This window comes from Schistocerca piceifrons, chromosome 6 (assembly GCF_021461385.2).
Source record: "Schistocerca piceifrons isolate TAMUIC-IGC-003096 chromosome 6, iqSchPice1.1, whole genome shotgun sequence".
Classification (NCBI taxonomy): Eukaryota; Metazoa; Arthropoda; class Insecta; order Orthoptera; family Acrididae; genus Schistocerca; species Schistocerca piceifrons.
In genome coordinates, this window is record NC_060143.1 from 179,532,278 (window position 1) to 179,820,635 (window position 288,358).

A 288,358-nucleotide genomic window follows, 5' to 3' on the forward strand; every position below is an offset into this window, starting at 1 on the left:
TTATAATACTATGCCACGTCTTACCGTGGCCCACTATGCTGCGTTAAGCCCATGCAACCAACTAACTCATATAAATCAATTCACTGCCATGACATTCGTCAGCTATGGAGTGTAACATGATTGCCTGGTACCAGTTGTACACCATTTGCTACGATCCAGAGCTGACAGTGTGCATTTTTAAGCGGTTACTAATATTTTATCTGGTGCGCTCAGTTTGGGCGGTCCAGATAGTGTTATTCGCAAATTATGTAATTGATTATTAAACAAAATAAATAATCATGTTTATACATAGGGATGGCTTTCGCTGTGTGAAATCGCCAGACCCTGTGTTGTGAAGACAAACATAAAATGAGCGATTAGTAGCTTCCCCGTACTTTAATCGATACTAATACAATAACGATAAACATTCGAAAAATAGCGTGTAATTCTTGGACTTCTCGGCACTATATTTTGAAACCCAGTACAGACGGTCAAATCATAGACAGTTTCAGGCAGTGCCTATACATTTCCATACGCGGTATCTCTTACTAACAAATATATTGAGTTTCAATGGTGGAACAATGTTCTGCAGCGTTCTGGGAGGAGAAGTGGATGCACAGCTTGGGTTTGGAAGGTGTACGATATTACCCCTGTCAGCGATTCGTGTCACCTTTGTAACCTCCTCACAAAATAAAATTGTTAATTTATTAATATGAATAATGATTGTTATTCTAACTTAGTGTAACCTCAGAACAAAACTGGTTCCCATTTATAATCTCCGTGCACAAATGCATTCACATTTAATGTACCCACAAAATTCTTTTCTCATTTAATGTAAGCTCGAAACAGAAAAATTCCTAAACCTCATAATAAAAAATTAATTCAGTAACCTGGTAAAATTTGGACGACAGCAGTACTGCGTCGTGGCCCTGTAAGATCATTCTGAATAAAAACCAAAAATTCTTACCTCAATAAAAACGGCGAATATATCTGCTCTTATCTAAAAAATTTTTCGGCACAGCTCCGTGCAGTGCTGGCCTATACATTTGTGATTTGTGAAAGGAAGCAACAGATTTTTTGAAATGAATGCTTTTTTTTACAAAAAATTACTTTATATCACCAAAATTATTATTAGGACATTTTTAAAACGTTTGGATGACAGTTCAGATACATTACTAGATATGAGCGACGCAGCTTCTTTACCTTATACAATAATACTCCATCTCCAGATTCCCGACCAGAGCAGACTGCAGACAAACGCAGACAACAACCTCAGACTAGCGACTAGCCAGAACTAACTGCTACAGTTACACAGTTCGTACTGCAGTCAACACTGCTCTCTGGTCAGCGATTCTCATATTGCAGACAGCGCATACCTCTTACATAACCCTCCACTGGGGGGTGGGGGGGGTCAAAAATTTGGCAGCGATGGTGAGTCAATTGGACTTGCCATGAGCAACAAATTTTTCTTAATGAACTAAGTTTACAGTCAAAGAATATATACATATATATAAGTGCAGAACATGAAATAAAATATAGTGGACATGCACTGAGTACAGAACATATCAAGCAATGACAAAATGTATACGCAATGAGTACAAAACATATTAACAAATGACATAAAGTGCACACGCGCTGTAGTACAGAACATATCAGGCAATGAAAAAATGTATAAGCAATGAGTACAAATCATATTAGAAAATGACATAAAGTGCACATGCACTGTAGTACAGAACATATCAGGCAATGACAAAATGTATACGCAATGTGTACAAATCATATTAGCAAATGACATAAAGTGCATACGCACTGTAGTATTTTTTTTACCATTTTACAAGAACTAGGATAGGAAAGGGAAGGATTGCATCATGGTTGTAGCACAGTAGGTTGCACGTAGCTGCAATGAAAGTCCATATCTTTCTACAGAAGCACAACACCAAGTGAGACAATCTGAAGTTCTCTTCCCTGAAGTATTAATCAATGTAGCCAAGACACTGAAATGTCGTATTAATGTTCAATGTTATCATTTTGGTAGTACATTAGGTACACCAAACAGTGGGACCATAATAACATCTCCATCGCTCAAGGTGGTGGACAGCATGTCGTGTCAACACCACGTTCTTGTAAGGTACACAAACGTAGAATTAGTGCAAAAACCAAATATAGTGCTCCATGATCATGAGGATAGACAGGACAAACGGATATTGCAGTAATTCCTGGTAATTAGGTCAGAAGGTGAAGGACATTAAGTCTTATGCCAGTCATCATTGAGAATTACACTAGTCTATCAACTGATTTCAGTAATTGGTGGCACTCATCGCCTAGTTACTGAACATATCTGTACTATGTATGAAGTATTACAGAATAATGTTCATAAGTCATCTGATTATAGTGAACATTGGCACTCATTGCCCAATTACAAACCACTTTATGCATTACTCAAAAGTGATCATTCAGCAAGACTTAATTAATGGCATACTATTTACATAATTCAGCTAGTTATAGTATTCATTGGCACTCATTGGCCAGTTACAAACCATCACAAGTCATCCTTCAAAACAGGAGCTAATGAGTGTAGCATCAAGCTACTAGTATTCATATATATAGCACATAAGTGACATAATACAAATATAGGAAACAGTGGCATTCATTGGCCAGTTACTAAACATATAGCAAGTATTAAATATTACAAAACACTTTTCATCATTCAAGTAACATACGACATATTTAAAATAATTATTGGCACTCATTGGCCAGTTACAAATCATCAGAAGTCATCCTTCAAAACAGGAGCTAATGAGTGCAGCATCAAGCTACTAGTATTCATATATATAGCATGTAAGTGACATAATACAAATATAAGAAACAGTGGCATTCATTGGTCAGTTACTAAATAGATAGCAAGTATTGAATATTACAAAACATTTTTCATCATTCAAGTGACATACGACGTATTAAAAATAATTATTGGCACTCATTGGCCAGTTACAAATCATCAGAAGTCATCATTCAAACGGCATTCAAGTGACATACGACATATTTAAAATGTAACACACTGTAACTATTACTCAAGGTCTGTGATTAGAAAACATTATTCAGTATTACTCAAAACTCTCTTAAACTGGTAGCAATATTTGGGAGTGGTAATACATTTTTTTTATTTTTTTTATTTTTTTATACTAGCAATGCATTGCGTTGGGATTGATAATTAATTGCTGGGGGATAACAATATTTGCTTTTGACTTATTGCTACAAATGAGGATAGGTAATGTCATTCGTCATGAGTCAGCTGTAGCAAGGTTATGAAACAAGTAGAGTATATGTGGTCACATCTATGAATGACACACACAAATGGGTAAAAAAGAGCAAGAACTAGTATAGGTTTAATGACCAACTGCTTATAGCACATTAATTTCATAAATAGCTTCTCCTGGAAAAAATACAAAATGGATTATTAAGCTGAAATAAGAAACGCATATTATGCTGAAAAGTAGTGAAGTTCGAATTAACAGGTAATGAAATGTGTATTAAATATATATGTTCTCTAGCTGTCCTTTCCAAAACCTTCAGTCATTATACCAAGCGACATAAGACATACTGTCAAAACGAACTGCAACAAATACTTAAATAACTACATAGCATTTCTTAACTAACAGTAAATATATAAACTTCATCATTACTCTCATCTGCAAAGAAAAACTTCATTATTCATATTACCATAACTTAGTATCATATTCTTCATCACTATTCATCACCGTTCATTACGATCTTCAAAAAGACACTTCATTATTCATTATTCACATTACCATTTACTCCATACAACTATTCATAGTATAGAGTTCCTTATTTCTAGCATATTTCATCACTAAAACTAAGATGTGTAGTTCTGTCTGACAGCCTGCATCAATCGCTTCGTATTCTGAAAGAAAAAAATTAGTAAAGACCGCTATCATACGATGTGTATAGTATATTCTTGTTAATGCCTGTTAATTCTGATCCATTTACTCTTCGTGACGAGGTATTGCATCTTCTTTCGTTCATTCCGAAGGTGAAATTCTCATTTCATAGTAATCCACTGTGGTTTGTTTAATTTATTTCTTTTACACGTTATTGCTTTCTGAAAAAGATGAACAATGATTAATGTCTTGCATTTAAATCATATACCCATTAAATAAAGACTGGTTTCTAGTGATATAATTGAACATACAGCATAGCATGACAGAAAACGAAATATGTCAAAAACATAGACAGTGTGCAGGTGCAAAAAATGTACACAGAGTATCACAATGTAGCAGCAAAAAAATGTAAAATAGTCACGATGTTGAGATATCACAAGGCAAAATGTAAAATTCAACTGGTGTTTGTTATATCTTAAAGATCTCGTAGTGCATACAAACAAAACAGGAAAACAATCATACATACATGAAGAATGAAAAATGTGCACTGTCTGATGTGTAACGACAAGAAAAGCGACCTGCTAACCTTACCTTTCCGGGCACTTGTCAAGAAAAAAATACGATAATCATCAGTACGTAGTCGCATAAATATAATTGCATCCTTGGTCATATAAAAATCAGGAAATGGCATTACAGTGTGATAAATCATAAAGTATATTCATTTAATAAAGGGTTTAATATTGGAGACATGGTGATTGCCTTTACTTTTTCTGGTTCTCAAAGTTTCGACGTGTTCTACATTGGGGTGAGGAATGCTGCGAATTCGATATGGACCTGCGTATAGAAGCTCAAATTTACTACAGCTATTCTTTCCTCTGTTGGATAAATAATGTGTGCGTACTAATATCTTCTGTCGAATGTGCAAGTCACGACGTGTTCTAACCTGTTTTTGCTGTCTTCTCCGGCGCTCTGCGGCACGTTTGATGTTGTTCAGCGCAATGTCAATTATTTCATGGTGTCGTAATCGACGAGATGTAGGAAAGGTTACTAATTTTTTTAGTTTTGTTATGTGGATCAACATTTTTCAGTATAACAGTCGGAGATAGCATAGTAGATTCATTTGGTATCGAATTAATAACATCCTGGAATGAGAGTATGTGTGTGTCCCAATCAATATTTTTTTATGGCATTATATTCTACACAGTTTACAAATTTCTCTCATTAGTCGTTCACAAGGGTTCGAAGAAGCATGGTACCTGGATATATAGATCGGAGAAATGTTTCTAGCTCGTAACATACGTGTCCATATAGCAGATCGAAACTGTGATACATTGTCGGAAATTACTTTCAATACATGCCCTACATGGAATAGAAACTGTTTTACAAATGCTTTCGAAACAGTTTTAGCAGTAGCTTTGCGTAACGGAGTGAAGGTAACAAATTTTGAAGTGAGTTCAACAGCGACAAAGATGTAGCAAAAACCTCTATTAATTCTGGGAATCGGACCAAAAATATCTACAGCAGCCGTGTGTCTCAATTTAACAGGTACAATGGGATGTAACGGAGGAATATGTGAAGTCGTATCTGACTTAGCTTTCTGGCAGATTTTACATGACGCTAAAACTCGTCGAATACGTTTCTCCATGTCTCAGTATAAGAAAACATTTTCTGGCTCCATAATGTGCGTAACTTAAATGGGTATACCAAATTAATTTGTTAACAAGCTCGTCAGCAATACATAATAACCAATTGTTGCTGTCAGGGTGAAGGCGGCAAAACAGAATATTATTCCGTACAATGTAATGGTTTCTAGTGGTAACATTATTCCTATCTTGCCAAAGGTGTTAAATTTCTTTCCATACATTGTCTTTACTCTGCTCTTGTGCTATATCTTGTAATGACGACGAAATGAAATTTTCAAAACCAACTTGTTGAATGTACATGATGCTGAAATTTGCTTTGCAGAAGTTGGTTGCGATGTGTTGCTGACTGTTGCTGAGAGAACGGGATAGTGCGTCTGCTACAATATTTTGTGCGCCGGGAATGTGAACAATTGTAAAATTAAATTCCTGTAAATAAAGTTTCCATCTACTTAATCTGTCGTGTGTAAATTTAGCGGAAAGTAAAAACTGTATAGTTCTATGATCTGTGTAAACGGTAGTGTGTCTTCCATAAAGAAAATGCCTAAATCTCGTAAATGCTCATACAACACATAGTGTTTCAAGTTCTATAACAGAATAATTGCGTTCAGCAGGTGACAGAATGCGACTCGCAAAGGCCATGATTTTAATTACTGTAGTGCCATCTTCTTCAATTTCCTGAAAAATGTGTACGCCTAAAGCGGTGTTAGAACTGTCGGTGGCAATGTAAAAATTTCTAGTAAGATCTGGGTATCATAAAAGAAGTGCATTCAACAAGGCATGTTTCAAATAAACCGGGTGTGTCAAACTGGGCAGCGTTCATTGTATCAGAACGTGCCGCGTCATCAATTGTTAAATTTTCTGTGGACACAATTGAATTTATTTGTTCATCATTAGGATCAAAATCATTATTAGTGGTCGGTATGCACTGATTGCCCGTAAATGGAGGATTATCATTATTATTACACAGTGTGTCCCAAGTATTATCGGTCAAATTATTCGAGTCGGCTATTTCACTCATTGCACATCGCGATGTACTGTTAACAGTTTTTCGCGGCATTTTTCACAAATCAAAATTAAGCACAAAATGAAACAAAGACAAAGCAAAAATGGAACAAACACAATTACAACAAAGAGCAATAAATTGCCGATGATCTGTGAAAGCAAGAGTGACAAATTAGTAAATGCGTTGTGCAGATGCAAACCACGTTTAAGTAAATAAGAGCAGATATATGACTACTTCTCAGAGATTCACAAAGAAATACGATCCTGGCAGGTTGTCGCCAAGTGTAACCTCCCCACAAAATGAATTGTAATTAAAATAATTATTATGGATAGCGATTCTAATTTTGTGTGACCTCAGAACAAAATTGGTTCCCATTTATAAACTCCGTGCACAAATGCATTCACATTTAATGTACCCACAAAATTCTTTTCTCATTTAATGTAAGCTCGAAACAGTAAAATTCCTAAACTTCATAATAAAAAATTAATTCAGTAACCTGGTAAAATTTGGACTACAGCAGTGCTGCGTCGTGGCCCTGTAAGATCATTCTGAATAAAAACCAAAAATTCTTACCTCATTAAAAACGGCGAATATATCCGCTCTTACCTAAAAAATTTTTCGGCACAGCTCCGTGCAATGCTGGCCTATACATTTGTGATTTGTGAAAGGAAGCAACTGATACTTTGAAATGAATGCTTTTTTTTAAAAAAAAATAATTACTTTATATTACCAAAATTATTATTAGGACATTTTTAAAACATTCGGATGACAGTTCAGATACATTACTAGACATTCGCGACGCTGCTTCTTTACCTTATACAATAATACTCCATCTCCAGATTCCCGACCAGAGCAGACTGCAGACAAACGCAGACAACAACTTCAGTCTAGCTACTAGCCACAACTAACTGCTACAGTTACACAGTTCGTACTGCAGTCAACAATGCTCTCTGGTCAGCGATTCTCATATCGCAGACAGCGCATACCTCTTACACCTTTCTATTTCACTTAATTTGGAAACCTGGGGAATCTATGCACAGAGTGGGCTATACTTTCCACATGTAAGGGAATGGTGCAGTCAGTGGTCAACCTAAATTTCAAATGGCTTTAAATGGCTCGAATCACTATGGGACTTGACATCTGTGGTCATCAGTCACCTAGACTTAGAACTACTTAAACCTAACTAACCTAAGGACATCACACACATCTGTGACCGAGGCAGGTTTCGAACCTGCGTCCATTGCAGCAGCGCGATTCCAGACTAAAGCGCCTAGAACCGCTCGGTCACAGCAGCCGGTTGTGCCTAAAGAAAATGTTTCAAAAAACCCTCGGGTATAGTAACGAATATTTTATTTACAGTGCAGCTTGAACCTTATCTTTTGGATATCTCTGTAGTAGAGACAGAAGTCATAAATATTTACTGTTATCGAAATATTTAAAAAAATAAAAACAGGTGTCATCGATCCAGTCAGGGAGACTGGTTTCCTTCTTGGGGCCAGGCAGTTTCCTCGAATGAAACGTAGTGTATAATATCTGTTGAATACTACACACCCCTAAATAGGTGCAATGCATTTCACATTCTTTATTTTAGCAGGTGTTTTGGCATCTAAAATGTATATTCGAAATCAACGTAGCTAAAAGGAGAAATGTCGCATTCGAAGATAAAAAAAAAACAAACCACAATGATTATCAGAACTCTTAAAAACTATTAGAAAGCACGTGTAACGAAAACCATTATTCTTTCATAATAGCCTACTTAGGCCTAAGATAAGACACAATTCGAGGTGTCTCATTCAACGCATGTCGCACTATATCGCTTAATAATATATCTAGTCTCCGTCTGCCGGCCGCGGTGGCCGAGCGGTTCTAGGCGCTTCAGTCCGGAACCGCGCGACTGCTACGGTCGCAGGTTCGAATCTTGCCTCGGGCATGGTTGTGTGTGATGTCCTTAGGTTAGTTAGGTTTAGGTAGTTCTAAGTCTAGGGGACTGATGACCTCCGATGTTAAGTCCCATAGTGCTCAGAGCCATTTGAACCATTTTTTTAGTCTTCGTCTGCACCATAATTTTATATAGCTAATATGACAAAATGGTCTGAGTTGGTCCAACGACAGCTGCAGAAATTTAATAACTACTGCCATATCAGTATGACGTTTCAGTCATTAATTCTGGTCAGTTACAAGAACGTGTGCAGCTACCACCTCGTTTCGTTGTTGCTTTGTGTCTTCGTGGAACAACTCGCGACTAAGATGGCGAATCTTTGGCAACACGAGTTACACTTAATTATCGCTTGCTTGTGCCTATTGTCAATATCCACTAAAAAATCGATCCGGCCCATCGAAAAAGCCGGGTCTTCGATAGCAACCTTCCCCTGTTATGGATGTATTCTGGAATAGGTTTTGCAAATGCGTCTTGGACACAACCATACTTTACGTCGTCTAGCGAGCTGGCCCCTTGATTAACACTTCAGACTGGGAAAAATGGTTCAAATGGCTCTGAGCAGTATGGGACTCAACTTCTCAGGTCATCAGTCCCATAGAACTTAGAACTACATAAACCTAACTAACCTAATGACATCACACACATCCATGCCCGAGGCAGGATTTGAACCTGCGACCGTAGCGGTCGCGCGGTCCCAGAATGTAGCGCCTAGAACCACTCGGACACCCCGGCCGGTAGACTGGGAAAGACGACATCTGAAATCCACGTCCGGACATGCGGGTTTAGGTTTTCTGTGATTTTCGTAAGTCGATGAAGGCAGATGACGGGATGGTCATGACCCAAATCGTACCCCTTCTTTGAGAAAATGGAGCATGTGACCCATCTGTAATGATCTCGATGTCAACGGGACGTCAGATCGTAATCTCCCGTCCGTATTTTACACCGTGCAGAGAAATATCGTCCTGAACAGGGGTACGTGTTCCAAAGAGAATCTTATATGGTCGAGTGATGTGTTTGACGTGCCCTATCACTGTTGTTCAGGGGGTCTTGGAAACAGACTAAGCGACAAATGATTCACACTGTTGAGTTCCCTCGCACTATCGTTTCAAGTGCAACTAGTTTCATTTCACATTCATTTACTAACTAGTGGAATAACAACAGTGATATACAGTTAAATCAATAGAAAAGCAAAGAGTTTCGTCAAACAGAAAAGTATGAGGGAAAAGAAATAGGCGAAGTATCAGTGAATTTTGACAAACCCAATTCTAAGAGGTTAAAAATTCCGTTTCGTAACTTAGGTTGTTTCAAATCAATTACTCCGTTAGCTGACAGCGTGGTCATGGCATTTAGTCCGCAGTGACTTTTGTGCTTTCCGGACTTTCCCCGAAATACTAAGAAAACCGAGAAACTGTACCATTCTCCTCCTTCCGTTAGCTCTCTTTTTCTTGTCGTCGATGCAATATCGACATCTGACCTTCCTTCCTTCAGTTATTCGAAACAATAAATTAGTTCGAGAGCTCCTGATAAAACAGCAGCGTTGTAGTTCTATAACTTTACGTTAAATTCTATATCTCTTCGTAAACAATCGGATAACTTCCGTTATAATCTATCCTAGGCTTGCCGTAGTTTCACTTCGTCGAGCATGTGCCACATATTTATGAAAGAAACAGCTGCACAATGCAAAACAATCAGCATATAACAATGAAATAAACGAAAGATTACTCCTGGATGAAAGCGACATGGAAATGGCTGGACACGAGTGCTGTGCGAGGCCATATTTTACACAGTGTGTGGCATATTGGTAAATATTTCACACTCGAAAACGAAACCTACCTGATTTCCCCGTTTTCAGACATATATACTGTACTTTAAATTTCCACTTTATCGTACAAACACAAAACAAATAGCACACAGCGGACGCAACGTTTCGGCGGTTCCTGAGAAAAAATACCAATGAGGCTGTGTGTGCTGTTGGGGGCAATGAACTGATATGCTGAAACAGCGTAGTGGTGAAAAGCGGATAGTCCACCAATACAAAGCAGGCGTACTGTTACGCCCATCGGCCGACTGCTTGCTCGGAAATTTTCGCCCCCTTCCTCTTTTTTTATCAACTCTTAATAAGTTCCATTGTGTCCCGTTAACCAGATTCTGATAAGTTTGCTGCGCATGTACGCTTTTAAATTTTCTGTTTGTCGAGCCGGATGAATTAAGTAACCACCCTATAAATTACGGCATTAAACAAAGCTTACCCGGCGCTAACAAGGTTAATTCCCGGCCAAATTCTGACACTCAACAGCGCTGCTAAATCGCACTGTTTATAAATTTAATTAGAGTGAAGGCTTTAATCAGAACCATAGGAGCGGGAATAAATAAAATGCCCGCTTCCTGCTCCTAAATTAAATCTTCTGTTGCGCAATTTCCTGCGGACGTATAACTGTTTCAGCTATTTGCCGGGTTCACAGTAGAGATTGTTTCGAGGAGAAAAATGGAGCCAAATAAAGCCATCAAAAATCCGGTCACGTTCAGATGAGTTCGAAAGCGTTGCGGAATTCCAAGTAACCCCTGAAAATATATCTGTGAAGACTAAGGGACGGACTAATATTTTGTATTTTAACCACCCATTATACTCCATCATGTAGGACTCTGCATACCGTCCAGAAATTTTCTCCACTCGACCTGTTGAGAGTCAAGAAGAGCATTCCATACCAAGAAACGTATTGGCAATAGCCCTACTACACCGGAATTTCTCAAAACAGGAAAAAGTAAAGTAGGTGCCAATAAACTTCAGAAACGCAAAGAATAATGTAATAGCGTTTGTTTAAAAGTAGGCGTGGATATTATTTGTTATAAAATGAATTCCTTTCATTGAAGATAAACAACAAAGGAACCAGCATGGGTTTCGAAAAAGACGGTCGTGTGAAACCCAGCTCGCGGTATTCGTACACGAGACTCTGATAGCTATAGACACGGGTTCACAGGTAGATGCCGTGTTTCTTGACTTCCGCAAGGCGTTCGATACAGTTACCCACAGTCGTTTAATGAACAAAGTAAGAGCATATGGACTATCAGACCAATTGTGTGATTGGATTGAAGAGTTCCTAGATCACAGAACGCTGCATGTCATTCTCAATGGAGAGAAGTCTTCCGAAGTGAAGTAGGAGTGATTTCAGGTGTGCCGCTGGGGAGTGTCATAGGACCGTTGCTATTCACAATATGCATAAGCTATCTTTTGGATGACATCGAAAGTTCACTGAGGCTTTTTGCAGATGATGCCGTGGTGTATCAGGACGTTGTAACAATGGAAAATTGTAATGCAGGAGGATCTGCAGCGAATTGACGCATGGTGTAGGGAATGGCAATTGAATCTCAATGTAGACAAGTGTAATGTGCTGCGAATACATAGAAAGGTAATTCCCTTATCATTTTTAGCTACAAAATAGCAGGTCAGCAACTAGAAGCAGTTAATTCCATAAATTATCTGGGAGTACGCTTTAGGAGTGATTTAAAATGGAATGATCATATAAAGTTGATCGTCGGTAAAGCAGATGCCAGACTGAGATTCATTGGAACAATCCTAAGGAAATGCAATTCGGAAACAAAGGAAGTAGGTTACAGCACGCTTGTTCGGCCACTGCTTGAATACTGCTCAGCAGTGTGGGATGCGTACCAGATAGGGTTCATAGAAGAGATAGAGAAGATCCAACGGAGAGCAGCGCGCTTCGTTACAGGATCATTTAGTAATCGTGAAAGCGTTACGGAGATGATAGATAAACTCCAGTGCAAGACTCTGCAGGAGAGACGCTCAGTAGCTCGGTACGGGCTTTTGTTATAGTTTCTAGAACATACCTTCACCGAAGAGTCAAGCAGTATATTGCTCCCTCCTACGTATATCTCGCGAAGAGACCATGAGGTTAAAATCAGAGAGATTAGAGTCCACACAGAAGCAAACCGACAATCCTTCTTTCCACGAACAAAACGAGACTGGAATAGAAGCATGAACCGATAGAGGTACTCAAGGTACCCTCCGCCACACACCGTCAGGTGGCTTGCGGCGTATGGATGTAGATGTAGATGTAGAATATAATTGGGGAGTGAGAGACAATGAATCAATGGATACTATAAGAGATAAAAATCGTTTGGAATGTTTATGGTAAACCAAGTAAAATTTTCAGCATCGATCGTCCATTGTGGCTGAAAGGAAATGTGCACCATCAGTATCTATTACTGGTACTGACATTTGACTGTGTCGCACCAAGATGTACCGCGAAAACATCGGCAAACAACTAACACCTAGGAAATGCACATTAGTAGTTTTCAGATGGGACAGGATCACAGTGCAGCAGACGAAGTTGTAAAATCCTCTTTTGAAAATTTTTAATGAATTACTGTGCTGATAAACCTCTTACGTTATTTGATTTTCAAACAGCTGAGCAAAACTGAACATACTCGGACAATTCTCTCTTTACTTATTCTGATCGTCACTAAACTGACACACAATACTTTTTTAGCGCAATATGATCTGACTTTCAGTAATCCCTACAAATGAATGGCCGTGACTAACAATACCCTATACCTTTCATGAATCACTTACCTCACAAAAATCTTCGTTACTCGAACTACTGCAATACAGCAAGCACCAATACTGCCAGCTAAATAAAGGATTCTAACTAGTGAAGGCACTAACTACTGATAGGCATAGTTAGCAAATGAAAGATTTTGATAGACAACAAACAATGTATTTCCCTTAACAATGTTCAAAAATGGTTCAAATGGCCCTGAGCACTATGGGACTTAACTGCTGTGGTCATCAGTCCCCTAGATCTTAGAACTACTTAAACCTAACTAACGTAAGGACATCACACACATCCATACCCGAGGCATGATGCGAACCTGCGACCATAACGGTCGCGCGGTTCCAGACTGTAGCGCCTAGAACCGCTCGGCCACTCCGGCCTGCAATGTTCAATAGTCTATCAGTTCATGATATACAGTATTACAAATTTACTCTTTCTGATGGACACACCTCCAGATCGTCCGCTCTCAAAATTCTGCCATCTCTCTCCCCACTTCAACAACTGCTGGGGGCTCACCTCCAACGGCGCAACGCTACGCGCTGTTCACATCCAACTGCCCAACACTACAATAGCAAATATTCCAACAATGCAAACCAGCCACAGACTTCACACAGCACAGTCAGTGATTTTCATATAGAGCGCTACGTGAAGTTACCAACATAAAAACCTAAACAGCCTACTCACAAAGTAAGTGCCAAAACGTAAGGGGAAATAGGTGGAGTAAGTAGCGATGTAAAGACTGGAGATTCTAAAAAATGAAAAACACCGAGAAGAAGATCTGGTGTAAACGATACATGATAAGATTCATGATATCATAAAACGTGGAGGAGGAATGCGGATGGCTATAACTGAACCTAAAACAATAATGGAATGCAAAACTGCATGTGAACGTGATGTTCAGGTACGGGCCGGGCTCGACCTGTGTCAGCTTTGGCCGGTCCTTCTCGGTTGGACGCGACATATTATCTAGCATTGTGGTGCGACATTTTTCAAAAATGGCTCTGAGCACTATGGGATGTAACTTCTGAGGTCATCAGTCCCCTAGACTTAGAACTACTTCAACACACACATCCATGCCCGAGGCAGGATTCGAGCCTGCGACCATAGCGGTCGCGCGGTTCCAGACTGAAGCGCCTAGAGCCGCTCGGCCACACCAGCCGGCGACATTTTTCGGTCAGCACGACATTCTTCAGTTAGACAGAATCTTAGTGTAAGCGCAGTTTACCTTTTGCTATGTGAGCGTGGTATGAGGGAATTTCACAGGTCCAGTGACTATTTATACGAAAAGAGGCAGTCTAGCCATCGAACATCGAAAACCTTTAAAATCGAATGGAAATGACCCAAGAGCAGGATGAGAATTCTCTGCGTCTATTATGAAGTCACATAATCGGCGGGCAACGCATATTTACTGTGTAATGACGTTACAACAACATGTAGAATTGTCGTATAGACTTAGCTGCCGATGAAAGAGCAAAAAAATTAAACGATCGACAAGCGTGATTTATTGTTCTGTGCATCAAGAAGCACTCTGTGCTAAATTAGCAGTCATCGAACACGTGATAAATCTGGGGTATGAACAGCACATTTTCTGAAGTCGCACACATTATTAAGCTGTCAGTTGCACAGTTTTCGGTGAAACAGAAGGGAGAGTGTGAGGACTTTATACGTTACTGCAGAATACGTTCTTTAAGTCAAGTGGTGTGTCTGGAAAGGTTTTTGTTATTTGAAACTCACTATTCTACATTTACATCTACATCTCCACTCCGCAAGCCACCCAGCGGTGCGTGGCGGAGCGCACTTTACGTGCCACTGTCATTACCTCCCTTTCCTGTTCCAGTCGCGTATGGTTCGCGGGAAGAACAACTGCCAGAAAGCTTCCGTGCGCGCTCAAATCTCTCTAATTTTACATTCGTGATCTCTTCGGGAGGTATAAGTAGGGGGAAGCAATATATTCGATACCTCATCCAGAAACACACCCTCTCGAAATCTGGATAGCAAGCTACACCGCGATGCAGAGCGCATCTCTTGCAGAGTCTGACACTTGAGTTTGCTAAACATCTCCGTAACGCGATCACGCTTACCAAATAACACTGTGACGAAACACGTCGCTCTTCTTTGGATCTTCTCTATCTCCTCTGTCAACCCGGGCTGGTATGGATCCCACACTGATGAGAAATACTCAGGTATAGGTCGAACGAATGTTTTGTAAGGCACCTCCTATATTGATGGACTACATTTCCTAACGACTCTCCCAATGAATCTCAACCTGGCACCCGCCATCCCAACAATTAATTTTATATGATCATTCCACCTCAAATCGTTCCGACGCAAACTCCCAGATATTTTACAGAAGTAACTGCAACCATTGTTTGTTCCGCTATCATATAATCGTAAAATAAAGGATCCGTCTTTCTATATATGTTCGCAATACATTACATTTGTGTATGTTAAGGGTCAGTTGCCACTCCCTGCACCAAGTGCCTATCCGCTGCTGATCTTCCTGCATTTCGCTGCAATTTTTTAATGCTGAAAATTCTCTGTGAAAAGCAAAGTAGGAGCGAAAATTTGATTTTATGAAATGGCTAGCAGACTTCACATTTTAAGTGGACCTGAGTGCAGTCTGTCCACTGTAAGAGACCGAAAGTTAGGATCTACTTATTTCTAATTTCATGGCGATGCATTAGAAAGAAAAACACGTTGTGGATTGGATAAATTCTATCAAAAAGCCACGTCCATTTCACCAGACTCGTTGGCTTTTTAAAAAAACACGAGTTTCGAAGAGATCATTTAGGCGCTGAAAGACCACAGGGACACGGTCTATCATACAACTGTTTTCGAGGCCGATAGCAGTTTCTCATGAAAGCGCAACCTGCGTATGTGGTGATGGAATTGACTGAACTTGAATGGAATTCCTGTTGAAAAGTCTAATCCTGTTACGTTAAAACTACCTAGGAGTCCCATATTGTTTCCACCGGGGAAAGTTTCCATTAAGAAATAGCAAACGTGATAAGATATTTCGATCAATCGAAGTGCGCGAAAGTCGTTTTAATATATGAAACTAAATAAATCATGATTACGGGGTAACCGGAGTACGAAAATCTGTGTAATTTTGAGTGTCTATTGTACCAGGTAAAAGTCATAATATGTCTTCAGTGTGTCGAAAATCATATATTTATTTCTCAAGTCTACAACACTTTTTCTCAGCACATATTAAACGTGCAGGGATGAATGAGGTATCACTAGAAATATTTTTTAACCGATTTCTGACATTGCGTACTGATTTGGCGCTAAAACTTACTATTTGTGGGAAGTTTTAAAATAAAACAGCCATTTAACGATCATTGGCAAAAGGGCTTTATTTATGTCCAACTTCATTCCTATATTTTACGTAACTAACTTATTAATCACGCACAACAGACTCCTTCCCATATTACCTTATTACAAATACTATTTCATTTGTTTTAAAGTATTTATTAACTGGATAGTTCCTGAACACTGTCATATACGATAACCTTGACAACAACAGTGGCCCGTTAGCTCTGCCCACGTACAAGCTGACTTTTGTATACGAACATACTTTCTGAAACAACAGAAATACTTGTCCTTGTCGCCTAGAATTCTGATCCACTTGTTGCTGCTATGATTTAACTTGCTTACTGGAATTAAAAAGGCGTGTCGAGTTAAAGTTAGAGATTATGTCGCCCTCTCTGTCCATTGTACAAGCCAGGACAAACATTTAGAATGCAAAACAAATTTCTGGACATATGGAAATGAATATACAAGGATGTATCATATATTATGATTGTTATTTGACATCGTTCGATTCAGTTTTAATGACGTTTTCTCTTCATTCCTACTACTACCCCTATCGCAGGAACTACATGTATTCCAAATTCATTATTTAAAACTATGAAAGTGCGAATATTTTACAGTGGCGTCTTGGTAGTTAAATAATGCTGAAAATTTTTCGTGAGATTGCACTGCCACCTGTGTGCTGCAGCTGTGCAGTTTCCCCGTCTATTTCTTCTTCACGCTCAAACAGCACTGTGTGGTTGTGGGGCCAGTGTCAAACCAGGTTGGAGAGCTATGCACACATTTTGGAGCACTGTTCGAGTGCCGAATTCCTGGCCATTCCTTTTCTAAACGATTCCTCCAATGTCACAAGACTACCTGCTCCGACGCTACAGCTATTAAAATAGGGTTGTTTTTAAAGCTGTCAGTGGCTGTAAGTTTCCATTTCAAGCAGTTGCCAATACTGGCCTCAATGGTGCAGTTAATTCACTCGCTCTCTCGTTCATTTACGAATATACACGGAATCGAGATAGCGATAACACAGCAGCAAACCCCGTTTTGTGTTCTCCGTTTCAACAGGTGTAGTTCAGTTACAACAATGTAGGGTGAATTTTATCGATGGTACGGTACTGTTTATCCCATAGTATAAGGTGTTGTATGATTCTCCCATTGCACCATCGGCTTACAACATCACTTGTTCTCAAGATGCGTGTTTCTTTTGTGAGAGATTGTGAAACACTTCATCTGTGTTGCTCCCCTTCTAGCAGCTTGGATGAACTGCGACGCTGCATACCAACAACAGTGGATGCAGTAACTAAAATCCTTGCACAATTATGAAACGAGTCTATCGTCTTGATGTTTGTCGTACGTCTGATAGAGGACATTATGGACATTTGTGAAAAGTAAATGCAGCTTTCATCCTAAACGTTAATCTACGAAGTACTCCATGCCATGTGGGCATGCATTTAAACATACAAAACCGAACGCTTCTTTTGGAAATAAATACCTCAGCCCTCTGCTTGTGTTAAAATTTGTCGTAAGTTCCCGTCTTATATCATGTAAAAGATTTAGTTTCATGAAATCGGATGAATTATTTTGAAACCTCTTGTATGTTACGGTTTCTGGAAGAAACTCTTCTAAAGCTGTGGACGAAAAATGGTACACGAAAATAAAAACATATGATTCAGACAAGATGTGTTAACAGAAGGGACCCGCCAGGGTAGCCAAGAGGGCTAACGTGCTGCTTACTGGACTCGGGTAAGCGCGCCGGCCCCCGATCGAATCCGCCCGGCGTATTAACGACAAGGGCCAGTATGCCAGCCAGCCTGGAAGTGGTTTTAGGCAGTTTTACACAGCCCACTAAGCGAATACCGTGCTGGTCTCCACGTTCCGCTTCAGTTACACAGCTCGCAGACATCTGAACACATTCGCAATATTCAATGGATTACACTAGACACAGACAGTAGGAGTACACTAATTCCTTCCCAGGTGTATGCGGTGGTGACAGGAAGGGCATCCTTACAGTTAACATGCCTCATCCGATTAACCAGCAGACCCAACAAGTCGGGATAAATACTTGGAAACAGAGAGAGATCTGTTACCCGAAGGCCTACCTCTTCACATCCATAGGTGCTTTACTACCCGAATCGTAATGACTGTTGTTCCTATGTGACACTTGCGCCCATCCATGTTCGTATAATTTTCTGTGACTATTCAGTGGGTACTATGATGTTACAAGGAACAATCTTTTCATCATATCTCACAAATTTTCTTGTACCATGTCCCACTGCAGATATATTGGAGAAGAGTTCCAATAGTGAAGATGTATTGAAAATGTTTGCGAAATCAGAAAACGGTTCATGTATTTGAATATCTTACTAATTAATTACGCCCTTATGATCATCCATGAAACTGTGCCACCCTACATCCATATTCTTGATAAATCAGGGGACTAAAACTGTTACTTTGTCTCTATGCAGTAGGTGTGACTTCTTTAGCTGTGTTCATAGTTCTTATTTTATTTACAATCGATTTCGGTGTCACGTTAAAAACACCTTAAGGATTCTGTATGGAACTAGGCGGTTATACTGACATCGACCGCTCATCAGTACACATACTCCACAAAAAATCCGTCCGACATGCTGAAACTACTTTTTTCTTATGTTGTGGACAGCGGCAACATATCAGCTAAACTATGGGTCTCTTTTACTACGGGGATTCCAAAAAAAAGGTGGGAATTCCTAAGTGACCAAACTGTTGAGGTCATCGGTCCCCAGACTTACATTCTACTGAAGCTGACTTTCACTTAGCACGACACACACAACCATGCCCGAGGGAGGACTCGAACCTCAGACGGGAGGGGCTGCGCAATCCGTGACATGGCGCCTCACACCGTGCGGTTACTCCGCGCGGCACGGGTATATCAAATACTCTTTAAGAACTGAATTAATTAACATCCTACAACATAATTTGCCGGATGTATTTCAGTTTTTGTCTTCCTCTACATTTTTTACTGTCTAAGGATCCCTCCAGTATCATGGAAGTTATTCCATGGTGCCTTAACAGATGTCCTACCATCCTACACCTTCTTTGTGCCAGTTTTCTCCATGTATTCCTTTCTTCGTCGATTCTGCGGAGAATCTCCTCATTCCTTACCTTTTCAGACCACCTAATTTTCAACATTCTCCCGTAACACTAAATCTCAAAGCTATCGATTACCTTCTGTTCCGGTTTTCCCACAGTCCTTGTTCCACTTCCCTACAATTCTGTGATGCAAAAATACATTATCAGAAACGTAGTCCTCAAAATAAGGCCTATGTTTGATACTGGTAGATTTGTCTTGTTCAGGAATGCTCGTTTTGTACGTGCTAGTCTGCTTTCGATGTCCTCCTTGTTCGGTTCATCATGGATTATTTTGTTGCCTAGTTAGGAGAATTGTTTAACTTTATCTGCTTCTTGAGCATCAATCCTGATGTTAAGATTCTCGTTGTTCTCATTTCTGCTGCTGCTCATTACTTTTATCTTTCTTCGGTTTACTCTCAGTCCGTATTCTGTACTGATTCACTGTTCATACCATTCAGCATGTCGTATAATTCTTCTTCACTCTTAATGAGGATAGCAATATCATCAGCAAATCTTACCACTGATATTCTTTCACATCGAGTTTTAACCACCCTTGAAACTCTCATTTATTTCAGTTACTGCTTTTTCGGTGTAAAGATTGAACAGTAGGGACGAAGTCCTTCGCCACTCAAGTTTTTCGTTCCACTCACATTGTTCACCTCTTGGCAGTTGTAGATATTGTTCATTACCGTTCTTTCCCTGTAGCTTGTTTGACCTAAAGTCTTCCACAGCTCTTTAAAATTCTGACTCTAATGCTCTATCCACTATCCACGGTCCGTTAACCACGATTCCACTATTTATCTATCACTTCATCACAGAAGTCCACCCACTCAGAGCGGCCTTCAGTGTAGAGCTTGTAAGTATGCTGTTTAGGTTTTTTATTGGTAACGCCACCTCTGTATGAAAATCACTGGCTGTGCTGTGTGCAGTCTGTGGGTAGTTTGCATTGTTGTCTGCCATTGTAGTGTTGGGCAGAGGCAGCTGGCTGTGAACAGCGCGTAGCGTTGCGCAGTTGGAGGTGAGCCGCCAGCAGTGGTGGATGTGGGGAGAGAGATGGCGGAGTTTTGCAATTTGTCATGAACTGATATATATATTATGACTTGTGATGATATTAAGGTAAATACATTGTTTGTTCTCTATTAATATCTTTCATTTGCTAACTATCCCTATCAGTAGTTAGTGCCTTTAGTAGTTTGAATCTTTTATTTAGCTGGCAGTAGTGGCGCTTGCTGTATTGCAGTGCAGTAGCTTGAGCAGCGAAGATTTTTGTGAGGTAAGTGATTTGTGAAAGGTATAGTTTAATGTTAGTCAGGGCCATTCTTTTGTAGGGAATTTTGAAAGTCAGATTGCGTTGCGCTAAAAATATTGTGTGTCAGGTTAAGCACAGTCCTATATAAATTGTTCAAAGGGGACGTTTCATATGTCGACCCTTAGCCTAGGATACCTCACTGGAATCTTCTGATTTTTCTTGTAGTTTGTGTATTTAGTGTAGCTTTTGTTTATTGCTAGCGCGTAATTGTAGAGAGAATCTCCTTTGTAGTTGTAGCCTTTCATTGCAATTAACTAGATATTATTTTCAGTGCTATGTTAATGTGTTCTCTTATTTTTGATCTTCAAATTGTGTTTTTCTGTGTTGTCGTGTGAAATACTGCGACAATAATGGCGTGTGAAAAACGTAATACTAGGCTCCAAAGTAAACTGAGAAATGACAGTGAAAATGAAAGCAGTGTGTTAGCGCCACCGAGTAATGAATTAACTGATGTTCAAAGTAGTAATTTGGTAACTGTTCATAGGGAAATGGAGCAGGCGGCAAACAATGGCGTGGACAGTGAAACAATTAGTGAAGAGGGACGCATTATCGATCGATCGGTCGGCAACAGCTCGCCTCAGGAATCCGAAATGACAGGACACAATTTCGCAAATACTGTAGATTCAGGTTTTGGGTCATCACCGTTTTCTCAAATAAGTCAAGACACATTTTCTGCTTGTCAAAATGTGAATGTTGTCGGTGCAAATGCACTGCCGAAAAGCGTAGAGAAACAGATTCCAGACACTAATACATTATTATTGCAATTAATGCAACAAATGGAACAAAATCAGAGACAAACACAGCAACAGTTAGACACAGTGGAACAAAATCTCAAAAAGTTAGACACAGTGGAACAAAATCTTAAAAAGTTAGACTCATTGGAACAAACACTTGAACAAACACGTGAAGATTTAACTACTGAGTTACATAACATTGAATCGAAATGTCAAAAAGTCTGTAATGACGTAAAAACACAAATTTGTGAGCATTTTCAACCTATTTTTTCGCGGCATGAAAATGCATTACAGAATCACGAAGCAGCCATAAAAGAACTGCAAATTATTGTTCATCAAAATCATGAGACCTTGCAAGCTAAATTTGACTCAGTTGCATCTACCGATTCGGTTACGCAACTTGCAAAAACTCAGGAAAACTTTAAGGACACAGTAGATACTCTGATAGTTGGTTCAGAAAAACACACTGAAGAAATAAGTACACTATCGGAGAAAGTAGCCGAACTTTCGGATCAGGTCACTAACTTATCTACAAAGGTAGATGATGATCTGAATGACACAAGACCCGTAGCCTTCACTGACACAGAAGAGTATGAACAAATAAGAAAATTCAAACAAAATCAGAATCAAATTAATACACAACACCAAAGAGAAATCCGGGAAGTACAAGATCAGCTGACACAGGTAATACAAGAATTACGTATTTCAGAGGACACTCGCGCTCCAACACGGGAAGAGGGACTTAGAAATACGAAAAAGACGCAAAATAATAACACAGGGCATTTCGTAAGTTATGAAAGAAACTGGCAATGTGCACCGAATTTCGATATGGAACCGCCGACACGACGTAACAATGACCGATATGCTACTCGCCGACATGATGATTTTGACTATAAGCTGTTCATTACTACACGTAAATTCAAAACATTTAAGAATTCTGGCAACGACATTCATCCACAAGCATGGCTCCATCAATTCTCTCATTGTTTTCCTCCCAACTGGTCGTTGGAACACAGATTAGAATTTATGTGTGGCTACTTGGAGAATGAACCAGCTGTAAGAATGCGATCGGTAATTCACGATTGCCACAGTGAAGGAGAGTTTTACCATGCCTTCCTCTCAGCATATTGGTCTCAAGCCACACAAGACCGTGTAAAACATAACATCATAATGATGAAACACTTCGAACAATCTGAATTTTCCAGTCTTGTGAAATATTTTGAAGACATGTTGCACAAGAATCAATACCTGTCAAACCCATACAGCCCCTCAGAACTCATCCGCATTTGCTTAATCAAACTGCCTAAACATTTACGACATATTATTTTAGCAGGACGTTGCAAAGACGACATTGAAGCTTTTCAGGGACTGTTACAAGAATTAGAAATTGACACTGACAATCGCGGAACGCGAAACCAGGAACACAACAATTACAGGTCACATCCGTCGCAAATCCGCGATGAAAGAAGTAATAACTGGACACGACAAGGCTATTCTCACAACACAAATCGTGACCAAAATAGACAACACCCGTATGACAACCGTTGGCAGAGTAGTAATAACTACAGGGAAAGATCACCTCTCCGTGGTAATGACTATCACAGAGACAATAAGAGAAACAGACAATATGGGAACCAAAATAAATACTATCAAGGGAGACAGAATAACTTTAGACGCAACGGACCAGCGCGCAGTTACGATTCAGGGAGAAATCCTCCACCATGTGACCGACAAGAAAGAAACTATGGAATCTACCGACATGACGACAGACGATATGATCGTAACGACAGACCTGAATTGCATCAGAACTGGCGGGATTCAAACAGAGCAGGGCCCTCTCGTCACGGTGAATTTGTAGAAGTTAGGTCTCCAAACCCCAATAACGACGCGCGCCAACAAAGAGACAATAGGCAATGACTCACACCGCTGGCAGCCACAAAACGTTCTTATGACACTAACGACGCAGCTGCCGTAGCTAGTAATTACGTAAAAATGGAAGATATTAGGGACATCTTACTCCAAGAACACAACGTAAAACATAACAACGTTGCATATCCTGTGATTTGCATTACAGTAAATGACGTAAAATTTACGGCAGTACTTGACTCTGGCAGTCCCATTTCAGTAATCAGTAAAACAGCCTTTAGCAAATGCAACAAATCGAACGATTGCCCCACACTTCCGTTACGTAAGATTAAATTACAAGGTGCAATCTTTGGAAAAAGTGTAGATGTACGCCAACAAACCAACCTAGAATTCTTTTGTCAAAGCCACAGCTTCTCTACGAACTTCCTTATTGTTCCATTATTGTCGACGGAAATTATACTGGGAGTAGACTTTTTGAATGAATACAAAGCAATCTTAAACTTTCACGATGCTGAAATAACTTTAGAAAAAGAAGGTAAGTCAATAGCTTTGAAATTTGAAGATTGGCTCTCAAACCATGATGAGGAAATTAATCGGCTTTACGTTCTGTTAGACAACAGTTCGGAATTTTCTACGGAACTAGACACTAACAATCACTCTGCAAGTACTGACAGGGATGATATCGACGGCGCATTTGACACTAATAAGTTAATTCAGAATAAAATTCAAACAATTGAGAATTGTAATGACACTGATAGGCAGGACCTTTTTGAGATTTTACAAGCACATTCCACAGTTTTTACTCATAAAACAGGAACAATCAAGGGATTTCAATACCAATTTCGTGTTCGTGAGCATACTAAATTTTGTGTTAGACCATATGTAATTCCAGCACATTATAGGGACCGTGTTAGAACAGAAATACAATCTATGCTCGATGAGGGCATTATTGAGCCTGCAGTAAGCTCATACAACAATCCATTACATGTTGTTGAGAAGAAAAATGGATCGATCAGGCTTGTCTTAGATTCGAGACAAATCAATACGATCATTATTCCTGAAACAGACAGGCCGCAAACGTTAGAAGAACTTCTTCAAAATTTTAATGGTGTAAAAGTGTTGTCTTCCATTGATCTCAGATCCAGCTTTTATCAGATCGAACTTCATCCAGAATGTAGAAAATACACAGCTTTCCTTTGTTTCGGCGTTTGTTATCAGTTTCGGAAACTTCCTTTTGGTTTGAACATTTCTTCGGCAGCATTCATTCGTGGGTTAAATTCCATATTACCTGAGTTCTTAAAACGTCACATCACCTTGTATGTGGACGATATTCTGATAGCAGAAGCTTCATGGGAACAACATAATCGCATCCTCAACAGTTTGTTACGTATTTTTGCAGAATCTGGAATTACAGTTAACTTGGAAAAGTCTGAATTCGGTAGGACAAAGGTGAAGTTTTTGGGACATATTATTTCTTCTGAAGGGATTCAGCCGGATCCTGAAAAGTTAGAAGCAATCAGAGCCATTCCAGTTCCATCCACAAAAAGACAAGTCCGCAGTTTTCTAGGTCTCGTAAATTTTTACCGTCGTTTTCTGAATATGCAAATTCTTGTTACACCAAAACTTTGTTCTCTCACTGGAAAAAATACTATTTGGAACTGGGACGAACAAGCACAATTGGAATTCAATTCTTTGAAAGAAGCGTTACTTCACGCGCCAATCTTAGCTCATCCAGATCTGTCACAAGATTTCTGCCTTAGCACGGATTCTTCTAAAGTCGGTCTTGGTGCCCATTTATTTCAAGAAGCCATAGAAAATGACACTACCATTCAGAAAACCATTGCTTTTGCTAGCCGAGTGCTAACCAAATCTGAAAAAAATTATTCCGTTACTGAATTAGAAGCTTTAGCTATCGTTTGGGCATTTAACAAATTCCGTTTCTTTCTTTCTGGTAAGCACGTAAAAGTATACAGTGATCATCGTGCATTACAATTTCTTATGTCTTCAAAATTAAATCATGACAGGTTAAAACGTTGGGCATTGTTTCTGCCAGAATTCCGCTTCACAATAGTCTACATTCCCGGCAAGGAAAACATTGTTGCGGACGCACTGTCACGCGCACCGGCTGGGCTTGAGAAAAGTACCACAGAAGGCAACCTCGAGAAAAATTTCAGTATTCTTTACATTCAGAAAGTCGCCTTTGAAAACTTCATCACCACATCTTTAAAGGACATTGCTCATGAACAAGATAAAGATCCGATTTGGAAAGACATCAAGAGCAAATGGCATGAAAAGACACACACACAGATTCGGCATTATTACCTGGTTAGAAACAACATACTCTTCAAACGCTGCACTGTTGATGACAAGCTATGGGTACTTTGCATTCCAGACGATTTTGTTAATAAGCTCATTTGGTACATTCATTTCAGCTACGCACATTTTGGCCCACGAAAATGTTATCGTATTCTTCGAACGACTTGTTATTTTAACAATATGGAAAAGCGAATTCGAAGAGTCTTGTCTATTTGTAAACTTTGTCAAAAGGCGAAACCATCTACTGTCTCACATCGTGCTCCGTTGTTTCCTATTATTCCTGCTAAATTAAAAGAATTTGCTGCTGTTGATCTCTTGGGACCGCTTGTCAGAACATCTAATGGATTTTCGTACGTTCTAGTCGCTGTTGAATTTACTTCAAAATTTGTTTCTTTCACACCGTTACGTAAAGCCACTGGACGGTCTGTATCCAACGCCTTTGTTAAAAATTTCTTACGTGAAGTTGGACACGTTAGTAAAGTCATTTCAGATAACGGACCGCAATTCAGATCTGCTGTTTGGTCACGCATGCTTCGCAACCATAAAATCAAACCTGTTTTTATTTCATTGTACTCACCACATTGTAACCCGTCTGAACGGATTATGAAAGAAATCAATAAGCTTTGCAGACTTTATTGTCACAGAAAGCATCAGCACTGGGACAGATATTTACACTTATTTCAAAATGTGCTGAATGAAATGCCTCATGATTCCACTGCTTTACCACCTACTCTTGTACTAAAGAATGAAGAACCACCGAACAGAATCAGAGAGCTTGTACCTTTCCCAAATACACGTAAACTTCGACACAAAGACATAATTGATTTGGCTCTTAAAAATATAAAATCTGCAGCAGACAAAAGGAGAAAACTACACGGTAAAGCAAATACAAAGAAATTGTATATTGGTCAGAAAGTTCTCATTAAAGCTCATTCATTGTCACATAAGAAGAAACACTTGAGTCACAAATTCTTTCTAGTTTACAATGGACCTTACAGAATCCGACGTATACCACATGATAATTGCGTTGAAGTTGAAACTCTGCGTACTAGGAAGAGTAAAGGTTTACACCACATTTCACATGTAAAACCGTTTATTGAAAGATAATCTGCTTTTTAACTTTGTCTTTGCCATAAAACTTTTCACTTCACATTACTAGTATGCTTTGTCAGACTTAAGAAACTGTTAACATGCAACAATGTTTGAAGTTAAATATCCAGTCTAGAACCTAGGGAACATTTTTAAACAGGAATTACGATTGCATTGTTATAGTGAACAGACGTCACAGTGTTATTGTATTTGTACATTCTTGCTTGTTAGTCGCACGATTACGTAACGACTATCAGGCTTACATACTAAGAACCTATACCAGTACTGCTAATGAGATTTTAATGCAACATTTTGGTTTACTTGAAAATACATTCTGGGTTTAATGTACTTTCTGTGAGATACCAGACGGCACAGTGGTTAGTTTAAGTGACAACTACACGGTTTTATCACGACGCTACTAATGAGTGACAATTTACAATGTTGCTTTTGCGGTGTATCTGTTTTGTATCTGCACAGTTTTTCTGAATTCTTCTGGAAAGTAAAACAGGTTTTAGTAGTAACTTTTGTGGTATAGCAACAATGAGACAGCCTTTTTTTTGGCACAATAATACGTTACTGTACAGTACTTTCTTCATCACGCCAATAACCATAATAACTATGATATCTATACGCAAAGCATTTCACTTTTGTTTATCATGAGGTAAGTACATTGACTTCTGCAGAACTTAGCTTTCGGAGGACGATAACTACGACACTTCCACAGAGATTATGTTACAAGACGCACAGTTTAGCGCTATAGTACACGTATTTGAGTGATCAATTTTATACTTAAAACATTTATTTTTAAAGATTTTTGAATTACAAAGAAAGTTTTGCGTGATACATTTCATTCCATTGCTGTAATCTGTAACACCTGAGGGTATAATTACATTAATCCTCAGGGGGGTACACGCTTACTTTGTGTACCATGTGTGTGGCAACCACAAGGAACCCTAGCTAATATGGTATTTGCTTATACAACTTTACACATCGGTACCATATTTCTCTAACACAGAATTACACAGCTATCTGATTATTTGACAGAGAAACAAACATTCTTTTTACTACATCAGTGACACATGTTTACGCAATACACAGTTGGGTAACTTCACACTTATGAAACTGTATTTTGTCAGTACTTTGAGAAACGCTCATATTTTTCGGAATCATTGTGATACTATGAGAGCTTTGAATGACGTATTTCGTAAGGGAGCATGATTTTAAAGTACGTTTGAGGTAGATGACACTATTGAAATGAGCAGAGAATTTTTTTAGGCTCAGAAATTATTGGAGGAAGTTACGACGATTTTGAGATTTGACTGAGGTGTTATGATGTTATTATTACGACGACGATGTGTATTATGTTGTTGAGGAATGTTTATTATGCTACGTATTTCTCACGATGAAATATTGAAGAAGTGTCGACGAATATGTATATGTATAATGAGGTAAGGAATAATGAGTAGTGTTTAGGGACTCTGATTTATGAAAAGGATGTTGGAAACCAAGAAACGTACTTTAAGAGTTATGAAATGTGTGACTGTATCACAATGCTGACGAATATTTTTTTTTGGACACTTATATTTATAGGATTTTGTTTCTACAGATTTGCAACGCTAATTCTTGACCTGTGAAATATTTTTAAATGAGACTGCAACGGTAGCAGAATCTCCTGTCGTAAATATTTCCGTACGAAAGTTAAGTGACCACCTGCACGTAATGCGTCGCGGGCACCCAGCTGTGTCAGACGCCTGGAGAAAAAGCCATTATTGCGAGCCCTTTTCAGCGGCACAGGTAGAAAAAAAAAAAGGGGACGTGGGACGTGTCAAACACCTGGAGAACAAGCCATTAGGGTGTGCCTTTCATCGCTAATGCGACACCCTCGTTACTTGAAAACATATGATTACTCGCACTTTGTGCTAATTACTGAAATGCTTATGAATTGATGGGAAATATTCGTACATCTGCACACCTGATTATGACAAGCGTCTTTCTATGAGAGTTGAGAGAATTTCTACTAACTTATGAAATGTCACATGACTACTGAATGATATTTTTATGCTTTGCTTTTCATAGTTGCTTATTTCATTTGATATCTGGTTTCCAGCTGTGTTGCAGCATTGCTTTTATAAAATGAAATGCATTTGCTAATGTGAACACTTTCTGTCAACAGATCTATTAAATAATTATTTTATGATCCACATTCTTTAAAAAAGGAGCACTTGGAATGGAGAGAACAATAAGAAGGGACTAATACCAGTAACTGCATCTATAATTTTCTTTTCAAGTACTTGGTAATTTCTTTTGTAGAATAAATTGTGATGCATCACTCTAATGTTAAGATGTGACATAGGTATTAGACATGGCCATTTTAGTGTAATATTTTTTCTGCTTGCGCTGTGTCATGTTTAGGTATAAGTTGCTGCTGTTTGCCAGGCATAGTGTTATTGAATTTGACTTTTGCTCACTTATGCTGCTAGCTTTGCCAATCTGTATTTTTTGTCATTGCTGCTTGTGTTAATTGTTTTGTGCTGCTGCATTGCCTCGTCCCTTAGTTTAGCATCTGAGCTCAGTAGATTTAAGTTAGCTTAAGAGGGGGTAGACTATGTAAGAAACTGACTATGGAGAATAGGTAAAGAAATGCATTGAGAAAACAGGTTTAGGTAGGATTTTCTTGGAAATAAATGTTGAGGTAAGAAATGTATGAACATATAAATACAGAAAGCATGCTTAGATAGAATTTTTTGGGTGGAAACAAAGGATGAAATAAGAGGAAAGATATATGAAGTTTTGGGTTGGACTGCAGTACCACATGTTACACTGAAAATGAACCCTGTCCTTTCCCTTTTGTGTTATCCCACTATATGTTTGTGTACCCTTGTGTATTTGTTTTCTTCCTGTCTCTGTGTACAGTTTCATAGAATTTTTTTCTCTTTTAATATTAAGCTACATTCACTATGATGAGGAATACTGTTATCCTCGAATATAATTGGCATTAATAATATGTTATTTACTTTGTAAAGATGTTAGATATTGTTAATTCCGTTCTGTTTAATGCTCATGTGTGAAGTTGATGTTTCGAAAGTTATTGTGATCTTTTATGTATGTACTCATGTCATAATTCCACTGATGTATATGTTTATTTCTATTCTTTTGTAAAGCCTGTACTACAAATGTTATCTGTATTATTATGTTCTTTAATGATGTATTTTGTACCTTTGTAATTGTATTTTCATGTTGTAAATTTATAAAATTGTAATTGACACCAGATCATCTTATTATTAACTTGTAAGTTACATTTCACTGCACACGTTTCTGTTGGTCATAGTATATGGACAATATGTGAGAAGTTGGGACTGTTAGTGTTTGCACGTGTGTTTATAATTCAGCAAGGGACTGGATAACAGCATTGCTGGTTCTAAGGACAATTCCAGAAACTTTGTGAGTGCACAAGTGGTGGTTTATGGACTTGCTATATTATTCGCAAGACTCTTCAATGGTGATTGTGCACCTGCACAGTCACAACAGATGGCTGCTGGCTATTTCTACAAGGACTGCAGTGGGTCTGCACCTCTGGTGGCCCACCAATACCATTATCTCTACAAGGACTGCAGTGGGTCTGCACCTCTGGTGGCCCACCAATATCGTAATCTCTACCAGGACTACGGTGGGTCTGCTCTGTGATGACCTACCTACCAATATTCATCAAAACTTCGACTGACTCTGCAGTGGGTTTGCTCTGTTGTGGCCCACTACCTGTCAGCATGTCGAGAGTCAACACTGTCTTTCCATTGGAAGGACAACACTACTTCTTCAAGACTGCATGGAAATCCACTACTTCCATGTGCATTTTCTTTTACTGCTCAGACTTTGAGAAAAACACTGCTATTCTCCTGTTATGTACGATTAGGACTGTCTTTATGGACTGTGAGAAAATTTTAGCTTTTGACCAACATTGTATCAATAAGTGTGTGCATTTGATTTCTTTGTTATTGTAATTATGAAAAAATTTTTTTCAAATCTGTATTGGCCACTGCCCAATCCAATATGTAAAAATTTTTGTGGGGAGCATGGGGGCTATGTAAGTATGCTGTTTAGGTTTTTTATTGGTAACGCCACCTCTGTATGAAAATCACTGGCTGTGCTGTGTGCAGTCTGTGGGTAGTTTGCATTGTTGTCTGCCATTGTAGTGTTGGGCAGAGGCAGCTGGCTGTGAACAGCGCGTAGCGTTGCGCAGTTGGAGGTGAGCCGCCAGCAGTGGTGGATGTGGGGAGAGAGATGGCGGAGTTTTGCAATTTGTCATGAACTGATATATATATTATGACTTGTGATGATATTAAGGTAAATACATTGTTTGTTCTCTATTAATATCTTTCATTTGCTAACTATCCCTATCAGTAGTTAGTGCCTTTAGTAGTTTGAATCTTTTATTTAGCTGGCAGTAGTGGCGCTTGCTGTATTGCAGTGCAGTAGCTTGAGCAGCGAAGATTTTTGTGAGGTAAGTGATTTGTGAAAGGTATAGTTTAATGTTAGTCAGGGCCATTCTTTTGTAGGGAATTTTGAAAGTCAGATTGCGTTGCGCTAAAAATATTGTGTGTCAGGTTAAGCACAGTCCTATATAAATTGTTCAAAGGGGACGTTACAAGCTCTTCTGCGTTTACAATAGAAATTTCACTGCACTAGTAATTTTCCTCTGATTTTCAAACATCTGTCAACACTTCAAACTGTCGAACACTTTTTCCAAGCCCACAAATTCTACGAACGCGTCTTGATTTTTTTTTTTTTTTAGTGTTGTTCCATTATCACCCGCGACGTTAGAACTGCCTCTCAGGTCTCATCTAACACAACCCTCGATTTTCTTTTCCATTCTCCTGTATTTATCCTTGTCAACTACTTGGATGCATGAGCTAATAAGCTGACTATGCCATAATTCTCGCACTTGTCAGCTCTTGCAATGTAAGTAACTGTGTGAATGATCTTCTTCCGAAAGTCTCGGTCCGTTAACCACTGTTCCACAATTTTTCTGTCACTTCATCACAGAAGGCCACCGACTCAAAGCGGCCTTCAGTGTAGTTTCCCCTACTATCCACTCTCTCTTCTGCGTTTGCAAGAGAGTTTCCACTGCTCTCGTAATGTTACCACACTGGCTTTCCTTTCACCGAAGGCTGTTTTGAATTTTATACATGCTGATTCAGTCCCCCCGATGATCTTTTATATTTCAATATGTTAACATCCTTCCTAAAGCCATTCCCCGTCTGTGCTCAGCACTTGCTATTTATTTCACTCCCAAGGGATTTGTGATGCTCTATTCCGTTCTTTACCTGAACTTTTTTGTACTTTCTTTTTCGTCGATCAACTATAATAGTATTTCTTCTGTTACCCACGTCTTCTTCAAAGTTACCTTCCTTGTAGCTATGAACGTCTGTCCAACATCTGTGATTGAAGTTGTTAGATCCCCATCCACTTCTCCTCTTCGAATGGACTGTGCACTCTACGATTCCTTATTGTAGTATTCACATCCCTAGCGAAACTCAAACACTTCTCATTATTACTCACTACTTCAATTTATAATGATTCTTCCGAAAGGTTGTCTTAAACGTGAGCCTACTCTTCATCGCTGCTGCACTGTGAACTGAGTCTCTATCTGCTCCTGGGTATACACCTTACAATCCAGCATCTGATTTCGAAATCTCTGTCTGACCATGATATCATCTTACTGGAATCTTCCCGTATCTCCCGGCCTTTTCCAAGTGTATCTCTTGTGAGTCTTGAACAGAGAATTCGCTGTTACTAACTGGAATTTGTTGCAAAACTCAATTACTCTTTCTTCTCCCTCATTGTTCTCCTTCCCCTACAACCGCATTCCAGTCCGCCATGACTATTAGATTTTCGTCTCCCTTTAAGTACTGAATTATCCATTCAATATCCTCATATACTTTCTTCGTCTCTTCATCTTTGTATGACAGTTGAATGAATCATCGTTGTATGAATACCTAAATTATCGTTTGTGGCGTTGGTCTATCAAATCTGCTGAAAACAATCACATCGCTGAAATATTCATATAGCTCACTCTTTCACATACACTTCTATTCGTTCTCCCGTTATACAATTTTTTATTGTCGTTGAAATTGGCATGTATAGGTATGACTGGAAATCCTTATCTTCTTTCTATTTCACTTCACTGACTAACATTATAGCTAGCTGGAGACTTTCGATTTTCCTTTTCAGATTTTCTTTCTTTCCTTTGTCGGAATATCTGAGCTTCTTTTTTTGTAAATAAAACTGCCTTTTCGTGCTGCTACTTAATTTATGTATCCCATACGCGTTTCGCCTTATCTTGTTCTAAGGCATCATCAGTGGGTTCTATAAGGATACAGTTTTGTTAGTTTGAGATTATGAAATAGTTCACATTGCGATTTCTTTTGTAAAAAATGTAATTACTTACGATTTTCTGAACATAGTACACCACAGGAAAGAATGAGAGAATGGTGAACAGTGTGAAGCAGCTCAAAACGCGAAGTTGTGTTTATATGGCAGTAATAAAAGTGGTAGTGCGACCTCCAGTCCAGATGTGAGGAAACGCAGTTCAACAAATCGTAAGTAATTTCTATTTTACAAAAAAAAAAAAAAAAAAAATCGAAACTTGAACTGTTTCATAATCCAAAACTAACAAGGCTGTATCCTTATAGACCCCACTGATGACGCCGTAGAACATGATAAGACGAAACGCGTATGGGGTAAACAATTTAAGTAGCAGCAGGATAAGGCAGTTTGAATTACAAAACAAGTGTTTATATGCTTGCTACGGAATATGTACACGCAAACAAACTTGTTCTGAGCTTCTATGTTCTGACTCTAAAATGTTATCCCGTCATTGCTTGTTCCAACTTTTTCTCATGGTCACCACACCTTGGAAGTTCCTTCATGGAGATGCGAATGGGGGACTAACTTGGAACCTTTCGCCAGTGATGAGATTATCATGACACTTTGCCAATGACAGGCCACATGGCCTGCGGATAAAACTGATGCAGTGGTCTCCATTGCCAATTGCATTTTCATGCAGTTGATCATCACTGAATCTGCCATCATTTAGGGTCAGTTTCCCACACCAAAAGCAAGAGAGAGCCTTGAACCTCTGTTCGCTCCCCTCATTCTCTGACTGGGCCGTTGACAGAACGAGGGTGACTTGTTAGGCCAGAAGTATTCTACCATTTCTGATGATTTTTATTCAGTACTTAAGCAGTGACAGAGCTCTAAGTCGATATCAGGACGTTTTGATTACTAGTGTTCGTTGAGTTGGAATATGAGGACTACCAAAGTATTGCCTAAAAGAGAGTGGGAAATTTTTAAAAACCACATTCGATCTGTCTGGTATACAAACCCTATGGTCCATATTTTGCCGCGCGAATTCGTCTCGGATATGGTTCATCTCTCTGTCGCGCTACCAAGAGTGTTGCATGCCGCACTATACGAGGAGCGCTTGCCGAATACTAATGACAGAATCATCAATAACCACTGAATACTGAACAGGGCTATGTATCAATTATAGTTATTACGAGTTACACCGTTTCATCCCAAGCGCACAGATGTGATTGAAAATTTACATCGTGCGCCGATGTCTTGGTATGATCGGTCACATGGATCTTAGCCGAATCATAAAGTAAAGCTGAGAGTATGGCGTATTTAGTGAGCCACCATATGAGCACCTACAGAATTAGGATTATTTAGTCTTGACAATACCGATTTTACCACATTAACGTTATTCAATAACGGAGAAAATTTCCTTTCAGGACTTGGACGAAACTGAATGATAGTATAGTAGACTGAATGTCTGTTCAAGGAATGACATTGTTAACGGTTGATACGGAACCGGAATAGAATATTTTAAATCATTTTATTTTATTTTAGGTCCCAATTTTCCTTTCAATTGTTTCTTTTAACAGTTCAAACTGTTTTAGACATTAAAACTGTGTTTAGATACAGGGCATTTCCTTAACTACATTTAGTTTTATAAATATGAACTGGCTCTTTTGTATGTTAATTTAAAATAATATTATTGAATAAGTCTTTTACATACCATTTGTTTTATAAGTGATTCAAAACAGTTGGGTCCATTTACCGGAGCGTATTTCGCATGAGCAACCTCGTTACTAATTTCTCATATATATTCCAATGTTTAAGTGCACTTGCTATTTTTCCATTCCAGACAAATATTTAATGTTAGGGTGTGTAGTTCCGCCGCCTTTCACCCATCATCCCTCCCCCTCGGCCAGCAGACCATGGATCTTGCAGCTGTGAGGTTAAGGTGATTTTCGTGCTAGAACGATACAGTAACGTATATCTGTATCGTATCTGTAACCACATACGATTGTTATCAGTGGACAGGTCACACTGACACACGGTTTCTATAGAGGAGCGGCGACCATTTAAAAATTTACAGGGGCTACACTCAGACTGTTTTGGCCTTGTAAAATGAACCAACATGGCTTAGTTATGATAATGATGAAGACGACAGAAAGCAAGAGTGAATTACAGCCGTCGTATTTGCCGAACACATGTAGGTCTACAGTATAGTTTGACGATCACGTCGACCTAAGAAAATATTCCTCTCTTGGAATTTCTAGGGCGGGAGCTACTAGGGAGAATGTTGTCACCAGATCGTTAAGAAACCTTTGTCAAAGCAAATCACCTAAGGTTGACGATATTCATCAGATAAATTAAGATCATCACCCATGATAAATCTGTTCCACCTAGTACGTAGAACACATAGGACAGTGGAAGTAGCCTCGTACTTCGAGAAGAATGTCATAATCCTATTTCCAAGTAAAGTATCTGCTGACAGATTTATGAACGAACGAAGAGTTTTGTAAGTCATTGTTGTTCAGTACTACCATGAATCACGAACCGAATATTGGACTGGCAGAATCCGACCTGGAGAAGGATCTGCTTGGGTTTCAGACCATTATAGGAACAATCGATTCTACAGCTTACTACAGAAGATATAGTGAATACAGGTAAATCCACATTAGGTGCATTTGAGATTAGGAAAACCTCTGAGATCGTTGACTCGAATACCGTCTTTGAAATTCTGATCAACTTAGCAAGGATACAGGGAACGAAATGCTATGTACGCCTTGTGCAGATTCCTAATAAGATTCAAGTACATGAAACATTTCAGTAATTAAGGAAGAGGGTGCAACAGGATTCAATCTGAGCACAGAGCAAGTAATTATAAACGGAAATTTGTTGAAGGAGAAATAAAATATTTCAAGTTTGCAGGTTCTATTGTGGACTTGGCATGATTGTTAAAGGACTTAAATGAACTGAATGGAATAGTTAGCATCTTGAAATGTGGTTGTAAGACGAGCACGAACAAAGGTAAAACGTAGATACTGGAATGAGTAAGTTAAGTGCAGTGCCGCTGAAGGAGTTAGCTTAGGAAATGAGACACTGAAAGTCTCAGAAGGATTTTCCCATCTGCAGGGTTAAACAGCCAATGACGACAGAATTGAAAATCATATTAAATGGGATGAAACAATTTAACGGAAGAGATATATGTGTGGGTGTTAGGAAGACTTTTCTCAAGGTATTTGTCAGGAGTGTACCTTAGTTTGGAAATGAAACGTTGTTGATAAAGAGAAGGGACAAGAGGACAATGGAAGCTTTTGATATATGATTTACAGAAGAATGTCGAAAATTATGTGGGTAATCTGAGCAACTAATCAAAAGGTACCAGATGGAACGAGGTCTAAGCCACTACTTAAGGCACATACAGATTTACAGGACACTGCTGAAGCGTGCAATGAAACAATAATTAGTATAATAGGGTACGTGTGGACGGTAAAAATAGTAGATGCACAACATGGCTTGACTAATCGGGTATACTCGTACGCTGAAGCACTTACGCATGAGATAGTCCGACGTCGAGAGCTGCACCATGCTATTCTCCGAAATGAAGACCGCAACATCAACAACAGTTTACCCTCATTTGGGTCTAGGAAACAAGTAAGTAACTAATTCTGAATGAACCTCAACATTTTTCAATATACACTCCTGGAAATTGAAATAAGAACACCGTGAATTCATTGTCCCAGGAAGGGGAAACATTATTGACACATTACTGGGGTCAGATACATCACATGATCACACTGACAGAACCACAGGCACATAGACACAGGCAACAGAGCATGCACAATGTCGGCACTAGTACAGTGTATATCCACCTTTCGCAGCAATGCAGGCTGCTATTCTCCCATGGAGACGATCGTAGAGATGCTGGATGTAGTCCTGTGGAACGGCTTGCCATGCCATTTCCACCTGGCGCCTCAGTTGGACCAGCGTTCGTGCTGGACGTGCAGACCGCGTGAGACGACGCTTCATATAGTCCCAAACATGCTCAATGGGGGACAGATCCGGAGATCCTGCTGGCCAGGGTAGTTGACTTACACCTTCTAGAGCATGTTTGGTGGCACGGGATACATGCGGACGTGCATTGTCCTGTTGGAACAGCAAGTTCCCTTGCCGATCTAGGAATGGTAGAACGATGGGTTCGATGACGGTTTGGATGTACCGTGCACTATTCAGTGTCCCCTCGACGATCACCAGTGGTGTACGGCCAGTGTAGGAGATCGCTCCCCACACCATGATGCCGGGTGTTGGCCCTGTGTGCCTCGGTCGTATGCAGTCCTGATTGTGGCGCTCACCTGCACGGCGCCAAACACGCATTCGACCATCATTGGCACCAAGGCAGAAGCGACTCTCATCGCTGAAGACGACACGTCTCCATTCGTCCCTCCATTCACGCCTGTCGCGACACCATTGGAGGCGGGCTGCACGATGTTGGGGCGTGAGCGGAAGACGGCCTAACGGTGTGCGGGACCGTAGCCCAGCTTCATGGAAACGGTTGCGAATGGTCCTCGCCGATACCCCAGGAGCAACAGTGTCCCTAATTTGCTGGGAAGTGGCGGTGCGGTCCCCTACGTCACTGCGTAGGATCCTACGGTCTTGGCGTGCATCCGTGCGTCGCTGCGGTCCGGTCCCAGGTCGACGGGCACGTGCACCTTCCGCCGACCACTGGCGACAACATCGATGTACTGTGGAGACCTCACGCCCCACGTGTTGAGCAATTCGGCGGTACGTCCACCCGGCCTCCCGCATGCCCACTATACGCCCTCGCTCAAAGTCCGTCAACTGCACATACGGTTCACGTCCACGCTGTCGCGGCATGCTACCAGTGTTAAAGACTGCGATGGAGCTCCGTATGCCACGGCAAACTGGCTGACACTGACGGCGGCGGTGCACAAATGCTGCGCAGCTAGCGCCATTCGACGGCCAACACCGCGGTTCCTGGTGTGTCCGCTGTGCCGCGCGTGTGATCATTGCTTGTACAGCCCTCTCGCAGTGTCCGGAGCAAGTATGGTGGGTCTGACACACTGGTGTCAATGTGTTCTTTTTTCATTTCCAGGAGTGTAGTTTAATTCCATTACAGGTTCCTGATTTCTTTTCTTTAATTCCATTACAGGTTCCTGATTTCTTTTCTTGGTATCCTCTGAAGATAGGATTCTCTAAAGTAGTTTTAAAACTACTCTGTCCAAAGTTTCACTATCATTAAACTTCATCTTTCTCGCAACATTTCGGACTTTTAGCAATAATTTACAGATGATCATTCTTTCGGTTTGACATGCTGCAAAACTATTATGCATAGTCTACTTCCATTAGTCACAAACAGTCGCCCGTAAAACAGTTTTTTACTTTTCCGTGTTGTGTCATTCATCTGTTCGCTTTTCTTATCAAGTTCATCCTTACCTCTGTACCTGTATTCACCTTTTCGATTTTGTGGCCTTACTACCTTTTCAAGGATTTTTCTCTCTGTGGATTCATGTTTCAGGCCTCTCCTGTCTTATTCAAATTGAGTTTTCCAGTTGCGTTGGTGTTCATCACTGTAATGTGGTTCGTGTTTACGAGTAAGACACATCCATTTCTTCAACGTCATAAAACATTTTAAACATTTTTTTGATTTTCCTTTGTATTTATGTTGGAGCTTACTTAGCTACGCTGTCATAAAGGTACTTGCAGCCTTGTCATTATGTTATGCATTTATCTTAAGTATGATGTATAGGATGTCTTAACTATGTTTTGGCAGGAAGAAATCATGAAGATGTTTCTTAGCATTTTTGGAATCGTTGATTTTAATTACATATGTGACTTTTAGTGGTAGGAATTATGCACTGCAGAAACGCCCGTCGTATGTGTTCATCTAATGCACAGGCTGTGAACAGTCTTTGTGGTGACGCCCTAGTAGGCCTTACGTGTGGTCACATGGATGCAGTGTTGTGGCGATTTGTGAACATAGATATTTTAACTTTTAATTTAGACGTGTAAACTCGTAATTCATGTCACATTTTGTGCATCTGGAGATTTAATGGGAAGATTTTGTGTGCAGCTGGCACAAGATGTTTATAATAACCTGTTAGAAGGTATTCTTCTATGGGTTAATTTTTCCTTATTTGTTAAACAGCTTGTAGCACGTTTTGTAATGTTATTACAGATATGATGATGGTAACATAATTTACCGAAACCGGTTGTCCTCAATACAGTGTTTTATGGCGATCTTGGCTAACACGTTTTTCTTCTTCTAAGAAAGTAAATGCAGATCGCCCCTTCACAAAAATGGTTCAAATGGCTCAGAGCACTATGTGACTTAACTTCTGAGGTCATCAGTCCAATACAACATAGAACTAATTAAACCTAACTAACCTAAGGTCATCACACATCCATACCCGAGGCTGGATTCGAACCTGCTACCGTAGCGCTCGCGTGGTTCCAGACTGTAGAGCCTAGAACCGCTCGGCCACTCTTGCCAGCGCCCCTTCACACTCAGTACGAGTAAACTAATAATTTCTCAAGGTGAATGAGTTTGTCTTTATAAATAAATACAATCCTATTGACCAACTAGGATCACGTTAACAACTTCAGTTCCTCTTCTACCTTTGTTGTTGTTTCCTATTTTTCCAGTATTCCCTCATTTTTCCCCATGAAGTCTCTTCCTTTCTTCTGTCCATGTTGTTGCCGATTTTTTTATTTCTTCTGCTTTGAAAGCCTTGCAAATTTAGTATTTTGTTTTTAAAACGGTTTCTTTCTGCTATTTCTGATTCCTTGAAGTTGTTTCTTTCAAGATCTTTTCTTACTTCTGTAATCCATGCTATTCTCGATTTCATCTTCGAGAAATACTGGGTGATTCAAAAAGAATATCACAACTTTAAAAATGTGTATTTAATGAAAGAAACATAATATAACCTTCTGTTATACATCATTACAAAGAGTATTTAAAAAGGTTTTTTTCACTCAAAAACAAGTTCAGAGATGTTCAATATGGCCCCCTCCAGACACATGAGCAATATCAACCCGATACTCCAACTCGTTCCACACTCTCTGTAGCATATCAGGCGTAACAGTTTGGATAGCTGCTGTTATTTCTCGTTCCAAATCATCAATGGTGGCTGGGAGAGGTGGCCGAAACACCATATCCTTAACATACCCCCATAAGAAAAAATCGCAGGGGGTAAGATCAGTGCTTCTTGGAGGCCAGTGATGAAGTGCTCTGTCACGGGCTGCCTGGCGGCCGATCCATCGCCTCGGGTAGTTGACGGTTGACTCTCCAGTTAGTGTGGAAAGTTGCTTCATCAATAAACACAATCTTTGAAACGAAAGATTCATCTGTTTCCATTTGAGAAAGGATAAAATCACAGACATCGATTCTTTTAATCTTATCAGCTGCAGACAGTGCTTGAACCAATTTCAGACGATAAGGTTTCATAACTAACCTTTTTCGTAGGACTCTCCATACAGTTGATTGTGGAATTTGCAGCTCTCTGCTAGCTCTGCGAGTCGATTTTCCTGGGCTGCGAACAAATGCTTTCTGGATGCGTGCTACATTTTCTACACTCGTTCTCGGCCGTCCAGAACTTTTCCCTTTGCACAAACACCCATTCTCTGTAAACTGTTTATACCAACGTTTAATACACCACCTATCAGGAGGTTTAACACCATACTTCGTTCGAAATGCACGCTGAACAACTGTCGTTGATTCACTTCTGCCGTACTCAATAACACAAAAAGCTTTCTGTTGAGCGGTCGCCATCTTAGCATCAACTGACGCTGACGCCTAGTCAACAGCGCCTCAAGCGAACAAATGTACAACTAAATGAAACTTTGTAGCTCCCTTAATTCGCCGACAGATAGTGCTTAGCTCTGCCTTTTGTCGTTGCAGAGTTTTAAATTCCTAAAGTTGTGGTATTCTTTTTGAATCACCCTGTATAGGAGTATTTGTTTTGTTAGTCTATTTCCATACATTCGGTACAGATGTCCAAAGAAGGTTAATCTTCGTTTGGCCAATACTTAAGATATTTTCTCTATATTTTTGTAGATCTCCTCATTACTTCCTATTTTCCAACCATCTGCAGTTTTGATTGCACCCATTATTTTTCTAACAATCCTTTTTTCCAGTATCTCGAGTTTGCCCATCTTATAGTTCATCGTTAGGCATTCAGATCCATATAAACATTCTGGTCGTACCACTGTGGTGTAGTGTTTTAGTTTTGTTTTTCTAGATATACATTTCTTGTTGCAAATATTTTAAGTCAAATCATATGCTCTTTCCGTTTTGTTAATTCTTACATTTATTGCAGATTTTTCTAGTCCATTATGTTGTATAGTTTCTCCAAGATATTTAAATTTATTTACTCGCTCTATTTTGCCTATTTGTGTTTCTATGTATTTTGGTGTATTTTTAATATTTGTCATGAATTTTGTTTTTCGTATGAAATTTTGAGACCAGTTCTGTTTAATAATTTTTCCAGAATGTTTATTTGAGTAACTGCTTCTGTCAGATTTTCTGAATGTATTGCGAAATCATTCGCGAAAGCCAAGCAGTTTACCTTAATTCCATTTGTTTTCCTTCCCAGAGTTATTGGTTCAACTTTGTGATTTTTTAGCTCTGAATTCTAGATCCTTACAAGTTTTTCGAGAACACAGTTAAACAGTAGAGGTGATAAACCATGACCTTGTCTAACACCGGTTTTTATTTCAAAAGGCTGAAATAATTCTCCCATAAATTTCACTTTAGACACTGTACCTGTTAGTGTTTCATGAATTATGTTTGCTAGTTTTGATTTAACACCAAATTCTCTAATGACCTTATCTATTGTTTCTCTGTCTATACAATCAAATGCTTTCTTGAACTCTATAAATGACACTAGTATTGGTTTGCTGGTTAAAATTCTATGGCGAATTATTGATTTTAAGTTAAAAATTTGTTCTTCGCAGGATCCTCCTTTTCGAAAACCACCCTGATATTCTCCTAGTTGTTTGTCTAAAGTATCTACCACTCTGTTGAGGAGAAATTTTGATAATATTTTGTATGCCACTGGCCGAAGTGACACTCCACTCTAATTACTGACATTTTATTTGTCACCTTATTTATGTAGCGGGTGGATTAATGCTGTTTTCGATTCAACTGGAATCTTTTCAGTTTTCCAAATGTTCTCAAAAATCAGCTGTAGATCCTTTATGATTTTTGGTTCTGACCGCTTCAATAATTCTACTGTAATGGAGGTTCACCACTTGCCTTATAGTTTTTGAGTGTTTTGATGGCTTCATGAATTTCTAGTTCTGTTGGCGGGATATCTTCCTCTAGATTTTGAGGTGTCACTGGAAATTCTAATTTATCTGTTGGAACTGGACAGTTTACCAACTTTTCAAAACAATTTGCTAATATTTCGTAATTTTCTTTATTATTTAATCCTATTTTTCCCTTTTCATCTTTGAAACAAATACTTGGTGCCTGATCTCCTTTAAGTATTTGTTTAAAGATTTGGTACAAATTTCTATAATTACTTTTGGTGAAATTTTCTTCTATTTCAATAAGCTGACAATTTTCAAAGTTCCTCTTTTTTTCTAATGTCTCCATTTTCTCCATTTTTGAGCTTTCTGAATTAGTGCTTCTTCACATTCCTCATTCTACCAAGTCTTCTTTTTATTCTTGGCTAATCCTAAAGTTTTCTCTGCTGCTAGAGTTATTTTCATCTGGAGTTCACGTCAAACACCTTCTTTACTTGACTCAGTTTCTACCCTACATTTTTCTGTGTTTTCTTTTGTAATATTAGCTGTAGTGGCGTTGTATCTGATCACATTCTTGGTGGCCTTTTTTTGGTTTAGATGGGAGAAATTTTATTTTAATCTTAGAGAGATAATGATCTGAATCGAATTCCCCATTTCTGACTATTTTAACATTCATAATTTCCGTGATGTACCTTTTAGATATGGCTACGTGATCCATTTGAAATTCGCCTAGGTTTGGCTTTGGATGTCTCCAGGTTTTGGCTTTTCTTGGCAGTTTGTGGAAATGTGTGGGCATGAGTTTTATCGGGAACATTTTACATATGTTAATCAGTCTTGCACCATTTCTGTTTGTTCTTGAGTGTGCTGGATATTCATCTACAGTAGTTCTAAATTTCTTTTCCCTCCGAAATTGCGCATTGAAGTCACCAAGAAGTATTTTAAAGTTCTTCTTAGGTATGACAGAAATTTCGGATCCTAAAAGATCCCAGAATTTATTTACTTTCTCCAGATTTTATCTGTTGTCAGCATTTATAGGTGCATGGCAGTTTATGAGGATGTAACTTTTATTCCTACACTTCATTGTCAACATGTATATCCTTTCTGAATTCGATCTAAATTCTGTTACACTACCTACGATTTTTTTGTTTACATAAAATGTTGTTCCAAACATCGGCATGTTTTCCGTTATTCTCACTGCTGGTTTCCCTTTATAAATTCTGTAATGTTGTGTATCAACTACATCCTCGTCTAAGAATCGTGTTTCCTGAACTGCTATAATCTGTATATCGTTCTTCTGCAGAAATAATTCTAATTCCTTTTGTTTCCCAGTTTTCAGAAGAGAATTTACATTTAAGGTTCCAAAGTAGAACTTTTCTTGAACTGAAACTTGGAAGGCTTTTCTAAATATTTCATCTTTTCTTCACCGCAAACGTTGGGACTCCCCAGAATCCTAGGTCTCATTGCAATACATATTATAATACTTTCGGCACAATTTATTGTACCACTAAAATGTTTTCGAGGTACTGCAGACTCATAATCAGAAGGAGATGTCACAGGTACATTGTTCGTTGACCAAGTGTAGACGGTACTGGCGAAAATGACAGAAATTTAGTTATCAGTGGCGAAAAGTTTATCAAACGGAAAGGTTGTTATGTTTTCGGTACTTACTGTGCATTGCATTGTCGAATCCACAGCAAATCTGTTCCCATAATGTGCATTATCAGGTAATACACACTTATATACGCAGTACATAGCTACACTTCGTTTTACACTTAATCACACAAGGTAAACATTGGATGTTATCACAAAGAATATGAATATGATGGATAACAAACTTTGTTACATCAGAGTCTTTCAACTGAGACGCACTGTATTAACCGTAAAAATGACAAACATAAATATTATACCCAAGTGAATTTTGCTAGGTGTAGGCATGTTATTTTATTTCTTCAATCTTGCGCCATGGGAAGCGAGAGGATGTTATGGGTGATCGGTGTCGTCTTTCCACAACACAACTACACTCATGTATTAGCAGGGTTCTTCATTTGCATAAACAGGAAGCTGCTTAAGAGTCCTTGTGCTGCGGTACAGGCCCTTCAGTAATAGTCCACGTTAGCCTCACTGCTGGTGAAGTACAACTTGCGCTGCGCCATGAATGACAGACGCCAAACTGGAGTGCGAGTTGGTGCACCAGCGACTGAGCTAGTGACCGAGCGACTGTGCTAGTGACCTGAGACTGAGTTACAGAGACTGTGACTGAGATAGTGACTGAGACTGCACTAGTGACCGAGAGACTGATACTGAGACTGAGGCCATCCGGTCACTGGCGGCGATCTAAATACTTGCGGTCGAGAGAGCGTTGCTTGCGAGCCTGTCTTTGGCCTCTCTCCTGATAGGAGCGCTTGATCCAGGGCCTACTGTCACTCTTTTTGCTACATCTTTGCTGACTGGTGTGCTGATGACAGCTTACGCCATCGCAATGTTGGCAATATACGTGTAATATTGGTTAAAAGTAACATTTTATTACATGACTAATATTTCACTTTATTTGCTTATCTTCGTTATCTCTTTTAAACCATATTACATGTATGATGTAAGGTGGTTCTTTAGATGATGTAATGACATAATTCTCTGGAACTGAATTACAAATTAAATTCGCAGTTCTTCGTTCAGTTACTTTTATTTTCTCAATACACTGTTATTAAATTAAATAGTCTGAGGGTCTATACAAGGGCGATGTACTTAAGAACAATATTATGGAAATGGAAAAGGATGTAGATGAAGATGAAATGGGAGATATAATACTGCGTGAAGAGTTTGACAGAGCACTGAAAGACCTGAGTCGAAACAAGGTCCCGGGAGTAGACAACATTCCATTAGAACTGCTGACATTCTTGTGAGTGCCAGTCCTGACGAAACTCTACCATCTGGTGAGCAAGATGTATGAGATAGGCGAAATATCCTCTGACGAATGGAAAAACTAGTAGAAGCCGACCTCGGGGAAGATCAGATTAGATTCCGTAGAAATGTTGGAACAAGTGAGCCAATGCTGACCCTACGACTTATCTTAGAAGCTAGATTAAGTAAAGGCAAACCTACGTTTCTAGCATTTGTAGACTTGGAGAAAGCTTTTGACAATGTTGACCGGAATACGCTCTTGCAAATTCTGAAGGTGGTAGGGGTAAAATACAGGGAGCGAAAGGCTATTTACAATTTGTGCAGAAACCAGATGGCAGTTATAAGAGTCGAGGGACATGAAAGGGAAGCAGTGGTTGGGAAGGGAGTGAGACAGGGTTGTAGCCTCTCCCCGACGTTATTCAATCTGTATATTGGGCAAGCAGTGAAGGAAACAAAACAAAAATTCGGAGTAGGTATTAAAATCCATGGAGAAGAAATAAAAACTTTGAGGTTCGCCGATGACATTGTAATTCTGTCAGAGACAGCAAAGGACTTGGAAGAGCAGTTGAATGGAATGGATAGTGTCTTGAAAGGAGGGTATAAGATGAACATCAACAAAAGCAAAACGAGGATAATGGAATGTAGTCGAATTAAGTCGGGTGAGCTGAGGGAATTAGATTAGGAAATGAGACACTTAAAGTAGTAAAGGAATTTTGCTATTTGGGGAGCAAAATAACTGATGATGGCCGAAGTAGAGAGGATATAAAATGTAGCCTGGCAATGGCAAGGAAAGCATTTCTTAAGAAGAGAAATTTGCTAACATCAAGTATAGATTTAAGTGTCAGGAAGTCATTTCTGAAAGTATTTGTATGGAGTGTAGCCATGTATGGAAGTGAAACATGGACGATAACTAGTTTGGACAAAAAGAGAATAGAAGCTTACGAAATGTGGTGCTACAGAAGAATGCTGAAGATAAGGTGGGTAGATCACGTAACTAATGAGGAGGTATTGAATAGAATTGGGGAGAAGAGAAGTTTGTGGCACAACTTGACTAGAAGAAGGGATCGGTTGGTAGGACATGTTTTGAGGCATCAAGGGATCACAAATTTAACATTGGAGGGCACCGTGGAGGGTAAAAATCGTAGAGGGAGACCAAGGGATAAATACACCAAGCAAATTCAGAAGGATGTAGATTGCAGTAGGTACTGGAGATGAAGAAGCTTGCACAGGATAGAGTAGCATGGAGAGCTGCATCAAACCAGTCTCAGGACTAAAAAACACAACAACAACAACAATCTGAAACACTATTTAGAGGGTATATCCGTAAGAGTGTGCAAAAAATGTAAGAGGACATAGAGGATACTCCACTGAACAGTTTGAGGCAGGAAACCGGGTGTCGGAGAAGCCAGCTTAAGTAGATAGTAGGAATAAAATCACTTTATGAGCACTTCTTTATTTACATCAGTTAACTGCAAATAACATCGAACCATTTGTACTGTATCTTACAAGATATGCTAAAACTGACGGCCATCAGCCTCAATACAGGGATGATATCGGCGAACAAATTTCTGACGTATCCTGGCATATATCCCTGGTGTGTTTCGAATCACATCACAGGCAGCTATAATTCTGGGAATTAATTCCATCTCCATATCCCTCGGGTCTCATACACAAGTGGCTTTGGATATCCCCATTGGAAATAATCAAGAGGATTCAGGTGAGGCAACGTTGCAGGCCCTGGAATAGGACCTCCCGTTCCAATCAAGCACCAGGAAATACTGTACTACACCATCGAATTTTACTGCACGTCTCTGAATAGCTCTGAGTAATAAATGGGTCTGTCGTTGATTCATAGCACGTTCTGTCATGGGACAATATAAATACAATACAACAGAGCCACCTTATGGATTAGTAAAGTAGAAAAAACCTGTATCATGACTTCCTGGTAATCATGCTTCTCCTCCACGTTTCCATGCAGGAAATAAAGAATGTACATGTAAATAAACAGCATAGTACGTGCAGTCTTTTACGCATGTTAATTGTAAATAAGCTGCAAAACAGTAATGCTGGACAGAGCGGTAGACAAGTTTACATCCATATCTCATTATGTTGACTTCTCCGACCCAAGGTTCCCGACCTCAAATTGTTCACCGGAGCATTCTCTGTCTCCTGTAACTCTTTTCGCGCTCTTACGGAAACACCCTATGGATATATTCAATTTGCGCACGAGAACACCAGGGAAAATCGTGCTGTCAGGGATTAAGAACGAGTTATGAGCAACCTTTGAATGTGATAGGTATATTTCTCAGCTGAGCTCTTCTTGTGGTTATTGAGCACAGGCTAACGTCACGAATTGTCAGGTGTGAGCTACCAGTGAGCGGGTTAGTATGGAGATGGGAGGCGATCTCGCCTGGTATTGTGTATGACTGGAATTGTGCGTTCTGTTCTGAAGTTAATATTAAGAGTGTGAACTTCCACAAAGTGAAATAATAAGTGAATTACAGAGGAGAAAAATGCTTATCAGAAATTATTTCAAGTTGTGTCCCAAAAGAGCCTTACAGAGAAGGATTTCTGCAACAAGGAAATGAAGTTCATATTGAAACGTCCCCTTAGAAAAATTATACGTGACTGTGCTTAAACAGACACACAGTACTTCCAGCGCAACGCAATCTGACTTTCAAAATTCCCTACAAAATAATGGCCCTGACTAACAATAACCTATACCTTTCACAAATCACTTGCCTCACAAAAATCTTCGTTACTCGAACTGCAATACAGCGAGCGCCACTACTGCCAGCTAAATAAAAGATTCAAACTACTGAAGGCACTAACTACTGATAGGCATAGTTAGCAAATGAAAGATTTTGATAGAGAACAAACAATGAATTTACCTCAATAGTGTTCAAAAGTCATAATATATATATAGCAGTTCATGACATCCAGTCTTACAAATTTACTGTCCCTGATGGACACACGTCCAGATCATCCGCTCTCAAAACTCCGCCATTTCACTCCCCACATCCACCACTGCGGGCGGCTCACCTCCAACTGCGCAACGCTAAGCGCTGTTAACAGCCAACTGCCCAACACCACAATGGCGAATATTACTCCAACAATGCAAACCAACCACAGCCTTCACACAGCACAGTCAGTGATTTTCATATAGAGCGCTACATGGCGTTACCAACATAAAAACCTAAACACTCTACTTACAATATAACTGCAAGGTGCTGAACTTACACGCAGCATCCGACTAATAATTCATATGTCCCTGTCTTTTAGACAAAATAAGAGATACATAGTACTGTTATAAATGCTTACTGAAACTTATAACAACTGAGAACAGTTTTACATAGAAAAATACTCTGTAGGAAGCCGGTTTAATTACGCTGCGAATGCGAACTAAATAATGAAATTTTAGGACTCTATGCATAGGTATCAAAACTTCCAATTCAGAATGTTTAAATACAGATGTATATTCTCAATTATAGAGGTTGAAGAAAATTTGGCGCACTCGGCCTTTGCAGCGCTATTCCTCATATACTAGCAATAGAAAAAGTCTCTCACAAAATTAAGTTCTGCGCACATTTCCGGCAGTAAAAGGATATTTAAGATTAGCAATCTGGAAACACTGTAATCTCTTGTACGATAACTATCTGTCAGTACATAACCGTAGTGGTGTGCAAGTAGCACAGCGGATAGCGTTTTCGGTTAGTATGGAGGAGGTCGATGGTTCAGTTCTGGGTTGAGGCGTATTTGCTTTTATTTGCTAACTGTAATCTACGTGGTACGATATCTGACGTCTTAATCGTCATACTGCGATTACAATGGATCTTCTGTAAAATATTTGCACTTACATACTATGAACATAGAAATGGAAGTATAATCGGTTTTGGTCAGCTTTTAAAGAAGCCAATTACACGTCGTGGACGCGAACAGTTTCGCACCACAACATCTATTGGATTGTAAATCTATTTTCTGTTGACCCTCTCCCCAATCGTTGAGTACAAACTATTATTCTTACCACAATCAAGGTCCACTATATTCGTTAGGGTCTCACGTCACCGGTAGGGTTAGCGAAGCGTTTTCAAAATAATTACCAAATTCGGTTGCCACATGTATGTATTATTACCATGGGACCACTAATTATGCCTTTCAACACTGAGTCTGATAAGGGCATGGTGTTCTTTAAGTATCTCCATGTGTTACGATTATTATTATTATTATTATTATTAGTACTGTTATTGTCGATGGAAATGTGGAAACATCACCTCCATTATCGTTAGGGAGACAGTTTAATTCGAAAACGAACATTTTACAATTAGCAGTATCGGGATATATCATGCAGAACAAAAGCTATTAGACATGTAATGCGCTTTAAGTAGAGCAGAGCGCTGCGACTAACCACGTGTTTATACTCCATGCTCGCTCGTCACCCGCGACCGTGGATACCAAGTTCGCTTTCGCATCGACACCTGGGTAGGAACATTGAGAGAAAGGAGTTTGGGTTCCTACCTTTTGCATGAGGGTATCATGCGTTCCTCTCAAAGTATTTGCCTGACGCACTGGAAGGCGTTCACTTCATGTTCGGCTGAGGTTATATTTCTAACACTATGGTACACCTGCACACGTTGGAATTAATATGCGACAGTATTTAGACACCACATTTCCAGGGAAAGGTCTCGGACGGAGGGGTCTAGTCGTGTGGTTTCCGCTTTCACCTGACCTAAACCGACTGGATTTCTTCTTGTGAGGCCACTTGAAGGAGCATGTGCATCCTATTCTGCCGACACTTGCGGAAGAACTGATACCGGTCGTCCATGCTTGTGTCTGTGGATGCAACTAAGCTGCGAGAAAGCAAGAGCTGTATGATCCAGCGGTACGGGCAGTGTTTGGTCGTGCATGGGGCGTCGCATAGAGCATCTGCTCTGAGAATAACATATACTTTTGCAAACGTCTTGCGGTCATTAATATCGAATTTTCTGTAATCACCGGTTGCTAATATGTTACATCTCAGTGGACGTACTCCATGTACTGTAAAGATGGTGAGTTATTTAACTGTGCAACCGCCTTTAGATTCTCGAAACTGATATTGTTTTTGTATTTATTCTGTCCTGTAACACGTCATTTATTTAACTGTCTGTTAATGAGTTGTCTGACCACGTTTATTTAATTCATGAGGGTACTTTCGATCCGTCGCTGCAACTACAAAAACGCGTGATATTTTGTCAGACGCGTTTCGCTTTATTGAGGTAAAGCATCATCAATGGTCTGCAGTTAAGTTTATTTACAATTTGATTTGCTTTTTAGATAGAAAAACAGTTCGTTAAGAATAGGTTGGTTTGTACTTACCGTGATTTTTCGGCTGCTTTCTCGCTTACATCGGGAAATGCCGTCTGCTAACTCCGCGTTGTTTTTCTGTGTTAGACACTGATAATTTTCGTCTACTGTTTAGATGTTCTACAGCACAATGCATTTCTCGCAACACACTTTTATGCACACCACTGTATTCTAATTGTTTTCGTACTTGAAGTATCTGTTGATGTTTGTGTTTTGTCTTTTTTAAATTACATTATTTTATGTGAGTAATTCTATTTAAGTAAGTTTTTGTGTATTTATATACTGTGTAAGACTGGTGAAGGAATAGAGCGATGGAGTTTTTTTTTGTTTTTGGGAGAAGAAACCTTGATGAGTGGACATAAGTATATAGCAGTGTGATCGAGTGTGGGTTAGAGGAGAAGGTGAGGGTGAGAGGTGAAATGAAACTGTGAGTGGGGGGAGGGGGGGGGGAAGGTTGTGGGAGAGTGGGAGGGGATGAAGAATGGAAAAGGCTCTTTTCTTTTTCATGTGATTTCATCAATTATTCCATATAGAGTCTGATTTCCAACACTTATCTCGTCATTGAACAACTGTTCATTTTCTGTTAATGCCTTTTGTATGCGGAAATTTTCTTGAAAAGGAAGGAGGTGTCTGTCTTTAATGATTAATATGATATTCATATCGTTTTCAGTATTGCTTGGTCTATGGTGTTCTTATTTTAGATGATCCGGAAATGTCAAATAACTTGTAACGTATTTGAATGCTCTGATGTGTTCTTTACAACTTGTGTCAAATGTCCTGCCAGTCATTCCAATGTATATCTTCTCACAATCTCAGTAGCTGAGCTGATCGACACAACATTTTTGGTAGCTGTCTAGTTTTGATTTTTATTTTAGTTTTGGGCTGTGCCTTTTTAAGGAATTGTTTGTTTTGTAAGCAATTTCTATGCCTTACTTTATGAATATGTTTCCTATTTTAAGGGTGAATTTGTTGTGGTAGTGTAATTTTTCCTCTTATCTATGTAATTACGTAGTTCGTTCGAGCAATCAATCATTCATGATATAAAACACAGTCATATCTCAGTCACTCAAAATGATTGAGAAATTTTACTTGTTAGAATGAAATCAGGCGATGATTCTTCTTCTCTGGAGGCTCGTGCTTTGTGGCAGTCTGCTAATCTGTACAAATAAAATGCCTCGTAATTTTGGGACCGTTGTATAATCAGTCGGGAAGCCTCAGATCAAGCGAATATTTGGCTTTGATGAAGTTTAACCTTCCGAAGAAGTGATGGAGCTCTTGGAATATTAAATGCAGGTTCGTATCCAGTCTTTAGGAAGTTACCTTCTGATTAACAACTATGCAATATACCGATGAATATCATTAATTCTCAAATGTCAAATACACACCTTTTGTATGAAGGAGAAATATATATATTTCCCTTTTTGTCGTACAATTTCGTATTAGTAATCTTCTGTCATAAATCGCAATATTCAGATTACAATTCTTCAAACAAAGCTCAGGCTAATCGGCACGAAGACAATCTCGGAAGCTTTTTTCTTCTAACAACGACCAGAGAGAGAGTACTACAAAGAATAATTATGCGCTCATGGCATAGCTATTGTATGAAACTATTTTGCGCATGGATTCAGCGAGTATGAAGATAGAAAATTAGTAAACGTAATTCAAGGGTAGAATTGTATCAGAATAATTCATCGAATATAAAGAGATATTAAGTAGGTCATTGTATGCCATTTTTTTGCTGCAGTACAAATTGTGCGAGTTAGTGTGGTTTGGTTAGTTTCCTTCCTTATTTGTCCAATTATTTTTTGTTTGTCTTCCATTGTTTCTTTGTGTCCATTTTTAATGATAATTGTTTTATAATTACTAACTACTTTTGGTAATTAGAAGTGTTTAGGGGGATCCTGTTGAGGCTGCTTAAGATGTATCTGATTGCTGCTTGCTTGTGGTTCTGTGGGTGGTTTGAAGTTTCATTTAAAATAATGCCACTTGTTGTGGGTTTTCTGTGTATGTCAATGTGTGTTTTTTATAGTCTTTCTGATGGTTCAGTCTAAGAAGTTGAGAGTGTTTTCTGGTTCTTCTTCTATTGTGAACTAAATGTTTTTTTGTGCAGTATTTATGTCTTTGTGTAGTTGCTGTATTTAATCTCACCGTTAGAAAGCACTGTATTATGTACATGTGGGTTACGTGTGACTTCAGAAACGATGTATACTACAGTATTATACGGCAGAATGAAAGTGGCAAATAAAGAAGTACGCCTCGACCCCGAATCGAACTCTCGACCACCCGCGTGCTAACTCAAAACGCTAGCTGTTGTACCAAGTACACAGCACTAATCCGATTTCCTGAAAGAGGTAGTAACCGTACATATGATTATACTGTTACCAGCTTGCCACTTTATTGTACATTTACTGCCGGATTTAAATATGCGTAGCACAAAATTTTCTGAGAGACATTTCTGTCGTGCTAGAATCACGCCGTGAAGTCCCTTGCACGAATTTCTTTTTTATAATATCGTGCTACAACTACAAATATAAGAACACTCCGCCAGCTAGCAAAATTCACTTAAATATAATATCTGTACTTGTCATATTTATACTGTAATACAATTCAGCTGAGGCGAAAGACCAAGATGTAGCAAAGTGTGACATGTATAATATTCATATTCTTTGTAATAACACGCACTGTTTACCTTCTGTGATATTTGTGTGTACTGCCTGACAAAGTACATTATTGGAACAGATTTGCTATACCATAAGGCACTGCACTTTAACTACCTAAACATAACAGCCTTTCATTTCAATACCTGTTTGGACCACCAACAACCACTCGTAAATTTCCGTCGTATTCGCCAGCCCCCGGTCAGAACTGCGTCTAGCTACACTCCACAATATAATGTTCCCGTAGCACCTCCATCTGTCTCGCAAACTTGTTAATGGCACAACAAATTGTATCAAAAATCCTAGAAAAAAAGCAACTGGATGCATGTTTATTTACGAATAAATCGCCAATACTTATGACATTCTTATTGTTTTTGTTATTTGTAATTGAACTTGATCTGAAGAATGTTTAAACCTTGTTATATTTCTATCTCATATTTCACCTCTAGCCGTTGCAAATGTTTCCAAACTCGGCTTCTTCCTTTTCGACACATAGAGCGTTCCTCCGATGTTCCTCAAGTACAAATTGTATCTCCAAGACGAGAGAGGTGGCAGCCGCTAATTAGAAAGCTGACGACCGTTAATGAGGAACAGTTTAGTCCGTGCCGAGCCTGAGAAGACTCCGGGACCAAAGTTCTCTCTGAGCGAGCTTCCGCTACACACTGTGTGGGCACTTGTTAGCGCACTGCGCAAACACAGAATTATAAACGTCCGTAACAGTCACAGCGTACTAGATCTACACTTTCAGTGGTATAGGAATATCCACGCCGAAAATGAGAGTAAAAAGATACAAGGAAACAAAGTGGCGATGTCTAAAATTCTGTTAAACTTTTTTGTCGATCTAGCATTGTTCTGTTTTTCGAGACGTGCTCCAAACGTAATTGATAAAATCTGTTTATTTATTACATTAACAGCTACTAACTGACACAGGTTATCGTGATCAGTTTCGGTAGTTAGAGTACATCTTAAGGCCTACGTTCTAGATTCACATTCATCGTTAGGAATCGCTGCTTCAGTATCAAAGTACAATTAATCGTATTAATGGAATTTAATAGTGGGGATAAACATCCATACAAATGGATGTACATTTATAAGAATGTATCTATATATGTATGCATGTTCCATATCTCCTTCTAAACCTCTGGATCGAACACTTATCAGTTACTGCGTGGAAATCATCGCAGCGGTGATAAGAACAACCCACCTATCAAAGGGGTGGGGTTGAGTGTCGGGGTGAAAAAGCAATGCAACCCACGTCGTACGGATACCCGTAATTTAGCCATCCAGTATTAAAGAAGGAGAGCACTTTGAGACTTGCAACACACATAATTTCAGGCCCTCACGAAACTTTTCCTCTCTGCGACATCCACAAAATACAGTGATGTGCAGAAAAAAAAGAACGCATTGAGCGACCAGAGACAGGATGATCAAATTCAGAAGGCATGTACATTAATATGTTCTACAGAAATGATTCGCATTTAAATTACCTCGGTTCACCACTTCTCCTGTTGCCTTGTAGGCACAGGGTCCCCCATGGGCCCTGAAAACTTGCTCTACGCGTGATGGCATCGACGCGTATAAGGCGCGAATGGCGTCCTGTTATATAGCCATCCATGCTGCATTTACCTGGTTCAAAAGTTCATCTGTGGTGGTTGGCATTCGGCCACAGTACAGCACCCATCGCTTCACAATATCCCACACATTTCCGATTGGCGACAAGTCTGGTGATCGGTCGGGCCACAGCACAAGGCTGATATCCTGTCACACCAAGAAGGCACGTGCTCGTGCAGCAACATGTTGCCGTGCATTGTCACGCTGAAAAATGGCGTCTATTCAAAAATGGCTCTGAGCACTATGGGACTTAACATCTGAGGTTATCAGTCCCCTATAACCTAGAACTGCTTAAACCTAACTAACCTAAGGGCATCACACACATCCATGCCCGAGGCAGGATTCGAACCTGCGACCGTTGCGGTCGCGCGGTTCCAGACTGAAGCGCCTAGAATTGTTCGGCCACTCCGGCCGGCCAAAAATAGAGTCTGGGGTGTTGTGTAGAAAGGTTATGGCTACGAGTCGCAGGATGCCATTCACGTACGTCTCACTGGTCACAGTGCCCTGCACACGAACCAACTGTGATTAGCAGTTGTACCCACTAGCACCACACACCGTAAGACCTTGAGCTGGCGCTCTATGTCCTGTGTGAATGCAGTCGCTGTGATGCCACTTCCTCTGCCTGCGGCGAACCATGATGCAGCAACCATTTGCAAACAAACAGAACCTGGATTCCTCCGAAAACACTATCTGATGCCATTCCTGTCTGCAGTGATGTCGTTCCATACACCATTGCCATCTAGGATTTTTCTGCCGAGTTAGGCAGATAAGTGCAACCAGTGCCACAGTACAGCACCCATCCCTTCACAATATCCCACACATTTCCGATTGGCCGCGTGCATTGTCACGCTGAAAAATGGCGTCTATTCAAAAATGGCTCTGAGCACTATGGGACTTAACATCTGAGGTTATCAGTCCCCTATAACCTAGACAAATGGTTTCGGACTGTCACCCCTGATAGTGTAATATGTGTTACACTGTTCTACTGTTGCGCCACAGCCGAGGAGGACGCAGATCTGTCGTGCCATGCCATTCGGATGAGATGTCGATCTTCTCAGGAGGATGGTCTAGTGATGCGACCTGACCACTCTCGTCGTATTCTACAGCCTTCGGTAAAACATTCTGTAATCATCCGTTACACTATCTAAACACTTCGCCCCACACGAGTAGCACTTTCCGGACAGATACATCACATTATCTGATGCCAATAGTGCGCCGTCACTGATTTGATGGTACGGATTGCGCATGTAACTGTGAGGCATCCTGCACGTCTGCTCAGGTCACACTGGTCCATTACGTTCGGTTTAGAGCGACAACGAGACTCTCTGCTTTTATCAGTAGGTGGTGTTGCATCGCAACATTGATACTGACCTTAACCCGAGGTCTGACCTGTTTCGAATGCTAATCGTTTCTGCATGACATATTGAGGTACACGTCCTCTGAACGTGAACATCCTATTTTTAGTCCTTTTCAGGGTGTTCCGTTTTTCCTTCTGAACGTCAGCGTAACAACGAAATAGTAGTATTTCCGCTATTCATGTAGTAAAGATATGGCATGAATCACGACATTTTAATTTATTACTTCTTTACTTCTAACCGTTTTCGCGACAAATTTTGCAGACAGTTTTCCCGTATACCACTGAATGTACCAGCAGAATTACATCATGGTACGACAAACAATTCAGGAGATATGATGTTTTGACTGAGACGCACAACGTTTAAATTTATAACTTCGTTGTTACTAACTCTACAGGAAACAGTTTTCGCAGACAGTATCCTCACCTGCCACTGTATTCACATAAAAAAATATCATTCTACAGCACATAGTTCATAAGGAACGACGTCAGACTGCAGAGTGAAATTCACACCGTCAAGCTTCTGTAGGTTCAAATGGTCCAAATGGCTCTGAGGTCTATGGGACTTAACATTTTAGGTCATCAGTCCCCTAGAACTTAGAAGTAATTAAACCTAACTAACCTAAGGACATCACACACATCCATGCCCGAGGAAGGATTCGAACCTGCGACTGTAGCAGTCCCGTGGTTCCGGACTGCAGCGCCTAGAACCGCATGGCCACCGCGGCCGGCCTTCTGTAGGAGTGAGCGTGTTAATGTGGAGAGAAAATGGGGTAGGAGGATATGAACAGACAGTGAAAGGGAGGAGATGGACACAGATGAAGGGGGGATGTGGAGAGAGAGAGAGTGGGAGGGAGCAATGGACAGTGAGAACATAGAGGTGGATATGAACAGAGAAAGAGGAGAAGGTAGACATAGTGGGAGGAAGAGATAGGCACAGAGATGGGGGAAAAGGGTATGGAAGACGGAGATGGAGGAGAAAAAGGACAGAGAAAGGGAGAAGGTTGTCAGAGGAACAGGAGAGGAGGCGATGACAGGGAAAGGAAAGATGAGGAGATGTTCATTGTGAGTGAGGAGGAAGAGATAGAGAGAGAGGGAGATGGAGGGGAGGAGCAGGTAGACAAAGAGAGGCATTGGGAAAATGGAACTAGAGGGGAGGAGATGGAGTGGAAGAGGGGAGACAGAGAGCAGGGGGAGAAAGATATAGAGAAGGAGAGGGGAAGGATGATATGAAATTATAGGGGCGAGAAGGAGTCGGACAGAGGATGAAGGACTAGATGTGCAGACGGGTGGGAACATTGATAGAGAGAGGGAGGAGGAGGAGGAGGAGGAAGAGGAGGAGACTGATAGAGGGAGGGGCAGGAGGTGACGGGCAGATTGTAGGGAGTGGAGGAGGTAGACAAGAGAAGGTGTGGTGGAGATGGATGGAGAGGGAGTGAAAGAGGAGATGGACGTAGGGTAAGAAGGAGATGGACTGGAATAAATACATACCTGGGGAATGCCAGGTGCTCAACTAGTAACCACTAAATTCTATAACATGGCTTGCCAGAAATGCTACACATTGCTTGGTATCACTTCTAGCTTCAGTTAATTCTTCATTTCGTCACACTAACCGAATATTACACATTATATACTACATGAAATCTAAGAATCTATTGTACATCTTCGTTAGAAAAGAAACGTAGGCTAAACAAAAACGCATTTAGCAAGAAACCATTTTCGTATTTCGAAAAGAATAGTTGCTTTAAATGTGAATCGTAGCCTCCAACACTATCGGGAGCTGCTCCCGCGAACACTCGTTGTAGATGCAACTTGCAGCTAAGGCTCTTGGGAAATTAACATTGTTACGGGATGATTTATTGTTTAGCGAGCGTCAAAGATATTCCCGTGTGGAGTCTAATGCAAGATGCATTTATGCAGATGCTACAGTCGGGCAAATTCAATAAATCACGTAGGTGCCTCTCGCGCGTGCTATAAGGGAATTGCTCGCAGCCTTACGGGTTCCTGTGCGTAGAGAGATGTCGGCAGCCGCTACTGAGGAAAGAAGGCGGGCACGTCACAAGACGAGTCCATATTTCAAACTTATACATCTCTCCATATTTCTATAACGTGACTGTCTAACGGCTCCACGGCTATGTGCTATAGCTGTTGTCGTAACTGCTTTTTTATCTTATAGGTAATTGTAGTCTCTTTCTTCTGGACAATACTTTGAGTTTCATTTCACAATCATTGCATACATGATAAGGAATAATTCTAAGCTCCATTAATTAATGTATTTAAACATGGGATCGCCCTTTGATATTATTCCTGCAGGTAGTGAAGTAGTCTAATTAAAAAATAAATTGGCAGAGAAACCTGCTGATACTACGGGTCCTAAGGCAATTAACTAACGTCCGGTACTGTTATATGTAACCTAATTCGAGAATCATGATTTTTTTTACCTGTTTTGTTCAACTTCATTGTTCGTAATTGTTGTAGATCCCCTAAGATACAATACGATCATCTCATTTGCATACTTTAGATATTACACTTTAGCTAAAATGGGGAACTGACAATAGATCATAACTGAACTAATGGAAATACCGATAAGATATGCGATTTGCTAGGTTCTCCACTGATAATGTCAAATATCTTGTATAATTCCACTGTAAAGAGACTAGTTTTATAATATTTAATTATTATACTATGTTACCAATTTTTTCTGTGGCAGAGTTACATAATAATCTATTGATATTTTCGCTAATGTTTGAAATACGTAGAACACATATTTTTATTCCACTCGTTTTCCATTTTTGCCATCGACTTGAATAATTCACTTCGTAACCCTTATCATGTACTGTTCAACGAATCGACATGCCTAGTAAACTTATTCTAAGCATTTTTACGTATAATTAATTATTTAGATTGATTCTTCGTTATTATTCTTCCCCAGTTGTAAGTAAAATTTGAAACAGGTTAAATGCATAATACCCCTATTTCACAACATTTATTCTGGAACATGATCATTTGCTTTATGCTTGTATTTTTCAACAGTTAAGGAAGGCAGCTGATGACAGATGTGAAGCAAGTAAAATACTAATATGAATAATTTAGAGAAGATTATAAAGACTTGTAGAAGTCGAACTTGAGGAGGATCACTTTGGGTTCCGAAGAAATCTAGGAAAACACGAGTTAGTGTTAACCCTATGACTGATATCCATGGCTTGGAGGATGAAATACTTTAGACTCTAGCATTTGTAGATACAGAAAAAGCTTCTGACAATATTGACTGGAAAACACTTTGAAATACTGAAGGGCGCCAGATTAACATAAGGAAGAGAAAGGTTATCTACAACTTGTGCAGAAACCAGAGTGTTATTCTAAGTGTGAAAGGAAAGCAGTAGTTGAGAAGAGAATCAAACTGCCGCTCCCCGATGTTGAGAAGGAAGTGAAGGAAACCAAGATTAAGTTTTGGAAGGCATCTAAATTTAAGTGAGCAGGAATGAAAAAGTTAAGGTTAGATATTCAACCAGTGACAGCAAAGTGTCCAAGTCTAGTGCTTCAATTGAATTTCTTTGTTGCGATAGGCCTGTTACGGCTACAGTTTCCATTGTCAGGCTATCTGCTAATAATACATAGAATCTTACCAAAATCTGCTTAAAACTTTTGTAGTTGAATGTTATGGCCATATGGTGTGTGTATTCGTTAGTACTTACGTCTAACTGTTCTTGGCTTCCATATTACATTGGTGGATACTGTCGCTTGTTGAGTTGCTGTCTATGATTTCATGATCTATAGTTGTGACAGTTGCTCGGTCCTTTTTAACATCAGAGGATGCTGTCAAACGTAATGTAGTTTGTGATGCGACGCGGAAAAAAGTATCTAAATGTCAGTAACAACACACATCATATAGCCGTAACATGTAACTACAAATAGTTTAAGAAAATAATGAAACAAATTCTGTGTATTATCCGCAGATAACTGGACAATAGCAACTGTAGCCGAAGTAGGCTTGTCACAACGAAGTCTCGGTTAGATTGTCTGAGAGATACAAAAGCAGAGCACTGACAGATGGGCTTGAAGCGCACAGGTAAATAATGAACTGTACATGTGTGTGTATTATGTATTAAACCGGGGACCTAGATACGACGGAGAGGCGTCGTCCCACCGTAGCCCTCAGTGGTTCACAATCCCACAACAGGCCACAGCAATCCATCCACCCCACCGCCGCCCCACACCGAACCCCGGGTTATTGTGCGGTTCGGCCCCCAGTGGACCCATCTCTCAGGGAACGTCGCATAGCAGACGAGTGTAACCCCAAATGTTTGCGTAGTTGAGTAATCATGGTGTACGTGTACGTAGAGACAGTGTTTGAAGAGCAACCACCAATGGGACCCAGCCCGCATACGCCGAGGTAGATGGAAAACCGCCTTAAAAACAGTCCACAGCCCGGCCAGCACACTGGACCTCGACACTAATCCATCGGGGGGGGGGGGGGGGGGGGGGGTTCGTACCGGGGACAGGCTCGCCTTCCCGCTTGGGAAGCAGTGCGTTAAACCGAGCGGCTATCCGGGCAGGATAACTGTACCTAAGTTGCTTACACCTTACACCTTACAAGGCACGGCCATCGTTTTCTCAGACCTCGTCTCCTGAAGTGGTTTGCGACGATCTTGCTATCTTGTGACCATTTTGTCAAGATCTACACTTGCTGGAGACCTCTTCGAAGGTTCTTCTAATAGCACAGGAGAAAGTGTACAGTCCAAGAAGCAAAATTGGTGCTACAGGTCGGCGGCTACATCATCTGGATACATGTATCTCGATACCCATTGGTGCACATCAATAAAGAAGCTGGGACTGGAGAGAAGTCGATGTTCCTAACCCATGCCACAGCTGTATCGTTGGATTCGGATCGTTACGCTGGACAAGACTACTTGAGAAATGTTATTGTTTATATATCACCTTCTCAGAGATGTCCCCTTGCGACAGTGCGCATTGTCATGCTGATAAAAACCACTATCGTCTCCTAATTGTTCCTCTATTGTACGCAGTACACAACACTATATAATGTGTTCATATCCTTCAGAATTTAGGATTTTTTGTGTGCAGTAAGGGTACTACACCGTAACCATGAGAAACACCACCATGCCGTAAAACTACCTCCTGCGCACTTCACTGTTGGCACTATGTACGTTCTACAGGCATTCAAGACATCCGAACCCATCGATCGGATTGCTACATGGTACAGTCACCGACGGCACAGTGGCGTCGCTTTTTACGTCACATAAAACATCGCTTGGCACTGACTAAAGAAATGTGTGGTTTTGGAGTAGCCGCGCAACCATTGTATCCCATTCAATATAATACATTCACTGCAACGGCGGCACTGCTGGTAGGTCTGTGGAACTCATTAGGAATTCTTTCTGTTGATTTTACGCGATTTTTTACAACCAACTTCCCCAATGATCGACCGTCACTGCCCAAGTTGTCCAGTGTATACAAGAGGTCAGCCTGGTCTTAGTTTAGCACAATCACATAGCCAAAGTTGACCTGGACAGCTTTAGAAGGACTGACATGTCAATACTTAACTTGTTACTCAGGCGACAGTCAATGAATATTCAACGTTCGACATCACTGGGCCCTCCTGAAAGATCAAGTCTTCTGTTACTGCATCTCTACTGACAAAACAATAACCCTGACTGCTTCAAAACGGGTGGGCCCTCCTCTTATGATATCTAGTGGGCAGTTCCACATTACATATGAGTCTTCGGATACTTCTGATGAGATAGTGTATAATCGTTGATAATTACTTGCGTACGTCAGAAAATTTGCTATGTTTATCGCTGTAGTGCGACATATATTAACATGGTCCGAATTCACTGAGATAAAAAAAGAGGTCCCATGGAGGAATTCTCCGAATGGAACGGAAATTGGTAGATGTGACCTATGTGTGCTGACAAAAAAATGATTGCAATGTCATAAAAGCTGCATGACTTATTCAGCAGAAAGGGCGTCTCAAATTTAGCAAGTGAATAATGTGTTGTTCCACCTCTTGGCCCTATGCGAGCAGTAATTCGGCTTGGCATTGATTGACATAGTTGTTGTATGTCCTCCTGAGCGATATCCTGCCGAATTACGCCCAACTGCTGCGTTAGGTCGTCAAACGCCCGAGATGGCTGGAGAGGCATGCCCATAATGGCACAAATGTCCATTTGGGAAGAGAACCGAAGACCTTATTGGCCGAGATAGGTATTGGCAAGCACGAAGAAACACAGTAGAAACTCTTGCCATGTGCGGGCTAGTATTACCTTACTGAAATGGAAGGCCAGAGGGGCTTGGCATGAAGGGCAACAAAACGGATTCAGAAAATATCGTTCTTGTGCAACACAGGTAGCTCTTTATTTCCATGAACTAATGAGTGCTGTCGACAAAGGATCTCAGATCGATTCTATATTGCTAGATTTCCAGAAGGCTTCTGATACCGTTCCTCACAAACGACTATTAGTCGAATTGCGAGCATATAGAATACCGTTTCATTTGTGTCACTGGATTCGTGATTTCCTCCCAGAGAGGTCACAGTTCGTAGTGATAGATGATAAATCATCGAGCAGAACGAAAGTGATATCTGGCGTTCCGCAAGGTAGTGTCATAGGCCTTCTGCTGTACCTGATGTACATCAATGATTTAGGTGATAATCTGAAGAGCCCCCTTAGGTTGTTTGCAGATGACGCTGTAATTTACCGTCTAGTAAAATCATCAGATGATCAATTCCGATTACAAAATGATTTAAAGAGGATCTCTGTATGGTGACAAAAGAAATCCGATAAATTTAGTGTATACGATAAATCACACAAATGTAAGAGCTGTCAATTCGACTAAATACCTGGGAATTACAATTGCGAGCAACTTAAATTGGAAAGGCCACATAGATAATATTGTGGGGAACGCGAGACAAAGACTGGGCTTTGTTGGCAGAACACTTAGAAGATGCGACAAACCCACTAAAGTGACAGACTTCAATACACTTGTCCGTCTTCTGCTGGAATACTGCTGCGAGCTGTGGGGTCCTTACCAGGTAGAATCGACGGAGGGCATCGAAAAACTGCAAAGAAAGGCAGCTCGTTTCGTGATATCGCGAAATAGGGGTGAGATTGTCACTGATATGATACGAAAGTTGGGATGGCAGTCACTGATACAGGCGGTTTCTTTGTGGCGAGATATATGTACGAAATTTCAATCACCTACATTCTCTTCAGACTGCGAAAATATTTTGTTGACACGCACCTACTTAGAGAGCAAATAAGAGAAATCAGAGCTCGTACGGAAAGACTTAGGTGTTCCTTTTTCCCACGCGCCATCCGAGAGTGGAATGGTAGAGAAGTAGTATGAAAATGGTTCCATGAACCCTCTGCCAGGCACTTAAGTGTGAATTGCAGAGTTACCATGTAGATGTAGATATCTTCGACGTACCGTTGTGCAATATGGGATCCGCAGATGACAACCAAAGTGGTCCTTGAAGTGTCGGCAGAAGTGCCAACACCGTGTTGTTTGAAGAAGCCGAAATGCACGCTATAAGCTCACGCAGGATGGCGTGTGGTCTGAAACAGGATACGTAATGAATGCTTTAAAGAAAAGTACGTAACTTCTGGAATACTTAACTTTAATCCACAATTGGTGAACATTGGTCTTGTTACAGTACATGCTTCATTAGATACATAACAAAGGATAAATGGCGCCTTGCTAGGTCGTGGCAATTGACTTAGCTGAAGGCTATGCTAACTATCGTCTCGGCAAATGAGAGCGCAGTTCTCAGTGAACCTTTCCTAACAACGTCGGCTGTACAACTGGGGCGAGTGCTAGTAAGTCTCTCTAGACCTGCCGTGTGGCGGCGCTCGGTCTGCAATTACAGACAGTGGCGACACGCGGGTCCGTCGTATACTAGCGGACCGCGGCCGATTTAAAAGCCACCACCTAGCAAGTGTGGTGTCTGGCGGTGACACCACAGTCCTGCTACGAAAAGAAGTGACAGCCAAGACCATTACTGATCGTTATCAGGCCGTGTGGCGGCCGACAGTCAGTTTCGTATCCCAGTGCTGTCCAGTGCGTCTGCAGACACGCTAGTCATCGGGGCTCAGTTCGAAGCGCGACTTATCGTTGAAGACAGTTCTACTCCAACGAGACTCCAGGCCGAATACGTGTGTGTGTCTTTCTGGACAGTGATCTGATACCAACCTCACTCTCGGCCGCCATACGGCCTGACAACAATGGGTGATGGTCTGGGGTGCCATTTCTTTTCATAACAGACACCTTTGATTGTCAACAGTGGCACCCCTACAGCATGGCCGAAGGTCTACGACATTGTATGCCCCGTTTTGTTGCTCTTCTGGCTTTCATTTCAGCAAGATCACCCCCGCCCGCTCAGGGCGTATGTTACTCCTTGTGTTTGTGCTACCTTGTCCAACAAGGCCGCCGGATCACTTCCCCACTCAGAACGTTTGTGCGATACGGGCAGGCCCTCCGAGCAGACTGGTATTTTCGACGATTTAATTGGACACAATTTGGCACGACATCCCTCAGGAAGACATCCAACAATCCTGTTAATCAATGCAAAGCCGAATAATTACTTGCGTAAGGGCCAGAGGTGGACCAATGTGTTATCAACTTGCTCAGTTTGTAAAACTCTTTCTATTCAAGAAATTCAATTTTTTTTGAAATGGTAACTATTTGTTTGTCTGTGTGTCTATATGACACCTGTCGATTTCCATATCAGTAGAATAATAGGGTATCTGCCTGTTTTCTGGAAATTATCTTAAATGATTAATTATTTCACTATATGCTCCTAACATGCTTATTTCCCTCTTGAATTTCACTATTCTTTTATACAAATGGGAATTAAACTCAAATAATTTGAAAGCCCGCTAAAACACTCCATTCGAGTCACGTGATGCCTGTGACATCACTGGCTAGCTCGCTGCTCCTACTGTCGTAATGGCAATACTCACTAATGTCTTGTTTTGGAATGTAGGTTTCGGAAAATGGGTTACAAACGGTGTGTAGTATCATACTGTACAAATACATGTATAAAAACTCTTGAAAAGTTGTTTTTGAAAATGAGAAGATTCATAAAAGTGGGTGCAGTGTACCGGCAAACTGCTACCACGTCGACGCACAGGATCACTAACTTAATTAAAACTGTGTTGCACTGTGAAGTTAACATTTTCTTACGTCCAAGATACGCCCTCCCGCAGTCACAAAGAAGGATAGTGTCGTTAACGAAAATAAACTCCTAGTGAAAATTGTCGTTTCGCCAAAATATTCCTCAACTGTTCGGTAACTCACATGTTACAACGGTAGACCGTCAAATAAGGCGAGCTGATGTCCATAAATCGCTACTTGGAATCCAACCTGAAAGAACATTGTAACTTACTTGTAAAACTACTCTAGAATCCTCTCATATGAAAACTGAAAGGTGACCCTAATGGGGACTGTTTAAATGACTGGGAATGTTGGCATAATTTTAGTTTTCTAACAACATTTATTTTTTTTAAAACTGACATAAATTATGCTAAACAAGTTATTGATTGAATATCGTAAGTAACTAATAGGTGATTTAAGACTACACTGGAGAAGGATCCTGGTTGGCAAAGACAATTTAACTTGGTGATCAGTGAGTCAAGTACTCTGGCCCTAAAAGTGTGGATAACGCAAGCTGAATTGATCTTACATCGAGCAGACTTTGACTGATCAAACCTACTGAAGTTTCTCTACACAGCTCTACATTGAGAGCAAGTGGCGACTGAGATCTGTACGCCCTCACAATGAAGGAGCGGCAGTACGTTACCATCTTTGCTTCAGGCGGCGATGTAATTAGCAACTGGCGAGATGTGTGCAGCGGAGGGGCGACGTGGAGGCAGAACCTGAGAATCCATCGCGGCCACGAAAGAAACGCAAAAATCTCACGGTCTAGCGATCTGGCATATGGATCGCAATTTACTCTCAACCAGAGCCCTGGAATCACGGTTGATTTCAGTGTGTGACACACCCGTTCGCTGGTCATACCAAGGACCAATGTGGCTCACTTACAAGACAGAGCACACAATGATACCAAATGTCAAGAGCGGTAAACCAAAATTGAATAACCGTGCCATCGGCAAAAGAGTAGTCCTTGACATTTGAAGTCACACTGTCGATATAGTGAGAACCGCACCACAGGCTCCCCAGTCCAGACAAATCGCAAGTGAGTTCAGTCTCAGGAGAGGTCCCAAGAACCCATCACACATGCAAGAGCGTCGACCAGAAGAAGTGCTTACGAGACCAAAGACCCACACCTCACTGCTTTGTACCATTCCAGAAAAAATATTCGTTTTCCCTCAAAGTGCACGAACGACACTGCATTCACCCCATCTTAAGCCAATCACAGGGCTCTAGAGGGGCTAAATCTCCCCTGCCACACGACAGCACAAACTCATGTCGAACCACGGCGTCTCTGTAAAAAAACAAACCGCCAATTATCAGCTTTTTTAGGTTTTCACAGAGGGGGAAGATGATTTTTTTTCCAAAATCGTGTCTCTTCCCAGTGCAACAAGCGAACAGATACAATCTCACAGGTCTTTATCTAAATCTCCTGTGACTTGTAGCTGCGAACTGTAATAAAGATTCTACCTCTAAACGTTCCTCAGACGCTAGAGGTTTCTTACACAACCAAGGCGGCTAATGGAAGTGGTTCACTGGCCTATTTGCACTGTCGGCGAACACGAAAACAGGTGAATTTTTATTACCCCTGGCTCTGCACACAGTGCCCAGTTTATGTCGCCACTGTGTAGGCACATTCCCTCTGAAGCCCAGGCTTCGGCTGGTGCCATGGCAGGTATTGCAGCACTGTTCTCCTGGCGACCTGTCTCAGAGGGGCTGCCATCTGCTATGTATGGCTGTGGACTTGTCCGGCAAGATTTACTAAGGGATAGGCTCGCCGCCAATCGCTTTCAACTCCCAATATGCTGTAACTGCAAGCTAAGAAGCATAAGAATACCTCATGATTTTAGCGGCCTACCAGGCCCACCAGTCTCAGGCCGTTAACTTTCTCGAGTCTTGCTCGAGGTGCATCAGGTTGTAATGAAATCTTTAATAATTTTCCGTATCCGAAAAATAGGCGAGAGTGTGTGAGAGAGTAACTTGTCCTCTTTCAAAACCACACCACAATCGCCAAACTTCACCACATCGATCAGAAACAGAATTTTATTGTATTTTCCTTGCTTACATTAGCAATCGATGTTCACGTACTTCACGTTCAAAAAGATATTTTGTAGTTAGTGACCACAAACTTTTTACTTTATTAGGAATAATATTTTACCCTTGTACCGCGTTTGTGCCACCTGCATGTTGCACACTCTTTATATCTCTCCGTGTAATCCCATCGTCCTACACCTCGTTGTACTGTGTATGTGTATGGTAGTATCTTCACTATTAGCAATGTTTTCTACAAATGTTGACTGTTAGCTCGTAAAGTAAATGCGTTTATCCTCCGACGTCCATTTCTCAGACTAAGAGTAATATGAAGCAACATATAGTACATCTCATTTCGTGTAAGACTAAAAATACATGACCCTTCGTGGAGTCGAACATGAGACCATGTTACCTGCAGTAGGATGCGATATCGGCTGTGTTACCTTTTTATATTATTGTCACAGTGACTTTGAACTATCATGCAACTTCAGTAGACCATAGTCAAAGAATCATGTAATAGCTACATATGGCAGAAGAAACTGTTTATGATGAAAAAAAGAATAAATGCAAAGAGTAAGAAAAAAAAACGAGAACATAGCTGACGAACTACCGCCAAACTCTCACGATATGTATCAACATTTTTATATAGTTTTTCATACATTATATAATGTGTATGTCTTATAAAATTAAAAAGCAGGACGACAACGAAATCAGATTATATTCTAAATAGCAAATTAAGAAAAATTCCAATTTGATTGCAAGGATTTTAAACGCTCATATGCATATATACTTCATCAACACACATTTTATAATAGAACTGGAGCGATACTGAGTCAAAACACAAAACAAAACGAGCAGGGACTACGAGAGGACAAGCCGAAGCAAATCATGTTGAGACATACATAATTAAAAAACACCAATCATCAGAAAAATTAAATTAACCAACATTCTGCAGGCGGAAAACACGATTCAACAGTTGGCGAAGAGAACTCGATATCGAGGTATTCTCTAGCACGTTCAATAGGCTGTGATCATGTATTGCACGAAGTTCATGTGATCTTCCCCCTCGCCTTCTACAACAAAATGATCGTCGTGTCCCAGCAACCACATAACGGTATAAGTTTTCGACCGTGAAAGGAAGGAAGAATCTGGGATCAAAATAATGACCATAGTGTATAAATTCTAACAAGATAGAGCAAGGAAGGCCAATTGCGTCCTGATCCAAGACCATATGACCACCACTAACAATGCGACATCGTATCATATCTGTAGACGAACAACGACTCAGTAAACTGTGTCACTAAGCACAATATGGAAAAAGAGCTCGTTGGTTGGAATGACGAGGACGCTCAGCCCATCGTCACAATAGGAAGACTGATATTGAACCAAACTGTTGTCCATGTCGTTTTCGGCGATTCTCTTTCAACGAGGCACTGCTTTCCAACATTTTGTTGTGGTCTTCAGTCCAGAGACTGGTTTGATGCAGTTCTCCATGCTTATCTATCCTGTGCAAGGGTCTCCATCTCCCAGTACCTGTTGCAACCTACATCCTTCTGAATCTCGTTTGCATATTCATCTCTTACTCTCCCTCTACGATTTTTGCCCTCCACGCTGCCTTCCAATACTAAATTGGTGATCCCTTCATGCGTCAGAACGTGTCCTACCAACTGATCCCTTCTTCTAGTCAAGTTGTGCCACAAATTACTCTGCTCCCAATTCTGTTCAGTACCTCCGCATTAGTTACGTAGTCTACCCATCTAATCTTCACAATTCTTCTGTAGCACCACATTTCGAAAGCTTCTATTCCCTTCTTGTCTAAACTATTTATCGTCCATATTTCACTTCCATACACACACACAGAATCACAAAATACTTCCTGACAATCAAATATATACCCGGTATTAACAAATTTCTTTTCTTCAGAAACGCTTTCCTTGCCATTGCCTGTCTACATTTTATATCCTCTCTACTTCGACCATCATCAGTTATTTTGCTCCCCAAATAGCAAAACTCCTTTACTACTTTAAGTGACTCATTTCCTAATCTAATTCCCTCAGCATCACCCGACTTAATTCGACTACATTCCATTATCCACGTTTTCGTGTTGTTGATGTTCATCTTATATCCTCCTTTCAAGACACTGTCCACTCCGTTCAACTGCTCTTCCAGGTCCTTTGCTGTCTCTGACACAATTACAGCGTCACCGGTAAACCTCAAACATTTTATTTCTTCTCCATAGAGTATAATTCCTCCTCGATTTTTTCTTTTGTTTCCTTTACTGCTTGCTCAATATACAGATCGAATAACATCGGAGATAGGCTACAAACCTGTCTCACTCAATTCCCAACCCCAGCTTCTCTTTCATGCACCTCGACTCTTATAACTACCACCTGGTTTCTGTCCAAATTGTAAATGTCTTTTCGCTTCCTGTATATTACCCCTGCCACCTTCAGAATTTGAAAGAGAGTATTCCAGTCAACATTGTCAATAGCTTTCTCTAAGTCCACAAATGGTAAAACGTACGTTTGCCTTTCCTTAATCTATCTTCTAAGATAAGTCGGAGGGCCATTTTATCGAGTATTCCAACATTTCTAAGGAATCCAAACTGATCTTCCCCGACGTCGGCTTCTACCAGTCCTTCCATTCGTCTGTAAAGAATTCGTGTTAGTATTTTCCAGCTGTGACTTATTAAAGTGATAAGTCGGTAATTTTCACATCTGTCAACACCTGCTTTCTTTCGGATTGGAATTATAATATTCTTCTTGATGTTTGAGTGTATTTCACCTGTCTCATACATCTTGCTCACCAGATGGTACAGTTTTGTCAGGGCTGGCTGTTCGAAGGCTATCAGTAGTTCTAATGGAATGTTGTCTTCTACGGGAACCTTGTTTCGTCTTAGATCTTTCAGTTCTCTGTCAAACTCTTCACGCAGTATTATATCTCCCATTTTTTCATCTATATGCTCTTCCATTTTCATAAAATTGTCCTCAAGTACATCGCCCCTGTATAGACCCTCTATATACTACCTCCACCTCTCTGCTTTCTCTTCTTTGCTTAGAACTGGGTTTCCATCTGAGCTTTTGGTATTCATTCAAGAGGTTCTCTTCTCTCTAAAGGTCTCTTTAATTTTCCTGTATGCAGGATCTATCTTACCCCTAGTGAGATATGCCTCTACATCCTTACGTTTGTCCTCTAGGCATCCCCGCTTCGCCGTTTTGAACATGTTGTCGATCTCATTTTTGAGAAGTTTGTTGTTGTGTCGGTAGCTGGGCCGACACCGTGATGTTGATGGCTGAAAAGGAATGCTAGACTAACGCTGTGGCCGATAGGGCACGCAAGGCTAAAGCAGACGGGCGTGAAGTCTGGAACATGAGAACTTATAAAGGAATAAGAAGAAAAGTATGTAGATGCTTATTACTTATCTTTTAATGGTTCTTTGGAATACATCTCTCTTGAATACTCGTAAGCTATAGGCACTGATACAACTGGCGCCTTGCTAGTTAGTAGCCATTAACTTAGCTGATGGCTATTCTGTCTCTCGGCTAATGAGAGAGAAAGGCTTCGTACAACTGGGGTGAGTGCTCTCTCGTATCACGAGACCTGCCTTGGTGGTGGCGCTAGGTCTGCGATTACACAGTGGCGACACGCGGGTCCGACATGTACTACATGGACCGCGGCCGATTTAAGCTACCACCTAGCAAGTGTGGTGTCTGGCAGTGACACCACATTTGTATTCCTTTTTGCCTGCTTTATTTACTGCATTTTTATAAGTTCTGCTTTCATCCATTAAATTCAATATTTCTTCTGTTACCCAAGGATTTCTACTAGGCCTCGTCTTTTTACCTACTTGATTCTCTGCGGCCTTCACAATTTCATCTCTCAAAGCTACCCATTCTTCATCTACTGTACTTCCTTCCCCCATTCTTCTCAGTCATTCCATAATGCTCGAGTCTAACTTGGCCACAATAATGCGTTCATTAAGCTGTTTGTAGTAGCTTCCCCGCACTCCTATTTTTTTTTTATTCATTATTAAACCTTCTCCTGCTTTACCCCTATTTGATTTTGTATTTATGACCCATTATTCACGTGACCAAAAGCCTTGTTCCTCCTGCCTTCGAACTTCAATAGTTCCCAGTATATCTAATCTTAACCTATCCATTTCGATTTTTAAATTTTCTAACCTACCTGCCCATTTAAGGGATCTGATATTCCAATATTTTACCCAAGAGGAAGCTATCATCATTCAACCATAAAGTAAAGCTGCATGCTCTCGGGAAATGTTACGGCTATAGTTTCCCCTTGCTTTCAGCCGTTCGCAGTACTAGCACAGCAAGGCCGTTTTGGTTAGTGCTACAAGGCCAGATCATTCAATCACCCAGACTGTTGCCCCTGCAACTATTGAAAAGGCTTCTGCCCCTCTTCAGGAACCACACGTTTGTTTCGCCTCTCAACAGATACCCATCCGTTGAGGTTGCACCTACGCCATCGGTAAGGTCCATGGTTGGGGGGGGAGGGGGGGGGGCTTACAACATAGTTTGTAGGAGCCCCGTAAGTCAGGAATGTGTTCCAACTTATAATTTATGTGACCAACATCGATAGGGGGTTCAAGACTAGCAGGGCAAACACAGAGAAATATACGAGACGTGAATATGTGAGTTTCTTGAGTCATCATCAAAACCGTATGTCGCACATATAGCATCTGTTTCTTCCTTCGTATATCTGCCACTCCCCCCCCCCCCCCCCCAAAATCAACGAGGCTTCTTGATCACCTCATACCGTAAGTGAAAGATATGTCTTTTCCATAAGAAATGAGCAGACAATCTTCGTAGTTTAATCAATGGAAGCGTATAAACTTGGGCCACGTAATAAGCTTTGCATAAGAAATATGTATGCAGTATTCGGACATTCTGGAGCAGAGTAAGAGAACGCCTTTCATGCTCTAATATCGCTCTCTAAATTTTTTCCGTAACAGATTTGAAGTTGAGTGGACAACCGTTAATGATGATACCGAGAGATGTATGCCGATCCACTGCAATAGCCCATGGAACAATCGCGTTATCAAAACCTCGCAAAGTAAGAACCCTGCATTTACCTTTATTAAATAGTACACTCGAACTCTGACAATAATCATAGATACAGCCTTCAATCGATGTACATCCGCAGAACTGCGGAGTAGAACCCTCCCGTCATCTTCGTATGCAGCAACAGCTATAGTCCCTGCGGAAAGCGTCCAACCTTTCAAGTGGAATGCTAGCATCCGAAATAGGTGCTCCAGTGACAACACAAATAAAGTCATTGATAGCGGGCTTCCTTAAGGCACTCCCCGACGGATATTTATCGAGGGCGTCACTTTACAATTAACAACGACCGAAGCTGAAATAGATTAGAGAGCACTTGTCGTGTGTCAACAGGAAAACCAACTGCCTCCAGAATCCGAATCAAAGAGTCGTGACCGACACTCTCAAATGCTTTATCAAAACGTAGAAATGGAAGAGCACAAGGACCGACGTTACAGCAACAACCGAAACCACGTCACGACACTCGACTATATGGGTAAGAATGTTACGACCAGGTAAGGCGCTTTGATGTTTGGCGACAATTATCTCCATCAGAGCTGACAATCTACTATTAACTACCCTCGCCATAGTCTTGTAATGACATGTTAACAAAGTAATTCGGAGAAACCTATCAGAGGCAGCCGGTCGAGGGCGTTTCAAGATTAAAACGATATTTCCCACTTTGAACGAGGTCGGCACTACTCTACCCTGTGACATTTAATTCAAAAGGGACGTAAAGGTAGCACCCAACAGGGGCAAAAAGCGCACGTAAAATTCCTTGAGAAGTCCTTCCAGACCCGGAGACTTTTGAGAAGTCGATCCCACAATAATTTTGTAAACTTCCTCAGGCTGAAAGACAGCTAAGAGCGTTTCATAATGTTCAGGAGTAATTGTTGTATCCAAAATGCTGACTAGCCGGTCGTAAAGGGTTTCACTGTACTCATCAATGTCGTGGATGTCTACACAGTACTGGTGTAAGACAAGCCCTATATCAGCTCGCTCCGTTACGCTACGTCCATTATTTGTCGTGAGAGAATGAATAAAAGTGGGTAGGCGACGAGTCTAATGCCGAAGCAAATGATATACGGAAGTCAGTTCTTCCGTCACCAATGAACGTGGCTTGGATCGCATTTTCAAACCTTCCATTTGTATTCCCTTCAAGGTCAACAATTCAATTCGCAATTCACAGACAGGTGTGATCCGCAGCATCATAAAGTTCATGCAGAATAGAATAGCAATATTCGTAAGTTCTCTGAAAGTCTCTCTCCTTGGCAACACAGAAAAATATCAAAGTTTGCCTGCGCCTCGGCTTTTCCAGCTGTGTCCACCAGTCAAGGATGGAGGTGTATTTTCCAATGGACCGTAGAGTACGCTCCCACAAGACTCGCTTCACGTCATCGAGAGAAGAGTGCCGTTTAACATCTACAGAGCGCGAAACAGTTTGACTGGTTGCCGCCCTAGATTTAGGACTGCAGTGACAGCACAGTTATCTGTAAAGGAAGCTGGATGACTTCAACATTAAAAATACAATCGTGCAGGTAGTCTGATAAGTTAAATCTATCTAAACTACTACTAGTAGTCGCAATAAATTGGGTAAATTTAAGTAACATCGGGAATTTACATATCGTGACGTTTTTCAGGCACAAGAGGTGGACCAATTCATGTAATTCACGATAGAAATTAATAGAGATTGATCTGCAGGACGCAACACAGAGTTAAAATCACCACCCAACAGAATACCCGGAATACTCTTAGGCAACAAACAAACAAATAAAAATGCGAAAGATACACTGCGCGGCCATGTAAAAGAACCAAGGCACGATTAAAATTTTGACAGCCTATGCCCTGCCTGAATCCGTCATTTTCACTTCAGCAATAGAAATACCTTCGCGAAAGCTTAAGTCGGTTCCCGTGGAATATTCGGGTGCTACATTAAAGATCACACGAAAACTGGGTAAGGAGAAATGCCTAAATAACAAGTCCTGTAAGAAGACTATGTCCACACATGGCTCATAAATGAACTGACGCATCGAAGCTAATCGAAATTCTGATGCCACACAATTAACATTTAAGGAAAGGAACTTGAAGGCTGGGATCATTGATCACATCCACACAGGGATGAACGGAACGTACCGAGCGGAATTAGGTAGACAGCTGAGAGCCTAGGTCCAATGCGAAGTCCACAGATGAATTAAACATCGGGGGACCAGAACCCCAGTCACTGCAACGCTTTTTCTTAGATTTCTTACGTGCCACTGCACGATCAACTTGTATACGTTGTTTCTGACGGCTACGTCGCATGGCGGCCTCTGGAGACGGAGGTGTAGGAGGGGTCATAGGCACGCCTTCCTGTCCCTCAAAACAAGGGTCATGTACTACAGGTCCAGTCACTAAGGCGGAACCATTCTGTGGAAATGCCCATGCCACAGGCGATACTTGGTCGCTAATTTTATTCTCCTTGGGAGTTGCTGTAGGTGACAAATTCAGAAGACCGTCGGCGGCTCAAGTGGAAGGAGCAGGAGGACGTTACAGCGTCTCAGACTGTAACGAAAGACACAAAGACGAAGGGGGGGACTCCGCTCCCTCCCCACAAACAGTCAGAAGGAGCCAATTATAGAGCAGGAGGAATGCTGGAGATAACTACTTCGCCACTCACCGTAACACGGACAGGAGGTATCGTTGCATCGAGAGGAGCAGGGGACACAATCGATGTGGAGGAGGTTGGGGCAGAAGGCACAGCCAAATCCTCAACCTCACCATCTTGAGTGCGACGTCGCTTGTGTGTCACTGTTACAGGTTAGCCTGGGGACAACAGGATTCTGAACCTGTTGCGAAGATCCGAAGCAGAAGTAGGTCCGACGTCGGGAATGGAAGAAACAAGATCAGCAACCGTCAATTTGCGACGCTGCGCTAATGACGGTTTTAATACAAAATCCCTCTGCGAGCAATTAGATCGCACATGTCCACTTTCATTACATAGGAAATAGGTTCCGTCCTCATCAACATACATGACGCGAACGCGGTAACCACAGGCTTTAAGTGTGATGTAGTATCACGTTTGTGATGCATTTCCACGGAACGAATTCCACTGTAACACTGTAATCTGTGTTGAGTAGACCAACTTTCATGACGAACGTTTTTCACATTACCGTTCACACGTTGTCCTTTAGAAAGTTGTCATCAATTTCCGGCGGGAGGTTGAACACTCAAACATTGGAGTAGTCAATTTCAGCATCTGAGAATGACACCATATTAAGGGAATGATTGCGATGCTGTAACGGTACTTGAGAACCATGTTCAGACAGTAATCTTTCAATTTGCAGGGGATCCATAAACTTCACTTAAAACACATACTTGTCTGCGTCAAAATAAGCGGCGTGGACCTGATCAGTGTGCACGTGAATTGTATCGACAGGCCAATCGAGGGTTTTAAGAGACCCAGGCTGCACGTATCGCTTTGTTTTACCAAAAATGAAGCTCACAGTACCTTTTTGGTGGAATACACATGAGAACCATGGTTCCGGGCGCACTGGCCGAGCGGCCAGTCTGGAACCGCGCGACTGCTACGCTCGCAGGTACGAATCCTGCCTCCGGCATGGACGTATGTGATGTCCTTACGTTAGTTAGGTTTAAGTAGTTCTATGTTATAGGGGACTGATGACCTCAGATGTTAAGTCCCATAGTGCTCAGAGACATTTGAACCAATTTGAAACCATGGTAGCCATAGCGGAGCGGCCGAGGACGCTGCAAGTAGGTGAAGACAAACGGATAGTAAGGTCGAGCGGAGTGGCTACGACTCTCTCTGCAGACAGAACAACACTAGCGAGGAAAATTTCGCACAAGCGACGCTGCAGCAAGTGAAATAAACAAGAACCTTCCCGCACGGTGCTCGAGGCGTAACTGTGCTACCGAACGCCTGCTAGAAATACCTTCCCGGCTGAGTATCATCTACGAAGGAAATCAACACTAAGTTTTGCGAAGAATGATTTTCTTGTACTTTGGGTCGTGGCTGACGACTGATCGTCGACAATCTAGTTGTAGTAACATACGCATTTGCAAAAGTTGTACAATTACTTAGTTCTTAGCGAGATTACTGGTGTTGCACAAAGCAGGGAAAAGAATGCCCGTCGTCGCACATGTCGCCGCATCAGTTCACAGAATTACTTTCTATTGTTAGTTAAAAGTTATAATTGCTTTTTCCATCACTAAATAGCTAAACTGTTTGCAGTAAAATACGTAAAAACTTCGTAACTCCGGCTAACGCCCTGTAACACACGTATACCTAAGTCTTATTCCTAGCCTCTGACGTCACAAGGGCATCAGCCAATAACAGAGCGTTTTCAATCATGTGACGAAATCCTTATAAATATAATGATTTTCAAGCTTTGATTGCATAAAAATAAGAGATATTTTGTGAAAACATTGATGTAAATATTATTTAAATGTTATAATCAACCGGAATAGCAACAGTCTGAACCACATTTTTAACACAGGAAAGTAGCCTCTTTCTCTGTGGTACGTCGCATTCTATTTTCGGGTGTTAGAGTGTGTTAAATCATTGTAATGAGGTGTAGTGATATTATGATAAAATTTTGCATGCCCAGTTATGGAAACTAGTGTCTTCTTTCCTTGGCACTACTATATATGAATACGACGGCTATGGGAGGTAGTGCACCGTGGATATCGAGCGTTGAAAAATATGTGATGTGGCAGATCAGCAGTCCATATTTTCCAGTGTGGAAGAACAACCAGTGTATTTTGGCTGTAAGCAAAGCTTTCGCATGAGATGGCAGTTCAGTAGGTTGCCTTCTGCCACTCTGCGATCGATGGTTTGGGATGACTTGGGGTGTGACACTGAGCTTTTACTCGTGCCTACCGAACAGACACGTGTTTCATGAGGTTACTTTGTGCTTAGCACCCAGTGCGGCTACCTGAAACACTATAGCATATATGAGGTAATTTTTTCGACCTTCCTTCCTAGATATTAATTAATTCTTAATTAGTAGGTATGTTCATCTGATTTGAAATTCAAATATGTCCTTTATATAATATGTAAATTTTGTAAAATAGACTGCAAACATTTTTAATTGCATATAAAATGCCGGCCGGAGTGGCCGAGAGGTTCTAGTAGTCTGTAACCGCGCGACCGATACGGTCGCAGGTTAGAATCCTGCCTCAGTCATGGATGTGTGTGGTGTCCTTAGGTTAGTTAGGTTTAAGTAGTTCTAAATTCTAGGGTACTGATGACCTCAGAAGTTAAGTCCCGTGGTGCTCAGAGCCATTTAGCATGTAAAAGATAATTAAACTGGGCCACCGTCATTAAACGAATATGTTAGGGAATGTTAGGTGTTCTTGTATATTTGGCAAAGAGCAAATTTTAATTGTGTTAATGCCCTGTTAAGACAGAAAGTGCACACAAGGGTCACTCCAGTACTGGCCATGATCAGTGTGGAAGTTTCCGTGGGACGAGAATTTGGTCCATGTGAAGCCAAAACGCAATGTATGAGGCACAGTACAAGTGACGGATTATCGAAGATGAATTTATCTCCGTACATCAAGATCCTGCCCAATAATCGTTGTGCTCTCATAACAACCGCAGCGTAAACACTGACGCCAACACCGTAGTCTCAACAGCATCGAAAACGTGCAAGATCGTTCACTTTCAGATTAACTAAGTACTTTTAAAAGCATACTCAGTGAAATTTGCAGTTACTTAAATAATAATGTTAACTTCTTAAATATTTGGTTTGTTAATCTTGTCCCTGAGTAACTGCTGCTTGTATTAAGGTTCTGTGAATTGTCTAATGTAATTTAACCAAGACTCGTTGATAAATCTAAGAAAATGTATAAAGATGTACGCCAGTTTTAGTTTTGGTGAAAATGATGACACCTGAATGGGTCAGTCACTTTGCGCCATATAACACTCAGAAGTACACATGTAACTACAGTTATGGATAAAAACAGGTAGTAAAGGATAATGATTAAAATTACACTGGTAAAGCAGAGACAAAAAGTAAAAACAGTAATATTATGAAATAGTTTAATGAAACTAGCACACTAAGATTATTTTATTATTAAAGTATTGACGGTTTGTATTTTGGCGTTGTAATTCTGCTGAATCTAGATTCGTTTATTTAATGAAAATATATTTTAATTGCTTGAGAATTAAAATTTTGTAAGTTTTATTTGTTAGAGAAATTAACCTGCGCAAGTAAACGTAACCGCGGGGAAACGTAGTTTTGATTATAACAGAGAGCTTCCACTACTTAATGACATCTGTAACGGTTCTTTACACATCTTTCCGAATTATTATACGCGTTTTTCTCCAGTAAATTCAAATAATAGCTGACAGCTCTCTTTAATATTTCAAAATTTTTTTCTGTTGTGGACGCGCAGTATATGTTACATCAGCATGCGTTTATATAGACTAATTAAGATATACTCTTTGAAACCAAAACTTTTAATGTAAGAATCTATTTATAGTGAAGCTTGTCATTGTTCTTCATTTAACAGATTACGTGAAGACCGCTCTGTCTTCTTGTTGACAATGTCAAGTTTCACTATAAATTATAATCACTGTTATTTTATCCGACTGGTTGACAAAAAGAGTTTGTCCAACTAAAATGGCGACCATGTTTATAAATAAATTATCAGACAGAATGAGATTTCCACTCTGCAGCGGTGTATGCGCTGATATGAAACTTCCTGGCAGATTAAAACTGTGGGCACACTCCGCTGCAGAGAGTAAAATCTCATTCTGGAAACATTCCCCAGGCTGTTGCTAAGCCATGTCTGCGCAATATCCTTTGTTTAAGGAGTGCTACTAGATCTGCAAGGTTCGCAGGAGAGCTTCTGTAAAGTTTGGAAGGTAGGAGACGAGGCACTGGCAGAAGTAAAGGTGTTATAAAGGACCGTGAGTCATGCTTGGTTGGCTCAGATGGTAAAGCACTTTCCCGTGAAAGGCAAAGGCCCCGAGTTCGAGTCTCGGTCCGGCACACAGTTTCATTCTGCCAGGAAGTTTCAAATTAACAAACTAAGTACAGGGTACTAAGACCTTCGCGGTACCTCTTCGTTTGTATCTATTTTGTGTTGTTCACACTGCTTTATAAGATATATTCAGAATTTATATAAAGAGAGATTAGAGTATGTAAAAATTACCTGTTACATGTGTTTCCCCACTAATCAGTTCTTCATATCGATAAGGGTCGCCTTAAATTTTCTGACACAATTAGGCTCCCGCTGACACGGTCATTTCTGCACAGCCGATTAGAGACGGGAAAGGTTACGTATCTCCATTGGTCTTGTCAGACCAGATCGAGTTTTGACGACATGTTTATTTTCATTCACTTTCCCGTCCATCTAACATCGTGCCACTATCTTACGCGAACGTCGCACGTGCCTAGCACTGCACGATTCGACTAGCTGAACACGCGCGGATCCACAGTGATTGCCCTGTCAAACGCGCTCGTATTAAGATTACCGCTTCTCGTAGCAGCACACAACTCTCTTCAAAGTTCTGTATAGTGATCGACAACCATCTGACATAGTCTGCGTCCATTACGTACTTTGTCAGGCCATAGATACAGGTCGCATGATGCCTACACTAACGCAATCTCGTGGCCAGTAGAAACAGGTTGGTACAAATAAAATTTAAAGGGTACAACGAAACACAACAGACGAAAGGAAATACATTACTAACTTTACTATAGCAGGTGCTGAAACTGACAACCATTCATCTCTTGGCACTTTAGGACCATGGCCAGGAAGTTGCTGAAAGCGGATCGAAGATGGACTGCTCGAATCGATGCAGCCTCATCCGAAACGTTCTGCTGCAGTTCTTGGAGATCATGAGGGTTCATTCGTTACACTTTAGGCTTGAGGGCTCCACACACACAAATTAAAGTGACTTGGGAGGCCAGCTACGGCCGGGATCAGAACGACCTCTGCTAACAAATCTGTCAGGCGTGAAGAGTATGTAAATGTGCTCCTTAGTTCGGCCAGCTGTATGGGCAGTTGCTCTATCCTTTTGAAGTTAATTGTAGGTCTTTTCCTCCTCCATTAACTCTGCCACAAATAGTTTCAAAATGTTGGTGTGTAACGCGTCGAAGTCAGCGTCTGATGAAAGAATATGGGACCAGTAAGAGCGGCGTGCAGGAGCTGTACACCTTCTGATCACGCAATGGTGTTTCGTAGAAGTTATGAGGCTTCTCCATTGTACAGAACCTGTGATTCTGTCAGATGATACAAGCAATCACATGAAACCAGGCTTCATCAGACAAGAAGAACAGATCGACGTCCTAACCAGTCACAAAACTGGGGGGGCTGAGGCGCGTTATCTGGTTTCAATGCATGGACAACAGACACACGGCAGACATGCACGTGCAGGTCCAGGCAGATTATTTATCCGCATGATCGACGTGATATGCTGGTCTCTTGCGACAAGTGTCGTGTTGAATTGGTAGTACTCTGAAGCATTTTCTCGTGAGCTGGAGCCACATTTTCTAATGTGTGGGCGCGTTTAGGAATGCTTGTTGACTTGTTCAAATGAATGGTTCAAGTGGCTCTGAGGAGTATGGGACTTAACATCTGAGGTCATCAGTCCCCTAGAACTTAGAACTACTTAAACCTAACTAACCTAAGGACATCACACACATCCAGGCCCGAGGCAGGATTCGAACCTGCGACCGTAGCAGTCGCGCGGTTCCGGACTGAAGCGCCTAGGACCGCTTGGCCACCGCGGCCGGCTGACTTGTTCAAAAAGATCCTGTCTGACGCCATTTTCGAACTAAGTGTTCCATGGCACTCTTTGCTACTCCTTTGACACAGTTAAACTTCTAAACAAACAAATGACCACTCACTTTCCAGGACACTGTTGTCAAGTAACTTTCCACAACGAACGCCCGCTCCTGCACTGTGAGTGCCATCGTCCACTTTGCAGTGCTCCGCCGACATTGACACAGCCCGCGATACGCTCTGAACCGGTGTGGATTACGTGGTGGGGTGTGATCATATGCATACATTCTCATCCGGGCCACTTTTATTTGCCCTGCCCTGTGATTGCCACAGATCATCGTGTAATTAGTTACTCACTAGCCCTACCGGAGCAACACGTGCGATAACATTCCCATGTATGCTGGAACATTAATTTATCGCATCTAGTGCTTTCTATAGGCTTTTTGAGAAATTCGTTTGGAATTCATACGCCACAACTACAAGCTAGTATATCATAGTTATTTAATTTAGTAAATATGGGAGGTAGATCTGAAATCATATAGTGATAATACACTACCGGCCATTAAAATTGCTACACCACGAAGATGACGTGCTACAGACGCGAAATTTAACCGACAGGAAGAAGATGCTGTGATATGCAAACGATTAGCTTTTCAGAGCATTCACACGAGATTGGCGCCGCTGGCAACACCTTCAACGTGTTAAACTGAGGAAAGTTTCCAACCGATTTCTCATACACAAACAGCAGTTGACCGGCGTTGCCTGGTGAAACGTTGATCTGATGCCTCGTGTAAGGAGGAGAAATGAGTACCATCACGTTTCCGACTTTGATTAAGGTCGGATTGTAGCCTATCGCGATTGCGGTTTATCGTATTGGGACATTGCTGCTCGCGTGGATCGAGATCCAACATGCAGCAGCATGGCCTATCAGCTCGGAGACCATGGCTGAGGATACCCTTGACGCTGCATCACAGACAGGAGAGCCTGCGATGGTGTACTCAACGACGAACCTCGGTAGACGAATGGCAAAACGTCATTTTTTCGGATGAATCCAGGTTCTGTTTACAGCATCATGATGATCGCACCCGTGTTTGGTGACATCGCGGTGAACGCACATTGGAAGCGTGTATTCGTCATCGCCATACTGGCGTATCACCCGGCGTGATGGTAGGGGGTGCCGTTGGTTACACGTCTCGGTTACCTCTTGTTCACATTGACGGCACTTTGAACAGTGGACGTTACGTTTCGGACGTGTTACGACCCGTGGCTCTACCCTACATCCCAGCAGGATAATGCACAACCGCATGTTGCAGGTCCTGTACGGGCCTTTCTGGATACAGAAAATGTTCGACTGCTGCCGTGGCCAGCACATTCTCCAGATCTCTCACCAACTGAAAATGTGTGGTCAACGATGACCGAGCAACTGGCTCGTCACAATACGCCAGTCACTACTCTAGATGAACTGTGGTAACGTGTTGAAGCTGCATGGGCAGCTGTACCTGTACACGTCATCCAAGCTCTGTTTGACTCAATGCCCAGGCGTATCAAGGTCGTTATTACGGCCGAGGTGGTTGTTCAGGGTACTGATTTCGCACGATGTATGCATCCACATTGCGTGAAAATGTAATCACTTGTCAGTTCTAGTATAATATATTTGTCTGCATTTCTTCTTGGTGCAGCAATTTTAATGGCCAGTAGTGTAGTTGTACTGTATCTACGACTACATACATTTCCCCCAAGCTAAAATACAGTTCATGGTGGAGGGTAACTTACACCACTATTAATCGTTTCGTTTCCTTTTCCACTCGCATATAGAGTGAAGAAAAATCTTCTGTCCACATGTTTTGGTACGAGCCCTAATTTCTCTTATATTCTCTTTGTAGTCCTGATGCGAAATGTGTAGAATAGTTTTAAATAAATTTCGCAACTGGAGCCAATGTAGACGGAAATTTATTTACCATGTGGATGTTGTACAGACTGTACGCTGTAGGATTTGCATTGCTAGCAGTGTCAGTATCACGAGTTGCCGCTGGGTTCTGATACCAGTACGACGACGAGGGGTTGAAACATAACCATCAGTGTTCATAACAGCTACAGACAGTCAAGAAGGGTCTTACCAAGGTGAGCAGCGCTTTCCTGGTAAAACCGTTCTATCTAATTGACAGCAGCAGTGCTGCTGCTCTTCGCGTATATCGACGCATGAAAGGAATACGGAATCGCCTTCCTTCTGCAACGGGGTTGAAGAACGTGATTCTAAGTTCGAATTAAGTGACGATTTGGGAATTGCTCCTGTGAGACGTCGACGGCCAGTTGCTTCACGAATTGTTGAAGAAGCTACTGTTGCCACGGCAGAGAATGCTCGACGCTGTATGTGGTATTCAATCAGTGCATGAGCTGTGCCACGACAGTTGAACCTTCCATGGTCCACCTTTCGGAAAGTGCTGCGAACAGTTGTGAAATGGTATCTCTAGTTGGATTCCAGGCAGTATTGGATGGTGATGATCGTCACAATTTTTGTGACCAGGAACGTAAACGTGGTACACAATTAATAAATATTTTTCTTTAACGTGGAAACTGAAATGGGTTTCTCTCAATTGTTTATTCTTTATTTCAGTCCCATACGTCCTTATCAATGTCTTCACAAAGTTTCATTTGCCATTCGCTTTTCATGGAGTCGTTTTAAGTATCGAAAGTTTAATTATAGCCCCGTGTACGTCGGTGGCGGTAGAATCGTTCTACAATCAGTTTTATCGATAGTGTTTCGCGAAAGGAATGTCGAGTTCTCTCCAAGGATTCCAGTTTGAGTTCACGAAGCTTCTCCATAATAATGGTGTGGTGGTCGAAACTACCGGTAAGAAATGTAGAGACTCGCCTCCGAATTGCTTCGACTTCTCCCTTTAATCCCTCCTGGTGGGTATCCCAACGTTCCAGCAATACACTAGAATCGGTCGCACTAGCATTCTCTACTCGATCTCCATTATAGATGGGCTAGACTTTCCTAAAATACTCCCAGTACACCGATGTCTTTTTTATTACCGTTCTTATGTGCTCGTTCCAGTTCATATCGCTTTGCAGCATTACGCCTATATTATTAATGGAGGTTACTGTGTCAAACACCACAGTACCAACGCTGTATTCGAACATTACGGGATGCATCAACTTATGCTTTTATATATTAGAGGCAACTATCATTAATCACACCAAGTAGAAATTTTGTCTAAGTCATGTCGTGTGCACTTGCCTCTGATGAACACATGCCGTCGAGGACAACGTATTGATTTCCATTATTTCAGTAATCTTCAAACCACACACGTATCTCAGAATCTAATTAGTATGCTCCGACCTTCTTTAACAGTGTACTTTGCGGCATCTTGTCAAAAGCTTTCCGCAGAATCTAGGAGTATAGAATCTACCTGTTGCCTTTCATCCATGGCAAGCACGATATCGTGTAAGAGGAGGGCAAGCTGAGTTACGGGCTATCGATATTTCTAAATCCATGCTAATTTGTGGCCACAAGCTTTTACTTCTCAAGGATTTTTATTATTTTCGTACTTAGAATATGTTTAAGAATTCTGCAACCAGTCGACATCAACGCAGATAACGTTAGTAAGTTTCATAATAGTTTTTGTTGGAGATGCAGCATGCTCGAATAACAAGGAGATAATGGAATGAGTTCATGTTTAGTCTGCGTTCTGTGGGCATTGGCCTCTGCGAAGAGGGAGAGAGCGATAGTGAAGCGGGCAGAGTGAGGTCTGCTGACGTGTGAAGGACGAGAGGCGGAAAACATCTTCCCAGCTGTCAGGCGTTACGGAGTGTTCCGATAGACTACAAAAAATGCAATTGTATCGTCACTGAAAGGAGACCAAGCCGCAGTCCAGAGGGGAACATTTATCGCCACCCTGCCCCGTGGAGGTGAAGGCGACGCGAGAACGACCAGCGTCCCATTAACTGCAGAGAGTTAGTAGACGAATATGGGCAGTACGTTGGAAAACTAGGCCGTCCTCCAACGTGACATGCTATGTCAAATGTCTGCGACCTATGAAATATTTCCAGAATGAAGTTTTCACTCTGTAGCGGAGTGTGCGCTGACATGAAACTTCCTGGCAAATTAAAACTGTCTGCCGGACCTAGACACGAAAGCGATGCCTTTGCCTTTCCCAGGAAAGTGCTCTATCGTCTGAGCTACCCAAGCACAAATCACGACCAGTCCTCACAGCTTCAATTCTACCAGACCGTCATCTCCTAACTTCCCAATTTCACAGAAGCTCTCCTGTGATTGAACTAGCACTCTTGAAAGAAAGGATATTGCGGAGACAGGAGTGCTAGTTCTGCATGTTTCGCAGGAAAGCTTCTGTGAAGTTTGGAAGGTACTGGCAGAACTGAAGCTGTGAGGAAGGGTCGTGAGTTGTGCTTGGGTAGCTCAGATGGTAGAGCACTTGTCCGCCAAAGGCAAAGGCCTCGCGTTCGAGTCTCGGCCAGGCACACAGTTTTAATCTGCCAGAAAGTCCCTTTGAAATATTTTTTTATGGTCAGCAAAAGAAATAAATGAGTAGAGAACGGATACCAGTGGTAAGGTTCGGATATAAGATAACTCTTGTAGCCGGGCGGAAGACATGTAGGAATCACTGACAACACACATAAGCCCGAGTGTGATTTAAAGATAAACGAAGCTCCTGCAGAGAAGTAAAAGGCAGAAAAATTGCTTAGCTTACTTTGATGACTGACAGACACTATCTATCATTCACTATTACATAGAACAGACGGAAAAATGTATATACCTGAACCAGTTTATTACAGCTTCTTTCAGTCGTTATTAGATACTGATAAATAAGGAGTATGGCGCTGTATGGAATGAATACGTAGATCATAGGAAATTAGGAGAAGAATATTGAGGAAACTTTCAATATCATACCAGTGAAAACATTAAAAGTAATTAATTCATGTCGCTGCAGTATCCCAAAGAATATTTGATGGAGCTTTCAAAGTGAGTTATCCTGTGAGTCTCTTTATCTCTGCATAATTGCACCAGTATGTATCCATCATTTGAAGATGCTTCATCTCCATCCACAAATCTCCACCATCAGCCTCGCCCCCCCCCCCCCCACGCCCACACCCCGCCACGTATAACGCTCACCCCCCGCCCCCTCACCCTCCCACATACACACATGCCCACACACCGCAAAGCTGACTATTCCTTGATGGCTCAGGATATGTTCTACCAACTGAACCCTTCAATTCGTCAAGGGGTGCGTTAAAATTATTTTTTCCCTTATCCGAAGTAGTACACCTTCATCAGTTATCACTCTCCCCATTTAACCTGCAGCATCCTTCTGAAGCAGACGATTCAGAATCTTATGTTAAGAAGCTGAATAACGGTACCGGAAGAAGGGAGGGGTTCCTCTTACCGCGTAAAGTGAAGCGCCGGAACGCCAGGTGGAAACATTAGAGCAGAGAGGGATGTGAAGAAGATGTCAGCCAATTGCATGCTGACCGACCCCCCTCCAGGACAACAACGTGCCGGCAGCGCCCTCTACACGAAGAGGATATAAGCACCGCTCCGATTGGTCGCGCCGCAGTTGCACAGAGGCGCCAAGACAGTGACCTGGATACAAGTATCCACTGTAATAATTCACTTGTATTAGGAATCGTTATACTAGAGGACATTGTTGTCTTTGCATGTCGCCCTTTGCCTGCTACACTTCTGACTTATTGCCAAAGTTAAGTGTTGTCGTTGATTGATTTCCAAATAAAACTCTTTAATACGATTAGATTGAATTGTTGTTTAGCGATCCGAGAAGCAGATTTCCAACACACCCCATCTTTGACAACTAGGCAGGATACAACAGTATGTAAGACGTGATGTGCAGCAGCCTGAGATAGTGAACTTGGCTATGGAAGGAATAGTAGAGGGGAAAAATTAGAAGTTGAATAGATCCATGAGTATGCAAAACAGTTTTTAGAGGACATTCGTCCCGGCAGTTACGTACCTGCAGAGTATAGGAAAGGATGGGGAAGTTCACATCAGCGGAAATGCACTATACGAGGGGTAGTCATTTCACCTTGAAAATATGAAGTTACGGTTCCTTTTACGGAGACCTTACTCAAATGATACAAATGTTTAAATGATTCAAAGAAAACGTGAATATTTTTGCAAATACGTACCCAAACCATACAGTTGCAGTTGGTTGTAACGTCAGACTATCCTTGATATTTTGGCGAATATACGTGTTCAGAGCCGGAGATAGGGGTAAAACTCAATATTAAATTGTATTAGATACTTTCTCCGAAAATTATTTTGCGCAGTCAGTTCAGGAGCCAACTCCAAGTGTAAACAACTTCATCTCTTAGGAACAAATAATCTGAGCAAATACATAAAATCATGACGGATGCAGGGATTAGTGGCAACAAGTTCGCTGTGGAGAGAGTGAGTGCAGTAAAATACAGACCCACGAAAGCTAAAAGTAACATGCATCTTCTAAAACAGCAATTAAAATTCGTTTGGTCCTTCCCAAGAGACGGTCCACTTCCTTTCCCAATTAACTACGTAAGCATAGACAGGATATGACTTAAATTAAAAGAAATTGTGTCGGTGTCGAAAGCAATGGAGAGATTTACACCAAATAAATTAGTAAGAAACGGAATCCATACCCTATGGTACTCAAACGTCAGAGCACTGTTGCACGGAGAAGGAAAAAAGCACGCCAAAGTTACGAAGAACGGAAAGCCCCAGATTTGGCGAAGTTTTGCAGAAGTTACGATGTTTCAGCGCGAGATCCTTTTGATAGTTCCCTCAATTAAACTCGTTCTCGTAGTCTGCAGAAAATCCAAAGAGATTCTGGTCGTATTTAAAGTACGCCATGGCCCAGAAATTATCAGTACCTTCACCGTGCAGTAGTGATGGTTACGTTACCAACGACAGGGCCATGAAAGGAGTCACCAAGCAGGGTTTTCCTAAATTCCTTCACCAAATCAGATGAAGCAAATATTCCAGAATTAAAATCAAGAGCAGCTGCAAGACGAGTAACGTGTTGGTAGATATCCCAGGTTACCAAAGCTCCTTCAATCACTTAATAAAGGCACGTTTTCCGTCCAGATCGTATACCAGTTAGGTTCCTTCCACATAGCAATCATATACAACTTTTCGCTCGACGAGAGATCCGTACCTAGGGACTGGAAAGTAACACAGGTAGCAACAGTACGCAAGAAAGGAAATAGTACTAAGGCCCACTTCGATGACGTCGATTGATAGTATGATTCTCGAACGTATATTGCGTTTGAACACTGTGAATTATTACGAAGGAAATTATATATCGACACACAGTCATACAGGATTCAGTAAATGTCGCTCAAGCACAACTCTTAACTCTTATTTCTAGTGAGGTAATGAGTGCTATGGATAAGGGATTTCATATTGATTTAATATTTCTAGGTTTCCAAAGGGCTTTGGGTACCGTTCCTCATAAGCGGCTTCTAATCAAATTGCATGGCTATAGAGTATTGTTCCAGTAATGCTACTGTATTCCTGGTTTCCTGTCAGGAAGGTCACAGTTAATAGCAACTGACGGAAAGTCATGAGTAAACCGGAAGTGATAACTGACGTTCGCAAGGAAGTGTTAAGGCTCTGTGCTGTTCCTATCTATGTACACGATTTAAGCGACAACCTGAGCAGCTCGCTTAGATTGTATGCAGATGAAGCAGTCATTTACAGTTTAGAAAAGAAATCAGAATATCAAAATAAATTCCAAAATCATGGCCGGCCGAAGTGGCCGTGCGGTTAAAGGCGCTGCAGTCTGGAACCGCAAGACCGCCACGGTCGCAGGTTCGAATCCTGCCTCGGGCATGGATGTTTGTGATGTCCTTAGGTTAGTTAGGTTTAAGTAGTTCTAAGTTCTAGGGGACTAATGACCTCAGCAGTTGAGTCCCATAGTGCTCAGAGCCATTTGAACCAAAATCATGTATAAAATGTGTCTGTTTGATGTGAAAAGTGGCAGTTAATCCTAAATAATGAAACGTGTGAGGTCATCAATATGAATACTGAAAGGAGGCATCCGCTAAATTTCGGTTACACGATAAATCGAAAAAATTTAAATTTGTCAACTCTGCTATATGCCTAAGGGTTACAAGTACGAAGAAACTGTAATGGAGAGATCTTATAAATAATGTCGTGGGGAAGGCGAACCAAAGCCGGTATTTTATTGGCAGGACACATAGAAGGTACAATAAACCTATTGTAGTGACTGCAACGTTACGCATTTCAGAAATGGTTCAAATGGCTCTGAGCACTATGGGACTTAACAGCGGAGGTCTTCAGTCCCCCAGAACTTAAAACTAGTTAAACCTAACTAACCTAAGGACGTCACACACATCCATGCCCTAGGGGACTCAAACCTGCGACCGTAGCGGCCGCGCGGTTCCAGACTGAAGCGCCTAGAACTGCTCGGCCACACCGGCCGGCTTACGCTTTTCCTTCCTCTGCTAGAATATTGTTGCGCGATGTGTCATCCTTACCAGATACGACTGACGGAGGACATCGAAAAAGTTCAAAGAAGGGGATCTTGATTTGTATTATCGCTGCAGGATATGATACGCAAATAGGGGTGGCAATCATAAAAGTAAAGGCGTGCTTCGTTGCGGCGAAAGTTCTTCAAGGAAACTTCACACAATCACTTGCTCCACTTAGTGCGAAAATATGACAGCTACAGCTCCAAATAAACATTCTCCTTTACCATACCCGATGATGGTCGTAACTTCGCCTCTTTTCACCGGGTAGCCAATGCACTTCGTTTCCACTGCTGTGTTTATCTTATCTTGCAGGTCATAGTAATACATCAAGCCCATTACGAAATAATCTGATGAAAATAAATAACAGCACCACGAACGAGTTGGTCGACATGAACCACAGCTGGAAGGAGTGTTTCTAGGTATGAAAGATGATTTATTCGGATTTAATGAAAGTTGCCACTGTGAGGATGCAATTCAGGTTTGTAATAGTCATGGGCGTTAGTTACCTTTGGCATTGGACGTGTTGAGCTGATGTTATTCAAGAATGCCTTGAAGGCGGCAAAGGCCCCATGATCCAACCATCACCGAGTTTGAACGAGGTCGTGTAATAGGTCTACGAGAAGCTGGATGTTCCTTCCACGATACTGCAGAAAGACTTGGCCAGAATGTAGCCTCAGTACATGATTTCTGGCACAGGTGATAACGAGAATACACAATCGCAAGAAGACTCGTCTCCGGGTGACGACATGGCGTGACAGGGACGACCGTCGTGTACAGTGTATGGCTTTGGTGCACCGTACTGCAACTGCAGCTGCAATTCGAGCAGTAGTTGGCTCCACAGTGACACGACGAACTGCTACAAATCGATTACTTCAAGAACAGCTCCGAACCAGATGCCCTGTAGCGTGCATTCCACTGACACCAAACCACGGCCATTTGCGACTTCAGTGGCGTCAAGCGATATCGCATTAGAGGGCAGGGTATAGATTTGTTGTGCTTTCTCATGAAAGCTGGTTCTGCCTAGGTGCTGTGATGGCTGTGTATTGGGTACATGGAGGCCAGTTGGGGACCTGCAACGAACCTTCCTGCGTGCTAGACACACTGGACTTACACCTGGATTTATGATTTTCAGTACAATTTTGTATGACAGCACGAGCACCACTGTGATTATCCCTCGCACTCTGACTGCAAGTCTGTACATCATTCAGGTGATTTGACCTGTTGTGATGCCATTCATGAGCGGTTTTCCAGTTTTTTTTTTTCAACAGAATAATGCTCGCCCAAGTACCCCGTTTTAACCCAACTTGGTCAACCCAGTGTCGACATGTTGCTTTGGCCTGCTCAATCACCAGATCAGTCTCCAATAGAGCACGTATGAGACATCATCGGATGACAGCTCCAGCGTGATCCTCTAACAGCGTTAACCGTCCGTGTACTGACGAATCAAGGGCAACAGAGATGTAATTCTAACCCGCGAATTGCTATCTGGTAACTGTGCCACACAATGCATGCACTTTTGCGTGCTTGCCCTCAAACTTCAAGCAGTTACACCCGTTATTAATGTACCAGCATTTCACATTTTCAGTGGCTTGTCTCGTGCTTACGTTAAGCTATGAACTTGCAATGTTAATCACTTAAATATGTTACCTACACAAATGAATTTCCGAAATATCATTAATCTACATTAAATATTTTTGGGCGTTTTGATTTTTTTTTACATCAGTGTAAAACTTGCATGGCGTACCTGTATAACTGGGAACGGCACGGTATGTATCAGTTACTCATCTTTTGACTGTCCGCCGGCTGCTACTACTCGCTGTTCACAGTGCAAATGACCGCACCTGAAACTGTACACTAGCGAGTTGAGTCACGACTAACTTACCACCAACATGAAAATATGCTTAAATGAGAATAGCTATTTGCACCCTAGATTTGGAAACCGTTTGTTGTACATGTTTGGCCAGAACTAACTGTTACTTGTCCTTTAGTGTATGTGGAAGTTCAGAATACTTTTTCTAACGTCTGCAGCACTACAGTTTGTAAGTACTGGCATCGTACTGTCGGTAAGCGTATTTATACACAAGAAGCCCAGTCTAGTTTTGCAATATTGCTGAAGTTTCTCAACGATACAATCAGAAATAAAAGATAACAATTCATGTTCACGTGTAAGTGAACACTATGAGTACTTTCTAACGATACTGCGATGAAACATTACTAGAAAAAATCACACTTTCCGTACACCCAGATTTATTTTCAACTGTCTATTACTGGCACTGCCTATTACTGGCCGAAGACGCACATCCAGACACACGCTCACTGCCTAGTGTCTGAGCTGGCAACAAAGACCACCTCCAGCAACAATGCCTCAAATGAAGTTATACGTGTCACAGGGCAATTGCAATGTTTAAATTGTGTGAAAGGCGAGGCGACAGTACGCTCACATCCTTCCGCCTCTGTCCGGAGGACTTTTTGAATTTGATAGAGCAGTTGCGGAACCCATTGGATGTCGATGCCTGACCGTTCAAAACTTTTTGCAATGTATTGAGAACTAATTTTCATTCTCTCCTCTGTTGCTTCGATTATGACACAACGATATTCGAGTACCTGGAGCTCCTGTACCTTTGCCATTCCTAGGTCTTCGCAGAGTGGTAGTCAGCTGGCTGGTTTCTCATTATGATTTACGATACTCCGCGTAATAAACAGGCTGCTCTTTCCGAATTGGCTCATCTAGTGCGTGCTACAGTACGCACCAACAAACAACTGCAAGTAGCACTAGCACTTCGAGGGCTCCTGAAAACTTAATCACCTATACAGACACTTCATCTACAGGTACTGAGCAGTGAGTTTACGACTATAAAAGTACGTGACATATCTGTCCGTTTCATCTGTCTCCATTGACTTAGAAAGTTACACTTTTTACACCACCAAGGTACTGTAGATCGTAGTGGGACATAAATGTCCACTTGATATCTCTAGCTGTTCCTGAGAAAATGGATTCTGAACCCTTGAGTAGTCACGAGGGTGGCGCATCACCCAGCGGTATCCATTTTACTATTTTTCACCCGATTTGGAAACCGTATGTGGTACATGTGTGGCCAGAACTGTTAATTGTCCTTTAGTGTATGTGGAAGTTCAGGATAATTTTTCTAATATCTGCAACACTGCAAATTGTAAGTACTGGCATCGTACTGTCGGTAAGCAAACTTATACACAAGAAGCCCAGTCTAGTTTTGCAATGTTACTGAAGATTCTCAACGATACAATCAGAAATAAAAGATAACAATTCATGGTCGTGTGTAAGTGAACACTGTGAGTACATTCTAGCCATACTGCGATGAAACATTACTAGAAAAGATCCCACTTACAGCACAACCCGATATATTTTCTTCTGTCTATTACTGACACTGTTTATTACTGGCTGCTCACGCAGATCCCGACACATGCTGAGTGTCCAGTATCTGTGCTGGCAACAAAGACCACCCCCAGCAACAATGCCTCAAATCCAGTTACGCGGGTCAGAGTGCCATTGCAATGTTTAAATTGTGCGAAAGGCAAGGCGACAGTTCATTCACAAGCTCCCGCCTCTGTCCAGAGAACTTTTTGAATTTGATAGAGGAGATTCGGAAACCATTGGATGTCGATGCATCATGACATAACGATATTCGAGTACCTGGACCTCCTGTTCCTTTGCGATTCCTAGGTCTTCGCAGAGTGTTAGTCAGCCAGCTGGTTTTTCATTATGATTTACGATACTCCAAGTCATAAACAGGCTGCCCCCTTCCGAATTGACTCCTCTAGTGCGTGCTACTGTACGCACCAACAAAGAACTTCGAGTAGCACTAGCACTTTTGAGGGCTCCTGCAACTTAATTGCTTATACAGACAGTTCATCTACAGGTTTCGAGCAGTGAGTTTACGACTATCAAAATACGTCACAGATATGTCCGTTTCGTTTGTCTCCATTGACTTAGAAATTTACACTTTGTACACCACCAAGTTACTGTAGATCTTAGTGGGACATGAATGTCAACTTGATATCGCTATCTGTCCCTGAGAAAAAGGATTCTTAACCCTGAGTAGTCGCGAAGGTGACGTGTCACCCAGCGATTTCCTTTTGTTTTTGTTTCTCGCCCATACTGGTTATCAGCAGACGTGGATCTGTATAACATCGATTTCCGCTTTAAAGGTCAGTATTTCAGCACTGTTATTTGAACGTTACAATTGTTAGAGATTATAAAAATAGGTTTAGTGACATTGTGTGCTTTTGTTGAGATTTGTCACCCACAGGTCACTGGTCTTACGATTTTCGTTTCTATTTCGATAGGTTGTAAGGGGTTCACCACCCTGCTGGAGCAAATGTAATATCGATGTATCGCTCACTTGCTAGAACGACAATTCACAGGCGCTGCCTGAGACATAAAATATCTTTGCCCCTGTTAAAAGAGAGCTGCAATAGAGTCGCTGGTCAGAGCAGTCTCTGCAGCAGTTGCTCGCTGCTACTGTGTAGTTGTAGCCTGCCGCTGGTAGAGCGCAGTTTACAGTTAGTAGTTCTTAAAGTTACGGTGCAGAACAAATTGTAAAATTGTTATACGGAACTGAATAATAATTGCGATCAGCCGCAGAGCTAAATGATACCATGGAATGAGATGATGACAGGCAAATGAATAACTGTTAATATAATGAAAAATCAATAGAGTAATTAAGTCAACCATCAATTATAAGGTAAATTTTATTATTGTTATTGGCATGTGCATAGTTAGTCACTTGTCTGAGATGTTAATATGAATTTGTTTCAATCTCTTCTTTTGTGATTCCTCAGCACCAGTTGACCCAGATTTGTAATATATTCAATCTTTCCGTGTAATGGATTGCAGATCTTCAACAATAACGCAAAATAATTTCAGAATATAAGTGTTTCTACCATTCAACTATAAAAGTATACTTTCCCTTTAAGTCATTGTCAGTCCCGATCAAGTCATTTATCTAAATAAAAATATTCCAGAATTTTTGTTATATCATAGTCATGTGCTCTTTAGTAATCACACGACCAAATGTGTAGCTGTGTCACTAAGTAAAGTCAGTTTTTCTAGAAATTCAGATCTCCGACAAATGTTATCCAGTTTTAGTAGATATGCCAGCATTTCACTAAGCTGTTCCATTTACGAACAGATATATAGGCAGCGTTATCTGCCGACACCACTATGAGGTAAGAATTTTTCAGTTTATTTCTCACAGACGGATGCAGATTGATTTACAGGGCCATGGCGTAGCGCTGCTTACGTCAAAATATATTAGTTTCTCATGATGTAAGATTTATCAGTTTTCATACGTCAGAATTATCCAGATTTAATTATTTTTATTTTTTTCTGTTCAGGAAGGCTACAAATAATTACTTTATGCATTCTTTTATTTATGCAGGAAGGATACAGGGTAAGCTATTTATTTTTCACAGTTTAATTCAATAAAAATGAAGATAAAGCACTGACGGGAACTACTTTTCTAAATAGTATTGCATGGAAACAAGCACCACAGATACCTAAGGAGATCAAGGAGAGTGGACTGCAACTGGATGGAGTGGAGGAGTCAGTAAACAGGCAGCTAGACGAAAGAAAGGAAAAAAGAGGATGAAATTTCGAGTGTAGAAAAGCATGGGACAAATCAACCAGTAATTGATGATTTAGGTGTGATAAGTAGATGCACTGATGATTTGAAGGTAGTGTGTGACAGTTGTTTGGAAAGTACAGACTGAATACATGTGTCAAGAAATAATTGTTGAAATTGTGATTTAACTGTTGTATTACTCAGTCAATGTATGGTTCATGAACTACACTTATTATTCATTTTTACTGCAATATAAGTTCAATTTTGTTTGTTTTCACTAGGATACACTGCAGGCAATTAAAATTGCTACACCAACAAGAAATGCAGATGATAAACGGGTATTCATTGGACAAATGTATTATACTAGAACTGACATGTAATTACATTTCCACGCAGTTTGGGTGAATAGATCCAGAGAAATCAGTACCCAGAACAACCACCTCTGGCCGTAATAACGGCCTTGATACGCCTGGGCATTGAGTCAAACAGAACTTGGATGGCATGTACAGGTACAGTTGCCCATGCAGTTTCAACACGATACCACAGTTGATGAAAAGTAGTGACTGGCGTATTGTGACGAGCCAGTTGCTTGGCCGCCATTGACCAGACGTTTTCAATTGATGAGAGATCTGGAGAATGTGTTGGCCAGGGCAGCAATCGAACATTTTCTGTATCCAGAAAGGCCCGTACAGGATCTGCAACATGCAGTCGCGCATTATCCTGCTGAAATGTAGGGTTTCGCAGGGACCGAATGAAGTTTAGAGCCACGGTTCGTAACACATCTGAAATGTAACGTCCACTGTTCAAAGTGCCGTCAGTGCGAACAAGAGGTGAGCGTGACGTGTAACCAATGGCACCCCATACCATCACGCGGGGTGATACGCCAGTATGGCGATGACGAATACACGCTTCCAATGTGCGTTCACCGCTATGTCGCCAAACACGGATGCGACCATCATGATGCTGTAAACAGAACCTGGATTCATCCGAAAATATTACATTTTGCCATTCGTGCACCCAGGTTCGTCGTTGAGTACACCATCACAGGCGCTCCTGCCTGTGATGCAGCGTCAAGGGTAACCGCAGCCATTGTCTCCGAGCTGATAGTCCATGCTGCTGCAAACGTCGTCAAACTGTTCGTGCAGATAGTTGTTGTGTTGCAAACATCCCCATCTGCTGACTCAGGGATCGAGACGTGGCTGCACGATCTGTTACAGTCATGCGGATAAGATGCCTGTCTTCTCGACTGCTAGTGATACGAGGCCGTTGGGATCTAGCACGGCGTTCCGCATTACCCTCCTGAACCCACCGATTCCATATTCTGCTAACAGTCATTGGATCTCGACCAACGCGAGCAGCCATGTCGCGATACGATAAACCGCAGTCGCGATAGGCTACAATCCGACCTTTATCAAAGTCGGAAACACGATGGTACGCATTTCTCCTCCTTACACGAGGCATCACAACAACGTTTCACCAGGCAACGCCGGTCAACTGCTGCTTGTGTATGACAAATCGGTTGGAAACTTTCCTCATGTCAGCACGTTGTAGGTGTCGCAACCGGCGTCAACCCTGTGTGAATACTCTGAAAAACTAATCATTTGCATGTCACAGCATCTTCTTCCTGTCTGTTAAATTTCGCAACTGTAGTGCGTCATCTTCGTGGTGTAGCTACTTTAACGGCTAGTAGCGTACGTTGTGTGGACATAATGGTACTTGTAGAGCGTTCACCCCTGGAGTTAAGTAATTATTTGAACTCGACGCAATTGTGGATGTACACATCCTATTTTGATTCAGAGGGCCGCGGTGGTCTAGCGGTTCTAGGCGCGCAGTCCGGAACCGCGCGGCTGCTACGGTCGCAGGTTCGAATCCTGCCTCGGGCATGGATGTGTGTGATGTCCTTAGGTTAGTTAGGTTTAAGTAGTTCTAAGTTCCAGGGGACTGATGAACACAGATGTTAAGTCCCATAGTGCTCAGAGCCATTTGAACCATTTGATTCACATTTACTAAAATAAAATTGAAAATAATGGTTGGTGACAGCTTTCCCCTCACGCGAGCAATAATTGGGCAGAAATTCAAGGAGCTGCTACAGTGTTAGCACATGGACAGACACACAGACGTTAACACGTAATCCTATAAAGACTGGGTTTTTTTCTCAATCCAGATACGTAATCCTAGAAATTAACTACGTAATTATATTTATCTTGGTGATAATTAAATTTTAGTGACTATCCCCTTGCATGCGTTTAAACAACGTTGTAAGGGCGATTAGACGAGATATGCTTCCAGTGTGGTCGTGTGAGGGTAGTGAGCTGCGAAACAATCCGCAGAACTATTCCTCGCTATTCAGATGGCGGAGCAGCCAGATGGACTCCACATAGCGAGAGCAAATTAGGTGCCGAGCGGGGGGCGACGCGGCGTTGTCATTGGCTGTGACCATGGCGCGTCGGCCTGAACAGGGGGCAAGGACCGTCTGGACGAGTGTGGCGGCTGCGGCGGCGGCGTCGGGCAGCAAGAAGTACGTAAGCGTGCGGCGCCTGCCCCGCCGCCGCGCGCCCGGGGCAGGAATTTGTAATTACCGGCGCCGGGGCCGGCGCTGCGCCGCGGGCGACCGGCTCGCCACGCGCGTGGCCCGGCCCGGCCCGCCAATAGGAATCCGCCTACCTGTCGCCGTCAGTGTAATTAAAGGGCGCGCCGGAAACTTGGCGGATCTTGGCGGCCGCCTTCCGCACTTGCCGCAGGCGCACCGGGCGCGAGTGTCGCCGCGCCGCGGAGGGGCGCTGAGCGCGCGGAACTCCGCTCCCGGCCCCGCAGGTAAACTTGTGCTGGCACCGGCGCCGCAGCGATTAACGGAGTCTCGAACTGGAGGGCTCGACTTACCGGGCGCAGCTCGAGGTTCGCGTCGAGAACTTCGGGTGAGGGTGTCGCTGCTAATAGAGGTATATCACGATGCAGTAATCTCTGAATCCAGAGTTGATTAACGTACGGCGTATACAGTTTGTGCCGCAATCATTTAGGCCCACAACTGTAAAATCGGTTCATAAGTTCCTAGAGTACTTGTTTTCGGTCTTGCTATTCCGGCTGCTATGGATTTCCTGATCGACTGTCATTTTTTTTCTGTAGTTCAATGTTGTTTACTTATCGTCATTTTGTCATACAGTGAGTGCAGCAGTAGACGCTAGAACGTGATGTACCAAGTGGAGAAATTGGACCATATCAGAAATACTCTTCTGTTTAAGTTCAGTAGACAGGTGACAGCGGTGGAGGCAACCAGATATTTTGTGGGGTTTATACGGATAACTGCACGGGCGTGTAGGTTCTGCCCGTTCCCACCTCTATTGTAGCTCCAGGAGAGCCTCCTCGTTTGTCCTCAGTGTCGTATGAGTTGTGTGCGTCACATGGTTGTTTGTCTCTCGGCGTCTCGTGTCTGCTCAAATGGTTGAAATGGCTCTGAGCACTATGGGACTTAACATCGGAAGTCATCAGTCCCCTAGACTTAGAACTACTTAAACCCAGCTAACCTAAGTACATCACACACATCCATGCCCGAGGCAGGATTCGAACCTACGACCGTAGCAGCAGCGTGCTTCCACACTGAAATGACTGCAACCGCTCGGTCACAGCGTCCGGCCTCGTGTCTATGATTCAATTTATACGCGGCGCGATATCGTGTTGTCCTCGGCTCCCATTAACATTCCACGCACAGGTGCTGTCAGTTTTAGTTTTGACCAGTCCACGTGATACGCCCAGACAAGTTCGTTAGAAATTAATTATTTCCCTGCAGATACGATCAAGGTCACTTGATAACAGGTTCAGACAGCTTACTTCGATTCTGAATCGCTTACGTTTTATGTCGAGTTTCTACAAAAAAAAAAAAAAAAAAAAAAAAAAACAAAACAAAGAAAGAAAAAAAACCTGGTTAAAATGGCTCTGAGCACAATGGGACTTAACATATGAAGTCATCAGTTCCCTAGAATTAGAACTACTTAAACCCAACTAACCTAAGGACATCACATTCATTCATGCCCGAGGCAGGATTCGAACCTGCGACCGTAGAAGCCGCGAGCTTCTACACCTGCTTAACGTTGATAGGCTCCTTTTTCAGCACGAGCAACAAGTCACTTTCACTCATCGCGTTGTCTCTAATAATATAGTCATTCTGGCGAAGGCGGTGGTGGAATATACGAATCTTGGGTTGGCCTTTCATCCAAACTTTAAGGCCGTTTCTTCATGACTGTCCTTCTTCCATTATACGGAACTTAGGATGAGAACGCTGGTCTGCTCAACATTGTTTATAAGTTTATTGTGGCGTTCTCTGTGTGGACGAAATATCTGAAAATTCCTGGCAGATTAAAATTGTGTGCTGGACCGAGACTCGAACTCGAGAATTTTGCTTCTCGCGGGCAAGTGGATTGCTGGTTGAATTCGTTTGGGGCGAACGTCCGATGACACCCGTTCAGGCTCTTCGTTAATCCATTCACTCAGTTGTTTTTTATTACAGAGGCAGCTAACGCTCTGACCCAACACGCTGAGCTGCCATGCCGGCGACATCTGAGCTACACAAGCACGACTCACGACCTGTCCTTACAGCTTTTATTCCGCCAGTACCTCGTCTCCTACCTTCCAAACCTCGCAGAAGCTCTCCTGCAGACCTTGAAGAACTAACACACCATGAAGAAAGGATATTGCGGAGACATGGCTTAGCCAAAGCCTCACACCTATGGTCACGTAATGACGTCCCAACATGACAATTCCAGAGCGATCTCTAATTATTTGCCGACCTTTATGATGTCCGTGCTACTAGGATTGTCCCTGGTGCATTAACTCCTCTCCTGTATTGTGTGGTTATTCCAGCATTAAATAATGAATTTCTAAGTAACTGTACTCATGATGATATATATCGCCTTATTGTTGGTTGACCATATTAAAAATCACCCAGACTCGACCGTATTCGTAACAAGTTTTATGTAGATTTTTGGCCTCTTATATGTGGCACCATTACGTCGCTGGTTAATGAGGTGATCCTGGGGGAGTTGGATTTCTGACCCTTCAAGGCTGGTTAAATCGTTCTAAATCCGAAGACCAGGACTTCCAGTGATAAATTCCGCCCTATCACAGAACTTCATTTAGATTCCAAAACTATCACGAAGGCGTTAATAGCCTTTTATCGATGCTGATAGAGAAAATTCTTGCTTTTCACCATAGCTTTGAATCTGGGCGCACGATTCTGACTTCTGTAGTAGAATGCCGGTACGTCGCAGTAGCTTCAGCCAATAGAACCTTCTCTATATTGATTTTAATAAGGCTTCTTGATGTTTGTGCTAAAGGCGACCTGTCTCCATCATCCTGCGTCTAGGTATTATCCAATCTTTTTGCTGGTATTCAAGTATATGTCGTACAGAATGGTCACCTTACTCACCAAATCACCATCCGACTGGGTTTACCGCAGGGGAGCTGCTTCTCCATGTCGCTTTCTGTCTTGTCCTTAGAATCCTTAGAACAACCTCTGATTAGCCGTATTGCTGATCAGTTAACTGGCTGGAAGACATTAGGAGAAACATTCTCTACGTTAGGGTACGCGGATGATGTTATGGTGTTGCTGTGTCATATCTATGATATATCCTTCCTCAAGGACATATAGGATTCATTTAGTTCTCTCTCTGGGACTCGCATTAATGAACGGAAATGTACGCTGTTACCATTGCAGAGCCTTCAACACATTTTCATTCCATGGGGAACGGTGGTTGCTCGCCAAAAGTCGTTGAGGATTAGCGTGGATCGCTGCACGATGAAAATGATTGTACTTCATTGGCGGGTGGTAGTCCGGCCCCGGTAGCTGATTGGTCAGCGCGACGGAATGTCAAACCTAAGGTCCCAGGTTCGATTCCCGGCTGGGTCGGAGATTTTCTCCGCATAGGGACTGGGTGTTGTGTTTTCCTAATCATCATCATTTCATCCCCATCGACGCGCTGGTCACCGAAGTGGCGTCAGATCAAAAGACCTGCACCAGGCGAACGGCCTACCCGACGGGAGGCCTTAGCCACACGGCATTTCATTTCATTGGCTGGTGCTGACGAATCGAATTCTAAGGGTAATTTGTGGACACAAATGTCGTTCCCTTAGTCTTCTGTACAAAGTGCTGATCTTAGATTCCTACATTTTCAGCAAAGTGTATTATGTAGCACAAGTATTCCCACTTCCTGCGATGATGGCACCAACTGATGCAATCTTTCGGTCGTTTCCTTTGCAAAAGTCATGTTTTTCGAATACAGTACGTAATGGCTGTGAGGCCCCGTTTCCTTGGAGGGTTGGGACTTCCCAATATGAAAGTGATGTCTTCAATGTTACTTGTCCGGCGTATCGTTTTGACATGTACTCGAGCATCTCATTCTATTATATGTCGCTTGTTTGCGTGTCTTCGATCGGCCAGTCTGACTCCACCTGCCGATGTTGGCCAGATCAACTCTAAATTGCGGTACCGACGTGAATTTTATATTATAAGTTTTCTGGGAGGCGACATTCTATCAGTGACGCTCGATGGGGCGTACGATCATCCCTCTCCCCAGTTGAAATGGCCACACTATCGGTATCCTGGAAAACAGTGTGGTTTCACGTTAGTCTTCCTGTCCTCCCGATGGAAGTCACCTCTTCGTGGTACATGTTCATTCACAATCTGATCCCCACCAACGGACGCTCCCACCGCATTGGTCTTAGTCCGACTGGTCATTGCAACATATGTCATCGACGTGATACATTACCACACAGGCAGGAGGATGAGAGCACTGACACTGGATTCGCCGACAGCTGGCTTTCCTTACCCGATCATCTGCAGCAGCTTTTCAGGTTATACTTCTGTCTGGACTTCATCAATTTTCCTCGTTCGAAGACTAATTTGATCGTGTAGCTCCTCGGATACTTTGCCCAGTATGTAGTCGGGTGTGCCAGGGATCCCGACCACCATGTTTTTCGCCAACACATGATGAGCGCTCATTGGAAGTGCCAGAGGCTTCCAAGTTATCGTGCTTTATTTCCAAATATGTTACACCTTGTCTGTAATCGTCAACAAATCGGATATTTGTTTCCCCTCGTTGTGGAGCCTACTCTCATTGTGTTCTTCCTAGAGAAAAAAAATGTTTTCTTTTGATTCCCAGAATTGTGGAATTTAATCCATCAAATTTCCTTTTTAAAAGAAGAAAAATAAGTAAATAAATAATTGAAAATTTATAAAAAATAAAAAATATGGTTTAGGGATAGTATCTTTGATTACTAAACAAAACGTCCACGATTACAGATTCAAACACGGCCACAGCTTAAATTGTGAATAAAAATCGTCAACAACGGCGCATGAAGACTTCCTGCATAATAAGTCTCGCTCATTCGGACAAAGGCGTTTTCAAAGAAGACGGATGAGCGGACAGAGTTTCAGTGCTCTCTCCTGCCCTGGGGTGAAAAAACAATCAATGATAAACGGCATGAAGGTGCTGAAGGCAATGAAACCACTGAGTTAAAGACACATAATCTGGCTGCTCAAAACATGTGTCTGTAATTGAAAAAGTGTCCTGATCATCTCTCCACTGCCAAAAGATTCTGGAATGGTCCTCTATTCTGATCTCTGGGAAGGGCTGCGAAGGGACAGGTGACTATGAGAAAAATATTGAATAAACACCGAAAGGATAACGTTCTATGAGTCGCGGCAAGGAATGCCAGAAATCTGAACCAGGAAGAAAAGCCAGAAAATCTGAAATAGAAACGCTACGACGCAATTTAGATATATCACAGGTCTGTGAAGTGAAATGGAAAGAAGACAAGGATTTGTAGTCGGATGAGTATAGGGTAAAATCAACAGCAGCAGAAAATAGGATAACAGGAGTACGATTCGCTGTGAAATTGAAGGTACAACAGAGAGTAAGTTATTGTGAACAGTTCAGTTGTAGGGTTGTTCTCATCAGAATCGACAGCAATCCAGTAACGATAGTTCAGGTATACATGGATAGAAGCCGACATCGGAATCCGAAGATCAAGAGATTGAGAAAGTGTATGAGGATATTGAACGGGTAAGGGGAGATGAAAATCTGATAGTCGTGGGGATTGAATGCGATCGACTGAATGTGATTATAGGGGAAGGAACAGAAGAATGGGTTACGGGAGAATGTTGGGTTGATACTAGGAGTGAGATAGGAGAAAGACTGACCGAATTCTCTAATGAGCCTGAGCTAATAATAGCAAGTACAATGTTCACGAATCACAAGAGGAGGAAGTATACGTTAAATGAAACAACAAGTTTACTGTTATCAGTCACTGTTTATTTATCTCCATGACGCAATTCAAAGGTTTAAACCTTCATCATCAGGTCACTATTTATTTATCTCTACGGCGGATTTCAAAGGTTTCAACCTCCATCATCAGGTGGTTTTACATTTGTTAATATGACATTTGTGTGTGTGTGTTAACACAACACTCACACAAATGTCATATTAACAAATGTAAATCCACCTGATGATGTAGGTTTAAACCTTTGAAACGTGTCATGGAGATAAATAAATAGTGACTAGTAGCAGTAAACTTATTGTCAATGTCAATAAAAGTCACGGTAAAGCCAAACCTAAAATGTTCGCATTTCAAGCAAGTATACGTATTTGGAATATGCCGGAAGATACCGGAAGATTTCAGCAATATTACACCATTGTCAGGCAGAGATTCCAAAATCTGATACTGGATTATGCGGTGTACCCAGGAGCAGATATAGACACATATCACAATTTCTTAGTGAATAACAGTAGGTTGATTTTTATGATACTAGTCAGGAAAAATCAGTGCCCAAAGAAGTAGGATAAATAAGTACGAAGAAATGACGAGATACGATTGAAGATCTCTGAGGGTATCCACACGGTGATGGGGAATAGTCGGTAGGCAGTTCAAATGAAGAGGAACTACGTAAGCTGCAAAGAAAAACGTAGGTACAAAGAAGGGAACTGCGAAGAAACCATGGGTAACACACGAAAAACTTCACTTGATCAACAAAAGAAGGAAGCACATAAATGTTCAGGGACATTCAATAATACAGAAGTATAGGTCACTTAGAAATGAAAGTAGTAGGAAGTACAGGGAAGCTAAGGCGAAATGGCTGCCGGAAGAATTGAGAAATCCAAAAAGAAATGATTATCGGAAGGACTGTCACAGCATACAGAAAAGTAGAAACAACCTTCGGTAAAATGAAAAGTAATGGTGGTAACATTAAGACTGAGAAGAGAATTCCGTGTCAAATGCAGAGAAGAGAACAGATAGGTAAAAAGAGTACACTGACGGCATCAAAAATCTAAAACACGTAATTGATGAGGTGATAGAAGAACAAACGTGCGTCGATATACAAAAGATACGGGATCCAGTGTTAGAATTTAAAAGCGTTTTGGAACGCTTAAGTTCGAATCAACCAAAGGGAATAGTTAACATTCCATCAGAATTTCTAAAAAGATTTGAGGAAGCCGTAACTTTTCGACTATTCACGTTGCTGTGTAGAATGTATGAATCTGGCGTTATACCATCTGAATTAACGGAAAAACGTTCACACAACTCCGAAGATTGCAAGACCCGACAAGAGCGAGAATTATCGTACAGTCAGCTAAAAAGCCCATGCATCCAAATTGCTGACAAGAATAATATACAGAAGAATGGAAATGAAATGTGAAGATCTGTTCCATGACGATCAATCTGGTTTTAGGAAAAGTAAATGCACCAGAGGGCCAATTCTGACGTTGCGGTTATAAACGACCAAGACTGAAAAAATACTAAGACACGTTCATACGAATAGTATTCGTCAATATAAAATAATGCAAGACTTTTGAAATTCTGACAAAAATAGGTTAAGCTATAGAGAAAGGTGGGTAATACACAATATATACACGATCGAAGTGGAACAATGAGAGTGGAAGACAAAGAACGTAGTGCTCGGGTTAAAAAGAGTGTAAGACAGGGATGCGGTCTTTCCCTTTACTGTTCAATCTATACATGCAAGAAGCAATGACGGAACTAAAAGAAAGGCTTAAGAGTGGAACTGAAATTCAAAGGGAAGGGCTATCAATGAGGACTCGCTGACAACATCGATATCCTCAGTGGAAGTAATGAAAATTTACAACATCTGCAGATTGGAATGAAGACTCTAATAGGTACAAAACACCAACTGAGAGTAAATCGAAGAAAGATGAAATTAATGAGAAGTAGCAGAAATTATAACAGCGAGAAACGTAGCATCAGGGTTGATGGTCAAAAATGAGACGAGGTTAAGGAATTCTGCTGGCAGCAAAATAACCCACTACGGGCCGGGGAGGACGGACATCAAAAGCTGACTAGCACTGCGAAAAAGAGCGTTCCCGGCCAAGAGAAGTCTTCTAGTATCATAGATAGACCTTAACATTGAGGAAAAATTTTCTGAGAACGTACGTTTGGATCATAGCATCGTGTGGTAGTGCGCTGTGGACTGTGGGAAGACTAGAAAAGAAAAGAATCGAAGCATTTGAGATGTTGTCTTACAGAAGAATTTTAAACATTAGATGGAGTGGTGAGGTAAGGAATGAGGAGGTTCTCCGGAGAATCAGCGATTAAAGAAATCTATGGAAAACACTGACAACCAGATGGGACAAGATGCTACGATATTGTTAAGACATCACAGAACAACTTCTATGGTACTACAGTGAGCTGTAGTCAGTGAAAATTGCTGAGGAAGACAGAGACTTCGGGGTCTGATGATCGTTTAAACGCAATGGTGCACAGTCATCCATGTCAGTGTATTCGAGAACTGCAAAAGAGACAACACCGTCCATTCCTATCCTGAATCGTTACTATTGTCGAGGAATGACGTTTTCATGATAACATAAGGAAAAGAATGGATGGTTGTACCCAACCAAAGTGGCAACAACCCTTACGGAGAACTCCGCGCATCCACAAAAGATAATGTTAAGCATCTGATGTTGCGTGTTAGGATCTGCTTCCCTGAGGTATAACCGTCGCTGATGACTTTTATTGTCAACAACTGAGACCTCTTGCTGACGTAGAGATCATGTGTATAAGGTGAGTGCTGAATGACTTTCCTACATAACGCCTGTATATTGTTTTCTGTGAGTGTAGCAGAATATGGGGTGTCCTTACCTTAGACCAGCATCGCTTCACACAGTCTTCCTGCTGCTCCATTCCATGATATACAAATATATACAGGTAATAAGAGGTAATCATTTTAATAAGTGAAATATTTGGATGAATAGTATGAATTCAAAGTGATTCAGCTGCCCATAATTACGTGTTTTATGCAACGCATAACGCTTTCAAAAATCATCGTGTAAGAAATTTTCCTATTGTATCACTCATTATGTGCAGCTATTAATCCTACTGACTAAATGAGCAGGACATTTTTGTAGAAAATTTAATGTTGATAAACTTTGTACTAAGATACTTTTCGCTAGAGATCACGGTTTCAAAGGTGTTCTAGAAAAAAGCGTTGGGAGGTCACTTTCTTACGTTCTTCTTGAATAATTCGAATACGACGGCCTCAAGCGAAAACGTAAACCAGTTTAATATTTAACTAGCCTGAATTCCCTACTAAGAACTCCTGTTCTTTCTTTCCTGAAGGACAAATAGTTTACATGTAGAGAGCGAGAGAACATGAAAATCGTGCTCGTCATATTTCAAGGCATTACAGGTTGCGTAAAACCCACAGGTAGGAGAAGGTGTATCAGCCTACATGGTAAACTGAAGTGGGTTCAGAAATTCTCACAGTTCTAATTTAAAATGTGGCTACTTCAGCGAATGAAACTAAGATTAGAATGGATTACAGGAAGTCCAACTGTCCTTTAATCACTTAAAATGATTTCCAGCAGTGCCTCTAAAGCCGGAAACTGAAAATCGTACAGTGAACTGCCTTCACAGGTGCATTTAATTTTGTTTTGAACTCTTATTTTTTAACAAATCGTGGAATATATATATATATATATATATATATATATATATATATATATATATATATAAAGTGAATGAAGTCTGTGACCTAAACCAACGTCTGTGCTATTGACGATACTGCAGGCACAGTACAGCCCTTATTCATCACGGCACTGGGAGGGGGGCAGTGAGCCTATCTTCCCGGGCCCCTTTTCCGCACTGGGTAGTACCCCGGTTCTCATGTGACAGCAGGCTGAGTGGTTCTGGGGTCATCCTAGAAGGACTCGTACGAAAAATGAAATGCTGTTCCTATCCAGAACTGAACCCAATAGTTGCTTTTGAATATACCAAATACCATGTTGGAAAGCAAGTTCCAGCGAATCGGGATTTCTTGTTCAATTTAAATACATTATTATAAGAAAGCATTCAGTTAACAGTAGTGGACGCTGAATGCCCTACGCAAAGAACTGGAAGCTGAGATATGGAGAACGGTTTGAAATTGATCAAGAAACTCGAACACAGTGAACGAAAGAAATTAGAACAACTGGATACTGAACTACAAAACGGTGGAATTCGAATAATGAACAAGTGACCACAAAAGAAAACGAAGTGGGAGCGAGGAATACTGGAGGTGGAAAGAGGAATTAGTGACCTCTAGAAAAAGAGCGAAACCGAGGTAGAAACGAGGAACAGGGGAGCTAGAACGAAGAACGAGTGACCACCTGAAAAAGAACGACGGGAGTGAGGAATATCGGGGCTGGAACAAAGAACGAGTGATCACCCAAAAACGAACGGCAGTGACTGAAAGAGACTGAGGCAGTAACAATGCCAACCTGAATGGAATAGCGAACGACCGTTTCTTAGGGATCATTCCTCTGACTGCCGATTTAGCTCACTGAACCGCACATTAGACATTTTCCTTCGTGAGCGAACCACCTCTTGTCAAAATTGTATACACCCGCCTTTTATTGAGAGATATTTTCGCTCTGAAACTTGATTGTGTGCTGATGTCAAACTTCCTGACAAATAAAAAGTGAGAACCAAACTGGGAATTGAACTCTAAACCGTGCCTTTTGCAGGCATTGATCTTACAGACTGATAGTTATTGAATTATGCGAAAAAAGGTAAATTAGTTACTAGCTACGGCCTGCCCACACTGCATTCAACACGTAAACATCACTACAGAGATTCAGATTCCGGTTATGACATGTTCGACATGCCTGCCATCATTGGCGATGATGTGGCGCACACGAATAGCGAAATTCTGCATGAGCCGCTGAAGTGTCGAGACGTCTATGCTATCGATGACATCCTGAATGGTTGTTTTCAGCTCAGTAATGGTTTTGTCCTTATTTTTGTACACATAGCCCGTAATGCAGCCCCTCAAAAAAGGGCATGCGTTCTGATCCGGAGACTATGGTGGCCAATCGAGGCCTACGCCAGTGGCCTCTTGGTACCCAAGTGCCTGAATGCAGTCCCCAAGGTGCTCCTACAAGACATCAAGCACTCACCTGGTTCGATGGGGTCGAGTTCCGTCTTGCATGAACAATTTCTTGTCGAAGTCAGGATCACTTTGCATAATGGTGAAATCATCTTCGGAAACCTTCTCGAACCGTTCGGTAGTCACTGTGCCATCAGTGAATATGGCACCGATTATTCCGTGACTGGACATTGCGCACTGCACAGTTACCCGTTGAGGTTGAAGAGACTTCTCGATCGCCAAATGTGGATTTTCAGTACCCATATGCGCCAATTTCGCATACTGATGAAACCATCCAAATGAAAGTAGGCTTCGTCGCTAAACCAAAACACATTTACATCAAAGTCCTTTTCGTCAGTTTTGTGGACAAAAGTGTTGGCGAAACACAACCGGTGTTCCACGGCCCTAGGGTTTAATGGCTGATGGGTTTGAATTTTGTATGGGTAGAGATGCAGATCTTCAACAACAATTTGTCATAATGTTTCCCAGTTGATTCCCACCTGCTGTGCCGCTTATACGCTATCTGATCAAAAGTATCTGGACACCTGGCTGAAAATTACTTACAAGTTCGTGCCGTCCTCTATCCGTAATGCTGGAAATCAGTAAGGTTTCTTGGGGAGTGGCAGCCCATTCTTCATGGATTGCTGCACTGGGGAGAGGTATCGATGTCGGTCGGTGAGGCCTGGCACGAAGTCAGCGTTCCAAAACAATCCCAAAGGTGTTCTATAGGAGTCAGGTCAGTACTCTGAGCAGGCCAGCCCATTATATTGATGTTATTGTTGTGTAATCACTCCACCACAGGCTGTGCATAAATAGTAGGTACTGGACGGTGATGTAAGATGCCATCACCATCCCTGATTTGCTCTTCAATAGTGAGAAGCAAGAAGGTGCTTAAAAATCAACGTAGGCCTGTGCTTTGATAGTGGACGCAAAACAACAGGGAGTGCAAGTCCCCACTATGAAAAACACGAGCACACCATAACACCACCGCTAACGAATTTTACTGTTGCCACTACACACACTGGCAGATGACGTTCACCGGGCATTCGACATACCCACACCCTGCCATCGGATCGCCACATTGTGTCCCGTGATTCGTCACTCCACAGAACGTTTTTTCACTGTTCAATAGTCCAATGTTTACGTTCCTTACACCAAGGGAGGAGTCGTATGGCGTTTACCGTCGTGATGTGTGGCTTATGAGCAGCCACTCGACTATGAAATCCAAGTTTCCATATCTCCCGCCCAATTGCCATAGTATTCACAGTGGGTCCTGATGCAGTTAGGAATTCCTGTCTGAAAGTCTGGATAGATCTCTACCTATTACACACAACGACCCTCTTTAACAGTCGGCGGTCTCTGTCAGTCAACAAATGGTTCAAATGGCTCTGAGTACTATGGGAATTAACTTCTGAGGTCATCAGTCCCCTAGAACTTAGAAATACTTAAACCTAACTATGTCATGATACTAAAATGTAGAGCGACCACGGCATAACAGCCCGGGTAATTATAATGGACATGATATTTCCGGCCGTGGAAGTCTACATTTTAGTATCAGACGCCTCTACGGGGAGGAGATGTCAAGAGAAGTGCGACGCCTGGAAGGACTCCAGAAGAAGAGAGTGCAGCTTTTCTGTTCCCTGACATTCCTGTCTCGTTGCAGAGCCGTCGGCGTTACACCGAAGTTTCTGAAGATAAAGAGACTGTTCTATTCGGGAAAGGCACAACGCATTTTCAAACGGACTGAAGAGGCCTTACTACGAGAGCGCATTCAGCAGACCCGACGGGACTTGGCAAGCAAAATCTGTAAGTTAATGTCTCTCCATATTACGATCAGTAATAAACTGTGCAGTGGTGACTGAGATAAAACTGATGGACTACTGCATGATACCATGGGGAAGCGTATGTTGACAACGTCTAGTAGACAGAAGAAGAAGTTTGATAATTTGCTACCTAATCAGACTGTTCGGTATTTAGACGTTTCCCGGACCGTTATCAATTTGTCCAAACGTTCGTTATCTGACGATGAGACATCTGTGCTTGCCAAGAGAGGAAATTTTGCTGTTAGTCCGCGTTTTGTGCCCACGGAAGAAATTATAGCCAGTGTAGAAGCAGGAATTCGCAGTGTGGATTCTGTAACAGCCGCAGAAATCCGTATAAAAACGGTAACAATATTAGCCAATGCAAAACCGCCGAAAAGTAATATAACTGTGGGTGAGAGAAGAGCTTTAAAACTCCTAAATGACGACAGTAGTATTTTGGTTCTCCCAGCTGACAAAGGAAGCGCAACGGTGGTTATGGATGTGGCCGACTATCGGAGTAAAATTACTGATCTACTGGATCCGCAAGCATATAGGAAGCTGAATAAGGACCCCACTAACAACGTTCTCAGAACTGTGTCACGGTTAATAAAAAAGTCCTCCATTGAAGAGAGTGTACAGAAAAGTCTCTGCAATTCGGCTGCGCTACCACCAGGGTTTTATGGATTGCCCAAAATTCATAAAGAAAATGTGCCGTTAAGACCGATACTATGTGCCATTGGTTCGCCCACCTACTCGTTAGCCAAGTTTTTGACTACGCTGCTAAAACCACATGTGGGTCGTTCGGACTCTTATATAAAGAATTCGACACATTTCATCAGCAGATTGAATAGCATAGTGGTCCAGCCGGAGGACTTATTGGTCAGCTTTGATGTGGTATCGCTGTTTTCCATGGTTCCACTTAATGATGTATTGGAACAGCCGGATCGAATTTTTCCTGCCGATATTTCAGAACTGTTTAAGTGTTGTTTGACGGCCACATACTTCAAGTGGAGTGAACGGTTTTATGAGCAAACGGATGGCGTGGCTATGGGAAGCCCCGTAAGTCCCGTTGTTGCAAACTTCTTTATGGAGAAATTCGAAGAGCAGGCCACCAAAAATCCAAATGTATGGTTCCGATACGTGGATGACACGTTTGTGCTGTGGAGACATGGTAGGGAGGAACTAAGCCAGTTCCACGAACATCTGAACAGTATAAACTCGAGAATTCAGTTTACAATGGAGGAGGAAGTAGACGGCAAGTGTTACATTTCCTCGATGTGCTTGTTTTTAGAAACGAAAATGGTAGTTTGGGCCACTCAATATACCGCAAACCCACGCACACGGACCGTTATTTGCACCGGGATTCGAACCACCACCAGCAACAGAAGCGGGGTGTTATCAAGACGTTAGCGGACTGAGCTAGAAATATTTGTGAACCTGAGTTGCTCGACGCTGAGATGGAAAATCTCCACAATGCACTAATGAAGAACGGATATTCGTCCGCCGAAATAAAACGTGCGTTGAGGCAGCCACGCAGAAATCATACTGACGTACAGGCTACTGCAAAATCTAAGGCTCTCCTGCCGTTTGTTAGAAAAGTGACGGAAAGGATAGGGAGGATCTTGACGAAGCGGAAGATTACCGTAATTAACAAGCCCACCAGGAAGATACAGGAATACCTTAAGCCTGCCAAGGACGCTCGCAAACCACTGGAAAAAGCTGGAGCCTGTAGGATCCCATGCAGCTTTGGTGATGTTTATGTGGGTACCACTAAAAGAACTGTTTCTAAACGTTTGGAAGAGGATAAGGGAAATGTAGGAGAGGAGAAACGGAACGATCAGCTGATGCGGAGCATGCTTTTTCAGCCAGGGAACCACAATATTCGTTTCGAGGAGACGCAAGTACTAGCGGCCACAAACGGATATTACGAAAGGCTCTACAGGGAGGCAATCGAAATCGCTAAACACCCAAATAATTTCAACCGAAAGGAGGAGGGTGTGAAATTAAACGGTATATGGATGCCGGTGTTAAAGAAGATGTGTACCACCCGTCCACTACTAGGTGATGGCAACGGCGATAGACGGCGACGGACAGCGGCCTATTGCACTGACGTTTTCAAAACACGTGACGTCACGCCGCGGCGTGGGAGCGCGCGGACACGGAATTTAGCGGCAGTCATTAGCGAGCCAGTGGTTGTGTTGGACCTTCCATTGAGCTACAGACCCCCTTGAAGATGTCTCCGGCAGTCAACCGACCCCGGCATAACAGCCCGGATAATTATAATGGGCATGACTAACTATGTCAGTCAACAGACAAGGTCGGCCTGTACAGTTTTGTGCTTTACGTGTCCCTTCACGTTTCCACTTCACTATCACATCGGAAACAGTGGACCTAGGGATGCTTCGGAACACGGAAATCTCGCGTGCAGACGTATGACACAAGTGACACGCAATCCTCTGACCACGTTCGAAGTCTTTGAGTTACGCGGAGCGCCCCATTCTGCTCTTCCACGATGTCTAATGACTGCTGAGGTCGCTGCTGTGGAGTATCTGGCAGTAGTTGGCAGCACAATGCACCTAATATGAAAAACGTATGTTTTGGCGGTGTCCGGCTACTTTTGATCACATAGTGTATGATCGATTTCCTGGGGCTGGTTTGAAACACAGCGCGTGTCTTCTGGATGTTTTCAGTCGTTTTCACCCGTTTTGGATGACCACCATTGCCATCACTGTCGTGACGAACACTACCCGTTCTCTCAAAATTGCAAATCGAATTCTTCATTGTTAGCATACTTGTACCGGTTGGCTTTAGCTTTAACTCGGTCGCAGCTTCCTTTGAACTACAGTTGGGCTCTTATTGCTCGCGTAGTAAGCCTTCACAAGCGCTATACGCTCAGGCACGCTGTATCGTGACATTTTCACGTGCAAATGTCCGACAACAGCAAGGCGTGTGTCCATGCGCATACTAATTCCCGTCATGCCCCGCGGCCAACCATGCAGCTTGAACGTAACGCAGACCGTTCTGAAGTTATGACGATTTTATTTCATATAGTTCAACAGTTTTCACCCTGTGTTAACTACGATGGAGTGTCGTCAGCTGTATTTTTGTGGCTTAGCTGCTAAGAGTATTGCCCAGAAAAGGAAAGGCTCCAGGTTCGAGAGTCAGCCCAAAAAGCAGTTTTAATTAGAAAATAAGATTCAAAACAGCACACATTCTGCTGTAGAGGCAAAATTAAATTGTGGAAATAATCCTCCAAGCTTTTGAAAAGCAGTTTATATTCACTACATGAAGTACAGGGTATCCCAAAATAATTTACACACTCTTTAAAACAGAATATCTCTTTAATTAAAGGAGACAGAAATACAATTTTTATGAATAGTTATTTAGAAGGCGGTGAAAAACATAGCAATGCTTTGTTTTCTTTCAGGATTGTTAGCAGACACGGCGTTATCGTTTGAACAACGGAAATGAGCGCTAAAGTGTTACTGGAAAACAGAGAATGTGAGTGCGGTACGCCGACGTTCGACAGTTCTATTTAGAAAACCACGACCGACAAGAGTAACAATTATAAGAATCAGATACAAGTACGAAGTCGAAGGAACGGTGCACGATATGAAGCAGGGACACAGCGGACGAAAGAGAAGTACAACAGAAAATGAGAGTGTTGATGCGGTAATCCAGGGATACACACGATGCCCGAAGAGATCTGTGAGGCAGTGCTCTCGTGAGACTGGGATCTGCAGAAGTGGTTTTCATATAATTTTGCGGTCTCAGAACTTTAAGCCATACATTCCAAGACTTCTCCAGCCTCTTGACGAAGATGATTCTGATAGGCAAAGAGAATTTTGTGAGTGGTTCATTAACAGATGTGAAGAGAAGCAACGTTTTCTGGATCGAATATTTTGGTCAGATGAAGCAACGCTTAAACTTGATGGAACAATTAACCGTCATAATTGTGTTCACTGGGCCAGGGAGAATCGTAACCAACAAAAGACATGTTAATCTAGCATGAGTAACAGTCTGATATGGTCTGTCTTGTAGAGGGTTAATCGAGCCGTGCTTCTTTGATAACACTTTTACTTGCGACTCCTACTTGTAAATCTTGGAAATGATAACTTCTGGTTTAAGCGCTGTATTAGGAAATTAAGATTATTATTTGCAACAGGATACAGCAGCATCACACTTTCACCTGGATGTGAGAGCATTTCTCAATCGTACATTCTCTGCCAGATGGATAGGACGAAGGGGGAGTAAGGAGAATACCGCTCGATCTCCAGGTTTTATTCCTCTAGACTTCTTTCTGTGCGGTATTCTCATGAACAGTTTACGCAGCGAGACCACACAAACTGGATGATCTTAGAGAGCAAATTGAGCAAGCCTTTGATGCTATTCCGTTGAAAACAATAAAGTTCGCATGTCGCTCTGTCGTAAGTCGTTGTCGATGGTGTATTGCAATGGACGGACACCAGTTTGAACATTTACCACCTTAATTTGGACCATGGGGCACCTAATAACACTGAAATTGTATTTCGCACCCCTTTTATTAAAGTTATGTTCAGTTTCAAAAAGTGTATACAATATTTTGGGACACCCTGTACTTAAAAGCTAAATTTTGTAGCACCTGACAGCTGTTGGATAGATCGTCGGCAACTGGAGTCATGAATTATCTAGATTACTCGTTTAATAAATGGTTTCAGAGTCGTGTCCCCGTGAGCCACATAATCTCTGTTTATTTCTGTTTTATGTAAACAGACCTTTGCCCAGACTGATGCTGAGCTCCATTCATCCTCATAATGTGCTAATTCTTCCATTTACCGGTAACTACTACACTCATCTCCCACTATAACGTATTACTTAGATTCTATCCTTCGTCTGCCTCTGTTATTTTCCGCTTCTGCTGCTCTCTCTATTGTCAAATTAACATTTCGTAAATGTCCCTGCAGACCTCGCTCTAACTAGTCCTTACTTCTGGCGTTTTCCGTAGAGCTCTACTTAATATCGAGCTTCTGTTATCCACCTACGTTTTAAGGTTCTTCGATAACTCCGGATTACTCATAGTGAAAGGTGGCTACACTGAGCCACTGCGCCAGAGATTGCGCCAAAGAGTATTATTAAGCCGCCTACACAGTGCTTGTCTTTCATTGTTTGTTGCAGTCAGATTGCGTAATAATTCTAGTCAGGGCCAACCGTTTACGAGACTTGCGTAGTCGGACTAACAGCTACTAAAAATATTTTCAATCATATTTAATTAAGCCCCCATGCACGGAGCGGTTGGCCCTGACTAGAATTATTACGCAATCTGACTGCAACAAACATTGAAAGAAAATTTTCGTAAACACAGATAATTAATTAAGTCCCCAGCAACTATAAAACCTACGAAGCCAACAAAGCACAAGTGTAGCTGTTCTGTATGTGGTAGTGTGACTCAACGTACACATCTGGCACGGTTCTTCTTCAACAAGACAAGAAATTTTAAATATCATTTATACTGAAGTAACTAAAGGAAATAAAAAATACGATAATTGCGTAAGGAAAGCAGAATTACACTCTAATACAAGAACACAAGCCAGATGCTTTGTTGACTGAACCTGTAATGACGCATTATTTAAAACATGGAAATAATGAAAAAACACGCAATATTTTACCTTCATATATATTGACGAAAAGCACTCTGATCGTTACAGTATTTCCATTCGAACCATCTGCTGTCTATCCCATCAAACAACTGCATAAAACATGGAACAAGCACTCCTTACTACAACATCTCGACACAAACTACCCCGAGTCCTCGACAGGCACTGACTACTACGAGCTCTGGACAAGCACTGACTTCTACGAGCTCTGCCCACGCACTGACTTCTACGAGCTCTCGACAAGCACTGTGTAGGCGGCTTAATAATACTCTTTGGCGCAATCTCTGGCGCAGTGGCTCAGTGTAGCCACCTTTCATATGCCCCTCCTCCACAGGCCAGAATTTGATGGTATTTTTGCCAGCATTGGTGGTGAAAATACCACCAAATTCGTCCAGAAAATACAGACAAAAATAAAAGATAATATTAATACCTAAATATCACATAATTAGTTAAAATTTTGGCTTTGCACTGACCTTTCAGTAACCTAACATATGAAATACAGTAAGCAATACAACTTCTTTTCATACATGTGACTTTACATAAGAGTTCACACAATACACAAAAAATCAGTTTATACAAATGTTCACATAAAATACTTTCAATAATTAGTTTATACAAAAAAAGACACCAACAGGTGACATCTTTTCAGTAGAAGCAGTCCATCAGTGGCACCCAGTAAAGTTTAGCAGGTACACCCAGTAACAAGTCACATTAGTTCAGTGGAAGCAATCCATCAGAAGCACCCAGCAATGTTGAGTAGGTGCAGACAGCAACAAGTGACTTCATTTCAGTAGAAACAGTTCATCAGTTGCACCCAGCAATGTTGAGTAGGTGCACACACCGGCAAGTGACATCATTTCCATAGAAGTAGCTTCATCTGTGCACCCAGTAATGTTGAGCAGGTGCAGACACCAACAAGTGACTTCATTTCAGTAGAAGCAGTTCCATTAGTTGCACCCAGCAATGTTGAGCAGGTGCAGACACCAACAAGTGACATAATTTCAGTAGAAGCAGTCCATCAGTTGCACCCAGCAATGTTGAGCAGGTGCAGACACCAACAAGTGACATCATTTCAGTAGAAGCAGTCATCTGTTGCACCCAGTAAAGTTTAGCAGGTGCAGACAGCATCAGGTGACATCATTTCAGTAGAAGCAGTCCATCAGTTGCACCCAGCATTGTGGAGTAGGTGCAGACAGCATCAGATGACATCATTTCAGTAAAAGCAGTCCATCAGTGGTACCCAGCATTGTGGAACAGGTGCAGACACCGGCAAGTGACATCATTTCCATAGTAGTAGCTTCATCTGTGCACCCAGTAATGTTGAGCAGGTGCAGACACCAATAAGTGACTTCATTTCCATACAAGTGGTCCATCAGTTGCACCTAGCAATGATGAGCAGGTCCAGAGAGCAGTCCATAATATTCACTATCACTGATCACACAGTTCAAGCATGAACAATAGTTTGAATACACATACTAATCACACTGTTTATCAGCAGAAATTAAACATGTCCTAGTGGCACCAATCATGTACAAAATGTACAAGTAACAGTCCATAATATTCACTATCACTGATCACACAGTTCATCAGCAGAAATTAATCATTCCTAAGTGTCACACATTACGTTGAAAAGTGCAGGTAACAGTCCATAATGTTTACCATCACTAATCAGACAGTCCAGGCATGAACAATAGTTTGAATGCACATACAAATGCTTTTACAATGCTCTTACACTAAACATACAAATTCTAATAAACACAAAAATGATATCAGATAATTGTCATATTAACTATTACAAATACACAAATACCAGTAAACCTATAATATTTATGGGTGTCAGTGCAAGCCACTACAAACAAATAAAATAATATTTACGAGATAGGTGGGTAGGATTAGGAAAGGAAAACACACAAAACACACTCACTCATCTTTCATCCACATTAAGTACTACTGTGTAACTGAATAGTGTTAACTGTGTAAATGCAATTCTGTCAAAATTTCATGTTCATCATGTGTATCAAGTAGTAGTGGCAGCAATGTACAACAGTCAATAATAGTTAGGGCAACGTCATAGTCATCATGTCAAGACCAATGTTTGCCAAGCCAGATCAAATGTACTGTTGTTGAACAACTGTCAGTGAGCCAAGATATGCAAATACTTCCTCTCTTCAAAAAAAAAGTATATACTGCTTAGTGATTTAACAAAGTGTGTGTATAGACTATCTTCCTTCTACTTTAGTGTTCTAGTCTGCTATCTTCATCCTCCTTGTTCCATAAGACCAACAAAAAAAAAAGCATCTCACTTACTTTACCTCTTATCCACCAAAACTCCAATAATCATCAACTTCACATAATCTCAATAATACCTCAATAATACCTCTTCAATACATCGATACATATAAACCTTATTGCCAATATATGCTCCTCAGTTACTTTACCTCTTATCCACCAAAACTCCAACAATCATCAACTTCACACAATCTCAATAATACCTCAATAATACCTCTTCAATGCGTCGATACATATGAACCTTATTGCCAATATCATCTCACTTCCAACACAACTCTTTCCTCTAGCCAGTCTCCTCGAACAAGTACAGATAAAATCCTAGTGCAAACTTCAGTTCATCATCCCATACAATCTGAAGACACCTTGTCAACATACAACCTCTGTATAATCCGTCTGACCCAAATCTTCTACTCATTATGAATTATAAACAAAAGGAATGCATACATGACCTCTAACAGACTTAGTTCGAATAACTCTCAGTACTTAAGTACGATTACGGAGTGTGAATGATTATAATATTTCACAGTGTGTGCACCACTTCAAGAATTATGGCAGAAGCAAACGTGTGGAGTATTTCTTGTGTCTAGTGTCACTTCCTATTTCAATTGCTCACGAAAAATGCAGTGTAATAACTGTCAATGGTCTAAACCTAGTTTCGGTATGTCACGTCGTAGCTTCCGTCCTATTAGCATAAATTTATACAGCTTCCATAGAACCTCCAGCTCATGTGACTTCAACGAAGTTCCTTGTACCAATGTCGTTCGTCGAATTACAGCAGTTCATATTCCTATCTTAAAAATATAAGGCACTGAGCGTAAGCAAAATATGCAATAGCGAGTAAGTATACCAGTAGAGAACAGAATGTCAACAAGTTTATGCAGCACAATTCTTACAACGAGGCTCTGCCAAGCGAACAATCTATAATTACCACCATACTGTAACCTAAACTCTATGTTCGTACACTGTACAACAGCATTGCTATATACCAAATTAAAGAGTAGTTGTGACAACAACAGATATGCATAAATATGCAATCCATACGCAAAGCAGTATACATGTCATTAGCATCATATCAGCATAAGCAAATAAATGTTCATATGTCATCTTAATAAGTAAACATGAAGGCGCAAGCAGATAAATCACAAAGTATAACTTACATACCTAACCACATCAGCACAATAAATCAGGTTACAATTATAATTTAAATAAATAAGCACAGCAGGCACATAATTAAAAAATATGACATCAGTGAAAAAGCAGTGCAGCCAAGCGATGCATAATATACACAAGTTACAACCCAGTTCATTAATAATCATTGTCAAAATCAGTTAACGTACGCAAGCACGTCGCTTCACAAGTAAATTCATAGAACATGAAATTAGCACAAAGTATGAATCACGTAATCGCGAGCAGCAAATTATGTCTAAAGTACGTACCTAAGTGGAAATATGTTACCTGAAAAATGAACTCAATTAATAGTTACCCTTTTTAGTTTATTAGTTTCTTCTTCGAAATTACATTCTTCCTGAAAATTTCTCGATAGCAAGTCGTCTTAACGTCGGACACGCACAGAATTTACCTGAAGTTCTTAAATATTTTATACAACCGTATCCTGAAAAATACTGAACGTTAATAACATAATTCATCAAGTCACTATAGCTTTATACTGAATTTAATCGGAGAAATTAAACTGTGTATTTGTTTACGGCTGTCAGTGCATTCGCACTGAGCGCTCGATCAGCTGTAGGCGCGTGACGAAGGAAGCAATTGTTTGCGGTCAACGACTGCCTTGTGCGGCGCGCAGACTTGACTGTTGCTTTGAGTATGTGCCGCCGCCAAAACACAGCGCGGTATCCTTGTACTCTCCGCATGTTTACATGTAGCTGTTAGTTTCTCTAAAGTATGTCATTCCACAAAAATTTTTCAAAAGTATATCATTCCACAAAAATTTTGGAAACTATGAACCTCACGTTCTGTAGTAGGAACAGCATAATTATGAATAGCGTCTAGTTTCTCTGAATCAGGATGAATACCTTCTGTAGAAATAATGTGACCGACAAATTTCACCTAAGAACGACCAAATTCAGATTTTTCTAAGTTCACTTAAATGCCAACCCTTGCAAAGATACGTAATAATGAATCCAAAATTTTGTTGTGCTTACTCCAAGAATGTTTAGCAATAAGAATATCGGCAACATATGAAGTAATATTGTTACGAAGATAAACAGGTAAAATTTCATTTAAGCTACGAATGAATGCTGATGAAGATACGGTAAGTCCAAACGGTAATTTCCGAAATCACTTTTAGGTAAATTAGTCATATCAGGTTATTGTCTACTTACTCTCTAGATAGATTGATAGTCGAAGAGTTGGTTTGACAGATGCAAAGAATAGTAAAAGAGAAGGCAGCGGTACAGAAAACTAAAAGGGAAATAGCACCACTACAGCTCGGGGCCCTATGCTCGCTACGGCACATATTCACTTAGAGTAGTGAATCCCCTGAGGACTTTAATAGCCGCACATAATTTCGAGTTTGTGACTTAGTGGCAAATCTAGCGGAAGTGCGTACGTAAATTGATCTAACCATGAACATGGACGTATCTCATTCTTAGAATTACGAAAGATCTTAAATTTCCGAACAGTCAAAAAGTGTTTATAGTCAAAGTTTTCGCCTCGTGGCGACAAAGACCTACCGCGCCTGTCCCTGTCCCAATGATGATTATTGTTAAATTCACGCGCCTGGCGCTCTCTTGTTGCATCACGTAAATGAAACAAATTATTTTCTTCAAACCCTTCTGCTAAACTAACACTTGTCAATTTATCTGAAATCTCTTCAACTCTTTCCGATAAGTCAGCTAATTGTTCTTTCTGTTTGTTTACGTCTTCCGTAAGTGTCGCGACTCGGGTTTCAGTATTAACACATTTGGTAGTTAACTGTTCATATTGTTGTGTTAGGTTATTTAATCTGTCATTTGGCACGGATTCCTCGATTCTCTCAAATATTTCTTCCTTATCTTTTGCACGTTGTAAATTTAACTCTGAAAATTTCTGTACTATCACGCGATCTCTTTCTTCCTGTTCTCTATCCTGTTCCCTTTGTCTAATCTCTGTTGAAATTAAGCTATTATTGTGAGCCTTCAAAATCGCTTGTACTTCTTCTCTAATTTCTTTATCTGATTCATCTTTTATGTTTTTGAAACACGTCCCTATTCGTGAGTCTAACCGTGTTGTCATTGCTTTCCTTTCTGTTTTAATTTCCGATCGTAAAGTTCCCATCTCTGTTTTAATTGTTCCCATTAGTGGGTCTAACCGTGTTTTTAATTCTGATACCAAATTTAATATAGCACTCATCAACTGCTCCATAGTAACTGGTTCGAAACTCTTTTCACCCCTAACATTTCCCGAAAAATCGACTTCTTTCGTCATTGCCATAAAGCTATCTGTATTCGATACTATTTCAGAATCTTCTATCGTTGATCTCGTATTCTGTGAATTTTCTGATTGAGAAAAATGTTGAAAAGGTTCCGGACTATTTTCCCGACTTATTACATTGTTTTCCACTTCATTATTCATCACACTGTTTTCCTCTGTTGGCGAGTTCGCCATGTTATCAATTTCGTCATTCTCACTATCCATCATTTTTGCCTTCTTCATCGATCGCGTAATCATTTACAAAACATAAAAAAAATTCGTCACTGTACGAAAATTACACACAACGACTCTTTATCTCCAACAATACCATTTACATGAAAAGTTTCCCTCATACACGATTAATCGAACAATTGAAATAATTGCACTAAATTGTCAAACCCGTAGACAAGACAATAAAAATTAAATTTTCAAAAATACCATTAGAAGAATGCCAATTACCAAATCTACACATGCAATACAGACTACAATTACTAAACTCAAATTACTACAACAATACTACGGTCTACTATTTTTACAATCAGAAGATTCCAAGGGACGATCCGAAGCAGCGGTCGCCACGTGCATGGGGGCTTAATTAAATATGATTGAAAATATTTTTTAGTACCTGTCAGTCCGATTACGCAAGTCTCGTAAACGGTTGGCCCTGACTAGAATTATTACGCAATCTGACTGCAACAAACAATGAAAGAAAATTTTCGTAAACACAGTTAATTAATTATGTCCCCAGCAACTATAAAACCTACGAAGCCAACAAAGCACAAGTGTAGCTGTTCTGTATGTGGTAGTGTGACTCAACGTACACATCTGGCACGGTTCTTCTTCAACAAGACAAGAAATTTTAAATACCATTTATACTGAAGTAACTAAAGGAAATAAAAAATACGATAATTGCGTAAGGAAAGCAGAATTACACTCTAATACAAGAACACAAGCCAGATGCTTTGTTGACTGAACCTGTAATGACGCATTATTTAAAACATGGAAATAATGAAAAAACACGCAATATTTTACCTTCATATATATTGACGAAAAGCACTCTGATCGTTACAGTATTTCCATTCGAACCATCTGCTGTCTATCCCATCAAACAACTGCATAAAACATGGAACAAGCACTCCTTACTACAACATCTCGACACAAACTACCCCGAGTCCTCGACAGACACTGACTACTACGAGCTCTGGACAAGCACTGACTTCTACGAGCTCTGCGCACGCACTAACTTCTACGAGCTCTCGACAAGCACTGTGTAGGCGGCTTAATAATACTCTTTGGCGCAATCTCTGGCGCAGTGGCTCAGTGTAGCCACCTTTCAATAGTTCCATGTTCTTCTTCTCTTGACCCCTGGATGATGTTAGACATTCCTGAACTGAGTACTTTGAAATTACAATCCAGACAGAAATGAAGTCTTATTCACATAAACAGTTTGCATCTTAATTGCAACAGCCGAAACCCCTGGCAGCTATCGAAGGAGACGCCTGCCTGTACAAGTATGGCAAGAAGTTACAACACAATCCATTTATGGAACTAACCCATGTGTTCAAAATCATCATGATGGCTATGGCTCTATTCTTTCATTACCTCACGGGCAGATTCAAATTAATAACGTTAACGAAATAGCCCGCATCTCGTGGTCGTGCGGTAGCGTTCTCGCTTCCCACGCCCGGGTTCCCGGGTTCGATTCCCGGCGGGGTCAGGGATTTTCTCTGCCTCGTGATGGCTGGGTGTTGTGTGCTGTCTTTAGGTTAGTTAGGTATAAGTAGTTCTAAGTTCTAGGGGACTGATGACCATAGATGTTAAGTCCCATAGTGCTCAGAGCCATTTTTTGTTAACGAAATAGCCGGCTGTACATAGCCCAATCAACAGAGACGAAAAAAGGTCGAATACCGGGAACACTTCGTGCAGCTGGAAACATTTGTATAGTGGTACTATGGAGTGCCATGTACACATACTAGAAATCCTGACTGGTGCGCGATGAGTGTGGGTGTGGAAATGCGTTTGAAGGTCAGCTTTGTAGGTTTCTCTTGAGTAACTGGAAAACCGTGGCCTCCAGCGGAAACGTATCCCAGTACGAAATTTAACTACAATAAATTTCCTACAGAAAACTCTGTTCATCTTGTTCTGTAGAGCCAATAGTTTGCGCGTAGCGTGCGAGAAAGTATGAAAACCTCGCGCGTGGATATTAAAGCCCAGTCCTAACATTGCAGGTTGCATAAATTTACGTCCTTTGGGGCAAGTGAATCACCCTGTTTACATTAACGTAGGAAGTTGTCATTCCAGGTAGAAACATCTTTTCTTCGAGAGTACTTTCGGAAAAATTATCTATTAGGTCTTAATGAATCCTGTATACGATTTCAGATTCAGTTTTAAATTCAAACAATGCGCTAAATCTTCCTTGCAAAGCATTAGCCTGAAGATAACATTTCTTCTTGAAGCAGGAAATAGGCAAGAAAAGAAAGCAAAGGGACTCCAATATACAGCAATAATACCAGCAACATTAACAATCGTCTCCAGCTGAACTCAGCAATGAAACAAACGCCACGTCGGCGACAGTGCTGCTGACTGGCCTTCCATATTTTCAGACTGCACGCAAAACTCTGTTCCGTCACCAAGTCTTCGGATAATATGAACGCCGATTGACGTCTCTCTGATTCTCGTATGCGTAAATCCGTCGCTGATTTAGATAAATACAAGAAGTCGTAGCACTTGGTCATGGTAAACACTACTGCGACATTACCACACCTCAGCCACGGCTGTAAACAGGCTGTCGACAATGTTATGTAATTTGATTGAAATAAACTGCTCACGATAATGCAGCGTGAAGCATCAATTAATCAAAATTCCTTAAACTGTTATTAAATTACTCAGAGAAATTCATTTTAATGGACAAAGATAAAGTAACAAACTCAGAGACATATTTGTAACTTAATCTTGACTCTATAAACCACAAATGTTGATTGCTATTATTTGTTTCAGGTTCAAAACCAACTATGCACAAGCAGAAATGGCAAAACAATAACGAGTTTTTTTAACACAAACGGGGTGGAGTAACTTTGTAACGGTCCCGTTAGATACCTTATTCATATTCCCCGCTAAAATGTTAATGTCAAATGTAGAGGTGGGAATACAATGATTTCAAACGGCTGTTGTGTGCAATAAGCAAAGACTGTCCGCGTTACCACCTAGCTTAAAGTTCCAGGGAACTGATACTATGTGATGAAGGCGCAGAACTAAGACTTACGAAATCTGTGAACAGCTCTTGAATCGCAGAAACAAGAAGAGTGAAATTATTTACTCGGTCAGCGACTATGCGTTCTGTACTGACCAATGTAATTTTACGCTAGAGATATAGCAACTATACTTGATTTCTTTTGAAAGACTATTAGAAAGTTATTACTATGAGTTGCCATTGTTTCTTTAAATTGTTCCAAGAATTTATAGAATATTTTGTTCTTAGCAATCCTTCGTTTCCTTTACAGCGTTAACCGAAATGGAAACATCCTAATTTTGTTTCCAGTAATTTAGTACACGGTGCCCTTCTTTTAACAGCTACGTGAAGCTGAGGCATTTATTCGCTCTTTTTTTTTTGTCATTTAGTATTCTTCGGTTCATAGCGGCCACAAGAGCGGCGGAACATATATATTCTCATGAACCTGACTCAAATTTTCCTGTGTATTTTTATTGTGAGTCCCTTACAGCGGTAGTTCACATGAAACAAATTAAAATATACTTCATTTTTAATGAATTCATTTTCTATATATATTTAAAATGGCAGCAACCACAAGCCGCAATGGACACCAAAAGTCCCGCAGTTATGAGCAGGTTTTCGCTTGTTTAAAAGTAATGGATAGGCCTTTTTATCAACCCAGATAATGTTAACCGACCAACACGTATTTTCCGTACAATTATCGCAGTATTCGACCTCAAAAATCTTGGCACGCCTGTTCCCATTGACTGGTGAACCGGTAGCTAACTATGTCTTGCTTTTCACTGTGCACTGTGGACAATAAGAAAAAGAATTAGAAAACAATATACTTGCTATCAACCACTCATTTCAAGCAAATTATTGACCAATGACCAACTGGCCCAAGTTTGCACATATTTTTCTCAAAATTGTGCACGAAGTTACATCCCAGGACACCCCTAGCCTAACAAGATCAAGGTCAAGGTCAGCCCCCTACATTACTGCTCCACTGCCCTTCCCCTCCCCCCTCCCCTCCTCCCGCTTCTGTGCGCCAAGTGGAAACACTAGTAGGAATATTACTATTTATCCACCGTCACATGTTCTCTAAACACCGTAGTGGAATTTCGAGAAAGAATAATAAGTGGGTTGAGACGTTGCACTGCTGATTATTGGCCAATTACTGTGGTTAATAATTATGGATGATTCCAGCAGACTTTTTTATTTCTTTTTGAGTCATCGGTCTTTTAACAAGGTGGACCCGGCCGCAATAAATTTCTCTCCTGTGCCAAACTCTTCATTTCAGAGTAGCACTTGCAATCTACATCCTCAGTTACTTGGTGGATGTATTCCAAACTCTGTCTTTCTCGATTATTTTTACCCTCTGCAGTTTCTTCTAGTACCATTGAAGTTATTACCTGGCAACTCAACAGATGTGCTACATCCTGTCACTTCTTTTTGTCAATGTTTTCCACGCGTTTCTTTCCACTCTGATTCTGCGCAGAATCTCCTCTTCCCTTACCTTATCAGGCCAACTAGTTTTCAACATTTCTTGTGTAGTGCCACATTTCATATGCTTCGGTTATCTTCTGTTCCAGTTTTACAACACTAATAATTTGCTTCTCTTAGCCAAGAATGCCCTTTTTGACACCACTGGTCTGCTTTTGGTGTTCTCCTTGCACCATCCATCATGTGATTTTTTTTTGTATAGATAACATAATTCCTAAATTCATTTACTTTGGACCATCAACGCTGAGTTTATGTTTCTCGCTGCTCTCATATGTGCTACTTCTCTTTGCTTTCCTCTTTCTTCGATTTACTGTCAGTCCATATTTTGAACTCATTATAGTCTTCATTGTATTCAGTGGATTCTGTAATTCTTCTTCACTTTCACTGAGGATAGCGATGTCATCAACGAATCTTATGATTGATATACATTCACCTTGAATTTTAATTCTACTCTTGCTTTTCTGATGCGTAAACTGAACAGTAGGGGCGAAAGAATACATCGCTAGTTTGCGCCCTTTTTAATCCGAGCAATCCGTTCTCGTTCTTCCACTCTTATTATTCCCTGTTGCCTTTTCCATATTCTCTGTATTAACCGTCTCTCCCTAAAGCTTACGTCTATTTTCCTCAGAATGTCGTACGTCTTTCTACATTTGGCGTTGTCGAATACTTTTTCCAGTACAACAAATCATATTCTTTAGTCTTGCTTCTATTATCAATCACAACGTGAGAACTGCCTCTCTGGTGACTGTAGATTTCCTAAAACCAAACTGATCTTCATCTAACCCATTCTCAAATTACTTTTCTATTCCTCTGTATACTATCCTTGTGAACAACTTGGATGCATGAGCTGTTAAGCTGATTGTTCGACAATTCTTGCACTTTTAAGGTTTCTCAGGCATCCAAATTGTGTGGATAATGATTTTCAGAGAGTCAGATGATAGGTAAATCGCCAGTCATACGTACTACACACCAACGTCAATTCTCCTTTTGTTGCCTCTTCCCAGAATGATTCTAGAAATTCTGCAGGAATGTTATCTATCCCTTCTGTTTCTTATGATATTATGCCTTCAGAAGCTCTTCTAAATTCTGATTCCAACACTGGATTAAATATCTCTTCTATATATCGACATCTCTTCACCCTCATAGTGGCCTTCATTGTACTCTTTCCAACTATCCGTTCTTTGCCCTGCATTTAAAAGTGGAATTTCAATTGCACTCTCCATGTTACTGTCCGTGTTTTTTATTTCATCGAAGGTTGTTTTGATTTTTTTACATGGCAAATGAGTCCTTTCAAGTTACCTCTTGTTAGATTTATGCATATTTTTCAAGCAGCCATTGCGCCTTGGCTACCCCGCACATCCTGCTTATTCCTAAGCGTCTTTTTTCCTGTATTCCTGAATTTCATTGAACATTTGTATACTTTCAAAACCTTTCGACTAAGTTTGAGCGTGATACGAGGCAGCAAAGGGTACTTATACTTTTTCAGCCCTGTGGTTTTCCACCCACCTGTCGCGTGATTACGCGGGAGTGCAACGTTAATATGCGCGTGAATAAAAAGACAGAGAGATCCTTTAAGCTCTAAGACCGCCCCTCTTCCCCCTCCCCCCCTCTTCCCTCCACACCATTGCGTCAAACCCCTCGGTACCATCTACGCAACTTTGTTGAGCAGGTAATAAATGTATCTGTTAGAAACTTCGAGACCAGCTCGGCCTGACGGATCCTCTAGTTGTTGAGGATAGGCAAACACCATCCAAGTGGCGTCGGAGGGGTTGCCTAACATTCAGGCAATACAGCAGTCACCAGGCTTGAAGGTGAATTTCTAACTTTAATTTGCGACTGCAAAATGTGTGAGAATCGAGGCCCCGGGAAATTGGTAATTTCATTGACGACCTTTATGCCATCCCCTAAGGTCGTATCGACTCTGAACAGCCGAGTGTCTGATATGTTTTCCTTGGCTACTCATAAAGAAAGGAGCGTGGTTTCAAGTCGGGGTGTCGCGGTTCTGACCTCCATCGCAGAGACATCAAAAGTAGGGGTGAAATGTGAGTGGGATGAGCTATAACGAAATTCTTATGGTGTGACACAGCCATGGCGGCGTTAGACCGCAATGAGGTGAAATTTTAAGTCAATGTCGTGTGACGCTACAACGCAGTCCTTGCTATGAATCTCTTCGCTTCTTTAACACATGAAACTGTTTGTATACGGTGTGTTGTCTAGTGTAAATATGTATTGTAAATACTATTTTTAAATTATGTAATATTTAACACTGGCAAGTCAGGGCATATTTAGTGAACGTTGAAGTCAGATAGATTGTTTTGTCGCGCCTCTGGGCGCGGGAGCGCGCCAGCGGGTAGTAGTAGCAGTAACGCCGTGCTCGGTGGAAGAATTACAGTCGAGTGCTGCTAGTCCTAGCTGTGTTACTTCTAACGGCTAGTGTGCGGATCTAAGTACGACGGGAATGTAATGGTCGGCTTATCTGGAAGCATAGCCGGGCAAGTATTATGGATTAATGGACATAGTGCTGAAGAAACGAGGGCTTCAATGTGAAGCGCACTGTGGGCCCAAGTCGCAACAGTAAAAGCCCGATGCCAAATTGTGTCGCTGCCATGGACTTCCGTCGATCCACCGACAACGAGGGAAGTAAGATCTATGTAATTTTCGTAGGATAAAATTGTAGAAGGCTTGGCAGTGACTGTGCTTTTTTCTGAAGTTGAACAATTAATAACAAGCACTTTATAATCGAAGTGTTGCAGTTACATTCCACCAGACCGTCGTAATTTATCAAATTATTTGCATAGACGGTGAAGATTAAATTTCAGACTGGTTATCGTAGTTAATAGTTGCACTAACAAGCTTACGCCAACCGTAATAACATAGCAATAGACTGAAGTAATAAATTTGGTTATTAAGATTGATTTCAATGCATATTCAGCTTAAGTTAATTCAAGGATATTTCATGAAACTATAGCGCTTATTCCACCTGACAATCCCCCAATTAATGAATTATTATCAGTCTAAACATAATTGATCAATTATTTGCAATATAATTCATTATCAGTAGATTAAACTGTGCAAAGTATCTAATTTTGAAAACATAATGACAGTCCATTATTCAAAATCCCCATAGATAATTATCTGTGTTGTCAGCTTTGCACTTATCTCACAAATTATGAACAAAATAAGTGTACTTAGATTGTTATGACATTGTTTTATATGACTACTGAGCCTCACACCGCACTTACGTAAAAGTCCCCGTTCCGCCTGCTGCGCTACAAACAGGTAAGCTTTATTTTTGACACAATTATTCACGTACTAAACAGTACTGTCGCTCATCAATTGAGCTGGCGACCGATTTTTTAATTGCTTTTACACCTAAATCATTTCTTTCGGCAAGATTTCCATTGACAAAATTTATTTTCAATTTGTTTCCATTATTTCATTTACCGATCGTTAGTGAATGAAATTACTCATTCGATAACGATCAAGTTATAACGTCTCCTGTTTCCCGCGGAATAATCATTATTTACTTCGGATTCGGATGCCTTATCCCGACGCGGGTCGAAATTCATAATTCACGGTCATTGTCAACTTGTAATTTCGCAAATCCCGGGAAGCAGGGGGGTGTTATAGTGGCACCACTAACTCAGCTTACGCCACAGATGAGCTTCTGAATTCTGGTCTTTTCCTCGCAAGTGTCTATAACTACCTGTTTGAAGCGTCACCGAGCCCGAGGCTGATGTCGCAGGGCGGAAAGATTTTTCACCGTTACGGAGGAAGGTTGAGCCAAGTTTGAGCCAAATTTCAAACTTATGCGTCGCAATGGAAGGCAATGACGTGGTTTCTAAAAAGCGATCCTTTAATTCTGTTTAACAGTGTAATTTAAAATGCAAGATAGCCTAAAAGAACTGCCTGGACGCATATGCAGAAACACACACGCAAAGACAAACACACACACACACACACACACACACACACACACACACACACACACACGCACACATATACACCACTATCGTCATGGAACACATCCACTACATATCGCAGTGTTTATCCAGTTGCCCTGCACCGTGAGTTGTAGCAGAAGGAAGGAACAGGTGAGTTGCGATGATCTATTAGCAGTCAGTCGCAGCACAAGCTCACTCTGTAGACGGTACAGAACATATTTCTGTGGCGGGACAGCCGTAGCACCGAACCAGGAAACAACAGTTTCGCTCAGTGCTGCGTAGCACCGGTGCATAGGTGCACCTCGCCCGTTTAAAGTGAAATGATGCAGCAAGAGGGCTTTCACAGTATAGTAATCCACCCATCCCATCACCGTGGCATCCTCAACAAGTCGGATGCAGCTCATTTAGGACGAGACAGTGGCCTTGGCCCTCTATACATACCAGCTACAGTGACAGCATACTGATTTGACTAAACGTAGCGAGGTTTCCGCTGCATATTACTCAATTAAGGTTCGCAAAGCGATGGTGCGATGCACTCTCACCCTCCAGCACGCAGTCACACACACACACACACACACACACACACACACAAATGCACACACACACACGCACACACACACACACACACACACACTCACACACACACACACACACACACACACACACACACACACAAACACACACACAAAGAGAGAGAGAGTTTTTCTATTACATCACAGTTATTTTGAAGTCTCTTCATCTTGACTTCCATGAACTTCCTATTTATTTAGCTAATAAGGGACATATCATGTTGTATTCCTGTCTGTCCCTCAATATTTTCGTGCTTCCTTCCTTACGAATATTTCTGCTGTTACTCTAGGATTCTTTACAGTTATCTCGGTATCTTCTCAGTTATCCTCCTTGTGCTTATGTTTACTTGTACAGTGTCTGCGTTAGCGTTATTTAGGCATGCAAGTTCCTCTTCAGCTGCCGGCCGTTGTTGCCGAGCGGATCCATGCGCTTCAGTCCGGAACCGCGCTGCTGATATGGTCGCAGGTTCGAATACTGCATCGGACATGGATGTCTGTAATGTCATTAGGTTAGCTAGGTTTAAGGAGATATGAGTCTAGGGGACTGATGACTCAGATGTTAAGTCCCATAGTGCTTAGAGCCATTTCAACCATTTGAACCTCTTCAGTTGAACTGTCATCATCGCAATATCGTTCATAGACATATCATCATTAATCAGTGCATCCATACTCAACGTTTTCCACCGCTGATTGTTTTTGAATATTTCTATTAATCATCAGTTTGCTCTTCATCATTACTAAACCGTCATCCAAGCCAATTTGTGGGCCATACAATCTACCATCTGATATCGAAATCCTTATGTGACCATGGCGTAGTACTTCTGGAATATTTGTGTGTCTCCTCGCCTTTTCCATATATCCTTCTTTTCTGTGAATTTTGTATTGTGTATCCGTTATGCAAACTGAAGTTTGCAGCAGAACTCAAAAATTCACCTCTTTCAATCCTACTATCTACCCCACATTCTCGCTAAAAGTTTTACTCTTTTCATCTGCCCCACCACCGTTTTTTCATCAGTCAACTTTTCCATCTCACAGTACCACTTGCAACCTACGTCCTCCATTATCTGCTGAATATAATCCTATATCTCTCTTCCCCTACAGTTTTTACCCTCTACATGTCCCTCTATTCCTATGGAAGTTATTACCTGATATCTTAACACAAGACTTATTCTATCCCTTCTTCCTGTCAGCGCTTCCCATATATTCTTTTCCTCGCCAGTTCTGCAGAGAACCTTCTCATTCTTCACACCACATCGTAAATGCTTTGATACTCTTCTGTTCCGCTTTCTGCGCAGTCCACATTATTTTCAACATTCCTGCGTAGCACCACATCTCAAATTCTTTGATACTCTTCAGTTCCGGTTTCTGCGCAGTCCATGTTTCACTAAGAAACAATGCCGTGCTCTTCTTTCGTCGATCAGTTAAAGTGTTTCTTCTGTTATACATGGTTATCTCACATTTACTTTCCTTTTTCTCGTATTATTCATTCAAGTTTATGTGACTGCCCTTCTGAGAGATGTCCATTTTTTTCGTATGAATTGCCTACTTATCTGTTTTTATCGCAGTGTCTTTGGCCGCAGAGAACGTTAAGCGTATCTCCTCATCCCTCAATACTTCCGTACGCCAGTTCTTTGAGCACTGATTCTTCCGGACTAGTCTCTCAAACTTCAGCCTAGTCTTCATCATTAGTAAAGCGTTATTTCAATCAATCTCTTCTCATGGATATTCATTACAATACAAAATCTGATTTCGTAAACTCAGCATGAGCATAATGTAATCTATCTGAAATCCTCCCGTATGTCCCGGCATTTTCCAATTATACTTGCTCCTCTTGTTATTCTTGACAGAATATTCGCTATCACTGGCTGAAATTTATTGCATAAGTCACTTAGTGTTAGACATATCTGATTCCTATTATCAAACCCATCTTCTCCCGTAACCCTTTTTTCTAATCCTTCCCCTACAACCATATTTCAATTCCCAAGACTATTAGCTTTTCATCTTCATTTACGTACTTGATTACCCTTTCAGTATCCTCTAATACGTTATCTGTCTCTTCATCTTCTGCTTGCAAGGTCGGTATGTATACCAGAGCTGAGTTTGTCAGTGTCGGTTTGCTGTCGATTCCGATGAAAACTGCTCTACAACTGAACTGTTCTTAGTAACTCACTTTCCCTAACCATCCTATTAATAACGAATTTTACTCATGTTATGCTATTTGCTGGTGTTGTTAATATTACTCTGTACTCATCTGATCATAAATCTATGTGTTCTTTCCATTTCACTTCACTGACCCTACACCGTATCCAGATTGAGCCTTTGCATTTCCCTTTCCAGATTTTTTAGTTTTCCTACCATGTTCATACTTATGAAGCATGTATATGTTTTAGATTTTTGTCGAATATATCCTTCTACTGATTAAAGGGACCACGATCTCACTCAATAGTCTCGTAGAACGTAGACCGTTATATTTGTTGGTTATACGATGTTTTTGTCATTGTCACCTCCCTCTTTGCAGTTCTTTTCCCAGGATCAATCCGGATTCTTCTGTCAATGGCGGGGTCACCATGACACTTCAATTACAGGCCATATGGTCTTGGGATACAGATTACGTTTCTTTAATTTAGACATTTCCATTGCCTTTTGCATACTCATGCCGTTGGTCGTTGCCGATTCTTCCGCCTTTAAGTGGCAGTTCCACGTCCCAAGTTCAACAGAGTTCCCTGAACCTCTGTCCGGTCCTCTACACTATTTGACAAGGCTGTTAGCAGAAAGCGGGTGACTTCTTGCGCCGCCAGGTCTTCGGCCGCTATTGTGATTATTTACAGTCTAAATTTAAGCAGCAGGGTTCGAACACAGGACCTAGGACATATCCATTTACATACCCAATTGCCTTTTGAAATCCAATGCTTGCCTTATTCTTTTTTCTTCTTCTTCAGGCCTCGGCGTTTATACGGCATTAGCTATTGTCGCTGGAAATAGTTTATTATCGATTCCTAGAGATCAGTATTATCACTAAACTGTTCACAGCAACTTACTCTCTCACACAGATTTTGTTAAATAAGATCGCGGTCGGGGTAATCAATAGAAGGATGTATTTGACAACAAACTAAAATATATACATGCATCATATATGAACAAAGAAAAAACGCAATTGTATTCAATAATACATCCAGTCACACGCAGTGTCGATAATAGCTTGGCATCTCCGAGAAATGTTTGGAAACAAGTTTTACAAGTATTCGCGTGGGAAAGATCTCCAGATGCGCCGAATTTGCGTTAACAGCTCTTTCGCCGTGACGACTTTTTTCCTTGCTACTTCCTTTTGATGTAAGGTCATACGTTGCCAATAGGATTAGCGTCAGGCGACTGTGAGGGCCAGTCCAGTATCTTTATACCTTTTTGCAATGCTGCAAAGCCTGCTGCGGTGCTTCCGGTCATTGCCCTCCAGTAGTATCCAGTCTCCATTTATGTCAATGAATCAACGTCGGCATCAAACTGCTTTGATAAAGGAGACGCATAAGCTGCAGTCATATCTCTTCTTGTGTACCTAAGTCAAGCATTCTAATTAAACTAATGCTTTATGGACATTGCATGAAGGACAGAGGTTCCCTCTGTTGGGTTATGAAAGTACTAAGACGATGATTTTTACCATCTCTGTGTCATGTCTTTTACGTTCCTACTTAACAGACAGTATCTTCCAACTCACAACAAATTCTGCTCCCACAATACAATTTTCTCTTTAGACTGATATTTGAACAGAACTCCTTATCTTATTTCCGTGACTCTTCCCCGAACCCACTCCCTATGCTGATTGAGCCGGCGATCTACCTTTCAGATTTGGTAACATCCCTACCACTTTCAGACTTATGATTGGTTACTGAGTCCTTTTTCACGATTCTCTCCTCGTGGGAGGACTCCTCCAGGAGATACAAATTTAAAGCTAATCCGGTATCTGTCGCCAATGGAAATGCCAAGGTGAAAGTTTTCCAATTACTGGCCACATACCTAACGGATACAAATTGAGTGTTTTAATGTGGTGGTTTCCAATGTTTTCTACATCCTCATGCTGATTCTTTAATTATTTAGGAACATTTTCTCACCATAAGGGCTATATGTAGTTCTGATATTCTGCTCCTGTATGCAGAACGGCAGAACGAAAATGTGTCCTTGTGTCGGAAGTCTTCGGTCGCTATTGTTGCTTGGCTTTATACAAAATTGAAATAGAATAATTGCTTCAGTCTAATAGACAGGAAGAAATTCGATTAGTCCCTTTTCCGGAGAAATGAAGGGTGAGGAGAGATTTCACAGTTCTTGATAATAGCGTAGGTGACTTTCCCATGCAGAATGATCTGGGACATTGTCGTTGAGATAATGCTATCTCTTATACAGCTTCTAGCAACGTGTCCTGCTGACACCCTCCCAGAACCTCGTCAGATTTCCTATAGTATGCCCTTGTGATGGTTTGCCCCTTACGAGCATAAGGTAGCATCACACCAGTGCAGCACAACAAACGCTCAGGATCTGCTTGCTTGATTATGGCTAGGCCCTCGCCTTTTCGGCAGTTGTGAACCCACTTGATTACAACGCTTACTTCGCTCCGTTGCCTCGCTGTCATATACACCCAGTCCCAGTATATAGTGATTCGCCAGCCAAGTTTGTCATTTGAGGCATTTGCAACACTTCCGACGCCGTTTCGGCGCTATGGGTGGTGTGAGCAGTCGAACATCTCAATGAGCGGCGAATTTTGTCGTGTTCCAAATGTTATGTAAGACTTTTAAAATTAATCTACAGTTGAGTTTCACGTTTTCCATTATGACCTACATTGGTACTACCCTGGTCTTAGTCCACCGGAGCCACCACTTCTCTTGTGAGTCCCTGTTCTTTAAGGTAATTCGTCTTCAAGCTTATTCTTCATCATTCAGCCTTGTTTGACAACAGCGGAAGCTCCTGCATCACCTAACTACTTTGTCGTATAACAGTGCGTTGTAGCCTCACATCTCCACAAGTTTAGCATCGGTTGTGGCACCATCTTTCCATTTAAAAAGCAAAAACATAATTACCTGTTAGGTGGTGATCATCGAATCCGCTCGGCGATGTGACGACGAGGGGTGGTGCGCCGGCAGACCTGGATGTGGTTTCTAGACTCTTTCCCACATCAGAAAACGTGAATACACAGCTGGTAAACACGTCCTGTCTCAGTCACACGATTCGGTAACATTTGGAAAAATGTTCGCACATTTTGGCAAGGGATAACACTAGACGCGGACAGTTGGGCACACAAATTACGTCCGCGATGAGGGGTGGGCAGGGAGGGACGGAAGAGGTGGCGAAAGAACGGGCATCCGGCTGCCATATGCCATTACCATCGCCAAAGCCAATAATTAGGTACAGAAAGATTCGGGATAAATGGAATGGAAAGGAACAGGGAAGACGATTCACCTGAGAATGCACCATTACGTTACGATCCTCTATCAGCGTGCTGTGCTGCAGTTTCCATTACATCAAAAGCATTGAAAACAGTACGGATATGAACATTATTTTGAAAATAATAAATTACTGAGTAGTGACTTTAGATCTTAGCTATCTACAAGGAATGCAGAAGAGTGTATAGCCAGTAACAAAATGCTGGGTATGAGAACAAGAAACTAACTTGTTAAACACTGTTAATTTTAATCCTGCGGTGCACATGTTTGCAATGGAGAGCTGCTAATGTTGCTTCTTTGCCGTTTTCAATCAGTGCTGAGGTTGGAAAGGCACAGGGGCACATGCAAGGGTGCAATGGAGTAGAGTGCGTGCATTTACCGCCTCAGGACTGATTGAAAACGTCAAAAAGTGTCATTAACATCTGTCCATCACAGTGAACGAGAACACCACAGTGTTAAGCAAAGCCTTTGACTCTGTCACACGTGACAATATGATAAGAAAGCTAGAACATTACCAAATTGTAGATAAGCCGTTAAACTATTTCGGTCACTCTTACCCTGTAGGTTACAATTAGCGAAGACAAACGACCCAAAGCAAGCACTCATCAAAACAGAAAGGAAAATCCCACAAGGCTCAGTGTTTGGGCCTTTCCTATTCATTCTGTATACCACTGACTTCTCCATTAACACGCCAGTGTGATGTGATACTAGTTAGAGATGGAGGAAATCAATAACACATCGTATAATACTACAAAGTAGGAACTGATATGATCAGTGACCAGTGAAAGGCCAATATTTTATCTATAAATAAAATGAAAACTGATGAAATTTTCTTCACCATGAGAACATTCGAACCAAATACGAAAAACGTCAGATTGCTTGTGTAGCGCTTAGATCAACAACTTACATAGGATCGACATATAAATTAAATACGTAGCAACTTCCAGTTTAGAGTGCAACTCTTCTGTTACCGCAGGAGTGTCCATGTGCCGTCCATAGGAAAGGGATCTTATTAATAACTGTACCGTAACGCTGATGCTGAACCGTGACCTATGATGCTTACGAAAATCGATATTCCTTTGTTTCTGAAATATGTCAGCAGCTACCAACAATAGTCACATTTGCGGTGTGTATGTTGAGCAGTTGGCAGTTGGGGAATACGTCAAAGGTACGCCGGTATGGCAGTTCACAGACGAGTGAATCAACGAGATAGTCGAGTAAAGCATTAGTAGACGATTTATGATTTACTCGATGCTGCGGAGAAGTGGGTGAAAGAGAACTCTTGACAAACTTTCCCTGCTTGTGACTTCGCTACACTTTTAAGTCTCATTGTAAGCTTACCGACCTCGTCTTCATTTCTGGCCACGAACCTGTCATGAACACGTCCCACATACGTGCGACGGCGTCTAGATCGGGACTCACCATCGGTCATTACTTCAGTGGATACTTCAGTGGATACCTTCGTAGACTTATGTAGAGTAGGTGAGTAGGTGTCAAGCGGCGGATGATGATGGTGTTGTTTGATTTGTGGGGCGCTCAACCGCGCGACCATCAGCGCCTGTACAAAGTCCCAAATTTTTCACACTCCAACTTTTTTACGCAGTCGAATCTAGCCACTATCATGAAGGATGATTGAATGATGAGGACAACACAAACATCAAGACCCGGGGCAGAGAAAAGCCCCAACCCGACCGGAAATCGAACCCGGGACCCCGTGATCAAGGTGCAAAAACGCTAGCAACTAGACCACGAGCTGCGGACGTGTCAGGCGCTGATAAACACTCACGGAGGACGTACATGTTATTGAAGCTGTCGATGTCCAACGAAAAGCACACGAATGATGAGTGTTTCCCCTTTGCTTTCGACACCTGTCGAATATTTTAGTTCTTTTTATGTAAATGGTCGAGGATGTAATGATTTTTTGTTGTGTATTTAATTTTTGAAAGATAGATACCCAGTCCTCAATTATTCCTCGATGCAATATGACAGACGCCGAAAGTCGTGTTGCCCTAATTCTTGTGAGCATTGTGTATCTAATTGTCCTCCACACGCATATTTTGCAAAATAATTAATAATGTATTGTTTTATATAGTGAAACCACTGACGAACAGAACTGTACGGAAAGCATACCGAAAGCCAAGTGAAGATTAGATCTATATTGAATTCTTTTCTACTCTGTGGCGGGGTGTTTTAATGAACAGGGTGGTAAATTGATCGTGACCGGACCAAATATCTCACGAAGTAAGCGTCGAACGAAAATACCACAAAGACGAAACTAGTCCAGCATGAAGGGGAAAACCAGATGGCGCTATGGTTGACCCGCTAGATTGCGCTGCCATAGGTTATAGCGTCCCCAGTGAAATAATACGAAAAGGCTTAAAAAACAGTATTTATAAGGAAGAGACATTTTAAAAATTGAATTATATACATTATTCTCACGCGCCCGTAAAATAATAATTTCTCTGTGTAAGTTTCGAGGGCAAAGAAATATAACAAAATGATCAATAGAGACGACAAGATACGCTCTTTTGTTAATTTTTTAGTCGTCTTCACTTCTTCCCTTGTCTTGGTTGCGTGTAGACGGACATCTTGTGAGTGCTGGCAAATCCAGGGACGTCAGATCCAGTGAACGTGTGGGCTTCGACGACCAAACCACCTGTCATGATATATGCTATTCAATACCACTTCAACCGCATGCGAGCTATGTGCCGCAAGTCCATCACGTTGGTAGTACATCGCCATTCTGCCATGCAGTGAAACTTCTTGTAGTAGTAACATCGGTAGAACATTACGTAGGAAATCAGCATACATTGCACCATTTAGATTGCCATCGATAAAATGGGGGCCAATTATCCTTCCTCCCACAATGCCGCACCTTACATTTACCCGCCAAGGTCGCTGATGTTCCACTTGTCGCAGCCATCGTGGATTTTCCGTTGCCCAATTGTGCATATTATGACGGTTTACGTTATCGCTGTTGGTGAGTAACGCTTCGAGGCTAAATAGAACGTTTGCAAAAAATCTGTCGTCATCCCGTAATTTCTCTCGTGCCAAAGTCGTCGCCATACAATTCCTGGTGCATAGAAATATGGTACGGGTGCAATCGATGTTGCTGTAGCATTCTCAACATCGACGCTTTTGAGATTCCCGATTCTTGCGCATTTTGTCTGCTACTGATGTGCGGATTAGCCGCGACAGCAGCTAAAACACCTACTTGGGCATCATCATTTGTTGCAGGTCGTGGCTGACGTTTCACATTTAGCTGAACACTTCCTGTTTCCTTAAATAACGTAACTATCCGGCGAACGGTCCAGATACTTAGATGATGTCGTCCCGGATACCGAGCAGCATACATAGCACACGCCCGTTGGGAATTTTGATCACAATAGCCATACATCAACACGATCTCGACCTTTTCCGCAATTGGTAAACGGTCCAATTTAACACGGGTAATGTATCACGAAGCAAATACCGTCCGCACTGACGGAATGTTAGTTACGTGATACCACGTACTTATACGTTTGCGACTATTACAGCGCCATCTATCACAAAGGGAAAAAAGTGGTCCAACTAAAACTTTCATATTTCTTTACGTACTACACGAACAGGTAATAAAAATGGGGTTTCCTCTTTAAAATAACGCAGTTGATATCCGTTTGAGCTATGGCAGCGCCATCTAGCGGGCTCACAATAGCGCCATCTGGTTACCCCCTTTAAGTTACACGTGTTTCATTCTTTGTAGTTTTTTCGTTTGATGCTTATTTCATGAGATATTTGGCCCGGTCACTATCAATGGACCACCCTGTATACCTGAACGGGATACGTGTACATATAAAAAAATATAACTTAAATATTTCACGGTGATAGTTAAAAATATAAAACTATACATCGTATAGCTTATTGTACATGTACCACGCATACAGAAAACCGCGTTTGGCTGTTTAATTTAAGAAATGAGACATTGAAATCGTTCATTGTGCTACTGGTAGTAGATATGGCGAAATAAATGACCCCAATTTCTCGTGAAACGGTAGAAGGTGCTATGCCGCGGCAGTCGACTGTATCAACGGGGAATCCAGCGGCAAACATTCGGCAAATTGGAGAGGAGTATGACGCGGGCCCGGCAAGGAACGCGGCGCTTAATATTGAAACGGCCCCGCGGCTTGCTAATAAGCATACAAGCGGATACAATCAAGGCAGCGCAGAGCTGCCTTCATAACGAGCGAGCTGCCGCGACGCGTCTCCCACGAAACACTGTGCGCGGCGCGCGCGTGCGCTGCGAATGGCTGCCGCCGTGTTTAGCGCCGGCTGAGGGGGCTGCTTTCCTTGCGGCCGCTGCTGCATGCATTATGAATGAGTGTCAAGTTGCATGTTAATCAATCACCCTGCCGCTACATCCCACGCCCGTTTGCCCGAGCGTATGCCACCGTACTCGCTCTCACAGTACATCTGTGCCCTTGTGTCTGTGTGTGCATGCGTGCCTGTGTGTGTGTGTGTGTGTGTGTGTGTGTGTGTGTGTGTGTGTGTGAGTGCGCGTGTGCCTGTACGAGGTTTATCAGAAGGCGACAGATAAACAGAAATGCATGTAGCGTGTACAGTAAGCATGAGGGGGGAAGGAGGTCGGAAGGGAAACGCTGGTGAGGGAAACAGAGAAAGAAAGAAATAAATGAATAAAGAAAGAAAGAGAGATGGTAGGGGGGTCGGGGGGGGGGGGAGAGACAGAGAGATGTGAGACATCAAAAGTACTGCTTTTTACGAGGAGCGTTCAGCAGTTAATGCACACATTTTTAGCTCGGCGAATTTCGGTTGAAACAATGCAGAATTTGTAGTAGGACCTATAGGTGATGCTGCTATAAGTAGCGTATAAAATGGTGTCATCAATAAAGATGCGTTCCAAGCAGAGAGCTGTCATTGAGTTTCTTTTGTCGGAAAACCAGAGCATCGCAGATATTTATAAGCGTTTGCAGAATGTCTACTATGGCCTGCCAGTGAACAAAAGCATGATGAGCCAGTGGGCGAGACATTCGTCATTATCGCCAAAAGAAAAATCCGGGAAGTACAAGATCAGTTGGCACAAATAATACAAGAATCACATATTTCAGAGGAGACTCGCTCTCCAACACGGGAAGAGGGACATAGATATACGGAACGGCGACAAAATAATAGCACAGGGCACTTCGGAAATTATGAAAGAAATTGGCACGGTACACCGAATTTTGAGATTGAACCGCAGAAACGAAGTAACAATGACCGATATGAGACTCGCCAACATGTTGATTTTGACTATAAGCTATTCGTTACTACACGTAAATTGAAAAATTTAAGAATTCTGTCAATGACATTCATCCACAAGCATGGCTCCATCAATTCTCTCATTGTTTTCTCCCAACTGGTCATTGGAGCACAGGTTAGAATTTATGTGTCGCTACTTAGAGAATGAATCAGCTATAAGAATGCGATCGGTCATTCACGATTGTCACAGCGAAGGAGAATTTTATCATGCCTTCCTCTCAGGATATTGGTCTCAAGCTACACAAGACCGAGTAAAACATAGCATCATAATGATGAAACATTTCGAACAATCTGAATTTCCCAGTCTTGTCAAATATTTCGAAGACATGTTACATAAGAATCAGTATCTTTCAAACCCATACAGCCCCTCAGAACTCATCTTCATTTGCTTAATCAATTGCCTGAACATTTAGGACATATTATTTTGGCGGGACGTTGCAAAGACGACATTGAAGCTTTTCAGGGACTGTTACAAGAATTGGAAATTGACACTGACAATTGCGGAACTTGAAAGCAGGAGCACAACAATTACAGGTCACATATGTCACAATTCCATGATGACAGAAATAATAACTGGACACGACAAGGCTATTCTTACAATGTAAATCGTGACCAAAACAGACAACACCCGTATGACAACCGTTGGCAGAGTAGTAATAATTATAGGGGAAATATCACCTCTCCACGGTAATGACTATCACAGAGACAATCAGAGAAACAGGCAATATGGGAACCAAAACAATTATTATCAAAGGAGACAGAATCACTTCAGACGCAACGGTCCACCGCGCAGTTATAATTCCGGGAGAAATTCCCCACCATATGACCGACAAAAAAGAAACTATGTAAACTATCGACAAAACAACAGACCTTAGTTTCATCAGAACTGGCGTGGTTGAAACAGGGCAGGGCCCTCTCGACATTGTGAAATTGTAGAAGTTAGATCTCCAAATCCCAGCAACGACGTGTGACAACAAAGAGACAGACAATGACTCGCACTGCAGGCAGCCACTTGCGCCGGCTGGCTCAGAGATATGTAACATAGACACTAACCTTGAGAAAAATTTTATCATTCCTTAACGACATATACAACATGATAATTGCTTTTAAGTTGACACTCTGCGCACTAGAAAGGGTAAAGAATTGCACCACATTTCACATGTAAAACCGTTTATTGAGAGTTAATCTGTTTTTTAATTTAGACTTCGCTATAAAATCTTCACTTCACGTTACTAGTACTCTTTGTCACAGTCAAATATGTTCTAAAGTGAACTATCCAGTCAAGAACCTAGGAAACTTATTTAGACAAGTAATTACAATTGCATTGTTATAGTGAACAGAGGACACAGTGTTATTGTGTGTGTACATTCCTGCTTGTTAGTGGCACGATTACGTAACGACTATAAGGCTTACTTACTTACAACATATACTGTTGATGAGATTTTAATGCAACATTTTGGTTTACATGAGAAGGCATTCTTTATTTGAAGTACTTTCTGTGAGATTAAAGATGACTTAGTATTTGGTTTTTTTGACAACTATACGAGTATATCACGACGTTACTAATGCGTGATACAATTTACATTGTTGCTTTTGTGCTGTATCAGTTTTATATCTGCACAGTTTTTCTCTATTCTTCTGGAAAGTAAAACATGTTTTAGTAGTAACTTTTGTGGTATAGCTACAATGAGACAGCCTTTTCTGTAGCACAACAATATGTTACAGTATAGTACTTTCTTGATCACGGTAATGTACGTAATAACTACGATATCTGTATGCATACCATTTCACTTTCGTTTATGATGAGGTAAGTACATTGACCTTTGCAGAACTTAGCTTTTGGAGGACGGTAACTACGATACTTTCACAGTATTATCTTAGCAAGACGCATATTTAGCGCTAAAGGACACGTATTTCAGTAACAATGATACAAAGGTTTTCCGTGATACATTTCATTCGATTGCTGTAATCTGTAATACCTGAGGGTATAATTACATTAATCCTCAGGGGGTACACGCTTACTTTGTGTACCATGTGTTTGGCAAGCACAAGTAGCCCTTGCAAATATGGTATTTACTTATACAACTTTACATATCGGTACCATATTTCTCTAACACATAAATTACACAGTTACCTGATCATTTAACTGAGAAAGGCAAACATTTTTTTTACTATGTCAGTGACACATGTTTACGCAATTACGCAGTTGGATAACATCATACTTATGAAATAGTATTTCGTCTCTACTTTGTGAACTCTTCTTATTTTTTCGGAACCATTGTGATACTATGAGAGTGTAAGTAGGCTGTTTATGTTTTCTCTATGTAAGTAGGCTGTTTATGTTTTCTCTATGTAAGTAGGCTGTTTATGTTTTCTTATTGGCAACGTTACGTAGCGCTCAATATGAAAATCACTGGCTGTGCTGTGTGCAGTCTGTGGCTGCTTTGCATTGTTGTAATACTCGGCATTGTAGTGTTAGGCAGCTGGATGTGAACAGCGCGTAGCGTTGCGCAGTTGGAGGTGAGCCGCCAGCAGTGGTGGATGTGGGGAGAGAGATGGCAGAGTTTTGAAATTTGTCATGAACTGCTATATTTATATATGATGATATCAAGGTAATTTGCTAACTATGCCTATCAGTAGTTAGTGCCTTCAGTAGTTAGAAACTTTTACTTAGCTGGCAGTATTGGCGATAGCTGTATTGCAGTAGTTCATGTAACGAAGATTTTTGTGAGGTACGTGATTCATGAAAGGTATAGGTTACTGTTAGTCAGGGCCATTCTTTTGTAGGGAATTTTGAAAGTCAGATTGCGTTGCGCTAACAAAATATTGTGTGTCAGTTTAAGCACAGTCATGTATAATTGTTTAAAGGGGAAGTTTCATATGTCGACCCTTAGCCGAGGATACCTCACTGGAATCTTCTGATTTTTTGTTGTAGTTTGTGTAATTAGTGGAGATTTTGTTTATTGCTAGCGCGTAATTGTAGAGAAAATCTCCTTTGTAGTTGCAGACTTTCATTGTTGTACAGTAAAACAGTTGTGGCATGCATGTAGATTTGCACCAAGTATTTCGCAGCTGCAATTAACTAGATATTATTTTCAGTGCTATGTTAATGTGTTCTCTTATTTTTGATCTTCAAATTGTGTTTTTCTGTGTTGTCGTGTGAAATACTGTGACAATAATGTCGTGTGAAAAACGTAATACTAGGCTCCAAAGTAAACTGAGAAATGACAGTGAAAATGAAAGCAGTGTGTTAGCGCCACCGAGTAATGAATTAACTGATGTTCAAAGTAGTAATTTGGTAATTGTGCATAGGGAAATGGAGCGGGCGGCAAACAATGGTGTAGACAGTGAAACAATTAGAGAACAGGGAAGCATTATCGATCGATCGGTCGGCAACAGCTCGCCTCAGGAATTCGAAATGACAGGAAACAATCTCGCAAATACTGTAGATTCAGGTTTTGGATCCTCACCGTTTTCTCAAATAAGTCAAGACACATTTTCTGCTTGTCAAAATGTGAATGTTTCCGGTGCAAATTCACTGCCGAAAAGCACTGAGGAACATGTTCCAGACACCAGTGCATTGTTATTACAATTAATACAGCAAATGGGACAAACACAGCAAAAGTTTTAAAAGTTAGACACAATGGAACAAAATCTTCGAAAGTTAGATACAGTGGAACAAAATCTTAAAAAGTTAGACACAGTGGAACAAAATCTTAAAAAGTTAGACGCAATGGAACTAAATCTTCAAAAGTTAGACACCACGCTTGAACAAACACGTGAAGATTTAACTACTGAGTTACATAACATTGAATCGAAATGTCAAAAAGTCTGTAATGACGTAAAAACACAAATTTGTGAGCATTTGCAACCAATTTTTTCGCGGCATGAAAATGTATTACAGAATCACGAAGCAGCCATAAAAGAACTGCAAACCATTGTTCATGAAAATCACGACACGTTGCAAGCTAAAATTGACTCAGTTGCATCTACCGATTTGGTTACGCAACTTGCAAAAACTCAAGAAAACTTAAAGGACACAGTAGATACGATCTCAACACAAATGGACAGTCTGAAACTTGGTTCAGAAAAACACACTGAGGAAATAAGTACACTATCAGAGAAAGTAGTTGAACTTTCGGATCAGCTGAATAATTTATCTATGAAGGTAGATGATAATCTGAATGACACAGAAGAGTGCGAACAAATTAGGAAATTCAAACAAAATCAGAATCAAATTAATACGCAACACCAAAGAGAAATCCGGGAAGTACAAGATCAGCTGACACAGGTAATACAAGAATTACGTATTTCAGAGGCCACTCGCGCCCCAATACAGGATGAGGGACATAGAAATACGGAACAGTCACAAAATAATAACACAGCGCATTTCAGAAATTATGAAAGAAATTGGCAAGGTGCACCGAATTTTGATATGGAACGGCCGACACGACCTAACAATGACCGATATGCGACTCGCCGACACGATGATTTTGACTATAAGCTGTTCATTACTACACGTAAATTCAAAACATTTAAGAATTCTGGCAACGACATTCATCCACAAGCGTGGCTCCATCAATTCTCTCATAGTTTTCCTCCCAACTGGTCCTTGAAGCACAGGTTAGAATTTATGTGTGGCTATTTAGAGAATGAACCAGCTGTAAGAATGCGATCGGTCATTCACGATTGTCACAGTGAAGGAGAATTTTACCATGCCCTCCTCTCAGCATATTGGTCTCAAGCTACACAAGACCAAGTAAAACATGGCATCATAATGATGAAACATTTCGAACAATCTGAATTCTCCAGTCTTGTGAAATATTTTGAAGACATGTTGCACAAGAATCAGTACCTGTCAAACCCATACAGCCCCTCAGAACTCATCCGCATTTGCTTACTCAAATTGCCTGAACATTTACGACATATTATTTTAGCAGGACGTTGTAAAGAAGACATTGAGGCTTTTCAGGGACTGTTACAAGAACTGGAAATTGACACAGACAGTCGCGGGATGCGAAAACAGGAAAACAATCACTACAGGTCACTTCCGTCACAATTCCGTGACGACAGAAACAATAACTGGCCACGACAAGCCTATTCTTACAACGCAAATCGTGACCAAAACAGACACCACCCATATGACAACCACTGGCAGTGTAATAGTTACAGAGAAAGATCGCATTTCCGTAGGAATGAATATGACAGAGATAACCATAGAAACAGACAATATGGTAATCAGAACTATTATTACCAAGGGAGACAGAATAATTTCAGACGCAGCAGTTCAGCGCGCAGTTACGATTCAGGGAGAAATTCTCCACCACATGACCGACACGAAAGAAACTGTGTAAACTACCGACAAAACGACAGACCTGAATTCCATCAGAACTGGCGAGCTTTAAACAGAGCTGGGCCCTCTCGGCAAGGGGAATTTGTGGAAGTTAGGCCTCCTAATCCCAGTAACGGCGCGCGGCAACAAAGAGACAGACAATGACTCGCACCGCAGGCATACACGTGCGCCGGCTGGCTCCGAGAAAAATAACATTATATCTGGTACTGCTAATGAGATTTTAATGCAACATTTTGGTTTACTTGAAAATACATTTGGGATTTAAAGTACTTTCTGTGAGATTAAAGATGACTTAGTATTTGGTTTCTTTGACAGCTACACAGTTATATTACGACACTACTAATGTGTGACATAATTTACATTGTTGCTTTTGCGGTGTATCTGTTTTATATCTGCACAGTTTTTCTGAATTCTTCTGGAAAGCAAAACATGTTTTATTAGTAACTTTTGTGGTATAGCTACAAGGAGACAGCCTTTTCCATAGCACAACAATACGTTACAGCACAGTACTTTCCTCATTACGGCAATAAGTGAAATAACTAAGACATTTATACGCAAAGCATTTCACTTTTGTGTATTATGAGGTAAGTACATTGACTTCTGCAGAACTTAGCTTTCGGAGGACGATAACTACGACACTTCCACACAGATTATCTTACAACAAGATGCACATTTAGCGCTACAGGCCACGCATTTCAGTGATTAATTTTGTACTTAAAACATTTATTTTTAAAGATTTTTGAATTACAAAGAAAGTTTTCTGTGATACATTTCATTCCATTGCTGTAATTTGTAACACCTGAGGGTATAATTACATTTATCCTCAGAGGCGTACACACTTACTTTGTGTACCATGTGTGTGGCAACCACAAGGAACCCTAGCTAATATGGTATTTGCTTATACAACTTTACACATCGGTACCATATTTCTCTAACACACAAATTACACAGCTATCTGATCATGTAACTGAGAGATAAACTTTTTTATTACATCAGTGACATATGTTTACGCAATTACAGTGTTGGATTACTTCACACTTACGAAATTGTATTTTGTCTGTACTGTGTGATCTGTTCATATTTTTTCGGAACCATTGTGATACTATGAGAGCTTTGAATGATATATTTGGTAAGGGAGCATGATTTTAAAGTACGTTTGAGGTAGATGACACTATTGAAATGAGCAGAGAATTTTTTTTAGGTTTTGAAATTATTGCAGAAAGCTACGACGTTTTTGAGATTTGACTGAGGTGTTATGATGTTATTATTACGACGACGATGTGTACTATGCTGTTGAGATATGTTTATGATCAATAAGATGATGATACCGTATATGAGGAATTTGATTATGCTACGTATTTCTTATGATGAAACATTGAAGAAGTGTCGACGAATATGTATATGTATTATAAGGTAAGGAATAATGAGTAGTGGTTAGGGACTCTGATTTGTGGAAAAGGATGTTGGAAACCAAGAATCGTACTTTAGAATTATAAAATCTGTGTACATGTGTGAATGTATCACAATGCCACTGAAAATTTTTTGGACACTTGTATTTATAGGATTTTGTTTCTACACATTTGTAACGCAAATTCTCGACCTGTGAAATTTTTTATATGAGACTGCCACTGTAGCGGAAACTGTTGTCGTAAATATTTCCGTAAGAAAATTAAGTGACCACCTGCACGTAATGCGTCGTGGGCACCCAGCTGTGTCAGACGCCTGGAGAAAAAGCCATTAGTGCGTGCCTTTCAGAGCACAGGAAGAAAAAAAAAAAGGAGGCCATTATCCTGGCCATTGTCATTCCTTTACAGAAAGCAGCGCAAATCCGACACGCTGATTACTTGGAAACATATCGTACTTTCTGATATTTACTGAAATGCCTAATGAAATGACAAGAAATAGTTTGTCTACACACCTGACTATGACTACTGTCTTTCTAGATGAGAGATTTTTTTACTACTTATGAAATGCCACATGACTATTGAACGATGTTCTTATGCTTTGCTTTGTACATAGTTGCTTATTTCATTTGATATCTAGTTTCTAGCTGCACTGCAGCATTGGTTAAAATAAAATTTTATAGATGTACTAATATAAATATTTTCTGTCTACAGATCGAGTAAATAATAATTTTTTTAAAAAAATGAGGGAGCACAAAATGACATTTACCTTCACAGGAACTGCATTCATAATTTTCTTTTCAAGTAATTGGTAACTTTTTGGTAGAATAACTTCTTGTGGTGCACCACTTTAATTACATAGACATTAAGATGTGAATATACATTTCCCTTATCTGCATTGTTGTTTTTCCTGAAATATTTTTTAAGCTTGAGCTTTGTCATGCTTAGGTATACGTCATAGCATTTGCTGCTGCTGTTTGCCAGGCATAGTGTTACTGAATTTGACTTTGTGTTACTCTTCTAAGCTAGTTTTTCTTGTTTCCTGCACAGTGCCTTATATTAGTTGTAACTTTGCATTTTTTTTGTTAATTTAGATTTACTGCTGCTTGCTTTGCAAATTGGCATTTTTTTGTCATTGTTGTTTGTGTTAATTGTTTTGTGCTGCCGTATTGCCTTGTTCCTTAGTTTAGCATCTGAGCTCAGTAGATTTAAGTTAGCTTAAGAGGGGGTAGCCTATAAGAGAATGAGTTGCGATGAATTTGAAGTAATGCACTGAGAGGCTATACGAGAAAAGTACAGAAAGCAGGTATAGATAGGACTTTTGTAAATAATGAAGAATGAAGGGAGATCTCCAAGAAGCAAAGAAAGTTTTGTTTGCAAAATACTGCAGTAAAACAAACCCTGTCCTTTCCTTTTGTGTTATCCCACTATGTGTTTGGGTACCCTTGTGTATATATATGTTCTTCCTGTCTTTATATGCTTACCTCATAAGACTTATGTTGTAGAATTTTTCTCATACTCAGCTACATGAACTATGATGAGGAATACCGTTATCCTCAAATATAATTTGCATTAATAATGTGTTATTTACTTTGTAAAGATGTTTAGACATTATTTATTCTGTTTTGTGTTAATGCTCATGTGTGAAGTTGATGTTTCGAAAGTTATTCTGATCTTTTATGTATGTACTTATGTCACTATTTTTGTAACACTGATGTATATGTTTATTTCTATTCTTTTGTAAAGCCTGTACTACAAATGTTATCTGTATTATTATGTTTTAATGATGTATTTTGTACCTTTGTTATCGTATTCTTATGTTACTAAATTGTAATTGTTACCAGTTCTTCAAATTAAGTAACATTTCACTGCCCACGTTTCTTTTGGTCATAGTATATGAACAATATGTGAGAAGTAGGGACTGATAGTGTTTGCACGTGTGTTAATGATTCAGCAAGGGACTGGATAACAGCATTGCTGGATCTAAGGACAATTTCAGAAACTTTGTGAGTGCACAAGTGGTGGTTTATGGACTTGCTATATTGTCCGCAAGACTCATCGATGGTGATTCTGCACCTGCACATTTGCAACAGATGGCTGCTAGCCATCTCTACCAGGACTACAGTGGGTCTGCATCTTTGATGGCCCAGCAATTGCTACAAGGACTACAGTGGGTCTACACCTTTGCTGACTCACCAGTACCATTATCTCTACAAGGACTACAGTGGGTCTACATCTTTGATGATCCATCAATACCATTATTTCTACAAGGACTGCAGTGGGTCTGCACCTGTGGTGGCCCACCACTACCGTATTCTCTACCAGGACTACAGTGGGTCTGCTCTGTGATGACCTACCTACCAATACTCTTCAAAGTTTCGACTGACTCTGCTGTGGGTTTGCTCTGTTGTGGCCCATTACCTGTATGCATGTCAAGAGTCAGCACTGTCTCTCCATTGGAAGGACAACACTACTTCTTCAAGACAACATGGAAATCCACCACTTCTGTGTGCGTTTTCTTTTACTGCTTGGACTTTGAGAAAAACACTGCAATTTTACTGTGACGAATGATGAGGACTGTCTGTATGGACTGTGAGAAATTTTTAGCTTTTGACCAACATTATATCTATAAGTGTGTGCATTTGATATCTTTGTTATTGCAATTATGAAAAATTTTTTCAAATCTGTATTGGCCACTGCCCAACCCAATTTGTAAAATTTTTTGTGGGGAGCATGCGGACTATGTAAGTAGGCTGTTTATGTTTTCTCTATGTAAGTAGGCTGTTTATGTTTTCTCTATGTAAGTAGGCTGTTTATGTTTTCTTATTGGCAACGTTACGTAGCGCTCAATATGAAAATCACTGGCTGTGCTGTGTGCAGTCTGTGGCTGCTTTGCATTGTTGTAATACTCGCCATTGTAGTGTTAGGCAGCTTGATGTGAACAGCGCGTAGCGTTGCGCAGTTGGAGGTGAGCCGCCAGCAGTGGTGGATGTGGGGAGAGAGATGGCGGAGTTTTGAAATTTGTCATGAACTGCTATATTTATATATGATGATATCAAGGTAAATACATTGTTTGTTCTCTATTAATATCTTTCATTTGCTAACTATCCCTATCAGTAGTTAGTGCCTTCCATAGTTTGAATCTTTTATTTAGCTGGCAGTAGTGGCGCTCGCTGTATTGCAGTAGCTTGAGCAGCGAAGATTTTTGTGAGGTAAGTGATTTGTGAAAGGTATAGTTTAATGTTAGTCAGGGCCATTCTTTTGTAGGGAATTTTGAAAGTCAGATTGCGTTGCGCTAACAAAATATTGTGTGTCAGTTTAAGCACAGTCATGTATAATTGTTTAAAGGGGACGTTTCATAGTAGCACAACAATATGTTACAGTATAGTACTTTCTTGATCACGGTAATGTACGTAATAACTACGATATCTGTATGCATACCATTTCACTTTCGTTTATGATGAGGTAAGTACATTGACCTTTGCAGAACTTAGCTTTTAGAGGACGGTAACTACGATACTTTCACAGAATTATCTTAGGAAGACGCACATTTAGCGCTAAAGGACACGTATTTCAGTAACAATGATACAAAGGTTTTCCGTGATACATTTCATTCGATTGCTGTAATCTGTAATACCTGAAGGTATAATTACATTAATCCTCAGGGGGTACACGCTTACTTTGTGTACCATGTGTTTGGCAAGCACAAGTAGCCCTTGCAAATATGGTATTTGCTTATACAACTTTACATATCGGTACCATATTTCTCTAACACATAAATTACACAGTTACCTGATCATTTAACTGAGAAAGGCAAACATTTTTTTTTACTATGTCAGTGACACATGTTTACGCAATTACGCAGTTGGATAACATCATACTTATGAAATAGTATTTCGTCTGTACTTTGTGAACTCTTCTTATTTTTTCGGAACCATTGTGATACTATGAGAGCTTTGAATGATGTATTTGGTATGGGATCATGATTTTTAACGTATGTTTGAGGTAGATGAGACTATTGAAATGAGCAGAGATTTTTTTTAGGTTTTGAAATGATTGCAGAAAGCTGCAACGTTTTAGAGATTTGACTGAAGTCTTATGATGTTATTATTACGACGACGATATGTATTATGCTGTTGAGGTATGTTTATGATCAATAAGCTGATGCAATATGAGGATTTTGATTATGCTACGTATTTATTATGATGAAATATTGAAGAAGTGTCGACGAATATGTGTATGTGTAATAACGCAAGGAGTAATGAGTAGTTGTTAGGGTCTCTGATTTGTGAAAAAGGACGTTGGGAACCAAGTATCGTACTTTATGAGTTATGAAATGTGTGTATATGTGCGAATGTATCACAATGCCGGCGAAAAATTTTTGGGCACTGTATATTTATAGGATTTTGTTTCTACACATTTGTAATGCAAATTCTCAAACTGTGAAATTTTTTTATATGAGACTGTCACTGCTGTCGTAAATATTTTGGTAAGGAGGTAAAGTGACCTTCACGCAATGCGTCGTGGGCGCCAAACTGTGCCACCTGCCTGGCGAAAAAGCCATTAGGTGGAGAAAAAAAAGAGACCATTAACCTTGCTGTTGACATTCCTTTGAAGAAAGCATCGCAAATACGACACGCTCAAAATTGGAAACATATCGTACTTTGTGCTTTTAATTTTTCCTCCTATCTCTGTAGTTCTCAATTCGTTCGAACAATCAATCATTCATGATAGGAAACACAATCATAGCTCAGTCACTCAAAATGATTCTGAAAGTTTACTTGTTAGAATGAAATCATGTGATGATTCTTCTTCTCTGCAGGCTCGTGCTTTGCGGCAGACTGCTAATCTGCACAAATAAAATGCCTCGTAATTTTGGGAGTGTTGTATAATCAGTCGGGAAACCTCAGATCAAGCAGATATTTGGCTTTGATGAAGTTTAACTTTCGAAAGAAGTAATGGAGCTCTTGGATTATTAAATGCAGGTTCGTATTCAGTCTTTCAGAAGTTCCCTTCGGATTAACATCTACGCAATATATCGATGAATATCATTAATTCTCAAATGTCAAATACACACCTTTTCTATGAAGGAGCAATATATATATATATATATATATATATATATATATATATATATATATATATATATATATATATATATATATACATTTCCCTTTTAATCGTACAATTTCGTATCAGTTATCTTCTGTCATAAATTTCAATAATCAGATTACAGTTCTTCAAACAAAGCTCCGGCTAATCGGCACGAAGACAATCTCGGAAGCTTTTTTTTCTAACCACCACCAGAGAGAGTACTACAAAGAATAATTATGCGCTCATGGCATAGCTATTGTATGAAACAATTTTGCGCATGGATTCATGCGAGTATGAAGATAGAAAATTAGTAAACGTCATTCGAGGGTAGAATTGTATCAGAATAATTCATCGAATAGAAAGAGATATTACAATGGCACCTCACAGCGAGCATAGTTAATATTAATACACTTCACGAGGTAACAGGAAAAATTTATTGGGTTGTTTATTCAAAAGTGGAATATTTTGAATTAATAGAATTTTACTATTGAGAGTATGGGTATCATGTTAAGACAGTAAGTTACGAGAATACCTAAGCTATAGCTTTTACATGTACCGGGGTATACCGGCATACCGAGTACATAACCAGGGAATATGTAGATTGGTGTAATTACGAAAATTGTCTACCCATTTGGGAACTGGCCTTCACAGGGAAACCCTGGAAAACCCGGAAGAATAGACCCCAGCTCAGGTATTAAAGAAGATAGGAAAGCCTAAATCCAGTAATTTTGAAATATATAGAAACTCCATAGACTACATCGAGGGAAAAGTGCCTCATAGCCAAAAAGTTTTACAATATTGCTCAAAAATAATTTTAAAAATTTTTCTTTCGACGATGTAGCCGGCGATCTCGTTGTGAAGTCAATGGAACAGGAACACTGGGTACGGACAGCGGGTAGGCGGCGTACAGCGTTTGGTAGAGGCGGCACTGAGGACAGGCGATGGCTTATGCTACAGGACAGAAGCTGGTACTGTGCCGTAGAAACAACAAGATGATCTCAGGAACAGATGGTCTGGGATGTGAACATGGAACAGCTTTAAAGTGGAATAAGAAAAGGTTCAGACTGAGTAAATCCCTGGAAGAGAGTGAATTAAGGCATCGTTGAACTCAAAATCGAAGTGGATTCTTTTATTCTTCCATCTGTACAAGACTGGAACATCCATCAGTCCTAATAATCACGAATTTTTTTTGTAGTCCTCAATACCAAAGTTGTTTTCATTACAACTGCTCATTGTCCAAAACATTGCCAAATAGTCTGTGAGCATTTAAATTTTGTTGTAGCTCTTATCGAATGTATTGCTCTCAAAATTTTTTTAATCTGATCTTTGTTTTGTTATAGTGCCAGTGGAAGTAGAGCATTGAATCTGTCCGAGGTTTGCTTTCAATTACGAAATTATGGATGAAATTTAAATTTACACCTGATGAAAAATTTTAAACATAGGTATATGACACTGACGCCACAAAAGGAATAATTTCTAGAAAAAAATTCTCTGAAAAAACTTCATTATTCTTATAATTAATTGATTTATAGATCCGCCTGCAAATAAATATCCTTAATGATGATGTATGTTCATTTAACAAATCATCCACTCGCAGAATCTTCTTCATCCTCTCATGAACATTTATGGAAATATATTTCAACAATCATGTCCATAATATGAAACTCACAAACTGCTATTCTTAAAATGTTGATTATAATTCTTAAATTAATTCTCCTGGTAGAGAAGGCATAATGAAAAATCTAAAAATTATAATAATTTTCTCTCTCGCAACCAGAGAGTTTCTTCAATTGTTTGCAGCAGTGACATCATCTACTGTTGCTTCATTTCACAGTTCATTTGTTTTCTTGCACGAACAGCACACATCATACACACAGCGTTTTTACCTACATATCCCGCACTGTTCAAGTTTCACATGCAGTTCTCACATAAGTGCCGTGTCTTGAGGAAATGTATGTGCAATTTCGTTGTATACCACTATGGCCTCTGCTCATAGTCCACATTTACAAACCCTAGTAATTAACAAATTCTTCTACCTATTTTAAAATTTTGTGCTAAACTATCACAGGAGTAATCTCACTGTCTCATAAGCTATCACAGGAGCAATCTCACTGTCTCTTAACCTATCACAGGAGCAATCTCACTGTCTCTTACCCTCTAGACAAGATAAACATCTTGATATTTATATACAGATTCGAATCATAGTCAAATTCCACTCTAAATTTTTCTCCATATTTGGTATCACAGATCTACGATCCTTCAAAAGGTTTCTTAATATCATGATGCGGGAATAATCCCTTTATTCTTTTCCATTCGGGATATGCCAACAAGTATGATCCAGGATTTGGTATATTTACAATAACATATTGTCCAGTATAAATAAGATTCCATTTCTTTATGTTCTTCATCAGTTTCGAGGAATGTATGTGTCGCTTCAATAAAGCCTTTTCTCCAAGATGAAACGTCTGAATCCGGTGAATCCGTTTATAATATGTCAGTTTCGGTTGTATTGCCTTTTTAGTTAAATTGACAAGTGCGAGTCGAATATTTTCCTCCCATTTTAAATCTGGTCTTCATATTTTGGCAGATGGTTTATCCAGAAGTTCTTTTCAATCTGAGTAAACATAAGCTCTGTTGGAGTAAAGTTAGTTGAGGTATGTGTCAGATTATTAAATATTTGTTCAAATTCTGACAAATAATCAGCCCATGATGTTTGTTTACTGTGACAGTATGTACGCATAAATCGGTTTAATTCTCGGAAAACTCGTCTATTGGACTACCTTGTGGATGGTAACATGATGTCAAAATTTATCGAATACCAAGCTGTGTTAATGTTTGCTTCCATTTAAATCCGGTAAAAATTCTGGCATTATCTGTAATTATGGATTTCGGTAAACCTACATGCGGACGATAGTCACGCACCAATCTCACTACACACCTCTGGCAGTAGCACACTTTAATGGAAATAGTCTTACATATTTTGTGCACACGTCAAAGAATCCAACAATGAATTTGACTCCTCCTCTTGATCGTGGGAGGAGGCCGCAGATATCTCACGAAATTAACGCCCTTGGCTCTTGTGGAATAATTGAATGCAGAACATGCTTACTACTTCTATTATCCGGTTTTGCCTTTTGACAGAGTAAAGAGTTTTGTAATGTTTGGTACACTTTTCTCCGAATATTCCGAAAATAACACTATGCTCCTATTTTATTGGCTCATTTAATTACACCAAAATGTCCCCATGATAAGTGGGTATACCAAATTAATTTTTCTTCATATTCCTTCGGGATACATACACACCACCGTGGATTGTTGTCCTTCCCATATCTGAAGAATAATACTTCATTTACTAATTATAATGATCTAAACTAGCCCTTGAATTTTGTTGTTCCTTTAGCTGAATTATCTTCTTCCATCGAGGGTCTTTTCGTTGTAAATTTCCCATATCTCTACAAAGATGTACGTAATAAGTCTTGTAGATATTTTCCTGCAACAGTAATACTGGAAAATCCGAAGTATTTACTGATTCTATTTCCGGCATTAAACCTTCTGGGGATCTTGACAGTGGATCCGCATTAATATTTTCTTTGCCAGACACATGAATAATTTTAAATTGGTACTGTTGTTGTGTCATTGTCCATCGTGACAGTCTGGGATGTAATAATTTACATGTTTGCAAAAAGGTTAGTGATTGATGGTCACAATACACAATCGTTTTCGAACCATATAAATAATAGTTAAACTTCTTGAATGCCCAGATAACTGCAAGTGCTCCAAGTTCTGTGGTCGTATAGGCTCTTTCACAGGGCGATAACACTCGACTATGAAATGCTATCGGGGAAAATCTTGGTACCCCATTTATTTTCCTTATTTGGAAGAGACAAGCACCTAATCCAACATCCGATGAATCCGTGGACAGACAGAACTCACAATTCACATCAGGGTCATATAATAATGATGCCTTAACGAGTTGGTCTTCAATGTCTCGAAATGCTAGTTCACATTCTTCAGTCCATTGCCATGGCACATCCTTCCGTAGAAGCCGGTTTAATGCCTCAGAATTCATGACTAGAGTCTTTATGAAACGACGGAAGAACGATGTCATACCTATAAATCCCTTCAGCTGTCTTTTATTCCGTGGTGATGGAAAATTTCGAATTGCACTTCTCTTCTTCTCGGTAGGCAGGACACCTTTCGCATCTATCATATATCCTAAGAACTTAATTTGTGGTAAATAAAAATGAGACTTTTGCAAGTTTACTGTAATTCCGGTTTTGTTGAAAACAGCAAAATTCCTTTCCATAATATGCAAATGCTCTCCCCATGTTTTCGTGGGTATTAATAAGTCGTCAACAAACACAGTTATACGACTACGCAATTCTGGTCCAAGAACATAATCCAACGCTGAAATAAATATTCCGGCACTAATATTAAGTCCGAACGGTACAACTCTAAATTGGTAACTTTTCCCAGCATACATAAATGCTGTATACTTCCTAGATTCTTCATCCATTTGGACCTGCCAGCACGAACTTCTCAAATGAACACTAGTTAAGTACGAAACATCCTGGATATTTTGAATTAATTCATCTATATTTTCCGAGTGAGTTCCCACAGGTAGTATTCTTTTATTAATATCTCTCGCATCCAGAACTAATCTTACGTTGCCTCCAGGTTTTGGAACGATTAAGAGCGGAGAACAATATGGACTAGTTGATGGCTCAATCAAGTTCCATTCTAACATTCTATTTATCTCCCTTTGAACAGATTGTTTTAAACCCCAGGGGATCGGATAGTGCATGTAACAGTAAGTCTGATGTGGCTTCACTTGTAGGTGACAAATATACCCTTTAATAATTCCTGGTTTCTCATCAAAAATCTCTTCATATGCCTCTAACAAATAATGAAGCTGCTGCCTTTGTTCTCCGGTAAGCTGATTTGATTCGCTAGCTTATATGATTGTGGTTTAGTTAAAGTCCTCCTGTCGTATCAAATCTTTTGAAAGCTCCTTCCAACGACCGTTTGTAGTGTCAGTTAACTGAATTATGGCACCACGACAATTATTCTCATGCACCGTTTCCTTTCTATTTAAATCCAGTGCTATCTCTTCTCCATTTAATCGAAATTCAACTATTCCTCCCAAAAAATCAATCTGACAATCGTACTTCTGCATACTCCCAATACCAAGAATACAGTCCACTAATAATTTCTCTACTACAAGGAACGTGCATTTTATTGCTACATTTCCCATTTTCATCTCTAATTGTGTTTGTATTTTGACACTGTGAGAGCGTGCTCCAACAGCTCCGATGATTTTGAAGTTCTGTACCGGCAAAATTGGTACCTTCTACTTTCTAATAATTCTCCTAAAAAGATCGCCTGAGATGACATTGGCGGAAGCGGCGGTGTCTAATATCACATTCGTTGGAACTTCCTCTATTTAAACAAATACTTCCGATACCGGAACACTCGATCTGTCATTATGACACGTTATTAAATCCTTTGTTAACTCTTCAGTCAACAGCTCACGATCATTATATCTTAACAATTGTAATTTTACTGTTTCGCCCCTAACAGATCCCCTGAACGCTCTTCTGGGGCACGATGCTGTCATGTTTAGTCTGATTGATTGTTGGTCCGATTGATATTTGTCTCGTCAGCTACTTCAGTGATTATCGGTTGTTGTGGTGAATTCTGCCTATATTGTCTTGCTTGATTCGTATAATTATTGTTGTTGTTCTGCTGGTGTTGGTAGAACCGTCCTGTGTTGTCATACATTGGATTATATCGATTAAAATTCCTATTGCTCCTAAAATAGCCTCTCGCTGCACCATTTGCATTTTGTCCATCTCTAAGTCTCCTCGGAGAGTGTAGTTGGTTATGATTATTGTTACTGCTACCATTACTGCCATTCCAATTCGAGTTGCAGCTCGGATTCGCTTCTATTGCTCTTCTTTGATATGACATTTCTCTTGCCCTTTTGTTGTCCTCCTCAATTATATCAATATGATCAACCGTAGTCATAAATGAGTCTATGTCCTTATCATTTATATATAACAGCCGATTCCTTATACTGGTGGGTAGTCTGGACTAGATTATCCTAAGTATATCCGGCAAAGGAATCGGTACATCCCAATACAAAGATTTATTAACGTATTTCTCAAAATGTCTATTTAGAGATCCTCTAGAAAATGAGAAAGGCTCAGGATATAATACTTCCTGCCTAAGTCTTTCTTGTATTCCAGCAGACCAATATTTTGCTAGAAAAGCCTGCTCAAATTCTTTATAACATTTACTAGAGGATGTTAGTTCGGATGCCCACAATGCTCCTGATCCTTGTATATATCCAGATACAAAACTAATTATTTGCCATTCTGTCCAAGATCGTGGAAATAGACGTCTGAAACTTCGAATAAGGACTACAGGAAGAACATTCTTTTCGTCAGGGTTAAAGATTTGAAATTGTCTCTGTTTAATCATCTATTGCCTGCCGCGGTGGTCTAGCGGTTCTAGGCGCTCAATCCAGAACCGCGAGACTGCTACGGTCGCAGGTTCGAATCCTGCCTCGGGCATGGATGTGTGTATAGTCCTTAGGTTAGTTAGGTTTAAGTAGTTCTAAGTTCTAGGGGACTGATGACCACAGATGCTAAGTCCCATAGTGCTCAGAGCCATTTGAACCAATTAATCATCTTTTCCTCAACGGTACTACGATTCCAAAAATCATCTTGTTCGTACTTTTCCCTGTGGCTATCCGTTATAACGAATCTAACTTGTGACGTTCCAGTTCGGTCTACATCGGATCTTGACGTGGACGGAATGTCACGCGCAGATTGAGAAATTTGTTTCCTACTTCTCGCTGTTTCTAAATCCTGCTGCGAGAGATTTAGTGATCTTTCGATATTTTCTTTCCAACGCACGATTTCTTCGCCAAGTTGTTCAGGGACTTCCTTTAACCTTTTGTTGAAAAAAATTCTCTTCGGAACCATCTGAAATTGACTGTAAAGCTACTTTCACAGTTTCTTCTATCGTTTCCGAAGGAAAATTATGCCACTCTGATGTCATTTCTGAAAACTTTCCCGCAAGTACATTCATTCTATGTTCCACTGTCGCCTGTTTTTCCTTCACTTCGTCAAATTGCTTCTTTAGATTAACTTGGGATTCTATAATTTTTGGTATCATAGCTACGGAACACTGTATGTCCTTTTGAGCTTGTATTACTTGAGGAAACAGTTCTACTTGTTTTTGTATCGTGTCAATTTTGGCGGATACATATTCGGTTAGATCCGCTTTTAGTTTACTATTGGTTTCTTGGCATTGTTGGTGGACCTGCTCAATTTGAGCAATAAGATTCTGTTCGGTCCTTTCCGCCTGTTCTTTTATTTCCTGTGTCTGGGTATTTAATCTCTGATCTAATTCGGTAAAGGTTGCTCTTAATTGGTTTTGTAATTCTGTTTGATTTTCGGCTAATTGATTTTGGAGTTCATTTTGTATAACGGATAAGTGTCGTTTTACCTCCGCTTGGCCTTCGGCTAATAGAGACAACTGTTGCATAATAACAACTAATTTGTCAACAACCCTCTGATCAGCTGTTGTATGAATGTTTTCTGAACCAGCGGGATTATTTATATTGCTACCGCTAGCCAGAACAGTCTCAGAATTGCTATCCGTGGCCTCTGATTCTGCGCAAACAGCTGAAGGCTGTTGCACGTCTAGTTGCTGATTCAATGACATTTTAAATGCCGCTCTAGTCAATACCATTAAATAACCGTGAATATCAGGTTCTAGTCACTAAATACAGTTTCAAATTTACTGTCGTAGACACACTTAACTTTCAAATTACTTCTCAGATGGTATAAAGTTCAGTGTCCAGATACGAAAATCACACAATATACAGTTCTACAATCTAACTGCTATATGGAAAAAAGTTCTTTCTAAATTGTTTTCAAAACTATTTGAACTACAGAATAAAAAAAATTTGATTTTTCTGGCCTTGTTCTGCAGTCTCGGTGTTGTCCAATAGTTGAAATCGTTTCTTGGTATCAGCAATCTTTTACTATGGGCACCGTATCTCACTTCAGGTTTGTTACCTCTCCTTCTCGTTGGTTTTCATGAAACAAAAAATACATATATTATATAACAATCCAAGAGAGTCCTGTCACACTGGCACCACTGTAATTTTTCCTCCTATCGATGTAGTTCTCAATTCGTTCGAGCAATCAATCATTCATGATAGGAAACACAGTCATAGCTCAGTCACTCAAAATGGTTCTGAAATATTACTTGTTAGAATGAAATCAGGCGATGATTCTTCTTCTCTGCAGGCTTGTGCTTTGCGGCAGTCTGCTAATCTGTACAAATAAAATGCCTCGTAATTTTGGGAGCGTTGTATAATCAGTCGGGAAACCTCAGATCAAGCGGATATTTGGCTTTGATGAAGTTTAACCTTCCGAAGAAGTAATGGAGCTCATGGATTATTAAATGCAGGTTCGTATCCAGTCTTTCGGAAGTTCCCTTCTGATTAACAACTACGCAGTACATCGATGAATATCATTAATTCTCAAATGTCAAATACACACCTTTTGTATGAATGAGCAATGTATATATATATATATATATATATATATATATATATCCCTTTTAATCGTACAATTTCGTATCAGTTATCTTCTGTCATAAATCTCAATAATCAGATTACAGTTCTTCAAACAAAGCTCAGGCTAATTGGCACGAAGACAATCTCGGAAGATTTTTTTTTCTAACCAGCAGCAGAGTACTACAAAGAATAATTATGCGCTCATGGCATGGCTATTGTATGAAACTATTTTGCGCATGGATTCTGCGAGTATGAAGATAGAGAATTAGTAAATGTCATTCAAGGGTAGAATTGTATCAGAATAATTCATCGAATATAAAGAGATATTACATGTTACTTACTGAAATGCTTATGAACTGATGGGAAATATTCTTACATCTGCACACCTGATTCTGACAAGGGCCTTTCTACGAGAGTTGAGAGAATTTCTACTGATTTATGAAATACCACATGGCTATTGAATGATGTTTTTATGGTTTGTTTACATAGTTGCTTATTTCATTTGGTATCTGCTTTCCAGCTGTGTTAAAGCGTTGCTTTTATAAAATAAAATGAATTACATTTGCTAATGTGAACGCTCCCTGTCAACAGATCTATTAAATAATAATTTTATGATCCACATTCTTCGAAAAAGGAGCACTTGGAAAGGAAAGAACAATTAGAAGGGATTAATAACAGTAACTGCATACATAATTTTCTTTCCAACTACTTGGTAATTTTTTTGGTAGAATAACTTGTTGTAGTGCACCACTTTAATGACATAGACACTAAGATGTGAATAGATGTTTCCCTTATCTGCATTATTGTCTTTAGTGTACTATTTTTTCTCCTTGGGCTATGTCATATTTAGGTATAAGTTATTGCATTTGCTGCTGCTGTTTGCCAGGCATAGTGCTACTGAATTTCACTTTGTATTACTCTGTTAAACAAGTTTTACTACTGGTTTATTTTTCTTGTTTCTGCACATTGGCTCATATTAGTTCTAATGTTGCATTTGCTTCGCTAATTTATATTTATTGCTGCTAGCTTTGCCACTTTGCATTTTTTTGTCATTACTGTTTGTCTGAATTGTTTTGTGCTGCTGCTTTGTTTCATCCCTTACTTTATGCATCTGAGCTCAGTAGATTTAAGTCAGCTTAAGATGGGGTAGGCTATACAAGAGAACGAGTTGTGATAAATTGGAAGAAATGTATTAACAAGCTATAAGAAAATAGTTTGGCCAAAAAAGTATTTTGAAAGAGGACATGAACAAAAAGTAGGGTTTAGGGACAACAGGTTTAGGTAGTTTTTTCTTGGAAAAAAACGATGAGGTAGGATAATGGAAAATAAATAATGAGGTAAGAAATAGGTGAACATATAAATACAGAAAGCATGCTTGGATAGGATTTTTGTGATGGAAACAAATGTTGAAATAAGAGGAAAGATCTATGGAATGAAGTTTTGGGTTGGACTGCAGTACCAAATGTTACACTGAAAACGAACCCTGTGCTTTCCTTTTGTGTTATTCCACTACGAATTTTTCTAGTACTAAGCTACATTCACTATGATGAGGACTACTGTTATCCTCAAATATAATTTGCATTAATAATATGTTATTTACTTTGGAAAGATGTTTAGACATTATTTTCGAAAGCTACTCTAATCTTTTATGTATTTACTTATATCATAATTCCTGTAACTCTGATGTTTATGTTTATTTCTATTCTTTCGTAAGGCCTGTATTACTACAGATGTTATCTGTATTGTTATGTTCTTTAATGATGTATTTTGTACCTTTGTAATTGTATTCTTATGTTGTAAATTTATAATTGGATAGACACTAGTTCTTCAAATTAAGTTACATTTCACTGCACACGTTTCTGTTGGTCATAGCACATGCACAATATGTGAGAATTTGGGACTGCTAGTGTTTGCACGTGTGTTAATAATTCAGCAAGGGACTGGTTAACAGCACTGCTGGTTCTAAGGACAGTTCCAAAACATTTGTGAGTGCACAAGTGGTGGTTCATGGACTTGCTATATTGTCCGCAAGAATCTCTGATGGTGATTGTGCACCTGCACAGTCGCACCAGATGGCTGCTGTCCATCTCTACAAGGACTGCATTGGGTCTGCACCTTTGATGACCCACCAATACCATTATTTCAACAAGGACTGCAGCGGGTCTGCACCTCTGGTGGCCTGCCAATACCATACTGTCTACCAGGATTACAGTGGGTCTGCTCTATGATGACCTACCTATCAATATTCTCCACTTTCGACTGACTCTGGTGTGGGTTTGCTCTGTTGTGGCCCATTACCTGTCAGCATGTCAAGAGTCAGCAATGTTGTCTGTTGGAAGGACAACACTACATCTTCAAGACTGCAATGAAATCCATTACTTCCATGTGCATTTTCCTTTACTGTTCAAGTTTGAGAAAATAAAACACTGCAGTTTTACTGTGATGAATGATCAGGACTGTGGACTGTGAGAAACTTTTAGCTTTTGACCAACATTGTATCGATAAGTGTATGCATTTGATATCTTTGTTATTGTAATTATGAAAAATTTTTTCATTTCTGTATTGGTCACTGCCTAAAACAATTTGTAAATTTTTTTTTTTGTGGGGAGCATGGGGGCTATGTAAGTAGACTGTTTAGGTCTTTATGTTGGTAACGCCATGTAGCTCTCTACATGAAAATCACTGACTGTGCTGTGTGCAGCCTTTGGCTGGTTTGCATTGTTGGAATTTGCTATTGTAGTGTTGGGCAGTTGGCTGTTAACAGCGCGTAGCGTTGTGCAGTTGGAGCTGAGCCGCCAGCAGTGCTGGATGTGGGGAGTGAGATGGCGGAGTTTTGAGAGCGGATGATCTGGACGTGTGTCCATCAGAGACAGTAAATTTGTAAGACTGGATGTCATGAACTGATATATGATGACTTTTGAACACTATTAAAGTAAATACATTGTTTGTTCTGTATCAAAATCTTTAATTTGCTAATATGCCTATCAGTAGTTAGTGACTTCAGTAATTAGCATCTTTTATGTAGCTGGCAGTAGTGGCGCTCGCTGTATTGCAGTAGTTCGAGTAATGAAGATTTTTGTGAGGTAAGTGATTCATGAAAGGTATATGTTATTGTTACTCAGGGCCATTCTTTTGTAGGGATTATTAAAAGTCAGATTGCATTGGGCTAAAAATATTGTGTGTCAGTTTAGTGTTGATCAGAATAGGTAAAGAATGAAATGTCTGAGTACGTTCAGTTCTGCTCAGATGTTTGAAAATCAAATAATGTAAGAGGTTAATCAGCACAGTAAATCGTTAATTTTTCTAAGGGGACGTTACAAACACATTACAAAGAATTTAATATTTTAGCTCATATGAAGGAAACCAGTGGCTGAATTGTTTGGCTAATTCGTAATATTAGTGTTATTTAGTGATCCGTTCAAGTTGTCGGAATGAGCCACTCGGTATGTGACAGAATCCCAAGGAGCCCCTCATTTTGCTGAATGTTTAATCAATTTATCTCTTGTACCAGCCGATATATTGTAGCAAGCATGATTTTCTTAAATGGGACGACGTACAGTGGCTCGAAACATGTATGCAAACACGACAAACAAAATGAATTACCATGGCAAATACTTTGTTGGAGACCCATTAGCAGGCAAAACAGGTTCCAGTGGTCTCGTAATAGGTAATTTCTTTTTTGAGTCATCAGTCTACTGACTGGTTTGATGTGGCCCGTGCGGTGTAACGTTACGTATTTTGGTTTTCGTTTGATATATGTATGACCATGTGCAGACTTCGTCACCCACGTCAGTTACACTCACTTCAAAAATGATTCATATTCTTTTTAAATTGTCATAGAATGGTTCTTGAACGAAACTGTAAAACATCAGTTGAGTCGTGTACAGAGAATTACGTCACTTGGGCCAATTGGTTTTCGTACCTTTTTCGAATTTAAATTTCGTTTGTTTCTCCTCAGAAAATTATGTCGACACACGTTATCTTGATCTAATCGATATCAGAATCACACATTAAATAAACTTTTTAGATTCAAAGTTTCGGCCAACGCTGTCTGAATCAATAATCTTGTCAAATATATTATTAATCCGTTCACATAACTCTTCATAAATAAATCTTCAAGACACGTGTTTCACCTTTAGTAACATACACTATTTTATTAGCTTCCTACACATACAGATGTGAACTTGAGCGTTGACAGACAGTGACTAACATCTCAATAAGATTAAGCTCATTATGACGTCATTGTTGTACAAAAAGAGTATAAAAATTCATTTTTAATTTTTAGAAACACGACGCAACAACTCGGTTCCAGGATCTTCTGTTGCTCCTTGGCTGTCGACCCGCGACGTATAGCGGCCAGCAATTTCCTCTCTGGTCGCGGCAACGAAGATGCTGTCCCCGTTCGTTGCGCCGATCTCTCCGTACATGAAACACATAAAAAAAATACAAACTTTTAGATAATTCACATTTATTACAAATAATAAGAAAACACATAAACAAACTAAATTAAACTTATAGTCACCTGCAAACTGGGCTGACTTTGGTGGATAGGTGACGCTTAATTTCGTCCCACTACATACCCCACCCACAAGCTCAGTTTGTCAGGTTTTAACCGGAATTAAAACTGTTCAATATACAATATTTAACTGTTAATACATTTTCCTCACATTTTACGTAACCTAGAGTCCTTGCTATTAGATAGATTTAATCCTTTTAATACGATATCGTTGTGACTATTTGTCATTTACTATTAATTGTGCTATTATGGTAATTCGTAGCCGAATATAGGGAGATTGCTCCTCTTCAGTTAATAGTTGCTAATAAATACTAATTTAGTACGTTCTTTAACGTTGTACATTAGGACATAGCATTCAAATTGTGATAGACTAGTTATAGTTTCATTTATTTACTAGAGTTATTCTTTTCAAGAATGTATATTACTAATAAGTTTCTCACAATAACTAATAGTACTATTTACTTTACGTCATTCTCTTCCCTAATGCCTTATTTATGCCTGAGGTCAAGAAGAAATCAAGCCAAACTCTCTTTAGAATCTCGGCACGGCTTTCTTTACCTTCGGACACCTTGTTGGGTAATGGCCATTTATTTAGGAGAAACAAGCGAGAGAGCACCGTTTGGTGTGTTCTATATTAACACTATTGCAAACCTCTATTAAAGGCACTCTGCTATGTTCTCGTGAGCCATATAGCTCTGGACGCCCATGGTCCCTAAAACTATTAACCATCCCCTTTGGTTCCTACTATCCGAGTAAATTTAAAATATGCAAAATTCCTTTTGACCTAAGAGCAAAGTTTCCTCCATATAAATCCCCCTTTTTGGTTATCTTTCTCTTTTTGAAGTACCAGTAGATTATTGCAGAACACTTGTTTAAGCTTTCTGCTCTATTCTTTAAAATAATACGTAACTATCACGAAAAACTTCACATGAATAAACTATGAACGCTCTTCCGTATGTAACATATACTAAATATTAACTTATTTAGGAATGAAGAGTTTCATTTGATCAACACTATATAATCCTTTAATTACACCTGATGAAGGTTCCATAAGAAGTAATGCTTTGGGATGTACAATCTTATGTACAACATATGGACCTTCAAAGATAAAGAAGAATTTTCTACATTCCTTATCGATCTTAGAGCTTTTAGGATGAGATCGTACTAACACAAGATCTCCTACCTGAAATGAGGGTTCTACAGCCTGTTGATTATAACTTTTAATTCTCCGTTCGGCATTTTTTACAATCTGTTCGCAAACTTTTTCGTCTGGAATATCTTGTTGTATCTCATTTACTGGTGGCCAAGGTAAAGCAGCTAGTAAAGGCTCACCTATAATTCGTTTGCCTAAAATTTCTATAGGTGATAATCCCGTCGTTAGGTGAGGCAATTCATTTAATATCTTTTCGAATTCAGGCATTAGTTTGGCCCACCGAGTATGTTTATGTGCACAATAAGTTCTACATAATCGTCCTAATTCTTTCATGACTCTTTCTACTAAATTACTTTGAGGGTGATATTTCGAAATTAAGATATGTTTGATTCCATATTGTCTTATCATATCTTGAAATCTTTGACTAATAAAGGCACTACCGTTGTCAGACATAAGTCGTTTAGGAATGCCCCAGTTAACAAAGTAATTTCGGGTGAGGCAGCGTATAACGCTTGCTGTATTCGCTCGTTTCAAAGTATATAGTTTCACATGTTTGAACCAACATTCCATTACAACAAACACATATGTTAATCCTCCTGAACTCCGAGGCAGAGGGCCGAAAAAATCTAATGATAGTAGATCCCACAAACCTCGAGGAATTACAGCATATAATTTATAACGCTTGGATTTGTTATTAACTTTAACCTTTTGACAGGTTTCACAAGCCCTAATAATACTTCTCACAATACGGGACATATTTTTGAAATAATAATACTTCATTAGATGTTTAATACATTTATGAATCCAAAAATGCCCGTAACCTTCATGAATATAAGTAATTAACTCGTCCACAACAGTTTTCGGAATGCAGATTTTCCATCTCTGGTGTTCCCTCTGTGCTTTCCAATACAACAAGTCGTTAAAATATAACCACACACCCCGGGTGTTAACTGTTTCGTCCCCATTATTAAGGTTTTGTATAATTCGTAGAATAACATTTTTCTTTCCTTTATGTAATACGGTAACCTACTACTTAGGAATCGTATTAGATGACTTTCAATAATTGGTTCTTCAATTAACTGAGCACGATTTAAATTCCATTCAAAATAATTCCTATAACCTCTCCACCGTTTAGAATATGGAGGAGGGTCTAACAACTCTAAAGTTAAGTGTTGTTGTTTTCCTCTTGACCAATAATTTTGTTTAAACTGCTTAACAAAATCATCCCAATCCCTGAATTCATTTCTATGCAGTACTGCCCATTCCGCAGCTTCTGCTTCTAAATGTCCTATTACAAATTGAATGCGTTTTTCATTACTCCATTTAGAAGATAATGATGTTTCAAAAGCTTTTATAAAGATTATAGGGTGCAGTTCGCCTCCTGGTTTGAATACAGGAAATCGACTTGCTACATTTGAATTTGTTGTTATGTCATCCAGACATTCTGCGAGAGAAATAGTCGGATTTTGTTTAGCTGGCAGAGACGGAGTTGCATCGGATTGGCTTGCCGTGACTGCCTTATTCATATTGTTGCCATCCGTGCTAGCAAATTCGATGCGACTGTTGTCTCTGATTATGTTATTACCTCTGCTACCTGAAATGTTCTCGTTATTATCTAATTCCGATAACCGTTTCGTAATTTCCTGTATCCGCATTTCTGTATTGGATACGCGATTAGCTAATATCGATTCTTCACTGTGTTCACGATGTGAACGCTCTGTACCTTCGTCAATATTATTATCTTTGGCAGTCTCAAGATTACTGCATATTTCAGTAATTAAAAATTTCATGTTTTCGATTTCGGTATGGTCCTTTTCTACTTGATGAGTTAATGTCTCTAATTCTACATTATCTATTGAAGAAATCTCTACAGGTTTGGTAGAGACCTCTTTAATAGATTCCAATAATTCTCTACGAACCGTTTCCGTTTGCATAGAAGGTTCATCTCGTAACATATCGTTATTTTTCTGTATTTCATTTACAACTAAGATATTGACACTATCTAGTCTCTCGGATAAGTCAGTAATATCGTGTCGCATGCGAGCTTTTTCCCCGCGCGATTCCTGGATATGTTCTTCTAACCTTTTACAATTATCAGCAATCTTATTACTAAGTCCTACTAATTTTTCCTGCATTTCAACTTTAGAAGACTCTATTTTACCACTTAATTCTCGACTGGTTTCATTAAGATATTCCTTCAACCTGTCTGTTGATTTTGTTAGCTCCCCTTTAAGTCTAGCAGTAGATTCCTCGTTAGACTGTTTTAATTCCTGTTTTAGTTCCTGTTTCAATCTATCAGTAGATTCCTCGTTAGACTGTTTTAATCTAGCCATAGATTCTTCGTTAGACTGTTTTAATCTAGCCATAGATTCTTCGTTAGACTGTTTTAATTCCTCTTTTAATGTAGCAGTAGATTCTTCGTTAGATTGTTTCAATTTAGCGATCGCCCTAAAAAGGGATCTCACGCTCCTATCGGACATAGATTGCTCTTCGTCTGACATTTCACTTCCCGACATTATTGTAAGATATTAACTATTTACACACGCAAACTTGTAATCAACAATCCTGTAAAAGCACACTTCCTATGTACAACACTCCACTTCCAACTTGAAACAAACTCACCGGACACTAATATTGTAATTTGTAGTTCTCGATGATCAGTGTGCTGCTATGGGCTGCAGATGTAACAGCCGTCGATGCAGCCGCTGAGATGCTGCGACCCCGCTTCCGCAACCGGCAGGACGCTGAGTCGAACACCGAAAACGTCGCTGGCTGCAACCACGCCCGGCACCGCCGTAGACAGGCGAAGCCCTCAGCAACACCTCTAATACCAGCCGGAGGAACGCCCCGCAGCTGACGCACTGGGCCTATTAGTTTAGGGAGAAAAAAGGTTGTCGGGGTTTGCAGCGTTCAGCTGCTGCCCAACAGACGCGCCTTCTCGTGGAACAACTGCGTGACCGTACTGCTTGGCTGCACTCCGTCAGATGCCCACACCCGCGAAGTCGCCGCTGGCTGGTGAAGGCTCCACGAAAACTCGCGTTGACTTCCGAAGGAGTCTTGATGCTTTGTTTCGTACCTGTGTGCCTTAGTTGCACACAAGTCCTGTTTCTAAGGTCGCCACGGTGCGGTATAACGTTACGTATTTTGGTTTTCGTTTGATATATGTATGACCATGTGCAGACTTCGTCACCCACGTCAGTTACACTCACTTCAAAAATGATTCATATTCTTTTTAAATTGTCATAGAATGGTTCTTGAACGAAACTGTAAAACATCAGTTGAGTCGTGTACAGAGAATTACGTCACTTGGGCCAATTGGTTTTCGTACCTTTTTCGAATTTAAATTTCGTTTGTTTCTCCTCAGAAAATTATATCGACACACGTTATCTTGATCTAATCGATATCAGAATCACACATTAAATAAACTTTTTAGATTCAAAGTTTCGGCCAACGCTGTCTGAATCAATAATCTTGTCAAATATATTATTAATCCGTTCACATAACTCTTCATAAATAAATCTTCAAGACACGTGTTTCACCTTTAGTAACATACACTATTTTATTAGCTTCCTACACATACAGATGTGAACTTGAGCGTTGACAGACAGTGACTAACATCTCAATAAGATTAAGCTCATTATGACGTCATTGTTGTACAAAAAGAGTATAAAAATTCATTTTTAATTTTTAGAAACACGACGCAACAACTCGGTTCCAGGATCTTCTGTTGCTCCTTGGCTGTCGACCCGCGACGTATAGCGGCCAGCAATTTCCTCTCTGGTCGCGGCAACGAAGATGCTGTCCCCGTTCGTTGCGCCGATCTCTCCGTACATGAAACACATAAAAAAAAATACAAACTTTTAGATAATTCACATTTATTACAAATAATAAGAAAACACATAAACAAACTAAATTAAACTTATAGTCACCTGCAAACTGGGCTGACTTTGGTGGATAGGTGACGCTTAATTTCGTCCCACTACACCCGCCACATATTTCTCTCCTGTGCCAATCTCTTCAACTCAGAGTAGCACTTACAACCTACGTCCTCAATTATATGCTGGATGTATACCAACCTCTGTCTTCTTGTACAGTTTTGGCCCTCTTGTACCATGGAAATCAGTCGCTGATGTCTTAACAGATGTCCTATTATCCTCTGTAAGTTCTCGTTACCAGTGTTTCCCACAGATTCCTTTCCTCTCACATTATGCAAAGAAGCTCCTCATCCTTACCTTACCAGTCCACCTAATTTTCAACATTCGTCTGTAGCACCACATCTCAAATGCTTCGATACTCTTCTGTTCCGTTTTCTGCACACTCCATGTTTCACTACCATACAGTGCTGTGCTCCAAACGTATATTACCAGAAATTCCTTCCTAAAATCAAGGCCTATGTTTGCTCCTAGTAGACTTCTCTTGGCCAGGAACGCCCCTTGTGACAGCGCTTGTCTGCTTTTGATGTCCTCCTAACTCCGTCCGTCATTAGTTATTTTGCTGCCTAGGTAGTGGAATTCCCTAACTCCATCTACTTCGTGACCATCAGTCCTGATGTTAATTTTCTCGCTGTTCTCATTTCTGCTACTTCCCATTACCGTATTCTTTCTTCGATTTAGTCTCATTCATATTCTGTACTCATTAAACTGTTCATTCCATTCAGCGTATCTTGCAACTCTTCTTCACTTCTACTCAGCAACGTCGTTAGCGAATCATATCATTGACATCCTTTCACCTTAAATTTCAATTCCTTCTGAACCATTCTTTGGTATGTATCATTGCTTCTTCATTGTACAGATTGAACAATAGGGATGAAAGACTACAACGCTGTCCTACACTATTTTTAATCCGAACATTTAGTTCTTGGTCGCGCACTTTTATTATTCCCTTCTGCTTCTTATAGAAATTGTATAGTACCGTCTCTCGCTTTAACTTACCCCTCCTTTTCTCAGAATTTCGAACATCTTGCACCATTTTACATTGTCGAACGCTTTTTCTGGGTCGACAAAGCCTGTGGACGCGTCCTCATTTTTTTTTTTTTTTTGTATTTTTTGTATTGCTTGCATAATCAGCCGCAACGTCAGAATAGCCTCTCTGGAGCCTTGACCTCTATATTATTTTGTCAGGAGCTTGAGTGCAACTGCTGTTAAGGTGATTGTGCGATAATTCTCAAACTTGTCAGCTCTTGCAATCTTCATAAGTGTGTAGATGATGTTTTTTCCGAAAGTCAGACGGTAGACTGACTTTCGGAAAAATGAATTTACAGGTTCCATTCTTCCTGAAAAATAATGGTAGTATAGGATACCGGTGACGGAGGTGCGTAAGAATAACACTATTTTCTCTCTAAAGTAGACCAAAAAGTTGAACAACATTTAGGTTTGGAAACTGTGGTGGCCAGCGACAGTTCATCCTCGTGCTCACTAAAGCAGTCCTGTAAGACGCGCGCTGTGAAAACCGGGACCCTATCGTCTTGGCACATGTCATCAGCTGTGGGGAACAATCATTGTACCATGGGATACATCTGAGCAGCAAAAATTTTCACATAGTCCTTCGCAGTAATGAGACCTTGCAGAGTAGCTATGGGCCTCGCGCAGTAAAACAATAAAGCTGCCCAAATCGTCACAGAATGCGAGGAATATTTTATTCTTCGGACGTTAGGAACGTCAGAAGTTCCAAACAGTGTGAAACAAGATTCATCCGACCAAATGACACTCCCCCATTGCTCCACAGTCTAGGTTATATGACTTCGGCACCACGTTATCCTGTTGTGGATATTTGCGTCACTGGAATTCTAGATCTACCTATAATTCCCAGCTTATGAAGCTGCCTTCATTCTGTTTTGTTACTGACAGGGTTCGCGAGTGCGAACTTCAGTTCTGCGGTGGCTTTTACAGCTATCATACTATCATTTTTCGTCACGATACTGTTCAGTAACCGTCTGTCACGAACACTCAACAAATGGCTCTGAGCACTATGCGACTTAACTTCTGAGGTCATCAGTCGCCTAGAACTTAGAACTGATTAAACCTAACTAACCTAAGGACATCACCACATCCATGCCCGAGGCAGGATTCGAACACTGAACACACACATTAGTCCATGTTTTTCCGCTTTCTCTGTATGTGGTATGAATACCCCATACAATGTCTCTTGAAACACCTATTATTTCGGCCACCTTGGCTACGGCAGCAGCGACCATACTGTTACCCAGAATCCGCCCACGTTGGAATTCACTTACCTCCGACATAACACACTCACAGCTACGCACTCACACCACCCCGACCACGACTGACGCTTGGAGCGTACTGAGGATATCGCACAAGTGCCGTTCGTGGTCAGACAACGGTGCAACTTCTTGACTTGGCTACCATCTGGATTTATGTTCAAGCATCCTTTTCTCGCTGTGTTTCCAAACTTTTGTCCAACCGCTGTACTTTTAAAGGCATTCGAAAGCTCCTCGGAGACGAACGAGAATTGGGACTAATATTAATGGCTAATGGAAGCACCTGAGCTGTATTATTACACATTTGTTGCGTTACGGCTGGTTTCATTCTTAGAATATCTTCCGATTTCCAACTTTTGCCAAGATCATGACACAAATTGACTGGTTATCTTACAGACCAAATCCCGAAACAATGAACACAAACATTCTGCCGCCCGTCTGACGAAAATATGGTCAGCAGACACGGTATGGTGCATACACTAGTGCTGAGGATCCAAATGGGACTCTCATGCCAGGCTTTGTAGTTGTGATCAATAAGCAGATAAGCTTACGCTACTAAGTTTGAACATAATTCGTTCTGCTCCTACTTCATGTAAAATATGCAACGCCAGTTACTATTGTTATAACTGGAATTAAGCGTTAGCTTGTAGCAAGTAAGGCAACGGCCTTGCCGCAGTGGATACACCGGTTCCCGTGAGATCACCGAAGTTACGCGCTGTCGGGCGTGGCCGGCACTTGGATGGGTGACCATCCAGCCGCCATGCGCTGTTGCCATTTTTCGGGGTGCACTCAGCCTCGTGATGCCAATTGAGGAGCTACTCGACTGAATAGTAGCGGCTCCGGTCAAAGAAAACCATCATAACGACCGGGAGAGCGGTGTGCTGACCACACGCCCCTCCTATCCGTATGCTCAATGAGGATGACACGGCGGTCGGATTGTCCCGATGGGTCACTTGTGGCCTGCAGACGGAGTGCTTTTTTTGTAGCATGTCAGAAGGGGACTAGAAAACTGTTTCAAGTACGTATTCCTCCTCCTGTTTACGTGTACACAATTAAACGGTATATTCGAACGGGTTGATAAGACGGCGCAGCCACACACTACAATCCCAGCAGACTGTGTTTACAACTCAATTGCTGAGTCCAGGTGCCGTGCCGCGCAAGGTAGCCGCCCGGTCACAGGTACCTTGACACGGTTCGTGCTGCTCCCCCCGTCGGAGGTTCGAGTCCTCCCTCGGGCAAGAGTGTGTTTAAGTTAGATTAAGTAGTATGTAGGTCTTAGGACCTATGAACTCAGCCGTTTGGTCCCATAGAAGCTTACCACAAATTCCCAAATTTCCAGGAGCCGTGCCCTTTAGTTTATTTCTTAAACATTTTGTGAAAAGTTCAATATAAAGAGTAGCAAAAGTTATAGAATTTCATTTGTCTTATCAAAAGATTCTGAATGCTTTTACGAAGCGTATCATTCGACCTAAGAATCATAATTTCTCTAATGCATATGTCGACAGTCAGGCCAGCCGCTGTGGCCGAGCGGTTCTAAGCACTTCAGTTCAGAACCACGCTGCTGCTACGGTCGGTGGTACGAATCCTGCCTCGGGCATGGATGTGTGCGATGACCTTCGGTTATTTAGGTTTAAGTAGTTCTAAGTCTAGGGGACTGATGACCTCAGATGTTAAGTCCCATAGTACTTAGAGCCATTTGAACCACTTTTTCGATAGTTAAGGTAATGGATTACAAAATATTACATATTACTCATAAATCTCCTTTCGACATCTTTAATGATTCAAAGAATAAAAGGGGAGCGAGATTTGATACATTCACACCATGTGTATGTGAATCATCCCGTTCGAAAGATTTATGAATTACAGTGCTGAAAAACCTCTTACGTCATTTACTTTTGAAACAGCTGAGAAGAACTGATCGTACTCAGACATTTCTCTCTTTACTTATTCTGATCAACACTAAACTGACACACAATATTTTTAGCGCAACGCAATCTGACTTTCAATAATCCCTACAAAAGAATGGCCCTGACTAACAGTAACCTATACCTTTCATGAATCACGTACCTCACAAAAATCTTCGTTACATGAACTACTGCAATACAGCTATCGCCAATACTGCCAGCTAAGTAAAAGTTTCTAACTACTGAAGGCACTAACTACTGATAGGCATAGTTAGCAAATTAAAGATTTTGATAGCAAACAATGTATTTACCTCAATAATATTCAAAAGTCTTCCTATATATATATATATATATATATATATATATATATATATATATATATATATATATATATATATATCCGTTCATGATATACAGAATACAAATTTACTCTTTCTGATGGAAACACGTCCAGATCGTCCGCTCTTAAAATTCTGCCATCTCTCTCCCCACATCCACCACTGCTGGTGGCTCACCTCCAACTGCGCAACGCTATGCGCTCTTCACATCCAACTGCCCAACAATGCAATAGCGAATATTCCAACATTGCAAACCAGCCACAGACTTCACACAGCACAGTCAGTGATTTTCATATAGAGCGCTACGTGGCGTTACCAACATAAAAACCTATACAGCCTACTTACATATGTGTTCTTGTGGGCGTATGCGCTGAAGCGTAATAGTAAGGATCTAACAGCAAAATTATTGACAAGTAAGTAAAACAAAAATCTTCAGCTATTCTAACTACGAAGAATGGGGCCTAGAGATTATCGTGAGTTTCGAGCCACGCTGTGACTTCGCATTTTTCCACATTGACGATCACTGGGGGAAGTAAAGGAAGTGATAGATGAGGTTTAGGACGGAGTCGTGATCGAACCAATGAACTTCAGTAACATTGTTTGTCAGATATCTACTGATTTACAGAGGTACAAAAATCTATGAATATTTGTACATTATCAGAAAAATAAACCCTTCGTATAACACACGTTCGAAATATTCTGAAATAGAAAACAATCCATTATGTTTCGTCTTTTTTAGCAGAATCGGCACCTCAGCATCGCTGTAGGAGTTTGAAAGGACTGGTAGATGCAAACGACGTGTCGTATCACATGTAACACCTCCATATGTGTACATAAAGTGAGCGTAGTGACCCGTAGAACTTTCGAAGCCATCCTGAACCCGCCAACCGCAGAAACATAGGTGACTGTGAGTTTACTTCAGCACTGAATTCCAGCGCCACATTTCCGTAGCAGTGCAGTATAACGGCAGTCTGTTCTGCAGCGAGTCGTCCGTGGGGCGAAGACTAAGCGCAGATTCGTTTCTCCAGCACCTCGCAGGACAATGGTCGGCTAGAGTTACGGCAGTCTTGCTGCTCCCAGCTCCGCTGCGTCAGTGGGAGTTAACGGCGGCCCAGACTAGGATTAAGGAACGCTGCCAAATGCTGCCCTGACTGCAGACGCTGTTTTTCTCTATAACGTTTGTTTTCTTTGGTTGAATGTGTCATGTTGTCGGATAGCTTCCAATTATTCATCTGCTGCTGCTAACAACTTCTTTTCCTCCTTCATACATACTCGTCTAGATGTAATAAAGTGCAGTGCAAGAGAGATGGTTTCTGGAATTGGAGCTTTCTTTGTGGGTCAAAATTTAATTTAAAGCGAAATTCTCCTTTATACTGTGCGCCGTGTATTGTGTGATACGACACACTACTACAAACAGTTAAATAAATTGCTACTGACAAGGGATTTCAGATAGATTCCGTATTTCCGTAAAACTTGGACTGAGCACCTCGAAGGGTTAAACACACAGGTCTACACAAGTAGCACAACACAGCGTTGTCAGATCACAGTAACTCCTTCATTGCTAAGGGCTTCCAATGGTAGCATATGATTAATTCACTCTCGTGTTTTCTTGTTCCTTCTCTGATTATATACTTCACTAACTACATAATCTTGTTAATTGACTGTTACGATATTCTGTTATTTTTTCTAGGACGGCTGGTCGAGGGGTATGAGGGGCCATCCCGCAGTTGAGTTCCTCTAACCAGTTCTGGCCTGTGCGGCGTTATAGCATTCGTGCCAACATAGGGCACTGATTACTTACTAAAGTCTCTTTCCATTCAGTTGGGTTCATTCCCTGTTTGTTTTATTATTTTTCCATGTTTTGTGAACTGCGAAAGCTTCTTCCCATATGCGTCATTATATTTTCATCTAAAATTCGCCACAAAGGGTGTCAGAATTATTGTGACCTAACTGCTTTGTTTTTAACACACATGAGTCGTGTGTGTAATATATTGAATTGTATTGCTGTAGCGAATTATTCACTTAGTAAGCCTACAAAAGTCTTTACCGACTGTTTGCGTCTTTTTATTCCGTATCGTATAGATATATGATTTAAGAATGTGTGTGCGCCGGCAGAGGCAAACATTGGTGAGCTAGCGACACAAACTCTACGGCAGTTGATTTTGAGCAGTTGTGTTGTTAACAAGATGGCTCTAGTATATACCATATTTTATTTATATGGGTGATGCTGAGCTGATGTTTAGTTTGTCTTTTGACAATGCCACTATGGCTCCATTATACTAGGACACGTTTTTTAAAACAGGTATACATATTTAAAGCGCATAATTTTCACATGTATGTCATTACTACTTTTCATTATGGTCTGTTTTCAGATGGCAATTTACTGACTGTATTTTTGTTTTCGTATACTTTACTGCGGATCTGAAGACGATCATTACTAACCGAAACTGGTAGTCTGAAGGCGTAAAAGGTTGGTGATCGTAGATATATGTATATAACTGTATTAATTCAGTTAACATGAGAAACGGCACTGTACACAGAGAATTTTATCAGATTAGTGGAGATCCAAGTGACAACGGGCTTGCAACAATCATGTCACCGAAGTTAAACGCTGTCGGCCTTGGCTAACGTTTGGATGGGTGACCGCTCGGGATGCCGAATGTTGTTGGCAAAGAGGCTACACTCAGCCCTTGTGAGGCTAACTGAGGAGCTACTTGACTGGAAAGTAGCGGCTTCGCTCCTGAAAACTGGCAACTCCCAGGAGAACGGTTTGCTGACCACTCGCCCTTCAATATCCGCATCCAGAGACGCCTATATTGGTGAGGAAAACACGGTGGTCGGTCGGTGCCGTCAATGTCTCCCCAGACCTATAAGGACAGAGTTTAGTTTAGTTTTAATGGAGGTGAAAACTGGAATATGCCCCGAGTAGCGGTTCACGAAATATGTATTTTTTAATTAGGCTGATTGATTTTAATTCGCGAAGGCGTAGAGCGAGTGGGCTCCGTCAGTGCCGCGCTGTGGGGCGGGGTTGGCCGAGAAACGCAAGTCATCGATGAGCTGGCGTAACTATTCCTTCTGGAAATTTCGAAGGCGGGAGGAAAGTTACGATATGGGTCCTAAACAAACAATACTGCGCAGTTTACAGCAGCGGACAGTCCTCCTTCCAGAATGGACGGACGAGTCCAGAGTAACACAGAAAAACAGAGACAAAGTAGACTCTGATAATGTTAGGCACTGTAACAGTTATCAGAGAGGTAAAATTCAGGCAGATATCATTCTGCGGTGGTCTCATTTGGAGATAACGACCGAAGGTATTCTAATGTCAAAAGCATTCTCATTTATTAAAGGTGGTAGCTTGACGTTATTTTCGCCCTGTTGGGACTGTAGATGGGAGGATGCGCTATTGGTCAGGAGAACATGGTCGGGGTTCGTAGCGAGTGGACGTATCGCGAGGCAGCTCCACAGTTGTGCCACAATACACTTCCTCTGTGCCCATATTGCATAAATAATGTCGTCGAAAGTCAAGTCACGTAGGAAGTGAATCTGAAGTGTTTTTGGCATGGTGGCAAACTCAGATACTTTGACGATGTCAGAAAATGCGTATTACGTTCGTACTCAGACTTCACGGTCACTTCACGGTGTGGTGTGCAACGTGCTATTACCGGTCCTATGGCTGAGTCAGGTAGGGTTGACCGGTGTGTATTGTGCGTTTGTTGGACTTCAGAGCTGCAGAAAGACCGAGGTAGGTCTGCTAGGCGCTTAATCAACGGAGCCCTGTTAGAATACAGCGTCCTGATACAGTCAGCTGACGTATTATACGTTGCTAATTAGAATATCTTGGGTATCGTCGCTATTTGTTATTGATCTCGTCACATAACGATTTGTTTTAATTTGGTAGAGACGGGAAAGGTAACAGGACAATTTTACTTAAAATACGAGAGGGGAAAATCGACTAGGTTACTGTGTGATACCCGGACGAGCTACACGTTGGAAAAAAGAAATATGCCGAAACACCAGAGAAAATTATATATACGGGGTGATTCACCTAAAATTACCGCTGGATGTATTTCGTAAACCACATCAAATACTGACGAATCGATTCCACAGACCGACCGTGAGGAGACGGGCTAGTGTAATTGGTTAATACAAACCATAAAAAATGCACGGAAGTATGTTTTTTAACACAAACCTACGTTTCTTTTAAATGGAACCCCGTTAGTTTTGTTAGCACATCTGAACATATAAACAAATACATAATCAGTGGCGTTTGTTGCATTGTAAAATGTTAATTACATCCGGACATATTGTAACCTAAGGTTGACGCTTGAGTACCACTCTTCCGCTGCTCGATCGTGTGTATCGGAGAGCACCGAATTACGTAGGGATCCAAAAGGAACGGTGATGGACCTTACGTACAGAAGAGACTGGAACAGCACATTACGTCCACATGCTGACACCTTTTTACTGGTCTTTTTCACTGACGCACGTGTACATTACCATGAGGGGTGAGGTACACGTACACACGTGGTTTCCTTTTTCAATTATGGAGTGGAATGGAGTGTGTCCCGACGTGTCAGGCCAATAGATGTTCAATGTGGTGGCCATCATTTGCTGCACGCAATTGCAATCTCTGGAGTAATGAATGTCGTACACGCCGCAGTACATCTGGTGTAATGTCGCCGCAGGCTGCCACAATACGTTGTTTCATATCCTCTGGGGTTGTAGGCACATCACGGTACACATTCTCCTTTAACGTACCCCACAGAATGAAGTCCAGAGGTGTAAGATCAGGAGAACGGGCTGGCCAATTTATGCGTCCTCCACGTCCTATGAAAAGCCCGTCGAACACCCTGTCAAGAGTCAGCCTAGTGTTAACTGCGGAATGTGCAGGTGCACCATCATGCTGATACCACATACGTCGACGCGTTTCCAGTGGGACATTTTCGAGCAACGTTGGCAGATCATTCTGTAGAAACGCGATGTATGTTGCAACTGTTTGGTCCCCTGCAATGCAGTGAGGACCAATGAGGTGGTCGCCAATGATTCCGCACCATATATTTACAGTCCACGGTCGCTGTCGTTCTACCTGTCTGAGACAGCGAGGATTGTCCACGGACCAGTAATGCATGTTCCGTAGATTCACTGCCCCGTGGTTTGTTTATTTATTTATTTATTCATTTATTGTTCCGTGCGACCAAATTAAGGAGAAGTCTCCATGGTCATGGAACGAGTCAATACATGAGACCCGTTTCATCGGTAAACAGGTAGAACTGCAACGCATTCTCTGTTAATGCCCATTGACAGAATTGCACTCGATGATTAAAGTCATCACCATGTAATTGCTGATGTAGCGACACATGAAACGGGTGAAAGCGGTGAGGATGCAGTATGCGCATGACACTACTTTGACTCAGTGCAACGGCTCTCGCAATGTCCCTTGTACTCATGTGTGGGTTCATGGCAACAGCAGCTAACACACCAACTGCACCCGCTTCTCCTGTGACGGGCCTGTTACGGACCCGTTTGCGTGCTACGACCATACCTGTTGCATACAGTTGGCGGTAGATGTTTTTCGATGTGCGGCACGTTGGATGCTCTCTGTCCTGGTACCGTTCTGCATACACCCTGCAGGCTTCAGCTGCATTTTGTCGACACTCGCCATTGATGAGTATCATCTCCGCCTTTTCAGAGTTAGAATACACCATGGTCACAGTTCCTACAACACTACACTATCACAGACGTCTGGTAACACGGTGTACTACAGTTGGTCTGCGTGCGGAGACGAATGCAGAATAACTATAGCAGCAAGCGCTACATGCGGACACTGCGACAGCTAGACCAAACCACAACAGTGCACTACAGCCACACTCGTAAACACGGTCGTCATCGTAAACATTCTGCTCGCCGACCGTGGCCCGTGTTTGTTACAACACGCAACTGAACGTCGGAGGTTTCAAGCGTCAAATTTAGGTTACAATATCTCCGGATGTAATTAACATTTTACAATGCAACAAACGGCACTGATTACGTACTTGTTTATATGTTCAGATGTGCTAACAAAACTAACGTGGTTCCATTTAAGAAAATGTAGGTTTGTGTTAAAAAACATACTTCCGTGCGTTTTTTTATGGTTTGTATTAAACAATTACACTAGCCCCTCTCCTCACGTTCGGTCTGTGGAATCGGTTCGTCAGTATTTGATGTGGTTTATATATCCAGCGGTAACGTTAGGTGACTCACCCTGTATATATATATATATATATATATATATATGAAACTTAAGGTTCATTTTCTTTGGTGTTTCGGCACATATTTACAATTTCTTTTTTCCAACGTGTAGCTCGTGCCAGCCCCAACGAATACTGCTCATCACATCTTTCATGCGACGTCCTACTTCTACCAAATAGTTTTTTTCCCATTATTAAAAGAATTAAAGAGGAATTTTACGTGTCCATTTGAAAGAGCTATCTAGAAATAATCTAGTGCGATATTTGTTTTATCGATATGTATTAACAGGGACAAAAAAACAGGAAGAATAACCGGTACTCCACTGGCGACAATATTACCCTGCCCTGCGGCCACTGCTGCCGACGCCCAGCTGAGCTGCTCATTCGTTCCAGGAGTGATGGTTATGCGTCGTGTTTTACTCTCTCTGTTAACACAAGCTGATAAAACTAATGTCCTGCTAGACTAATTGAGGACCGCTCTATCGAATGGGCGTGTGAAATTCCGATTTGAAAGTCATTTTGTTTGTAAAGGAAGCAAACCGTCGTATGACAGAGGTCACAAGCAGTATTGGGCCGACTCCAGACACACTTTGCAAAAATGAAATTGCTAACATCTGTGAAAATACCATAAAATATTCACCTGACGATTCTTAGGAGAGACTTTCTGTATACATATAGTTCTCAGAATACAGCAGATGATTCACGAAGCCCGCAATGCAGCTAATTCAAAGTAAGTTACTTGAAATGAGTAACGAAATTATGAGTTCTCAATACACGATCTCTAGTATTTATAATGCTATATCATGAACGAACAGAACGGCTGATTGAAGAGACATAAGTCATTCCTATAATCAGCTTGCATTTTAAGGAAAGAGAGCAAATTATGAACCCCCGTTTCATGATTATGAGAGATACCGTTGAAAGTACTGTATGCAGTGTGACTGCAAGATAACCGTGGCCATATTTGTAATGCAGGATGTAATCTTGTACCCAATTGACTAGTTTCAGTATTTTCTGATTTTACTGTAATATTAATACGAGTAGCCCATTCTCTTAGACATTATGTCGAAAGTTTCGAAAATAAACTTCCTGCATTTTAATAGATAAGGTAGGCCTTGTAAATTGTATCACCGGTATTTTAAATTGTACGAATAAAAATTTTCTCAACTATAGCAATAAATACAAAAATTCGGTGAGTATGACCGATATTTATTTTAATTTTGAAGGCGCCGGCAAAGAAATTTGAACCCTCAATACATATTTATCATTTCAATGTTTAACTACCTTTAGACTTGAAAAAAAATGGCTCTGAGCACTATGGGACTTACCATCTGAGGTCATCAGTCCCCTAGAACTTAGAACTAGTTAAACCTAACAAACCTAAGGACATCACACACATCCATGCCCGAGGCAGGATTCGAACCTGTAACCGTAGCGGTCACGCGGTTCCAGACTGGAGCGCCTAGAACCGCTCGGCCACCCTGGCCGGCCTTTAGACTTACAATGAACAGTTTCAGAATTAGCTATTCATTCAGATTTGGCAGATATCACAATAAAATTGTATTTTCATTGAGCTTACTTTCACACACTGGGTTTGGAACCGTACACAACATATCTGGAACTTACTAATTTCTTCCTCCTGGCCAACTTCACACATCTTGTTCAACCAGATAGAAGACGTCTAGCCATTTCTGTATTTGCCAGTTTTAGATTTGTTAGGTTTACTTTTGTTTTTCTCAGATTCCTTGTCAAGGAGTAGCCTCACGTAAGGTCTACCAGTGATCTCAACAAAGATGATATTTATTTTCTTCTTTCTCTTTATTGTAGAGCTGATCTAATGAACATATGTTGTGCACTTATTTACACTATTCCTGTAACAGGTTTGTTTCGTGGAAGCTGAAGTATTCAGGAGTGCGTAACTTTATTTACTTTTCATGACTCTTCCGGTCCCTAGCGACTTATATGCTAACTCAAGTCTCCTTGCTCACTAATAGCTTCTGGTTATGTACTATATTTAGTTGCCCCAAAGTTCGTATCCTGGTAAAATGTGGATGCAGTGGCTAGATTCCAGTTTTGGCAAGCCACCGAGAGAGTTTCGTACAGTCGCAGCCTCGCCATATTACTCTCCTAACAGCTGTCAGAGTTTGTGTGAAACCATTTGTCAGCTCCCTGATTGTAATAAGCTGCAAATGCATTAAAATGCAACATCTAGTGGCTGTAACCTAGGAGTGGTGTGTGAAGGAAGGCAAATCATGATTACACAATTAACTCTGTATGAAGTTATGACAGCAACATATATAGCAGTACAATTCTAAATGAATTACTAGGGGAAAGGAATTGCTAAAAGTGTATAGTGAGTATTATTTTAAACTCTGCCAGTAAGGCATAAAAGAAAAGTGGTGCTACAATGTATAAGACGACACAACATTTTTTAAAACTTATTTCTTACTGCAGAAAGGCCGGGTGTTTTTAAACGTTTCTGAACATCGCTTCATAAGTGTAGATGTATCCTGTATAAACTATATACAGTCTATACATATCTATAATGGTAGAAATGCTTAGCTCCACAAAGAAATATTTACTTTCTTGAACGACTATATAGTTCATATTTTAAAACTGCTAAGACCCTCTGTTAGATGTAATTCTGTATTTAACACATCTACTATATGCCATCATATTAAGGTGTCCGGTAAACCAGTGGAGAGAACACATAACTTACATCTACCATTTGATTAGCAAATCAATCCTATACGGTCTACATGCTAAAGAAAATGGTCATAACACAATGTGACAAACTCACATAAAAAATTTTGTAGGCTGTTGTCAGGCTGAGAACATCAAATCACATGACGTACTGATGATTTCAATAACGTAGTAACCGACTTTTCATCTTTATCTATGCTCTACAAATCGCTGAGAAAGAAATGAACATTAATGTGAGTAAACGTTTAATCAGACATCGGACCATCAGGGCTCCTTCCCGATTCATCCCATTAGGTGTGCGGGAAAAAGGCATTGCTTAAGTGCCCTGGCACGCTGTGAATAGTCTATTCCTGTCTCTGTGGTCCGTATCGGAATGACACGTAGAGTCTCTAGTATATTACTAAAATACTCACAAAATATCGGTTCCTGCAACTTTATAAATATCCACTCGCCGGATAGTTGGCGCTTATTTTCTGGTGTCTGAGAGTTCAAGATTTTCAGCCTCTTCATTATGATCTCTCTCGGATCATACAAACTTAATATCATTAACGCTGCCATTCTTTGTGTACTTTCAGTACACCTACTAGACTTAGCTGCTATGGGTCGCACAGACGTAAGTAACAATCTGAACCCGTCACACGAGTGTTTCGTAAGCAGTTTTGTTTCTTTAGTGACTTCATTTTTCAGGTATCCTACCAATGAGTTGTAGCCCACCACGTGATTAAACTGTGACTGAATGTACTTGATTATTTTACAGGGTGGCGCGCGAAAATAAACTTTATTGTCAATACAATCTGAAAGGAACATATACTACAATGAAGAGCCGTCCATGGAGATTTGTTCTAACTTAGCACATGCTCAGTATGTCCACCATTTCGTTTCCTAACTTCCTTCAAACGAACACTGAAGTTAGTGATTACCCTAGGGCACATGTCTTCCGTAATTTCACTGCAAGCTTGAAGAATAAGTCTTCTGAGCTCCATTAACTCACGTGGACGTTTCGGGAAAATTTTTCCTTTACGTACCCCCCAAAGAAAAAAGTCACATGGATTGAGGTCTGGACTATTGGGAGGCCAATTTTGTCCGTCATTCAAGCGACCTGGAAACCTGAGTGAAATGATCCAAATGTCGAAATGCTCGTGTAAATACTCCAACATAGTGTTTGCAGTATGTGGCTTTACTCCATCTTGCATGAACCACAGCGTGTTGAAGGGCAAGGCAGTAGCAAGAAGCTGTGGAATGAAGCTATTGCGAAGCATGCTCTAATAACGCTCGCTGTTCACAGTTTCTTCAAAGAAAAAGGGTCCAATTAGTCCGTGACTGGAAATTGCTGCCCACGCTGTAATCCTCGGAGCATGCCGGCCGAAGTGGCCGGGCGGTTAAAGGCGCTGCAGTCTGGAACCGCAAGACCGCTATGGTCGCAGGTTCGAATCCTGTCTCGGGCATGGATGTTTGTGATGTCCTTAGGTTAGTTAGGTTTAACTAGTTCTAAGTTCTAGGGGACTGATGACCTCAGCAGTTGAGTTCCATAGTGCTCAGAGCCATTTGAACCATTTGAACCTCGGAGCATGATGTTGTCGTTCGTGAAGCACTTGTGGGTCTTCAGTGGACCATAGGCGCACATTTTGTTAGTTAACCATACTGCCTAAATTAAAATGCGGCTCGTCTGAAAACCAATCGTTGTTGAGAATTTCTGCCCTATTCTCCGTCCACTGTGCAAACATTAGCATCTGCTGCTTGTGTTCTTCTGTGAGCTTCTGTCCACAGGTCATATTGTATGGGTACATATGGAGGTTACTTTTAAGAATACGTTGAACGGAGCTTCAGGATATTCCCAGTTGCACTGCTGCCTTTCTACACAAGTTCCTGGGACTTCTCTGTACAGCAACTCGTACCCGCTTCAATATTCGCCGGCGAACAAAGAGGCTTAGACAGAGGTCGCTTCGCTTCCAATACTGTTCCTTCCTGTACAAATTTATCGTACAACCTGTGGGTGGTCTTCTTTCAAGTTAAATTGTGTATTAAACTGTTGTCAAAAACGCCTCTGGGTCGCAACAAGGCTTTTAGTTTCATGAAAAAGTAACACAATTGCCGATCGTTGCTGTGTCGTCAGTCTTCCATTGTCAGTCATTGCTGCTTACTAGTCTCCTAGCGGCAGTACCGCGAATTACACGTCATTTCGTAACTCATTTGTTTTTCGAAGCTCTGCTGGTACTGCTGTAGAGATCCCAGCGGGATATCTAATGTGCGTTGTAAATTGTGAAAGAAAGAATTGGTAACGCATTTCGTGCGCTACCCTGTATTTCGTATCTATTAGCCATCCCAGTGCGCACGCACAGACGAATTGTTATCCCCTTACGGATAGCGCAACTACAGAGTCACGCGCTCAGCTGTAAGCGCAGTGACTCTATGTGAGCTCATGTAAACAGAATCAGCGAGACATGTATGTTTCTAGTGATCATTGTAAGTAAACATGAGAAAATGGATGTCACATAGTGTCAGAATGGGGGCAATCGTATTTGCCCATGACTATTGTCATACGCAGAGTGAAGATGCTGGATTTGTCGGTGTTTCGACGAGGACTGTTCAACGTGTCCACAGGGAGTGTGTAACACATGTGGCCACGAAGGACGACATTGAAATTATGCTCGGAAAAACATCCTACCTCAGCGGGATCCAACTGTGGACCATAATCAGTTCCAAAGCCGACAGGAATTGCAGCAACAATGAATGAAGGTCCAACCCAACCTGTTAGCGAGATAACACTGCGAAGGGAACTGTATGCAGGGAACATCTGGAGTCGGTCAGCTCGCAAGCTACCATTGCTCACACAGGCGCATTAAACTGCGCGTCTCGCGGGATTAGCCGAGCGGTCTTAGGCGCTGCAGTCATGGACTGTGCGGCTGGTCCCGGCGGAGGTTCGAGTCCTCCCTCGGGCATGGGTGTATGTGTTTGTCCTTAGGATAATTTAGGTTAAGTAGTGTGTAAGCTTAGGGACTGATTGGGCTAGAAACCATCAGAAGTGCACAGAAGCTCACTCGCAGTGTATTCTGACACATCACGTTTTTGCCTACATTCACATCATCGAGTACACGGAAAGCCAATTTAAGCTTTTAATCCTGAGGTTCAAGCTGGAGGTGGGTCTATGATGTTTTGGGAATGAATTTCTAATCACGAATTGGGACCGCTGGCTGAGATGACCAGTGATAACAATCAGCAGGTTAATTTCAACATTCTGAATGAACGGGGTTTTGCCTTTTAGTTAACATCTGCATGAAGAGTTTACTTTTGATACCCATACTTTCCAAGACGATAACAGCAAAGTTCATCGTCATTTAAGAATATGCAACTGGTTTACCGAACACTCCCACACCCTGTCGATCTCGACTGCCTGTTAAATCGCCTGACTTGAACCCCATAGAAAATCTGCGGGAAATGTTAGAACAGCGGGTAAAACGCCGACATCAGCGTCACCGCAATTTATTAGCTTAACCGGAATACGACGTACCTGCACAACCTTGTCCATTCACTTCCTAACCGAATGGAGACAATTATCAAGTTCACAGGCAGAAATGCATTTATTAAATGATGTAATTGTTTCTCTAAGGGTGGTTAATATTTTGTTCAGTGATATTATTATATTCGGATTTTAGTACAACTTGTCGGATTCCAGTTGTTAATCTTTTTAATTTTTGTGGAGTGCATGATTTATCGCCTCAGTTAATTTAAAGCAAGTAGCTTTTTCGGTGCCACTTTCTAACCTTATTAAGGTCTGACTGCATATCTCTGCAGCTTCTTTTACGGAGTTCTTCATTACAGTTTACAGCAACGTCTACGATATTATCATCCGCCATTAATATACAAATTCAGTAGCAAGGATCTCAGAACACCTCACTGAGGCATGCCTGGAATTACTTTCACATTAGTCGATGGCACTGGATCCAAAATACCATGGTGCTCCTTCTCCTTAAAAGAGTCCTTGTAACACTACCGCCCTACTCGGACGTAGGTTAGCTATATAAAGCCTGTACTGTAATAAGTTCACGGGCTTCACCTTATGAACAAGGATTTTAGTACTTAAGTTGACCGCGTGTACCTAATAGAAGCAAGATCGGACTTATACTCAGTCAATAACTACAGTGATGCATCAAGCAAATGTACAGTATAATTATTCTTTCACATGGACAAGAAGTACACACAGTAGATGCTACCTATAACTAACAATTCGGTCGCCAGCCTACTTAGGCAATTAGTGAGTTTTTCCTTGTACAAGTGAGTGCATGTACAAGCATAGTAACACGTAGTAATGATGCGTTATATGGCAAAGTTTGGAACCCGAAAAATCCACTGAACTAAAGTTTTCTCTTTTTTGGTACTAATTTGGACGAGCTACATTTACACAACACCACACAGTAATGATTACTACGAACTGCATTTTGTATGTTGAGCAGACTGAAATTGGGCATAGATTGCCCTAGCGTCGACAATCTTAAAAGTACACACACAATATCACTATGAATAATGGAAAAACTCTAATACATTTAGGATTAATATAGAATTTAGCTTTGCTGGTCAAATTTGATCAGTACACATCAAGGTTTGAACGAATGAACAAGAGCAAAGGGGGGGAGGGCCCTGAAACTGTTATAGTCGTCATACTGAAACTATCTAGTACTGAAGGCAAATTAACACACAAAATTCATCAATCTCTGGATAACTACTCTTTTGTCTCACTTCTGAATAATTTAACTGTCATTATTTCTGTCTCAAATTAATTAAATAACATCGCTAACTCAATAAAAAAAAACTCTTTTGTTCTTTACCAATATTTGCAACAGCACACAGAACTATAGATTCCTTCATGGCATAGATTAATCTGCTGATAATTTTCATCAACACAAACATTAAACTTTCTGTTTAGGATACTCGGATTGCACAATACGAGGTAAGGATCCTGTCTAGGTCAGTGATCAGGATAAGTCATGGCTAAAGCAATTCTGGTAAAAGTCACGTTATTATTGAACCATTAGAAACAGTTTCGACACTGGTCCACACTGATACACTTCTAAATATGAAATAAATGTTTGACCTGTGCAAGTCGGTGCGGCGGTTGGCGGGCAGCGAGATAGCGGGCAGCACGGCACACATGCAAGCACGGCTAAGGCTCACACAACATCGGCACTTTCCATCTTCTTAGCGTCGTAATCTTTCCAATTTTGTGTCTCAGAATATAGCCATGCCAAGTAGTCGTCGGAATCGGTTCATCCGAGGCTCAATGGAATCCACTTTTCCTGGGTAGCCTCCTCGGTACAGTACGTGTACTTCCGACTGTTGCTCGCCTCCGACTGTTTTACCGAGCCCGTTGTGTCGAACCGCGCCAGTGTGCGTTTTCCCGCCTCGCCTGCCTCCACCTTTTCCCGCTCCCCTACAGGTAGGGTATTCACCACAGGTTTTCTACTACACATATCCTAATGCATTACCTACGTATGGACCAAGTGTATAAATTACAATTTTCACATCTTACAATAGTTTTAACATTAAATACACTTTCCTTTGATTACCACATTATTTTAAATCTAACATAAATAATATTCGTTTCAAAAGTTACTCACAGTTTCTTTAACATGACACGAAAAGAATCGAAAAAGAAATTCAACACATTGCTATTATTAATTTATCTAAATTCATAAAGAAAAAAAATTATTATACGTATAATTCTCGTTACACATGCCCCTGTTTCCATAAAATTTTCTTAAGTCCAAATTTTATGGGAACACTAAATCTTACAATTATACAGTGGTTCTGAATTTTTACTTAACTGTCCAAAAAGATTTACACTACATATTTCCTTTTGCTCACTGTATATAGGTTTACACTTTTTTAACACTTCAAGAATAACTACTTGTCATTTATTCAAGTGCCTTTTGCACAGTCCAACTTCCCCTCATAACCTCACTAAAATAGCAATTTACTCATTTTTTCTAAATTTCTCAAAGAAATAATTTAAAATTCTGAAATACAAACATTTAACTACAAAAACAATTGCATATTTTGCATACACTATAAGATAATTTGTCGCTGCTTGCTTTGAATAGCAGTCTATTTTCTTACTTACTAAACGAAACACACACACATATATTCAGAAAATTAATTACACATATTTGCTGCCTATTATGTGGATTTGGGCAGTCCTTTTCACTTCATATTGTGACATCTCCTGGATCATATTTATAATTTTCCATCGATTATTTATCTGCCCTCATTGGTATTTGTTAGTCCTTCATATTATGGTTCTTACACTGCCCATTTTCATTTTGACAGTCCCATCTTTTATCTGGGTGATAGCATTTATCCTTTCTTTTCAGTCCTTTTCTCCATACATTTTTACAGTTACAGTACAATTGGTAATCTGAAACTCACATAACTACATTAGCACACTTGCAAGGGTATACAGACATTTACCAAGATTAGATACATTTAGAATAACTTGGGTTAGCGTAAGATACAGCACATTTACTCGTTCCTAGGAACATACAGTTTCAGGTCCACGATATTTCTTACACCTAAAGGTCTTTTGGATTTTGGGTAGATCAGGTAGTAAGCATTGTCGTGTGGAATATTCTGTATTATATATGGTCCATTATAAATACATTTAAATTTTGAAATTTCATGGTTTAGTTCACTAGACTTTTCGTGGGTGTTTAAAAGAACATAATCTCCAATTTTAAATTTTGGAACTTTTAAATTTTTTATTGTGTCTTTTAGATCTAGATTCAGCCTTTTGCTTTGCCCTTTTTATCACCAATTCTTTCTTTTGATCCAATTCCAAACTTGTACAACGTGGAAACTCTAGTTTTTCTTCAATTAAACTTTTACTACTTCCGCCTGACAAAATTTCTTCCGGTGGGAATCCTGTAGTTTCTTGATGTAATGTGTTCATGACATTCTCAAAATCCGATATAAACCTGCCCCAGGCTCTATATCATGCCCCTTCCTCTTTTTTACGCAACGCACCTTGGTCGACTGTGACTTCGTCCCAAGATACGTTCCTGACCTGTGAATCTATTATATCTGGCGGCTTTTTCGGTTTCTGGAGTTCAAAATCTTTGCTTACTTGAACTCTTTGCAAAATAAACACTGAGTCGTCCGGTGGCTCTTTCTTTCTTTGTTCTGTTTCAACGTCTGGATTTTGTTTTGAAGTTTCTTCATCATTAGGTACAATACCGCAATTAACTGCATCCCTATTATTTTCACTGATTTTCTCATATCCTCTTTCAGTAAAAGTATATTCATTTTCCTTTACACCTGAAAATTCATCTTCACTAGAATCATCACTACACTCTTCCTCAACATCAGATTCACTTAAGCACGCTACTTTTGCACAATAGGGAGCGTTAGAACATTCATTTTCGTCTATATTTATGTATCTTTCATCATCCGAACTATCGTCGGAATCCGACCATTCCGGATCGCTTTCAGGTTCTAACATAAAAGCTTTTCTGAGACAGGCACTAAGTTCTTCCTCTGTATTGTTGTCAGGTTTAGATTTCAATTCAATCTCCTCTTTTGGCAAAACGGCCTCATCCTCAGCTTTATTTACATCCACTGTGACTTCATATTCGGTGTAATCCCCGTGGACTTTAATTACTTTCAGGTAATCATCTGCCCCTTCTCCACGGTGCCTCTCGGTAGCAGCTTGTACTATTGGCGGACTGTTAGCAGAAGTTATTTCTTCGTCAATGCTGAGGATTTCATCCTCCAAATCCTTCCTATCATTAACCTTCCTCCTATCGGCGGCACGCGTACTTTGCGCGGCGCTATTAATTCTCCCCTCTTCAATTTTGGGCCACGTCACTTTATGGACGTCCCTACTATCTCTCTTTCCACCAAATAATTTCTTCGCCTCATACTCCCTTTTAAAATCCTCCCACTCACATTGCTTTAGGCCCTTGTACAGATCGTCGATCTGCACACGCCAATCAGTTACTCCTGCTAATTCATCCTCGCCTTTTATCTCATTGCAAACACTGCTAACCGCACCTCTCTGTGTATTCACAGTTTCATTTATTGTTTCCTTTGCCACGGAATTATCACTCGTAAAATTTTCATTAGCTCTGACTGCTACGTTCGTACCTACTGCTGCCGTATTGCTAGCGGCTTCTTTCCGAACAGATGTTCTGCTAGGGCGGGCCGTTGCCCTCTGATGCTCCACTCGCCTGTTAACATGTAGCGCTCTGGGCGGCAGCGATGATTCATTCTGGCTCGCACCTGACGCTTGTTTCGCCACAACACGTCGCGGCGTTCCATGCTCGTCCCTAGCCTGTCTCATTACATTACGGTCGGTCCGGTATCTTTTCTTGAATCGGGGCCGGTATGTATTGTCCGCTTCCGTTTGGCCCGCAACGTTCGCGGAAATTAGTTTCCCGCGTCGTTATTGTTTTGCGCGGTATACCCTCTACCGCGACCTGGATTATTTCCTCTGCCCCTTCCTCTCTGTATTACATTGACGCGAAATCCACCGCCGTCGTTTCGTTCGTCACTGTGTCGGTTATTACGGTTACCAAAATTTTGATAATTGGCACGACTTTCGCGCCAATGGTCTTCATCTTCGACCCTTTCTAGAAATGCTTGGAAGCTACGATGATTGCTTCCTACGTACCTCTTGGAATCCTCTGGAAGCTTTTTATATAGCTCCCAGATAATTTCTGAATCTGATCTTCGACCTCTTAAATGCGTCAATTTCCGGTACCAATGCTCACAGAAATCTTTCAAAGAATTTCTGCCCCTGTTATCATGCTGTTTGGCCATGATGAACTCCCGCCATAAATGGTCCTGCTTTTGTTCAGACCAATATTCTTCCGTAAATCTCTGTCTAAATTCCTCGAACGTCATTCGTTCAGTATTTAAATTTATCCCCCAGCGCTTAGCATCACCCGCTAAGGCGCTAATTACAACGTTTATCTTTTCCTGATCAGACAAGTGCTCAGGAAATACTCTCTCGCAATTTTTAATAAAATCTAACGGATGCCACCCGTTATGTTTCTTGGCTGGATCGAAGCGTTCCTCGCCTTCTAACAGCTTCGTAATTGGTGTGCCATTACAGACAACACCAGACTATCTTTAATTTTGCTCTCCAGATCGAAAATTCTGCCTTGAATTTTCGTAGTATTTTGTTCACAATTTTGAACACATCCGGTTACTTTTTTACTTAAATCCCTTTCAATGTCTGAAACTACCTTTTTCAATTGCGATATCCCGTGTTGACATTCGTTTACGACCTCAGTTTTAAGACCGAAAACTTTTTCGTCTACCTTAGTTTCAACCAGAGGTTCTACTTTCTCTTGGATGTTGAGAATTTCAACATCAAATCTACTATTAATGTTTCCAATTTCCTCCTGCATAGTATCCATATTTTTGTTAATGGTATCAATTTCAAATTTCAGAGTATTTACCACAGAACTTAAATTACCCACTTTTTGTTCTACCTGTTCTATTTGTTTACTAATTTTAATTCCCTGTCCTTCGACCTGTGCTTTAATTTGATCCACCTGTGTTTTGAGTTGCTCGTCAACGTGTGTTTTGAGCTGATTAACCTGATTGCCGACTTGTTTTTGAAGTTGCTCATTCTGTGTTTTAAGCTGCTCATTTTGCGTTTTGAGCTGGTGTCCCTGTGTTTTGAGCTGCTGATCAACGTGTGTTTTGATCTGCTCACTCTGTCCTGAAATTTGTTTGGTTAATTGTTCAAATAGATCGTTTATGCTTAAAATTTTCACACTGTTTTGTTCTACGGAATCGGTGTGTTCCGATCCTACTTCAAAAGTTTCTTTCGGTTCTTTCTTTATCTGTGGAGAATCAAACATGTCAGTGGATTCATTCACATACCCACTATCATCTACAAAGTCACCCTCTGCTTCCTGTTTTGTCCCTTGCTGTATTCGAGGTGATCTCAACCTTTCAATCTGTTCATTGACGTGTTCGTGGTATTGTATGTACGCCAACTGTCTTTCGCTAACGCCATCTGTTATCTGGCCGCGTAAACTCCGGCTACTGCCAGCCGCATTCTCCATTTCGCTTGGCGCACCTACCCCGTCTACGTTCCTGTCCATATTGAATGCCAACTACACCACACTATTATACTTGGCTCACACTGCAGTTTCTTTTACTAAACTTTATTGCTATTCGTGCCACTGAACATCCACTGTTCAATCTTTTCGTTATTTGTAACCGACAACAACTGGATGTCCTGTCACCGGGAAGCCACTTGTAACACTACCGCCCTACTCGGACGTAGGTTAGCTATATAAAGCCTGTACTGTAATAAGTTCACGGGCTTCACCTTATGAACAAGGATTTTAGTACTTAAGTTGACCGCGTGTACCTAATAGAAGCAAGATCGGACTTATACTCAGTCAATAACTACAGTGATGCATCAAGCAAATGTACAGTATAATTATTCTTTCGCATGGACAAGAAGTACACACAGTAGATGCTACCTATAACTAACAATTCGGTCGCCAGCCTACTTAGGCAATTAGTGAGTTTTTCCTTGTACAAGTGAGTGCATGTACAAGCATAGTAACACGTAGTAATGATGCGTTATATGGCAAAGTTTGGAACCCGAAAAATCCACTGAACTAAAGTTTTCTCTTTTTTGGTACTAATTTGGACGAGCTACATTTACACAACACCACACAGTAATGATTACTACGAACTGCATTTTGTATGTTGAGCAGACTGAAATTGGGCATAGATTGCCCTAGCGTCGACAATCTTAAAAGTACACACACAATATCACTATGAATAATGGAAAAACTCTAATACATTTAGGATTAATATAGAATTTAGCTTTGCTGGTCAAATTTGATCAGTACACATCAAGGTTTGAACGAATGAACAAGAGCAAAGGGGGGGAGGGCCCTGAAACTGTTATAGTCGTCATACTGAAACTATCTAGTACTGAAGGCAAATTAACACACAAAATTCATCAATCTCTGGATAACTACTCTTTTGTCTCACTTCTGAATAATTTAACTGTCATTATTTCTGTCTCAAATTAATTAAATAACATCGCTAACTCAATAAAAAAAAACTCTTTTGTTCTTTACCAATATTTGCAACAGCACACAGAACTATAGATTCCTTCATGGCATAGATTAATCTGCTGATAATTTTCATCAACACAAACATTAAACTTTCTGTTTAGGATACTCGGATTGCACAATACGAGGTAAGGATCCTGTCTAGGTCAGTGATCAGGATAAGTCATGGCTAAAGCAATTCTGGTAAAAGTCACGTTATTATTGAACCATTAGAAACAGTTTCGACACTGGTCCACACTGATACACTTCTAAATATGAAATAAATGTTTGACCTGTGCAAGTCGGTGCGGCGGTTGGCGGGCAGCGAGATAGCGGGCAGCACGGCACACATGCAAGCACGGCTAAGGCTCACACAACATCGGCACTTTCCATCTTCTTAGCGTCGTAATCTTTCCAATTTTGTGTCTCAGAATATAGCCATGCCAAGTAGTCGTCGGAATCGGTTCATCCGAGGCTCAATGGAATCCACTTTTCCTGGGTAGCCTCCTCGGTACAGTACGTGTACTTCCGACTGTTGCTCGCCTCCGACTGTTTTACCGAGCCCGTTGTGTCGAACCGCGCCAGTGTGCGTTTTCCCGCCTCGCCTGCCTCCACCTTTTCCCGCTCCCCTACAGGTAGGGTATTCACCACAGGTTTTCTACTACACATATCCTAATGCATTACCTACGTATGGACCAAGTGTATAAATTACAATTTTCACATCTTACAATAGTTTTAACATTAAATACACTTTCCTTTGATTACCACATTATTTTAAATCTAACATAAATAATATTCGTTTCAAAAGTTACTCACAGTTTCTTTAACATGACACGAAAAGAATCGAAAAAGAAATTCAACACATTGCTATTATTAATTTATCTAAATTCATAAAGAAAAAAAATTATTATACGTATAATTCTCGTTACATCCTCTGTACAATAAAAAATTCCTTTCATACCAAACCTGATCATACCGTAGGTAATAGGCGTTGGTGTAGCACTAACTCAAATGCTTCTAGGGTTTCAAGAAATACAGCCTGTACCTGCATTGATCCACGATTTTTCGACGTCATAACCAGAGATGGATTCGATGTTTTGCGAATCCTTGCTCGATGGAATGGATAAGGTCACTCTCTTAGAGATACCTCACAACTTTTGGGCTCAGCAATGTTCTAAATAACGTGGAACCTGAAAATGAAGGGATGTAGGGAGTGACATGATCAGATGATCTATTCACCTCATCCTTGCTCCGTTTAAATGGTTGCTAGTGGCCAATAAGCGAAAATATGTACTGTACGGTGGGAAGAATGGTTGCTTAAGTTGTACAATTTAGTCCGCTACGGCTAGGACTGTTAAGTTTCTTAAACGTGACCACTGAAGAACCCTCAAATGCGGCACTTTGGCAACATCTGTTTATAAATTAATGCTCCAATTACAAGTATACTCTTTTGATAACATGGGTAGTCGGCCGTATGGCTGGTGAATGACGACAAAAAGTCAGATACTTTCTCTGCACTTGTGCTGAGCTGGCGCTTTGAAAAACAGCGAAAGGTAAAAGGTTCCAGCCAGTCAGGTGTTGTTAAAGATTAGCCTGTACTGTGAGCAATCACGAGAAAAGGGATCAAAGACGATACGGCAGCAACACGGGAGAAACATTGGAGGACTTTCAGCGGGACCATGCAAAAGGAGAGGCATTCAGTTAGGCGATGAGAAACAAGAGAAATTTTTGCACGAGGTACAGAAGCAAATAACGAGCTCAGATGGGCAACGGAAGTGTGTAGATTCCTACCTTCCATCGACAGTGTGTACAGGAAAATGCCCAGCACACACCAATATGTATGTACCGAAAGTTGCCTGGCCTACCGTCTGCAGCTGACCGAGCAGTGGGTCTCTAAGCCATGTACGCGGACAACCCGTATGAAAACATCAGTCACTCTATCCCCTGCGGCATGGGACGTCAACAGCAGCTACTTCACAATTGAATTCCGATTCACCCATTTTAATAGCTCTCAGGCCAAATCGTCTCTAAATCAGTCTCTGAGACTGTATATAGTACGTCTGTTTTCTATTTCGTAATACTTTCTATAGCTTGACGAGATAAAATTTACAAGATTCAGCAGCTAGGCTGAATAAAATCAATCCATAAAACCCGTCTCTTTTGCATGTGTATCCCCATTTTGGAAGACACTCACCTTCTTAGTGCCACACCAAGGCACTTGCCGTCCACCAAATCAAAATTTTAAATCATTCCGTTCAAATTACTTCAATAAATATTTATAAATGTATTCTAACTGCTCTATAACTTCTCATTATGAAAATGGGAAAGTTTGTATGAGACGTTTTCCTGTGTTCTCGGGACGTTTTATCCCAAGCTGTTAACGGAGGAAATTTGTAGGACTAGTAATTTGTATTAAGGGATGAGTCTGCTAAATCCGGTCAGACAGATAAAGAACCGGGCGTCAAATAGACGCAGTGCTACTGTGCGATTCTTACAGCAATGTTCAGTTTCCCCTTTTATTTTTAACCCCACATAGGAGTGCGACGCATGATCCTTCAGTTTCAAATAGGGTTTATTTGGCCAGAACATCCACACTGGCAGTATAATTTACTCAACAGGATACGGATAATGACGTAGGATATTAATGGTAAACACAGTTTATTGTCAAGCAAAACACACATGCCTTTAAAGGATGCACCAGTTTATACTTGAAACGGCGCATTTGAAAAAATGTTCTAAATCCTCATATCCTATAGTTCAAGAATAAAAAAATTCGTAAAAGTTCAGAAAAGGTTTCCTCGCCTAAACCCTACTACGCTCACAAACGTTAAAATGCTTTTTTGCCAGTATGCTTTTTTTATAGCTCGGAACTGAATGCTTTCTATGATGTTCAGAGTGCCACCCTTGGACACACATAACCTAAATAATTTTCAACCGTATAACCAAAACCTTGCCGTTGGTGGGGAGGCTTGCGTGCCTCAGCGATACAGATAGCCGTACCGTAGGTGCAACCACAACGGAGGGGTATCTGTTGAGAGGCCAGACAAACGTGTGGTTCCTGAAGAGGGGCAGCAGCCTTTTCAGTAGTTGCAAGGGCAACAGTCTGGATGATTGACTGATCTGGCCTTGTAACAATAACCAAAACGGCCTTGCTGTGCTGGTACTGCGAACGGCTGAAAGCAAGGGGAAACTACAGCTGTAATTTTTCCCGAGGGCATGCAGCTTTACTGTATGATTACATGATGATGGCGTCCGGGCAGGGACTACTCAAGAGGATGTCGTTATCAGGAGAAAGAAAACTGGCGTTCTACGAATCGGAGCGTGGAATGTCAGATCCCTTAATCGGACAGGTAGGTTAGAAAATTTAAAAAGGGAAATGGATAGGTTGAAGTTAGATATAGTGGGAATTAGTGAAGTTCGGTGGCAGGAGGAACAAGACTTCTGGTCAGGTGACTACAGGGTTATAAACACAAAATCAAATAGGGGTAATGCAGGAGTAGGTTTAATAATGAATAGGAAAATAGGAATGCGGGTAAGCTACTACAAACAGCATAGTGAACGCATTATTGTGGCCAAGATAGATACGAAGCCCACACCTACTACAGTAGTACAAGTTTATATGCCAACTAGCTCTGCAGATGACCAAGAAATTGAAGAAATGTATGATGAAATAAAAGAAATTATTCAGATTGTGAAGGGAGACGAAAATTTAATAGTCATGGGTGACTGGAATTCGAGTGTAGGAAAAGGGAGTGAAGGAAACATAGTAGGTGAATATGGATTGGGGGACAGAAATGAAAGAGGAAGCCGGCTGGTAGAATTTTGCACAGAGCACAACATAATCATAACTAACACTTGGTTTAAGAATCATGAAAGAAGGTTGTATACATGGAAGAACCCTGGAGATACTAAAAGATATCAGATAGATTATATAATGGTAAGACAGAGATTTAGGAACCAGGTTTTAAATTGTAAGACATTTCCAGGGGCAGATGTGGACTCTGACCACAATCTATTGGTTATGACCTGTAGATTAAAACTGAAGAAACTGCAAAAAGGTGGGAATTTAAGGAGATGGGACATGGATAAACTAAAAGAACCAGGGGTTGTACAGAGATTCAGGGAGAGCATAAGGGAGCAATTGACAGGAATGGGGGAAATAAATACAGTAGAAGAAGAATGGGTAGCTTTGAGGGATGGAGTAGTGAAGGCAGCAGACGATCAAGTAGGTAAAAAGATGAGGTCTATTAGAAATCCTTGGGTAACAGAAGAAATATTGAATTTAATTGATGAAAGGAGAAAATATAAAAATGCAGTAAGTGAAACAGGCAAAAAGGAATACAAACGTCTCAAAAATGAGATCGACAGGAAGTGCAAAATGGCTAAGCAGGGATGGCTAGAGGACAAATGTAAGGATGTAGAGGCCTATCTCACTAGGGGTAAGATAGATACCGGCTACAGGAAAATTAGAGAGACCTTTGGAGAGAAGAGAACGACTTGTATGAATATCAAGAGCTCGGATGGAAACCCAGTTCTAAGCAAAGAAGGGAAAGCAGAGAGGTGGAAGGAGTATATAGAGGGTCTATACAAGGGCGATGTACTTGAGGACAATATTATGGAAATGGAAGAGGATGTAGATGAAGATGAAATGGGAGATACGATACTGCGTGAAGAGTTTGACAGAGCACTGAAAGACCTGAGTCGAAACAAGGCCCCCGGAGTAGACAATATTCCATTGGAACTACTGACGGCCGTGGGAGAGCCAGTCCTGACAAAACTCTACCATCTGGTGAGCAAGATGTATGAAACAGGCGAAATACCCTCAGACTTCAAGAAGAATATAATAATTCCAATCCCAAAGAAAGCAGGTGTTGACAGATGTGAAAATTACCGAACTATCAGCTTAATAAGTCACAGCTGCAAAATACTAACACGAATTCTCTACAGACGAATGGAAAAACTAGTAGAAGCCAACCTCGGGGAAGATCAGTTTGGATTCCGTAGAAACACTGGAACACGTGAAGCAATACTGACCTTACGACTTATCTTAGAAGAAAGATTAAGGAAAGGCAAACCTACGTTTCTAGCATTTGTAGACTTAGAGAAAGCTTTTGACAATGCTGACTGGAATACTCTCTTTCAAATTCTAAAGGTGGCAGGGGTAAAATACAGGGAGCGAAAGGCTATTTACAATTTGTACAGAAACCAGATGGCAGTTATAAGAGTCGAGGGACATGAAAGGGAAGCAGTGGTTGGGAAGGGAGTAAGACAGGGTTGTAGCCTCTCCCCGATGTTGTTCAATCTGTATATTGAGCAAGCAGTAAAGGGAACAAAAGAAAAATTTGGAGTAGGTATTAAAATTCATGGAGAAGAAATAAAAACTTTGAGGTTCGCCGATGACATTGTAATTCTGTCAGAGACAGCAAAGGACTTGGAAGAGCAGTTGAATGGAATGGACAGTGTCTTGAAAGGAGGATATAAGATGAACATCAACAAAAGCAAAACAAGGATAATGGAATGTAGTCTAATTAAGTCGGGTGATGCTGAGGGAATTAGATTAGGAAATGAGGCACTTAAAGTAGTTAAGGAGTTTTGCTATTTGGGGAGCAAAATAACTGATGATGGTCGAAGTAGAGAGGATATAAAATGTAGGCTGGCAATGGCAAGGAAAGCGTTCCTGAAGAAGAGAAATTTGTTAACATCCAGTATTGATTTAAGTGTCAGGAAGTCATTTCTGAAAGTATTCGTATGGAGTGTAGCCATGTATGGAAGTGAAACATGGACGATAAATAGTTTGGACAAGAAGAGAATAGAAGCTTTCGAAATGTGGTGCTATAGAAGAATGCTGAAGATTAGATGGGTAGATCACATAACTAATGAGGAAGTATTGAATAGGATTGGGGAGAAGAGAAGTTTGTGGCACAACTTGACCAGAAGAAGGGATCGGTTGGTAGGACATGTTTTGAGGCATCAAGGGATCACCAATTTAGTATTGGAGGGCAGCGTGGAGGGTAAAAATCGTAGAGGGAGACCAAGAGATGAATACACCAAGCAGATTCAGAAGGATGTAGGTTGCAGTAGGTACTGGGAGATGAAAAAGCTTGCACAGGATAGAGTAGCATGGAGAGCTGCATCAAACCAGTCTCAGGACTGAAGACCACAACAACAACAAACCAAAATTATTTTCAACCCCGACTTGATGTAACAGTTCGAAATCAGAGTCCAGCACGCTAGTTAAAATTTGTTGGCATATTTCGCACATCAGAATAATTAAGTCAATACTGGGTGCATTTCTCCAGCAGATTCTACACTAGCACAATACCTCGCCATGGTTAAGTGTTCACGTGCTGAGGCATTCAACTGCTTCCCTTTACCCAACTCGCTCGTCCACTAACTCCTTGTAATTATACCATGAAACATCACTTTCTTCCTCCACACTACAAAGCGTATCCTTCTGTCTATAAAATTAGGCCAGTAGGAATTTTTTCTAAATGAAATAATTTTGCTAGACAACTTAGACGAAATTTTTCAACAATTTCGACGCACTGCGTTATCGGTCTGAAGAACTTCAAACTTCACACAGTTTCCTAATCTGTACTGTTTCGCACAATGAAATTACTAATTTTGTTTCAAGAATAGCAGACAGGGTATTTTATTAATAATGACGCGCATTAATATTAATAAAACACTTGCAACAGAGGCTGTTTTCTATTTTTGGAACATTCTGTTGCTGTTGCTACATTGGGCCAAAACAGAGTTGAATAATATGTTAATAGTTTTGACCATCGATGAAAATTAGTACTAGATAATCTACAACGATGTGGAATAAACAGAAGCAGACACGAGTAACCCAAAAATCACTACTCCGATCAGGAAACGCTGCTCACCACACAATCGTCAGTGCGGCTGACTTCCATGCACTGGGTCAGGTTTTTATTCCTGGTACTGCTAGAGATTTTTCTCCCTGGTGGGAGGGCCAGAACGGGGTATATTCAGCCTCGTCACACCAGATGTGCAGCTACGCTACATAGAAGCAGCGACTGCATCACATGAAGACTGACAACGGTTGTGTGAGCGGTGTGCTGACCACACGTCCTTCCATACCGCATCCCACGACATCATGGCAGAGGATGACATGATGGTCGGTTGGCACCGATGTCCCCTCCAGGGCCTGTGGACGGACTTCAACTTCAGAGATACCAAAACTGGTGCTCTAGCTGAAGTGTGAAGACGATTTCAGCTTCAATATAATATCGGTAAAACTCTAATAAGCCCCAAACTATAGCTCGCAAGAGCGTGAAACTCGGCTCCTGGGATGTTGAGACATCCTAAACGCCACCCATTAGTCAGAATGATACGTCATCTGAGAACACAATACGATAACCGTAAGATAGTTACAGTGGTCCCGCCACTGGCACTCCGTACTAAATTACTACTGGCCAAACACATCTTGTATCCACACAGTTACCACTATAGAGACGGTTATTTACTTAAATCTACCTATTAATTTCATTTTCATTGTGGTAATGTAGAAAAAAATTGTAGTAGATAATTATAGTTGTTGTGGTCTGCAGTCCCAAGAATCGTTTGCAGTAGCTTTCCACCCTAGTCAGCACTTTGCAGGCTTCTTAATCCTAGCATAACAACTACACTCTACACTCATTCTCGTCTGTACTGTATACAATTCTTGGTCTCTACAATTTTACCCTCCACATTTCTTTTCACTACCAAATCGACAATTTTTCAATGCATAAGCACGTGTCCTATCAATAGATTTATTCTCAGGCTGTGCCGTAAATTTATTTTTCCTTCGATTATATTTAGTATCTCATCATTATTTATTCGAACTACTCATCAAATTTTGCGCCATTCTGCTGTTGCACCACATTTAATCAGCTTATAATCTCCTCTTCTCTGAACTGCTTATAGCCCATTTTTCACTTTGGTACGTGGCTGAACTTCAGATAAGTACCTATACAAAAGACGTTCTAATACTTAACTTTATATTCGATGTTGCAAATAATTCTTTTTCAGAAAGTATGTTGCTATTGCGGGTCTCCATCTTCAGCTATTTTTCTGCCCAAATAGTAAAACTCGTCTACTACTCTCATTGGTTTATTTCCTTATCTAATTCCCTAGTAACTTTATTTACTTCCACTTGATTTCATTACCGATTTCCTAGTTTTGTTAATATTAGTCTTAAAACTTTCCATTCAACTGTTCTTGTAATTCCTTTGTCGTCTCTGACAGAATTTCAGTGTAAGCAGCACGTCGTATCGTTTTCCTAGAACTACTTCGTTCTCCCAACTTCTCCTTAGCCAGAAACTCGAAACAATGTAAACGTTTTACGCGGAACGGATCAGTGTCTCTATGAGGAACTGTGATCAGCAGTGCCGTCAGTGCCTTCCGATACACCTCTACGTAGAATTTTGGAGGACTACTTTTTCGGCGAACTTGGCGGCCTCCGTCAGAGGGCTTCCATTTACCCGACAGGAGAGAGCACCGTGGCTCCGTAACGGATAGCGTCAAAATTCCGGAGCACTCCCGCGGTAAAAGCACGGCGCGGTCTTCTGCAGGACCGCCAGACCGACCCGGGAGGCCGTGAAAGGTTACACCAAGTTTCCCGCCAATATTAGTTCGGAGGGCGCTGCGCCGCCTGCGACCGAATACATTTCACCCGGCCCGGCGGCCAGCCCCTCGCTGGAACAGTCCGAACTCCTGAGCGGGCACCGCCGCCCCCTTGCCCCCCCCCCCCTCCCTCCCTCTGCCGCCATTCGGCATCCATCTCCGAATCCTCCGCGTGTCTTTTCCCTCTGCCCTCTGAAAGGAAAGTTTCGCTATGGAAAAAGACCCGACACGTGTTTCATTCAGCTGCATTCGTGCGTTTAAATGCGAGGCCATAAAAGAAGCCTAAGCGGTAACGATTTCTCTACAGAAAGACTGCCAGTGTTCTTTCAAACGAGAGAAAAAGTATCTACAATTTTCTTCTAAAACATCTTTTCCGGAGATCATTTGTAATGCAGGTAGATTCTTTCAATGTTGCATTAACATTTCCACGAGGCTTCTCTCCCACGTTAAACTCTTTGTTCTTTCTTTAATCAATTAGTTTACTTATTTATCCTGGAAATATGAAGACCATAAGCCCCCCTTTTACATCTGACTGTGTGTTATACCTACAAGGGTGAGTCAGTTAATATGTCGCAAACTGTGGTAGAGGCAGCAGTGCGCGTGTGGTGGCCTGAGATTATTCTTACTTTTCAGTAGATTCCCCCCGTAAATTTGAACACTTATCCTATCGTTAGACTTTGCCTTAAAAGCCTTAAAAGCCTACAGCATAAAATTCTTGTATTAGCGTGTTGTATCCAACGAGTGACCTCTTTGGCTATAAGAAGTATATTTAGCGCCTTACATTGCGGCAACCCACAAGGCAGATGTGTCACTGGTGTAGCGACGTACCCCTAGTCGAGCAAGCAGTGCGGCTTCAGTGGATAACAAGAGTGACCAGCACGCTACTTGTTTGCCATTTTTCTTGTTCTTTGTTGAATCCCTGTAACCAACTGAATGTAACTTTTCATGGGATACCGCTGTAACCATAAACGAGACGATGTCCACTACGAACGTCCTCTGCGGCAGTCCCTTGGCTCACAAAAATGACGCTGTTCTAGTTAGGCAGTCACAGCACGACTGGCATCTTGGTCTAGACCATTAAGCGTTTGCCGCGGAGTGCTGTGTAGCGGCTACCTTCCAAGAGACGTGTCCAGGCGCGAAATTTGAAACGCTATGCGGAATTCTGGCGTTTGCGAGCTATTTGTTGACTCACCCTCGTATGTTATCTTTGTTGACAATGTTTTTAAATTTAAAGTAGCAATCCAACAGAAATATAAGTGACAGAAACAGTAGAATACGAGGGTAATTCATGAAAATATTAATTATATATTATTATGCAAATGAGGTAATACAGATAAATAACATGTGCATTGTTATTTTTACACAATGCGCATAATGTGTATTGCACCCATTCCACCACTTCAGAAGTGCGTAGGTACTCCTTTGGTGGTGATCCCACCACTCGTGCATTGCAGGTTTGAGCTGTTCATCGCTTCTGATATGCTTGTCTCCAAGCTCTTCCGGGGGAGTCTGAACACACGAAATTCGCTCGGCATTAGGCCTGGTGAATAAAGTGGGTGCTCACGACATTCGAATTTCATATCCTGTATTGTTGATCGAAAATTTCACAAGTATACTGCATGTTCTTTTCTATTCCCTTAGATCTACACCAGTAAAACCTAAATGCTGCCTAAAGGGCTTTAGATTTTTACGGCGGAAAGGGTGTCAATTTTGGAACCAATTAAGTTGGTATGTTCAACTCTCTTATTAGAGATATTAATCGTGCCCGACACCCAGAGTGTTCTCAAAGTATTCAACACCGAAGATGGAATAGAACAGCTAGCCGTTATACAGTGATAGGCCGAAAGCCAGTGCCCACCGCAACGATGGATGGCGCCTGATGGTGCTGCGGGCACGTGATGCGGAGAGAAATGTATGTAAGCGGAGCAAATATGGACGGGGAATGACTTTAGCTGTGACGTGGGCTGCAAATGGGGAAATCCTCTGAGATAAGCGACTTTGACAAAGGGCAGATTATTATTACACAGAGCCTGTGAACGAGTATCTCCAAAAATGTTCACGTGCTAATGTCGTGAGCAGAGGTAGGATAGTGAAACTGTCACTAGGCGCTAAATATTTGAACGACCACGACTCATTACAGAACGTAGCGTTCTGAGGATCGTGTACACTGTGAAGTAGGATAGATGGTGACCTACGGCATCTCTGCCGAAAGAGCACAATTCCGCGGAACGCAACAGTTCATCGTACATTGTTGAACATGGAACTCCGGAGCACACTGAAAGTATCTAACCAAAATTGTGAAAGTATCAGTGACAAGATTGTACTAAATTAATTATTCAGGAAACCAAAATCTGACTGCGTCTGTGAACTTGTTTCTTGCACTCCTCCATTTTGCCAGAAATGCAACATGTATTTGACTCAGCAGTCAAGTTTAAGAGAATAATGCCGTTTGTGCAACGACATTAAGATGGTACTGGAAAATTATCTTTAGGCCCTGATGTTTACTTGGTTCTTTCATTGGTGGGTAACTTTAGTTTACTACTCATTTTCATATTCAATAGAAGGAAAGGATGTGGATTTTGTTTCAGGCTGTTAGATTTAAACACAATGTTGATCTGAATATATATAAAAAATTTTAAGTCATACACAAAACCTACTGTTTCAAACATTTTCGTAGCAGAAATCACCCATACAAAAAATTTTACAAAACGCTCACTGCGTCAAACCTTGGACATACAAATCATAACTCTGAACATTATCTAGATAAAACCAATTTGAAATGATTATATATCTTCTCTCATTTACATGCTAAAGTTTAGTCAGGGGCAGCGACTTACCTTAACGCTGTCACCACACGTCTGCTTCCTCCGCGCACCTAGTTGCGACTCCTCCCTTAAAGCTGTCTGCATACGTGTGCTTCCTCCGGGCACCTACCTGCGACTCTCTTTTTTTTTTTTTTTTTTTTCTGCGCGCGCCCGTCTCTCTTAACCATCAAAGATCCTCCTACTCAAAGATATTATACTCGTTCCACCTAGCGGTTGGCAGCTACCGACTATTTTCTGGAGCTACCCTGCTAAGACCTTAGCACATACCTTTCAACACGTGTTCTCGTGATGACTCCGCGACATCGTCAATTAGGATTGCAATGGGCACGGGGACGTAGGGATTCCACTGTCGATCACTGAAAACGTGTCGGCTTTTTCGGATGAATCACATCTCTTCTGCACTAGATCGATGGTTGTCTCCATAGACGTCGTCATCTAGGCTGCCCGAAACGTGCACCTCCCCACAGACGCAGGCTGTTGGGACCAGTATTATTATGCTATGGGATACACTCTCCTGCGCTCGCATGGGACCTTTGGTAGCAATCGAAGATACGTTGACTGCTGCCAACCACTTGCATTTCTTCACGCTTGATATCTTTCCCGACGGCGACGTCATCTTTCAGCTGTATAACTGTCCGTGTTTCGGACGAGAAACGTGCTACAGTGATTTGAGGAGCGTTATAATGAATTCACGTTGATGCCTCGGTTACCAAATTCGCCTGATGTAAATCCCATGGAGCTCATCTGTAACGACAACGACTCTGTACTATTGTACATATAAGTAATTCTTGTCATCTGATTTTACGATAAACTTGTGTAACTGGTGTTCTGATTTCATTTCTTTTTGTTTCATGCCATTATGTTAAAAAAACTGTAAATAAGTTTCAATGTGAATACTAATGTTTCTGTCAAATGTCAAGTAATATTGTGATAGAATTGAAATGTAACAAATGTTGAAACTTCTGTAAGATGTTTAAAATTGTAACTGTGCGTCTGGTCCATACGTAGGCAATGTGTTAGGATATGTGGAATGCAATACCTCGGATGAATACTCGGTCTGTCAGGGAGCGGTAAAAGGTGGATGACAGGCGAGCGCGGGAAAATGCGCACGGGCACTGCACGGCACAATGGGCACAGTAGTTGTTGGAGTTTGGCACTGGTTTGAGCAACACCTTCTGGAGCGAGGAGACTCTCCTGGAAGACATACTTTCACTGAGCCTCGGGTACGCCGTTCCCACGCCCACACAGCATGGCAAAATTCCATAGGAACTAAACGGAAAAGTATGGCGATGCTAAGAAGAATTAAAGTGCCGATACGTCAAGAGCCTTAGCTGTGGTTGTATGTGTGCTATGTGCCTCACCATCTTGCCGCTCGCCAACCGCCGCACCGATACTAGCAGGTTGAAACTTTTAGTACTGTATTCGTATGGATCTGAGTGTGAACTGTGTCTGTTTGGTGCAATAATAACATAAATTTTACCAGAACTTTTCCATCATTTACTTATCCTCACAACTAACCTAGACAAGGTCCTTTCCTAACATTGTGCAATCCGAGTGTCCCGAAATGAAAATTAGAAATTGTGTTACTAATAACTATTTGCAGAACTAGCTATATTACAATGGTGTTAAAAGAAATGTTTTGTTAATGAACCAGTAAATGAATAGTGAAGGTCTAACGAAGTCGAAAGATAACTTTAGTATTGATATAGTAATGAAGTTTATTATTTCGAGACAGATTTAAAGGCATTTGAATGAGCAGTAAATAAGATGAAGATAGTAGTAACTTATATACTGCAAATCTTGAATGAATAATGAATTCAGTAATCATTTTTTTTTTTAATACAGCGACCATAACAGTTTCAGGGTCCCCCCCTTCAGTCATTAGAATTCTGAAGTGTGCTAAATTTGTTTAACCAGCAAAAGTTAAAGTTAATATAAAAGTCAAAACTTATTTCTAGGGTAATCTCTGCCCGATTTTAATCAGATTAATACACTGTATAAAGTTTTGTAGTAAACATTGTAGTGTAGTGTTATGTATTCATGATTTTCCATATCAGTACAGAACGTGAAACTATCAATTCAATAGATTTTCTGGTTCTAAAATTCTACTATATTATGCAGTGTTGCAACTTGTTGTTTAGCATGAATATATACCAACTTGTACAGGGAAGAAATTCAGTTAATGCTTAATTAGGCTGGCGACCGTGTTATTGTCACATTGGTAACATCTTCTGGTTTTCTTTCGATCCATCCTGACGTGTGATTGCATTTCGGACTTACTTGACGGATCATTGATGTTACAGATTGGATGTAAGTCTGATTTGCCACCATTCAGGTACACGCGGTCGATGTCTATGCGAAAATCCTTTCTCATAAGGCGAATCCCGCTCACTTACCATAGCACAGGCTTTAACGAGTACTGTGTCAGGGATTACACATCTGGGTCGCTATAAGACGGTATAACCACCTACGCAAATCAGCGGCCTGTTATATTTACGCGAATTACATGACCAGTGCTCAGACATCTAACCCACATACCTTTTTAAGCCTACCAACAAACTGTCGGATCCCTGATGCGCACAATCATTGATGTATTTCGTTCCCAACACGGACAAAGAAGCTATTAAGCAGGTTGTTATTCACTGTAAACGGAGAGGGCAGACCATCGTTCTACTGTGGGTGCATTCCCACTCTAGTAACCTCTATAAAGAGGAAGATGTTGTCTTAGCGAGGAAAGTTGCATTTGATGGAACCGTTCTCGATTTGAAATTACCGTATGAAGACTACTTACGGGAAATCAAGAGCCACTCAAAACCTCAATGCCAACAGATACGAATGTGTCACAGCAATCGAATGGTATGTATTACGAGGCATTACAACCTCAGTTTCCTACAAGGCTGTGATTTACGATGACGCATCTGAATCGACTTACGATTTCAACCACCACTCGGTTCCGCTCTAGCCAAGCCACGTTTCCTTTACATCGATACAGAAGCAAGAATTGCGAGTGTGAGTCTGAGTCAGAAGCTGATGTAAACCACATCTTGTTTTAGTGCAACAATTTTTACGTTGAACGATTGGAATTTCTGAAGAGTTTGACGCATTTAGGTTACATCGTGCCTTCTATTTTGGTTTTTAAAGACTGACGCCTGTACAAAAAGATTTTCAGCTTTCTTAAGAACATAGGGGCAAGAGTTTGTCACACTCCTATTTTCATTTATGTGTGTCACTTAGCAGTAAATTTAAGTAGTGTGAACTGATAACATAAAAATATGTGTAGTTTACTTATCACTCTATTTCTCAAACATTGGTTATGGATAAAAAGTCGACTGCTTGAGGTTTCAGTTCCGCAAATGTACATTTCTAGTTTCTCTATATGCTTACCTATTCTATGTAAACATGGGTTCTCGGTGGCTAAACAGAGAACAAACTGGAGGCCCAATGAAACAATCAAACAAAAAATGTTATTTCGTTATACTGTGTAATGGGCAACATGGCTGAACCATTGTGCGATCGATTGGTACCATCATCGTCTTTAGTAGAGCATCTTTGCCTTAGGAGGGTGTGGGTTGCGCGGACATTGGAGGGGCGAAGGCAGTTACGGTGAGACCGGGTAGGTGAAATACTTCGCTCGGGGCGAGACGGCCGAGTTGGAACCTAGAGGTGAGCCGAGTGTTGCGCCGGCAGCTGATGGCTACTTTAAGTTCGGTAGTTGACAATCACCGGCTTTGAGGGTAGGAGCGATACCGGGAAGAGACACTCAGGCGGATTCCCGGATTGAGAACTATTAATACCGCGGTTGCGGCCGGCTGCAAAGCTTATGGCGTGTCGGACTGGCACAAAGGAGCGCCTTGTGCGCTTCTACGACCTAGCGCACCAGGAGGCGGACGGCCGACCGCAGCTGTGTTGAAACTGTGTGTCGGCTCCACAATGTCCTTCCTGGATAATTGTACGGATATGCCTGCTGAACTTCGGATGTGGTTTATCGGATGCGAGTGAGCCGAGCATCGGCAGTAACCACAGCTATAATTGCGATTTCCTGTACCAGTACTCTGACTGTTTAGTTCGGTAGTTTTGTGGTTGTTTGTTCGAGTTTCACGTCCCATTCCTTATTCAGCTGCTGGTTGTTGATACCGCTGCTGTCTTTAGGCACCAAAGTTTTTGCCCTATTACAAAACAAACAGTCTTATAGGCCAAGTTGGGTCTCAACTCCGTAGTTGGCTGCTGTAAGGCGTCGGATTTGTGGCGGCGCGCCTTTAAATATTAAGTGGGTTCATTTCATGGGCTATTAATGGAGCCCAAAATTTCGCCAAGTTACTGTGTTCATTTATTCTTTGTGAGGGAGGAGTCCCTTTATCTTAATTAGTAAATCTCTCTCAGTGATGGCCTTTTTTTTCCTTTTATTATTACTATCCTATACGTGGATGTAATGTTACCCAGAAGGTAATGTTCAGTCTATTGTTAGTCAGAGATTTGTTAGTGATCCGGAGACCTTTGCTTGACATTTGGTGCTCCACTCCGCGTGGCATTACTTGTTTACCCCACCCCCAAGTGTAGCGAGATTTATACAACTTCTGGTTGCGAACTTCCAGTTCGGTATCTGCGTTTACCAACTATTTTTAGATTTTGGCCGCCTGATTGATTTGACTCCGTTAACTCATAGATTCCTTGTATTTGTTTTTGTTTTTCTTGTTGCTGTAATTCGGACTGTTGTGCGGAGGCGTCCGGTCTTTAGTAGACGCCTGGCCCAATTTCTGTACCAAATTCGATATTTCTCGGTAAATTAGGCTGCCACTTGTGTTTCTTTTGGGCGGACTTGGAGGAAAGCTACCTGGTTGGTAGAGCAGCCGCAGCGCCTGAAAGCGAAGCGAAGTTGGCGCTCAAGCGAACGGGCAGCAGGATGCAAGTGTACCTGCCCTACTTAATCTTTCCGAGCCCACTATGCCTAGCTAAGACTGGGCTGAATAACACGTAGATGTATTTATTTTTGTCGTATCCATTACATGCCTACTGCACCTACTGAGTTCGAACTCATATACATTGTTGAATTGTTAACCGACTATTTGCTAACTGAGTAATTACTAGATTTACTTACTTAAATGTAGCTTGGCAAGTTGAGTAGTTCTTGATCTTACTCCTCGTATACACTGCTGGTTTTTTAAACGGCCAAACACTATGGAATTTAACATCCGTTTATTTCATGACTATTTCTACCATTAAGGACACAATATTTAACATTAGCTTTGTCTGATTATTTCTCTTACATGCCTTGGTCACCTTGTAAGTAGGCTGTTTAGGTTTTTATATTGGTTCGCCACGTAGCGCTCTGTATGAAAATCACTGGCTGTGCTGCGTGCAGTCTGTGGCTGGTTTGCATTGTTGTTGGCCATCGTAGTGTTGGGCAGCTGGATGTGAACAGCGCATAGCATTGCGCAGTTGGAGGTGAGCCGCCAGCAGTGGTGGATGTGGGGAAGCGAGATGGCGGATTTTTGAGAGCATCAGAAACAGTTCATTTGTAAGAATGGATGTCATGAACTGCTATATACATTATGACTATTAAGGTAAATACATTGTTTGTTCTCTATTAAAATCTTTCATTTGCTAACTATGCCTATCAGTAGTTAGTGCCTACCGTAGTTTGAATCTTTTATTTAGCTGGCAGTAGTGGCGCTCGCTGTATTGCAGTAGTTCGAGTATCCAAGATTTTTGTGAGGTAAGTGATTTGTGAAACGTATAGGTTAATGTTAGTCAGGGCCATTCTTTTGTAGAGATTTTTGCAAGTCAGATTGCGTTGCGCTAAAAATATTGTGTGTCAGTTTAAGCACAGTCTTATATAATTTTTCTAAGGGGACGTTTCAACCTTCGCTATCCAGCGCTGCAGAAATTTTCCTATGTGGTGCTTATTTGCGGAGTACACTTCTATTTTGGATTTTAAATCTTAAAGTTTTATAGATTAAAGTTTTTTAACTTTTTTATTCTACTAAATGGTTCAAATGGCTCTGAGAACTATGGTGCTTAACATCTGAGGTCACCAGCCCCTAGATCTTAGAACTGCTTAAACCTAACTAACCTCAGGACATCACACACATCCATGCCCGAGTCAGGGTTCGGACCTGCGATCGTAGCGGTCGTGCGGTTCCAAACTGAAACGCCTACAACCGATCTTATATTGTACTGCTACAGATTTTGTTATTGTATTTCATCTGTTTGCTGTTAATCAGTGTGGTACAGTTTTATAGTCGTAAATTTATTTGTTTCTTGGTAGTCAAAACCAATGGAGTCGTTTCTCCAGTAGACGGTTAGTAAATCTAAATTAGTGGGTTATGTTAAAATAAAAAGAAAGTTCACAACAAAATAGATGTTCAATCTACTTTTGCCCTGTTCTTCTTACCACCGACAGTCTGACGCGGTTATTGCGTACCTGGTTGACAAACACTGTAGGGTTGAAACAAAACATGTGCAGTCACAAGTCTTCGTCAGTTATTCCAGATTACAGGAGTAAAGTGACATTGTAGCACATTTTAGTGCTAGTTATTGGTAATGGTAATTGCCTTCGCAAGTAATGCTTGAAAGTTATCCCTTTTGCATCCCAAAAGAGATAGATAATGACTTTCCCTGCCGACGTTAGGGTGCGGAATTTATTGGTATTGAGCAATGGAGCCATTCCTCCCTCTGTCTTTACTTTTACCTCGATGACAGAGCACGCTGGTTTCATATCCGACAACAGTTCTGTCCAGAAATCCATTGCCTTCGAGCAGGAAACAAGCATAAGAACCTCACAGGTATCGACGCGTCGATCTACAAATTCGGCGGTCAACTGACTAGGTGCCCATAGTGCGGACACTTTATTGAATGTCACCATATCAACGACAACACTGTTTGTTGAACAAACGCTAATATCCTAATCTGTGATTATTTTTTCTTTCACAACCTATATTATTGCCGCAATTTTTTGTTAGTCACTACACGTTGTGCCTGACCCACATTTTGAGCTACATCCCTTTTAAACTTTATGCACCATTCGTAGATTTGCTGCAGGAGCACTCATCAGTCACCGTACTGGTCCTTCATCCTGCGATGCATTTCCATGGATTACCAGTTTCATTACCCCCCAAAACGTATTGCAGATTCATGCTCAACGTGATCCAAGTCCACGATGGGCGGCCATTTTCGCACTGATCCAGCTCCCTTTCCTGTGATGCAACAAGAGACTGCCAACTGTCGGATTTAGGTCGAAAGTGAAAGATACGTTCTCGGTCCAGACTGATACTCCATCTTCCTGTCTATTGTGTTTGGACTATAGGCAACAGTGCATTGGATTTCTCAAAAAAGCTGCTTGTGCAGTGAAAGGGAAATGAAGGGAAGAACCAAGTAACGAAGAGAGGAGAGAAAAAGAATATATGACATAACTGAGTGAGAGGTGAGGAATGAACGATACGCTACTGGAAAAAGGAGCGAACTATTCCCTTAATGTCTGATTGGAGAAAATCACCACACGTTTAAATACGTCAGGGTGAAATTACGAGTATCATGAGGACAGCAGTTTCTGCCGTACGCAGTTCACTATAGTGTCATGGAAGTTATTACTATGGAAGTTATTCCCTGACGCCTCAGCACATGTATTATCACACAATCCATTCTTCTTGTCAGTGATTTTTGTATGTTCCTTTCTTCGCCGATTCTTCAGAGTAATTCCTCAGTCCCTATATTACCAGTCACCTGTTTAATTAATACCATTCTGTAGCACCAGATCTCAAACGCTTCTTTTCTCTTATGTACCCGTTGTTTTCACAATGTATGTTATTAGCAGACTTCTCATGACCAAAAGTGCCCCCTCTGCCAACGCTAATTTGATTTTTATGCCATTATTGATTCATTCGTAAGTATTATTTTGCATCCAAGATGGGAGTATTCCTCATCTTCCTCTAGTTTGCAGTCACCACTTTTGGTAAGATTATAAATTATGTCATTTCTGCTGCGCCACATAACTTAAGTCTTTCTTCGGCTTACTCTCAATCCATATTTCTTACTCATTAGAATGTTCGTACCATACGGCACGTCCTGCAATTCCTTTCCATTTCCAGTGAGGATAGCAATGTCAACAGCGAACCTTGTTGATATCCTGTCACCCTGACTTTTAATCTCACTGATTAAATTCGTTTTATTTTTGTCATTGATTCTTCGATGTACAGATTGAACAGTATCAGCAAACGACTGCATCTATGTGTTACAACCTTTACAATTCGAGCACTTCGTTCTTGGTCTTCTATTCTTAGAGTTCGCTCTTGGATCTCGTACACGTTAGGTACTATCCGTCTTTCCCCATTTTTCTCAGAATTTCTAACCTTTGGCACCATCGTGCAATACGTTTTCGAACCATTTTCCAGGTCGATAGATCGTATGAACGGGTCTTGAATTTTATTAAGTCTCGCTTCCATTAAATCGCAATATCAGAAGTCTCTTATTGCTACCCTTACGTTTCCGAAAGAGAAAGTGATCGTTATCTGCCTCATCCTCTATATTATTTTCCATTCTTCTGTACATTACTGTTGTACTTAACTTGCATTCGTCAGCCGTAAACGCGTCTGTGCGCTAGCACTGACATTTAACTGCCCTCCCTATTTTCAGGACTGAAAGCACGGTGTTCCTCTGAAATCCTAACAGTATGTCTTCGGATTCGTAGAATCTACACACCAACCTCAATGGCTGTTTGGTTGCCGTTTTCTCACATGATTTCAAAAATTCCGAATCAATGATGTCCATCCCTTATACCGTATTTGCTTCCAGGTAATCCAATGATCTATTAAACTTTAATGCTCGATCACTTATATCTTCCATATGGACTCTCGCATCTTGCTCCAGCGAACTCTCTCCGTCTATCAGCAGTAGATCAGCGCTCTCGTCTGCACATCTGCACTTGACAGTGCCATTTCAATTCCACTCATTTTATTGACAACTTTCCTTTTAATTTCAACTAACATTGTTTTGTGTTTCCTGTGTGATGAATCTGTCCACCACACAATCATTACGCTTTCCATTTCTCCTCATGAATCCTATGGCCACTTCGCTTAGGCTTGCCAGCGCTTCCTATTTATATCATTCTTTAGTAAATTTTAATTCAGATATCGTGTATTTCCCTGAGCCTTTCGTGCTTTCTACTTTCGCCAAGTAATTGAAGCATTTCTTCTGTTACACGTTGTTTCTTTGCATTTACATCCCTAGCAGACCTACGTCTATCCAACGTATGTGATTGCCCTTTTCAGTGAACTGCGTATGGTGATATTGCTTATCGCTGTATCCACACCCTTGAAGTTCAAACGCGTCTCATGATTACTCGGGCAGCGACGAAAAGTAAGCTGCAGTTGGTGAAGTCAAGAATAGACCGTGACTTTTCTCCCGCCAGTCGCCCAGGCAGGACGAAGTGATCATTTCACGCCTCTGAATCAGGCACTGTCTCCTTACACATCTCTTCTTACTTCAGCGACAGGATCCCCCGTACCGTGATGCACGGAAATGCAAATCACTGTACGCCATATTTCAACTGAATGCATTTCTATATTGATGAGAGGGTGAAAGTGAATATCTGTGGCAATTTGTCCTCTGCTTTAGCTGTTGATAACGTGAGTGTGGTCGAAGGTTTTAGGTTTTGTGATATGTCCACACTCTGGCCCCAGCATTCATGCTGGAGGTTTTAGTGTGTTGCAGAGTGGCTGGCTTATCCTATTTCTTCGTGCAATTGGCAAGCCACAGCCGTCTGCTATGTCATTTTCTAATCTTCTTTAGGTGTACTTTCCTGTTATTCGTCTCTTATTATTTTCGTCTCGTCTCTAAAGACATTGCTGTCGTGCGTCGAAACCATCCTATCCACTCACCCATCCTCATCATCCCTCAGTATTTCAGCATCTAACTTCCTTCCACAATGATTTTTTTCTGACAGCTCTCTTAAACTTCAGTTTAATCTTCATCACTACTAAGATGTGACCTGAGCCTTTATCTGATCCTGATATGCATTAAACTCCAGTATCTAACATCGAGGTCTCCGTCTGTTTTACTTGAAATTCAAGGATATATTCTGGTAAGTTATTAAATATTACCATGCTAATTACATTTTGCAAGAAGAACCAGAAGCAATCAGATTTGTTGATGAAATAAAAATAAAAGAAATCCAACGTGGGTAGTAAGATACGTCACTGACGTTTCTCGTAGCTTAATCTCTGTGAGGTGGTGATAAGTTTTGTTGAACAAAAGAAAACTGTTTTCGCTTGACGAAAATATTATTGATAAAAGTGTGTGTAAGTAGGTTTCACTACTCATACAGAATTAATACCACTGAGAGAAAGCTGTTGTTTTTAATATCCATTTGTTATACTCCTGAACATGTGTAATCTGAACAGAATTTTCTAAAGTAGTTAGAAGTCTTTGATATATAGTATACACTGCGCGCAAAGTTTGAAAGCATTTAAGGAACTTTTCACAGTAAAAGAAACCCAAATACATCAGTAAAAAAGTCGATATGTAGATAATTAATATTAATCTGTTTACTTAGAGTAAATTGTACTTATTACCGAATACTATCGTAACTTTCACGGATATGGATAAACTATCAATTTAGAACAGAGGCGTTGAAATGTATACTAATGGTTTTCTACTGGACAAAAAGTGTCGATCAGATAGTGAAAATCAGATTACCTGTACTTCCTTACAAGCCAGCACCCTTCAGCATCCGAATTGTAGGTGAGCTAAATAAAACACATTCTCATTCATTTAACTATTCTTAACATTTTAGTAAGGTTTTTGAACGGTTTGTGGATACATTATTATGTTGTGATATAAAGTGCCACGTGATGGTTCATGTGCTAATAATTGTATTCTTTCTCGTACTGCGAGAAATAAGAAGATTATCCAATTTTCTCAATTATCTACTTAGTTGCAGTGATATAAAATTCTGATGCAGTGGTATCCAGTTTTGGGGTGACACAGCCATTCTTAAACCACATAACTTGCTATTAATTGTTATTATTCCTACAATATGGCTAACAGGTAACAGGTACCCTCATTAATCTTAGCCTATGTTGCAAATGACTGACGCAATAAGCAGCAACTTGATGGCTGTTTCCAGAAAGCACTTATCGCACATTTTGCGAAGTGGTGTGCACTGATTTGGAACTTCTTGGCAGATAGAAGATGTGTGCCAAATGAGACTCGGCCTTGTTGCCATTATTACTATTATTATTATCAAGACTGTTAATCTTTCTATTATAATTGTTAGTAGCCTCTACACTATGACTTCACAAGCATATGTGTTCGACACATACGAGAATATTGCACACAAATCCTATCCCCTCTCGATGTCTACCTCTTCCTCCCCTATCTCATGCCCCTATTTCTTTCACCTCCTTCACACTCTCTCTCCATCTTCGACTCCCTCTTCTTTTCATCCACTTTTTCCAATCCATTTCCCTGATCATAACTCCCTTCCCGCCTCCATCTGTCAACCTCCTATCCCGTCTTCCTTTTCCACCTACCCACTGTTCTTTTACACCTCCACCTGTCTCCTACATATACGCCTTTCCACTCCCATCACTGTGGATCTCCTCATCTCTTATTCTGTCCCATCCTCACCACTTTATGTGTCCATTTGCTCTCTCCCTCTCTAGCTATCTTATCCTCCTCCACACTCTCTCTGTGCATCCCCTCCCGCCCCCCTCTCTCCCTCCATCTCCTCCTCCTCACTCTTTCTGCCCATCTACTACTACAAGCTCTCTCTCTCTCTCTCTCTCTCTCTCTCTCTCTCTCTATCCCCTCCACCCCCTTAGATCTGTCTGTCCTCCTCCTTGTGGCCATGACTTCCTCCTCCCTCTTTCTGTCCGCCTCATGCTGCCCCTCTCTCCCATTATCCTTATGTGTTCCTCACAACTTCTGCTCAGTCCTTATGTGTTCCTCACAACTTCTGCTCAGCTCAGCCGATTCACATATGAAGCCCCCTCCCTCCAAGGCATGTTGAAACTACCCACACAACCTTTCGGCTTCAGCTCTATCTTTATCCATCACATCTTCCTCTCTCTCTGTCCATCTGCTCCTGCTCATCCCTTTCCCTGTCCACCTCATCCTCCCCCTCGCCTACAACGTACCCATTTGCCTTGCTTGCCTCTGCTCAGTCATATCCATCTGCACATGAACCCCTACAAGGCATGTTGATATCACATATGACTGTTGTGCAGCAACAGCCTACAAGCTAGCCCTTTTTTTTTGTCATCAGTCTTCTGACTGATTTGATGCAGCCTGCCATGGATTCCTCTCCTGTGCCAACCTCTTCATCTCATAGTAGCAACTATAACCTACACCCTCAATGTTTGCTGTATGTATACCAATATCCGTCTTCCTCTACAGTTTTGCACTCTAAATCTCCTTCTGCTACCATGTAAGTCATTCCCTGGTGTCTTAACAGATGTCGTATCACTCTGTCTGTTTTCCTTGGCAGTGTTTTTCGCATTTTCCTTTCCTCTCCGATGCTGCGCAGAACCTCCTGATTCCTTGCCTTATGAGTCCACCTAACTTTTTACAATCGTCAGTAGCACCACATCTCAAGTTAGGTAGAAACCTTCTTTCCCTTGTTTCCGCTCCTGTGGGAGCTAGATGTTCTACGTCTACTGTGTTGATTCGTGTGTACCCTACGTGGTTGGAATCAATCCAGTGATTTAAGAGGAGAAAAAACAGGTTCAAAGGGCTCTGAGCACTATGGGACTTAAAATTTGAGGCCATCAGTCCCCTAGAACTTAGAACTACTTAAACCTAACTAACCTAAGGACATCACACACATCCATGCCGGAGGCAGGATTCGAACCTGCACCGTAGCGGTCACGCGGTTCCAGACTGAAGAGCGTAGACCCGATTTAGGAGGAGATCTTGGATAGAAATATATAAGTATATACGAACATACATCCAGTTTCACATATAATCCGAAGGAATATGATTAACTGAAGTGAAATGAGTGTTCTGAGCAAGATTATGAAAGGAAGTAAAAATATGATACTTGCTATCCCTTTGTTCTAACAATGTTGCCCGTCAACTATCTCTCTCATATGGTATTGAAAAGGCTCGTAAAACTTAGGACCCTGGATTTCTGCAACCGCTGGATAAATGCTCCATATTAGACCAGAAATTGTTACAACTAAGAGACTGCTCAAACTACACTTGTCCGCCCTCTTCTGGGGTATTGCTGTGCCTATTGGGATCCGCATCACACAGAATGATGGAGGACATCGAAAAAGTTCAAAGAATGGCAGCTCGTTCTTTGTACTATAGGGGAAGACGGGAGAAACTGCCATGGATGTGACATTGAATCAGGGTGACAGCCTTTAAAACAAAGACGTCTTTCGGTGCGGCAGGACTTCTCACGAAATTTCAGTCGTCAACTTTCTTCACAGAGTGTGAAAATATTTGGTCGGCGCCAGTCTACATGGGTAAAAATGACCTTCATAATGACGTAAGATAAATTGTTGCTCGCAGGGAAATATTTAAAACTTCGTTTCTCCTGCGCACTGTTCGAGAGTGGAACGGTAGAGAAGTAGCTGGAAGGTGGATCAATGAACCCAGTGACAGGCACTTAATTGTGGAATGCAGTGTCATCATGTGGATGTAAATTTAGGTAAATAAGTACGTGTTATACTTGTGAGAAAGATGAAAATCGATGATCTGTTGTTTGCACGCATCCCTTGTAAGTTATGTTAAGCCACAATTTATCCACGCTGGTATTAATCGTCGGCCACTTATTTCGACACCATTGCACACTGCACTTCGCGCCCGAGTTGCGGCGCTTCTCCGTGACGGGGGAGCGTTTGTAGGGCGTTATTGCGGCGTTCCGGTTGCGCAACCGGCTCCGCGGACATCATGGCAGATTTACGTGACCGGCGAGACGGTAACTCATCCGGGCTGCCTACGTGCCCCAGCCGTGCGGCGTAACTGATTTCTGGCGGCGTTAAACGCTACGCCGCGATGGCCGCTCGAGCCGGCGAATAATTGCTAATCAGCCGGTGGCCGGCGCGGCGCGCGGACGCCGAACGAAGCGTGCGATCGCCGCGGACTGCGGCGGCTCCGGCGCGCTCTGGTGGCGCGGCTGTCACCACTTTGCGGTCCGACAACGCCGGCGGCTCAGCAGCTCGTGAACGACGACCTCACTTCATTATCGTAGCGTGGCGGTACCTTGTCTGGCTGCGAATCTGTTTTCTCGTGCTGAAATGGACTGAAGAATTATGTCCGCCTGCTAAATAAACTCACTCACCGACAAAGTAAAGTTATAGAAAGCAACTGTTCATTCTATCACCCGTCAGAATTTTGTGTCCTCTTTATTCTACATCTACATGATTACTCTGCAATTCACATTTAAGTGCTTGGCAGAGCGTTCATCGAACCACAATCATACTATCTCTCTACCATTCCACTCCCGAACAGCGCGCGAGAAAAACGAACACCTAAAACCTTTCTGTTCGAGCTCTGATTTCTCTTGTTTTATTTTGATGATCATTCCTACCTATGTAGGTTGGGCTCAACAAAATATTTTCGCATTCGGAAGAGAAAGTTGGTGACTGAAATTTCGTAAATAAATCTCGCCGCGACGAAAAACGTCTTTGTTTTAATGACTTCCATCACAACTCGCGTATCATATCTGGCACACTCTCTCGCCTGTTACGTGAAAATACAAAACGAGCTGCCCCTTTTTGCACCCTTTCGATGTTCTCCGTCAATCCCACCTGGTAAGGATCCCACACCGCGCAGCAATATTCTAACAGAGGACGAACGAGTGTAGTATAAGCTGTCTCTTTAGTGGACTTGTTGCATCTTCTAAGTGTCCTGCCAATGAAACGCAACCTTTGGCTCGCCTTACCTACAATATTATCTATGTGGTCTTTCCAACTGAAGTTGTTCGTAATTTTAACACCCAGTTACTTAGTTGAATTGATAGCCTTGAGAATTGTACTATCTATCGGGTAATCGAATTCCAACGGATTTCTTTTGGAACTCATGTGGATCACCTCACACTTTTCGTTATTTAGCGTCAACTGCCACCTGCCACACCATACAGCAATCTTTTCTAAATCGCTTTGCAACTGATACTGGTCTTCGGATGACCTTACTAGACGGTAAATTACAGCATCATCTGCGAACAACCTAAGAGAGCTGCTTAGATTGTCACCCAGGTCATTTATATACATCAGGAACAGCTTCCCTGGGGAACACCTGACATCAATTCAGTTTTACTCGATGATTTGCCGTCTATTACTACGAACTGCGACCTTCCTGACAGGAAATCACGAATCCAGTCGTACAACTGAGACGATACCCCATGGGCCCGCAGCTTGATTAGAAGTCGCTTGTGAGGAACGCTGTCAAAAGCTTTTCGGAAATCTAGAAATACGGAATCAACTTGAGATCCCCTGTCGATAGCTGCCATTAGTTGGTGCGAATAAAGAGCTATCTGCGTTGCACAAGAACAATGTTTTCTGAAACCATGCAGATTACGTATCAATAGATCGTTCCCTTCGAGGTGATTCATAATGTTTGAATACAGTATATGCTCCAAAACCCTACTGCAAACCGACTTCAATGATATAGGTCTGTAGTTCGATGGATTACTCCTACTACCCTTCTTAAACCCTGGTGCGACCTGCGCAGTTTTCCAATCTGTAGGTACAGGCCTATCGGTGAGCGAGCGGTTGTATATGATTGGTAAGTAGGGAGTTATTGTATCAGCGTAATCTCAAAGGAACCTATTCGGTATACAATCTCGACCTGAAGACTTCCCGTATCAAGCGATCTGAGTTGCTTCGCAACCCCTAAGGTATCTACTTCTAAGAAACTCATGCTAGAAGTTGTTCGTGTTTAAAATTCTGGAATATTCCATTCGCCTTCCCTGGTGAAGGAATTTCGGAAAACTGCGTTCAATAACTCCACTTTAGCGGCACAGTCGTCGGTAACAGTACCATCGGCACTGCGCAGCGAAGGTATTGATTGCTACTTGCCGCTTGTGTACTTTACATACGAGCAGAATTTCTTCGGATTTTCAGTTCAGGTCTTTCCTGTTACCACTCTCAATTCATTTTACCCATACCTTCGGTGAGTACCTACGATCGCTTTCTAGTGCACTCGCTATGCACACTCTCTTTTTACCCGAGGCAAAACACGATCCTCTAACAAACAACTTTCAAATGCGGTATGCGAATGGGAAACTTGCAGTGTAATCTTTACTTACACAGGGTGTATAGAAAACATCTCCCATAAATTTTTGGTATTTATTCTTGACATCAAAACGTTACACAAAGTTCATATCAATTTCAATCCTAATGAAAGGAATTCCCCTAGTGATTGCTGCTTAATTTATCTCAGATTCGAGATGACTGGGTGTTTATGTTGTCCTCATCATTTCATCACCATTCATGCATGTGGCAAGACTGGACTGAGAAAAGGTTGGTAATTTGTACGGGCGCTGATAACCTCGCAGTTGAGCGCCCCACAATCCAAACATCATCATCATCATCATCATAGCTCAGATCGGCATATTTACTCATTTCTTGTACATAGTTAGCGACGGCATTTGTTATCGTTCTTCTGATTGTCGCTCGTTCTGTTTTAGAGTTGGAGACGGACCAGCAGCACAGTCGGGACGCAGCAGCAGTGAAGTCGGGGACGGAGCGCCGGTGAGGCGCCGTCAGCCAGTACACGCCGACCGCTGGTGAGCCACATGAACTGTCCGACGGAGGAAGATTGGAGCGGGACGACCGTTGGTTGGTCGTTCGGTTGGTCGTCTCATCGGCTGCCGTATACTTGGTCCTTTCACCGTTTCCGGGCCTGGGCAGTCGGTCGGCTGGCGTGAAGCAGCGAGGAAATCTCCTCGGGACCTAGTTTGGCCGTGGCCACTGTCGGTCTCTACACGGTGTCGGAGTGTGTGGGGCTGTTCCCATTGCTACGAGGTTCGTGGCTCAATGACCTTGGACATGAAAGTTGAGTTTTGATTTAATCTACCAGCAAGTCAAGATTGTTCACATTGTGTCGTTTGGAGTTTGTTGTCAGCTGTTGGGATATTCCCGCGAGCAACAACGTGGTTTCAAGTTGCAAAATTCTAGCCACCCTTCACTGGAGTTTCACTGTATTTTGTTATTTGAATTGATGTGCACCAGCGGATGTGCAGTATTGACGTTATTCACCTTGATCTTATCGTAAGGAATAACATTTTTCATAAGTTCTGATGGTTATTTGATGTATGTGAAATTTTTATACAGTTTAAGGCCACTCATTTCTCCATTCGTGTTTTCCGTGAGTAGGTTTTATTACGGTGTTAACATTGGCATGTGCATCGATTGTCGGCTGCGTTGGCCCATCATTTGGAGTGTTCGGTGAACTGTGTGTTCAGACACACTTGCACTCTGTCCAGCATTAATGTCTGATGTTAGTTCCGCTACAATTCACCGCGCATCGTCTTTTACCAGTCAGCTCATCATACGACGTATGACATTTATAATTAGGAGTGGCCACCCAACACCGCGACTTCTGGACGTGGTTTCATCTTCATTTCGCCTCGTGTTGAAGACACTCGCCACAGCATTCCTGGAACATCCGACAGGTCGCCAGTTTCCTAAATGATCGCCGCGAGCCTCCTGGCCATCACAATCTGCTCTCAGTTAAACTCAGATAAATCACGCGCCTTCCCCGTTGTACTCACAGACAGAATGCTCCCTGACACTACGTACACTGCATGTGTGCCAGACTAGCAGCCGTTCCTCGCCGTGTGACGCTACTGTCACCTGGATGGATTTATATCGATAGTAGTTCGGTAGTCATAACGGTATGGCGGATCAGAATATATATCAGAAACGAAGAGTTCGTTAAAGTGTCGCGTCAGTTGATCGGTGGCAGGGATACAAACCGGAACAGTGCAAATTACGAATAAAACTTTCTCAGTTTACTAGCTGCGACATTTTAAAACACTCAAGATATCGATAGCTGTCTCCACCATGTTTTAGTTTGAAACGAATAATATATCATTTTTTCCTACAAAACAGTGACAAATTAGGTGACGATGGTGGACGTGGACAACGATCACGCTGTCTCCAATGTAGACCACAAAAGCTCTATTATACTGAGATTTGGTGATTTAAGTGGCCTGTGGAGATGCGGCACTTCGTCCTCATTGTCATAAAACCAACCCTAGACAAAGCTGTGTGAACGAGTTTATTAGCTGTAGCTACCCAGCTGGGTACTGTGTCAACAGCAATGATATTTGGTGAAGTCGAATGTACTTCATCAAGTAATGAAGTTGCAGCAGGATTGGGCTAAGTTACAATTCGCAACCCATGCTGATAAATGAATGTGTATCATTCGATAAAAGTGCAGTCAGTCTTCTGAAACACGAGAGGCAAGACGTTGACACTGGTGCACGCATTCCCTGCCCCCAGAGGCCACACACGTGCTTACGCTATGGCCACATGGTTGCTGCAGGAGCGGCCACATAACTCCTGTCCTGTTGGAAATACCTGCGGCCTTTCTCCTCCATCCTCCTGGTGTACAAAGGCTGGGCTGGTTCCCCCCTGGCTAAAAGACTTTATTATTTCCAGTCACGACTGCTTGCTTTCTTCTTGCTTGCTTGCTGTCAGTCTTCCTGCACCAATTGCTTACTTTCGGATTCTAAAACCATATCTATTTTCACATGGTTTGCTAGAATATCAAACAATTTACGCCATAGATCCTGATATCAAGCACATAGCAGTATGCCACCGATCGCTTGTGTGGTATAATTTTAAGAAATAAAGACTGAAATTATTTCTCTGGAAACCTGGAACTTAAGGAGCTGCAGCGAGGTGTAATGTGTTGCAAACATCTGAGTAACTAAAAAATTATCTCGTCTGCGTACATCTTCATTTGAAAACTCGAAAAGAAGAGGAATCTCCCGTATTTCTTCAACGAATACCAATGTCAATGATATAAAAGATTCCAAATCATCCTTCTACTTCACAAAGTCAACTAAGGTGTTTTGTCAGGTCTTAAGAACCAGGAACATCTCTTTCATGTCTATTAATCATCTTGATGCACACACCGCAATCAATGTTTTCTGAACCAAATAAAGATGGGAAGTGTAAAAACAGCCAACCAGACAAATTATATGGCATGAAATTACTGATCAGCGAAAACACACACCCATATTGACTATTGTCAAAATTTTCATGGTGAACACATGATCATGAAAGTTGCCCATCACATATTATTAGTACGCTATTCACCTGTCTACAGGGCGACAGAGTTAGGTCAGCTGTATTCTTGTACTCGAGCCCATCCACTTTGGATGGCTCCCACTGCAAGACGAAAATGTCAATCCTTCTGGCCACAGGCTAACGATCCTCGCACTGGAAAATCCGTATGCCAGGAAAAGCAGCCAATTGCTCCCCAAGAAACACATATGCTCTGCTGCACACCACTACCAACAAACGTCCTCCTCGACTCCTTTCCTCTTGCTTGCTCCACCCTTTCCTTTCTACCACAGAGAGAGACTCAGCTCAACAACATTTATAGTCCCATGGAAATGACTGTGATTCATTATTTGGTCACATCCATCTTCACCAGGCCTAACCAATTGGCTGCGTCCCCTACAATATGAGATTTGCTTTTCAGTCTAACACAGTTGACAGTTTATAATGTTTGATATGATGTATATTTGATTTGTAACTATACACAAACTCTTCATCATATCTTTGTCATCCGAGCTGGTCCAGCTGTGTTCTATCAGGGACACACATGTAGATCTTGCTGGCTACAACAGTATCTTACAATCACTCAGACAGTTTACTGTTGAACACTGGCATCACGGTATTGTCGTGCATGATGTAACGATACGGCGGGTTTCCCTTGTGTCTGCCTAGCGTGGTCGACTGGAACCTTTATCACTAATTTTCCTGCCCTCACGTTCCACTGCAGTCCTGCAACAGACCATTGTCAGTTTTGAATGCCCCTCAAATCTGGACGCACGATTCAACTAGCTGGCCTAGTGGAGATCCATGAGGATATTTACAAACTCTTTCTGGTGCAGAGAAAGCTGTTTCAACCGACTAAGCTGCATTTGCACGTCCTTCACGCTGATCACTTAATCACAATATATGACGCCGTTCACGCCCCGTATGTACTGGGCCTGGTAACAGCACTGAACAATAACTGCACTAACGCACACTGGTCGCCATCCTAACTTTGATTGATGGTGTATATTTTAACGAAGTTTAGTTGACTTCCGACCATGTATTCTAGATGGTTCACCATTTTGTCAGGCAGTGTGTTTGACCCCAACGACCACCTATCACCACAACAATCAGTGAACAGTCCTGCTTGGACCCCAAGAATCAGTGAATAGTTTTGCGTGGCATCCTCCTTCATACGCCCAACCTTAAGAAATAGTGAAGAATGTCAAATTAAACACCTTTCAGGCATCTAAATTTCCAAATTATTTTATTGGGCTACCAATTTCGGCCACATATTACGCCGTCTTGTGGCCCCCTGACCGACCTTTCGGAAGATTCCCACCTTTGGTCCAGTCGAAATAGGGGCCAGAATACAAATATTGGTATTAAAACACCCTCATTGCCATTGTAGCGAGAAGGAAGTACTTCTCTGGGTGGTATCACTAATATGGTGTCTTGCTGCTTCGCTAAATCCCTCGTAGCACAGAAGTAGCGCTCAGTCGCCAGGTTCCATGTAGGTGGTGATCCTGCTGAAGTGGAGTGTTTAGGGATGCCAGTTGTTAACTGTTAACAACGTTTGTACTATACTTGTTTTAATACCGAAACCGCTTTGCCACACACGTCACAGAATCAGTATTTGCAATATGGCGGCTCTGGACTACGCCGTTATATTCGAACCTTTACGCACATTAACACAGTTTTCTGACTTTAAATAATGATAGCCACTACCCATGACACGTGGCGTTCTTATAACTAATAACTTCAGTTTATATCTTGCTTAACATCTGAAATATGCACACGCGACCGTTCTTTTAGAGCCGCCCCGGTTACTCGACCGTGCGTTTTGCGTGGCTCCTCACGACTACTTCGCCAGGCTCTTCCAGAAGGACAAGCGAGACCACCCCACCTTTCTCTCTCAACCAACAAGGACACTTCTCTCGTTTCCTATACATATATACATACATACATATATATATATATATATATATATATATATATATATACACCCAAACCTTCAGCCAATGGGCGTTCAGATCGCTGTTGCTAGGCGGATCTGACGTCACGTTTGTGGACATTGTGACGGAAGTTTGTCTCGGAACACTGCCTCAGATTGTAAGCTCCTAATCCCGAATAGTCGGATCCTGTCCCTACTAAGGTTGCACAACATTGCCTCCTATGATTTCATCACTAATGCTCTTGCTGACGCATAATTGTTAAATGTACACTACTGGCCATTAAAATTGCTACACCACGAAGATGACGTGCTACAGACGCGAAATTTAACCGACAGGAAGAGGATGCTGTGATACTTAGCTATTCAGAGCATTCACACAAAGTTGGCGCCGGTGGCGACACCTACAACGTGCTGACATGAGGAAAGTTTCCAACCGATTTCTCATACACAAACAGCAGTTGACCGGCGTTGCCTGGTGAAACGTTGTTGTGATGCCTCGTGTAGGGAGGAGAAATGCGTATCATCACGTTTCAGACTTTGATAAAGGTCGGATTGTAGCCTATCGCGATTGCGGTTTATCGTATTGCGACACTGCTGTTCGCGTTGGTCGAGATCCAATGACTGTTAGCAGAATATGGAATAGGTTGGTTTAGGAGGGTAATACGGAACGCCGTGCTGGATCCCAACGGCCTCGTGTCACTAGCAGTCGACTTGAAAGGCATCTCATCCGCATGGCTGTAACGGATCGCGCAGCCACGTCTCGATCCCTGAGTCAGCAGATGGGCACGTTTGCAAGACAATAAGCATCTGCACGAACATTTCGGCGACGTTTGCAGCAGCATGGTCTATCAGCACGGAGACCATGGCTGCGGTTACCCTTGCCGCTGCATCACAGACAGGAGCGCCTGCGATGGTGTACGCAAGGACGAACCTGGGTGCACGAGTGGCAAAACGTCATTTTTTCGGATGAATCCAGGTTCTGTTTACAGCATCACGATGGTCGCATCCGTGTTTGGCAACATCGCGGTGAACACACATTGGAAGCGCCTATTCGTCATCGCCATACTGGTCTATCACCCGCCTTGATGGTATGGGTTGCCATTGATTACACGTCTCGGTCACCTCTTGTTCGCATTGACGTCACTTTCAACAGTGGACGTTACATTTCACATGTGTTACCACCCGTGGCTCTACCCTTCATAAGATCCCTGCGAACCCTACATTTCAGCAGGATAATGCACGACCGAATGTTGCATGTCCTGTACGGGCCTTTCGGGATACAGAAAATGTTCGACTGCTGCCCTGGCCAGGACATTCTCCAGATCTCTCACCAATTGAAAACGTCTGGTCAATGGTGGCCGAGCAACTGTCTCGTCGGAATACGCCAGTCACTAGTCCTGATGAACTGTGGTAACGTGTTGAAGCTGCATGGGCAGCTGTACTTGTACACGCCATCCAAGCTCTGTTTGACTCAATGTCCAGGAGTTTGAAGGCCGTTATTACGGCCAGAGGTGGTTGTTCAGGGTATTGTTTTCTCAGGATCTATGCACCCAAATTGCGTGAATATGTAATCAAATGTCAGTTCTAGTGTAATATATTTGTCCAATGAACACCCGCTTATCATCTGCATTTCTTCTTGTTGTAGCAATTTTAATGGCCAGTTGTGTACATGTATCCTGGCTGCTATTGAGCATTCCCGATCGCATAAATATGCATAATACTTGGCTTAAACACGTGAAGTGAGTGCACATATGCATTAGAGTATCCGTAGATATTTGAGACACCATCACTTCAAACACCAGCTGAGTCAGCAGGTGATATCTGAAGTGATCGTGGTCTCAAAAATCTCCAGACACCAGTCGTTGAATGCTGGCCATTATTTCACCTGCATGAAAGGTGGGAATACCCTTAACGTCTGCCAGGGGCCTCACGATGGCGTTAATGTATCGGCGAAAATGGTAGCATAATAAAATAGGCCGGCCGGTGTGGCCGTGCGGTTCTAGGCGCTTCAGTCTGGAACCGAGCGACCGCTACGGTCACAGGTTCGAATCCTGCCTCGGGCATGGATGTGTGTGATGTCTTTAGGTTCGTTAGGTTTAAGTAGTTCTAAGTTCTAGGGTATTGATAACGACAGAAGTTAAGTCCCACAGTGCTCAGAGCCATTTGAACCATAATAAAATAACAACATGGAAATATAGATGGCTGAAAGGTGTTTGATATGGCAGTCTTTAGCCAATATCTAAGGATCCGCGATCATCTGTGAGAAGGGGGACATGCAGAGACGTAAGAAATAGTTGTTACTGTAGAGCCTTCAACACCTGGACACAGAAGCGTCAACGAATAATGAACGCAGCTGCACGCAGGCGGCGTGGAGAGCGCCTGCACATCAGTGGGACACACGCCGCTCGCAGCTCGCCGCCTGCCACTTTTAGTGCCGCGCCCAGTAACAGCCGCAGCCGGCAACAGCCGTAAGCGTGGGTCGTCGCTTTGAGAGCGCGAGGTAAGAACGCCACGGCCAGAGTGCCTAGCCGTGGAGTGGCTGAAGCGGTGGGGGAGCGGTAGGCAGCAGGTTGCGGCACAGCGCGGCGCGGTGCGGTGAGGTGCAGACTGGCAAAGGTCAGGTCAACGCTCTACCGACGCACCGCTGCCCTCTGTCTGCTGCGCTGAAGTCCAAATAAGTGGATTCGCTATTCTCTACCACAAAACTATTTCTGTATTTCAGTAAGAGAGACTTCCTTGTCTTCACAATAGCTCAGTACAATGGGTGAGGCAGCTAAGAGTGTTCAAATAAAAGAGTGGAATACTGGAGATGTGGTAGTACTTATCGAAACAAGAAAAATAAGTCCAATAAACGTGGGTCTTTAAATGCATACTTCCTGAGATAAGTCCAATAAACACGGGTTCGGAAATGCATACTTTCTGCGACAAACTCGTGTTTACAGAATGTGTTCAACGTGGCGTCCATTCATGACAATGCACCCCTCTGTCTTCCGCCGTAAGGAATGACCCATCCTTAGAGGTATACCTGTTGTTGTTGTACCTGCTGGCACGATTTGAAAACGCTACCCTGTAGTGTCCGCACATTGTTGATTGATGTGGCGTAGACCAATTCCTTCCAGAGTCCTCACAAACAAAAGTCTAGAGGATTGAGGTCTGGGGAACAAGCAGGCTAAGCTATGGGGCTCCCCAACAAATCCTGAAATGTCTTCGTCAGATGTTCGCACACATTGTGTCGAATGTGTGCTGGTGCGACATCATGAATGAACCACAATTGTAGTTGTTGCTGTAACGCACAGCCTCCATTAAGGTAAACAATACATTAGTGAGAAAAACCAGATAATGTGCCCCAGTTAACCTTTGTGGTAACACTTATCTATCACCAAGTACGCCTCCAGTAAATTAACTGAGATTTGCTATTGATACCCTCTTTTCTGAATTGCTTGGGGATTCACATCTGCTCATACATACTGGTTATGGAAATTCGCAACACCATCTCTTGTAAATCCCGCCTAATTGGTAAAAATCTTCAATGCGAACCGTGGACCTGCAGCACACTTCTGCAAAGCCACTGACAGAATCTCTCTCTGACATTATGGTCCTGTGGCTCTACGGTCCGAACTCGCTGTAGACGATGAGAGTACAGCAATTGTTTTCTTAAGTACCCCCAAGATAAGAGAATGAGTCACGCCTCCTGCTGCCGCTAATCATCGCACACTAGTCTCAGGAGACAGGGCGCGCTCCTCCATGTCAGACGAACGAATTGTGAGGGGCCGTCCTCTGAGGGTCTTTCGAGGTGCAAGGGTATCTGTGTTCCTCAGACATCGGAAAGTCAGCCGAAATAGTTTGTCAGACGGCGCTCTGCGCTGTGGGTATTTTCCAGCACAGAGGGCACGGTCTCGCAGGCTAGGTCCATTTGCAAAACCATAGCAAAATACCATATCCACAATTTTACTTATAGAGTAGTGGGCTTCATTGCTAACAAGTGGTGGAAGAGAGAAAAGGTACATGTACAACACCATTTGTACGTAGAAACTGCGCAATAATAGCAAACACGTAAGTCAATCCGCGTTTAGAAGGAAGTAAAAAACCATGATATGTATCCAGGGTTCGTAGTACTCTACAGCAAGGCACACAAATACGACGAAAACTAACGTAGCCAACGACATGACTCGAACAACAAATTTGACTGTAGACTACCCAATGGTAGGTAGAGTACTGTGAGTACGATCTCACAATACTATGCTGACTTATCTGACGGATCGCCAATACAACGACTGTGCTAATATCCGCGACTAAGCGCCACTCATCCCTTCCTATAAACACGTGCTTACCTCGGAAAATATGCGTTTTGGACCAATGTTTATTGGACTTATTTCTCTTATTTCGATGGGTACTACCACCTCTCAATGTATTCGACACTTTTTTTTTAAACATCGTATACTTCGATGTTGTTTACGCTAAACTATATAGGATGGCGTGGAGTATTTTCTGACGTACGAATTTATTTTAGTATTTATTCTGAGGGATATCCTCTTCAGTCGATAACATTTTTCATAGTAAAGGAATCTGCTGGATTTGCTGCTCTCCGAAAGCAATTGCAGCTGCTTTATAGCGTTGGGGTTGCGACGAAATAATGTAGTTAACTGCAGTTGCAAATATCACGATAGTGACTGATCCATCTATCTTGCCAACGATAGGAATCGAAATGCAATATTCATACAAGCAGTACTCCATGATGGCTTTATTTGAGAGGGGACTTCAAAAACCGTGTTAGACAATATTACGTTAGGCCATTTAATTTCTACTGATCACTACTTAACACTTCAAAGTTACACATACATGACACTATTTCTTAACAAAGGCACCAAGTCTCTTTACAAAACAGCCCGAACGTTCTACCAGTCCCTCAGTTCCTCGATGATAAGAATCCATTTGTCTGCATTCGAGGCTCGCAGTGTAAAGTCTCTTATTGTTGGAAAATTTGTGGCTGCTCAACATCAGTTCCTCGACTGCCTGGACATCGTCGTCTCTGGTCGATGTCGATTGCCTTCCTCTCCGATCAGTATCACCCACTGCTGTCCGGCTTCATTTGGGCCAGACATCATCAGAATTTCACGGTGAATCTTTGTGCAATTTAGACGTTTTGACAACAGGAATCGCGGTGTCCCTCGTTTTTCAACTTTAAAGTATGTCTCTAGTAACCGCGCCATTTCACTCACACAGTGTGCTGATTCCGTTATACCTGCAGCAACAGAAATATCTCAGCAGGAAACTCGGAACATGAGCTATCTTCTGACAATGCGGTACATTTTTTGCGTTAAGGTCTTAGCGTGGAACGACACATATACCTTACTTTCAGAATTCCCCTCCTGACATAGAACGTATTTCGTCAACTACTCTTCTATATTATGCTCATAGCTTCTGCTACTTTACAGTTAATGATCCCTAACTTCTGAAATACGAACACCCTAAAAGCTTCAGATTTCTTGGAGAAAAAAAATCTGATAACATTTGCATGATTCATCGATATCTTCCTCCTTTTTAGTAGGCACCACCGGCTCCTTCTTCAAACGGATGACACCGAGAGAAGTTTGAGCACAATCATCATTTTTGAAATGAATCCAACCTTTAACTGTCTGCGGAGCTGCCACTTTCTCTTCCAGGCGAATCCTTAACGTCCTTAAATTAGATTTAATGGGCTTCATTGCTAGCAATTTTCTTTATTCCACGACTGGCTACGAAGCTTCAAGCTGCAACTTACGTTGCCACCAAATAATTATGTAAAGAGGAATGTATGGCGGATGGACCAGGCAGTTACTGAGTACCACACCCATGTGGAAAGCATCGTAGGGTGGGGCCAACAACCACAGCGCCCTCTTGGACAGCACGACACGGAAATACGTTCTTCAGTTGCTGATGTACATCTCATCAAATATTTTACCTTAAATTGGAACTCGCATCGCACACATTACTGAAATTAAAGTATCGTACACATTATTTCTAAAGTTAACATTCCCCTTTCTCAACGCATAATAATCGCACAAGTATGAATGACGTATCGTTAAAAAGGTTTTTTAAACAACTTCTGACACTGAATACCGATGTTTTGCTAAAATTTACTATTTGTCGAAAATTTTAACGTAAAAGAGACTTGGAACTTCAATAGGCCGCAGTGCATCATAGATGTCCAGCTTCATAGCTATGTTACATGAAGCTAACATATTAGTCACGAATAAGAGACGCCCTGTTCACATGATATTGTTATTTACGCAATTTTATCTGTTGTAAAGTAACGTGTGCTTGTATGTTTTCCTCGGCGGATATGCTGCTTTCAAGCACCTCGGACATGCGTCCAGATTGATAGATCGTTGTGGAACGAAGTGTCGATGGCGTAACCCGCCATCATCGTGGTAGCGAAATATTCGTATATACCGTTTCTCTCATCCACTGATCCCGTGTATGCCCCGTTTTAAAGTACGTATTAACAGGATTATTTGTATACGTCATTGTCATAGATAATAACCGTGACCTCTGTGGTAATCCATTATCTATGCCCGTGAGACTAGCTGACTTCTCTAAACGAATATATTTTGCATAACGGCAAACATATTTGTCATTGTCGCCTTGAATTGTGATTCACCTATTGCTGTTACTGCCTAACGAAGGTAATGTGATTGAAAATATCTGCATTAGTTAAAGTTACAGTTTACGTGGCCCTAATGACAGTCCCTGGCCTCTTCCTGTCTTACATGCCGGGGCCAACATACCTAATGCAAGGCACGTGGACATGGATGCATCGTAAATTTATTATTATTATTTCGCGTCGTTCAGTTTATTTTTAAAGATGTTTTCTTTTCATTCCCGCAACTACCCTTTTCACAAAGACTTCCCTTTATTCTGAATACTGCCATTATAAAAGTGCGAAACTTTCTCACGTATCCTATAAAAGAAATCTTATAATTATCCGGCGATCAAAATCGTATTTTTATCTCAGCGTTGTCGGCCAATCAGCATCCAATGATAGTCCCACATTTGAAGATTTTACTATCAAAATATGCTTTTCAGTATTAAGTGTACTTGTTCCCAATTTGGTTTTCTCTGTTTTCCAATAGCACTGACTACATGGTTCTTGTTCACAGGCAGAGCCGACAACATTTCTCAGTGTACCAGCTGTATAAACATATTCCAGTTGTGTAAATGAATGAACCAATGAGCCAACATTAAAACGTATGTGAGGCGATATCTAATATATGAATGATATTTTCATTCGTTGTTCTCTTGTTTTCACACGATAAATCTTTCTTTGCATTATAATCAGGATCATCTCGTATCACCTTGGGTGTGGTGCCATGTCACTCATTTTGCAGTTAGCGAATTTCTGAGCGAGTCTCGTCCTGACTAGTGCCAGTTTGTGCCAGTTTTGTGCTGTGGCTGCCCTCCTTCGCCATTCGTCTTGTGTTGCAATGAATTTTTGATGTTTCTACGCTCTAGACTTGATTCCAAGTGAACACAATGGTTCTGATAATGGTATTGACTTTGCGACGGTGATCATCTCGTAGTCTCATTCCAAATAGATGTTGATTACAGCTAGTCGTCGGTCCATAATGTCCTATTCCACTTCGCGGGATCAAAATGGTTCAAATGGCTCTGAGCACTATGGGACTCAACTTCTGAGGTCATCAGTCCCCTAGAACTTAGAACTACTTAAACTCAACTAATCTAAGGACATCACATACGTCCATGCCCGAGGCAGGATTCGAACCTGCGACCGTAGCGGTCGCGTGGTTCCAGACTGAAGCGCCTAGAACCGCTCGGCCCCTCCGGCCGGCCCACTTCGCGGGGGTTTCGAATTTATATTTCTTTGTTCCAAACTATTATCACTTTCGCACCGCTCTTCTCCCTCTTATGAGATTGAAATAAACACGAGCTAATCATGTGAGAACCGACTGTAGCTACAGATACAGAACGATCCGAACTGCTTTCAGCACACATCTCACGAACGACAGTGGATTCCTACTGAATTTATTTGAAACACTCGGAAAACTAACGTGAGAGGAGGTCTTAGGGGAAAATATTACAAATAAATAGGCATTTAGAATCTGTGACACGAATGTCAAAAACAATGTGTTTATTGAGTTCTGTCATTTAACGTCAATCACAATTCTAAATAATAACAGCCACGTCGTTCTACGATAAATAACAAATAATTGGACCCTATGGAATTATGAAGCGCAAAGCATGAACTGTAGCGGCGCTCGCGCCAAAAAGCAAAGCGTTCATTTGCCCCCTTTCCCAGGGAACAATCATCAATATCCACACAAAAAGCAGTTAAACACTCTTACATCATAAGCCTTGGTATAAGATAGCGTAAAAAGTGCAGATAATGAACGAAAATAATTAGCTAAACATTGAATAGTAATTCTAAAATTCAGTGGCACTGTAACCTGTGCTCGATCCAACGAGCGGTTTTTGATTGGAAGACTAAGGCATTATCCTAATTACAATGCCTTAACAACTACTTGTTTCAACAACCAAATGAGCTGTCAGAACAGGCAACCCAAGCTTTGGGTACTAGGACACACACTAATTGCAGATGCAAGGTTGAATGACATAGTTGTTTAACAGTGTCCTAAAGCTATTATCATCCACGCCTTCCGACGTAAACTGGTTTTATTTCACTAATAACGGACAACTTCGTAATTTCTGAAGTATGATGTCCGTGGAGACCAACGTCTACTGCTGGGGCGTTAACAGAAATGGTAAATATCGGCAGTAGCTCCGCTCAGTCCACAACTGCCATGAGAACCTCCAACGTCATCCTGCAGCCTCGATAATCTACTAGAAATCTGCTACCCTGACTGCGCAGCAAATAAATCTACATTCATATATAAAAAGTAAAATCTGCATTAACGTCAACCATGTAAACCGCTGCCTGGGTAATCTATGCAGCACTTAAAACCCACGAAACCTCAGTAAATATCTACGGTTTAAACGAACTAAAGACCCAGCCAGCTGACGTACGCAGCAACTAAACCACTGGTAAATTCGTACAATAAACTGCTACACAGCAAACGAACACAATGGTTGGCTATCTAATCAGTGCAGAACTTAATTCATATGAAAATTAATCACAAGTGCAACAACCGAAACGAATTCAAAAACTGCCCAGCTGACCCTTGCAACTCTTAAAACCAGAGCCATTCAAGAGAACTGTCAAAGGATTCCCTTCCAGGAACAGAAAAGCTAGCACAAAACCTCGAGGCAACTCACAGCACAATCCAGCCAAAACACACTCGCCAACAAACTTCCGCATCTTTGACGGCGCTGAAGATCCACAAGTCACCTGCCCTACAGAAGAGACCATTGTCTACTTGTTATACGCGACTAATCGAACCAGCAGATCTTTCAAATTAAACCTCTAGCCGATCCGACCAGGGAGATACACTCGCGGCAAGTGCAATACGGCACAGGACATAAAACATTTCATTCCACTTCACGTGGCAAAATACACTGGAGCGCCATAGAAAATGGTACAGGCATGCGTATTCAAATACAAAGATATGAAAACAGGCAGAATACGGCACTGCGGTTGGCAACGTCCATATATCACAATAAGTGTCTGAAGCATTTGCTAGACCGGTTGCTGCTGCTACATTGGCAGGTTATCAAGATTAAAGTGGGTTCGAACGTGGTGTTATAATCGGCGCCCAAGCTATAGGACACAGCATCTCCGAGGTAGCAATTAAGTTGTGATTACCCCGTACGACCATAACACGAGTGTACCGTGAATATCAGGAACCCGGTAAAACATCAAATCTCCGGCATCGCTGCGGCCGGAGAAAGATCTTGCAAGAACTGGACCCACGATTGAAGAGATTGAAGAGAATCGTTCATAGTGACAGAACTGCAACACTTCCACAAACTGCTGCAGATTTCAATGATGGACCATCAGAAGTGTCGGCTTGCGAACCATTCAACAAAACACCATCCAAATACGCTCTGGAGCCGAAGGCCCACTAATGTACCCTTGATGACAGCACAACACAAAACTTTACGCATCGCCTGGGCCCGTCAACACCGACATTGGACCACGGACGACTGGAAGCATTTTGCCTAGTCGGACGAGTCTCGTTTCAAATTGAATCGAGCGGATGGACGTGTACGGGTATGGAGACTACCTCATGAATCCATGGAACCAGCATGTCAGCAGGTGACTGATGAAACTGGTGGAGGCTCTGTAGTGGTGTCGGGCGTCTACAGTTGGAATGATATGGGATCCCTGATACTTCTAGATACGACTCTGACAGGTGACACGTACGTAACCATCCAGTCTGATCACCTGCATTAATTCACATCTATTATGCATTCCGACGGACTTGTGCAATTCCAGCAGAACATTGCGACACTCAACACGTCCAGAATTGCTACAGAGTGGTTCCAGGAACACTCTTCTGTGTTTGAACACTTCCGCTGGCCACCAAACTCCCCAGAGATGAACATTATTGTGCATATGTGGGATGCCTTCCAACGTGCTGTTCAGAAGAGATCTCAACCCCCTCGTATACTTACAGATTCATGGACAGTCCTGAAGGATTAATGGAGTCAGTTCCCTTCATCATTAGAATCCATGCCACGTCTTGTTACGGTACTTGTGCGTACCCGCGCGTGCCCTACGCAATATTAGGTAGGTGCACCAGTTTCTTTGGGTCTTCGGTGTACAAACAATGTAAAACAGACATCGCTCAAAAAGCGTAACAGCTATTGAGTTAAAAGTAAAGTCCTACATCAAACATAAGTGTAAGATAAATTACATAAAAATACACTTTAATTAAAATCCTAGAAAAATGGCAAAATATTTATAAAATAACACTATAAAAATTGTATAGTAGAAACGAAAGAATACATCAAGTTTCCAGGTAGTAATAAAAACTTTAAGATCCTACTATACTGTGCAGCACGAGGATTCACATGCGGCTGTGGCTGGCACATGACATTTGAAAGCAAGTGGCACACATGTCAACAGAAGACCACGTGTAGATACGGGGCAAAGAGTGGAGACGGTCATCAAAATAGCCTACTACATGATAATGACTTCCAAAGAAAGGAAGCAGGAGGGGAGTCATGTAGTATTGGTAAGCTACGGGTTGCACAGTTGGAGAGTAAATTGAGCTGCTGTAGATGGTGCATGCAGGACATGGTGGGAAAGAGGAGGGTAACGTGACCCTCTGTTTTTTTTTTTTTTTTTTGTACGAGATGTGTAGTCGCAATGAATATAGCTTTGAAAAACTGTATATGTGTTTGCTGATGAGTTGTTTGTGAAGAACGAGGGCCAACATCTACATCGTCTACATCTACATGGATACTCTGCAAATCACACTTAAGCGTCTGGCAGAGGGTTCATCGAACCACCTTCAAAATTCTGTGTTATTCCAATCTCGTATAGCGCACGGAAAGACTGAACACCTATATCTTTCCGTACGAGCTCTGATTTGCCTTATTTTATCGTGGTGATCGTTCCTCCCTATGTAGGTCAGTGTCAACAATATATTTTCGCATTCGGAGAAGAAAGTTGGTAATTGGAATTTCGTGAGAAGATTCCGCCGAAACGAAAACCGCCTGTCCTTTAATAATGTCCAGCCCAAATACTGTATCATATCAGTGATACTCCCTCCCACACTTCGCGATAATACAAAACGTGCTGCCTTTCTTTGAACTTTTTCGATGTACTCAGTCAGTCCTATCTGGTAAGGATCCCACACGGCGCACCAGTATTCTAAAAGAGGACGGACAAGCTTAGTGCAGGCAGTCTCCTTAGTAGGTCTGTTACATTTTCTAAGAGTCCTGCCAATAAAACGCAGTCCTTGGTTAGCCTTCCCCACAACATTTTATATGTTCTCCTTTCAATTTAAGTTGTTCATAATTGTAATTCCTAAGTATTTAGTTGAATTTACGGCTTTTAGATTAGACTGATTTATCATGTAACCGTAGTTTAACGAGATCCTTTTAGCACTCATGTGGATGACCTTACACTTTTCTTTATTTAGGGTCAAGTGCCACTTTTCGCACCATTCAGATATCTTTTCTAAATCGTTTTGTAGTTTGTTTTGATCTTCTGATGACTTTATCAGTTGATAAACGACAGCGTCATCTGTAAACAGCCGAAGACGGCTGCTCCGATTGTCTCCGAAATCGTTTATATGGATAAGGAATAGCAAAGGGTCCATAACACTACCTTGGGTAAGCCAGAAATCATTTCTGTTTTACTCGATGACTTTCCGTCAATTACTGCAGGACCTATATAAGGAATTGCGATGTTAATTTTCCACACGAAACGAAAAAGTCTCAAGCTTAAATGTGAAAAAGAAAGAAAACACTAGATGCATTCGAGTAGCTGCAAACCCTTCTAATAAAACATAGATCATAGTCAAATGTCAAATTCCCAACAATAAATTTATTTTCTTCAACGAGTAACAATGAAAACTTCGTAGTAAACGACGAGAATCAATCAGATATTAAAGAAAAATATACACTCCTGGGAATGGAAAAAAGAACACATTGACACCGGTGTGTCAGACCCACCATACTTGCTCCGGACACTGCGAGAGGGCTGTACAAGCAATGATCACACGCACGGCACAGCGGACACACCAGGAACCGCGGTGTTGGCCGTCGAATGGCGCTAGCTGCGCAGCATTTGTGCACCGCCGCCGTCAGTGTCAGCCAGTTTGCCGTGGCATACGGAGCTCCATCGCAGTCTTTAACACTGGTAGCATGCCGCGACAGCGTGGACGTGAACCGTATGTGCAGTTGACGGACTTTGAGCGAGGGCGTATAGTGGGCATGCGGGAGGCCGGGTGGACGTACCGCCGAATTGCTCAACACGTGGGGCGTGAGGTCACCACAGTACATCGATGTTGTCGCCAGTGGTCGGCGGAAGGTGCACGTGCCCGTCGACCTGGAACCGGACCGCAGCGACACACGGATGCACGCCAAGACCGTAGGATCCTACGCAGTGCCGTAGGGGACCGCACCGCCACTTCCCAGCAAATTAGGGACACTGTTGCTCCTGGGGTATCGGCGAGGACCATTCGCAACCGTCTCCATGAAGCTGGGCTACGGTCCCGCACACCGTTAGGCCGTCTTCCGCTCACGCCCCAACATCGTGCAGCCCGCCTCCAGTGGTGTCGCGACAGGCGTGAATGGAGGGACGAATGGAGACGTGTCGTCTTCAGCGATGAGAGTCGCTTCTGCCTTGGTGCCAATGATGGTCGTATGCGTGTTTGGCGCCGTGCAGGTGAGCGCCACAATCAGGACTGCATACGACCGAGGCACACAGGGCCAACACCCGGCATCATGGTGTGGGGAGCGATCTCCTACACTGGCCGTACACCACTGGTGATCGTCGAGGGGACACTGAATAGTGCACGGTACATCCAAACCGTCATCGAACCCATCGTTCTACCATTCCTAGACCGGCAAGGGAACTTGCTGTTCCAACAGGAAAATGCACGTCCGCATGTATCCCGTGCCACCCAACGTGCTCTAGAAGGTGTAAGTCAACTACCCTGGCCAGCAAGATCTCCGGATCTGTCCCCCATTGAGCATGTTTGAGACTGGATGAAGCGTCGTCTCAAGCGGTCTGCACGTCCAGCACGAACGGTGGTCCAACTGAGGCGCCAGGTGGAAATGGCATGGCAAGCCGTTCCACAGGACTACATCCAGCATCTCTACGATCGTCTCCATGGGAGAATAGCAGCCTGCATTGCTGCGAAAGGTGGATATACACTGTACTAGTGCCGACATTGTGCATGCTCTGTTGCCTGTGTCTATGTGCCTGTGGTTCTGTCAGTGTGATCATGTGATGTATCTGACCCCAGAAATGTGTCAATAAAGTATCCCCTTCCGGGGACAATGAATTCACGGTGTTCTTATTTCAATTTCCAGGAGTGTATTTTCTTCGAAGTTAAGCTATAGGCCAGCCACCGACAACCAACCAAAAATACCTTTGAATACTTTATCTGTTGCTCCTTGGGCATAGAATAATGCTTGCATCACCAACAAAGAGCACTATTTCCGCTTTATCATTCTAAGATTACAGTTACTTATTTATAAAAGGAACAGGAGTGGTCCTAGAATAACTGAACCTGGTCGCAGATCAGATGTAGCTTGCTCCTATTTAAAAGAAGATTCATCATGAGGGCCTTCATGAACTGTGTAACACGACCAGTTTTGATCTGTACCATGGCCCAGATCAAAAAAATTCAGAATGACTTGAAAGCAGCATATGCCGATATATCACTATATTACACTGAACGGAAAAAAATCAGAGCACCGAAAAGGAGTCATACGACATAACTGAAAGTTCGTAGGTATGTTTCTGCAACGGAAAGATGATGTCTGTTCATATTTTGAGCTAGTCTCATAAGAGTGGCGCTAGTAGCACCACTTTGAGGATGTAAATCAGGTTTGCTTTATGTACATACTGCGACGGTCGTGAGCATTTGTTACCATTTAGACTGGACGTGGTAAAATGGTTCAAATGGCTCTGAGCACTATGGGACTTAACTGCTGTGGTCGTCAGTTCTCTAGAACTTAGAACTACTTAAACCTAACTAACCTAAGAACATCACACACATCCATGCCCGAGGCAGGATTCGAACCTGCGACCGTAGCGGTCACGCGATTCCAGACCGTAGCGCCTAGAACCGCTCGGCCATTTCGGCCGGTGGACGTCGTAAGTTAGTCAAGAATACCTGTAAGGTTTCAAAGACAACATTATCATCTCCTCGCTGAGTTTGAACGAGATCGTGTAATATGTCAACGAGGAGCTGGATATTCCTTCTGCAGTACTGCAGAAAGATTTGGAAAGAATGTAGCCATGCTGTACATGGCTGTACAGCGGTGGTCACAAGAATGTACAGTCGCAAGAAGACAGGACTCCGGACAGCTATGTGGCACTACCGAGAGGGAAGACCACCGTGTTCGGAGTATGGCTCCAGCGCATAGTAACGCACCTCCAGCAGTAATTTGAGCAGCTGTTGGTACCACAGTGACACAACGACCTGTCACAAATCGGCTACTTCAAAGAGAGCTCCGAGCCAGACGGCCTTTAGCGTACACTCTAGCGACCCCAAATCACCACCGCATGCGGCTTCATTAGCGTCAAGGAAGAGCGCAATGGAAGGCATGGTGGAGATATGTTGTGGTTTTGAGATGAAAACTGGTTATTCTTGGGCGCCAGTGATGGCCAAGTGTTGGTTAAAAGGAGGCCAGTTGAGGGCATGCAACCAACCGGTCCGGGTGCTAGACACACTGGATGTACACCTGGATTACAGTCGTGCGTGCGATTTCGTATGGCAGCAAGAGCACTTTAGTGTTATCCCATCCTCTATTATTCGCACGTCAGGCTGGTGATTTGACCTGTTATGCTGCGATTCGTGAACAGTTGAACAGTACTCCAGGGGGTGTTTTCCAACAGGACGCCTACCATTTACCGCTGTTGAAACACAACAAACTCTACAGAGTGTCTACACGTTGCTTGGCCTGCTCTTTCACCATATCTGTTTCCAATCCAGCACACATTAAATAACATGGCGAGACACCTCCAACATTATTCTCAAACAGCATTAACCGCCCCTATGTTGACCAATCAAGTGCAATAGGCATTGAACTCCATCCCACAAACTGACATTCGGCACCTGTACAACACAATGCAAGCACGTTTGCAAGCTTGCATTCAACATTCTGGCAGTTACAGTGATTATTAATATGCCAGCATTTCACATTTGCAATGGATTATTCCGCGCTTGCATTAACCTATGATCATGCAATGTCAGTTACTTACGTATGTTACCTAGAAAAATGAATTCGCGAAATTCCGTTACCCTACAATACTTATCTTTTGGTGTTGCGATTTTTTCCGTCTGTGTACTTTGGCTGGCACGATGGCTAAATAGACATAGAACTTCTCTGAAATTATGATCGTAGTGGACGTATTTATTGTTATAACGTGGCTTTTATACTACGCAAATATTAAAGTACTCTCGAACAATATGTTTGTCATTAATATTTTAAATCGATGAATTAATCGATGAAAATCTTCTTTTTTAATGTGGAGCTGGCATAGAAAACTAAATAAATTCGAATTCCCTCGCCTCAGTTACTTCCAGACATATCACTCGTGGCTTATAAACGAATTATCCTGCCTCTCTGTGCAGATGTTTGAAATGTAGATTCTGGACATACATACAATTGAAAATTAAATAAGATTCTGGATATAAAATTTTAAATAACTTCAAGTACACATATCTTACTTTCACAAATTAAATCTGCGAAACTTGAGTACATATTTCTGTAGTAGTGTGTCAGGTCCCCAGCAAGTTTAATCTTTTCACAGTTGCCACCACTTTTCACATATACACATGCTGAGTCTCTTTCAGAAACCTTGCCATGACCCCTTGTACGTAAGATACTGCTGTAGAAGCCATGTAACATGACCTTGTCTTTGTTCTGTCATAAAATTCAGCAACTTGGAAAGTACAAAAGGCGATGATGTCCCTCTCATTAAAACTCTCCAGACCTCCAACTGAAGAAATCTTGACTCCTGGGTAACGTACTATTGCAACAGTAACCGAACCATTTCCATGGTCATAGTCTGCTGCATTGTCGGCAGTGTAATTAAACATAGCTCCCATAAAAACTTCTGTTGAAAAAATGCGGAATTTGTTGTGAGACATCTTGAAATATTCCCGCTTTAAGCCCTATAGTTTCATGAAGGTCCGATAGGCGTCGGCGCTATAAGTACCCTTCGAATTAGCGTCTGTAACGGAGTGGCGTTCCTAGCAGAGAGAAGTTACTGAGGTTCTTTTGGTGGAAAACGAGACCAAAGTATTCATAGCAGAGTGTACAGCATCTACGGCGACCTGGCAGTGAACAAGCGAGTAACTGGGCGAGTCATCAGTCTTCATCGCAACATACTGGTCCGATCACCGGCTAGCCTGCTGGCCATACACATGCTTTCTTGGATCGTGCGTACACAATCACTCGAGATGACCGACGGATCACAATCAAACACCTCGTTTCTCAACCGGATGTCGCTGCTGTCGTCGCATCAGTCACCGCATCCTAGAGGAGCTCATAAAACTTCATTGGATTGTTCTTTCCCTCCACCCTATAGCCGCGCTACAGTCTGGAGGCGCGCGACCGCAATGTCGCAGGTTCGAGTCCTGCCTCGGGCATGGATGTGTGTGCTGTCCTTAGGTTAGGTAGGTTTAAGTAGTTTTAAGTTCTAGGGGACTGACGACCTCAGATGTTAAGTCCCATAGTGCTCAGAGCCATTTGAACCATTTGAACCCTATAGCCCGGATCCGCCCTTTCCGAATTCCATCTGTTTCTCCCACTAAAGAATGCACTCCCCGGAAAGCAGTACATAAATGAAGGGGAGATTATTGATACAGACGTTGGCTCCGACAATGATCGTAGAGCTGTACTATGCCCAGGCGCTGCTTAAGACCCTGGAATTCAACGGAGGCTCTGTTGAAAATTACGGTTTTAGCAAAAGGAGAGGAAAAATTCGGGGTATTGTGATTCTGAATAAAACCAAACTACTTTCAGAAGAATAATGTTTTGTATTACTTATTCAACGCCACTCATATTATAATAGAGGTGCGAAATACAATAGAATTATAAAGCTGTATGCAAATGAGAGAGTAGCTATAGATCCACATTCCAATGTTGATTAGCATTCTACATCTACAGCTGTAGATCTAGTTCTGAACGTCTTGTCAATTGCGGATGTCAAGAAACGGCACACTCCGCAAATTTAATAATCATTTGTTTTGGCAATGTTTGAACTATTCCGGTTACACACAGCATGTTGCACTCATATATACTGAGGCACCCGTCTTCTCAATAACCACACAACGTTAACAACACAGGGACCACCGTCTTTCGTACGCAACCATCTGGAAAATACAGATATTTCATTTCAGCATTCTTAAAAATGACGTGCAGTAGTGCAAGTTTGGAAGTTTGGAGAGAAACGACACCGTCTATTTTTTTTCTAAAATAATAAAAGAATCCAATTTTGCACAGCGGAAGAGTTCAGAAATACTTAATATTACTACACGGCCCACAGAGGACCAATATAATTAAAATCAAATGAAAAAAACAATTAAATTTAAGCACTACATACGCGAGAAAAATTTTACGAATATATAAAAAGCGTGGGATGGTACATCAAGGGTGAACGTAAAATGTTACGGGGGACACGAGAGACAGTATTTAAAAAATGTACTACGTACGCGACGTTCTTTCATATAAACCCTGGCTTTCATGGATTGAGATCAATTCAGTATGATTCGTCTGCATGTGTGACAGGGTCAGTGTCATACAAAAACAGACGACGTCATTATTCATTCATAAAATCTCTGAAATGAAGCGACTTCAGCTTCATGACTTGTAAGATTTCGACTCTGCGTCTTCCTCCAATCTTCTGAGTTGTTGTTGTTGTTGTGGTGGTGGTGGTCTTCAGTCCTGAGACTGGTTTGATGCATCTCTCTATGCTACTCTATCCTGTGCAAGCTTCTTCATCTCCCAGTAACTACTGCAGCCTACATCCTTCTGAATCTGCTTAGTGTATTCATCTCTTGGTCCCCCTCTACGATTTTTACCCCCCACGGTGCCCTCCAGTACTAAATTGGTGATCCCTTGATGCCTCAGAACATGTCCTACCAACCGATCCCTTCCTGTAGGCAAGTTGTGCCACAAACTCCTCTTCTCCCCAATTCTATTCAATACCTCCTCATTAGTTATGTGATCTACCCATCTAATCTTCAGCATTCTTCTGTAGTACCGCATCTGGAAAGCTTCTATTCTCTTCTTGTCTAAACTATTTATCTTCCTTGTTTCACTTCCATACATGGATACACTCCATACAAATACTTTCAGAAACGACTTCCTGACAGTTAAATCAATACTCGATGTTAACAAATTTCTCTTCTTCAGAAACGCTTTCCTTGCCATTGCCAGTCTACATTTTATATCCTCTCTACTTCGACCATCATCAGCCATTTTGCTCCCCAAACAGCAAAACTCCTTTACTACTTTAAGTGTCTCATTTCCTAATCTAATTCCCTCAGCATTACCCGACTTAATTCGACTACATTCCATTATCCCCGTTTTGCTTTTGTTGATGTTCATCTTACACACTCCTTTCAAGACACTGTCCATTCCGTTCAACTGCTCTTCTAAGTCCTTTGCTTTGAGTGAGTCTTCTGAGCGAGTCGAAGAAATAAAGTTTATGTGGCTGCGTTATCGAAATATTTTGGATGGATTAATATCGCGAAAGCATCTAGACGTTCCCTTTACTCTGGATAGACAGCAAACATATTGCTGCATACTTATGGCGGGCCTTCGATTACATATATGTCCTACAGTGATGTTAAGTTCGAAATAACACAGTTGGTAGGCATCCCGTGCGTTAATCAGATGACAGTGTAGAGACAGGTAAGTTTCCTCCAGATGAAAATTTTTTGAGCAACATGTATTGGTTTTCATGGAGCTATTGCCACGACCAATGCTGCCACCGCATTTCCAGGTCTCCTTCTAAGTCCTATTTTGGGATTTAATACGGAAACGACGGTACCAGTTTGCGGGTTACGTGTGGAGAACCTTTGTCCATCAGGATGGGAAGTGTTTCTAAACGCTCTCATAGGTAAAGCCCGGCATTGTAAGGTAACTCAATGGTTCCTACGCTGAATAAACCGTGTAACAAACCCGTAGCTCTAGCGTATCATTATTCTTGCATAAGAGCTATTAGTAACTTTTAATTTTGCAATCATTTACTGTGTGCCCTAGAAGCAATAGTCAAAATTCAGTGATACGACAGGAAAAAGTCTACTGAACGTGGGCTCTGAAGTGCATACCTTAAGGCTTATCACCACTTTTTCATCTTTGATACTCTTCCACAGCATATTCTTTGCCTTCCGTATTTTGAGAGCACGTAAAACGGACAAAAAAGAGATAAAAATTTCCAGTAAACATAGGATCTACAGTACCTATCTTAGGAACTACGAGCACTTGTTTAGTTTTGCTATTCAAACTGCGCATTCCTCTCAAGGTATGCATTGTAGAGCCCATGTTTACTAAACGTCTTTGCTTCGAATGACCGTTCTTGTCAAATACCTAAAAACTTACCATTTCTCTTAGGACCACCTGTACCTCCTCGTTATTGGATATGTAGAAATAATTCTTATTGTTGCACTAAAAAAGTCGCGACAGTCACTTGTGACAGCAGAATGAACAAATATACAGATCCTGTGCAACGTGGTAAACAAGCAAGACCTGTCTGGGTGACAACCGATTTCATTGCGTGTATAGTACGGCAAATGCAGTCTAAGAAACTGACAACAGACTTTCACCTGAGTTCATAATGTTTCATTTAATGTGAACTGTCAGACGCCTGACTTCGAGACTTTCGTGTTGTTAATCGTTTCATGTACTTGATGGTACGATAGTAAACCGTTGTCAGGCAGGTGGAGTGAGCACCTAAACCTCTCGTGTCAGCATTACAAATACAGTGCGCGGGCTTACAAACTTCGAAGAGGAGGGAATGTCACTCGAACGAAGTTAAAGTGATTTGCAGCGTCCTTAAAGCACGCTACACCTACAGTTTTACTACATTACCGAGTGGTAAATGCGCTAAATGCCGTTCAGAGAAGTTACAGCATTCTTGCGTGTTTTCTCAAGGTGCTTCATTCAAATTATCCATTCAGAATTTACAAAATTCTTCATATACTAGATGAGCTAGTGCTCATATCTCTAAAGGTCTGCGTTCGAAACCCATATTTACTTGACTTTTTTTCATGTTTAGATCGATACTACCATCTCTGAAGGCTGCCAACCCTATAACGAACGATTTTGGCTTATAACTTTCGACTCCATCGTATCCGGAGCAGGTTCATTTCCTCAAATTGATACTTTTACCGTCCTCCATTAGCTCTGTAATTGGTGAAGTCATTACGGAATCACCATGTATTTATTTACTAGACGATCAGCTGTATTATGAGATATGGTATACGTACAATTACAGCTCGAAGAATATGCAACATCACGACTATTAGATACTTTCTTATGTTTCTAATAAAGATCTGATGAACTATATTCTATATTATTTTAAAGTTGCATTAAATTATCAACAAGACAGAAAATTAAACAGTAAATTGTGTACAGTATTATTTTTCAGGTACAGAGCTATATACCATTCAGCTACATAGTTATTTAGCCATATAGCAAGCCTCTTCGTGCGTGCATTCTTACTCCAACCTTCATTCATTTGAACCTGCTTGCAGTATTTGAGACAACTTTGGCTCTCCATACTTTGTTTAATCGTCACACTAAGACTCCTGAAACTTAAGGTGTGTCCGATTAACTGATTCCTCCTTTCAGATAGGCAGGGTCATGAGTTTCCTTGCCCCCCAATTTGACTTTGTAAATTCCCATTATTAAATATTCAGCGTTATTCTGTGGCACGAGGTTCCCAAAGCCTGTATGCTACTTAGTCTGAATTAGTTTTCGCCCACGATTGTGTACAACTGTAAGCTCTAGACAGGTACCATCAGAAAATAGCTAAAAAAATTTAATTTTATTTTCGGTATTTATTGATTTGTCGTGTTTAGTAATTCTTTCTTTCGTTCTATCAGTGTGCATTTCAAATCCTCCCTTGTTCCGGAATCGTCAGTCCAGAAATAGAAAAACTCATCGACAAGTTTTAGTGTCACATTTCACTTTCTGAACATCGTCTAATTAAATTCGACTCTATTCCAACACAATTGTTTAAATTTCGTTGATATTTAGAAAAACCCTGCAGTTCTTATTTATTCGCCTTAAAGTAGAGGAAAGGAATTAAGTTTCTAATTTATTCACCTTCGATTCCCTTACCAAATTTTTCCTTAGTTTCTTCTACTGCTTGCTCAATGAACATGTGGAATAAGACCAGGAATAGGGTACAACCACGTCTCACTCCATTCTCAACTACTGCTTCCATTTCATCTACTTATGCTTTTAACTGTAGTCCGTTTTCTGTAAAAATTGGAGATAACCGCTCGCATCTTATGTTTTATCCCTGCTATCTACAGCACTTCAAAGGAATGTTTTCCTGGAAACATTATCAAGAGCTCAATCTGAAGCGTCAAATATAAGAAACTTGGGATTGCCTGTTTTCAACTACTCTTATGATAGGTCATAGTGGATACCTTCTTCCACCTCTCTTGAGACATATATGAAGAGATATTGTGTCCGTCATCTCGTTTTTAAGGGAACTTTACTGCCGATTGAGCTAGTAAACAACTATGAAGAAATACGGAGGCTCTACTGTCTTGTAAATGCGTCACCCATAGCTGGTATATACTCTAATAACAAGGCCAACTGTCGAAAATGTGTTTTATTAGATACAACACCGAACACACACACAGTTAGCCGTTGTTGCAAAAATAAGATATAAGTGAAACAAAATTAACGATAAACTGACGGAAACAAAGGCAGAGATGAAAACGTAGAATTCTATACACTGTTGCATCTGACGTAATAAAGATATGATGGTCTTACATAATGGAAATTAGAAGCGTGCATGTGTCAACATTACAGTTAAAAAAATAAAACCGTGACTGAGTGCAGTTAAGACTGTGTGAACAGCGAATAAACTTTGGCTGATTTCCCAAGCTGCTGGAAATCGCAACCGATATTCAAGCCTCATCTACACATTAATGTTTAAATTCATCAGCGTTGTTGATTCATTATTCTCAAAAGATATTCACGAAATGTAACTATCACTTGCGCAAATTCAAAATCCTTCAATCACAAAAATTTACAGTTGAAAGCAGTAAGAAAATATGTAACGCACCAAACGTTGCTAAAAATACCACGTCTCATAAAGTTTTTTCGAGCTGAAACGTTGCAAAAATAGTGAAACGAATTCAGCAGTCAGCCACAGATCCCGTGTGTATTTGATTGCAGGTCTTCATTCCAGCTGTCGAACAGCTATCCTCAACGCGTTTGAACCGATCCATAGGCTGAAAACTCGTCAAGCATGTGACAACACATGGCACAATAGGACTTCACGACTTTAACAGGTACAGAGCCAGATTTATTTTAACGGAGACAATCTACGTACGTATTTCAATCGTATAGTAACATGTGTTGTAAACAGCTTCGCCGGTCTATGTGACTCGGTGTCTGTGCACTCAGGATAGCTATTCAATAGCTGAAAACTAGATTTACAATAAAGCACAGTCTGGATTTACGATTGCTGAATGCCTTTCCCTTTTTTTAAATGTACCACAGTCGCTTCGCATAACTGTTCCGACGGAGTCCAACGTAGTTGAAATGTTAAGTTTGACTTGCCACACAAGTTTAATTCCTGCCGAAAACTACAAACTGCTCACGCAACAGGCTCACCAGAGACAGCGTGCCGCACTACCTTTCAAAACGTCACAGAAAAAAAAACCATGCTATGTCAGTCATTTTAAAAATTTCTTACCTATATACGTTAAAATGACCATCACTTAAATTAAATAGTTTTAAGGGTTCCGTTCCTCAGCTAGTAAAAACGGAACGTTTATAGCACCACTTTGTTGTCCGTTTGTCTGTCGGTCTGTTCAGACACCTATCCTCAGGAACGGGCAGAGGTATACAGTTGAAAATTATGTCAAACAGTACAGTCTACGGTCCCTTGGTGGTGTAGCAAACGTAAACGTCTAAGATAATACAATCAAAAGATACTACCATTGATGGCATATATTTTCATACTCGCAAACTCATTCTTCAGAACCTATTGGGTACTTCCCGGTGACCTAGAATGACAAAATTCAGTTTCACAGCACAAGTAAACAAAAAAATCCGAAAATTGCTGGTTCAACGTTATATCAGAAAAACTGCCGTTTGTTGTCCATCTGCCTGTATTTCTGTTAAAATCCCTTTTTCTCAAAAATGGTCAGTGGTCTGAAGATGAATTTATATCAGATACTAATGTCTGCGGTCCCTAGGTGGTGTAATAAATGTAAGCGTCTACGTCAGTGAAATGAAAAATTACGAACAATTACGTCACATATTTTGATATTTTCTCACTCATCAGAACTTATAGATATTCTGCCTACGTACATAACTACCTTTTACGGAACTCTCAAAGTAAGAGTCCTATTCGCGTGTGTCCGGCTTTTCCTTAATACTATAGATATTAGTATGAGGTAAGGGTTGGGGATGCAGGATATCACAGTCTAATGTCATAACACAGGTAAATGTGGGGCTCTTTTAGTTTTGGTTAATTTTACCCAGTTTTCCACTCAGTATTCTTTACATCTTTAAATCATAGTCTCCAGTAGCATGCTTTCGCAGTACAGTTCAGCTATGTTTCGACATACTGGTTACAAATGTAGCAGTTTGGTTTACCAGTAGCGTAATTTAAGGTTTTTTATAACCATTCACAATTAATAAAACGTTCTGGTCTCATATGCCGTGGTCGAATGGATTAAACTTTTAAACATAGCGTTTCGTCCCCATCCGCGAAGGACAATTTCGAATGGGATCGTAGCTTCTTCGACTGTCCGCTACCGTGTCATTAAAGAAGTACCGGAGTGGGAGACGGTATCAGAACCGCATCAGTTGTCATCTACATCTATATCTACGTTTGACTCTCCAAATCTCATTTAAGTTCCTGGAAGAGAGTTCATCGAACCACATTCACAATCCTCTATCATTCCAATCTCGTATAGTGCGCGGATAGAAATAACACCTATACCTTTTCGTACGAGCTCTGATTTCCTCATTTTATCATGGTGAACGTTTCCCCCTATGTAGGTCGGTGTCAACAAAATACTTTCGCATTCGGAGGAGAAAGTTGGTGATTGGAATTTCGTGGGAAGATTCCGCCGCAACGAAAAACGCCTTTGTTTTAATGATGTCCACCCCAAATCCTGTATCATTTCAGTGACACTGCCCCCCCCCCCTATTTTGCGACAATACAAAAAGTGCTGCCCTTCTCTGAACTTTTTCGATGTACTCTGTCATTCCAATGTGATAAGGATCCCACACCGCTCAACAATATTCTAAAAGATGACGGATAAGCTTGGTGTAGTCAGTCTCCTTAGTACACTTGTTACATTTTCTAAGTGTCCTGCCAATAGGACGCAGTCTTTGGTTAGCCTTCCCCACAAAATTTTCTATGTGTTCCTTCCATTTTAAGTTGTTCGTAATTGTAATTCGTAGGTATTTAGTTTAACTTACGGCCCTTAGATTTGTCTGATTTATAGTGTAAACGAAGTTTAAGGGATTCCTTTTACAGTGGCCGTGCGGTTCTAGACGCTGTAGTCTGGAACTGCGAGACCGCTACGGTCGTAGGTTCGAATCCTGCCTCGGGCATGAATATGTGTGATGTCCTTAGGTTAGTTAGGTTTAACTAGATCTAAGTTCTAGGGGACTAATGATCTCAGAAGTTGAGTCCCATAGTGCTCAGAGCCATTTGAACCATTTTTGATTCCTTTTAGCACTCATATGAATAACCTCACACTTGTCTTTATTTAGGGTCAGTTGCCAATTTTCACACCATACAGATATCTTTTCTAAATCATTTTTGGATTTGCTTTGGTCTTCTGATTACTTTATTAGTCGATAAACGACAGCGTCATCTGCAGAAAATTTTGCTTGCTTCCTTTAGGTCATACCGTACGCAAAGCGTGACAGGCTTATGAAGCTTAAGATACAAAATTGAAAAAGAAACAAAGAAAAATTAAATTGCTTGCTCATAACGAACTATAATTAACATTGGATACTTTTCATGGTACTCAATATTTTTACTTCTTTATCGTCACAATCATGATCTGACGCAAACCATTTCTATTGTGTTTGCTCTCTAGAAGGCTAATACTGTGTCCAGTTTTCGGAAAATGTGCGAAGTCCCGGACAAGATCCCCTTCCTCCATTAGGATTAGCACTTTTACGCCGCGATATAAAACAACACGCGATAAAAGATATAGCTATATTAGCATTTAAGCGAGCTACCTGTGCGGAGTCAGGGGCTTGCATAATTAATTTGAAAATTTTAATTAAACTTGAACACGCCCTCTCTAACTTAGAAACCGTCCAAATGTTTTCGGTTCACACAGATAACGAAGCAGAGGCGCCCGCTTCCCGTATTTCACTGGAGTTTGTGGCGGACAGGCGCGGTTGTGCAAGCAGTGCTCTTGCATATTTGCATATTCATGCTGCAGCCGTCATGTCAAACTACTTGTCGCACTCGGCAGTGCCCTGCAGCCTCCAGAAAGTAGAACCAAGTTGGTGTTAAGCGAACTGCACTGGTGTCTTCCGTGTATGTGTGACTGTATTTGTGTGTGTGTGTGTGTGTGTGTGTGTGTGTGTGCTTGTGAGTGTGTGTGTGCGCGTGTGCGCTTGTATGCGTGTGTAATACAGTATAACTTTGCTTGTTTAAAGTCTGACGACGAATTAGAGGAAGATGTTTTATTGACGCAGTTCATAAGTGTAATATTCACGTCGAACGTGGTTGTCTGACCCACATTGTGTAGCGATGACTCCTCTTGTCTCCATGTCTGTTTCTCGTTTTCCAGTAAACCCCAGATCTTTAAAGAGTCTAACTCAAAGCCGATTCAAACGTCTGATTACGAATGATGTAAGCTATTAAACATTTGACTTCAAGCGTGTATATGAGACATAGTTTAGAAAAGGTTTAAATTTATATTTCAAGTTTGTTGGAAGTTCTGAAGGGCTCTCATTATAAAATATTTGACGAATACAGTCAGAGTAATTCGCACTGCATTATTAACAAAAGCTATATGTTCACGCATTTCCATGTTTATGACGTGTCTCTTGAATGTGTGAAGAATAATAACATAATATTGCAATGCTTTCAGTGATACATGTAGATACTGTCTACAAAGTTTGTAGCAAACACTGGGTGATTTTATGACGATGATGCAAACATCCAGGGATGACAGTGAAGGGTAAATGTATCAATCTGAGGTTAACTGTCGTTGTCCATAAGCGGCCGAGAAAGTGAAAACAGTTCAGATATATCTGACAGTGGAATACATATACTGCTTACTGTGTGTCACTAAGACTGCAGGATAGTCAACTTCCAGAGGTGGTGGCGTGAACGAGAACAAGAAAAAATTCTTATCAATATCTGCCCTAAAATGTATATTTTAAGAGCTATCAGCACTTGTTCATCTTCACTGCTGTGATATACATGCTGAAGAGGTGCCCATAGCTCTTAAGGTATGCATTTTAGACCCTCTGCTTACTGGCCCTTTTTATTTGCTTGGGTCCATACTATCACCTCTGAAAGTTGCATAGTGTGCAATCTTAGTGACAACAGTAACGGTATAAGTATTGCAATGGCAGAGGTAAAAAGAAGGTTTTCGCTTGTAACGTCCAATTCCGTCGTTTCCAAGCCGGGATCCCCTACCGCAAATTGATACTCTTACTTTCCTCTGTCATCCGAGAAAGCTTGTAAGATCATCATGGGATCACCCTGTAGGGTAAGTAGCAAATAAGTAACAAAAGACAACATCTTGCTTAGTGTTGAAGTTTTACTGGGCACCACTGTAAGCAAAAGCTAATTTTTCACCATCTAATTTTTTATGACGTTATATCTCCTGAGATTTGTGTTGTACAATGCAATAAGTTTTAGGCACATTCTGTTATTTAGGTGAATAATATCTGCAAACTTTTCAAATCAAGAATCGGTAGTAAAGAAGTAATAAATTAAAACGCCAAGCCTAGAGGTGAAGTTAGTTAGACTTTGCGTTAGAATGAACAGTCGAGATCGCAAAATATTTCTTTATTGACCAGTTTCGGTGTATATACAAGCCATCTTCAGAATTTCTTGGCACCCTATGAATTTCTCGTGGTACCACGATCGTACACTGCCTGAACAGCGAAAAAGTAATAAGCGATAAGTACGAGGGTGGAACTTTAATAGTGCCAACTATTTATTCACAACCGATACAGAGTTACATATTCGCACCTGTTACTAGAGCCTGTTCTGCTGATGGTGCGAATGGAGCGGTGTACTGCCTGTCGAATGTCTGGAACAGTTCTGAAGCGAATGAAACCGCCACTATTCGTTTTTGGAGCATCTTCTGCGACCAGTTTTGCGAAAGAAGCTATAACACTTTCTGCGCAACCCACCCATCATTTAGCACGACAATGCGCGGACGCATACAGCGCAAACTGTGGCTGCTCTGTTTGGTCGATGGGACTGGGAAATACTGTACCATCCACCATAATCCCCAGACTTAAGTCGTTGTGCCTTTGGTTTGATTCCGAAGATGAAGGAAGCACTTTGAGGCTCAAACATGGTTCAAATGACTCTGAGCAATTTGGGACTTAAGATCTGAGATCATCAGTCGCCTAGACTTAGAACTGCTTAAACCTAACTAACCTAAGGACATCACACACATCCATGCCCGATGCAGGATTCGAACCTGCCACCGTAGCAGCAGCGCGGTTCCGGACTTAAGCCCCTAGAATCGGTCAGCCACAAAGGCCGGTGGACTTCCTGGCATTCCCTTCATAACTGTTCCAGAGATTCGACAGGCAGTAGACTGCTCCATTCGCACCATCAACAGAACAGGCTCTGCTAACGGTATACTAAGCCTTCCACATCGCTGGCAACGTGTCCTACACAATGCTGGTGACTGCTTTCAAAGACAGTAACAGGAACAAATATGTAACTCTTTTGTATCCGTTGTGAATAAATAGTTGCCACTATTTAAGTTCCAACCCTCGTAATTTTCGTTTAATCATTTTTTGGATGGTGGCAGCGGGAAAATATTTCGTATCCCTTGGAAATGATATGTATATCATGTACAAGTTTCTATGTGCTGTGATTCTCGAATAATCGCTTAATATAGTAAGGCAATATGGCCGAGGTCAGTTAGACTGCGTCAAGACAATCACACAGTTCCTAACGGTGGTAACTGTCTTATTGTGTTGAACTTTTAAACAAGGGTTATATCTATTTGTGCGTAGAGTGTGACAGCATTCTAAATTTACAAAATCGATCAATAATCAAGCACCATATTGAAAATGAAATGTTTGTGGCCCCTGGAAGCCACTGGACGGACAAACTGCGACTGGTATTGGGTTCCAGGATGTCGGTTTAGTGATAAAGAACGCTCCTTTTATTTGCGTCCATGATAAATCAGATCTGAAGATGGTTATCGCTGATCTAAACCGGTAATCTAAGGAGCTAACAATTTCGTGACCACAGACGAAAGGGAAAGAAATTTGTTCTACACTTCAGGGATCACTGTTCTGTTCGTGACCTGTATGACAGTTATACGCAACAGATCTAACCCGAGTGGCCAGAATCCACGTGGAGGGTTGTCCAATATTAAGATGTTCGATGTGTGACTGAAGTGTAGAGATGATATCTCAGCCGTCTTCAATAGACAAGTGCGTATTTACTGTAGCAGTACGTCGTGGTTTAACCGCGCTAGAAAATAGGATGATAATTATTGGAAGCCGTAAGAATTATAGCATAGCGGAGACTACACAAGAATTCGGATTTACGGTGTCAGCAGTATCGAGGGTAGATCTTCAGTAAAGTAAAATCAATGTTTCAACACCAGCAAACAGCAGCACAGAACACCACAAGTGTTTGAAGGACGGACGTTACGTTGCTTCCGCAGAGCCGTACGATGAAATAGATATCGCAGGATACACTCGCCGATGTGCAGTGAGTAGTTTCCGCCCTAAGTTCTGAGCGAGTTCATTCGTTTGTTCAGAAGTGATGGTTAACAGGCTTTTGATACCTTTGGGGCCAGTCGGGATGACAGAAACGACACGCACGCCCAGCTATTTTTGGCATACGATTTTTCAGAAACTATTAGGGAGAAAAATTTCGTTTGCTTTTCATGTATCTTTACATGTAATGTTCATTATGATGTGCCCATCATTTCGTTACTTGTCATAGCTATTGTGATATTAACGTGGAAGTAAGACTCTGCTCGAAATTCGAAAAAGTTTGCAGGGGGAAACAGGGGTTACTATGAATTTGCGTTTGGTGCATATTACATAATGTTTTGCTGCATATGAAAATTAGCTAACTTTTTCAAGATTTTAAACATGGCTGAAACAGCAACTGTTGAAATTCTTCACGATAAATGATGACAGGCAAAACAGTTGGAGAATAATAAATCTTTATCCTGCAACTGTTTTGGCTGTTCATTTACCGTAAAAAATTAGCTAACATATTGAATTTTTCTTCAGACATGGTTAGAGGTCTCTTTCTGTCGCCAATCTAGAGAAAATTCATATGACGTAGCGCACTCATTTGTGATCGCACCAGCGATAAAGCCAGAGTGAGATATCCACAACATTCCTTATATATCCTAAACGAATTGAGATATCGAAATGAAATTTGGGTAAATGATAGCACACAAAGAGTAGAGTACTTGGCCATATGGTTTTATGTGAAACTTCATTACCTACTTTGTTATTCCACTAACTACAGACTTTTCCGATGAAAGAATGTAATTTTTAAGGGCCATTGACAGTTGATGATATGAGAAATGCTATCGGTTTTGGAACAACGTAAGTGAAATCGTTGTACATTTATTTTGTAGCAAGGATGTGCTGTTTCATAAGATGCTTCCGTTACTTTTCTTCAGTTCCTCACTTCATAAAATTAATATATCATACTTTCTGAAATCTCTCGCAGCACGATTGTGCAACATGTTAGTGAGGTGAGACTGTGTAAACTTTGAAATTACAATGAAATGAACATCCTTAGCTGCTTACAGGCGTTGACATACGTGAACGGGGACAGATGAAAATATGTGCCCCGACCGGGACTCGAATCCGGGATCTCCTGCTTACATGGCAGACCCTCTATCCATCCTTCTTTTTCTTTAAATCTAATTTTTTTCGCTTTAGTTCGTTGCATCTGCTCGGGGCGGACGTCGCAAGACACCCGTTTCAGTTCGTCGTGTATCCATTCACTCAGTTTTTTTATTACAGAGGGCTGCTAACCCTCTGACCGAACACGCTGAGCTACCATTCCGGCTATAAAGAAAGTAAAAATATCTCTAGAGGGAAGTCTTGAACCAAGGACCTCTCGTTCCGCAGCTGCTCACGCTAACCACGGGACCACGGCGCTTCCAACTGGCTACTGAAACTTCCTGGCAGATTAAAACTGTGTGCCTGGCCGAGACTCGGGACTTTTGCCTTTCGCGGGCAAGTGCTCCACCAACTGAGCTGCCCAACCATAATGAAAATGTGTGCCCCGACCGGGATTCGAACCCGGGATCTCCTCCTTACATGGCGGACGCTCTGAATGTGGGACGTTGAGAATGTGGGTTTCGCGGGAGGCGTGCCAGAGATAAATCCCTGCAGTTGCACAATCCTCTGTGTCCTCGGTTCCTCAGATCGATAGAGCGTTCAGATGGTTCAAATGGCTCTGAGCACTATGGGACTTAACATCTGTGGTCATCAGTCCCCTAGAACTGAGAACTACTTAAACCTAACTAACCTAAGGACAGCACACACATCCATGCCCGAGGCAGGATTCGAACCTGCGACCGTAGCAGTCGCGCGGTTCTGGACTGAGCGCCTAAACCGCTAGACCACCGCGGCCGGCTCGATAGAGCGTCTGCCATGTAAGCAAGAGTTCGGAGTTCGTGTCCCGGTCGGAGCACACATCTGTCCCCGTAGACGTATGTCAACGCCTGTAAGCAGCTAAGGTAATTTCATTCTAACGAGCTGCATGGTCACCGATGGTGACATGTCCGAAAGAACAGATACCATCTTAGTATATATGTGTAAACTTTGCTGAGTTTTGGCAAATGATGCAGCTTTGAACATGGTAACTCGGGAAACGTGTAAGGTTTACTCAATATTCCCCTCTCATGACACTTTTTACAAAGCTGAAAATGGTTAACAAACAAGGTGTAAATAAATCTCGGCATTTTGTGGACAGAATTCTTTTTAGATACTAACCAAAGAAGAGATGATAGATCTTTATGAACAGTGACTATGCAAGGGTGGGCGTGAAGGTTCCCCGCTTAATATTTACAAATAATGTGAGTTTAGGCTTAAGTTTTGAATGGCACTTCACCTCCAGCACCCGGCATATCCCCTAAAGCGCCTGCTTACAGCCCCCACTACTACCGTTCTCACACGCGTGCCCTGCGGTCTGCACATCAACCAGCAGCAGTATTCTGCGTGCTATGGGCCGATGGGTTACTCTGAATCAGGTAGCCGGTTTGAATGCGTAGCGTCAGGAACCAGTCTCTACCGGGACTGCATAGAGACAAATTCAGGTTGACCCAATAGTATCTAACATTTTAAAATACAATAATACACGAAATAATGTAGGTAGAGAGGTAACACTTTATACACTTACCGGAAATGACATGATGTTTTATTGAAACCTAAACTGAATTCCAAATCTGAGCCAGCAGATGGTTCTGGACAGCAACATGTCAATAACACCACACGAGAATCGTATGTAAAATGAGTTGGAGTGGAGACAGATCATCCATAGCCTTGCTGATAGATGATTGCTAGAAGGTACGACTTTGATGCAGGATGGTACTTCACCACCATATTGTCACACATGTGAAAGATCTCTTGGGCACATCGTTTGGTTGGGACTGTGTGCTGAGCTGCCACTTCTATCTTACATGGCCTCTCAGGTCCCCCGATCTCAATCCATTTCATTATTTATTGTTGGCACACGTCATGTGACAAGGCTGTCATTATCGACCGACTTTATGATTGACGGCTGACTTGTTGAGCATCCATTATAAAGAACAATGTCTTTGCGAAAAATCATCTCGTAGGATAGTTTTTTGCTTTTCTTTCATGTGAAGAGCCCTCTGTTGGTTATTTTGTGCGGTTTTCTGTTTTTCAATAAAACCCCAAGTCATTTCAAAAATACGTTTTATGAATGCGTAGTGTCTGCGTTACCAGATATGTCTGAAAGGACAGCCACCACGCACTCATATCATTGATTCGCCTAGATGGGCAGTGGATCCACCTTCTTCAGTGTAGGTGTACAAGTGCGTCAGACATCTTGCGGGAAACTCAGAGTAGGGAGCGTGGAGGAAATGTACAGGGACTGCAGATAGGTGGCGCTCGGTGGGAATGTGGGTCGGCAGCGACGCGCATCCGAGATAGTCCACGCAGTTGCGAAAATACTGTGTCCTGGCGAGCGCAGTGGTTAACACACCTGCCTAGTAAACAGGTGATCATCGGTTAGAATCCTGGGCGGGTACACATTTTCGCTCATCGCCGCTGATTCCGTGAAACGTCCCAACACAGCTGACATCAGTAATACCTCCCCTTTCCCTTCCTTGATCCCTCCTTCCACCTCCAATTTACATATCAAGATTGTGTGTCAGTTTTTACCTCTCTACCTAGATTATTTCTCGAAATATTGAAGTTTTAAATGTTAACGGACTTCCGGGCCACTCGGTACAATGCATAGGTTTTGGCAGCCGACGACCGTCCAATACCTTTCCATGTCTTTTGGTCAGTCTGTGTACTTAACTGATTAATTTAGTTCTGTAATGATTTACGGTTTAGGATGTGAAGTTTGGTACGATCTATAAAAAAGCTGTAAACAACAAATAATGGCTGTTCGGAGAATGTATTTGATTATTGTTAGCCTGTCTCGGAAATATCGAAGCTATACATCCACCCAACATTTAATGAAATTCTTCATGTTCTAAGTTTACGTATACTGTAAAGTCGGAGGGAATGATTAAACTGACCGTAATATCGAGAGGTGTGTTATTTGTTCACATTATCCTGAGAGAATTCTTTTAGTGCGCCAGCATTTCATAACCGCCGACGATCAGCTACGTAATATTCAAATATTTCGGCAACGCCCGCTGTGAGATCAACGACGGTCATTTGTAACATATTTTCGGCGAAGAACTATTATTCCTAGCTGGCCGGGGTGGCCGAGTGGTTCTAGGTGCTAGAGTCTGGAAACGCGCGACCGCTACGGTCGCAGGTTCGAATCATGCCTTTGACATGGATGTGAGTGATGTCCTTAGGTTAGTCATGTTTAAGTAGTTCTAAGTTCTAGGGGCCTGGTGACCTCAGAAGTTAAGTCCCATTGTGCTCAGAGCCATTTGAACCATTTGCCAATATTATTCGTATTGGTGCTTACAGTTTATGCTTCCGGACTGTCGATATTTCATGGTCCGATATACAGTCACAAGAAGAAAACAATCTACAGCAATAAGGGTCTGGATATGTAGCTTCTGCGGATAGGTCTCTGGAACCAGCTGGTACACTCTGGTTTCGTATCAGAGGAAATGTTCAAAGTGACCTCCTCCTGCCGGAATACGGGCCTCCGTTAGTCTGCTCACTGAATTTGCGTACAGGATCGAATGTGTATAGGGTAGTTCGTATTGCCACAGGGCGTGATACGTGAGTAGGTACATACACAAAAGCTGTCAAATACACCAGAGACTTTAGGTCTCCCCGTAGTTGAAAGTCCAGGAGGGCTTAAGTTAGCCGAATGTGGTTGTCAAGCAGTCGGTTCATCTCCACCTCTCCAGCGGTCAGGAAACTGTGTATTCAGTAGCCTCCGGGCAGTCAGAGAGAAATCTGATGGAGTACAATCATACATGAAATACAGTTGTCGATGGTATATCCAAGTGGCATGTCTTATAAGTGCTCAAGCAATGCAGTCCACAAGAAATCTTTGTAGTTTACGTCCAGTAACTAACACTGGAAGGCGGTAGAGTCCCAATAAGCAATCGCCAAAAATGGTTGCCCATTTGTTGATGGATAACCTCTGTTAGTAAGACGATAGGATATTTCGATGGCGATTTGTGTCCCGCCACACGTGCTGGTTTTGCAAATCCTGGAATCCGTACCTTGTGAATGTCTCATCATCTGTGAATAAAACAGCTGTAAAGTTGCAGTCCGTAACACCCTGCTGTAGGAACCATAGGCAGAACGTCACTCCTGGAGGATAATCAGCAAGAGACAAGACTTGTACACGTTGCAGATATTTGTAAACAGCATGTTTTCTCGTAAACCTCTCATGATCGTCTCTTGCGAAAGATTCCTCTGCTAGCGATACTGTCTAGTGCTGTTTCCTGAACTTTGCACTACAAAGATGAGGAGGTCTTCGTCATCCTTTGCATTTGTACGTCTTCACCTAACCCCTTCTCTGGTATACGTGTGACACCTCCGTGGTGATGAACTCGTTCAAATGTCTTTCGGTATGGTAATCTGCCCTGGTACAAGCGACGTGGCTCCAATGCATTGTCATCCACCAAGATGTAATGCATGGCCACCATTTCTTGGTTGGTTTGCATTCCGAGACTGCAAACCATGAGCACAGGCAATTAAAAACTACCCCATACACACACTTACTAATGGCTAAGGATATATTTAACGTTCCTTGTAATTACGTGTCACTTCAGAGCAGACAGCACACCACAATCTGAAACCACAGATATACCGACAGCTGCCTGTTTAACCTGCGAACAAACTACGTGGCATGCGCATGTTGAAGGTTATCCAGACCCTTGTCTCATTCATTAATAATTTCATTATTTGTGTAACACTTGTAACAGACGTCGTACATTTTTCTCCGGCAAACAGTACTTGCACCATGCACTGCCCAACAGTAACATGCTCGAACAGCTCGACAACACTGCATTCCCGGACGCATGTTGACGTAGCCGATTTTCCTTCTTACATGAGGAACTGTTTCCCCATCGAGTGTGGACACATCCTGCATAAACTAATATGTTAAATGTCCTCAAAAATTTTATCATTGTACCTTTGTCATAACTTATTCGCTGAAGTTATCCTGACATGTCAGTAATGCAGTGGTATACTGTCCTTCAATACATTTAACACGAAGAAAAGATGTCCCAGTGTTTATATCCATTACTTGAGAACTGCATTTGGGTGGTACAATAAAGCTGTTGTATTGTCAATAATACTCGTGTATGCCACGGATGCTCTTTGTTCAGTATTGTCGTATTTGTGTAAAGTAAACGACCTCAAATAATCTGTGACATGTTGAATACGAAGACAATCACTCTAATGAAGTACTCGAGGACGTGCTGTAAAGTAATGAGTCCGATTTTTTAATGAGATAACTGTTAAAGCTTTTTACATTGAAAATACATTATTAACGTTCGACCTCTTCATTTTTCACGCCTACATCGAGCCGTGGCTGGCTCATGCTATGCATTGTATTCAACCTTGGTTGCTATTCTGTGTTTAGTCTCCCGCGGTTATCGCGATTATGCTGTTATCCTCTCTTTCCGCGGGTGGCAGCAGCGGTGTGTATCGATATTCGCACCTTGGACTATCTTTGGCCTGCCGCTTATAGTTTCCGGCTGGGCTGTGAGTGGGCAGTTGGTCTGTTGGCGTCGAGCAGAAGGAAATCTCCGCAGCTTGTAGTTTTGCCGGGCTCGCTGGGGGCCTCTATGCTGTGTCGGAGTGTGTAATACTGTTCCCATTGCTGCGAGGTTCGTCGCTCACCGATCCTGGACATGAAAGTTGAGTTTTGACTTAATCTACCGGCAAATCACGACTGTTCACAATGTGTCGTTTGGAGTTCGTTGTCAGCTGTTGGGATATTTCCGCGAGCAACAACGTGTGTTTTGAAGTTGGGAAATTTTAGCCACCCTCTTGTAGGGTTTAACTGTACCTGGTGTCCGCCTCCGGTAGCTGAGTGGTCAGCGCGACAGACTGTCAATCCAAAGGGCCCGGGTTGGATTCCCGGCTGGGTCGGAGATTTTCTCCGCTCTGGGACTGGGTGTTTTGTTGTCCTACTCATCATCATTTCATCCCTATCGACGCGCAAGTCGCCGAAGTGGCGTCAAATCGAAAGACTTGCACCAGGTGAACGGTCTACCCGACGGGAGGCCCTCGTCGCACGACAATCCATATCAGTACTGTACTTGGTTATTTGAACTGCAGTGCGCGAGCGGAATCTTCTGCAATGTGACCGTTAATGTTCCGGTTACCTGCCCTGGGCGTTGACGTAAATTTCAGGCAGTGTATTTTCCTCATCGTGTTGTCACTGTCTAGCATGGTGTGTAGTTTGATAGCTCAATGTATGATTGGTTGTGGGCGCCAATACCTTCTACGTTGTTCCATTCAACTCCCTGTTGTGTGCTGGTCGGGTGACACAGAGGTTGGCTTGTCAGTGTGTGCATTGGCTGTCTGTTGGTTCGGTTGTCGTCGGATCGACAATGTTTGTGCCGACTGCCTGTCCCGCCTAAGCGACCGTTAGTGTTTGAATTACAGGCCGACCCTCGGAACTTCTCAGCGCCCTTAAGTTTACTGCCTTTTCTTATTTGTTCTTGTTGTTTCTACTTGTATGGCTTCTAGCTGATTTGTAGATTGAGGTTGTTTTGCCCTTAAGGCGTCATATGGTTTGGACCTTCAGCCTAATTTAAGAACTATTTTACGTAAAGCCTTTGGAATTTTTAAAATTAATGTTGTCGAGTCTTAACTGTTGGGCCTTCAGCCGATTTTGAATTTAAGTTGTTTGCTCTTCAAGTGTCAGATTCTTTGGGCCATCAGGCCTAATTAACGAACTGCTTTAAGGTAAGGCTTTGCATTTTAAATTTCTGATTTTGGTTGTGCTTTAAGTTATTGGCTTTCAGCCGTTTTTAAGATTAAAGTGATCTTGCCCTTAAGGCATGAGATTGTACGGCGCATTCTGCCCCTAACTAAGTTCCAAAACTGAAGCTGTGTTTTTTTTTAAAGAAAAATTTCTCTTGGCTCTTGTAATGTTTGATCGCTTATTTAGGCCCCTTTCCACAACTTAAACTACCTGTCCTGTCCTGCTGGTTCAGCATGGCGTCTCATACGAGTACATATTTATTTCTCAACACAGTCACGCTGGGGTCGAACACATTTCCCTCCGATGGAGTAGCTCGTTGGCAAAGTCATTGCAAAAGGTTTGACTTTGTTGACGGAACCATAACCTCACCTCTGCTTGCACCGCTTGGCCACTATCAAAGTGAAGTTCTTGAAGGCGTTCTTTAAGTTTCGGGAACAGAAGGGAATCGTTTGGGGCCAAGCTGGGACTGTATGGAGAGGGATGGATGACAGTCAACCCAGGGCACTGGACTGTTGCAGATGCCACAGTCCCGTGTTGTGATCTGCCATTGCCTTCAAGAAGGAGAGGATGTTCAGTGTGTGGCCTAACTCTTCGAATTCGAAACTCGATTAGAGCACCCTGTTTCTTACGCAGTTACCGACAGTCACTTTTTTCTTCTTTTGTTCAGTTTGCTGGCTGCTTCGATGCAGCCTGCCACGAAATCCTTTTCAGCGCCAAACTTTCCATCTGAGAATAGCAGTAGCCACGTACGTCCTCAGCTATTTACTGTATGTATTCCAATTTCTGTCTTGCTCCACAATTTCTACCCTCTAAATTTCCCTCATATACCTAAGACATTATTCCCGGTTGTATTTACACATGTCCTAGCATCCTGTTCCTTCTTCTTGTCAGTGATATCCATATGTTTCTTATCCCCCCGATTCTGCGGAGAACTTCCTTATTCCTTGCATCAAGGGAGGTTTGTAGGCAAAAATTCGAAAGTTTTGACGTTTTAAAACATGCCTTAGATTATTATTTATTCTTTCCTGAACAATATGGGGCATAAGGTATGTGTGTGTGACATTTAGAAGTATTTTAGTCTTAATTTTCTAGTCTTACATGTGTATCTCTGAAATCACCAAATTTAGGACGTGCATCTGTTTATATGTGAATATCTCGGAAGCTACACTTTATAGGTCGAAATTTTCCTCTATGGGCAGAAAATAAGTGGCGCTCGTTGGCAGTCACACTGCTGTGTTTTCTGTCGCTTTTAAGTTGTTTGTTTGAGTGAAACAGTGACTTTCGTTGAAATCTTGTGCAGTTTGACGTAATATAAAAATGCCTAGTACTGCCAGTCTCTTCAAGGAACATAAATTTGGAGATAACCAACATACTAGAATTGTAAAACCGAGTGTTGTTAAAGATTTGGAACCCACAAGCAGCGTAAAATCAAATAACTTCATGTGACGTCAGAGAACAAGAGAGCTGTGACATCACCTATTACAAGTAAAACTAAAATAGATAAACAACATGTGAAACTAGGATTACAGCAGGACAACTTAGAAAACAGCACTTCTGGTCTGGGTTATGTTTTGTGTGATATGAACATTGTCATTCAGATGTTGTATGATTCATTGTGCGGAAAAGTAATCATTGAAGAAGATTTTTCTACAAGAACTGGACTTGCTATGACAATACCAGTTATTTCCACAGGCTATGACAACAGAAGGTCATTTGTAGCGTCAAATGAATGCAAGAATGATCTGAATGAGTTAATGTAAGACTTTTCAATGCCATGAGAGCTACCGGAAAAGGTCTTAGTGCAGCTCAGTCTTTCTGTTCGCTTATGTCTACCACCACCACCTACGATACTTCAGAGGTTCACTAAAGCGCATAAGTGTGTTGTTGGAGCAAATATGCATGAAAATGTTGTGATAAGGAAATTGGAATGTTCTGGATATGTGCAAAGGAGGATGGGCTCACGTCTCAGAAAATTAAAACCAATTCTTCGCAACACCGCAGTGTCTGACGGCAAGCCACTTAGAGGTCGGCTGACTGATTGCGAACTCTATTTCTGAAGCTGTTATGTAAGCTATTAGACCAATTTATAGGGACCTAGCTCACCCAGACCTCCTCCGAAAGTGTCTACATAGGCGAACACAGAAACTTAACGAGTGATTCAATAACATTATCTGGAGATAAGTTCCCATAAACGTGTTAAATAGGTCTCAATACACTAACACAGGGAGTCAGTGATGCTGTATTAACATTAGTGACGGATACATGGGAAGAATAAGAGTTCTAAAATATCTTAGCATCACTCCAGACTACCATACTGTAAACGGCTTGAAATTTTTGGGCAAGTTGAGACCCGCCAAGGCACAGAGTGCAGCTGAGTTCACCACCAAAACAGACAAAGTCCATCAGAAGAAAGAAGCTCTTGGAGAAGGAAGCTGGCAAAGATGATGATGTCGGCTACGCTGATGGGTGTTTTTGAGATTTAATTTTAAACTTACATTTTCTCAAAATGACATTTTTATGCTTTATGTTCCTTCATATCAAGGTGATAGCTCCTATTTCACCATAGTATACTGCATCTATAGAAGCACAACTATAGTACAGACATCTAGAGCATTAATTATATGTACAATTATTTGTAATAAAAATTAGCATAATTGAGAATACACATATATCTCTCCTTCTTTTGTACCTCGTCTCTTAATTCTAGTTCAGTACACATAACGTGGATAAGATATCTGTAAAAATTGTAGACTGTTATCTTTATTGGTTCAAGAGATAAAGGTACATAAAGTAGGCTAATTTAACATTACCCACATACCCCTTGCAAACTACTCTTAACGGTCCATCTACTTTTCGACATTCTTCTTTACCACCATATGTCAAACATTTCGATTCTCTTTTGTTCCGGTTTTCCCATACTCCATGTTTCACCATCTTATAATGCCATGCTCCAATACTATATTCTCAGAAATTTCTTCCTCAGATTAAGGCCTTTGTTTGATACTAGTAGACTTCTCTTGGCCAGGAATGCTCATTGCCTGCGCTAGTCAATTATTATCTCCCTTTACGTCTGTCATGGGTTATTTTGCTGCCTAGGTAGCAGAATTCCTACTTCGTGATCACCAATACTCATGTTAAATTGTTCTCATTTTTACTATTTCTCATTACTCTGTCCTTCTTCGTATACTTTCAGTCCATGTTCTGTACTTATTAGAACTTTGACTCCATTTGCCAGATATTGTAACTACTGTTCATTTTTCAGTCCATGTTCTGTACTTATTAGAACTTTGACTCCATTCGCCAGATATTGTAACTACTGTTCACTGTCACTGAGGATAGCAATGTCTTCAGAGAATCTTATCACTGATATCTTTTCACCTTGAATTTTAATTCTTTTCTTGAACCCTTCATTTCTGTCATTGTTTCTTCGATTTACTGTATGTATAGAACACTAGAGGCGAAACAGTACATCTCTGTCATACACCCTTTCTGATCTGAGCGCTTCGTTCTTAGTCTTTTAGTCTATTGTTCCCTCTTGGCTCTTGTACATATTGCAGATTACCAATTTTCCCTACAGCTTACTCACATTTTTCTTAGAATTTAAAACATCTTGCACCATTTGACATTGTCGAACTCTCTTTCCAGGTAGACAAATCCTATGAAAGTTCTCGATTTTTTCTTTAGCCTTACTTCAGTTATCAGCCACAACGTCAGAATTGCCTCTGGTGCAATTGCCTTTGCTCGAGCCAAACTGATCGTCATCTGACACACACCTAATTTTCTTCCCCATCCTTCTGTACTTTACTCGTCAGGAACTTGCATTAATGAGCTATTGTGCCGATTTTGCGTTAATTTTCTCTCTTTTCGTCTCTTGCAGTCTTCGAAATTGTACGGTTGACGCTTTTCCGAAAGTCAGGTGGTACATCGCTAGACTCATACATTATACACATTAACGTGAATAATCGTTTTGTTGCCACTTTCTCCAATGATTTCAAAAATTCTGATGAAATATTAGCTATCCTTTCTGCCTTATTCGATCTTAGTTCCTTTCAGGCTCTTTTAAATTCTGATTCCAATACTGGAGAAACTGTCTGTTCTATATCGATTCCTGTTTATTCTACTAACACGGCATCAGACAAGTCTTCACTCCCGTAGAGGCCCTCAGTATACTCTACCCACCTATCCGTTCTCTCCTCGGCATCTAACAGGGAATTACCCATTGCACTCTTAATGTAACCACTCTTGCTTTTAATCATACCGAAGATGTTTTTTGACTTTTCTTGACTTGCTGAGTCAGTCCTTCCGACAATAATTTCTTCTTGACTTTGTTCACATTTTTCATGAAGCCATTTCGCCTTAGCTACCTTGCAGTTTCTATTTACTTCATTAATGGGTGTTGTGTGAAGTCCTTAGGTTAGTCAGGTTTAAGTAGTTCTAAGTTCTTGGGGACTGCTGACCATAGATGTTAAGTCCCATAGTGCTCAGAGCCATTTTTGAACCTTCTTTCATGACCAACTGAAATATTTCTTCTGTCACCCAAGACCCATAGTTTCATCGCAGTTACGTTACACACCGCCATGTTTCGGGCTATATAGATCTGAGCCCTCTAGAGGCGGAACAAGGCAAATAGGTATAAATGAAGAACAGCGATGTAAAATGTTAATAATGTTTTTTTGAAACTTCCTGGCACATCAAGACTGTCTGCTGGAATGAGGCTCGAACTTCGGACCTTTACCTCTCGCAGGCAAGGCCTATACCACTTTTTTTTAATCTTATATTGTTCGTTATTGTTCGTTGCATTTGTTCGGGCGGACGTCATCTGACACCCGTTCAATTTCATCGTTGATCCATTCACTCAGTTTTTTTTTATTACACAGAGCAGCTACCACTCTGAGCGAACACACTGAGCCCAACTGAGCTACCCGAGCACGACTCAAGACCCGGCCCCACAATTTTACTTCCACCAGTACCTCGTCTCCTACTTTCCAAACTTCAGCCAAGTTCTTCAGCGATAGGCGAAGGCCCCGAGTTCGAATCTTGGTCCAGTACACTGTTTCAATCTGCCAGGAAGTTTCAGATCAGCGCACACTCCGCTGCAAAGTGAAAATTACACTGTGGAAATATCCCCCACGCTGTGACTAATCCATGCCTCCGCAGTATCCACTCTTCCAGTAATGCTGGTCTTGTAAGTTTTGCAGGAGAACTTCTGTGAAGTTTGAAATGAAGGAGACGAGGTACTGGCGGAAGTAAGATTGTGGGGTGGGGTAGAACGGTCGGTTAGTTCGACTTTGGCAGCCGTGCAGTCCGGACGTGCTGTTGTTTCCGCCTGCGGAGCGCGCTCGCTCGCGTTTGTTTATTTCTCAGCGGCCGTCACTTAGGTGTCGCTTACGTGTAGTACAATCATGGCCAACCGTTTTAGAGAATCGACACTACGATTCAGCTTCTGCAACGACTACACTCGACCACAGGTCTTGGAAGTAGAACGCTTCCTACGCGAAGTTGCTCAGATACCAGCTTCCGACATCTTGGGCATCCGTTTGCCCATATTGAGCAGTACAGTGTATCAAAAATTCGTGAATGACGCGGTGTGCGAAAGAATACTTCGTGACACCAAACACGAACTACGCTTTTGCCACGCCGACGGAAATGTGAACCACGCAGGCTTGGGAATGCTCACCATACGAGTTTCCGAACTCCCGTTCGAAGACGTTATCGCGGCTTTCCGCCCCTATTGCGTTGTACACACCCACACAGCCAAACGTACCCCCTTCTTAACGGTGTACGATAGATCATCATCGATCTCCATCGCCACGTGCCATCTTACCTGCAAATCACAGGGTGCCGTCCGGTCGTCATTTACGACGGCCAACCCAAGACCTGTTCGGGATGTGGCATGGAAGGCCACCTTAGGTCTGAATGTCTTCAGCAACGAATCACCCAGTTGTCAGCCGCTACTGTAGCGCCTCCGACTCCGATGAAGGCTTTACCGATCACATACGGATCAGCGCTCTCTTCTCCTCCCACCGGCCGCCGTCCGTCGGACCAGTTACATGTCTGCTACTGCCATACCATAACCTTGAAGTTGGAGGCAGGTCGTGAAATAAAACTATCTTGTTAAAGCAATTATGGTATAAAGCAACAGAGCAGTGTTACCCCGTGAGAGGAATTTTCTTATGTTGACCGTGTTGTATCTAACGGAGGTGGCTTATCGGAAATGAAAGTCAGAATTACGTAAATATTTGAACAGTATAAACAATACTTTTCGTATCTACACTGTTCAAAGAATAAGGAAAACGGTCGCCAACCTAAGTAGGCAAGAGAATGATTGACATTCTTGTTCAAGAAAATAAGTATGAGTAACTTTAACAGATAAACACAACCTATACTTTGCCACACGCGAATGCATTGAACTATGACACCTGCATATGTTCACGGTAAGATTAGAGCTGAAAGAGCAGAACAAACTATTTGCATTAAATATAACAGATAACATTACACACTATTACTTTCAAGGCTTGTTCAAACTGAATGGTCTCAATAATATTACTATCAATATTCACTGTAGAATCATAAAATCGGCATAGGTTCAATATTACTTTTCAAACATTCCCTACCTTATAACAAAAATCATAAACGTAGTTCACTGCAAAATTATGAACAGGTCATAAGTTAAGTCTCTCTCTCTATCTCTCTCTCTCTCTCTCTCTCTCTCTCTCTCTCTCTCTCTCGCACCTAAATACTTTTCTAATTAGAATGTAAGTTAAATGTATTTCACTAACAAAAAATTTCTCACTGAATTTTGAATAAAAGAAGTTACTGTTTTCATAGATAGAATCTTGCTATAAATAAGTATCTTCGTGCATTTGAACTACTATCAGTGGAAAGGGGGGGGGGCTTAACTTGACCATTGTAACAGAGCATACTAAACACACTTTCAATACACTAAAGAAACAAGGTATCAGTTCTCAACTCTTACTGCAGTAAAACACAGCTTGACATATCTGTAAGAAACTGACTCACCTTTTGCGATTTGCAACAAGTACAATGCAATTAGGTACTAAGCAAAACTTTACTATCCTCAGTTTTAAGAACTTTTAATTTTGAAATTGGGAACAACAGATTAATAAGCAGTTTTAATAAGAAAATTATTATTTTCAGCAGACATCATGTACTTTAGCTCACTCTCTTGCCACTTTCTTTCAATAAAGGACACTCGGTAAGCACTTGAGAGTGGGAGGGACCTTAGTGGATATGTGACTGAGGATAAATCACGGTAGGTGCTAGAGCTCAGTTAAATTTTACTTTCTATTTGAGTACACTAAACATCCAATGCGCTGATCCTTCATTGTACATTATTATAGTGTTCCGTTACAATGATTGCGCCATATGGTGGCGATTGCATGTTGGTTGGTGGATTTGCAGGTAGAATTGCCGGACTCTGTCACTTCTTGGTGGCGATGATAGACATAAATTCCAGAATATCTCCGGCTCTTGTAAAATCCATCTGAGGCATTGGAAAGCGTCAGGAAAAGCATCTCTCGGAACCAGCACAATATACAACTTTTACATGGGCAGTTCACAGTTTGGTAGCTGGTCCCCGACTGACTCTTTGTTCCACCTTTTCTACCTATGCCAACCACAATTTGCGCGCACTACACAGTTCCGCTCCCGAGGGGAACCACAACACCTTTTGCATATGAAATAATTAAGAACTCTAAATGAGGATCAGCAGTTTACATAACAGCAAACAAACATTTTAAATAAAACAGAACTTTTGCACATATTGACATTTCTATAAAAAATTATTTAAACAATTTCCAGATACATAAAATAAGTTTTGTCTCCCTCCAATTGGGCCAAAGAATTTAAATGACAGATACAGTACATTGCATAGAATCAAATCATGACATCTAAGTTTTAACAAAGAAAGGAGTATACAATTTTGTGTTATCGATTGAAACACATTCACAGAAGTTCAACGATGTAACAGTAAATAAAACAAAAGGCAAAATAAATCAATAGAGCATTAGAGCTATGGTGTTACAACCCATCCTGTTGCTAGGATACAGCTGGGGTCGACGCATCGCGCTCACAGTCTAACGTTACTCCGGCGCCTCTACCAACAGCGATGACTTCCGATTCCCACCCGGCCGACGATATGGACGCCCCTTCACTTATCTTTCCAGCGACGACCTTCCTCCCAGACCGCCGGTACTCCCGTCTTCCGACGCAGACGGACGATCACGCAACCAACGTTCACCTAAAAGGCCAAAGAGGAGGCGCCGTACCTTCTCAGAAGTAGACAGATCACATCCCCCTGAGGCTCCAGAGGCCGTCCTGTTTGAGGAGGCCTCGAAGAACCAGCATTACGACACGAATTAGGACAAAGTGATGCGGCTATGGCTCTGTCGGTGCCTGCTCTGCTAGCTCGCCCAGGTGTACCTCAACCAATGGACTCCACCGTTGCGACTGCCGCCGAGACGTCCTTCACTCTTACGAATGAAGTGGAACGTGAGGACATCACAACCACAGCCCCTTCAATGGCGTGAAGTGACGACGTCGCCGAAGGCCCGAATCACTGGCCGGGAATGGAGTTAACCCAGACGGAAGCGTTCTTCGCTCTTACGAACGAAGTGGAACGTGAGGACATCACAACGACAGCCCCTTCAATGGCGTGGAGTGACGACGTCGCCGAAGGCCCGAATCACTCGCTGGGGACGGAGTTAACCCAGACGAAAGCCTAGTTACCCCGCCGACCACGCCGTTAGGTGGCGTACGGCATGTCTCGCCGTTGACTCGCCCCTCTTCACCTTCCGCTGACGGTTCCTCTCCACGGCGGGGTCGACTCCAAACCAATCGAGTAGTGACTATCAACACTAAAACCATTAGCTCCCCGGTGAAAATTCAACTGCTGTGAGAGATGATATGGGCATCGGACATGGACATCGCACTACTACTGGAAGTGCACTTGACCACCCTTCCACACATCGAGGGATACAACACATATCCTTCTCCTGGCGACCACCTGGGACGTGGCGTAGCCATCTGCGCCCGGGAATGAATTCTGGTGGCTGAAATCACATATCTTTCATCCGCCAGAGACATGGCCTACACCGTCATGGGGACGCGTTGTGTCAACATTTACACTCCGTCCGGCTTCGCCCGCAGACTCGACAGAGCACACTTCTATTCACAAGAAATCGACCCTTTGTTTCTTGGGCGCTGTGACAGTTACTTGCTTGGGGGTTATTTTAATTGTGTCCTGCACCCTAAGGATCGAATGCCCCACTAAAACACCTGTCAAGAACTGCGCCACGTCGTCTTTGGTCTGTTGCTCCGTGAGAATTGGGAAGTTCGGCATGGCGACGCACCTGGACATACTTCCCAGACGAGTCACTCCGCGAGCCGCCATAATACCATTTACGTTTCTAGAGAACTCATACCTGCAGTCCAAGGTACAGAGTTATGGCCATTGGCCTTTCCGGACCACTGTGCCTACATCTACGTCATTCTTATTTCGCAACAAGTGGTCTTGGGCAGTCGTGCATCGGGAAAGCTAAACACCTCCTAAATTCATGATCCCTGATGTCTTCAACGTGTTACCGAGACATGGACCACCTGTGATAGTCGCTTACCTAAGTACTGCACAATCCTGACTTCGTAGCTGGAATGTGCCAAACCTGCCATTCGACGAGCCTTGAGTCAGTATGGCAAGGAAGTAGCTGCGTGGCGCCGGCACACTACCGACTACTTCTACGCCGTTCTCCGCGGCCACGACACCCAGTCGCAACCCCCACCCCCATGAAACCCTGAGGGAACGCAGCAGAATTAAGGCGCAAATTGTGACGTTGACACACCGTAGACTGCAGGGGGCGATGGTGCAGACCCGACGTCAAGATTCAGTGGAACAAGAACATACCACCACGCATTATATGACAGCCAATGGGAAACACCGGCGACAACAACTCATCACCGAGATCTCCACCTATCGCTCCCAGCAAGTAACTTGCCAGGCCGAAATCGTCAATGCCTTTATAGGCCACTACCACACAATGTACCAGGAGGAGACTGCTAACAACCATGCTGAGGAGTTTGTGTTACCACACGTAACCCGCACTCTCGCCAGCGACGAAGCGGACGAACTGGAGGAACCAGTTACGCGCCACGAAGTCCACGATGCAAATAAGTCACCTGGTGTGGAAGGATTTCTGACAGAATTTTACCGCGCTTTTCTCGAACTAATGACGTTACGATGGACGACGATGTTTCATGAACTGATGACGATGGGGAACGCCGTACCACCGTCCTTGCCACGGGAATTATTACACCCATTGACAAACCGACACCGGGAGTTACGACAGGACATTACCGTCTACTGACTCTGCTTAACGCAAACTATAAAATATTCACATGGCTCCTGGAGACGCGATGCCGCAAGATCCTGCCTAGCATTCTGTCCCCGGAACAGACAACTTTGGGTGGCTCAGTTAGTATACAAACGGCCACAGGAGAATATCGTGATTTAACAGGACTGGCAGCGGCGTGCAGACTCCGCTCTGTGAAGGTTGCCATTGATTTTGACAGTGCATTCAACAAGGTGCAGAATCGTTTTCTGTTCTCAGTAATGAGAGAATGGGTTTTCCACCCGCCTTTATCGATGTCATCCGGCGCCTGTATAGCACCGCCGAATCGCTGATTCAGGTCAATGGCCGTGTGGTAGGACCAGTGTCGGTTTGGCGTTCCATAAGGCAAGGTTGCTCATTTTCGACCCTACTATCCACCACAAACCTGAAGCCACTTTCGGGAGTCTGACGAGCCACCTTTCCGGTCTCACTTGGCGACAGCACAGTTTTCGATGTCGTGCGTACGCGTACGACCTCCTCTTCTTGGTCCGCTCATGGAATGAAACACAAACGTTGCTTGATTTGATATCAACGTACGGAACTGCAGCGGGCAGTAATATGAATGAAGCAAAATCGACGGCGATGTCCATTGGACGCGGCTTCTCACACGACGACCTAGCACCTCTCCCGTGTGTACAGATAATACGATACCTTGGTATAATTTTCTACTCCACTGTGCACCGCCACGTTAACATCAGTTTTCGGCGTGCACTCCAAATTATCCGCACGTGGTGCGACAAAATCTCCTCCGCCGACTCGTGTCCAATACCTCAATCAACATGTGGCGTACAGAATGGTCCAAATCGCACAGGTCTTCCTGCTGTTATCAACTACAGGACGCAGCCTTCAGGCTGCTTTCGGATACTTTCATACCGACGCTATGCTCTTTAAGGTCCGTTACGAAACACTCACCCTCCCCCCATGAGCGCGAGGCCTCGGTCTTGTCAATATGCGACACCGAGCGGCGCTCTTGTACATGTCCACCATGCACATGCAGTGGAATGGGGACCCTTCCTTAATGCGCAGCTTGCTCGAAATTCATGTGCCCACGACCATAACTCCACCAGTACCAGTTGGATACATCAAGCACCATCTGAAGCACATATCTAATGTCATCGTCGACTTCAGTTATGCTCATACACACTTCCGAACACGCGTTCTCCTCGACCTACAGATTTTTACAACCCCTTGCTTCGTTACATATCCAGCAACAACATAGAACTCAGACATTCATCGAGGTGATGGCCACAGTCCGGAGTCATATCCACCAGCTTTTCCTTCCTTCCAACGTCCGGGCTACATGGTACCATTTAGCATGTGGAAATGTCGTCACAAATCGACGTTTTCACACCACAGGACAAAGGATTCTCCGCTTTGTTCAATTTGCTACATCATGGTTCAAATGGCTCTGAGCACTATGGGACTTAACAGCTGTGGTCATCAGTCCCCTAGAACTTAGAACTACTTAAACCTAACTAACCTAAGGACATCACACACATCCATGCCCGAGGCAGGATTCGAACCTGCGACCGTAGCAGTCGCGCGGTTCCGGACTGCGCGCCTAGAACCGTGAGACCACCGCGGCCGGTGCTACATCATGGATGACGATGTCCACCAACTGACTTGTGCCGCCACCAGTGACGTCTGGAAACTTGGGCGACATTTCATTGCCTGTTACCTCCGCGTTCCACCGGATTCGATTGGCCCATGGATTTTCAAATGGTTCAAATGGCTCTGAGCTCTAAGGGACTTAACTTCTGAGGTCATCAGCCCCCTATAACTTAGAACTACTTAAACCTAACTAACCTAAGGACATCACACACATCCATGACCCAGACAGGCTTAGATCCTGTGACCGTATTGGTCGCGCGGTTCCAGACTGTAAAGCCTAGAACCTCTGGCCCCATGGACTTTTATCCATCCTAAGGAGACTTATTTCCCCGTCACCAAAAATCATTCATTTGTATTGGTCAAGGAGTGGACGATCACCTACATGTATAATGATGGCGACAAATCACGCCTCGACTTCTGGCAGTGCATACAAACCGCCCACAGTGAACTCGAGCACCGACCGCGCTACCGCGCCTTCTTCGCCAAGTACCTACACGTGACCTTTACGTCACTCTAGCTCCACTGGATGGTGCCACACGCAGACGACACTCCCTCCCCCTCCCCCACCCCCTTCTGATGACGTCTGAGACTCTCTGCGCTACTTTCTATATCGTAGCCCTCAGTAGAGCAGGCGCATGGATAAGAGCCTCCATTCTTTTGCGCACTATACCAGAGCACGCTGGTCATTCCCCCAACTCTACTGTCCCCTCCTCTTTGGCATCTACCCTCCTTTCGGGCGCTTCTTGCCGGTAGCGGCGCCGGAGACACAGTGCTCCGTCTGCTGGGCAGTTGCCTGAAGGCCTTATCATACCCCGCACCTTCTTCCCTTTGTTTTCTATTGCCTCACACCTCTTAGCTTAATTCGGTATTATTCTTATTATTTTTTACCGACACAGTGTTAGTAAAATCTTCTGCCCACCTCGTTCGAGTGTAATGTATCATGTTGATTCCGCCGGAAGGATGGCATTTCTGTTGTATTTGTGATTGTACAAATAAAGATATTTTGTTTTATATATATATAGGTTTATAGACCACTAGTTTGCGAAAGGCAAAGGTCTCGAGTTCGCATCTGGGTCCTGCGCACAGTTTTGACCTGCCATGAAGTTTCAGATCAGCGCACATTTCATTCTGGAAACGTTTTTTTATTGGAAAATCGTTAAGAGTTTTCACATAAAATTCAGAGGCATTACTTTCTAAAGTGCCGTCGTAAGTCTAGACAAGAACATTTACAACAGTTGCCCAGCATTGAATTCAACTTGCTTCACCTCTTGATGGTCATTTAAGCAAATTGTGTGCAAATACAGTTGTGTATTAGAAAACCAATCTCGAACTGTGTCGTTATTTAGTAACGTAAGTAATGTAAGGTAAAACTGTCTACAACACTAGGCTGGTTTGAACCGCACTGCTTTGACAAGGACGGTTCTGTCAGAGACTAGACGGCGTTACCATCCTCCAACCATTAAACTAACTTGCCTAGCCAGATACGTGAACCTACATTTAACCCTGGAGTCAGGGCCATGGTGCAATAATCCGTCAAGGCCGCCATCAACGCGAAGGTTGTGACCACCGCACAGGCTTTGCAGCGGAGATTCTATTTGAGGTTGGGCGCCTTTAGCTTCCACCATCCCTTGAACTACAGATTTTGGTCAAAAATATGCTAAATCACGACAAATGCATTCATGAAAATGAATGCAGGTACTAGCTGAACCCGCAGGCTGCGCTGTTATATTTGAACAAGAACGGCACCTGTCCAACGTCCTCAATACGTTGCAAGTGGCAGTCGTGGTCAGAACACTGTTCGTATAGTCGTGTATGCATTATGTCGCAACTAAAAGAATTCTAACTTGGCCCAATTGTCGGTGATATGGTGGGTGCTTCGCTTACCAGGTGTCAGGTGTTGCAAAATTTACTGTAGTGAAGATTTATTCCGCATAGATGGAAAGCTGAAAAATACTCTACTGGCCATTAAAATTGCTACACCACGAAGATGACGTGCTACAGACGCGAAAGTTAACCGACAGGAAGCAGATGCTGTGAAATGCAAATGATTAGCTTTTCAGAGCATTCACACAAGGTTGCCACCGGTGGCGACACCTACAACGTGCTGACATCAGGAAAATTTCCAACCGATTTCTCATACACAAACAGCAGTTGACCGGCGTTGCCTGGTGAAACGTTGTTGTGATGCCTCGTGTAAGAAGGAGAAATGCGTACCATCACGTATCCGACTTTGATTAAGGTCGGATTGTACCCTATCACGATTGCAGTTTGTCGAATCGTGATATTGCTGCTCGCGTTGTCGAGATCCAATGACTGTTAGCAGAATATGGAATCGGTGGGTTCAGGAGGGTAATACGGAACGCCGTGCTGGATCCCAACGGCCTCCTATCACTAGCAGTCCAGATGGCAGGCATCTTATCTACATGGATGTAACGGATCGAGCAGCCACATTTCGATCCCTGAGTCAACAGATGGGGACATTTGCAAGACACAACCGTCTGCACGAACAGCTCGACGATGTTTGCAGCAGCATGGACTATCAGCTCGGAGACCATGGCTGCGGGTACCCTTGACGCTGCATCACAGACAGGAGCGCCTGCGATGGTGTACTCAACGACGAACCTGGGCGCACGAATGGCCAAACGTCATTTTTTCGGATGAATCCAGGTTCTGTTTACAGCATCATGGTGGTTGTATCCGTGTTTGGTGACATCGCAGTGAACGCACACTGGAAGCGTGCATTCGTCATCGCCATACTGGCGTATCACCTGGCGTGAGGTGCCATTGGTTACACCGCTCGGCCACTTCTTGTTCTCATTGAGGGCTCTTTGAACAGTCGACGTTACATTTCAGATATGTTACGACCCGTGGCTCTACCCCTCATTCGATCCCTGCGAAACCCTACATTTCAGTAGTATAATGCATGACCGCATGTTGCAAGTCCTGTACGGGCCTTTCTGGATACAGAAAATGTTCGACTGCTGCCCTGGCCAGCACATTCTCTAGATCTCTCACCAATTGAAAACGTCTGGTCAATGGTGGCCGAGCAACTGGCTTGTCACAATACGCCAGTCACTACTCTTGATGATCTGTGGTATCGTGTTGAAGCTGCATGGGCAGCTGTACCTGAACACGCCATCCAAGCTCTGTTTGACTCAATGCCAAGGCGTATCAAGGCCGTTATTACGGCCAGAGGTGATTTTTCTGAGTACTGTTTTCTGAGGATCTATGCACCCAAATCACGTGAAAATGTAATCACATGTCAGTTCTAGTATAATATATTGGTCCAATGAATACCTGTTTATCATCTGCATTTCATGTTGGTGTAACAATTTTAATTGCCAGTAATGTATCTTTCACTGAGTCACCAACATCTGAAAAGTTACTGCAGAACTAAATGTCGCCCTCGCGAATCGCCTCGTCACCAAAGCAGCAGCTCCATAAGCAGAAAATTGGAGGGGGAAATGGAATTCCTAATCCAATCAACAGCGATGCAACGCTCGTAACAGGAAAACGTGGTGACAAAACAATAAAACCTTCGCTATGGAGCAGTGGATGAGTCATTGTTTGGATGAGTTTAATTTCACACTGTTTCCAACTTATGGCCTAGTGTACCTTCCAAGAGTAAATCATAAGGAGGATTCAGTGCTGGCTATGGCTTGTGTTCCATGGGCCCGATGGTTACTCTGCAAGGCCACATTGCTACAAGGATTACGTGACGATTGTGGGTGATGACGTCCAACTCCTGGGCAATGTTTGTTCCGCAACGGTGATGTTGTGTTGCAAGACGATTAAGCCCCCTTCACGCAGCTCACATCGTCTATGACTGGTTTTGTGAGCAGGATATATCATCACATCTCGCCTGGCCGCCCAGATCACCACATCTCAATATTGTTAAACCTTTGCAGTTTTCTCTGGAGGGAAGAATGCATGATCGCTATCCACCTACATCATAGTTACTGGGTATCCCCATATTTTGTAGGAACTATGGTATAAGATTCAATGGAAAGCCATACAGGACCTCATATATCGGTTCCGAGACGACTAAACGGTGTTTCGAATGACAAAATGTTACCTTCACAGTATTGTGTTTGTAGTGTTTTCAAATGTTTGTCCACAACTTGAAACTTACAGAGACTGACAGGATAAACAAGAGGTTATAATGGCCTCTGCACGAAGGTGGCAATGTCGATTTTCTGGTAAACAAAGTACTGGTCGAATCTAAATAACCGAAAAATGGCAGAAAAATCCAAGGATCAGGCGAGGATTGAACTCCCGGACTAGTCTGACGGGTTGATTCACATGATACGATTTTTACACTAGGGCATATGGTCGGATTTTCGTTAAATGGTGGTTCTCAACGCTACGCGAAATGGCCGAAACACGCGATTGCCGACCGGAGAACAGCTATCGCCGTACCTTCCACTGCAAAGTCAGATTGCTGTAGCTGACTAGCGATCCACATTATGTGATCAAAAGTATCCAGACATCCTCAAAAACATACGTTTTTCATATTAGGTGCATTGTGCTGCCACCTACTGCCAGGTACTCCATATCATCGACCTCAGTAGTCATTAGATCTCCTGAGAGCAGAATGGGGCGCTCTGCGGAACTCACGGACTTTGAACGTGGTCAGGTGATTGCGTCTCACTAGTGTCATCGGTCTGTAAGCGAGATTTCCACACTCCTAAACACCACAAGGTCCACTGTTTCCGATGTAATAGTGAAGTGGATACGTGAAGGGACACGTACAGCACAAAAGCGTACAGGCCCACCTCGTCTGTTGACTGTCAGAGACCGCCGACAGTTGAAGAGGGTCGTAATGTGTAACAGGCAGACATCTATCCAGACCATCACACAGGAATTCTAAACTGCACCAGAATCCACTGCAAGTACTATGACAGTTACGTGGGAGGTGAGAAGACTTGGATTTACTGTTCGAGCGGCTGTTCATAAGCCACACATCACGCCTCGCTTGGTGTAAGGAGCGTAAATACTGAACTACCAAACGTTGTGTGAACGTCATCTGACAGCGTGTGTAGTGCCAACAGCAAAATTCGGAGGTGGTGGTGTTATGGTGTGGTCGTGTTTTCCGTGGAGGGGCCTGCACCCCTTGTTGTTTTTCACAGCATTATCGCAGCACCGGCCTAACTTGATGTTCTAAGCACCTTATTGTCTCCCAGTGTTGGAGAGCAATTCGGGGATGGCGATTGCATTTTTCAACACGATCGAGCACCTGATCATAATGCACGGACTGAGGCAGAGTGGTTACACAACCATAACATCACTGCAGTGGACTGGCCTGCCCAGAGTCATGACCCGAATCCTATAGAATACCTTTAGGACGTTTCGGATCGCCGACTTCGTGCCAGACTTCACCGACTGACATCGATACCTCTCCACAGTGCAGCACTCCGTGAAGGATGGGCTGCCATTCGCCAGGAAACCTTCCAGAACCTGATTGAACATATGCCTGCGGGAGTGGAAGCTGTCATCAAGGCTTAGAGTGGGCCAACACCATTTTGAATTCCAGCGGTACCGATGGATGGCGCTACGAGCTTGTAAGTTATTTTCAGCTAGGTGTCCGGATTCTTTTGATCATATAGTGTTTGTGAGGCGGTGACGGTCTTTAGCGCGACGAAAACAGGGCGTCAAGCTCTTGTCAACCAACACCTGCGTTACTATTTGCATACTCTCTTGATGGTAATTACTTCTCATAATCCTCTGAAGCCGTTGCTGTCGGTATCATCCATATGGAATTCGGAACGCACGTGAGCGTTTGCCATCCACTTTCATTCATTACACATCTATGACTGTTACTGCTAACAAATGGTTGTGGGAAACAGACACCAATGATTGTTGAGCAGAGACGTCCTTCACGAATGACATTGCGATAACCTGTGCTAATTTTTTGCATCACAACCCGTTTAGATATGAACGGCGATAGACACTAGCGTCTTCACACTTACTCGGAACTTGACTTTTGTTTGAGTTTCCTTATTTTTTTACTTTTTGACTTTCTTGTTGTTATGGTTTTTCAGTCCAAAAACTGGTCCGATGGAATTCTCCATAATAGCTTTGTGATCTCCATACAACAACCGGAAATTACTTCCATTTGAATCTCCTTACTATATTCAAGCCTTCGTGCCCCTCTAAAAATTTTATTTCTCACACTCACCTCTAGTGTACATCTGTAGCGCCACATTTCTTAAGCTTCTGTTGTCCTCTTGTGTGAAATCTTACCGTCCACGTTCCACTACCATACAAGGCTACATTCCGGATAAATACCTTTAGAAAAGACTTCCTGACATAAAAATTTATACTATATTATAACAAATTCATTTCCAGAAATGGTTTTCTTGATAATGCCAGTCTGCATTTTATATCCTGTACTTCAACCTTCGTGAAATTTTTGCTGCACAAATAACTAAATTCGTCCCATACGTTTAGCGTCTCATTTCCTAATTTAACTCCCCCACCATCACATGACTGTATTCGACTACATTCCAACGCCTTTGTTTTCCTTTTTTCCATCTTAATATCATAATCTATTTCCGAGGCACAATAAATTCCATTCTTGTCCACTTCCAAGTCATTTGCGTCTCTGAAAGAATTACAATGTCATCGCCAAATTTTGAAGATTTTGAATTCTCTGCATGAACTTTAAAATATCTCCTTCGGTTTCTTCATTGGTTGCTCAGTGTACAGACTGGATAACATCAGACGTAGGCTATAATCTTGTCTTTCTCAACAGTTGCTTACCTTTATGCCCGACTCATGTAATGCTTCTCTGTATTTTATTGACTACATATCGTCAAAGTCACTTATCTCAGTGGATTTCCCCATTTGCAGTCTATATCTTCTGCACGATGTTCCCCCGGCCGTGTTTGCACCGCTTACATATTTTTGTTACCAGGTCACGTGCCCGCAACGACACCAGGCGGCATCCAACGCCGCAGTAAGCAGTGGTCATGAAGTTTTGGCGTACTCGTGTACGGTAAAATGTAGCAACTGACAATTTTGGTGCATTAGTTGCGTGTGCGTGGCTAATGACGATTTATACAATGAACATGTAAACTATGACAAGATAATGTGTTCGTTACAAAGCGAAGACACTCCTCTGCCATGTGTAAAACATCCATTATTTTCAGCGAATACTTGTTTCAAAGAAACCAGTGGTTGCGACGTGTAAACAGGCGCAAAATGAAAAAAAAATTACAAATCTTACTCCGTACTTACATATTCTCATTTTAATGGAAAAACTTTGGGCAGCAATGAAATCACTAGATTGCTTTAGAGGTTAATAGTAGGAACGGCACCGAGTAGTTCACTGAAGGGCGGAAAGAGTATCTTGTGAAGAGGCCACAGTTCCAAGGAACTACCAAATGTTTCCCCCTTAATACCCTTTCCGGGTGTCAGTTACCAATAAAAGTGGCTACTGTATTCCAGAAAACGGACTGATTGCCGTAGACTCCAAAACTTATTCCAGCATGGAATTTTTGGAAATTAATGAAGCGCTACTATTGTACATTTTCCACACTGTACCTATTTTCCAATGGTGTTCGGATGCTGGGAACTACTTTATGACGTAGAAACCGATAAGAAGTCCTCGGTGAGCTACCCGAAGTCAGGTTTTCAGTTTAGAGTGCAACTCTTCTGTTACCGCAGGAGTGTCTATGTGCCGTCCACAGGAAAGGGATCTCATTATTGAATATACCGTAACACTGACGCATAACCGTGACCTACGATGTTTACGAAAATCGATATTCCCTTTTTGTGTATTGTTTCTGAAAAATGTCAGAAGCTACCAATCACAGTCACGTTTACGATGTGTATGTTGAGCAGTTGGCGAGTTCGTCAAAGGTACACAGGTATGACAGTTCACAGACGAGTTAAACAACGAGACTGACGAATAAAGCATTAGTGGACGATCTATGACATACTCGACGATGCGAAGAAGCGGGTGAAAGAGAACTCGTGACAAACTTTCCCTGTTTGTGACTTCGCTACACTTTTAAGTCTCATTGTAAGCTTACTGACCTGTTTTGTATCTCATACATATGGCACATCTTGATCATCAATCTTCTTCTAATATTTATTAGGTGCTTTAAATAAGAAAGAAAAAGAACAAAAGAAAAACATCAAACGAACAGACCTTGGAGGCCCAACTGCAACGACCCGTCGCGGCATTCTCAGCGCTTAGGCGTCACCGGATGCGGATGAGGGTTAGAACGCGTTGAGGACACCGCTCTCCCGACCTTTGTCTGTGTTTGTGACAGACTGGAAGAGATACTGTGGAATTTACTTCTCAGTTCCCTGATGTCTGTTGTTTTAAAACACAAGTTGATCAACTTTTAGGCAGTAACTTAGATATTAAAACATAGGTCTGCAGCTTACTTACGCCAGCCTAGGGAAAAGCTAACAAGAGACCAGTCACAAATTGTTGAATAACATACTTTTCACAGTAATAACTGTCGCAGGTAAGTACAGAGGCGAACTGACTCCACGAGCATTCTCACTGACTCGAAAGATTACGTAACGACTGCTGGACGCCGACCGCTCAAACTAAGCAACACACAGTGTTCGCACAGGTTGAATGCTCGCCTCTGACTACCTGGGACTTTGCAACGCCCTCGTGTAGTTGATATAACAAAAGATTAAAGCTAATACGTTTGTAATTTTCAAATAGAATACTCAAAAAAGAAAAAAATCTTCGTAATCTCTTTTTTTATTGTATCTTTTCTAAATGGACACAAACAGTCTCGACCGCAAAAAGGATTATTTTCACGGTAACCGATATCGGTCAGTTTTGGACCATCCTCAGACCCTCATACCCTGATGGTAGTCGATGGTCGTGATTGGACAGTGTGTTGACGTTCGTGGAGTTACACCGTCCTCTCCATTCCCCACCACTACATACCATCATGTTATGAGGGTCTGAGAATGGCAAAAACTGACCGACACTGGTTTCCATGAAAATAATTGTTTGTACAGTGGATACTTTTTGAATTCATTTTGAAACTACATTTTGTCAGACCACTGATTTTCACTAGAAATGTTCTCAAAAGTTACTATTAGTAAGTTTCCAAAATCAAAATTTACAATTTGGCACTATAAGCTGTACTACAGAGACTGCCTTTATATTTTATAATGCATAGGCAGTGGTATTTCATAACCAAAGCTCACATCTAAAAATAGTGGCTGCATCGTTCGTTCTTGTCTTCGTAACACCAAATATCATAATAAATCTCATTGCCCACTTAATACATGTTTTATTTTAATAATACAACTTGTTATTTTTTTCATAAATCTTTGTATGTTTATCGGCAGTAACTTTATCTCCACGCTCTGCCCGCTAGTATTCTAGATGGTAACGAAACCAGTCCCTGGTCGAAACAGCGCGGCTAACGACTGTTGTACTGCCTAGGCTCACCATTATTTAAACTGCACACCCTCGGGAAATCCTTTAACAACCCCATACATCTGGGTCGAATAGATTATTTCCCACACATATACGAGGTAAATTCAAGTTCTAAGGCCTCCGATTTTTTTTCTGATTAACTACTCACCCGAAATCGATGAAACTGGCGTTACTCCTTGACGTAATCACGCTGCAGACGTACACATTTTTCACAACGCTGACGCCATGATTCCATGGCAGCGGCGAAGGCTTCTTTAGGAGTCTGTTTTGACCA